The sequence below is a fragment of the Oratosquilla oratoria genome, chromosome 33 (genome assembly GCF_046742065.1).
Source record: "Oratosquilla oratoria isolate Oo_2021 chromosome 33, ASM4674206v1, whole genome shotgun sequence".
In the NCBI taxonomy this organism is placed as follows: Eukaryota; Metazoa; Arthropoda; class Malacostraca; order Stomatopoda; family Squillidae; genus Oratosquilla; species Oratosquilla oratoria.
In genome coordinates, this window is record NC_134809.1 from 37404295 (window position 1) to 37634061 (window position 229767).

At 39.0% G+C, this 229767-nt stretch overlaps 1 protein-coding gene across 9 annotated transcripts; it reads left to right on the forward strand.

The window, feature by feature from the left end:
* Window positions 1-24561: 24561 nt before the first annotated feature.
* LOC143017841 (tRNA endonuclease ANKZF1-like) lies at window positions 24562-186353 on the forward strand. 9 transcript variants are annotated; one of them, XM_076172784.1, is made up of 19 exons: window positions 24634-24712; window positions 31459-31527; window positions 54909-54980; window positions 55150-55245; window positions 87780-87870; window positions 93193-93396; window positions 96717-96782; window positions 104548-104648; window positions 116193-116307; window positions 117358-117512; window positions 122462-122684; window positions 139707-140024; window positions 161729-161845; window positions 161979-162117; window positions 162314-162455; window positions 180792-180977; window positions 181066-181308; window positions 181423-181461; window positions 186183-186353. In XM_076172784.1, exons 4-17 carry the CDS (start codon window positions 55228-55230, stop codon window positions 181261-181263), a joined length of 2073 nt encoding a protein of 690 aa, XP_076028899.1. In that variant the 5' UTR covers window positions 24634-24712; window positions 31459-31527; window positions 54909-54980; window positions 55150-55227; the 3' UTR covers window positions 181264-181308; window positions 181423-181461; window positions 186183-186353. The 9 variants fall into 9 exon arrangements, with proteins under 9 accessions (XP_076028896.1, XP_076028899.1, XP_076028897.1 ...); XM_076172781.1 differs by lacking the exons at window positions 54909-54980; window positions 55150-55245 and having other exon boundaries at window positions 24562-24712; XM_076172782.1 differs by lacking the exons at window positions 24634-24712; window positions 54909-54980; window positions 55150-55245 and adding an exon at window positions 24820-24842.
* Window positions 186354-229767: the final 43414 nt, after the last annotated feature.

Here is a 229767-nt window from a genome sequence, read left to right on the forward strand (position 1 = left end):
GCGATAAAACTACCGAAAATGAAGGAAAAGTAAATTCACTGGGAGACACTGCTTCAGGCAGAGTCTGCAGCTGTTTGTTTACATTAGTTAGTACTAGTAGCACACAATGCCGTCACATGGTGGCAGCACGAATTGATGTTTATTAATGTTGAAGTAAAAGCATTGAAGTATAGTACAAAATATTATATATATATATATTTTTTTTTTCACTCTCCTTACAGGAAACAACTACAAATACATGACCACAAACACTTTTACCCAGACTGACAACGATAGCTTGTCAGTATTGTGTATTTTTTTTTTTATTATTGATAGATTGTTTTTTGTTTCCATCTGGAGAGACCACTTAGTGTACATACACTGCACACACTCACTATTGCCTCCAAAAATAAAAGCAAAACCATACAAAAACTGTTAAATTGTGCAACTGGTAAAACCAAACAGGGAAACCATGTTAAAAAAAAATAATATTATTGGACTTAAGGAGTCGGAGTCGGATAAAAAAAATCCGACTCCGACTCCTAGTACTCATAGAAATCCGACTCCGACTCCAGCTAAAACCTCCGACTCCCTCCACCTAAGCAGAAACTAAAAAGGGTTAACATAAAGTGTAGTGATACTAAAGATAGAAGAGACAAAGCCTGAAAAAAAAGGCAGACATACATCAGACTGAGAAATGAATATGTAGATATAAAGGAAAAAACTACGAAAAAGATATAATAGACAAATGCAAAGATCAACCTAAACTATTTTACAGATATGTAAACAATAAACTAAAAGACAAACATGAAACAGTGAAAATGTACGAAGGAAACAAAGAATATATAGATGTAGAAATGGCTGAAGTAATGACCAAGCATTTAAGTCTGCATTTACAATTGAAAGCCCACAAATTTGGGGTGAAGGACAGCAAGAAGGATCCACCCAAAATGAAAGAAATAATGATAACGCAAAGAAATAAGGGACCAAATAATGAACCTTGACATCTGAAAGTCATATGGGCCCGATGGAATAGCGAACTGGATATTGAAAGAATGTATAGATGAACTTACAGATAAAATACACAAGATAATTGACTTCTCACTCAAAGAAGGAAAAGTACCACAAGATTGGAAAAATGCAAATATTGTACCAATATACAAAGGAGGAGATAAAGAAAATCCAACAAACTATAGACCGGTATCCCTTACAAGCACAATTGCAAAAATATGCGAAAGTTATTAAAAATAAATGGATTAAACACTTGGAAGAGAACAACATACTAAACCCCAAGCAATTTGGATTTAGAAGTGGAAGATCATGTACTACAAACTTAATATGCTTTTACTCAAGATTAATAGAAATAATACAAGAAAGAGATGGTTGGGCAGACTGTGCCTTCTTGGACTTACAAAAGGCTTTTGACAAAGTACCACACAAAAAGCTACTAAGAAAAATTGAAACAATAGGTGGAATACAAGGAAAATTATTGGAATGGATGAAAGATTTCTTGAACGGAAGAAAAATGAGGGTGGTACTTAGGGAAAAAACTCAAATTGGGTAGATATGATGAGCAGAGTCCCTAAAGGAGTATATAAACAACATGGATGAAGGTGTGAAATGTTATATGAACTTCTTTGCAGATGATGTGAAACTATTGAAGAGAGTAAGTACAGAAGAAGATTGTAAATCTTTTCAAGATGACCTAGACAAAGTCTGGAAATGGAGTAAAAGAACGAAGTGCATTTCAATATTAAGAAATGTAGTATAATGGAGTCTGGAAAAAGTAAAAATAGAATATCGGGTTAATAAAAAATTGGTACAAAGGAAGTTATAAGAGTAAACTCAGAAAGAGACCTTGGAGTAATTATCTCAAACAACATGACACCAGACAAACATGTTAACAGTTGGAGAAACTCAATGAAAGTGGCCTTTGCCTACATGGATGAGGAAATGGTAAAGAAGATATTAGTTACACTGGTAAGACCAAAATTGGAATACGAAGCATCTCTATGGACACCTAGTAAAAAAAACAAATATACCAGAGGCTTTTCCCCCCTTACATAGGGGTTAGCCAAAAAAGAAAAAGGCATAGAAACTACTCCCACCCATTCCACTACCCTTCATCCTCCTCCCTCCCTCTCATCTTGGCACCTCCTGGATGACAGGTCATCCCTGCATCCTGTCCACTGCCCAGGGTCAGAAGCAGTGTCGCAAGACACAGCACATCCACAGTAAGGCCACTTCATTAATTCGGCGACCCCCCCCTTTCCGTCCCCTCATGCAGAAAAGGAGAAGACAGGGAGAAACCCCCTCGAGCTGCGTCAAATTTCTCATATATATTTCCTCACCCCCCCACCCACTCCCCCTCATGCATCACAGCATCATCTATACACAACCCTTCTCCATTCACCTCTATCTTCTGCCCTCCCCCACCCTTCCTCAACAGACATTCCTCCCTTTTGTAATGCCCCTTTTACCTCATCCATCCATCTCATCCTAGGATGACCCCTCATATTCACTCCTTCCACACCTCTTTTACTAATCTTTCTTCACTCATTCTTTCCATGTGTCAAAACCATTCTAATACTCTTTCATCCATCCTATCTCCCAGCTCCCTTTCCACCCGTTCTCCTCCTCACCACCTCATTTCTCACTTTATCTAGCCTAGTAACCCCTATCATACTTCTCAGACATTTCATCTCAAACATAGAGTAATAGATACATGGAACAAACTGAAAGAGGAAACAGTGAGTGCTAAAATTATACATGATTTTAAAAAAGAAAACTGGATGCAGAAAGATACAACTGTGGGTCACTACGAGCATAGTTCTCCTCCTGCAAAATACAACTAGGTAAATACATATACATATATGCATACACATATATATTCATATACACACTTATATAAACAAATATATATATATATATATATATTTACAACACTGAATGGGTCCCATTGAACAGAGATACATTTTTATCAAACACAATACACTTTAATTCTAAACAATCATTAAAGTGTATTGTGGTTGATTAAAAAACAAAAAAATATATATATATATATATATATATATATATATATATATACACACACACACACACACACGAACACAAGTAAAATACAACTAGGTAAATACATACAAGATAGAAGTGAGTATACAAGAATTTGCAGGAAGAAATTTTGAGGTGTTGATAAATGAAAAGTTGAACCAAATCTCTAACAGGTTTAAAAATGGTAAATTGTGACACAAGGAAATAATCATCATGTTAACAGTGGGTAATGAGGACTTTGATGAGGCCTCAGTTTGGGCAGAAATAATGAATGAATGTTTCCAGTCAGTCTTCCCAAAAGAAAGCAATTTTTGGAGGAAAGCATGGGGAGCTAAAATCCAGGTTTTGAAAATAAAAATGTTGAAGTGTAGGAAACGCTTAATATTTTGGGGTAACTAGATGAAACACAATGCTTCAGGAACTGATGGGATCTCAAACTGGATACAGTCAATCCTCTTTTAAATGAACTAATAGGGTTGGAAGGGTGTCAGTCTTAGCTGATCATCCTGTTTAACCTATTTATAGGCATATATGATACCTACTGTATGGTATATATTAAACCATACACTATATATAATACTCAGTTACATCATATAGAAAACATATACAGTATGAATATACATTTAAATTATATGTATACTGTAAAACATTTAACTGGTGGGTGTATACGCCCCATATACAAGACGAGTAATAACCCCAGTCATATAACCCACTTCCTCACTCACTGTCCACCACAAGCATCAAACGCCGACTCAGCATCACGAGGTCCAATGCAACACACAAATCGCTGACCCATCAATCTTTAGCAGCGCGACCACCAGGCAACACACACACACACACACACGAACGCACACTTATAAGTGCAGTCGACCACCAACTCACAACATTGTTGAACACAATAACAACGAGCTTTTCCCCCTTGGAAGTATTATATAATAAATAAATGGGATGTAATCAATAATTAGTATAAGAATACTGGTTGTGGGAGACCAAATACTCCCATTGAAAACAATGTAAATATAATTGCTGGGACCTAGAAATTTTGCTTATTCAGCGTTTCCGGTGAATGAAACCCTAGACGCACCGGGCAGGACAGCAGTTGGTGTGATAGCAGGTGTTGTGCAAAAGGTGTTATAAACAGTTGACAGTATAGAATCCAAAACACATATAACCTATGTAGTGTATTTGTGAACCAAGTGAAAGGTTTGAATAAAAACCAATGAAACTGTACTGTGAGTTTGAAGAAACCACCAGAGTTCCGTAAAATGTATCCATTCAACACCAGTTGACAATACATGGGGTTAAAGAAAATATCTTAATATAAAATTTCATTTACCTTTTCGTAGATGGGCACAGTCGTGTGATTCATGGAATGCTATGAAGGACGCCTTTGTTCAGCAGTGGACTCAGGATGGCTGATTTGATTGACTGATTCATATATGACTTACAAGCTTGAGTTGTTGTTGTTGTCGTTCCCTAGACTGTCTGTCCAAGCAGTCCCGTCTCCCCAAGGAAGGCCACAGCCGAAACTGGGTTTTCCCACAAATCCTTTATAGAGTGTATGTTGTGTTGTTTGCGTGCATGATTGTGTATAATGCAGTCTTCCATTATGTGTTGTATGGTATGGGGTGAAGTGTTACATCCTGGGCAGCTGTTTACAACACGGTCGTCCAGCCTCTTCTGGTAGCTTAGAAGTGCTGGGTGGTGACCGCATCGCAGTCTGGCCAAGTGTATAGATTAAATAATGTGGGGGATAGAACTGAGCCCTGAGTTAATGGAGGTGGGGGTGGGTGGAGATTACAACTTATTCTGAGTCAATAGAACTGTAATATTCCACTGACTGAGTAGAGGCTGGTTGTTGATAACCACTTCTAAAAGGCTGAGGTGACTAAGAACTGACTGACTCAGCAGCAGTGAGTCATCGACATCATTAGCTTCAGCACGGCTGGGACAAGCTGACTTGAAGAACAAATAGAGTTTGAATTTTCCTGGCTGTTATTTTTTCTGGATGATTATTTCCCTGAAGGTTCTAAAATGTTGATAATATTGTTGGATCTCACTTTCTGAAGATAAATCAATGTAGCTGACGAGATTATCAAGTGATTCACATACAAGAGAGAGTTTGGGTTTCTTGAGCAATGGTTCGTCATCTTCACCTTTGTTACTATCATCTATGTTGTCACTGACGAGAGTGTCACCAGCTATTTCTTCTTCTGTTATTACTTGGCATTCAGGGTCACCCTCTGTGTCTTCTAACCAGGTATGTCATCTTTAAACACATCTTCACATGCCCTTTGAAGGATACAATGAAAATCCCAGGCCTCAAATCTTTCAAAATCGTAATCTACCTTTGCATCATAAAGAATTTTTTTCCCAAGCATTGGTTAATGTTAATTTTGACTGATTTCCATGCAGCTGCAACACTGAATATAGCTGATTTGAGGTTGTAGTTTTTGATGCTGGCAATTGTTCTTTTTCCTTGTGTTATAAGATCGTCTTCATCTTCTACCACCACAAATACTTCACCTAAATATCTGCATTGGTTTAACTTCTTACAGGATACAATTACAGTAGAACCCCATTATAACAGCATGCTCAGGACTGCAACGGTGCCAAGAAAAACAAACAAAATTGTTGGCAAAACCTATAACTTGCTCAGACCAATGAAAGTGGTTTTTACTTACTTGGATGAAGAAATGGTAAAGGAAATACTACTCACACTGATAAGGCCTAAATTGGAGTACACAGTGACACTACGGTCACCTAGTATTAAAAAGAATACAAGGAAGATTGAGAGAATCCAGTGACCATGAAGATGGCCCCAATACTATCAAAACTGTCGTATGAAGAAAGATTGTCAAAACTAGAATTACCAACTCTAGAACAAAGAAGAGAAAGAGGTGACTTGTTGATCATCTACAGAATTATTAGAGGTATGGAAGTCCTTGACAGAGATGATTTACTAAATTGGTATAAGAGAAACACAAGAGGACATGGAAACTCAAAAAGGACAATTATAGAAGAGACCCGAAGAAGAAAGAAGAAAGAAGAAGAATGGAACATAACAGATGAATCAATAGTGTGTGCAAAAACAATACAAGAATATAAGAGCCAATCAGATATGGGAAGATAGAGACAGGACACCATAAGTGTAGCCCTCCTTCCCGTAAGATACAACTTGATAAATACACACACAATGGGCAAGATGCAAGGATGACCCATCATCCAGGAGCCAAGAAAAGAGGGAGGGATGGTGAATGGGAGTGGATTGGGTGGGGATGAAATGGGTGGGAGTGGAATTATGCCCAAGGTTTGGGTCTTTCAATGTGCGTGGATGTGGTACAGATGAGTGTAAAAGGGAAGAGATAGGCAGTATGTTTGTGAGAAGATGGATGTGCTGACTTTGAGTGAAACTAAAATGAAAAGGAGGGACGAGTGTGAGTTTGGGAGTGTAGTTGGGAGGCTCTCAGGAGTGAAGAGGGAACAAGGGAGACAAGGGGTGGCTATACAAGTGAAGAGATAGGTAAGCGTGTAGTGTGGAAGGAGGTTTCTTTAATGTTGATGTGGATGAAGGTGAAGTTGGCAAGGGAGATGTGGGTTTTTGTAAATGCATATGGGCCTGGTAGTGAGAAGAGCATAGAGGAAAGGGAGGCTTTTTGGGTAGATTTAAATGAGTGCATAGAGGGATTAGGGAGAAATGTCAATGTAGTTGTATTGGGAGACCTTAATGCTAGGGTAGGAAATGAACCAATAGACGAAGTGATTGGGAAATATGGAGTTTCAGGTAAAAATCATAGTGGAGAGTTGATGGTAGATGTGTCTTGAAAGAGAATTGATGATAGCAAATACAGTATTTAGGAAGAAAGTCAAGCATAAGTACACATGGGAGAGGGTGGTGGATGGAAGGGTGGCAGATAGAGTGTTAATGGACTGATAGGTATGATAGTATGGTAGGAAGAGTTAAGGATGTACATGTTCTAAGGGGAGAGAGTGGGGGAATATCGTATAATTTTCAGGAAGGTAAATTGAGAGTGGAGGAAGAAGAAAAGGGTAGAAGGTAGGGAGGTACTTAGAGTAAACTGCTTAAATGAGAAAGAAAAGGAGAAGGAGTATGTCACGTACTCACATTGTGATGTGACATAGCTGTTCATTATGCTTACCCATGTTATAGTATGTAACCCTTAGTGATTTTGTGCTTAATTATATTATAGTATGCAACCCTCGGTGAGTCCTACAGTGCGAGTCCAATTATGGAGTGGCGCCAAGTTGACGGTACCTCCCCCCCTCCTTCTCCTGGCCCTCTCTAGCCCATAGCCCTATGGGTGTGTGTGAACGAACAATGGACCTCTTGTGTGCGGCTATGCTTCGCGGTGATGAATGCCCGCGAAAGGCGTTGGACCTGTATCGAGGCGGGGCCGTTAGTACAATGGTTCCTTGTACTCCGAGACCGTTGACCTAGAACGCGCGCGAAACTCCTCGCGGACAAGCGGCGGAGGACTACAGAAGGGACGCCGTCCTCCAGCCGAGGTTAAGGGGGTAACATTAATCAAGAAGAAGATGGCGAAGTAGTGCTTTCCCCTTTTTCGCTACCTCATTGTCTCGTAGGTTAAGATGTTAGTTAGGGAATTTATTGTGAGCCCTCTCCACGCATGAATAAAGGATAAGAGTGGTGTGTGGAGTTGTGCAAATAGAGATAGGGCAATGTACAATAGTTAATTTGGCACTCGGGCTGTGGCACCGGTGTTGTGCGGCTGAGGTATAAAGTCGGGGGTGCAGGCACCCACGCCAGATTCCCCGCAGCCGCTCCTCTGCCCATTACTTTGTAAGTAAGAACCCATTCATATCCACATTAGTAAATATTCTTATGTAGACGTGTGCAATTTCTTATTTTATCCTGGTGCAGTAGATGTATCCTTAACCCCTTCCATACGGTGCCGCACACGTAGGCGTCATGGACTTAGATCTCGGTGGCAGCAGCCAATGCCAGCCGTACGACGTGTCGTAATAATACTCGCATCATAAAATATAGTCACCGCTTATATCGATCGTTCTCTCTTCACCCGTGAATTTTGATAACCATAGAAAATGCGATTACAAAAGAATTAGAAAGAATGTCATTATGGAGGGGAGACTACAATAAATATAATCAAGACGCCGATATGGCAGCCTCGCGAATACACTCGCTCCCCATGACGCCTACTTGTGCGGCACCGTATGGAAGGGGTTAAAGAGGTGATCGTAATCTGAGGTATCATATTGTAGGAACTATATAAACACTCTGTTCGATTACAGTGAGTTTAATATATCAACTCAAGTGGAACCTCAGCCTATGACATAAATGGGGGCCTGACCGGGATCCAGTCTACCACCAGATAGAGAAGGAAGTGTGTGCAGGTACACTAAGATATTGTCTCTCTAGAAAAAACAAAACAAAAAATCGCCACCAAGCGATTAAAGCCGTGTTCGATCGTGCGAACGAGCAGACTGGCCTCATTGTTTACATCTTGCAACGCGTAATTCAAAGCTTTGTAGGTTGCTGTTATTCCTCCACAATGTCTCACCCAAATACCCCCGTAAGCTCTAGGAGCAGCCCAAGTTTCGAGGGATTCCCGCAGGTAAGGGAAAGTGATGTAGAAGGTAGGAAAGAAAATCCCCATACTGACGTAGAGCGTGAACGAAATAAGAACGAAAGGTATCTCGATTCAGGGGAGGACGAAGCGGACAGCATTCGATATTATTATAACGCTAGGAGTAGTTTTAGTGAAGGGGAAGTCGAGGGTAATGTACGTAGGATGCAAGAAACGGAGATACATTACTATGGGGAGATTCCCCAACTCAGAATTTATGATACTGATGATAGAAGGAGTGAGACAAGACTAGGGGATAGGCCGACCACTATGGGCAGGGAGTATACATACAGGTATAGGCCAGACACACCGCAAGAAATAGGCAGACAATACTGTAGAGAGGAAGCTGGGACTCCGCCAGGAGTGGGAAGAAGGTGTAGCAGGGAAGCAGAGAGGATGAGTTATGAGTGTTTCCCGCAGGAGAGGGGGAATTACTATGATATGGTAGACGGCGTAGGTAGATTCAGGATAGGTGATGAACACTACCCTAGGAGAGGATCAGAGACCCTAGGAGACACAAGCAGGTGGGGAACCGGATGCCATACACACCAACCAGCGGGGGGCTGTAGTGGAGGAAGCGAAATTGACGATATCTTCAAGGCCTCTCACATCATAGCTAAGTTCAACGAGGAAGACCCCGACCTTTTTTTTTCATCATTTGAAGGCCTGGCCAAGCAATTAGGATGGAGAAGAGAGATATGGCCAATCATGATAAGAGCAAGTCTCCCCCCTAGGGCCCTAGCAGTGTATAATATGTTTGACGGTGAGGGAGTTTATAATTATAAACAGATCAGGGATGAAATACTCAAGGTGTATGAGGTTACCCCTGAATACTTCAGGAAGAAGTTCAGGGAAGATGAAAAGGATCTTAGTAAGGGCCACATTGCCATGGCTAGGAAACTAAAGGGGGATCTTGTAAAATGGATGCGCGCCGAGAAGGCAATCAGTGTTGAGGATGTACTCGAGATATTTCTCAAGGAACAGTTCATAAACATGTTGAGCGATGAAGCCAGACTGCACGTCACCACGCATCAGTGTGATACCCTAATGGAAGCGGCCAAACTCGCTGAGAACTTCACGTTACGGGTAAACGAGAGTCATGGTCAGAGGAGAAACTCGACACCCCAGTATAGAGGCGCGGCTGCGGCTCCAATCAAAGATATGCTAGGTCCCCGGCAGGAGATAGTTGGAGAAAGGCTCAAAGATGCCCCAGGTGTGGGAGGTACGGGCATAGGTTACAAGAGTGTTTTGCTAGAATGAATGAACAAATGAATAGACAAGAAGTGGGAGATAAACAGCACAAACAGGGGGTAATGTGTGTCCAAGAACGAGGGTTGGATCAAGGGATGGAGAGCCCCCCCATAGGTGAGGACAGTGAGAATATACATGATGTAGGGCCGGGGCAAGATGGTGATAGAATAGAAATAAACCCCGAATGGTCACTATATGTGAAGGATGCTAAGATAGCAGTAGATGGGAGTAGTAAAGGAATCTCTGTAAAGGCTTTGCGGGATACAGGGGCAGCCCGCACCATCATTAGGCCTGGTTTGGTGCCGGATATAGAAGGGAAGAGCACAGGCCAATTTTCCATGATATTAGCAGGGGGGGTGACGAGATCATCGCCCTTAGTTAAGGTGTCACTGGAAGTAGAGGGTCAGACAACAGACGTAGAGGTGGGAGTGTCTGAGATTCCTGTGAGGGGAATAGATGTGCTTCTAGGCAACGATGTGGGCAAACCCCTACACGAGACGACGCCCCCACAAAGTGACGAAGCTGATGCAGCGGACCCTGTGGCCCTCGTCACCAGGAGTCAATCTAAGAAGGCGCAAGAGGTGAAGCGAAGCGAGGAAGGAGACAGGTGCTTCCCAGCCACCCATGCCCGTGGAAGCACACCGTCGGAGGAAAAACATCGGGGGGAAGGAGAGGAAGTGAGGCAGACCAAGGACGAGGCGAGAACCCTTTGGCTGAGGGAACCTTCCACAGCACAGCAGCCATCGGCAAGGAGGAGCTCATCCGACTCCAACAAGAAGACCCTGGATTGGAAGAGATACGTCGGGCCGCGGAGAAAGGGAAGAAAAGGACAATGAGGAGTTCACCTATGAAGATGGCGTGGTTGTGAGGAAATTCAAGACTCCTGATAAGGTAGGCGGGGAAACCATCTCCCAAATTGTAGTACCAAGGGTATTAGGGGAAAGAATAATCAAAATCGCGCATGAACTCACGTGCGCCCATCTTGGGATCTCAAAAACCAAACAAGCCATACTAGTACACTTCTTCTGGCCCCGGATATCCAAAGATGTCAGAGGGTTGGTCAACCAGTGCTCCATATGCCAAGTGACAGGGAAGCCCAATGACTCTCCTAAACGGGTCCCTATGTGCCAAGTGCCAGTCGTGGAGGAACCTTTCTCAAGAGTGGTGGTCGACTGTGTTGGTCCCCTTCCTAAGACCAAGTCGGGGAAACCGTACTTACTCACGGTATTGTGTAAGGCTACTTGATATGCTGAAGCGATTCCCTTGTCAAACATCAGGGCCAAAACAATAACGAGGGCCCTGATGTCATATTTCAGTAAGATGGGCATGCCTCGGGAGGTCCAAAGTGACAGAGGTACAAATTTTTTGAGTGGAGTTTTCAAGGGGGCATTAGAGAGTCTCAGTATAAAGCATGTAGTCGCTTCAGCGTACCACCCCCAGAGTCAGGGGAGCCTTGAGAGGTTCCATGGAACCTTGAAACGCATGATCCGAGCTTTCATTTTGGAATTTAATAGGGACTGGGATGAAGGCTTGGACCTTCTGTTATATGCTTCCAGAATAACCATCCATGAGGGACTAGGATTCTCCCCATTTTACTTGATGTTTGGTTGGGCTCCAAGGGAGCCCCTCGCTGCTTTGTATGAACAATTTGTGTCTAAGGCACCGGATGGGGATGCCAAGTACACTAGGTTGGTGGGTGCAGATTTCGACAAGTTGAAGAAAATAAGACAGATGGCTAAGAGAAACCTCGAAGATGCCCAGGGAACCTATAAGGAATACTATGATAGGAAGTCTGTGAAGAGGGAATTTAAGGTAGGAGATTATGTACTTGTATTATCCCCTCCAAGATCATCACTACAGCCAAAGTATGAGGGACCGTTCAAGGTAATTGAGCGAAAGGGGGGTAATAATTATGTCATGATAAATCCCACGAGGAAATCTGGGGTCCAACAGGTACATATCAACCTCCTTAAAGAATTTAGGGGAGCGGTAGAGGAGAGTGCAATTGGGGTAATCGAGGCAGGGCGAGATGATGGGAGCCTAGATTCAGACATCGATGATCTAAATCTATTTTATGATTTACACAGAGAGAGTAACAGTGAGGCGGAGGAAGAATCCCTCTCCTCACTTGAGGGAGAGATGCGGGAAAAGGTCAAGGCAATCCTCAGCGAGCATGCCCACGTGTTCTCCTCATCCCCCACCGTTACCCAAGCAATCCACCACGACGTCGTCCTCGAAGAGGGAGCGAAGCCTGTGAGGCACACTCCGTACAGACTATCGCCCCAGAAGAAGCGGATTATGGAGAAGGAGGTTGAGCAACTGATGGAGCAGGGACTGGTAGAACCGAGTACGAGCCCGTGGGCTTCCCCCGCAGTGTTAGTACCGAAGCCTGGAGGTGAGTGGAGGTTGTGTGTTGACTATAGGTCCTTGAACGCTGTAACCAAAGCTGACCCCTACCCTCTCCCACTGATTGATGATCTCATTGAGGAAGTTGCAGCTGCTAAGTACTTGTCCAAATTAGACCTGATGAAGGGATATCACCAGATTCCCCTCACCGACAGGGCTTCGGAGGTATCCGCCTTCGTGACTCCTCATGGGCACTTTCAGTATAGGGTAACCCCCTTTGGGATGAGGAATAGTGGAGCGTCCTTTCAACGTTTGGTTAACTGGATAGTTGAGGGGTTGCCCGGTGTCAGGGCGTACTCAGATGACATAGTCGTTTTCTCCGACAGTTGGGAAGACCACCTCCATAGTCTGAGGGAGTTGCTCAGGAGGCTAGCCCAGGCTAGGCTCACTGTAAATCTCAAGAAGAGCTCCTTTGGCAGGAGCACGATACCATACCTAGGCCATCAAGTTGGCCAGGGGTGTATCTCTCCGCTGGAAGCCAAGGTGAAGGACATCGCGGAATTCCGGATACCGAGGACAAAGAAGGGGATCCGCCGGTTCATGGGCGTTGTCAATTATTATCGGCGGTATTGCCCAAATCTCGCTGATGTAGCTGCTCCCTTGACCCGCATGCTCTCTCGCAAGCCTTTCAGGTGGGATGAGGGCGCAGACGCCGCTATCGATGGCTGCAAAAGGCTTCTCTCAAGTCACCCTGTCTTGGTAGCTCCTGACCATGGTAAGACATTTTACATCCTGTGCGATGCGAGCCAAGTGGCTGTTGGCGCCATGCTAGCCCAGGAAAGGGATGGCTCCATGCGCCCCGTATCATTTATGTCTCAAGTCCTCAAGGACTATCAAACCAGGTACTCCACGATCGAGAAGGAGGCTCTCAGCCTCGTGTTAGCACTAAAGAAGTTTCAAGTATTTTTAGATGGTAAGGTAGTAGTCCTTAGTGATCATAACCCTTTGAAATATATTGTAGATGGAAAAACCAAAAGTGATAGGTTGGCCCGATGGGCCCTGGCTCTCCAAGGCCATGATATAAGCTTAAGACACATTTCAGGGAAGGATAACGTGATTGCTGATGCCCTGTCGCGTCCAGATGCAAAATGTCCAACCCTCGCTTCGCAGGTTTGAACATTTTTTCCCGGTTACGGGGGGTATATGTCACGTACTCACATTGTGATGTGACATAGCTGTTCATTATGCTTACCCATGTTATAGTATGTATCCCTTAGTGATTTTGTGCTTAATTATATTATAGTATGCAACCCTCGGTGAGTCCTACAGTGCGAGTCTAACTATGGAGTGGCGCCAAGTTGACGGCACCTCCCCCCCTCCTTCTCCTGGCCCTCTCTAGCCCATAGCCCTATGGGTGTGTGTGAACGAACAATGGACCTCTTGTGTGTGGCTATGCTTCGCGGTGATGAATGCCCGCGAAAGGCGTTGGACCTGTATCGAGGCGGGGCCGCTAGTAAAATGGTTCCTTGTACTCCGAGACCGTTGACCTAGAACGCGCGCGAAACTCCTCGCGGACAAGCGGCGGAGGACTACAGAAGGGACGCAGTCCTCCAGCCGAGGTTAAGGGGGTAACATTAATCAAGAAGATGGCGAAGTAGTGCTTTCCCATTTTTCGCTACCTCATTGTCTCGTAGGTTAAGATGTTAGTTAGGGAATTTATTGTGAGCCCTCTCCACGCATGAATAAAGGATAAGAGTGGTGTGTGGAGTTGTGCAAATAGAGATAGGGCAATGTACAATAGTTAATTTGGCACTCGGGCTGTGGCACCGGTGTTGTGCGGCTGAGGTATAAAGTCGGGGGTGCAGGCATCCACGCCAGATTCCCCGCAGCCGCTCCTCTGTCCATTACTTTGTAAGTAAGAACCCATTCATATCCACATTAGTAAATATTCTTATGTAGACGTGTGCAATTTCTTATTTTATCCTGGTGCAGTAGATGTATCCTTAAAGAGGTGATCGTAATCTGAGGTATCATATTGTAGGAACTACATAAACACTCTGTTCGATTACAGTGAGTTTAATATATCAACTCAAGTGGAACCTCAGCCTATGACAGAGTATAAGAAGAGTCTGAGAGAGGGGTGGGAGGGATTGAAAGATAGAGTAGAACTAGGAGTGGAGGAATGGGGATGGTTCAAGGAGGGAGTCATAAGGTGTGCAAAGACGGTGTGTGGAACAAGGAGGGTGGGAGGAAATAGAAGGAAGGGTAGTGAGTGGTGGGATGAGGAAGCAAAGAAGGGTGTAGAAGAGAAAAAACAGGCATTCAAAGATTGGCTACAAATTAGGATGAGGGAATTGTATGAGAGGTACAAAGTAAAGAGAAGGTAAGTTAAGCATAAGATAAAGGAAGCAAAGAGGAGAGCAGATGTGAAATGGGGTAAGAGTATGACAGAAAATTTTGAAAACAATAAAAAGATGTTTTGGAAGGAAATTAAAAGAGAAAGAGGAGGCGAATCAAGTAGAGAAGAAAAGGTAAAAGGTGCAGATGGAGAGATGATTATGGAAGAGAAGGCAGTGAGAGGAAGGTGGGCAGAGTATTTTAGGGAGTTGCTAAATGTGAAGGAGGATAGGGAGGGTGTCACGTCACACAGTGAGCATAACGGTGCTGTGCCATATTCATTCCTTGAGCATGACTACGTGTGTTGTGCGACCCCTTGTTGTGACCTATAATGCGGACCTATATGGAGTGGTGTAGGTCCGTCAAGTGGAAGGACGGCGTCCCTTCTCTCAATTGCCCTAGCCCTATGGAGGGTGAGTGAACAACGGACCCTTTGTGCATGGTGATAGATGTGTGCGAATGTACTCATGGGCCTGTATCGAAGGGGCCCAGTGGAACAATGACTCCTTGTCCGCTAGGACCATATGGCCTAGAACGTGCGCGAAAGTGCCCGTGGGCCGGCGGCGGAGGGATACGAAACCAATAGTGAGATGTGTGAAGTTGGGTATATAGGGATAAGAATATATAAGTTGCAATATGTTGGCACCTGTGCTGTGGCACTTGTGTTGTGCGGCTGGTGTATAAAAAGGGGATGCGGGCACCCATAGCTTCTCCCCGCATCCACCCTCTGCACTCACCGATACTTTGTAAGAGACACTCATTATTTTGTGCTAGTAAATTCCTAAGTGATTTTGTATATCTTCTTTATCGTGGCGAAGGGCATGACAGAGGGTAAAATAGTTGCAGTGGGAAGTGCTAAGAAAATGAGTGATGAGTGAGGAAAATGGAGGAGAAATAAGGAAAGATGGAGTGAAAGCAGCTGTTAAGGTGATGAGAGCATGTAAGGCACCTGGGTTGGATGGATGCCATGCAGAATGTCTGAAGAAAGGAGGTACAGTTGTGATGGACTGGCTGGTGAGGTTATTTAATGTTTAAGAGAGGACAGAGTGCCAGAGGACTGGAGGAGTGCCTGTATAGTTCCTTTTTACAAGGGAAAAGGGGACAAGTGTGAGTGTAGTAGTTTCAGAGGGATCATTTTGTTGAGTGTAGTTGGGAAGGCTTATGGGAGGGATTTGATTGAGAGGATTGGGAGATGAACAGAGGGAGTAATTGGTGAGGAACTGTGTGGATTTAGGACAGGTAGGGGTTGTGTGGATCAGTTTTTTGTGGTAAGACAGATATGTGAGAAAGCTTTAGGAAAAGGTAAGGATGTTTTTTGGGCTTTTATGGATTTGGAAAAGGCTTATGACAGGGTAGACAGGAAGGCACTGTGGGAAGTATTACAGATATATGGGATAGAAGGTAAGCTGTTAAGAGCAGTCAAGAGTTTTTACGGGAGTAGTAGAGCTTGTGTTAGGATTAGAAATGGAGAGAGTGAGGGGTTCAAGGTAAAGGTGGGACTTTGTCAGGGATGTGTTATGTCACCCTGGCTGTTCAATCTATACATGGATAGGGTGGTGCGAGAAGTGAATGCATGGGTAATGGGTCAGGGGTTGGAGATGGTTAAAGAAAATGGAGAAAAGTGGGGAAATAAGCCAGTTGTTGTTTGCTGACAACACTGTGCTTGTAGTAGGATCAGAGTAGGGATTGAGAAAGTTAGTGACAGAGTTTGAGATGCGTGTGAAAGAAGGAAGATAAATGTGGGCAAAAATAAGGTGATGAGATGTACAAGGGGAGAGAGTGACAGTGGGCTGGAAGTGAGCATTAAGGGAGAGAGACTGGAGGAAGTGGATAGTTTTAGATACTTGAGTGCGAATGTGGAAGGAAAGGGAGGAGTGGGGGTGGAGGTAGAATGTAGATTGAGAGAAGCGAGTAAATGCCTTGGTGGATTAAAAAGTGTAATGAGAAATAGACATCTGGGAATGGATGCTAAGAGAATACATAAAGGAGTGATTGTGCCGACAGTACCGTACAGGGCAGAAACATGGAACATGAGAGAGGAAGAGAGTAGTTTGAATGTGTTTGAGATGAAATGTCTGAAGTATGATAGGGGTTACTAGGCTGGATAGAGTGAGAAATGAGGAGGTGAGGAGAACAGGGGTGGAAAGGGAGTTGGGAGATAGGGTTGATGAAAGAGTATTAGTATGGTTTGGACACATGGAAAGAATGAGTGAAGAAAGATTAGTTAAAGAGGTGTGGAAGGCAGATGTGGAAGGAGTGAATATAAGGGGGTGTCCTAGGATGAGATGGATGGATGGGTTGAAAGAGGCATTACAAAAGAGAGGAATGTCTGTTGAGGAAGGATGGGAGAGGACAGAAGATAGGGGTGAATGGAGAAGGGTTGTGTATGGATGATACTGTGATGCATAAGGGAGAGTGGTGGGGGATGGGGGGTGAGGAAGTATGTATGAGAAATAATTTGACGCAGCCCGAAGGGATCCCCATCTTTACCTTTTCTGCACGAGGGGGACAGAGAGAGGGGGGTCGCCGATTTAATGAAACTGCCTTGCTGTGGATGTGCTGTCTTGCGATACTGCTTCTTACCCAGGGCAGTGAACAAGCTGCAGGGATGACCTGTCATCCAGGAGGTGCCAAGATGAGAGGGAGGAGAGTGGAATATGTAGGGGATGGAATGGGTGGGAGTGGTTTCTATGCCTTTTTCTTTTTGGCTACCCCCTGTGCAAGGAGGAAAAAAGCCTTTGGTATATGTATGTATTATATGGGAAGGGGAGCTATCTTTGTAGTGACCCGACTTTGTATCTTGCAACATTTTGTTCTTAAATTATTGTATGGTGTTTGCACACAATATTGTTTTGTCCAATTTGTTCCAGACATCCACCACTGTGTGTGTGTGAGTGTGTGTATTTACCTGGTTGTATTTTGCGAGAGAAGAGCTATGCTTGTAGGGACCTGCAGTTGTATCTTTCCGCATCCAGTTCTTTCTTAAAGTCATATATAGTTTTAGCATTCACTGTTTTCTCTTTCAATTTATTACATGTATCTATTACTCTATGTGGAAAGCTATTCTTTTTCAGATCTCTTCTGCAACTGTTCTTCTTAGGTTTCTTCTTGTGTCCCCTTGTACTTCTTCTGTCCCATTTATGTAGATCTTCCCTCTCAAGGATTTCCATCCCTTTCATAATTCTATAGATGGTTATGAAATCGCCTCTTTCACTTCTTTGTTCCAGAGTTAATAAGTTTAGTTTGTCCAGTCTTTGTTCGTATATCAACATGCTGAGTGTCGGTGCCATCTTTGTTAGTGCTCTTTGAATTCTTTCTAGTTTCTTTTAGTTTTTTTTTGTACTGGGTGTCCGTAGTGACACTACATACATAAACGCACTCTAATGTGTGTGTGTGTGTGTGTGATGGTACAGAAATGGGTAAGAGCTTTTAAAGATGGCCATACAAATGTACATGATGAGGAATGAGTGAAGGTCGTCCACTTCGTTCCTCATCATGCACATCTGTACAGTCATCTTTAAAAGCTCTCAGCCATTTCTGCACCATCCCATCACTTGTAATGTTTTCTCCATGCATTTCACTGATCTGACGATGAATTTCAGCAACTTTCACATCTTTAGCAGTAAGAAAACGAATCACAGCACGTATTTCAGTTGGCAGTATTTCAAATACAAACTTAAAACACAGTCAGATTATTCCATAATTATGTTGAAACGTAGATTACAGTACAGGCTTTCATGTAAAAATAAAATTGTTACGAAAAGTCTACTCGTTTCATTTTTATTTCAAAATGGTACTTAAAAACACACCTCGTGTGATATATATATATATATATATATATATATATATGCACACACTTTTGCAGTGAGACAAAAGACTGAAGGGACAGAGCTTGGAAAAGATGGAGAAAAAAAAAAAAAAAAAAAAAAAAAATACAAAATGGTAGGTATATAAACTATAGAAACGAGTATGTAAAAGTGTGAAGAGAGGAAAAAAGAAACTATGAAAAAGACATTACAGATAAATGCAAAGAGCAACCCAAGCTATTGTAGCAATATGGGAACGGTAAACTTAAAAATAAACAGGAAATTGTGAAAGTACGCCAAGGAAATATAGAATACACAGAAGATTTAGAAATGGCTGAAGTCATGATTAATCACTTCAAGTCTGTTTTCACTAGAGAGAAGGCACAATATTGGGACAAAGGAAGTGAAGTACGATCTCCCCCCATGAGCGAGATAATAACACAAAAAGAAATAATTAACACCTATCAAACTTTGATGTCAGGAAATTGCATAGGCTGGACGGAATTGCAAATTGGATTCTAAAAGAATGCAAAGAAGAACTAATGGACAAAATACATAAGTTGCTCAATTAAAGAAGAAAAAATACCAAGACTGGAAAAATGCTAAAAGTGTACCAATAAAGAAAGGAGGAAACAAGGAAGAACCAACTAACTATACGCTAGTCTCACTAACAAGCACTATAGCCAAAATTTGAGAAAATTATCAAGAACAGATGGGTAAAACACCTGGAAGAAAATAATATAATAAACCCAAGACAATATGGGTTCAGACAAGGAAGATCATGTACCACAAACGTAATGTTTTTACTCAAGACTAATAGACATACTGCAAGAGAGGAATGGATGGGCTGATTGTGCATTGCTAGACTTGAAAAACTTTAAAAAGGAGCATATAGGAGGGAAACAAGGGAACCTACTAAAATGGATGGAGGACTTCCTGATTGGTAGAAAGATGAGAGTAGTACTCAGAGAAAAATATTCAGGTTGGAAAGAGGTGATCAGTGGAGTTCTGCAAGGATCTGTACTGGCTTCAATAATGTTTGCTATTTATATGAATGACATGGATGATGGTGTGCAATGTTACATGAGCTTCTTTGCAGACGACACTAAATTGTTAAGGAAAGTAAAAACTGAAAATTGTGAATCACTGCAGGAAGACCTGAATAAGGTATGGAACTGGAGTCAGAAATGGGAAGTGGACTTCAACATTAAGAAGTGTAGCATAATGGAGTTTGGAAAAAGTAAAAATAGAATATCAGGACAATATAAAATTGGAACTAAGGAGGTAAAGAAAGTGGGATCTGAAAAAGATTTGGGTGTAATTATCTCAAACAACTTGTCCTATGACAAACAGATAAACAAAATTGTCGGAGAATCCTACAACTTGCTAAGATCAATAAAAGTGGCATTTACATATTTGGATGAAGAAATGATTAAAAAAATATTGGTCACACTGATAAGGCCTAGACTAGATTATGCAGCAACATTGTGGTCACCCAGTACCAAAAAGAATATAAAGAAAATAGAAAGAGAGCAGCCACAAAAATGGTCCCTGCACTTGCAAACTTATCATATGAGAGATTGGCTAAAGTGGAGTTACCAACTCTGGAGCAAAAAAGAGAGACGACCTACTGATCATCTACAGAATCATGAAGGACACAGAAATACTCGATAGAGAGGACTTGTTAAACTGGGACAAGAGAATCACAAGAGGATATGGAAAGAAAATAAAAAAATATATAGTTATAGAAAAGATCTGAAGAAAAACAGTTTTCCACATGGACAAAAAAATAGCAAGTGCAAAAACCATTCATGAATTTAAGGGCAAACCAGACACTGCGAGATACAAAGGCGGGACACCATGAGCGTAGCTCCCATTTCCGTAAAATACATCTAGGTTAATATATATATGTGTGTGTGTGTGTATGTATTTGCTTAATTGTATTTTACGGGAAGTGAGCTATGCTCGTAGTGACCCGCTTTTGTATCTTTCCATATCCAGTTTGTTCTTCAAATCTTCTATAGTTTTAGCACTCACTCTTTCCTCCTCATTCCGTCTTCCAGATATCTATCACTCTGTGTGGGAAGCTATTCTTTTTCAGATCACCTCTGTAACTGCCCTTCTTAAGTTTCTTCTTGTGTCCTCGCTTTTCTTCTGTCCCACTTAACAAGTTGTCTATATCAAGAATTTCCATCCCTTTCATAATTCTGTAGATGGTTAGCAAATCACCTCTTTCTCTTCTTTGTTCCAGGATTGGTAGATTGAGTTTATTCAATCTTTGTTTGTATGTCAAATTAGAGTGTTGGTGCCATTTTTGTCGCTGCTTTTTTTTTTTTTTTTTTAGAACTAGGAGTATAGTGTCACAGTATATTCCAATATTGGTCTTATCAGTATAACTAACATTTTCTTTACTATTTCTTCATCCATGTAGTCAAAGACTACTTTCAGTTAAAAGTTTCTCCGACTAATTTGTTGACATGTTTGTCTGGTGTCATGTCATTAGAGATAGTTATTCCTAGGTCCCTTTCAGAGTTGACTTTTTTAACTTCCTTTGTACCATTCTTATATTGACCCAATATTTTATTTATGCTTTTTCCAAATTCCATTATACTACATTTCTTAATGCTGAAGTTCACTTTACACTTGACTCCATTTCCAGACTTTGTCCAGGTGTTCTTAAAGTGATTTGTAGCCTTCCTCTGTACTTACTCTCTTTAGTAGTTTTGCATCATCTGCAAATTTTGTAAATTATAATAGATCAACGTAATATGCGATTTTCTTGGCAGAAATCAATAACAAAATAGTTGCTAAAACCTATTTACTAATGAATGAAGTTGCAGCAGCTGAATGATATGCCATGTTTGTTTAAATAGATGCCAATGTCAAAGAAATGAAAGGTTAAACAAGTCTATTCTAACCTACGTAACCTAACCTATATTTGTAAGGTAACATTTTAGTTGTGCACATCTACACAATATAGCAATAGAAAATTATTTTGTAAATTATAATAGATCAACATAATATGTGATTCTCTTGGTAGAAATCAATGGCAAAAAAGTTGCCAAAACCTATTTACTAATGAATGAGGTTGTGGTGGCTAAATGATATGCCATTTTTGTTTTGATAGACACCGAGGTCGAAGAAATGAAAGAATGATAAATTAGTCTATTCTAACCTAATCTATATTTGTAATTCGGTACCTCAAATTCTAAAGATCATCTGGATCATCGTCGTCATGCATACTGGTTGTCTGATTATTATTATACCTCGGGCAATTAACAAACGACAGCAGAACCCCGTGCTCTCTCATAAAGTCCAAGGAAGCCCTATTGTCTTTGTAACAGTTCTTATTAACATCACCTGGAGTTGGAGAACATCCAGTTCACAACGTGAAAGTAGTCATCTGATAGTGACTGGACTGATATGGCATCCAAACTGTATCCTAGTGGCTTCATTCGTTAGTAAATTTGCTTGTAGCAATTTTTTTTTCTGCCAAGAAAATTGCATATTACATTCATGTATTTCAATTTATAAAACTAATATTTAATTTTCTAATGCTATATAACGCAGGTATGTATAATTAAAATAATACCATTTGTAATTCGCTAACTCAACTTCTAAAAATCATCCTGCTCGTCATCATCGTCCCAGATGTTGACGCCGTGATTATTATTGTACCTCAGGCAATTAACAGATGACAGCAGAACACCCTTGTTCTCTCATAAAGTCCAAGGAACCCCTATTGTCTTTGTAAAAGCGCTTATTAACGTCCCATGGAGTAGGAGAATACCCGGTCCACAACATGAAAACTATCATTTGAGAGTGACTGGACTTGCATGGCATCCGGATTGTATCCTAGCGGCTTTGTTTGTTAGTATATTTGCTTGTAGCAAAGGTTCTTTGTTTATTATTTCCACCAAGCAAATTATTGTATTACAATTTACAAAATTAATATTTAATTTTCTACTGCTATATTGCATAGGTGTGCACAACTAAAATACCGATATTTTTCTTGGTGAAAATCAATATAGGAAAACATTGCTGAAAACTATGCAGAAACAAAGTTGTGTCAACTCCTTTAGATGCCACCTTTGATTAGATTTGGAGGTCTGAGACAACGATGACCTGATGACCTCTAGAATTACATGTACCGCATAACTATATGCAGGTTAGGTTAGAATAGACAAATTTATCATACTTTAAATTTCGTCCATCTCTGCCTCTCAAGTAGTCAAAGTGCCTATGTTTGTTTATTTATAGCTTTTAGCGACTTTTTCTATTATTGACTTCTGTCATGAATAACGTGTTGATGTATTATAACTTACCAAATTATTTAATTTTCTATTGCTATATTGCATAAGTGTGCACTTTAAAATTTTACCACTTATGTCATACCTTGCTGAAACTTTGTATATTTTGACCTGTTCATTCTAATGTTGAAACCAGATATTACTCATCTGATGATTTTTTGTGATATAATGGCATTCTGTAATATTCCATTAGTATTGGTTGCAAATCTCATGACCATGAAGTTTTCTTTGTTAGGTTAGGTGTTTTGCTACACTGTGTCTGACCTCGGCAGTGGATGGGATACAGGGATGATCAGTCATCCATGAGGAGCTGAGAGGGAGGAAAGGGTGGTGGATTGATGTAGAATAGATGGGGGTGGGTATATGCCTTTTAAATTTAGCTACCTCTCTGGTAAGGAGGAAAAAGTCCTTTGTATGTAGAAAAGAAATAGATTAGGTCAGGTTTAGACATTTTATCAATCTATAATATAACCATTTTCAATATATTATATTGAGAGTTTTTCAAGACTGTGGGTTTTATCCAGTTTGGTGGGTATCACAGAACTGGTCAATACCTCATAAACCAAGAAAATTAGGCTTAAAAAACCTTAGTAAAATTTATATTAAGAGCTAAACATATTTCATGGTTATATATTAGCTGGTTTTGCTTATTTTCAGCAGATTTCACTCCTGTTTGGTTGGTTTCAACAAAGTGCTGGCCCCCAGAGATGCGGGGGCAGAAATTAATCTGGATGAAACCTCCAGGATTCCTGAGCCCAACTGAAAAAATACTTTTATATTTTTGGCAAGCTGTCTCTGATATTCTGGTAAATGACATCTTGTGCCTGGTGCCCTTTGAATACATTTACTCCACCCTTTATTAGTTTATAGCAATTTGTTTACTTTGCCATAAAACTGAGGTTCTTCTAATTTATTTGCTACCATTTTCTACTTACAATAAGATACTGGGTACTGTATCCAAGACTGTTTTCATGCTCACAGTTTATTGGAAATATAATCCAAGATTGCATGTAATTTGAAGGACTAAAATATTTCCAATAATTGTGTATTACTCACAGATACTAACATGAATATAACTATGAGACATCGATATGGAAACTTGTAATTAAATAAACGAGGCCTGACAGTTCAGGGTACTTCCATTTTTCAATGAGAGTACAAATTACCAAAAGTATAAGTTTGAAGAATACCTGGCATCAAATGTATTGTTACTAAAGTCAATACAAGTACACCCAATTTTTGACTGGAAATATGTGACAAACCCATTACCTTATGTTAACCTGCATGTCCATCAGTTTGACACACTTTTTACCAGTGTCAATTTATGGTCTCTTACAACTCGTTTTGTTGTTTTCCCGGTCTACATAATTTGCACCCATGAGAAATCCGCGTGGTCCGTGCCCTATTGAACCTTGGCGCCGTGGCCTTCCCTTCCCAACAAGACGCCGCGTCCACTGTTGAATCTCTATTTTTATTACGTGCAATTTTTCACAATAAAAAGAAAGCGTGTATGATCAGCAGATTCATGTGTATCATTGTTACAGTTATCGCCTAGAATATAAAATCTTTGGAATCACCTTAAAACAACTTATTTAATTTACCTTCCACTTCCCCTGCTAAAGTACGGCCGGCCATGGATGTAACCGTTGTACCATTAGAATAGTTCTGAGAATTTTATGAATTTTATTGATACGCAACCACGGTTCTTTAAGTATATTAAACTTTACATTGAAAATATAATTTTGATATAAAATTATATTTGCTCCTCCTTTTCTATAATATTTGAAATGACCTCCAAATCAGTAATATAAAAAGTCCTCCAGAAGTCTCTACCATGTTGTCACTTTACGAGTGATTGGTTCTGTCTGAGACTAAAGTATTACAAAATTACGTACTGATAGTTTAAACAAATTGTAATTACACACGTGTCAAATTTGAATAAAAGGTTAGTAAGACATCAACTTATATTGATTGTTTACTGTCATAAAAGATTAATGCTCGTAGGGGGGCGTTATTCAGCACCCGAATTGTTAAATCCGAAATCTTGAGTCTTCGATCATTTTCTGAATTAAAAGGTTCGAACTCCGTGTTTATGTACAGTTCCAACTTAATATATACCTTTGATTTCCAATTATATTTAGAAGTGAATTCATGTATTGTTCGAGCTTAAGCTATATCACCTAATTCATTCTAAGTGTTTATGCATCTAATGATCTATATTAGTACTAAGTATATAAATATGCCATGAAACTACTTTTCACATGATTAGACATCGTCATATGACATATGCCATACGGTCTCTCTTAGTAGTTAGTTTGTTCCTATGATCTCTGAAAGCTCTCATCCTTATGAAGATACCTCTACTGTCAGTGCAATCTATCCCCATTAGTGACCTGAATACTGTAATCATATCACCTATGATCTTTCTAAGTTTGCAGACCAAGTGCTAATAGTATAGTAAATAGTCTTTCCTCGTATGTTTTTTCTGCCAGGCTGGAGACCAGTTAGGCTGTTGCCCTTTGTATTCTCTCAATCTTGCTTATATGATATATCTTTCACTCTGTGTGGTGGTATATGGTAAAACCCAATATACCTGGTACTTTATAGACTGTGGGGGACCCAGTTTAACTAATTATCATGTTATATATTATGGATTGTATACTCTTATTGTTGTTTCTCATTGATAACTATATATGTTACTATCATCTAGACTATGTGTTGACTTTATAGTTTATAAAAAATTCAATTTATAGATGTGTACATATATACATATATCACTGGTGTTTATCTGCAGAGACTTTAATATCCTATATGTTACAAACATTGAATAGTATTAACAAATCTATAATAATGTTTATGTGTCATATGGGATGGAAAGGATGGGAATGATTTTGTGCCTTTTTCTTTTTGGCTACCCCCCTTGTAAGGGGGAAAAAGCCTTGATATATGTATGTATGTGTCATATGATATGTGTACTGATTGGTATCACTTATGACTATCTGGTCCCCTTAACCCCTACATAATCATATGTTGTCTGTGTAACTTAGTGTAGAAAATCAGTCTATTGAAGACCACAATAGAAATAAGCTTACATGCTTTTTGTGTTATCCTCGGCATTTGTAATTGTTATTTTTAACTATCATTATATGTTCTCTTCTTTATCTGCACTTCATGTATATTTAATATTGATTCAATACAAAATAGATTAATATTGTTATTATTATTATTATTATTAATATATGTTTTGAAGATGTTGAAAATTCTTCATCACAGCATTTACAGAGATGATGTCCTTGTTTATCCTTAACAACAAAGTGAATGAGGTGACTTCTGAAGGTGATCACATATTAGATCTTGTTTTTAGTGGCTGTAATTATAATCTTGTTCAGAAGTGTGTGTTCATGCTTGTGCATAAACTTATAACTTTTGAAATTACACATTTGAAAGCCAGTATCTAAGGAAAGGATTACGTTTTGACTGAAGAGGAATTTTCAACCAAAACTATTAGTGAATTCTGTCACACAGAAAATTTCTGAAGAAAAAGGTAAAATATGTGACCGGTTAGTGGAATCTGGACAATGTGTAACATGTTATGTTTTGTCATATAACAAGATTACAGGAGAAGAGTATAATAGCATGTGCACTTTAGTTAAGAAGGAAATAGTGGTAAAGGATCATGCACTTTGGTTTAATGCTGAAATACTTGGGACAAAAAAAGAAAAAAATGGTGTAGATGTCAAAATGAGGAGGCGAGGAGAGCATATCAAGTAGCAAAGAACATAGAAAACAGTCTGGTGATGAAAAGAAAAAGGGAATACTATAGAAATAAGGTGTTGGAGACAGGATTAAACATTAACAAACTGTATACTGACTGGAAATAAAAAGGTTACGAGGTTGTCTGATGGATTTGCTGATGCTGAATTGGCAAATATGTTTCTTGATTTCTTTGAAAAGAAAACTGAAGATGTGATCAGGAATTTTAATGTCGGTGAGAGTCGGGCCTGTTGTGTAGTATGCAGTTCCTGAAATCAAGTTATGTTTCCAGCAAGTAGATGTGAATATAGTAAAATATATCACAGAGTGAAATTCACATATTGTGCTAATGACCCATTACCCATGAGTGATATCAAGAGAAGTGAGAATTTTAGTGATTTATTAAAGACTTTGACTGATATGGTTAATGCAAGCATTCATTAGAATATTTTTCCTAAGAGTGAAAAAAGGGCAAGTGTGAAATTTGTTAAGGGTAAACAAGATTCCCAGTGTTTAAAGTTCTTTAGACCAGTATCTGATCTGATGTTTCTGTCAAAGATTCTTGAAAAAGTAATTGCAAATTGTTTCTTCCTTGGTTGGATGGGTGTCATATGGAGTGTCTGACAAAGAGAGGAACAATTATCTGACTAATGATGTTAATGTGTGACTAAGGATGATGTGCTAAAGAACAGGAGTGCTTACATAGTTCTACTTTACAAAGGAAAAGTGGGGCAATGTGAATGTAGTAGTTTCAAAGAGATTAATTTGTTTAATGTAGTTGGAAAGACTTAAGGGAGAGTGTTAATTGAGAGGATTAATCTGTGTCCCCTGGTCCCTCTTGTAGAAGATCCACACCCTCCAGGAAATTGGCAACAGCCTGTAGTCAGGAGCATAAGTCACTTAGAAGATAGATTTTATTGTTGTCTAGGGACAATTGAGAGGATTAGGAAAGAAACAGAATAATTGGGGAGGAATAGTATGAGTTTGGGAAAGATATTTGTATTTTTTTTTTTTTTTTTTTTTTTTTTTTTTTTTTTTTTTTTTTTTTTTTTTTTATATACAAGTTTTTACATGAATGGTAGAGCTTTTGTTAGGGTTGGGAATGGTGAGAGTGTGTGGTTTGAAAAGTTAGGGTTGCATCGTGTTGTGTCACCATGAGTGTTCAGTGTTTACATGGATGGGGTGGTGTGGGAGGAAATGTGAGGATCATAGGCAGAAGATTGGAGATGATTAGAGAGACTTGAAGTAAGTGGGAGGTGAGCCAGTTGTGTATTTACCTAGTTGTATCTTACAGGAAAGGGAGCTATGCTTGTGGTGTCCTGTCTTTGTATCTCGCGGTGTCCAGTTTGCTCTTAAATTCGTGTATAGTTTTTGCACACACTATTGTGTCATCCAATATGTTCCAGAGATCCACCACTCTGTATTAATTTTTATTTTTTCCAGGTCTCCTCTATAGCTGTCCTTTTTGAGTTTCTTTTCATGTCCCCATGTATTTCTCTTATCCCAATTTAGTAAGTCCTCTCTATCAAGGACTTCTGTGCCTTTCATGATTCTGTAAATGGCCAGCAGGTCACCTCTTTCTCTTCTTTGTTTCAGAGTCAGTAAATTCAGTTTTGATGATCTCTTCGTATGACAGGTTTGAAAGTGATGGGGCCATCTTCATAGTTGCTCTCTGGATTCTTTAATTTTTCTTTATATTCTTTTTGGTACAGGGTGGCCATAGTATCAGAGCATACCCCAGTCTAGGCCTTATCAGTGTGACTAGTATTTTCTTCACCATTTCTTTGTCTAAGTATGTAAAAGCCACCTTTATTGATCTTAGCAAGTCGTAGGATTCTCCGACAATTTTGTTGATCTGTTTATCAGGAGATATAACATTTGTGATGATTACTCCCAGGTCTTTTTTAGATTCCATTTTCTTTACTTCCTTTGTTGCGATTTTATATTGTCATGATATTCTTTTTTTACTTTCTCCAAATTCCATTATGCTTTTCTTGATGTTGAAGTCTACTACTTCCCACTTCTAACTCCATTTCCAAACCTTGTTCAGATCTCTGCAGTGATTCACAATCAGTTTCAGTATTCATTTTCCTCAGCATTAAGTGTTGTCTGCAAAGAAGCTCATGTAACATTCCACATCTTCATCCATGTCATTCACATGAATAGGAAACATTATTGGAGGTAATACTGATCCTTGTGGAACACCACTAATCACCTTCCAAGCTGAACTCTTTTCTCTTAGCACTACCCGCATTTTCCTTCCATGCAAGAAGTCCTCCATCCTTGTGTCCCTATGTTTTCCATTTTTTTAAATAATTTTTTATGTGGCACTTTGTTGAAGGTTTTTTGTAAGTCTAGGAAAGCACAATCAGCCCATTCATCCCTTATATTATATCTATTAGTCTTGAGTAGAAACAGATTAAATTTGTGACACACGATCTTCCCTATCTGAATACAAATTGTCTTGGATTTATTATATTGTTTTATTCCAGATGCTTTATCCATCTATTCTTAATAACCTTTTCACAAATTTTGGCTACAGTGCTTGGAAGGGAAATTGGTCTGTAATTTGTTGGATCTTTGTTTCCTCCTATATATATAGGAACAATATTGGCATTTTCCTAGTCATTTGGTATTTTTCCATCTTTGAGTGAGGAACTTATTATGTTATATATTTTTTCTATTCATTCTTCTTTACATTCTTTTAGTATCCAGTTTGCTATTCCATCTGGACCATGTGATTTCCTAACATCAGGGTTTGTTAATTGATTCATTATTTCTTTTTGTGTTATTTTTATTTCCCTCATGGGGAGATTGAACTTTGTTCCCATCATCCCAATGCTGTACTTTTTCTGAAGTGAAAACTGATTTGAAGTGATTGTTCATGACTTCAGCCATTTCTAATTCTTCTGTGTACTTTTATTTCCTTAACGTAGTTTCACCATTTCCTGTTTATTTTTAAGTTTACCATTTGCATATCTATAGAATAGCTTAGGTTGATATTTACTTTCATCTATGGTGTCTTTTTTGTGGTTTCTTTTTTCCTCATACTTGTACATATTCATTTTTTTGTCACTTTCCATTTTTTTTTCCATCTTTTCCAAGCTTTATTTCCTCTATCTTTTGCCGCACTGCATCTTCTGTTGAACCAGCACTTATTATACACCTTTTCCTGTTTCTGTCTTGGTACATATTTATCCACTCCTTCATCATAAGTTTCCATCAAAGTCATCCATTTCTCTTGCACTTGTGTCTCTTTAATGTAGAATTTTTCCTAATTTGGATTTTGAAAGAATTTCTTAAGTTTCCCAAAGCCCATTTTGTTGTACATCAGTCTTCCTTTTCTGTATTTCTCATTTCTCTCTATAATTTCTCCTTTATTTCAAATTCTATTAATAAGTGATCACTCTTCCCAAATGGTGTTTTGTATTTAATTTTATCCACACTTTCAGGTTCTGTTGTAAATATTAAGTCTAGACTGTTCTCCATTACTTCTATATCTGGTATTTTCTTTTACCCATTGTATCAATGTATGTTCTATAGTCATCTCAAGTAATACATTTCCCCATAGATCTTCACCGTTCACTGTCATCTCTTCCCAACATAGTAGTTAAAATCTCCCATAAGTACCAGGTTACCTCCACCCTTCAGCATCTCATTTAATAAATGCCTTGTATCTTCTAACATTTTTGAATGCTCGCCCTCTTTCCAAGAGCCTGTTTTTGGAGGCACTTAAATCACTACAAACTTTCTACTTTTCATGTCGCTCTCTTCAGTTTTTATCTTGATCGTTTCTGCACTGTTTATACCCTCTGTAACCTTCATCACATTTAAGTATTTCTTGGCCAACAACATGACTCCTCTGCCCAATTTCTTGTCTCTATTTTTAATCCAATGATTATATAATCCATGTCCAACACTATTTGGTGGTAATGGACCCCTTAATTTTGTCCCTGCAATTCCCAGTATATCTGTTTTTCATCTGACTGGTAATCATTTAGTTAATTTAATCCTGAGATCAATCTATGTTAGTATAAGCCACTTTTATTTTTTTCCATCTCCATCTCGTTTTCTGTTTCTTTCGTTTCGCTTACCTGTGCATACCATTTTCTCAGCTTTGTGTCTAAGACTCTCCAATAGAACTTCTTTCTTTTAGCCTCCATTCTTTTCAATTTTTTTTTTTTCCCCTTAGCTTTGTCTCTTTGTGTCTTCTCTTTCTGTGCCTGTGGCTTGCTTAGAGGAGAGTCTATGGCATTTAGTGACAAATTTTGAGAAAATATGTGACAGGAGGAAGTTCAGCATAAATTTGGGTAAAACGTGTTGAGATGCACAAGGGGTGAAGATGGCAGTAAGTTGGAGGTAGATCTTAAAGGGGGGAGTTTAGAGGAAGTGGATAAATTAAAGTGTTTAGAGTCATGTGTAGTGAGGAATGAAGGAGTGTTGGTTAATTATAGAGTGAGGAAAGCAAGTAAATGTTGTGGGTGATTGAAAAGTTTCATAAGAAATAGATATCAAGGGATGTAATAAAAGAGAAGATTATATGAAGTGATGATTGTGTCTGACTTTAAATTGAGCAGACTTGGAATTTAAATAGGCAGAAGAGAGAAATTTAAATGTGATGAAGTTTTGAACAATTATTACAGGAGATAGAAATTTAAAAATTGATATGTAAAAATTCAAAATTGTGGGAAAAATGCAGATTCCATTTCTGTAGTGGATTTGACTAGTATATCACAAAGTCTTGGTTATGAAAGGCATACTATGGCTGTAATTAAAAAAAAAAATCTTGGAACTGACCACCCCTCAGTTAATAGAGTGTGAAGGTAGCTTCAGTATATTTTATGTTAAGCTGAATTATTGTGTATATTTTATCTTCATAAAAAGTCATACACTATGCTCTGTTAGTAATTGTAAAATATTTTATGTTCTCTGCTGCAGTATCCCTTGAGAAGACCAGTTAGTGGAGAAGAAATGGCAGACAAAAGGAGTATTTGGAATAAGGAACAAGTAAGTAGAAAATTACATTTGGAAAGGTTTAGTTGAAGTAAGACCAATGATAAACACCTGCCAATGATGGTTCTGTGGGATGAATGTCTAAAAGAATCATCTAACAGAGGTTAGAGAGGCTGTAAATTGAAGGCTGGTAAGGCAGCTGGCATCTGCAACATCAGTGGGGGTTGCTGAAAGCTGGAGGTGAGGATATGATCTGCATGCAGGTTGCATGCAGTACTGTCTGCTGTCTGGCAGTCTAGTATAATTCTCCCTGATTGGAAAAAGGGTCTGGGCATCTCTAACTGGAAAGGGAAAATGGACCAGCAGGACTGCAACAACTACTGCAGTATTACACTGCTCAGTGTGCCAAGTAGGGTGCTTGCCCATCTGTTGCTGATACATGTTTATTCACATTGCTAAAGTTGTAGAGGCCTGAAGAGTCTGGGTTCACACAGGTAAGTGTATCACATCTTGGTTATCTCAATATAGATGTGGCCAAAAGCTTTAAAAATTATAGAGACAGTTGAATATAGCACAAATAATTTATTTATGCCAATATTAATTTAAATGGTTGGTTTGGACACATGGAAAGAATGAGTGAAGAAAGATTAGTAAAAGAAGTGTGGAAGGCGGAGGTGGAAGGAGTGAATATGAGGGGGCGTCCTAGGATGAGATGGATGGATGGGGTGAAAGGGGCTTTACAAAAGAGAGGAATGTCTGTAGAGGAAGGATGGGAGAGGACAGAAGATAGGGGTGAATGGAGAAGGGTTGTGTATAGATGAGACTGTGATGCACGAGGGGGAGTTGGTGGGGGATGGGGGGTGAGGAAGTATGTATGAGAAAAAATTTGATGCAGCCCAAAGGGATTTCTCCCCCGTCTTCTCCTTTCCTGCATGAGAAGACGGAGAGGGGGGGTCGCCGAATTTATGAAGCGGCCTTGCTGTGGATGTGCTGTCTTGCGACACTGCTTCTGACCCAGGGCAGTGGACAGGATGCAGGGATGACCCGTCATCCAGGAGGTGCCAAGATAGGAGGGGGGGAGGAGGGTGAAGGGGAGTGGAATATATGGGAAATGAAATGGGTGGGAGTGATTTCTATGCCTTTTTCTTTTTGGCTACCCCCTTTGTATGTATTAATTAAAAATATTATTGGAGTTGTTGGGAATTAGTATGACCGCAGTTGGTTCCAACCAACTGGTTGTAAGTCTATATGGTCATAACTCGGCCTTATCTAAAATTAGCTCACATATATATATCCTGTCATCAAGGAGGAACTAAAAACTGGGTAGGGGTGATGGAAGGTAAATTGAGAGTGGAGGATAGAGAAAGAGGAAAAGGACAGAAGGTGGGGAGGTGCTTAGAGTAAACTGGTTAAATGAGGAAGAAAAGGAAAAGTACAAGAAGAAGTTTAGAGAAAATTGGAGGGAGTAAAGGACAAAGTAGAACAAGGAGTGGAGGAGGAATGAGGATATTTCAAGGAGGGAGTCACAAGGTGTACAAAGATGATGTGTGGAACAAGGGGGATGGGAGGAAATAGAAGGAAAGGTAGTGAGTGGTGGGAAGATGAAGCAAAGAAGGTTGTAGGAGAGAAGAAACAAGCATTCACAGATTGGTTGCAAAATAGGATGAGAGAATCATATGAGAAGTACAAAGAAAAAAGAAGTAAAGCATAAGATAAAGGAGGTAAGAAGGAGAGCAGATGTGAAGTGGGGTAAGAGTATGACAAAATTTTGAAAGTAATAAGATGTTTTGGAGGGAAATTAAGAGAGGAAGGGGAGGCAAATCAAATAGAGAAGGAAAGGTAAAAGGTGCAGATGAAGAGATGATAATAGAAGAGACGGCAGTAAGAGGAAGAGGGGCAGAGTGTTTTAGGGAGTTGCTAAATGTGAAGGAGGGTAGGGAGGGAAAGGTAGTTGCAGTGGGAAGCACTAAGAAAATGACCGTGATGAATGAGGAAAATGGAGAAGAATAAGAAAATATAAGGTGAAAGCAGTTATTAGAATGATGAGAGCAGGTAAGGCTGTATGCAGGTGGCTAATAAAAGTATATTAACAAGGGAAAATAATGTATTAATTTTATTATTTAAAGCACTACAACAAAATACATGTACATTTCAAAGGCAAACTAGAAATAGTGATGTTTCTGTATGCAGTCTGAGTTGGCAGGAAGCATACACGACTGCATAAATCCTTCACAAAATGGGCACATGGAAATGCAATCAATACAATAATTTCAATAGATTGATATAAACCAATTTCATAGTACTTATATACAAAAGGGGAAAGCATGTATTTCACAATCTACTTACACGTACAGTGCATGACAAATTGTACAGTGCCACAAGCATGCACGGTTATCACAACAAGGCACATGATTTGGATGGGTGTCATGTGGAGTGTCTAAAAAAGGGAGGTACAGTGATGGTGAACTGGCTGGTGAGGTTGTTTAATGTTTGTCTAAAAGAGGGTAGAGTGCCAGAGGACTGGAGAAGAGCCTGTGTAGTTCTACTTTGGAAGGGAAAATGAGACAAGTGTGATTGTAGTATTTTCAGAGGAATCAGTTTGTTGAGTGTAGTTGGGAAGGCTTATGGGAAGGTTTTGATTGAGAGGATTAGGAGAGGAACAGGGGATTAATTGGTGAGGAACAGTGTGAGTTTAGGACAGGTAGGGGTTGTGTGGATCAAATTTTTGTGGTAAGACAGATATGTGAGAAACCTTTAGGAAAAGGTAAGAATGTTTTTTGGGCATTTATGGATATGGAAAAGACTTATGAAAGGAAGACACTGTGGGAGGTATTGCAGATATATGGGATAGGAGGAGAGCTGTTAAGAGCAGTCATTTTTACAAGAATAGTAGAGCCTGTATTAGAATTAGAAATGGAGAGAGTGAGTGGTGTGAAGTAAAGGTGGGTCTTTGCCAGGGATATGTCATGTTGCCATGGCTGTTCAATTTATACATGGATGGGGTGGTGCAAGAGGTAAATGCAAAGGTAATGGGTCGGGATTGGAGATGGTTAAAGAAAATGGAGAGAAGTGGGAGATAAGCCAGCTGTTGTTTGCTGACGACACTGCACTTGTAGCAGTGTGTAGCAGGATAAATGTGGGTAAAAGTAAGGGGAGAGGATGGCAGTAAATTGGAAGCAAGTATTAAGAGAGAGAGAGACTGGAGGAAGTGAATAGCTTTAGATATTTGGGGGCAAATGTGTCAGGAAAGGGAGGAGTGGAGGTAGAATGTAAATTGAGAGAAGCAAGTAAATGTCTCATGGGATTAAAAGGTGTAATGAGAAATAGACATATGGGAATGGGTACTAAGAGGAGATTGTATACAGGAGGGATTGTGCCGACAGCACTGTATGGGGCAAAAACATGGAACATAAGAGAGGAAGAGTTTAAATGTGTTTGAGATAAAATGCCTGAGAAGTATGATAGGTTACTAGGTTGGATAGAGTGAGAAAAGAGGTGGTGAGGAGGAGAACAGGGGTGAAAAGGGAGTTGGGAGATAGGGTGGATGAAAGAGTATTGGGATGGTTTGGACACATGGAAAAAATGTGTGAAGAAAGACTAGTAAAAGAGATGTGGAAGGCAGAGGTGGAAAGAGTGAATGAGATAGATGGATGGGGTAAATGGGGCATTGGGAAAGAGGGGAATGTCAGTTAAGGAAGAAGGGAGAAGACCAAAGATAGGGATGAGTGGAGAATGATTGTGTAGGGATGATGCTGTGATTCATGGAGGGGAGTGGGTGGGGGATGGGGGTGAGGTAGTATGTGTGAATATTTTGATACAGCCCAAAGGGATTTCTCCTCATCTCTTTCTGCTTGAGGGGACAGAGAGGGGTGGTCGCTGATTAAATGAAACGGCCTTGCTGTGGATGTACTCTGTCTTGCTGCATTGCATCAGACCCAGGGTGGTGGGCAAGATGCAGGGATAACCCATTATCCAGGAGAAGCCAAGAAAAGAAGAAGGGTTGGTTGGTAAATGGGAGTGGAGTATGTGGTGACTCGACTCCGCTCATATCCAATCCTCTCTTTGTTGATTCATTTTTCCCTTTCCTTCCTCCATTTTGTGTGTTAATACACTATATCAAACTGGATACTTTGGTCACCTGAAAAATGCAACTTCACTTTCATAAACACAACTTAGGCATTTCTTTGTTACTGTCAAAAAAGTGCTGAAAGTGTAAAGGAATCACGGTGTTTGTTTCTTAATCTGACCTTCATTCCAAATGTTCAGCAATTTATCCATTTCATGGATGGGCCTGATCTGTTTCTTTGTTATAACTTTTCATTGCATGGGTGCAGAACCTTTCACAGCTTCAGAAATTCCTTTTTTTTTTTTTTTTTTTTTTTTTTTTTTTCCTGAATTTTAGACAGTAGAATGTGATAACTTAAAATACCATTGACTGTCTTTCCTCCTTCATACTGTTTAATCACCATGATTTTTGTGTTAAAGATTGATGGCCTTTCTTTCCCTTTTGGGAGGTTGAGGAGTTGACATAGAATTTCCTCATGATAAATATCTTGTGTGGGAGGGGTGAATTTTTTTTTTTTAGATGTGAGACAAATTTTTTTTTGTTAGATATGAGACACAAAAGGAGTCAGAGGAACTATGCTGTACTGATGAGCAAGGTGCTAACACTGAACTTGGGTGTGTGAGCGCAGGAGTGCTAGTATTGCTGGGAGCAAGGGAGAAAGCTGTTGTATGCCCAGCTGTCAACTGAACAACTCTTGTAGTGCCAGATGTGGAGCGATGTTGTGTCATAATAATCGCATTATAAAAAAAGTCACTGCTCAATGGCTCGTTCTCTTTCACCCGTGAATTTTGATAACCATAGAAAATATGATGAAGTCAGTTTAGAGAGAATGAGGGTCACACAGGTATGACTACAATAAATATAATCAAGACGCCGACGTCGTCATCATCACGTACCCACTTGCTCCTTATGACGCCTACGTAGGCGTCACCGTATGGAAGTGGTTAAATGAGATACTAATGGGTGGGGGTAATCTGGTAATTATGGGGGACTTCGATTGCAAAGAAATTTGTTAGGAAAACATGACACTGTGAGGAGGAGACGATTTGTGGGATAATGTACTACTGGATATGACCATGGAATACACAATGACTCAGTGTGTCAGTGAAAACACCACATACAAAAATAATGAGGAGGCGTCAAAACTAAAATTAATATTTACAACAGAACCTGAAATTGTGGATAAAATCCATTACATGACATCAGTTGGAAAGAGTGACCATATACTCTATGAAACTGAACTAAAGGAAGAAATATACATGGAGAGAAATGAAAAGCATAGGAAAGGAAGATTGATGTACAACAAAATATACTTTGCAAAACTAAAGAAATTCTTCCAGAATGCAAACTGGGAAAAATTTACATGGAAGAGACAAAAGTGGAAGAGAAATGGAATATCTTGATGGATAACTACAATGAATGGGTGAATAGGCATGTACCAAGACAGAAGTGAGAGAGTGTACATTAAATGCTGATTCAACAAAAGATGCAGTTAGGCAGAAGACAGAAGGGACAGAGCTTGGAAGAGATGGAGAAAATATAAAAAACCTGGAAAATGGCTAGTCTAAATAAACTATAGAAATGAGTATGTTAAAGTGAGAAGACAGGAAAAAAGGAACCTTGAAAAGGATATTATAGATAAATGCAAAAAGCAACCCAAACTATTCTATTGATACGTGAATGGCAAACTTATAAACAAGCAAAAAATGGTGAAACTATGCCAAGGGAGTATTGAATACACAGAAGAATTAGAAATGGCCGAAGTCATGAGTAATCACTTCATATCTGTCTTCACTAGAAAGTACAATATTGGGATGAAGGTAATGAAAGGCGATCTCCCCCCATGAGTGAGATAACAATAACACAAAAAGAAAAATTAGAACACCTATCAAACCTTGACGTCAGGAAATCACATGGCCCGGATGGAATTGCAAATTGGATTCTAAAAGAATGCAAAGAAGAACTAATGGACAAAATACATAACATAATAAATTGCTTACTCAAAGAAGGAAAAATATCAAAAGAATGGAAAAATGCTAACATTGTACCAATATATAAAGGAGGAAACAAGGAAGAACCAACTAACTATAGGCCAGTCTCACTAACAAGCACTATAGCCAAAATTTGTGAGAAAATCATCAAGAATAGATGGTAAAACACCTGGAAGACAACAATGTAATAAACCCAAGACAATTTGGGTTCAGACAAGGAAGATCATGCATCACAAACTTAATATGTTTCTACTCAAGATTAATAGACATAGTACAAGAAAGGAATGGATGGGCTGATACTGCCTTCCTTGACTTACAAAAAGCTTTTGACAAAGTACCACACAAAAAATTATTAAAAAAAAAAAAAAAAAAACTGGAACATAGGAGGGATACAAGGGAACCTTCTAAAATGGAGGACTTCCTGATTGGTAGAAGGATGAGAGTAGTGCTCATAGAAAAATATTCAGACTGGAAAGAGGTGATCAGTGGAGTACCGCAAGGATCTGTATTGGCTCCAATAATGTTTGCTATTTATGTGAATGACATGGATGATGATGTGAAATGTTACATGAGCTTCTTTGCAGATGATGCCAAACTGTTAAGGAAAGTAAAAACTGAAAAGGATTGCGAATCACTGCAGGAAGACCATAAGGTATGGAACTGGAGTCAGAAATGGGAAGTGGACTTCAGTAGTAACAAGTGTAGCATAATGGAGTTTGGAAAAAGTAAAAACAGAATATCAGGACAGTATAAAATTGGAACCAAAGAGGTAAAGAAGGAGAGATCCGAAAAAGATTTGGGTGTATTTATCTCAAACAACTTGTCCTATGACAAACAGATAAACAAAATTGTCAGATAATCTTACAACTTGCTAAGATCAATAAAAGTGGCATTTACATATTTGGATGAAGAAATTATTAAAAAAATATTGGTCACACTGATAAGGCCTAGACTAGAATATGCAGTGACATTGTGGTCACCCAGTACCAAAAAGAATATAAAGAAAATAGAAAGAATCCAGAGAGCAGCAACAAAAATGGTACCCCCACTTGCAAACTTGTCATTTGAGGAGAGATTGGCTAAACTGGAGTTACCAATTCTGGAGCAAAGAAGAGAGAGAGGTGACCTACTGACCATCTACAGAATCATGAAAGGCACAGAAATACTCGATAGAGAGGACATGGAAAGAAAATAAAAAAACATAGTTACAGAAGAGATTTGAAGAAAAACCGTTTTCCACATAGAATGGTGGACACTTGGAACAAACTGGACAATGAAATAGTGTGCACAAAAACCATTCATGAGTTTAAGAGCAAACTAGACACTGCGAAATACAAAGGCGGGACACCATGAGCGTAGCTCCCCTTCCTGCAAAATACAATTAGGTAAATACCGACAGGAGAAATATGAGCTTCAGTAACATGGTGTTTCTTACATTATTCAACTTTCACAGAACTTTTATGTATTAGTGAAAAATTATGCATTCTACAGTTATTGGATGCAAATGGTGTAATTGTCAGGTATGTCTTTGTTATTCAGTAGTGAAAAAAATACATGAAAATGGGCAAAAAATATTATTACCATATTGAAAGAAACTATTTTTACAGAGAAATATCCAAAAAGACTGTGTCAAGAGCAAGTTTTGTTGGAAAATGTGACAAAATGCCAGATTTGAATTTCAAGATATAGTAAATGTGGTCCAAAAAGGAAAACTACACACAGAAATGGCAGAAATTTTGAAAAGGAGTTACTGAACAACAGAAAGACTACAATTGAACATATTGCAAAGGAAATCAAACTGGAAAATATAAGCATTTCAACACAAACTCGTAGAAGGACTACCGAGCTTAGGTGGTAGTGCTATTGGCCGAGAAAAGCATTCAAGGGAGGTAATCAAGTTAAAAGTATGTACTTACTCTCACCCAGAATCCAGAGAGCAGCCACGAAAATGGCCCCAGCACTTTCAAACTTGTCATATGAAGAGAGACTGGCTAAATTGAAGTTACCGACTTTGGAACAAAGAATAGAGAGAGGTGACCTACTGACCATCTATAGAATCATGAAAGGCACGGAAATATTTGATAGAGAGGACTTACTAAATTGGGACAAGAGAAACACAAGAGGACATAGAAAGAAACTCATAAAGGATAGTTATAGAAGAGATCTGAAAAAAAAAAAACGAAAAAAAAACGTTTTCCACATAGAGAGGTGGACCCTTGGAACAAACTGGACAAAACAATAGTGTGAGCAAAAATTATACATGAATTAAGGAGCACACTAGACACTGCAAGATACAAAGGTGGGACACCACAAGCGTAGCTCCCCTTCCCATAAGATACAACAATGTAAATACACATTCCATTCCTATCCATGAGGTGGGGGGGTGGTCACCCCCCCCCTCATCTTGGCTCCTCATGGATGACAGGTCATCCCTGCATCACGTCCAATGCCCTGGGTTAGAAGCAATATAGTGAGACACAGTTAGTTAAGGTTTATTCAACAAAATAAAATACAATTTATATATACATATATACAATTTTTTTTTTACAAAATTGCTTGTTGAAAAGGGAGAGCGTGATGCAAAGCTTATGGGGAATTGCTCTCCCTTTAAGGAAAGAATTATTTTTATTCTATTTATTTTTGTTATGTGTTAGTATGATACACATATATACAGTATATAGTATATCCACATCAAGGCTGCTTCATTTAACCCTTACCCGTTATATATATATATATATATATATATATATATATATGTTTTTTTTTTTTTTTTTTTTTTAAGAAACATTTAATTTTAAAACAAATTTAAGACTTTTTTTATGGTGGTTATGGAAATAAATTTTATTTTTTATCTATTACCAATATTTTACTTGAAAATTTATTTAAAGATACTATTTCTGACAAAAATGAGATAACTCATCTTCCTTTTTTTTTTTTCTTTTCCTTCTTTTTTCTTTTTCCCAAAATTAGAATCAAAAGTAAAGGGAAATTACACACGTATTTACTTTTTTATATCTTATTTTACAATTGATGATCCAGGATTTCCAGTGAATAGGAAGCGTGGTGGTGGAGGAAGCATGTTTTGTTCCGACACATGACACCAGTGTTGTAAATCCTCCTCCTCCACATCTTCACTTCAGAGAAAATAACCTTTGTTAGATGAACTTGCACTCTCTGATGTATCCAAGCTTCTAATTGAAGCTTCATAGTCATTCTCATCTTCTGAGCTTGACATCTGGGCATAATAATAAAAAAAATTGGTGTATGTGCTCAAAAGCAATGAGTCTGCTTCATTTGACTGATACCTTATCACTAACAAATTCATCCCAAGGCAGAAGTGACAGCTACCAGACATAGGATTCACAGAGTATACTCGTTGACAGCTGAGAATGGCCCTAATTCAACGATTATACTTGTCTGTGTTTTTTAAACATTATGTTTGGACGAGTTTATTTGTCGCACTCCGAAATAGAAAAATTGGGTGAAGATGAGTTTATTTGTTCTTGCCAGGCAAGGGGTTAATTGATGACACTCCACCCCTCTCCATCCCCTTATGCAGGAAAAGAGAAGACGGGGAGGTATCCCTTCGGTCTGTGTCAAAATAACATTCACACATGAGCACTTCCTGCCCCACCATCCCCTGCTCCTCCCCTCCTCGCATAACTGTATCATCTGTACATAGTCACTCTCCACTCATCTCTATCTCCTGCCTACTCCCTCCCATGCTCAACAGACATTCCCCTTTCTCAATACCCCCTTCACCTCATCCATCCATCTTATCCTTGGTCATTCCCACAAATTCACTCCCTCCACCTCTGCCTTCCACGCCTCTTAATAATCTTTCATTCTTTCCATGTGACCAAATCATCTCAATACTTTTTCATCAGCCCTATCTGCCATCTCCTTTTCAACTCCCACTCTCCTCCTCACCTCATTACTCACTCTATCCAACCTAGTAACCCCTACCATACTTCTCAGACATTTCATCTCAAACATGTTCAAGCTTTTCCACTCTGCCTCTTAAATTCCAAGTTTCTGCCCCATACAACGCTGTCAGCAAAATCACCCCTTCATACAATCTCCTCTTTGCATCCATTCCCAAATGCCTATTTCTCATAACACTTTTTAATCCCCCAAGTCATTTACTTCCCTCAGTCTACAGTTTACCTCCACTACTCCCTCCTTTCCTGCCACATGTGACCCCAAATACCTAAAGCTATCCACTTCCTCCAGCCTATCTCCTTTAAGACTTACTTCCAACTCACTGCCAACCTCTCCCTTTATACATCTCATTACCTTACTTTTACCCACATTTACCTTCAACTTTCTCCTGTCGCATACCTTCCCAAACTCTGTCACTCACACCCTTAATCCCTCCTCTAACCCTGCCACAAGTGCAGTGTCATCTACAAACAACAACTGGTTCACCTCCCACTTTTCTCCTTATTCTTTAACTGTCTCCAGTCCCTTACCCATTACCCTCATCTTTACTTCCCGCACCACCCCATCCATGTAGACATTGAACAGCCATGGTGACATAACACACTGTTCCTCACCAATTACTCCCTCTTTTCCTCTCTTAATCCTCTCAAAACCTTCCCATAAGCCTTCACAGCTACATTCAACAAACTGATCACTCTGAAACTACCACGCTCACATTAGTCCCCTTTTCCCTTGTAAAGCAGAAGTATACAGGCAGTCCTCCAGTCCTCCACTCTCCCTTAGACATGCATTAAACAACAACTTCACTAGCTAGGCCACTGTTAATGTACCTCCCTTCTTCAGGCACTCCACATGACACCCATCTATCCCAGGTGACTTTCTTCATTTAGTTTGTTCCAGATATCTATCATTCTGTGTGGGAAGCTATTCTTTTTCAGATCTCTTTTGTAACTATCCTTTTTAAGTTTCTTTTTGTGTCCTCTTGTTTTTCTCTCATCCCACTTTAGTAAATCATCTCTATCAAGGACTTTCATCCCTTTCATAATTCTGTAGATTGTCAGTTGATTTCCTCCTTCTCTTCTTTGTTCCAGGGTTGGTAGTTCGAGTTTGGACTATCTTTGTATTTCAATTTGGAGAGCGTTGGTGCCATCTTTGTCATTGCTCTTTGAATTCTTTGTTATTTTTAGTTCTAGGTGTCCATAGTGTCAGTGTACTCCAGTTTTGGTCTTATCAATGTAACTAATATTTTCTTTACCATTTCTTCATTTATGTACTCAAAGGCCACTTTCTTTGTTCTTAATAAATTGAAAGTTTCTCCGACTATTTTGTTGATATATTTGTCTGATGCCCTGTCGTTCGTGAGAGTTACTCTTAGGTCCCTTTCCGAGTTGACTTTTTTAACTTCCTTTGTACCAATTTTATGTTGTCACAATATTCTATTTTTGCTTTTTTCAAATTCCATTATACTACAGTGAGACCTCTCATTAACGGACGTTAATTAGCCGTGTTTGTGGTGTTTTCGCTGTGTTTTCGGTGTTTTTGGTGCTGTTGTTTAGTGTGTGCAATCACTATGCCACCCAAAAACCACTCCAAAACACTGAAAACACAGCGAAAACACCGCAAACACAGCTAATTAACGTCCGTTAATGAGAGGTCTGAGTGTATATTTCTTGATGTTGAAATTCACTTTACACTTCTGACTCCATTTCCAGACTTTGTCCAGATCTTCTTGTAGTGATTTGCAATCTTCGTCTGTACTTACTCTCTTTAGTGGTTTTGCATCATCTGCAAAGAAGTTCATATAACATTCCACAACCTTCATCCATGTCATATATATGGCAAACATTATCGGAGCCAATACAGGGCCTTGTGGGACTTAACTTATCATTTCTTCCCAATTTGAGTTCTTGTCTCTAAGTACCACCCTCATTTTTCTCCCGTTCAAGAAATTTTTCATCCATTCCAATAATTTTCCTTGTACTCCACCTATTGTTTCAATTTTTCTTAATAGCTTTTTGTGTGGCATTTTGTCAAATGCTTTTTGTAAATTGAAGAAAGCACAGTCTGCCCATCCGTCCCTCTCTTGTATTATATCTATTAGCCTCAAGTAAAAGCATATCAAGTTTGTGGCACGTTATCTTCTGCATCTAAATCCAAGTTGTTTTGGATTTAGTATTTTTTGCATATTTTTGCTATTGTACTTATGAAGGAGACCAGTCTATAGTTGGTTGGATTTTCTTTGTTCCCTCCTTTGTATATTGGTACAACATTTGCATTTTTCCAATCTTGTGGTTCTTTTCCTTCTTTGAGTGAGAAATCAATTATCTTGTGTATTTTGTCCATTAGTTCATCTATACATTCTTTCAATATCCACTTTGTAATTCCATCCAGACCGTGTGACTTTCTGACATCAAAGCTTTTTATTTGGTCCCTTATTTCTCTCTGTGTCACCGTTATTTCTTTCATTGGTGAGGATCTTTCTGCCCTTCCTCCCAATTTTGTGAACTTTCAATTGTGAATACAAAAAATGTTTGATCATAATTTCAGCCATTTCTGCATGATCTATATATTCATTATTTCCTTCATGGAGCACCACTATTTTGTGTTTGTCTTTTAGGTTGGCATTTACATACCCGTAGAATAGTTTAAGTTGGTCCTTGCATTTTTCTATTATGTCTTTTTGTAGTTTCTTTTTTCTTCCCTGCATATTTTTACATATTCATCTTTTAGTTTGATGTATATTTGCCATTTGGTAATTTTTTTGTTTTTCTTTCATCTTTTCCAGGCTTTGTTTCTTCTATCTTTAGCTTCACTACCCTTTTTCATTATACCAACACTTTTTTTTTTTTTTTTTTTTTTTTTAATCTGTTCCCTCCTTGTATTTTTCTTTTAATGACGAAAATTGTTTTTTCGATTGAAAAAAAAAAAAAACAGCATGTGACATCATGTGGGATGTGGGGACGTCATGCACCACTCTGCCAGATACCAGAAAATTGTTTTGGCATTTAAAAGTTTAAATGTCTATTACCCCACGTGGTGGGGATTTGACTCTGTTTTCATTTATACTGTTGACTTATCTTTGTATATCTTCTGCATAATTTTTATTCAATTTTTTTTTCATGGATATATGTACATATGGTAGTGTATGATATGTTTTCCACCAACACCACTTACACTCACACAAACAAAAATATACAAAAAAAAAAAAAAAAAAAAAAAAATCGTGCTCTGTTGTTATCTAGTGCATTTTTCTTGTTACATAAACAATGGGAAAACATAAAAATAAGACTATGGCATGAAGTCAGTCTGCCAAGAAAAGAATTAAATTATGTTGGGATAGAGTAAAGAAGGAACAAAGTGATGAATCGGCACCTCAACTCAGTACTTCTGGTATCTCATGTATGGAACAGATTCCCTTCAACATCTGCGGCAGTAAAGACAAGGAAAATCATGGACACGGCCGAAATATCTCCACGCCAAGTCAAACTGAAGAAAAATGCAAGAAAAACTGAGTCTGCAGATTATCAGCCTGGGGGCTTTTGATACATAGGTACATTAGGACTGTCCTGTCAATAAGGAGTTGGGTGGTGCCCAATGATACCCTCCCCTTTGAGGGATTAGTATTTTGTCTTTTAGAATACATCTGCATTTATTTATGTAATATTAAAGACAAAAGGGGACCAGGTGCCTATATCAACATGGATGACCTCACACACCTTCCCCATAAAAGTGACCTGAGGTGACCTGAATGACCTTCCTTGAAAATCTGACCTCTTGAACATTATTAGGTGTAAGGTAAGGAACAAATCATACTACTATTGCTTAAAAAAATAAGTATTACTGAACATGAAAATACGTTTTTCTCAAAACTAAAATTCAAATGTTAATTTTTTTATATCTCAACTTCTATTGCTCCGATTTTAAAAATTCTTGTGGCATAAAAACCAGAAACGAAATCTCTTCAAAAATGCAAATTCAATTTTTTTTTCTGAATCTTGTGTGATCTGTGATTTTTATTGATATTTTTTACAAAAAAAATTCTTTGATTCCTTTTAGTGTGTGAACATACTATTTGTGATATACAAATGAGAATATGCAGTAGTGTTCCTTTTAGTGTTTTTTAACTCTCATACAAAGGAGATTCTTTTCCTTTGAATAGTTTTCTATGAACATATAATATTTTAGGCTAAGGTAAAAATCTTAGATTTTTTTTTATGAAAAAAGTAATATATAAATTTATATGAAAATTAAATCGGGGGTGCATAATAATTTTGTGTTTAAGCTGTAAAAAAAGATTTTTAGTCTAGACAAAAAAAAATGTGGTCACAGGAAAGCAAAATGTCCAGCAATGACTTGGCAAAAATCGGGAATATGACTTGTGTTGTTAATATGTTCCATTTCTCTTCCAACTTTGTTTCTTCATTTAAAAAATTTTCCCAGTTAGCATTTTGAAAAAATTGTCTTAAGTTTTTCAAAATCTGTTTTGTTGTACATTAATCTTCCTTTTCTATGTTTCTCATTTTTTCTCACATCAATTTGTTCTTTTAGTTCAAACTCTGTATGTGGTCACTTCCTAATTGGTGTCTTGTATTCCATTTTATCCATGATTTCAGGCTCTAATGTGAATATTAAATCTAGTCTCAATGGTTCTTCATTGTTTCTATATCTTGTATTTTGCTTCACCCATTGAGTCAGTGTGTATTTAATGGTCATATCCAGTAGGATATTTCCCCTAAGTTCCTCTCCACCTTTTACTGTCATTTCTTCCCAACATATTTCTTTTGAGTTAATGTCCCCCATAATTACTATGTTTCCTCCTTTCAATTATTCAATTAATGCATTCTTTGTGTCTTCCAGTATTTTAGAATGATCACTATCAGTCCAAGCCTGTGTTTTTGTGAGGAGGTGGCAGTGTGAGCACTGAATTAGTCTCATTATCATAGGGCCAGTTCACATTATACTGCTCAGATACAGTTCAGATACAATCAGGTTTCATGTGTACAATATTTTTACATTGAAATCAATGAAGTTATTCACACTGTACATTCTATTTATCATTTGTCTTGTGTCATATGTACTGGATATGTTTGGAAGAAATCTCTGATAGACGAAACACATACATAATGGAAACATTCCACATCCCAACCATAAGTGTGAACATCATTATGTGATGAATTATATGAGTCCAGGATGAGCACCTGATCTCAGTGAGACAAACCTCAACACCCTTCAGACCATACAAAACAAAGCCTTAAAAACAATTAAAGGCTGCACAAATACAACACCTACAGACCATGTACACCATGAAATGAAAGTCTGCAAAGTCAAGGATCACCTTGACACGAAAGGTGCACAAACACTTGCTACAGCCTCCACAAACACAACACACCTACTGTGCTACATAGCAAAACACCCACACACACCAAGAAAAAAAAAACTATATCACACACAAATACTCTCTTCTCTTCCTCTAAAAACCACCAAATACCAGCCTCTGGAAACATATAATCACATCACTCACTCTCCATTAACACACTAAGAGACAATATATTGCTGCATGCCAGACCCTCTGATATCCTTCCCTTTGAATCCTCTCTCCCATGAAAGGACAGAGTCCACCTGGCCAGACAGTGATGCGGCCACCACCCAGCCCTTCTAAGCTACCAGAAGAGACTGGATGTGACCACATTGTGGACAACTACCCAGGATATAACACTTCACCCCATACTATTCAACACATAATGGAGGACTGCATTATACACAATAACACATGCAAACAACACAACACACACTCCATAAAGGATTTGTGGGAAAACCCTGTTCTGGCCTTGGCATACCTTGGGGAGACGGAACTGCTCAGACAGTCAAGGGAACGATGACAATAACAACATCGTTATGTATCAGTTGTGTGGCAGTAACATGGGAGAGGACGTGAATTATCTTTAGTCTGTGGAAACTTTTGGCTTTGCACAATAAAGAAATAGTCATAAGCAATGAAGAACATGAGTGAGGAGTTTGTAGAAAGTCCAGAACTCACCCTCTGAGTTTCTTTTCCTTTGGCAGTTGTACACCCACAATCTTTTCTTTGTAGCTTTAACTCTACTCTCCTCTTCATCTAAAAGAAGGGCAATTACAGTGAGCTCCATTGTATAAAATTTTCTTGATGCCATGCCGTAGCAACAACAGCATGCCAACTGACCGTATCTTAGATGTACAAATTGAACGGAGTGATATTTTGATGAGATGTAGATAAAAGTTAATGTATGGAGTGAATAACCATTTAAACATTTGCTGTGTTTACATTCCATTCACATTGAGGTATATTTATCTAGTATTATATGGGAAGGGAGCTATGCTCGTGGTGACCCTCTTTGTATCTTTCAGCATCAAATTTTTTCTTAAAATCTTGAATAGTATTTGCACACATTGTTTCTTTATCTAAATTATTTCAGGTATCCAGTACTCTATGTGGGATTTTTTTTTTTTTTTTTTTCAGATCTCTTCTATAGGTATCCTTTTTGATTTTCTATATGTGTCCTCTTGTTTTTCCATTGTCCCATTTTAGTAAATCATTCCTATCTAGGATTTCCATTCCTTTCATGATCATGATTCTATAAATAGTCAGCAGATCTCCTCTTTCTCTTTGTTCCAGAGTTGGTAATTCCAGTTTGGACAATCTTTGTTCGTATGTTAATTTGGAGAGAGTTGGTGCCAACTTTGTTGTTGCTCTTTGTATTCTTTCTAATTTCTTTATATTCTTTTTAGTACTGGGTGTCCATAGTGTTGCTGTGTACTCCAGTTTTGGTCGTATTAGTGTAATTAATATTGTTTAAATAATTTCCTCATCCAAGTAGTCAACTGCCACTTTCATTGACCTTAACCACTTCAATACGGGACTTAAATCTCGCGGGCAGCAGCCAATGCCAGCCGTATGACGAAACGAAATAATATTCGCATCATAAAATATAGTCGCCGCTTATATCGATCGTTCTCTCTTTCACCCGCGAATTTTGAAAACCACAGAGAATGGGATTAAGGGCGCATTTGGGAGAATGTAAAAACACAGGGGCGACTACAATAAATATAATCAAGACGCCGATATGGCAGCGTCGCGAATCCACTTGCTCCTCATGACGCCTACGTGTGCGGCACCGTATGGAAGGGGTTAATAGGTTGAAGGTTTCTCTGACTATTGTCTTTGCTGATTATTACTCCAAGGTCTCTTTCTGAGTTCACTTTTTTACTTCTTCACCAATTTTATAATTTCTATTTTTACTTTTTTCCAAACTCCATTATACTACACTTCTTGATACTGAAGTTCACTTCCCACTTTTGAGTCTGTATGTGTGCTTAAAGTCTGTATGGTTACATAAATATGTGTATTTGCAGTTGCCAGACATTTACTATTCCCAGACTTGGAACTCCCTTATTTAGTCTATGAAATGGAGGGTGGAGTGTATATATAAGTTTTTATACTTGTAGCAAATGGTGCTAATAATTTGGCCACCCTCTGAACATAGCCCCGTATCACATAAGCAAAGCTAGGTGGGTGTTTCCTCAAATTTATCGAAAAAGCTCTTGAGTTTCAGAGCTCACTTTAGATGTCCATTCCAGTCAGTGTTTCGATCGTGAGTGTATTTACCTAGTTGTATTATATGGGAAGAGAGCTATGCTCGTAGTGACCTGTCTTTATTTCTTTCAGCATCTAGTTTGTTCTTAAATTCTTGTATAGTTTTTGCACACATTGTTCCAGGTATCTACCACTATGTGTGGGAAACTATTCCTTTTCAGATCTCTTCTAGAACTATCCTTTTTGAATTTCTTTTCATATCCTCTTGTTTTTTCCTTATCCCACTTTAATAAATCATCTCTTTCTAGGACTTCCATCCCCTTTTATAATTCTGTAAAAGGCCAGTAGATCTCCTCTTTCTCTTCTTTGTTCCAGGGTTGGTAGTTCCAGTTTGGACAATATTTGTTCATATGTCAATTTAGAGAGTGTTGGTGCCATCTTTGTTGTTGGTCTTTGAATTCTTTCTAATTTCTTTATATTCTTTTTAGTACTGAGTAGCCATAGTGTCACAGCGTACTCCAATCATGGTCTTATCAGCATGACTAATATTTTCTTTACCATTTCCTCATCCAAGTAGTCAAGTGGCACTTTCATTGACCTTAGTAGATTATAGGTGTCTTCAACTATTTTGTTTTTATGCTTGTCTAGTGACATATCTTTGCTGATAATTACTCCTAGGTCCCTTTCCGAGCTAATTTTTTTTTACTTCCTTTGTACTAATTTTATATTGCCCTGATATTGTATTTTTACTTTTTCCAAACTCCATTACACAGTACTACATTTGTTGATGTTGAAGTTCATTTCCCACTTTTGACTCCATTCCCAGACTTTATCCAGGTCTTTCTGTAGTGATTCACAGTCTTCCTCTGTACTTACTTTCTTTAGTAGTTTTGCATCATCTGCAAAGAAGTTCATATAACATTCCACACCTTCATCCATGTCATTTATATATATGGCAAACATTATCAAAGTGTGTGTGTGTGTCATATATATATATATGTATTTACCTAGTTGTATTTTACGGGAAGGGGAGCTATGCTTGTGGTGTCCCGTCTTCATATCGTTTTATTTAGACTGATATTAAATTTATGTATCATTTTTGCACACACCACATTTTCATCTAACTTGTTCCAAACGTCTATTACCCTGTGGGGGAAGCTGTTCTTTTTTCAGGTCTCTCCTATAACTGTCTTTCTTGATTTTCTTTCTGTGTCCTCTTGTATCTCTACTATCCCATTTTATTAGATCCTCTCTATCAATAGTTTCTATGCCTTTCATGATTCTATAGTTATCAAGTCTCCTCTCTCTCTTATTTGCTATAATGTATGTAGATCAAGTTTTGCTGGTCTCTCCTCATATGATAGTTCTGAGAGTGTTGGTGCCAATTTCATAATTGCTCTTTGTATTCTTTCAAGTTATGTTATATATTTTTGTGTACTTGGTGACCACGTTGTTGCTCAATACTCCAATCTTGGTCTTATCAAAGTGACTAGTATTTTCTTCACCATTTCTTCATCCAGGTATATAAATGCCACTTTGATTGTTCTTATTAAATTATAAGTTTCTCCAAAAATCTTGTTTATATGTTTCTCAGGGGACATATTCATAATAATGACTCCCAGATCCTTCTCATTTTCTGTTTTTTTTTCTTTTTCTTTTTTTTCTTCTCCCAATTTATATGATCTAGCTATTCTTTTTTTGATTCTTCCAAATTCTATTATACTACACTTCTTAATATTGAATTCCATCTCCCACTTCCTACTGCATTCCCATACTTTATTGAGATCACTCTGCAGTGACTCACAATCTACAGTGTTCACTTTTTCAACAATTTTGCATCATCCGCAAAGAAGCTCGTATAACTTTCAATTCCTTCATCCATATTAATATATATAGCAAACATTATTTGGGCCAGTACTGTTCCTTGTGGAACTCAACTAATCACTTCATCTTATCACTGCTCTCATTTTTCTTTCATGCAAGAAGTCTTCCATCCACTTCAGCAGTTTGCCCAGTATTCCTCCTGCAGTTTCTAATATCTTTAGCAATTTCTTATGTGGCACCTTATCAAAGGCTTTTTTCAGGTCTAGAAATACTCAATCAGCCCATCCATCTCTTTCTTGTATTACATCTATTAGCCTTGAATAGAAACACATTAAGTTTGTGATGCATGATTGTCCTTGTCTAAATCCAAGTTGCCTTGGATTTAGTATGTTTTTTTCCAAATGATTTACCCATCTAATTTTGATAATTCTGTCAAATTTTAGCTATCATACTTATAAGAGAGACCGGTTGATAGTAGGGTCTTCCTTGTTTCCCCCTTTATATATTGGTACTATATTTGCTCTTTTCCAATCTTCTGGAACTTTTCCTTCTTTCAATGAACTGCTTATTAGACTATGTATTTTGTCTGTTCATTCCTGCATTCTCTCAAAATCCAGTTTGCTATTTCATCTGATCCATGCGATTTTCTGATATCAAGATTTCTCAAGTGATTCATTATGTCATTCCTTGGTACTTCTATCTCTTTCATAGGGTGGACTTTCTCCTCCCACTCGATATCTCTTAAGTTGTATGTTCTCCCTCGTAAACACTGATTTAAAATGCTTGTTCATAATTTCTGCCATTTCTATTTCCTCTGTGTATTCAGTTCTTCCTTGTCGTAGTTTCTCTAAATCTTGTTTGTTTTTCAGTTTGTTGTTTACAAATCTGTTAAATAAATAGTTTTGGTTGATCTTTAAATTTTTCTATGACACCTTTTTCATATTTTCTCTTTTCTTCTCTGCACACTTGTACATATTGATTTCTATAATTAGTATATATTTTCCATTTTCAGGTCTTTCGTCTTTTTCCATTTTATCCAAACTTTATCCCTTTTTCTTTTAACTCCCTACATCTTTTGTTGTACCAACACTTTACATATCCTTTTTCTTGTTTTTGTCTTGGAACATACTTTTCCACTCCTTTATAAATTTTTGTCAAAATATTCCGTTTCTCTTCTACTGTTGTTTCCTTCTTGTGTATCCTTTCCCAGTCTGCTTTTTGAAAGAATTCTCTCATTTTATCAAAATTTATTTTTCCATACATCAATCTTCCCTTTCTATATTGTTCATTTTTTTTTCATGTATTTTTCCGCATTCAACTAATATGTGGTCACTTTTACTTATTGGCGTCTTATATTCAATCTTGTCCACTATTTCAGGTTCTAATGTAATTATCAGGTCCAATCTCGATGGTTTTTCCTAATTTCTATACCTAGTATTCTCTTGTATCCATTGCATCATTGTATGTTCTACAATCATATCAAGTAGTACATTTCCTCATAGGTTGTCTCCACCCTTCACTGTCATCTCTTCCCAGCAGATTTCTTTACAATTAAAGTCACCCATTATTACTATTCTCCCTCCATCTTCCATTATCTTATTTAGTGTTATCCTTGTGTCTTCTAATATATTTTTGTGTTGTCTCTCTTCCCATCCCTGTCCTCCACTTCCATCATAATCGTCTCTATCCTTTCCATAAATGACATTCCTTAAATTTATATCCTTCTTAGTCAGGAACATAACTCCACCCCCTTGTTTTACCTCTGTTTCTAATCCAATAATTATATGCACCATTTCCTACACTGCTGGGTGGTAGTGGACCATTCAATTTTGTCCCTACAATTCCCATTATGTCTGGTTCTTTTTCCTTCAGGTAATCATTCAGTTCATTCAAGCCTGGTAATAAGCCATCTATATTTGTGGAAGACACTTTTATTTTTCTGCTACTTCCATTGTGTTTTCTGTTTCCCATCCATTTTTCTCTGCTATGAACCATTTCCTCACTTTCATATCCACTACTCTCCAATAGTATTTCTCTTTTTCTCACTGTTTTTTTTTCTCCCTTAGCTTCTTGTCTCTTTGTTTTCTCATCCTCTCCTCTTTATTCATTTCTCTTTTTATCCATATCTGTTTATACTGATCACTTTCAGCTAGTTTCCCTGTTTTTGCTAAGATATTCTCTACTGTCGTTTGTGACCTGAATTTAACCTTAATTGGTCTGGTCTTATCTGTATTGTATTTCCCTATTCCATATATTTCTTCAATTTCTTTCCCTGTTTCTTGTTCATTGTCTTTTCCTTCTCTTTTACTCTTGTAGTCCTATTTAGATTATGTTTCTCTTCCATCCCTATATAATTATACATTTCTTTTTGTCCGCTAAGTGTCTTACTATATTCTCCTTTTCTCTCATCACTTTAATAACTGTGTCCTTAGTTTGTTCTTTCATGTGTTGTGTCACCATATTTCTAAATTCAATTTTGTTGTTCTATTGGACTTTTCTCCAACCCTCTACTTCCTTTGCTATGGACTCTTTATTCTCTTTATTATTTTTATTCAATTCCTCATTCTCATCTTTTACTTCTTTTAACTGTCTTTTTAATTCTTCTATTTATTTAGGTTTTGGTTCTCCTTTAGTTCTTCCAATTTATCAACTCTTTGTGTAATCCGTGTAAGTTGGCTGAACCTAGCCTCCCACTGTTTGTTCATTTTCTCTAGTTTTTCCTCTGGACTTGCTAATTGGAGGAGGTTGGCATCCCCTCCCTCATTAAATCCATGGAAATTATTATCTCCAGTTTCTATTGTGTTGTTCTTATCTATATTTCTAATCTTAGTGCCTTTACTGATATTTTCAACTTCACCTGTGTCGTCTGCAGCCCTTTTGTTGACATTCCTTCTGAAGTCCGGGGGAGCCCATTTGTCTCCTTATTTTCTTCCATTTTCCTCAGTAATCCCTCCCTTTCTCCTTTTTCTTCACCTTCCCACTACACCATGAGCTTTCCCCTTCCCACTACACCACAAGCTTTCCCCCTTCCCTACTAATACAACAAAGGTACTCCATCATCATTGAGATCCATGAAATTTGAAGTTTTCCCGGAGTTTCAAACTTCGCTGTCACTTCGACCATTGTGTGTATTTTACCTAGTTGTATTTTACGGGATGGGAGCTAAGCTCGTTGTGACCCATTTTTGTATCTCTCCACATCCAGTTTATTCTTGAAATCGCGTATAGTTCTGGCATTCACTGTTTCACTGTTCAATTTGTTCCAGACATCAATCACTCCATGTGGGAACTATTCTTTTTCAGGTCTCTTCTGTAACTGTCTTTCTTTAGTTTCTTTTCGTGTCCTCTTGTTTCTCTCTTGTCCCATTTTGATAGGTCATCTCTATCGAGAACCTCCATCCCTTTCATAATTCTGAAAATGGTCAACAAATTGCCTCTTTCCCTTCTCTGCTCCAATGTTGACAACTGTAATTTCTCTAATCTTTGTTCATATGTCATATTTGATAGTGTGGGTGCCATTTTTGTCGCTGATCTTTGGATTCTTTCTAATTTTCATGTGTTTTTCGTCGTGCTAGGTGCCCACATTGATATAGCATATTCTAGTTTTGGTCTTATCAATGTAATTATTATTTTCTTAACCATCTCATCCATGTAGTCAAAGGCCACTTTCATTGATCTTAATAAATTGTAGGTCTCTCTCCAAATAACTTAGTTACATGTTTGTCAGGTGTCAAGTCACTTGAGATGATTACTCCTAGGTGTGTGTGTGTGTGTGTGTAAATATATATATATATATACATGTGTGTGTGTGTGTATTTCTATTTATATATACCATTGGAAGGGGCAAAAGTAGCCACATGAGGTAAAACTGGCCATTGTCTTTGTTACATAATTATGTTTGTCAAAATAAAGGGAGGAATTATACAAAACTCATAGTAGTTGGTGGTTTTATTACCTTGTCTATCTAAAAAAAATATTCCTTGCCTATACCACTAATGTTAATTGAAAATGTTTGACTAATAATTACCATTTATGCTTTTCAGAGATTAACTAATTAGTAAATTGCGGTTACAGGAATACTACAGCTTTCAAACCATTAATGGACAGTTAATCAGGTATGTACATAACAAATGTTAGAGGTCTACTTTAAGTGTGTAAAAATTGGTCATAAATAAACTGCCATGGAGCAAAAGTAGTGAAATATATGAGCCAAAATGGCCAATATTTTTATTATTATTTATAATAAAAATCTTTGTTCTAATATAATTTTTCTCTTGTTTCCAGAATGATCTGCAAATACAAAAATAAATCTGGGACTAACAGCCTCCAGTACACCCAAGATGCAGTAGTGGTTGCATTAGTATGAGGGGTGATCAGAAAGTAATGACAGTCGGACTCGTAGCTGAGAGACTATAAGTGTTGGGGGGGCGGGGAGCAAGGGGCAGCAAGTGTTGCCTGTTGTTACATGTTTGAGCTTGTCGCTGTTTGTCTAGCTTACATTTTATCGTTGTGCTGTGCGATTGCGTCATTGTTGGTTTGCCTCTCTAACCGGAAACATGGATTTTTCGAAAGAAGGCTGCAGATTCTACACCTTCACAAGGTGGAAACTCGGGAAAAAAGCAACGGAGATCAGAGAGGAATTGTTGCAAGTTTTTCCCGAGTCTACTCCATCACTGGAAACTGTTTCCCGCTGGATTCGAGCTTTCGCAGCCGGAAAATTGCAGCTAGAAGATGATCATCGTCCTGGCCGCCCTCGGACATCCGTGACCAAAGCAATGACGGTCCGTGCGCGGGCCATCATTGACGAAGATCCAACTGTTAGTCTTCGATTCTTATCCTTGGTGCTCGGTGTCAGTTATGGGAGCGCACATGACATCGTGCATGAACACTTAGGGCTGAGGAAGAAGTGTGATCGATGGATACCTCAGAAGTGACTTGATACTGGTCTTTAAGATTTGAAAGGGAATTGACAAAATCAAAAGTGACCAAATTTTCACATTGAATGAGAATCAGACAAGAAACAATGGTCTCAAACTGTCCGGAAATAGATTCAATTTGGAAGTAGGTAGAAACAACTTTGCCAACTGTGTAGTTAATGAATGGAATAAACTTCCTGCACAGGTAGTGCAATGGAGTTCAGTTCGAAGCTTTAAGAATCATTTAGATAAATACCTAAGTAAGATGCTGTAATGATTATAATTTATGTTATATTATTTGTTTTTGTTTTGTTATAATTTGTCTGTGATTTTCATTTATTATTAGTTATATGTCAATTTATTATTATTTACTATTTACCTGTTTATTATTTTAACTATACCTATGCATTTATTTATGTATTTTATTTATTTACATTATTATAGTTTTTATTATTTTATTATTATTTTTTTTTTTTTTTTTTTTTTTTTTTTTTTGCATCCGACCTAGGTATGGATCAAAAGGTCTCCTGTCAGCATGCTCCGCCTTTGTAATCCTTTGTCTTTGTAAAGATCGAACGGGTGCGGATTTGTCGTCTATGGCTTGGTGAATTCGAGCCAAATGGTCCGAAACGGTTCTCGGATGTAGCTACCGGAGATGAATGTTGGATTTCTTTCTTCACCACCAGAGACAAGCAGTCTAACATGGTGTGGTTGAGTGATGAAGAACCTCGACCTCAGATTCTGAAGGAAGGATTTCGCAGCAGGAAGCACCTTTTCACCATCTTCAATTCACAAGGACCAATGTGTGTGGATGTAATGCCTCAACAGTGTACTATCACAGCCCAGTACTACACTGATCACATCCTTCCTCGAGTCCTGGAATATCAGGCCAAAACTGCACCAACCCGTCGCCGATCGCGCCTTTTGCTGCACCATGACAATGCTGCCCCCCCACAAAGCTCGCCTCACTGTGCAGTTCCTGGAGCAGCAGGGGATCACACTTCTCCCCCACCCACCCTACTCGCCTGACCTTGCTCCCTGTGAATTTTGGCTGTTTCCAAAGATCAAGGGTGCGATCGCAGGGAAGCTGTTTCATTGCATCCAAGATCTGGCGCGAGCAGTCAATTCAGAGCTACGAGGTATATCGGCTTCTGAGTACCGTGAGTGCTTCATGAAGTGGCAAAAGAGGATGGAACGTTGCATAGAGGCAGGAGGGGAGTACTTTGAAGGAATGTAGGCCACTATTTGGATTTACCTCTGTACCGTGAAAATATATGGTATCACTGTCATTACTTTTTGATCACCCCTCGTAGAGCTTGAAGAAGGTTGTATTGACCATGAAGTCAGTGCTAAATATGTCATTCAGAGGGCAACCCTCCAAAACAGATTCAAAAGAAAGGTTGAAAGTCCTTTCCAATCCAGAAGGAACACTGCACTGCCATCAGGAGAAGAGCTAGTCCTTATCCAGAATATAGGTGCATTAGGGGATTTCAGCTTTGCCTTCGATTTGGACACATCGTGACACTTTGCTATCACTTGACAAGGATATGAATACAAATCCCTCAATTCATTAACAACATGCCAGGCATGGATCGGGCTTATGGCTTCCTCAAGTGACATCAGGATCTCTTGTCACAGTGGCAGTGCCAAAACATATCCTGAAAATGAGCTATTGTCACTAAGGAAGAGGTCAACCAGTACTTCCAGTGAGATTTCCTCAGGCTGAACACGCTCTCCTACCTTAAGGAATAATGAGAAAAGTGTGCGTCATCAGAAACCCAGAAGGAAGGCTCTGAACATCCTTCCAGGTAAAAGCATCAGCCTTGCAGACCTTGAAGCTGCTTCCTCATCTGGGACTCTAGCCTCAGCCAGGTAAAAGCATCAGTCTTGCAGACCTTGAAGCTGCTTCCTCATCTGGGACTCCAGCCTCAGCCCGTCCACGTAAAATCAAACTGGTATTTGAAGAAGAACAAAAGCTAGAGAAGCTGAGTGAAGATGAAGAGCAAGACAAACCATTGAATCAAGATGAAAAGTCAGAAGAGACAGCAGAAGAGGATGGGTCACCGGACAATTTGATGCTCAACTGTTATGTTCTTGTTAGGTTTAAGGCAAGAAAGGTACCTCATTTTGTTGGCCAAGTAAAAAATGTATAGGAGTCCACTGTTACAGTGGACATATTTAGAAGGGCTGAGAATGAAAAATATAAGGTTCATAACCAATTGTTTTAAAAAATCTCAAATGATTGACCTGACAGGTCTTAAAAGACCAGATTGTGAGAAAGTTAACTCTGGCAGGCACCTACAAAGGAAGAATAATGCTGAAAACACATTTGAGGGTTTGTGTATGTTAGGTAGAGCTAGAAGTGTGTGTATGTTGGTCAATTTTCCCCCATTTTCACATGGCCACTTTTGCCCCAGCATTTATTTTATTTATTATTTTTTTTTTTTTTAGCATCATGTGCAGGCACCCACCTACTATTTTTTTCTTTTTGTAACACATGTATTTGACCATGTTTTATGTAAACCCTGTATTTTGTAATGGAATTATAAGAACTGCCTTACATTTAAATTTTATTATACGCTAAGTATAGAAATCAAGCATTTCTAGGCTACTTTAGCCCCATCTGACAGTGCATATATATATATATATATAATATATATATATATATATATATATATATACATATATATATATATATACATATATACAGGGTGTTTGGGATAAATTTGACACTCAGAAAGGAAAGAAAAACATTATATCTTGGCCAAAAATTAACGTATTCTCAAAATTCAAAGTGCATCTCTTAGAGGACCTTTTGTAAATATAGCTCAAAGAAGCTGCCCTGAGCCTCCACCATGGCCTCCAGGCAGGACCTGATCCTGCAGCACATGGCCTTCATGGTGTCCTTCAAGAGACACCTGAACACCAATTTGATCCTGGCAATTGGCTCATTCTTGGTGTTGCAGGTGGTACAGTTGGTGCCTTTTTCAACTGCTCCCCACACATAATAGTCCATGGGGTTGCAATCAGGCTAGTTGGGGTGCCAGGTGTTGGGACTGGTGAAGTCCTAGAAGCTCTCAGACAGCCACTTCTGGGTTTTCCTGGAGGTGTGACACAGAGCACCTCTTGTATGGGGAGTGGCAAAGATCCTTATTCAGTGCTTTCTTCATAGTCGCCACTCTGATGCCTATCTCTTTCGCCAAGGTCTGCATTGCCTTGCCTGGATCTTCCCACACCTTTTTTTGCAGCTTCTCATTGAATTTTGTTGTGCAGACAAAGTCAAAACACATGCTATGATCCTTCCTGCTAGCCACTGCTTACACATCTCCATCACAATTCTCCAGCTCATATCTCATGGCCTTCACATTATTCCAGGAGCACTGAGCTGCAGCTAATGTTTCTGAATTTTTTAATCTGGTGTAAATCATGATGTAGGTCATTCTCTTCCAATATTCTGGTGCTTTCCAGTTGTCCTTACTCTCTAGGTCTCACATCCACCAACAATACACAGAATCAGCTATCTGTTGCATTTTACTGCCATTAAATCCTTCAAATGGTTCTGAAATGACAGAAGATAAAAAAAATGATCAAATTTATCACGAATACCCTATATATAAGATATCTATAATGTATATATTACTATATATATATATATATATATATATACAATAGACATGATAATACATATATATAATAATATATCAATATAATATATATGCTTACTGGCATAGTGGGTTAGGGCATCATTACTTTTGCTGAGGGTTGAGATGATGACAATTTGAACCCTACTTGGGGAGAGTTGAACTAAGGACATAGTTCATTAAATTCTAAGCTACAAAGTCCTCTTTAATAAAGGGGCACTGTCCTAGCCTCTCTATAGAGAGGAGTTTGTGACGTTAAATCATCATCATCATCATATTTACCTAGTTGTATTTTGCGGGAAGGGGAGCTATGCTCGTGATGTCCCGCCATTGTATCTCGCAGTGTCTAGTTTGTTTTTAAACTCATGAATGGTTTTTGCGCATACTATTTCATTATCCAGTTTGTTCCAAGTGTCCAAAACTCTATGTGGAAAACTGTTTTTCTTCAGTTCTCTTCTATAGCTATGTTTTTTTATTTTCTTTCCATGTCCTCTTGTGTTTCTTTTGTCCCAGTTAAGTAAGTTCTCTCTATCAAGTATCTCTGTGCCTTTCATGATTCTGTAGATGGTCAATAGGTCACCTCTCTTCTTTGCTCCAGTGTCGGTAACTCCAGTTTAGCCAATCTCTCCTCGTATGATAGGTTTGCAAGTGCAGGTGCCATTTTTGTAGCTGCTCTTTGGATTCTTTCTATTTTCTTTATATTCTTTTTGGTACTGGGGGACCACAATGTCGCCGCATACTCTAATCTAGGCCTTATCAATGTAACCAATATTTTTTTTATCATGTCTTCGTCCAAGTATGTAAATGCCACTTTTATTGATCTTAGCAAGTTGTAAGTCTCCCCGACAATTTTGTTAATCTGTATATCATAGGACAAGTCGTTCGTGATAATTACACCCAAATCTTTTTCGGATCCTACTTTCTTTACTTCCTTGGTTCCAATTGTATATTTTCCTGATATTCTGTTTTTGCTTTTTCCAAACTCCATTATGCTACACTTCTTAGTATTAAAGTCCACTTCCCATTTCTGACTCCAGTTCCATACCCTATTTAGGTCTTCTTGCAGTGCTTCACAGTCCTCATCAGTCATCAGTTTCTACTTTCCTTAACAGTTTGGCGTCATCAGCAAAGAAGCTCATGTAGCAGTTCACGTCCTCGTCCATGTCATTCATATAGATAGCAAACATTATTGGTGCCAGTACAGATCCTTGCAGTACTCCACTGATCACCTCTTTCCAATCTGAATATTTTTCTCTGAGCACTACTCTCATCTTTCTACCAGTCAGAAAGTCCTCCATCCATTTTAGTAGGTTTCCTTGTATTCCTCCTATGTGTTCCAGTTTTTCAAGTAATTTTCTGTGTGGTACTTTGTCAATGCACAATCAGCCCATCCATTTCTTTCTTGCACTATGTCTATTAGTCTTGAGTAAAAGCATATTAAGTTTGTGGTGCATGATCTTCCTTGTCTGAACCCGAATTGTCTTGGGTTTAATATGTTGTCTTCCAGATGTTTTACCCATCTATTCTTGATTATTTTCTCACAAATTTTGGCTATAGTGCTTGTTAGTGATACTGGCCTATAGTTGGTGGGTTCTTCCTTGTTTCCTCCTTTATATATTGGTACAATGTTAGCATTTTTCCAGTCCTTGGGTATCTTTCCTTCTTTGAGTGAGCTGTTTATTAAGATGTGTATTTTGTCTGTTAGTTCTTCTTTGCACTCCTTTAGAATCCAATTTGCAATACCATCCGGGCCATGTGATTTTCTGACGTCCAGTCTTGATAGATGTTCTGATATTTCTTTTAGTGATGTTGTAAACTCACTCATGTGGGGAGATTGCTTGTTATTATCTATGTCCCAATTTTGTATTTTCTCTCTGGTGAAGTCAGATTTAAAGTGATTGTTCATGACTTCGGCCATCTCTAAATCTTCTGGGTATTCTATATTTCCTTGGCATAGTTTCACCATTTCCTGTTTGGTTTTAAGTTTACCATTCACATACCGATAGAATAGCTTGGGTTGATCTTTGCTTTTGTCTATAATGTCCTTCTCATGGTTCCTTTTTTCCTCTTTTCTCACATTAATATACTCATTTCTACAGTTTATATAAATTTGCCATTTGCTTTGTTTTTTGTCTTTTCTCCACTTTTTCCAAGCTTTGTCCCTTCTGTCTTTTGCCTCACTGCATCTTTTGTTGAACCAACATTTAATGTACTCACTCTCTCGCTTTTGTCTTGGTACATGCCTGTTTACCCCTTCATTGTAATTATCCATCAATATATTCCATTTCTCTTCCACTGTTGTCTCTTCCCTATAAAATTTTCCCAGTTTGCATTCCAGAAGAATGTCTTTAGTTTTGCAAAGTCTGTTTTGTTGTACATCAATCTTCCTTTCCTATGCTTTTCGTTCCTCTCCATGTCTATTTCTTCCTTTAGTACAGTTTCGATGAGTACATGGTCACTCTTTCCAATTGGTGTCTCGTACTGGACTTTATCCACTATTTCAGGTTCTGTTGTAAATATTAGATCTAGTTTCAATGGCTCTTCATTGTTTCTGTACCTTGTGTTTTCACGGACCCATTGGGTCATTGTGTACTCCATGGTCATGTCTAGCAGTACATTGCCCCACGAGTCATCTCCTTGCACTGTCATGCTGTCCCAACAAATTTCTTTGCAATTGAAGTCCCCCATAATTACCAGATACCCATTAGTATCTCCTTTAGTGATTTTCTTATATCTTTCTAGCATTTTTGTATGTTCGTTTTCTTTCCAAGCATTCATTTTTAGAGGCACATAGGTCACCACAAACTTTCTGCTTTTCATATTCTTGCCTTCGACTTTTATCATGATCAGTTCAACATTACCTTTGCCCTCTGCAATTTTTGTCACCTTTAGGTCTTTCTTGGCCAAGAACATGATTCCCCCTCCCTGTTTCTTGTCCCTGTTTTTTATCCAGTAATTGTATAGACCTTGTCCAATAACGATGGATGGTATTTCACCTCTTAGTTTAGTCTCTACAATTCCCATTATGTCTGGTTTTGCTTCTAACAGATAATCATTGAGTTCGTTCAGTCCTGAAATTAGTCCGTCAATGTTGGTATAGGCCACTTTTAATTTTCTTCCTTCTCCCTGGTTTCTTCTGTCCTTGGTTTTTTCGTTTTGATGCACCATTGTCTTAATCTCAAGTCTATTACTCTCCACTGGAATTCTTTGCATTCTGTCTCCGTTCTCATCAAGTTTTTTTCCTTTGCTTCTTCTCTTAGTGCCCTTTCTTTTTCTAATTCCTCAGTACTCATTTCTCTTTTTATCCATATCTTATTGTACTTTTCACTCTTTGCCAAGTTGCCTACTTTTTCAAATATGTCTTCTACTACCATTTGTGACCTTAGTTTTATCTTTAGAGGTCGATTCCTATCCTTAGTATAGCGACCGATTCTATAAGTCTCTTCCAGGTCTATGCCTGAATCTCTGTCTCCCCCCTGAATTTCATTTAGGATTTCTACTGCTGTCTCTTTTTCTTCTTTTTCCCTCATGTACCTCGCCAATCCTTGTTTTTCCTTTAGTCCATATACCACAATACATTTTTTCTATCTACTGTATCCCTGACCCAATTTGCTTTTTCGTTAATCACTTGTATGATTGTGTCTTTTGCATTATCCTGCATTTGCTGCTTGACTATTTCTTTGAAAGCAATTTCCTTATTTTCAATGTTTTCCTTCCACTTCTTAATTTCCTGGATACTATCCCCACCTAGGTTCTCTTCGATCTTTTGTGTTAATTCTTATCCTGCTTTAGATTTTTGCTATTGTTATTATCATTAGTTTTCTTCTTTTCATTATCATTCTTCAGTTCATTTATATCCCTTTTCATTTCTTTAATCTCGTTTGTAAGATCCAAGTTGCTTTTTCTTAGGTCCGAAATTTCGTGGTTCGCCTGAGCTAAGCAATCTATTAATCCAATAACCTCTTTTCTTAAGTCCATAATTTCATTCTCCCACCAAATCCTATTTTTGCTCATATCTCTCTCTATCTCTAATAATCTACTTATGTATGTGTGTGTGTATGTATGTATATCAGAGTTCAAAATTGATGGTAGCCCACTAACCAAAAATGGGCTAAATTCGGAGTTACTAGTCCATGTGGCTAGCTAAAATATTGCTTTAGTATCATATGAAAAATGACAAATTTTGTGGAATATTTCGTATTTTTCCATTTTCAATGTGAAAATATGAAATAACTCAAAAATATGCTCAGATGAAATTGATTTGAACATGAATTATGCCTCACTCTCACCTTCTTTGAACATGTACTGAGCAGAGCATGCGACAGCCACAGCTGCAAGGCTGGGATCCAGAACAGACCACTATTTAATTGCAGCTAGCAAGCAGCCAAATATATTCCTGTTCAGTAATTTTTAATGTATGCAGCAGGTGAGTGTGAACTAATGTGCATGTATAATATGATGTGATGTACATAACATAATCAACATGATTATGTGTACGTACATGTATGTGTGTGTTGCCATTGTAGAAATTGCCTAAAATGTAACTCTTATTGTCACCATGTAAACCTACAAAATAGGATTACATGTGCTTGATTGAGTGTGTGCTCAAACTGCTTTTGATATCACTTAGGTTTACATTACGACTTATGCTTCCAGGCCACCACATGTGCATGTTGTATGTTAATTATTATGAGGGAGGTGGGTGGTAGGTATGTGCATGTGCTTGGTGAGCAAATAATTGGAATAATAGACAAAATATTATGATGACAGATTAACGGTTAGACTGCAGGGGAAAAAAAAAGAGAGAGAGAGAGAACCCCCTGAGTATGGGTGTGTATTTTCAATAAATAATTTGGTTGTTTGGAAGTACATATATATACCAATGGCTATTCCCCCTTAGAAGGGAGGTAGCCCAAAAACAAAAGCATAAAATCTACTCCCACCCATTCCCTCCCCACATACTCCACTCCCATTCACCCCCCTCCCTCCCTCCCTCCTTCTTATCTTGGTTCCTGGATGATGGGTCATCCATGCATATCACCCACTGCCCTGGGTCAAAAGCAGTGTAGCAAGACACAGCACATCTACAGCAAGGTAGCTTCAAGGCAACCCCCCCTCCCTGTCCCCTCATGCAGAAAAAAAGAAGACGGGGAGAAATCCCTTTGGGTTGCATCATGTTATCATTCACACATATTCCATCACCTACCCACTCTCTTCCATGCATCACAGCATCATCCATACATAACCATTCTCTATTCACCCATATCTTCAGTCTTCTCCCTTCCTCAACAGACATTCCCCTCTTTCCCAATGCCTTTTTTACCCCATCCATCCATCTCATCCTTGGTTGGCCCCTCACGTTCACTCCTTCCACTGCTGCCTTCCACACCTCTTTAACTAATCTTTCTTCACTCATTCTTTCCATTTATCCAAACTATCCCAATACTCTGTCATCAACCCTATCTCCCAACTCCCTTTCCACCCCCGTTCTCCTCATCACCACATTTCTCACTCTATCCAGCCTAGTAACCCCTATCATACTTCTCAGGCACCACATCTCAAACACATTCAAACTCCTCTCTTCCTTTCTTATGTTCCATGTTTCTGCTCCATACAGTGCAGTCAGCACAATCACTCCTTCATACAATATCTTAGCATCCATTCCCAAATGTCTATTTCTCATTACACTTTTTAATCCCCCAAGGCATTTACTTGCTTCTCTCAATTTCCTGCCACATTCACCCCCAAGTTTCTAAAGCTGTCCACTTCCTCCAGCTGCTCTCCCTTAATATGTCCAATTTGCTGCCACTTTCTCCCCTTGTACATCCCATCACCTTATTTTTACCTACATTTATCTTCAATTTCCTTTCGTACACCTTCCCAAACTCTATCACTAACTTCTTTAATCCTCTTCTGATCCTGTTACAAGCACAGTGTCATCAGAAAACAACTGGCCTATCTCCCACTTTTCTCCATTTCTTTAACCACCTGTAATCCATGGCCCCATACCCTTGCATTTACCTCTTGCACCATCCCATCCATGTATAAATTGAACAGCCAAGGCAACATAACACCTCCTTGATGAAGTCCCACCTTTACCTTAAACCACTCACTCTCTCCATTTCTGATTCTAACACAGGCTCTACTACTCTCTTAGAAACTCTTGACTGTTTTAACAGCTTTCCTCCTATCCCATATACCGTATTTTCCGGCTTAAAATGCGCATCGGGTTATAATGCGCACCCATGCACTTCGTTATCTCAGTACACAGATAGCGCGCACCGACGTATAACGCGCATGCCTGATCGCATTTGTCTATAACGCAGTTTTACCTCGGTATTAATATCATGTGAATGAGGTTACATGGAGAAGTATTTTTCATTGGCTAGAGCCACCGCTGGGAAATCTGTTGATTTGTCACTAAATTAAGTGTCAGTTTAGGCATCAATCAGGACACAACTAAGAAAAAGTCGGAACTACATGTACCGGTATTTACCTAGTTGTATTTACCTAGTTGTATTTTGCGGGAAGGGGAGCTATGCTCGTGATGTCCCGCCTTTGTATCTTGCAGTGTCTAGTTTGTTTTTAAACTCATGAATGGTTTTTGCGCATACTATTCCATTGTCCAGTTTGTTCCAAGTGTCCAAAACTCTATGAGGAAAACTGTTTTTCTTCAGTTCTCTTCTATAGCTATGTTTTTTTATTTTCTTTCCATGTCCTCTTGTGTTTCTTTTGTCCCAGTTAAGTAAGCTCTCACTATCGAGTACCTCTGTGCCTTTCATGATTCTGTAGATGGTCAATAGGTCACCTCTCTCTCTTCTTTGCTCCAGTGTCGGTGACTCCAGTTTAGCCAATCTCTCTTCGTATGATAGGTTTGCAAGTGCAGGTGCCATTTTTGTAGCTGCTCTTTGGATTCTTTCTATTTTCTTTATATTCTTTTTGGTACTGGGGGACCACAATGTCGCTGCATACTCTAATCTAGGCCTTATCAATGTAACCAATATTTTTTTCATCATGTCTTCGTCCAAGTATGTAAACGCCACTTTTATTGATCTTAGCAAGTTGTAAGTCTCCCCGACAATTTTGTTAATCTGTATATCATAGGACAAGTCGTTCGTGATAATTACTCCCAAATCTTTTTCGGATCCTACTTTCTTTACTTCTTTGGTTCCAATTGTATATTTTCCTGATATTCTGTTTTTGCTTTTTCCAAACTCCATTATGCTACACTTCTTAGTATTAAAGTCCACTTCCCATTTCTGACTCCAGTTCCATACCCTATTTAGGTCTTCTTGCAGTGCTTCACAGTCCTCATCAGTTTCTATTTTCCTTAGCAGTTTGGCGTCATCGGCAAAGAAGCTCATGTAGCAGTTCACGTCCTCATCCATGTCATTCATATAGATAGCAAACATTATTGGTGCCAGCACAGATCCTTGCGGTACTCCACTGATCACCTCTTTCCAGTCTGAATATTTTTCTCTGAGCACTACTCTCATCTTTCTACCAGTCAGAAAGTCCTCTATCCATTTTAGTAGGTTTCCCTGTATTCCTCCTATGTGTTCCAGTTTTTTAAGTAGTTTTCTGTGTGGTACTTTGTCAAAGGCTTTTTGCAAGTCTAGGAATGCACAATCAGCCCATCCATTTCTTTCTTGCACTATGTCTATTAGTCTTGAGTAAAAGCATATTAAGTTTGTGGAGCATGATCTTCCTTGTCTGAATCCGAATTGTCTTGGGTTTAATATGTCATTGTCTTCCAGATGTTTTACCCATCTATTCTTGATTATTTTCTCACAAATTTTGGCTATGGTGCTTGTTAGTGATACTGGCCTATAGTTGGTGGGTTCTTCTTTGTTTCCTCCTTTGTGTATTGGTACAATGTTAGCGTTTTTCCAGTCCTCGGGTATCTTTCCTTCTTTGAGTGAGCTGTTTATTAAGATGTGTATTTTGTCTGTTAGTTCTTCTTTGCACTCCTTTAGAATCCAATTTGCAATACCGTCCGGGCCATGTGATTTTCTGACATCCAGCCTTGATAAATGTTCTGATATTTCCTTTAGTGATGCTGTAAACTCATTCATGAGGGGAGATTTCTTGTTTTTGTCTATGTCACAATTTGGTATTTTCTCTCTGGTGAAAACAGATTTAAAGTGATTGTTCATGACTTCGGCCATCTCTAAATCTTCTGTGTATTCTATGTTTCCTTGGCATAGTTTCACCAATTCCTGTTTGTTTTTAAGTTTACCATTCACATACCGATAGAATAGTTTGGGTTGCTCTTTGCATTTGTCTATAATATCCTTCTCATGGTTCCTTTTCTCCTCTCTTCTCACATTAACATACTCATTTCTATAGTTAACATAAATTTGCCATTTGCTTTGTTTTTTGTCTTTTCTCCACTTTTTCCAAGCTTTGTCCCTTCTGTCTTTTGCCTCACTGCATCTTTTGTTGAACCAACATTTAATGTACTCTCTCTCTCGCTTTTGTCTTGGTACATGCCTGTTTACCCCTTCATTGTAGTTTTCCATCAATATATTCCATTTCTCTTCCACTGTTGTTTCTTCCCTGTAAAATATTTCCCAGTTTGCATTCCGGAAGAATGTCTTTAGTTTTGTAAAGTCTGTTTTGTTGTACCTCAGTCTTCCTTTCCTATGCTTTTCGTTCCTCTCTATGTCTATTTCTTCCTTTAGTATAGTTTCGATGAGTACATGGTCACTCTTTCCAATTGGTGTCTCATACTGGACTTTATGCACTATTTCAGGCTCTGTTGTAAATATTAGATCTAGTTTCGATGGCTCTTCATTATTTCTGTACCTTGTGTTTTCACGGACCCATTGGGTCATTGTGTACTCCATGGTCATATCTAGCAGTACATTGCCCCACGAGTCATCTCCTCCTTGCACTGTCATGCTGTCCCAACAAATTTCTTTGCAATTGAAGTCCCCCATAACTACCAGATTACCCTTACCCATTAGTATCTCATTGAGTGATTTTCTTGTGTCATCTAGCATTTTTTTATGTTCGATTTCTTTCCAAGCGCTTGTTTTTGGAGGCACATAAGTCACCACAAACTTTCTACTTTTCATATTCTTGCCTTCGACTTTTATCATGATCAATTCAGCATTACCTTTGCCCTCTGCAATTTTTGTCACCTTTAGGTCTTTCTTGGCCAAGAACATGATTCCCCCTCCCTGTTTCTTGTCCCTGTTTTTTATCCAGTAGTTGTATAAACCTTGTCCGATAACAGTGGATGGTATTTCACCTCTTAGTTTGGTCTCTACAATTCCCATTATGTCTGGTTTTGCTTCTAACAGATAATCATTGAGTTCGTTCAGTCCCGAAATTAGTCCGTCAATGTTGGTATAGGCCACTTTTAATTTTCTTCCTTCTCCCTGGTTTCTTCTTCCCTTGTTTTGTTCGTTTTGAAGCGCCATTGTCTTAATCTCAAGTCTATTACTCTCCACTGGAATTCTTTGCATTCTGTCTCCGATCTTTTCAAGTTTTTTTCCTTTGCTTCTTCTCTTAGTGCCCTTTCTTTTTCTAATTCCTCAGTACTCATTTCTCTTTTTATCCATATCTTATTGTATTTTTCACTCTTTGCCAAGTTACCTACTTTTTCAAATATGTCTTCTACTACCACTTGTGACCTTAGTTTTATCTTTAGAGGTCGATTCCTATCCTTAGTATAGCGACCAATTCTGTAAGTCTCTTCTAAGTCTGTGCCTGAATCACTGTCTCCCCCCTGAATTTCATTAAGGATTTCTACTGCTGTCTCTTTTTCTTCTTTTTCTCTCATGTACCTCGCCAATCCTTGTTTTTCTTTAAGCCCATAAACCACAATACATTTCTTCCTATCTACTGTGTCCCTGACCCAATTTGCTTTTTCGTTAATCACTTGAATGATTGTGTCTTTTGCATTATCTTGCATTTGCTGCTTGACTATTTCTTTGAAAGCAATTTCTTTATTTTCAATATTTTCTTTCCACTTCTTAATTTCCTGGTTACTGTCCCCACCTAAGTTTTCTTCGATCTTTTGTGTCAATTCTTGTAATTTGTTGTTCACTTCCTGCTTTAGATTTTCGCTATTGTTATTATCATTAGTTTTCTTCTTTTCATTATCATTCTTCAGTTCATTTATGTCTCTTTTCATTTCTTTAATTTCGTTTGTAAGATCCAAGTTAGCTTTTCTCAGTTCAGAAATTTCATGGTTAGTCTTAGATAAACAATCAATTAAACCAATGACCTCTTTTCTTAAGTCCATGATTTCATTTTCCCACCGAGTCCTATTTTTGCTCATCTCTCTCTCTATCTCTAATAATCTACTTAAGTTCTTTCTTTCGTACTTACCAAACCCTAAGAAATCATTGTATATGACTCGTGTTGTGCGTTGGTCCCTTATTACTTTGTAGCTTAAATAGTTTGTTGGAAATATGATCTAAAAAAGTTTATTGAAAGTAAAATATACAGAAAAATTTCGGGATTTTTACAGAAAATTTTCATTTTATATCTGGAGGAAATAATTCGTCTTTACCATTTTTTTTATTTTTTTATTTATTTATTTTTTTTAATAATGAAACAAACTACAGACTTTCGTTTTAGCTTTGAACCTGCAATGACAGTGGTGAAATAGGACAGTCTCTCATCGAGGTGACGTTTAGTAAATATAACTCCCGAGAGAGGGTGTTGTAGTCAGGTGTTTGACACAAGTTTATGAACGGCCACAACGGAATTTGTACCATACCTGAAGTGAAGCAACAAAGCCAACATAAAAATTCAAACTAAGATGCTGTGAACATGGGCAAATATCATGAATATTGATCATGTTTCATGGTGTTTAGGCCTATTTAAACATGAAAAATAAGATTCGCTAGATACCTACATAAAATATTTATATATGGTAGCACATGCTGGCGTATTCTTTCATGTCACCATGGCTGTTCTTCTTGTTCTCACGGAATGTCACGGAGAAATGTGCCTCCCGACTTTGTGACGGCCAACATCGTCACATTGTTATGAAAAAAAATTACACAGCCACAGAATTTTTATCGTAGGCCTTAGATAATGCGCACCACCGGATAACGCGCACCCCCCATTTTTAGGCCCTTCCAACGGAAAAAAGTCGCGCACTATACGCCGGAAAATACAGTATATGCAATACCTCCCACATTGCCTTCCTGTCTGCTTTGTCATAAGCCTTTTCCAAATCCATAAAGGCCCAAAAACATCCTTATCTTTTCCTAAAACTTTCTCACAAACTTACCATAAAAATCTGATCAATGCAACCCCTACCTCTCCTAAACCCACACTGTTCCTCACCAGTTACTCCCTCTCTTCCTCTCCTAATCCTCTCAATCAAAACCCTTCCATAAGCCTTCCCTACAACACTCAACAAACTGATCATCTGAAACAACTACATTCACACTTGTCCCCATTTCCCTTTTAAAGTGGAACTATACAGACACTCCTCCAGTTCTCCTGCACTTTACCCTATATTAGACAAACATTAAACAACCTCACTAGCCAGTCCACCACTATAACTCCCTTTTTTATACACTCCACATGACACCCTTCCAACCCAGGTGCCTTACCTGCTCTCATCATCTTAACAACTGCTTTCACTTCATCTTTCCTTATTTCTCCTCCATTTTCCTCACTCATCACTGTCATTTTCTTAGCGTTTTCCTACTCCAGCTACCTTTCCCTCCCTATCCTCCTTCACATTTAGCAACTCCCTAAAATACTCTGCCCATCTTACTCTTACTGCCATCTCTTCCATTATCATCTCTCCATCTGCACCTTTTACCTTTTCTTCTCAACTTGATTCACCTCCTCTTCCTCTCTTAATTTCTTTCCAAAACATCTTTTTATTAATTTCAAAAAATTCTATCATACTCATACACCATTTCATGTCTCTCCTTTTTGCCTCCTTTATCTTATGCTTTATTTCTCTTCTCTTTTCTTTGTACCTCTCATATGATTATCTTGTCCTATTTTGTAACCAATCTGTGAATGTTTGCTTCTTCTATTCTACAACCTTCTTTGGTTCCTGACTCCACCATTCACTATCCTTCCTTCTATTTCCTCCCATCCTCCTTGTTCCACACGCCATCTTTGCACACCTTGTGACTCCCTCCTTGAACCATCTCCATTCCTCCTCCAGTCCTAGTTCTAATCTATCCTTCATTCCCTCCCACTCCTCTCTCAGCTTTTTCTTGTATGCCTTCTCCTTTTCTTTGTCATTTATGTAGCAGTTTGGAAGTAAGAAATAAAACATCAATTTGAATTTCTCTGATTTTGACAGTTTGTGTGATTCCTGTGGTCATGCATAAAAGTAAACAAAACACCTCTTTATTTTAAACAAGTCCGAGACATTTGATTTACCTAAGGGCGTGTTTGGCTTGGAAGGCAATTTAACTTGGTCTGTCATAATACAGTCACAATATGTATTATGTGATGATGATTGATGATTATGATAAGTACCATGAAAGTTGCAAACAAATATTTTTCTTTTCATTTGTCAAAATGTGCTAGGCATATAATATATATATAGTATAGTAAGAATTATTTTTACATGTGTTTAAAAAATTATCCCCTAAATATTGGGGATATTTTATTTTCCTTGTAAGTGAACAGATGATGGTGATATGACTATTTGTGAAGGTGGGTGTTTTGTTGGGTCCATGAACTTCTCTGTCACTTGGGTTTTTTTGTATGGTATTTATACATCTTTATTCCATAGTGTGGTGGGAATGGGGAGGGGAGATGGCTAGAGAGCCAGTTGCTAGATCAGTACACTCACTCACTCCAGTGGTGGTCGGGCCACTTGCTGACCCCTCACTGCTAGCACCAAATGCCTATAGACTCTACGGTCCTGTGCCACTGTCATCCAATCCCGGACATCTGCTCCAGCCCTTTCCAGGTCCTCTTTCACATTGTCCATCCATCTACTGCGTTGTCTTCCTGGGAAACGTCTTCCTCCTACCATCTCATCCATCATTACTCTCATTGGTATTCTTTCTTGTTCCATTCTAGCAATGTGGCCAGCATACTGCAGTCGCCTTGACTTTATGATATTCATGATATTTATTTGGCCTGCTGTTTCCCTTAGCTCTTCATTATGCCACCTTCTCCATTCTTGGTCTAGTTCATCAAATACTGGGCCCAAAATTTTCCTTAGTACACTGTTCTCAAATACAAAAAGACTTTTTTCCATTTTCTTAGGCTCCAGGCTTTGCATCCATATAATAGAATGGGTTTTATTATTGTATCATATATTCTTAGTTTGGTCTTTGTTGATATGCTCCTTCTTCCCAGTGTATTTTGGAGGCTGTAATAACATTGGCTGATGCAATTCTTTATTTTATTTCAGTGTCCATCAGGTTTTCGTCTGTTACAATTGATCCAAGATACTTAAAGCTAGATCAGTACAAAAACGTATTTTTTACTGGCCTGAATTATAATTTGTTCATTGGACAATCACAATAAAACAGTTTCCCTCTGCTCTTTATTTTGCTTTCTAAGTGTATTACAAAGGTACTTTTTTATTTCTCTCTAATAAACTTTGAAACTACAGGCAAGTGATTTTATTTTGTCAACTATCAAATTAATATATATGATTATTTAACTGATTACTTGACTAAATTTTATTTTATTCTACATTTAATGTGATTTTTTTTAAATATTTTTGTTGGTGTTCATTTTAAAAAGAATTTCGCAAGTTTATGCATGTATGCCATGTGGGGTATATAGTATGCATATATGCACATAGTCTGAAATAGTTAGGAACTATAATCTATTATGAAATAAATTAATGTGACATCAGTCGCATCACATTTTTGCATGGAGCCAAGAATAATAAAAAAAAATGCAAAGTATTGGGCAATAGTAGCAAAAGGGCATCCTTAAACTATTCCTTAGGAAGAAAACACATTACAAAAGCAAAAGAATAGACTTGGGAGTGTTGATAATAGATAACCTGTCACCTGACAGACATATCAGCAGGATTGTGGGTGAGACATAGACTACTGCAGATGATTAAAATGGTGTTCCATTATATGGATGAAGAGATGATGAAAAACTCATTGAAATCCTAATATGTCCAAGACTGGAATATGCATCAGTAGTATGGTCCCCACACAGAGTGAAGGATATAAGCAAGATCAAGAGAATATAAAGGGCAGGAACCAAACTGGTCCCCAGCCTGGCAGGTAAACCATATGAGGAAAAACTAAAGATACTGGGTCTCCTAACTTGGAAAGATTGAAGAGAAAAAAGTGACATGATTACAGTGGGTCACTAAAGGGGATAGATTGCATTGATAGAAGAGATCTGATTAAAGATGAGAGGGCTTTAAGAGGTCATTTAAATTAAGACCACATATTAAAAGGATGTGAAGAAATACAGTTTTCCATATGTATAGATATCCTGTGATGCATGAGGGGGAGTGGGTGGAGGATGGGGGGTGAGGAAATATGTATAAGAAATTTGATGCAGCCTGAGGGGATTTCTCCCCGTCTTCTCCTTTTCTGTATGAGGGGACGGAGAGGGGGGGGGGGTTGCCGAATTAATGAAGCGGCCCTGCTCTGGATGTGCTGTGTCTTGTGACACAGCTTCTGACCCAGGGCAGTGGACAGGATGCAGGGATGACCCATCATCCAGGAGGTGCCAAGATGAGAGGGAGGGTGGAGGGGAGTGGAATATGTAGGGGATGGAATGGGTGGGAGTGGTTTCTATGCCTTTTTCTTTTTGGCTACCCCCTGTGTAAGGGTGAAAAAGCCTTTGGTATATGTATATGTATGTCCAGATGTCGAGCTCAGAAGATGAGAATGAATATGAAGCTTCAATAAGAAGCTCAGATACATCAGATTAGAGTGCAAGTTCATCTGACAAAGGCTATTCTCTCTCAAGTGAGGAGGAACGGGATGATTTACAACATTGGTGTCGACATGATGTGTCGGAACAAAACATACTTCCACCACCATGCTTCCCATTCAGTGGAAATTCCAGGTTATCAATAGTAAAATAAGATATAAAAAAAAGAGTTAAATAAATGTGTAATTTCTCAACTTTTGATTCTAAAGTTGGAAAAAAGACAAAAAAGGGAAGCAGTTGTCTCATTTTTGCCATAAATGGTATATTGAAAATAGATTTTCAAATAAAATATTGGTAATAGATAAAAATGAAAGTTATTTCCATAATCAGCATGAAAAATGCTATATAAAACAATAAAAAAAAATCTTAAAAAAATTATAGACTCCTTATTCTTTGTGCACAGATTCACATGTTAACATGACATATCACAGGTACAAAAATCCAACAACTAGTTATTATTACTTAGGTTAGATAACATCTACAGTGTCTTAAGAATTTTTTTATGCAAATTTTGTAGATTTTACTGTGTAAAACAGAGAATGTACCCAATTTAGAATACATGGTTGTTGAAAAATACAAAGAAAAAATCAGTGCACCCCTAGCAAATCAAATGAAATCAAGTGTTAAAAGTTTTGATTTTGGTGGTGACTTTTAAGAGCAGACGAGTGTTAAGACCCTGACCAATGTCAAAACTAGGGGGAAATAATGTGTCTATGTGCAGTAGAAAAATAAACTTTTCAGTCATATAATCAGGCCTACTTAGAAATCCAACGAATATCAAGACTCAGGTGATATTTAGTTCACTAGGTGCTGTTGCAGATACAGGGAAAAGTCAGCCTTAAACAGTATTGCCTCTTGTGATTGGTTAACCTGCCTGGGCCGAAGGCCTCAAAATTCACAACCCCCTAGTACCGCATTTATCATAAAAAAATCAACTCTTACAAATTACTCTGGAAAAAATTCTACTGTTAGTAGACATGACAATGCATCATCCTACAAGTTTTTATTGCTCTACTCACCATGGTTGTCTCAGATAAATAACTGATAGTTGGAGAAAATTGTGGTAGCGGCAACTCTCCGCCTCTCTGGCACGGGTGCAGCATATAGATAGAATGAGGCATAGGAACTCCCATAGTAACAGTAGAAGGGTCAGAGGGCACAGAAGCAGCTGCAGATGTAGACTGGGTGGTGGTGGAGGTGGTGGTGGTCGCGTGTGGGTGGAGAGGCTTTGTGTCACGGAACCCCGCTTTGGCCGGCCATGTGCACTAACAACAGGGGTTGTTGGTGCCGTTTTTGACACCCTGGCACGTTTCCAGTCACCACCAGATGCTGCAGCAGTGGTTGCACCACGCCTGGATAATGTACAAGGCGTGGGTGACGATGTAGTCACAATAGTGGGGTCAGGGTCTACATCTAACCTGTGCACTGTGTGTCTCGTCCCACCTTGGCTATCACATTTATCACTAAACTTTAGCTTCTTCTTAGCACCAGGACCCATAGTTGTAAATAATAGTTACACAAATAAGTAAATACTGTATAGTACTTAAATAATTCTCGCCGCAACACTTGACACACACTTGAAAAGGAACAGTTTCCCACACAGAGCGATAAATATATGGAACAAATTAGACAACAAAACAGTATGTGCTAACACTATACAAGATTTTAAGATAAAACTTGATGCGGAGAGATACAAAGACGGGTCACCACGAGCATAGCTCCCCTCCCGTATATTACAACTAGGTAAATACATCTCATGGAAGTTGGCGGAACACTGGCTGGCTGGAGCCGAGGACCAGTCTGCTTGTTGCCGGTCAACAGTGCTACCATAGGCCTACCTCATGACCAAATATGGCAGCAATACCAATGCTAGCACGGTTTTTATTAGCACTCAAATTAGCTGTCCCATTTAAGGACTGTCGGACTTTTGCGACACAGTCCTGTTTAAGGTCTGTCGGACTGCATGGGTTAAAAGTTAAGACATCGTAAGGCAAAATTTTTTATGTAAGATAAAATCTGATTGGGCCTTGCTCTCGTACAAAACTACCTTCTGTTCTGAACCCAGTGGCCAAGTTGTGCTTTGTAACTGTGGGCCTTGAAACATTGTTGCATTGTATATATATTACATTGCCCATAGTCTGACATTCATTATGTTATCTCAAGAAGATGAATCCATTGAAAATGTAAGTGTTACTCAACCTCATCAACAAGAGGTTTGAAACCTATTTGGAGGACTGCTTTCTTAGCTAAAGGAAGAGAAATTGATTTTCAGCTGCAAGGTGTGCCTACCTAAGTCTGTTCTAAGGGGCACATGTCAAGTCTGAACAATCTCAAACAGCACATGAAGAGAACCACACCATGAAGTTCATACAGTTTTAGGAGAGGGTGAAGGCAGGTCCTTTTTTGTGGGACAGCTAGGCTTAGGCTTCCTAAAATTCAAGTAGCTGTATTTCATCGAGCTCATTTTTACTATCATCTCCCAAGAAAGCACACCAGCAAACGATTGGGGAGTCTTTTAGCATCAGGGCTACTGCCAGTGGCATAATGGATTAACAGTAACTTCCATTACATTCTTCTTAAAGGTCAACTGAGAAGGTTTGCATTTCTTTATTTTTTATTCCATGTAGAAATGTAACTTAGAAGAAGTTAGAACACTAAAATGCACCTTTCTAGGATTTTATAGTCTTGATTTTATGCAAATAGCATGATCTTAAAAGTGCCTGGTAGCAGACAAACTTTTCAATGTCATAGTTACATTTTCCACTGTTAGGGCAACTGATGATGTAAGAGCTGTTGTTTATATTCTTCACCATGGCAAGCGAGCTATACTAAAGTGACTTCACATTGAGTGAAGAAGATTTATCGGATTTGGATGCAAGTACACATTTGGATTCTACATGCAAGGAAGTATTTTGCTGTTAATTTTAATTTGTGGCAGGTTTTTTCACACATTTGTCTCAGGCATGTATTTTGCTAACAGTAGCAGAATCCTCACCTTCTTACACCTTTGTCTGGTTGTTTCAAGTGGACAAAACATACATGCTCATGCTGCCTAATTCCAAGGTGACATGACAAATAATAATACTGACAAACAGTTATTCTGTCATGTCTACATGGAATTGGGTAGCATATATGTTTTGTCCATTTGAAAAAGAAAAGTTTTATAATCTCCTACAAAGCCAGGTGATGTGTTTGTTCTACATGTATTTAAATTGCCCACCAATTTTTGCACCTGGACATAAGGTGTCTACAGTCTCTCAGTAACAACAAAATAATTACTACTAATTGGTGACAATTAGTAGTTTAGGCAGCCATTGTAATTGCATTGGCTTGGAATGACTGTTAGCTCTTACTCTAAACATAAAATAATGTGGCCTCTTTCATCATGTCCGTGGTTTTTTTTTTTTTAAGTACTGAGCCTGTACTAAAGATACATCCAGAATTTGAGCTTTTCTAGACCCATTTACATCCAAAAGACTGCAACTCCCATATTGGCAGTGTGTCCCTGAGAATAACATCTTGCATCTCCTGCCAGAGTCAGGCACTCTCCTCGTCTCTCTTGGATAAGGCTATCCTGATGCACTTTCCAAACATGGTTCACACATGGCATCAAGTACAGGGACTGCATAGTGAAATATGTTTGCAAATGAAACACCGATACACCGATGTTTTGAAGTGCGTTGATCGCTCTTACTGGACCTGTACCACTGAACCCCCCCCCCCCCCCAAAAAAAAAAAAAAGTATCAAAATTTTACAAATGGAATTTGATGATTTGGTATTTCATTGGCATTGCATGACAATGTACTGACATGACTGATAAACTTCAGTTTATAAGATCACCATATTTACGTAACAATAACTTTACCAATTTAACATTCCATAAACAGCAAATATTTACCCACTGCAAATAACAAATTTCCCAATGGTAGTTGTCCATGTAGAGGCTGTGGTGTTCATTCTCTTTTGTGACCTTCACAGACAGTGGCAATAAAGATTGTTGTCACCGGTGTCCTTGTTGTCATATTGCATGAAGATCTGCAGATGTGAAAGATTTCAAAAAGGATCTTCAAGCATGATTTAAAGACTAAATTTGCCTTCAATTTGGGGACCACCATGTGCTTCCTGATGTGTAGCCTCAGATTCAAAAGGCGTAGATGATCTGAAACAAAGCAAATTGACATAAGCTAAAACCGAGATAATGATGAAGGATCAAGTGCTATTTTTATCGAGGAAGAACATTTGAAAACAAAGAATCTGACTGCATGAAAATTTCAGATGAATGACATCACTTCCAGTTGACTTGGGATGACCAAATAGATTTAATGTGTTTTACCAACTAACTATCCTTGTTTTGGTTTGTTTAAAAAAGTCAAAGTGATAGTCAAAACCTACATGTCAGGTTCATCAAAGTCCATGTGTCCAATACCTGGCATGACTGGTTCCCAATCAGGATTGGTGTCCATCATGATTTTTGTCCCACTTTGGCTCAGATAAAGCAACTGCCTCGGGTAGAGACTCAGAGACATCTGTGGCAGGTTTAGTCTGGGTTGATGCCACCTCATTCAACCAAACTGGGCAATGATTCGCTTGGACACCGACATCATTGGTCATGGCTTTCTTCATTTGTGTCCCACTGTTCACCGCTCCTGGACTTGCGGAAACCTGTACAGGTTTGTGAAACTTTGGACTTGGTGGTACAAATGCTCGAGTTGCAACAGAAGTGAATTTCATAGGCTGAAATGAGTAACACCCAAACTTTCAAGAAAGTCTGTGCATGGATGAATCATCTGATCTATGCCAAGCTTCATATTTACAAGCCAAAGTTTCAAGGATTCATGAATTACAAATTGTTTTTATCTGTGATAAATATAATAAAACAGGCCTATGTAGCAAAGGGAATAGAAAAAATATTTGACTGAAGGAGAGAGGAAGGCTAACAAAAGATACTCACAGACATGTCTATAAAATTACCTGCGCCATAGGTAATGGTTGCTGCGGGGAAGAGAAGCCATCAATCATATGCCTGGGACTGGCACCATTGTCACTTTCACGTTCCATCTCAATTTTGCTGGTACTGGTACTTGCAGAAGGTAAATATTCATCATAGGCACTTTGTAACAACTGAAAAAGATTGTTAGGTCTATATCAGTATGAATTCCTCCCTCCTAGTCCAGGATAATTAGGCTTAACTCCTGCTGGAGTGGTGGTGTGTATGTGGGGGTGGGATTCCACTTGTTTGACTCTCAAAAAACAGACTTTAATTTGGTTGATTCCAATTGACAAGATGTGGTCATAGGCCTATCATGGAAGCCCTTGTCATCATAGTCATGCCTGTCACCCTGGTGGAGTGGGGTGATCATATTGGCCTACAGGCTAGCCTGTGTCACAACTGTACCCCTAACATTGCATGTTGAGAAAAACGATTGTGGTACTCCCCAAGGCAGTCATAGCTCCTCTTGGAGATCGGTGCCACCTGCGTAGAGCTGGTGGCCAGGGCTGGTTGCCGCCGTTTGGCCCCCAACTCTTGAGGTTGGGGGGTGGTCCCACGACGTAGATGCTGCGGCTCCAGGACCAACACATAATGGAAGACTGCATTATACACAATCATGCATGCAAACAACACAACATACACTCTATAAAGGATTTTTGGGAAAACCCAGTTTCGGCTGTGGCATTCCTGGGGGAGACGGGACTGCTCAGACAGACAGTCTAGGGAACAGCAACAACAACAACTGTACCCCTAATCTGCTTAGGCTTAGCCCAAAAAATTTTAGTCAAGCCTAATCATACTTGTTGAAGATTCTTAGTGACAGCATAGATAACACAGGCCTACCTATACACTTTTGATAAAGTCCCTTACAAAAAAAACTGTTAAGAAAACTGGAAACTATAGGAGGGATACAAGGTAAACTTCTGAAATGGATGGAGGACTTTTTGCATGGAAAAAGGAGAGTAGTGCTCAGAGATCAGAGTTCTACTTGGGAAGAAGTAATTAGTGGAATTTCACAAGGATCTGTATTGGCTCCAATAATGTTTGCTATGTGAATGTCATGAATGAAGGTGTGGAATGTTACATGAGTTTCTTTGCAGATGGTACAAATTTTTTAAAGAAAGTACTGAAACAGACTGTGACTCACTACAGAGAAATCTGAACAGAGTCTGGGACTGGAGTCAGAAGTGGGAAGTGGACATCAATGTTAAAAAATGTAGCATAATGGAATTTGGAAAAAGTATAAAAAGGACAATATAAAATTAGTGAAAAAGAAGTAACGAAAGTGGGAACTGAAAAAGACCTGAGAGTGATCATCACAAAAGTTATGTCCCCTGACAAATATATAAACAAAATTGTAACTTACTAAGATCAATAAAAGTGGCTTTTATTTACTTGGATGAAGAAATAGTAAAGAAAATATTAGTGACACTGATAAGGCCTAAATTGGAGTATACAGGGACACCATGGTCACACAGTGCTAAAAAGAATATAAGGAAAATTGAGAGAATCCAGGGAGCTACAAAAATGGCCCCAACACTATCAAAAATGTCATATGAAGAAAGATTGTCAAAACTAGAACTACTGACTGGAACAAAGAAGAGAAAGAGTTGACTTGTTGACCATCTCATTTGTCATTGTTTCATTTTCTATTTTTAGTTTAGCAATCTGCTTTATTAAACAGGCTTGTTTCTTTTTCTTGTTTAAGCTTTTGCTCTAGATCAAGTAATCTTGACTCATGGGAAGAGTGTAAACATCTCAGCTATTTCAGTTCAATTGTTATTTCACTTCTCCATGGAAGAATTACTATCTTTTTCTTCTAATTCTTCATGAGCACCTCATAGATTTCCTCAATGAAATTACTCATCCTAGTTTATGGAAAACCTTTGACATTTGCCATTTGTAGTGTGAAAACAACAAAAAGAGAAAATACTTGGAAATATAAACAAACTAAAGTGAATTTTGATCTTTGTTTCCTATCATGAAATGAACAATGTCTGAGATGAAAAAAGCTTTATATTTCCTCTCCCTGACTCTTTTCCAAAGTTGGAACCAGTAATTTTATGCCTTTACAGTAACCTGAATAGTGATACTCCCCCCTCCCCCCAGCATACCCACTCAGTTGGTAAATGTCTTCATCTGGTGCTGTTAAAAGGCACTCTGAGCATCAATCATTGCTCCTCACTGAGTGTGTGTCTGTCCCCACACAAAAGGAAAGTTACCACAAAGATAGAAAATATAAAAGGCAGCAACTAAGATGATTCCTAGCTAAGCTGATAGACTAGGCAATTTGCATGCCACAATTATTGTCTTTGAAATTATGAAAGGTGTGAACAAGATAGACAAAAATGTATTATCATGGGGTGAAAGACATCAGAGGACATAAGAAGCGGTGAACTATGTGAGTCCAGCATGGGTACCTAATCTCATTGAGACACACCTCAACACCCTTCAGACCATACAAAACAAAGCATTAGAAATAATTACAGGCTGCACATATACAACACCTACAGACCACCTACACTATGAAATAAAAGTCCTCAAAGTCAAAGATCAACTTGACATGAGAGGCACACAAACACTTGTTGCAGCCTCCACAAAAACAGCATACCCATTATGCTACATAGCAGAACACCCACACACACCAATAAAAAAAAAAAAAAAAAAAAAACCCAAATATCTATATCTTCCTCCAAAACCACCAAATACCAGCCTCTGGAGACATATTCATAATCACATCACTCACTGCTCCATTAACACACTAAAAGACAACACATTGGTGCATGCCAGACCCCTGATATCCATCCCTATGAATCCTCTCTCCCAGAAGAGACTGGATGACCACATTGTGGACAAATGCCCAAGATGTAACACTTCACCCCATACTATTCAACACGTCATGAAACACTGCATTATACACAATCATCCAAGCAAACAACACAACATACATAAAGGATTTGTGGGAAAACCCCATTTCGGCTGTGGCATTCCTTGGGGAGATGGAACTGCTCAGACAGACAGTCTAGGGAACAACAACAACAACAACAACAACAAAATTAAGATGAGATTCTTGGAAGAAATAGTTTTCCCACAGATACATTAATTTTTGTGATGAAATTGAAGGAACAATTCAGGTGGACATCATAAGGAAATGTAAACCAGAGTTTGATCATTGGAGACACAAGAATGGGACTTCTATAAGCATAGTTTCTATCTTGTATATTACAAATAGGATGAGGGAATCATATGAGAGGTACAAAGTAAAGAGAAAGGAAGTTAAGCATAAGATAAAGGAAGTTAAGCATAAGATAAAGGAAGCAAAGAGGAGAGCAGATGTGAAATGGGGAAAGAGTATGACAGAAAATTTTGAAAGTAATAAAAAGATGTTTTGGAAGGAAATTAAAAGAGGAAGAGGAGGCGAATCAAGTAGAGAGGAAAAGGTAAAAGGTGAAGATGGAGAGATGATAATGGAAGAGAAGGCAGTGAGAGGAAGGTGGGCAGAGTATTTTAGGGAGTTGCTAAATGTGAAGGAGGATAGGGAGGGAAAGGTAGTTGCAGTGGGAAGCTCTAAGAAAATGAGAGTGATGAGTGAGGAAAATGGAGAAATAGGGATGGATGAAGTGAAGGCAGTTGTTAAGATGATGAGAGCAGGTAAGGCACCTGGGTTGGATGGATGCCATGCAGAATGTCTGAATAAAGGAGGTACAGTGATGGTGGACTGGCTGGTGAGGTTATTTAATGTTTGTTTAAGAGAGGGTACAGTGCCAGAGGACTAGAGGAGTGCCTGTATAGTTCCACTTTACAAGGGGAAAGGGGACAAGTGTGAGTGTAGTAGTTTCAGAGGGATCAGCTTGTTAAGTGTAGTTGGGAAGGCTTATGGGAGGGTCTTGATTGAGAGGATTAGGAGAGGAACAGAGGGAGTAATTGGTGAGGAACAGTGTGGTTTTAGGACAGGTAGGGGATGTGTAGATCAGATTTTTGTGGTTAGGCAGATATGTGAGAAAGCTATAGGAAAAGGTAAGGATGTATTTTGGGCTTTTATGGATCTGGAAAAGGCTTACGACAGGGTAGACAGGAAGGCACTGTGGGAGGTACTGCAGATATATGGGATAGGAAGAAAGCTGTTAAGAGCAGTCAAGAGTTTTTATGAGAGTAGTAGAGCTTGTGTTAGGATTAGAAATGGAGAGAGTGAATGGTTTGAGGTAAAGGTGGGACTTCATCAGGGATGTGTTATGTCGCCCTGGCTGTTCAATCTTTACATGGATAGAGTGGTGCAAGGGTAGTGGGTCAGGTGTTGGAGATGATTAAAGAAAATGGAGAAAAGTGGGAGGTGAGCCAGCTGTTGTTTGCTGACGACACTGCACTTGTAGCAGGATCAGAAGAGGGATTGAGGAAGTTAGTGGCAGAGTTTGAGAAGGTGTGTGAAAGAAGGAAGCTGAAGATAAATGTGGGTAAAAGTAAGGTGATGAGAGGTACAAGGGGAGAGTGACATCAGGCTGGAAGTGAGCATTAAGGGAGAGAGACTGGAGAAAGTGGATAGTTTTAGATACTTGGGTGCAAATGTGGCAGGAAAGGGAGGAGTGGGGGTGGAGGTAGAATGTAGATTGAGAAAAGCAAGTAAATGCCTTGGTGGATTAAAAAGTGTAATGAGAAATGGACATCTGGGAATGGATGCTAAGAGGAGGTTATATGAAGGAGTGATTGTGCCAACAGCAATGTACGGGGCAAAAACATGGAACATGAGAGAGGAAGAGAAGAGTTTGAATGTGTTTGAGATGAAATGTCTGAGAAGTATGATGGGGGTTACTAGGCTAGAGTGAGAAATGAGGAGGTGAGGAGGAGAACACGGGTGGAAAGGGAGCTGGGAGATAGGGTTGATGAGAGAGTATTAGGATGGTTTGGACACATGGAAAGAATGAGTGAAGAAAGATTAGTAAAAGAAGCGTGGAAGGAGTGAATATGAAGGGGCGTCCTAGGATGAGATGGATGGATGGGGTGAAAGGGGCTTTACAAAAGAGAGGAATGTCTGTAGAGGAAGGATGGGAGATGACAGAAGACAGGGTGAATGGAGAAGGGTTGTGTATAGATGAGGCTGTGATGCATGAGGGGGAGTGGGTGGGGGATAGGGGGTGAGAAAGTGTGTATGAGAAAAAATTTGACGCAGCCTGAAGGGATTTCTCCCTGTATTCTCCTTTTCTGAATGAGGGGACGGAGAGGGGTGGGTCGCCGAATTTATGAAGTGGCCTTGCTGGGGATGTGCTGTGTCTTGCGACACTGCTTCTGACCCAGGGCAGTGGACAGGATGTAGGGATGATCTGTCATCCAGGAGGTGCCAAGATAGGAGGGAGGGAGGTGGGTGGAGGGGAGTGGAATATATGGAAAATGAAATGGGTGGGAGTGTTTTCTATGCCTTTTTCTTTTTGGCTACCCCCTGTGTAAGGGGGAAAAAGCCTTTGGTATATGTATGTATGTATATTACAATTAAGTAAATACAATAAGCAGTGGGCTTTTAGATAAAATTTGTGGTAGTTACAACACCTCTTGAAGAATTTACTAAAAATGTGCTTGTGATATTGATATGTATATCAAAAGTCATTTTCCCCCTTATTAGGGGGGTTGTCCAAGACAAAGTATACACCCACTTCATACACAATTGAAAACTATTTAGCTCTTCTCCCATCAGTCCTTATGGATGAAGGCCATCCCTGTCCACTGTCATACAGCTTAGGTCAGAGGCAATGCAGTGAGGCACAGTATTTCCACAATAGGACCCAGAAGCTAGAGCTTATTTGCTCCCACCACTTCATTATATTGTGATGAGCACCTTCCTTATCCACCTAAAATAATTTTTTAATCAGGTGAGAATATCCCTTCATCCATTCATAATCTCCTTCCATTCACTCATATCCTTTGCTCACTCTCTTCCCAGGTTAATAGATATTCCACATATATCCCCCACCTCATTCCTGGTCCTCTTGTCAAGCTCATTCCATCCAAGTCTGCTTCACACACTTTTTGCTAGTCTTTCCTCAATTAGTTTTTCCATATGTCCAAACCACCTTAGCATTCTTTAATTTACCCTATCCAACAGCTCTTTCCACCCCCATTCCCTGCTTCACCTCCACATTTCTCACTATCCATTCTTGGAACACATCAAATTTCTTGAATCATTCATCACAAAAATCTATACTCTTTCTTTTGACCTTATATTCCAAATCTCTGCTCCATATAGCATTGGGGACAATTACTCCTTTATATGACCTACTTTTTGTATCCATCCCCAAATACTTGTTTCTCGTATGGGTAACATTAATACTGGGAAGGAGATAGCTTCTCAAATCTAGAGAGGTTTGTCAGTGGTAGGCCACACTAAAATGATGACATCAGGCAGGTCATAATTCTGTACTGTAAGGAAGATGAAATTCTATCATGTTGCAATTTGCATTACATTTAAAAAATTCTACCCCAGGGCTTTACTTCATCATATTTGACCTTGGGTAATTCCTCTATCGAATACTTGACAGTAGGGTCAATGACATGTAGCTGGATGTGATGGCCCTGTGAGGACAGCAAAGCTATCCATTTTCATAACCCATCAACCCCCTCACCTCCATCAAGAGGCACAGCCCAGAGAGGCTGACACGTGGTTACTGGACTGGGCCGAAGATCTCCATCCTCAACTGTATTTCTTACTCTTTTTCACACATGGTGAGCTGACAGCTGGTGACTGCTCTCCTCTCGTTACTACTTTTGGCTGGTAATGTAGAAACAATACCACACTGGAAACACTGGGTCTGACAACTTTGAAAGGTCAAAAAGAAGAGGTAATATGGTTATAGTATTCAGGGGATAGATTACATTGACAGAAGAGATCTCCTGATTAAAGATGGAAAGGCTTTAAAAGGGCATGGGAGTAAATTAAGACCACATTTCTAAAGGATGTGAAGAAATATATTATTTCCAAATAGATACATAAATACTTGGAATAGCTCAGGTCACATAGCCCAAGCTTGAATAATACATGAATTCAAATATAAAGGTGATAATTGGAAATCAAGGAAATAAATTAAGTTGGAACTGTACATGAATTTCAAGCTAGGTAAAACAAATTGGGGAGTTGGAGATGAGACCCAATGAGTATTGCTCCTTTCCTGTATGGTACAATAAAGTGAAGTCAAGTAAATACAATATAGACAACAGTCTAAATTCTCATCCAAAAGAGATCTGGGAGTTCCAGGGACCATTGCCAGCAACTGTTGGGCTGCAAGTTTTCCACTTAAGGGAGCATTGCATCACTTTATAGAGTAGGTGAAATTAAATTTTCAAATATGTATTTATAATTCCTCAGGGTATTGTGTTCCTCCCATGTATATATAAAGCATAGAGAAGATATAGTGAAGCTCTCATTACTTAATGGAAAATCCTTCCACATCATTCAGCTTGGTATAAAAGGAAAGCTTAGAGTCTGGGGAACAAAAATTATTGAATATATTTTATCAAACTAATACCTCTGGTTTTTTTATTAATTTGTTTCTCTGAATAATTAAAAAATGCTGCAAGATTTAGGTTTCATAAATAGAAAAAATATATTCAAATTTCTTTTATTTTTTACTGTAGAAAATAAAGAGCATGAAGTTTTCTTTCAAATGTAACAAAAATTACAAAAATCCATAAAGAACAACTAAAGATATTACAACAGAAAGAACAAAAGTATAAACTTTACAGAATGGGGGATTTAAATTTTTGTGACCATTTGTTTAATGGTTGTGATGTATAGCAAATCTCCAATTTCCTCTTCTTTGCTGATGAGATGTGAGGTGAGGGTGAGTGGTGTGGTGTGGGTGGAGGAGGTGTAAGGTGGGTGTGGCTAGTAGATGGTTGTGGAGTGCTGGGTGCAGCTGTGATGCTTTCCTCCTCTTTCTTTTTCAGGCACTCACGGGCCCTCTCGAGATTTTGCTGCTTCACTCTCTTGTTTCTTGTTAATTTTCCCATGATCACAGCAAAAATACAGGGCGAGAAATCCAAATTGTGGTGTACAGTGAGAGTGCCAGGAACGACACCACCTTACTTTGACCATTTGAAGAGTACTGATGCCCTGTCCATTGTTTTTGTGGGGTATGCTGGTGGGTGGAGTTGCCAAATATCTCCATAAATACAATTCTGTAGCAGAAAACAAAAAAAACTATAGAAATGTTGATGCTATTTCAATATATAGAATGCTTTTTTATGCAATAGGGCTGCCAGAGGTTGCCAATATTTTATATATTTTATTTTGTATAAAAAAAATAGAAGCAAAATACAGCTGTATAACTTTGTATGAATGTTGTCACCATCATAGAGATTCTTTTGAAATGTTTACCTAAAATTCGCTCATGTAGCAGAATTTTTCAATTGATCGCTGGCGACACTCCCTTAATGAAACTCACAAGCACCAATTGATTGATTGAATACTTTGCTGTATGTACATAATTATGATCTAATGAATATAAATTCTTGTGCAGATTGTTCCTTTGATGATTGGACTTCGTTTGGCTAAAGGAACTATGGAACATTTGAAGTTCTCCAAAGCATCAACATCAACACCATCAGAAGGTGAATATATGTATATATATATATATATAATTTTTTTGTTTATTAGTTCTTGTATTGAAATGTGCTATCAGCTAAATCACCCCTTCATACAATCTCTTAGCATCCATTCCAAAATGTCTATTTCTCATTACACTTTTTAATCTGTCTATACCTCCACTCCCTTTCCTGCCATATTTACCCCCAAATATCTAAAGTTATCACTTCCAGCTGCTCTTCCTTAATACATCCAATCTGCTGCCATCCTCTCCCCTTGCACATCCCATCACCTTACTTTTACCCACATTTATCTTCAACTTCTTTCTTTCACACATCTCCTGAAACTCTGTCACTAACTTTCTTAATCCCTCCTCTGATCCTACTACAAGCTCAGTGTCATCAGCAAACAACAACTGGCTTATCTCCCATTTTTCTCCATTTCCTTTAACCATCTCCAATCCTCATCCCATAACCCTTGTATTTACCTCTTGCACCATGTATAAATTGAAAATTGAAAAGCCAAGGCAACATGACACATCCCTGGTGAAGTCCCACCTTTACCTCAAACCATTCTCTCTATTTCTAATTTTAGCACTGGCTCTACTACTCTCATAAAAACTCTTGACTGCTCTTAACAGTTTTCCTCCTATCCCATATATCCACAATACCTCCCACAGTGCCCTCTTGCCTACCCTGTCATAAGCCTTTTCCAGATCCACGAAGGCCCAAAAAACATCCTTACCTTTTCCTAAAACTTTCACACATATCTGCCCTGCCACAAAAATCTGATACATGCAACCCCTACCATTCCTAAACCCACACAGTTCCTCATCAATTAATCCCTCTGTTCTTCTAATCCTCTCAGTCAAAACCCTTCCATAAGCTTTCCTAACTACACTCAACAAACTGATCCCTCTGAAGCTACTATACTTATACTTGTCCCCTTTTACCTTGTAAAGCAGAACTATACAGGCAGTCCTGTCATCCAGCACTCTACCCTCTTTTAGACAAGCATTAAAAAACTTCACCGGCCAGTCCACCATCACTGTACCTACCTTTTTTAGACAATCCACATGACACCCATCTAACCCGCTGCCACCACTTTCAACCTCCTTTTCATTTTCTACCACCTTTCACAACTGTCTTTATTCCCACTGTTTTGTTAGTCAATCACAATTTTAGTTGGTAAGCCCTGTCCCTCCAATCATTCACTGTTAAAAAAAATTTCCTTCAGATGAATTCTTCAATTAAGGGTAAATTAAATTGTGAGTATTTTTCTTGATTTACTTCTTCAAAATATATTACAACTTGCTTTTCCGAGTTACACTCGAGGAGTCCCCAGAGAAAATGCAAGCAAGGTCCTAGGTGAGCTTTGCAGTGATGTAGTGATTTCTTTAGTCCAATGATCTTTATATTTAAGATCCCCCCAAAAGGGCATGCTCTTACAGTTGTAAACCAATTTAATTTTCTCCACCCTTTCTCCAATCAGATTAATTGTTACAAGTCTATATGCAATTTTGTTTACTTAAGCAATCTCAAATCTCTGCATATCTTAGGTTAGATAATCAGCAATGGGTATCAGGCCATTGTTTATAAATATAACATTGAGAGCGAACTTTTGCAACTCCTTGCCTACTCGCCTTTGGGTAAATTGTGTTTGTAAATACATACATACATATACCAAAGGCTTTTTCCCCCTTACAAGGGAGGTAGCCAAAAAACAAAGGCATAAAAACCATTCCCACCCATTCCATCCCTAATACACTCCTTTCCCCTCCACCCTCTACCCTCCCTCTTATCTTGGCACCTCTTGGATGATGGGTCATCCCTGCATCTTGTCCACTGCCCTGGGTCAGAAGCAGTGTTGCAAGACACAGCACATCCATAGCAAGGCCACTTCATTAAATCGGCGACCCCCCTCTCTGTCCCCCCATGCAGAAAAGGAGAAGACGGGGAGAAATCCCTTTGGGCTGCATCAAATTTTTCTCACACATACTACCTCACCCCCCATCCCCCATCCATTCCACCTCATGCATCACAGCATCATCCATATACAACCATTCTCCATTCACCCCTGTCTTCTGTCCTCTCCCATCCTTCCTCAACAGACATTCCCCTCTTTCCCAAAGCCCCTTTTACCCCATCCATCCATCTCATCCTAGGTCGCCCCCACATGTTCACTCCCTCCGCATCTGCCTTCCATACCTCTCTTACTAGTCTTTCTTCACTCATTCTTTCCATGTGTCCAAACCATCCCAATACTCTTTCATCCACCCTATCTCCCAACTCCCTTACCACCCCTGTTCTCCTCCTCACCTCATTTCTTCCTCTATCCAGCCTAGTAACCCCTATCATACTTCTCAGACACCTCATCTCAAACACATTCAAACTCCTTCTCTCTTCCTCTCTTTATATACAGTCCTGTCGGCACAGTCACTCCTTCATACTATCATCTCTTAGCATCCATTCCCAAATGTCTGTTTCTCATTACACTTTTTAATCCACCAAGGCATTTACTTTCTTCTCTCAATCTACATTCTACCCACACCCCTACTCCTCTCTCCCCTGCCACATTCACACCCAAGTATCTAAAACTATCCACTTCCAGTCACTCTCCCTTAATGCTCACTTCCAGTCTGCTGCCAATTTCTCCTCTTGTACATCTCATCGCCTTACTTTACCCACATTTATCTTCAACTTCTTTCACACACACTCTCAAACTCTGTTACTAACTTCCTCATTCCCTCCTCTGATCCTGCTACAAGTGCAGTGTCGTCTGCAAACAACAGCTGGCTCACCTCCCACTTTTCTCCATTTTCTTTAATCATCTCCAATCCCTGACCCACTACCCTTGCATTTACCTCTCACACCACCCCATCCATGTATAAGTTGAACAGCCGGGGTGACATAACACATCCCTGACAAAGTCCCACCTTTACCTTGAACCACTCTCTCCAATTCTAATCCTGACACATGCACTACTACTCTTGTAAAAACTCTTGACAGCTCCTAAAAGCTTTCCTCCTATACCGTATATCTGCAAAACCTCCCACAATGCCTTCCTATCTACCCTGTCATAAGCCTTTTCCAGATCCATAAAAGTCCAAAAAACATCTTTACCTTTTCCTATGGCTTTCTCACATATCTGTCTTACCACAAAGATCTGATCTACAAAACCTCTACCTGTCCTAAATCCACACTGTTCCTCACCATTTACTCCCTCTGTTCCTCTCCTAATCTTCTCAATCAAGACCCTCCCATAAGCCTTCCCAACTTTACACTTAACAAGCTAATCCCTCTGAAACTACTACACTCACACTTGAATTTAGCTGATGCAACTTCTTCAATCAAGTCATCTATCTTAGGGAGAGGGTCAGGGCCTGCTGCCTTTGTGACTGTGTTTACCCTTCTATATTTACCTATTTATTTACCTAGTTGTATTATACAGGAAGGGAGTTATGCTCATAGTGACCTATCTTTGTATCTTTCAGCATCAGGTTTGTTCTTAAATTCTTGAATGGTATTTGCACACACTGTTACTTCATCTAATTTATTCTAGATATCCACCACTGTGTGGGAAGCTATTCTTTTTCAGATCTCTTCTATAATTATCCTTTTTGAGTTTCTTTTCATTTTCTCTTGTTTTTATCTTGTCCCATTTTAATAAATCATCTCCATCTAGGACTTCCGTTCTTTTCATAATTCTGTAATTAGTCAGTAGATCTCTTTCTCTTCTTTGTTCCAGGGTTGGTAGTTCCAATTTAGATAATTTTTGTTCATATGTCAATTTGGAGAGTGTTGGTGCCATCTTTGTTGTTGCTCTTTGTATTCTTTCTAATTTCCACATATTCTTTTTAGTGCTGGGAGTCCATAGTGTTGCAGCATACTCCGATCTTGGTCTTATCAGTGTAAATAATATTTTCTTTACCATTTCCTCATCTAAATAGTCAAAAGCCACTTTCAATACATAAATGCCACTCGCCTCTAGGATTGGGTACTAGAGCATCTGGCAAAGCCCAAGGGACTAGTACTAGGTTCAGCTACTCCTTGCTTTATCAGTTGATCCACTTCATCCACCATGTTCATCCTTTTCTGGGGCAACATTCTGTAAGGAGTTTGTCTCATTGGTTTTGCTCCTTTTAGGATGATGTTATGAGTGGTGGCTTGGGTAATAATAGGGCATGTGGAAAATATCTGGGCACATTTGCAGAGAGGGAGGAAAAAGTGGTGGAGGGGAGTGGAATGGGTGGGAATAGGTACATGCTTGGCTACCTCCTTTATAAAGGGGAAAAAGCTCTTCCCTTCAAGTGACAACAGAGCTCCCTTTAATGTCTCACTCATATCTGACCTATCTAAATCATAAAAAAAAATAATAATAAAAAAAAATAAAAAATTTAAATCCCTAATATCTGAATCAAATTTCCCATCAACTTGTCCTGTCTTGATCACACAAATATATCAACATGTATCTATTTGACTCCTGATCTCTTGTTAGGATTTCCTATTACATAATTATCACCACCTCTTCTCTCTATTACCTTGAATGGTCCTTCATATTTTGGATGTAGTGAAGTAAGCTTTGGTCGCAAAATTAGAATATACCAATGTTGAACTCTCCCCTAACTGCTTTCCTATCATAATATCCCTTAGTGACTTCTTGAAAATTTTCTAAATTCTTCCTAGCTAATTTCCAGGGCGGTGGGCAAGGTGCAGGGATGACCCGTCATCCAGGAGGTGCTCAGATGAGAGGGAGGGTGGGAGGGGTGTGGAGTGTATTTAGGGATGAAATGGGTGGGAGTGTTTTTATGCCTTTCCCTTTTTGGCTACCCCCCTTGAAAGGGGGAAAAAGCCTTGGTATATGTATGTATGTACCAACAAACTTCTTGTAGGGTTCTACCAAACATCACATAAAAAGGAGGAAGTCCTAAATCCTCATGTTTAGTTATTCTAGTGGCAAACAATAACAAATCTATGCCTTTATCCCAGTCCTTCTCAGATTCTAAAACAAATGAGCACACAATTATGTCATCAGTCTTCTCTGCTAGTTGTGCCCTGCATTCTTTAAATATCCAATTTGAGGTCTTGTCAGTCCTTGAACCTTCTCAAGTCAGTTGCTCCCAACAGTTCTTGTGCCCCCTTTATTTTCACAGGCCTTGAGAAAGTTGGCCTTACTGGCTTTCTGTATTATGTTGCTGTGATGCAAGTCATGGTAAAAAGTGTGTATATTTCTTCCAGTAATAAAAATATTTTCTTTTATTAAGTACATATCTTTGATGATGTAACCCATATATAGATTTTACTTTCTGATTTTTTTTTTTCTTTCTTTTATTCTATGTGGAACACTAGAACATTGTGCTGTTGGACTCCCACTGTTTAATCCAAGTTTGCCAACATCAGCTGTTTCCATGAAATGCTCTTATTGCAACCTCACCTTTACATCACGCCAAGAACAAGTGAACCACTATGGCCAGGACCTTCATCGAGCCAATCTGAAACGCTCTATGGATGGGAAAAAATTTCTTACAGAGGAACAGTTTATAAATAATATCAGTAAGTATTGTTATGCATGAAAAATATTTGACATAGAAATTAAACAATATAATTTAGATATATGAGTTTTTTCATTGTTATATCAAATGAACGTATAATTAAAGCTAATGTAATTTTTCTACACTAATTGTACAAAATCTTTGTTCTTGATCCAGTAGAATTGTGCTAGTTTTAGATTTAGTTCTATTTTGGATTAAGATATTTATTTTTTTTATCTCTAAAGGATAAGCACATAGCACAGCATGAATATTACTTTACATAAATGTATGATAAATTACATCTAAAATATATATATATTTTTTCTTCAATTTGCTCCATTGATTGAAAATACCAAGCTATTTTTTTTTTATCCCTACTCTGCTCCAACATCTATCATCTGCAAAAAAAAACTGTCACCAGCACTATGTTCCATTGATGATGTAGTATAGTGTATTGATGACCATGGCTGACTCAATACAAATGGAATATTTCTCAGATAGTGATAATGAAAATTCTTCTACTTCAAGTGAAAGTAAAATTCAGGGTCTGTTGATCTCACAGGGGATGAACAAGATTGGGAGATCATGCCTGGGTTGAGGGTATATGTTTGAGCACATTAGTGATGGAAATTACTCTGGTTCAGACTCTGAACATGGCAAAAATGACAACCAAAACAAAGAAGAAAACAATGCACTGTTGGCCAAATGGATGCACACAACTTCATGGTTCATACCTATTATTGTCTTTGTTGTCCAAGACTCTTTATTCAGTCTTGCAGAACCTCATGATTCAGTAAAACTTGGATAATGGTGACCCTGGAAACAGCATTTGTTTGCATTCTTTTCATAGTAATACATCATGTAGGCCTAGCCTGCATGTACATCATGTATTAGACTAATGCCTAACAACATACATGTGTATAGCCATGACCATGATGAAGCTATGGCATAAGGGTTGGGTCCAAGTATATGTACTTGTACTTGGACTAAGTACAGATTTTCATTTATTTGTACTTGAAGTTTAACTCCTTTGATATGATGATGCCTACATAAGCGTCATGAGGAGCAAGTGGGTACGCGAGGATGCTGATGTCGGCGTCTTGATTATATTTTTTGTAGTCGTACCTGCATGACCCCCATACTCTGTAAACTGGCTTCATCATATTTTCTATGGTTATCAAAATTCACGGGTGAAAGAGAATGAGCTATATAAGCAGTAACTTTATTTTTTATAATGCGAGTATTACGACGCAACATCGCACGTCTGGCAGCTAATGCTGCCCGCAAGATTTTGGCCCGTAGTGAAGGGGTTAAAAATTCAATACTAGGATACTTGTACTTGTACTTAGACATAAAGTACTTGAAAAATACTAAGTACGTTCAAGTATAAATAAATACATTGTATTTGACCAAAAGTTATATACTGTATATAGATTCTAGCAAACTTTGTGATGATACTATTGGGTAAATACACTTAATTATTAATATAGAACAAGGAACAAGGCTTAACCACTTCGGTACGGGACTTAAATCTCGCGGGCAGCAGCCAATGCCAGCCGTATGACGTGTCGTAATAATACTCGCATCATAAAATATAGTCACCGCTTATATCGATCGTTCTCTCTTTCACCCGCAAATTTTGAAAACCACAGAGCATGGGATTCAGGGCGCATTTGGGAGAATGTAAAAACACAGGGGCGACTACAATAAATATAATCAAGACGCCGATATGGCAGCGTCGCGAATCCACTTGCTCCTCATGACGCCTACGTGTGCGGCACCGTATGGAAGGGGTTAATGCCCTGATACTTATGTGTACAATCTGCATCAAATTTAGTTTTCTTACTGATATGAGGAATACAGGTACTCCTCGTTTAACGACGGCAATTGGGACCAGCGCGCCGTCGTTAACCGAATTGGTCGTTAAGCAAAAGTGTACACATATACGTACATGTACTGTATGTACAATGTCCAGCAATACATGTATCTTTATTTTCGTGTATTTTCCCTCTTTTATACAGTACATTAAAGCTTTACTTACTGTTTATTTACGGTGGTTAGGTTCCTAAAATTACCGTATATGACCAAATCCGCGTATGCTGACTTTCCATATTGAATACCGGGGTATTTTTTTAGTTTCGACCATGGGCGCAATATAGCAATAGAAAATTAATTATTAATTTTGTAAATTAAAATGTATCAACGTAATATGCAATTTTGTGGGCGGAAATGAAAGTAGAAAATACCTTGCTACAAGAAAATATGCTAATGAACGAAGTCGGTAGCATAGGCTCGGGACGCCATTTTGTCGTTTGCCAACGTCTCTCACAACGACGACGAGCCGGATGACATTTAATTTGCAGGTAATGATTTATTAAACACAGGCTAGGTTAGTTTAGTTTAGGTTAGACGAATTAATTTATCATCCTTTCATTTCTTCAACATCGGCATCTATCATAACAAACATGGTGTACCATTCATCCGACATGACTTCGTTAGTTACGAAATCTGTTTTAGCAATTTTTTTTCATACCCGCTCGTAAAATTGCATATTACGTTGATACATTATAATTTACAAAATTAATAATTAATTTTCTATTGTTATATTGCGCCCATGGTCGAAACTAAAAATCTACCACTACCAGTATACACTGTACCCCAGGTAGTTTTTGCAGCTTGCAGGATGGTAATGTAGACCTAAGCTTCAGAACACTTTACCTCACAGCTAATATCCACCGTACAAGTTCAATTATAACATCATACAAATTTGCCTCAGCCAACTTAATTATCATACACGACGTCGTAACTTTGGGAGATTTACGTTAAACGACGTCATAAAGCCCGTCGTTACTCCGAGTTGTCATTAACCGAGTAGGTCGTCAAACGAGGAGTACCTGTACATGGATAGTCTCTTGCATTTGCAGCATAGGGAATATTACTTATTCAAGTATATTACTTATTATGTAAAGTATACTACTTATTATGTCATTATGAATATTATATTGCTTATTATTTCAAGTATATTACTTATTTTGTCAAGTATATTACTTATTATGTTATTATTATTATTATGTCAAGTATATTACTCATTATGTCATTATGAATATTACTTATTATGTCATTAACCACTATTCCCAACTTTTGTAGCAGACAATTTGTTTAGGTGAAATAAAAATCCCAATGAATATGTAAGAAAACTTGAGGATGGTGGAAAAAAAAATCTTTTTAGATACAATCTAAAAGTCAATTATGAAAATTTGGGTTTGAAAATTGTGGTGTGTTTATCCTTTAATTCCAAAAAGCATAAGATATTTATATTATTTTATTTATTTCATTTGTCAGGTAGTTCTTCAGAGTCAGAATCAGATGAAGAGGATACACAAGAAATAAGTGAAGACAGTGAAGAAGGTAATAACTAAATAGCTATTATAATTACTTTTTTCCATGAATCTCACTAACAAGAAACTTGCAGTTTCACAGTAGCTAAGAGTGGTTTATGGGACCTCCCATAGTTCTGGCAAGAAATGTTGGACTGTTATTTGTTTTGTATTTACCTAATTGTAAAATGCAGGACTACTGAATACACAACAAAATTCCAACAATCAAGAAAAGAGCACATATAATCTTCATCTTAACACCAAACAACATACATATACTGAAAGATCTTTTACCTCTTATGAGGGAGGTGACCAGCCAAAGCATGCACTTACCCCTCACCCATCCCACACCAATCCAACACCCTCTTTATCATAGCTCTTTGTGGATAAAGGGCCATCCCTCTACTTGGCCCACTGTCTGGGTCAGAAACAGTGCAGCAAGACAAAGCTCCTCACCAGCAGGGCCCTGACAGCCAAAGCTGGCTTGCCCCCACCGCTTCATTACATAGTGGTAGCCGAAGAACAAAGGCATAAAAACCACTCCCACCCATTCCATCCCCAACGTACTCCACTCCCCTCCACCCTCTTCCCTCCCTCTTATCTTGGCACCTCCTGGATGACAGGTCATCCCTGCATCTTGCCCACTGCCCTGGGTCAGAAGCAGTGTTGCTAGACACAGCACATCCACAGCAAGGCTGCTTCATTAAATTGGTGCCCCCCCTTCTCCATCCACTCATACAGAAAAGGAGAAGACAGGGAGAAGTCCTTTCATGCTGCATCAATTTATTTCTGACACATAATCTCTCACCCACCATCCCCCACCCACTCCCCCTCATGGATCACCACATCATCCATATACAACCATTCTCCATTTACCCCTATCTTCTGTCCTCTCCTGTTCTTCTTCAACAGACATTTCCCTCTTTCCCAATGCCCCTTTTACCCCATCCATCCATCTCATCCTAGGTTGACCCCTCATGTCCACTCCTTCCACCTCTGCCTTCCACACCTCTTTTACTAGTCTTTCTTCACTCATTCTTTCCATGTGTCCAAACCATCCCAATACTCTTTCATCAACCCTATCTCCCAGCTCCCTTTCCACCCCTGTTCTCCTCCTCACCTCATTTCTCACTTTATCCAGCCTAGTAACCCCTATCATACTTCTCAGGCACCTCACCTCAAATACAAATGGATCAACCACTTGGAAGAGAATAAAATATTAAACCCTAAACAATTTGACTTTAGAAGTGGAAGATCTTGTACCACAAACTTAATATGCTTTTACTTGAGATTAATGGAGATAATACAAGAAAGAGATGGTTGGGCAGATTGTGCCTTCTTGGACTTGCAGAAGGCTTTTGATAAAGTACTACATAAAAGGTTGATAAAAGAAATTGAAATAATAGGAGGAATACAAGGTAAGCTACTGGAATGGATGAAGGATTTCTTAAGTGGGAGAAAAGTGAGAGTGTTACAAGACAAAAATTTGAACTGGGAAGATGTGATAAGTGGTGTCCCGCAAAGCTCTGTATTGGCTCCTTTACAGAGCCAATGTTTGCCATATATATAAATGGTATGGATGAGGGAGTGAAGTGTTACATGAACTTCTTTGCTGACGATGCCAAATTACTCAAGAGAGTAAGCACAGAAGAAGATTGCAGATCACTAGAAGAAGACCTGGACAAAATATGGGAATGGAGTCAGAGATGTGAGATGGACTTCAACATTAAGAAATATAACATAATGGAATTTGGAAAAAACAAAAATAGAATATTGGGTCAATATAAAATTGAAACAAGGAAGTCGAAAAAGTCAATTCAGAAAGGGACCCGGGAGTGATCATCCCAAGTGACTTGACACCTGATAAACATGTCAATGAATTATTTGGAGAGACTCTTAACTTATTAAGATCAATGAAAGTGGGCTTCAACTACATGGATGAAGAAATGGTAAAGAAAATAGTGGTTACACTAATAAGACCTAAACTAGAGTATGCTGCAACACTGGCCACCTAGCACAAAAAAAAACATTAGAAAATTAGAAAGAATTCAAAGAGCAGTAACAAAAATGGCACCTACACTATCACATTTGACATACAAAGATTGGAGAAATTATCTATCAACACTGGAACAGAGAAAAGAAAGAGGTGATTTGTTGACCATTTACAGAATTATGAAAGGGATGGAAATTCTTGATAGAGGTGACTTATTAAAATGGGACAGAAGAGAAACAAGAGGACACAAAAAGAAGCTAGGGAAGGACAGTTACAGAAGAGATTTGAAAAAGAATATCTTCCCACATAGAGTGATTGATGTCTGGAACAAAGTAAACAGTGAAACAGTGAGTGCCAAAACTATACAAGATTTTAAGAATAAACTGGATGTGGAGAGATACGAAAATGGGTCACTACGAGCATAGCTCTCATCCTGTAAAATACAACTAGGTAAATACAACTAGGTAAAAATACATACAAACTCCTCCTCTGTTCCTCTCTTATGTTCTGTGTTTCTGCCCCATACAGTGCTGTCAGCACAATCTCCTCTTAGCATACATTCCCAAATGTCTATTTCTCATTACACTTTTTAAACCCCCAAGGCATTTACTCACTTTTCTCAATCACTCTCAATTAGCAGCTGATGTGTTCCACTCATCCCCAATACTGAGCTTGCTGGTTGATGCAGGCATCCTTCCATTGGACTTATGTCACCAGTCCTCATTGCTGAAATGCTGGTATCAAGTTCAGCATCTTCCTGAGTTAGTTTTTTGTATGTCAGTATCCAAGACTCATGCTAACAGCTCTATGCATCTCACCCAAGCTTCCCTAAACCTTTCAGCTTCAGGGTAGCATCTGCCATGATATTAAATGTACCTTCCATTTCTGTATGTCCCTATTAATTTCCTAGAGTTGGTTACTGGCAATTCCCCAATAATACTGTCTGCACCCCCGATATTCCTAATAAAAATATGTTACCAAAGTATGAGAACCATACATTATTCCAAGAACACTGTTCCACACATTCCGACTCCATCCCAGTATTTACAGATATTTCAAAGTCTCATACTGGGATATATGGTGTTATATTCCCTTCATTCAGTTGTTGTTGTTGTCGTTCCCTAGACTGTCTGTCCGAGCAGTCCCGTCTCCCCAAGGAATGCCACAGCCAAAACTGGGTTTTCCCCACAAATCCTTTATAGAGTGTATGTTGTGTTGTTTGCATGCATGATTGTGTATAATGCAGTCTTCCATTATGTGTTGTATGGTATGGGGTGAAGTGTTACATCCTGGGCAGCTGTTCACAATGTGGTCATCCAGCCTCTTCTGGTAACTTAGAAGTGCTGGGTGGTGACCGCACCGCAGTCTGGCCAGGTGGACTCTGTCCTTTCGTGGGAAAGAGGATTCAGAAGGGTGGATATCAGGGGGTCTGGCATGCAGCAGTGTGTTGTCTTTCAGTGTTTTAATGGAGAGTGAGTGATATGATTATGAATATGTTTCCGGAGGCTGGTATTTGGTGGTTGTGGAGGAAGAGAAGAGAGTATCTGTGTGTGATACAGGTCTTTGGGTGTTGTTTTAATGTTTCTTGGTGTGTGTGGGTGTTCTGCTATATAGTGTAGTGGGTGTGATGTGTTTGTGGTGGCTGCGGCAAGAGTGTGTGCCTCTCATGTTGAGGTGGTCCTTGACTTTGAGGACTTTTGTTTCATGGTGTAAATGGTCTGTAGGTGTTGTATTTGTACAGCCTGTAATTGTTTTTAGGGCTTTGTTTTGTATGATTTGAAGGGTGTTGTGGTGTGTCTCACTGAGATTAGGAGCCCATGCAGGACTCGCATAATTCATCACTGAGCGTATGCATTGTTTGTATATTGTTGTATTAGTTTCTTTGTTTTGTCCAAATGTTGTTCCAGTGATTGACTTAAGTCTAGGTGTGCATTTGTTTTTTATGTTTGTGATGTGCTGTTTGAAAGACATTGATGTATCGTATGTTACACCAAGAATTTTCGGTGTGTGTGTAGTATTAGAGTGTTGTTGATGTAGAGATGAGGTATGTATTTGTGTTCTTTTGTCCAGTTGTTGTTGTTGTTGTCGTTCCCTAGACTGTCTGTCCGAGCAGTCCCGTCTCCCCAAGGAAGGCCACAGCCGAAACTGGGTTTTCCCACAAATCCTTTATAGAGTGTATGTTGTGTTGTTTGCGTGCATGATTGTGTATAATGCAGTCTTCCATTATGTGTTGTATGGTATGGGGTGAAGTGTTACATCCTGGGCAGCTGTTCACAACACGGTCGTCCAGCCTCTTCTGGTAGCTTAGAAGTGCTGGGTGGTGACCGCATCGCAGTCTGGCCAAGTGGACTCTGTCCTTTCGTGGGAGAGAGGATTCAGAAGGGTGGATATCAGGGGGTCTGGCATGCAGCAGTGTGTTGTCTTTCAGTGTGTTAATGGAGCGGTGAGTGATATGATTATGAATATGTTTCCGGAGGCTGGTATTTGGTGGTTGTGGAGGAAGAGAAGAGAGTATCTGTGCGTAATAAAGGTCTTTGGGTGTAGTTTTAATGTTTCTTGGTGTGTGTGGGTGTTCTGCTATGTAGTGTAGCGGGTGTGATGTGTTTGTGGTGGCTGCAGCAAGTGTTTGTGTGCCTCTCATGTCGAGGTGGTCCTTGACTTTGAGGACTTTTGTTTCATGGTGTAAATGGTCTGTAGGTGATGTATTTGTGCAGCCTGTAATTGTTTTTAGGGCTTTGTTTTGTATGATTTGAAGGGTGTTGTGGTGTGTCTCACTGAGATTAGGAGCCCATGCAGGACTCGCATAATTCATCACTGAGCGTATGCATTGTTTGTATATTGTTATATTAGTTTCTTTGTTTTGTCCAAATGTTGTTCCTGTGATTGACTTAAGTGCATTAAGTCTAGGTGTGCATTTGTTTTTTATGTTTGTGATGTGTTGTTTGAAAGACATGGATGTATCGTAAGCTGCAACGTCTACGTCGTGGGACCACCCCCCAACCCCAAGAGTTGGGGGCCAATCAGCAGCAACCACCCCTGGCCATCAGCTCTACGCAGATGGCACCGATCTTTTGTCCAGTTGGTGAGAAGTGTTGCTGTAGATTTGGTTGGAGCTATTTTGAGTCTGTTTGTGATGAACCATGTGTTGAGTGTATCAAGGTATGGCTGGATTATTTCTGCAGCTTTGTCTGTGTTACGATGTGTGCATGTGATTGTTATGTCGTCTGTGTAGGAAGAGATTTGTATTTCTGAGGTGTCTGGTGTGGGTAAGTCATGCATGTATAGATTAAAGAGCGTGGGGGATAGAACAGAGCCCTGTGGTACTCCATTCTTAATGTTTCTGATGTGCGATGATTGGCCATTATATGACACGTAAGCATTCCTACCTGCCAGATAATTGGCCAACCATCTTTTGGTGTTATTGTGCATGTCTGTGTTATATATTTTATTTGTTAGGTTGTGGCGGGGGATAGCATAAAAAGCTTTACTAATGTCTAATGTTATAAGAAGTGTTCTGTGGTGGGGCCTATCTGAATTGATGCCATCTAAAATTCTTTGTGTGAGGTTTATCAGAAGAGTGTTTGTGGAGTGTAGTGGCCTAAAACTGTGTTGTGAGTCAGCAAGGGGAACATGTGGTGTGACAAGTTGTTGTTGTTGTTCCCTAGACTGTCTGTCTGAGCAGTCCCGTCTCCCCAAGGAATGCCACAGCCGAAACTGGGTTTTCCCACAAATCCTTTATAGAGTGTACAAGTTGAGGTGGTAGCCTCCCCAGTGTAGCTTTGGTTTTTTACATCAGAGCTATCTGCCATTTTCCAAGCTTTAAGAATCATCTTTACCCTTCCCATTTTGTCTTTTACAATTTTTAGTGACTTGTAGTGTTCTCTCTGCTATGGAACATTTTAGTCCTTCCCTTGATCTTCTTGTTTTATCAGTTTTTGAGTGGCTCTACTTACTCCAGAGCAGAAGCTACAACTTTGGATTTTGCTGGGTCCCAGCACGTGTGGGGATTCCAGGGAATGAGAAGGCTGATAAGCTGGCCAAAGAGCCAGCAAATGAGATTGCCCTTTCCAACCCCATTCCATTCAATGACAGGTACTCCACTACATGAACAACAGATCTTGCCAGATGACAGAACAGGTGGGAGACTTTGATTACCACTTCCAAGAAGGGGGGATAACCCCCCTAGTTTTCTGTCCATGGACATATGAACACATTCAAAGACACCACTTAGAGACTGCATTGACCCATCTTCTGACAGACCACACACATCTCGCTCATGGATACCTCATGTCCCAGCAAAGACTATCATTCTCTGATGACTGCTTAGTCCCCCTAACAGTATGACATGTTCTGGTAGAGTGTCCCAGTCTGATGGACCAGCAAGAGCGATGCCTCTTCCATTGTCATGTTGAGGATGGAGTATTCTCTATCTCACAAATACTGGGAAAAAAGACCCATTTCCTAGGATATGAGGTACTCATGTTTGTAGAGAACACTGGCCTTTCAAAAAAATCATTGCTCCACTTGTGAACATTTATTTCATCATATTGACTCACCCCATTCCATAGTTTTTACAATCATTTTTAGATACCTTTTTATTAACCACTTTGGTACGATGATGCCTACGTAGGCGTCATGAGGCATGAGTGGGTACACAAGGATGCCAGCATTGGCATCTTGATTACTTATATTTTTTTGTAGTTGTACATGAGTTAACCCCTGATTCTGTGAACTAGTTTGATCATGTTTTCTGTGTTTATTATAACTCAGAGTAAAAGAGAACAAATAATGCAGCAGTGACTTTATATTTTATAATGCAAGTATTGTGATGCAAATTATATATGGCAGCTGATGCTGCATGTGAGAATTTGAGTCGTACTGAAGTGGTTAATCTTACCACACCAGAATTTGATTACAAACATGAATTTCAGTTTCATATTTGCCACATTTAGAGAGTCTATAAGTGGTGCCATATTACCTAGATGTTGCTGCACCATAAACTATAAATCAGTCAATCAACAGCCCCAGGGCTGCATCTCTTGATGGAAGTGAGAAGGTTGATGGGTTTTGAAATGGGCAGCTTTGTTGTTCATCTTGCAGAATCACCACATGCAGGTACCCATTATTGGTCCCACTCATGTCATATGCCTAAGATACATGTACTACACAGAAGACAGAGCATATCTTGTACAACTACTACTAACATTAACAGAGCATAGTCAGCTGTTATAAATTTCTTCTCTGAGTGATCTATTGGCCAGCCAGGATACTGTTGCTAAATTCCTTGTGGCTACAGGTATTCTGCGAGAGAACTGAGGCAATAGATTTTTTAAACGTGAACTAGGTGGACAAAACACATCTGGTATTGAAGTACAATATAGTGATGGATATGCTTTTAAAGATACAATTTTGTATTAAAATTTTAAATGGAATTATTAATAAGTAATAAGTGGATGTGCTGTGTCTTGCTGCATTGCATATTACCCAGTGCTATGGGCAAGATGCAGGGATGACCCATCATCCAGGAGGAGCCAAGAAAAGAGGAAAGGAGGGAGGGAGGGATGGTGAATAGGATTGGAGTGGGTGGGAGTGGAATTATGCCTTCTGACTTTGGCTACCTCCCTTGTAAGGGGAAAAGCCCTTGGTATATGTATGTATGTAAACATATAAATACGATAATAAGAATGGAATTGTGGGAAACTGCAGAGTGTGTGGTACTTGATGTATTGTAATGTTTTCTGTCATGTTCTAATTTGATTTTTTATATATCTGATATGTTTTATAGTATTTTGTTTTATTCCAGATCAGAGGACTGCAGTTCTTCAAAGACAACCTCAGATCTACTTTGTCAACACTGATGGGATAGTATTTTCCCTCTTTCGATGTCTTCTCACTGGTAAAAAGGTATGTATAAGATATAGTGCTGTATTTTTATGAATACCGTATTTTCCAGCTTAAAATGTGCATCGGGTTATAATGCGCACCCATGCACTTCGTTATCTCGGTACACAGATAGCGCGCTCCGACGTATAACGCGCATGCCTGATTGCATTTGTCTATAACGCAGTTTTACCTCGGAGTGCATAGAGGGTTTAGGAAGAAATGTCAATGTAATAGTACTGGGAGACCTTAATGCTAGAGTGGGAAATGGTCCAATCGATGGAGTGGTTGGGAAGTGTGGAGTTCCAGGAAAGAATCGTAGTGGAGAGTTGATGGTGGAAATGTGTCTAGAAAGAGAGTTGATGATAGCAAATACAGTGTTTCGGAAGAAAGTCAAGCATAAGTACTCATGGGAGAGGGTGGTGGAGGGAAGGGTGGTAGATAGAGCGCTAATGGATTATGTAGTGGTAAATAGGATTATGATAGGAAGAGTTAAGGATGTACATGTGCTAAGGGGAGAGGGTGGGGGAATATCAGATCATTTTTTGGTGGAAGGTAAGTTGAGAGTGGAGGATAGATGGAGAAGGAGGAAAGGGACAAAAGGTAGGGATGTTCTTAGAGTGAACTCCTTGAATGAAAAGGAAAAGGAGAAGGAGTACGAAAAGAAGCTGAAGGAGGAGTGGGAGGGAGTAAAGGATAGAGCAGAGATGGGTGTGGAGGAGGAATGGGGATGGTTCAAGGAGGGAGTCTTAAAGTGTGCAAGGATGGTGTGTGGAACAAGAAGGACAGGGGGAAATAGAAGAAAGGGTAGTGAATGGTGGGATGAGGAAACAAAGAAGGTTGTAGAAGAGAAGAAGCGAGCATTCACAGATTGGTTACAAAAGAGGACAGGGGAGTCATATGAGACGTACAAAGAAAAGAAAAGAGAAGTAAAGCAAAAGGTAAAGGAGGCAAAGAGGAGAGCAGATGTGAAATGGGGTAGGAGTATGACAGAAAATTTTGAAAGTAATAAAAAGATGTTTTGGAAAGAAATTAAGAGAGGAAGAGGAGGCGAATCAAGTAGGGAAGAAAAGGTAAAAGGTACAGATGGAGAGTTGATAATGGAAGAGATGGCAGTGAGGGGAAGATGGGCAGAATATTTTAGGGAGTTGCTGAATGTGAAGGAGGATAGGGAAGGAAAGATAGCTGCAGTGGGAAATACGAAGAAAATGAGAGTGATGAGTGAGGAGAATGGAGGAGAAATAAGGAAGGATGAGGTGAAGGCAGTTGTAAAGATGATGAAAGCAGGTAAGGCACCTGGTCTGGATGGATGTCATGCAGAATGTCTGAAAAAGGGAGGTTCAGTGATGGTGGACTGGTTGGTGAGATTATTTAATGTTTGCTGGAGAGAGGGTAGAGTACCGGAGGACTGGAGTAGTGCCTGTATAGTTCCTCTTTACAAGGGAAAAGGGGACAAGTGTGAATGTAGTATTTTCAGAGGGATTAGCCTGTTGAGTGTAGTAGGGAAGGCTTATGGGAGAATCTTAATTGAGAGGATTAGGAGAGGAACAGAAGGAGTAATTGGTGAGGAACAGTGTGGATTTAGGACGGGTAGAGGTTGTGTAGATCAGATCTTTGTGGTAAGACAGATATGTGAGAAAGCTATAGGAAAGGGGAAGGATGTTTTTTGGGCTTTTATGGATCTGGAAAAGGCTTATGATAGGGTAGACAGAAAGGCACTGTGGGAGGTTATGCAGATTTATGGGATAGGAGGAAAGCTTTTGGGAGCTGTCAAGAGTTTTTATGTGAGTAGTAGAGCATGTGTTAGGATTGGAAATGGAGAGAGTGAGTGGTTTGAAGTAAAGGTGGGACTTCGTCAAGGATGCGTTATGTCGCCCTGGCTGTTCAACTTATACATGGATGGGGTGGTGCGAGAGGTGAATGCTAGGGTAGTGAGTCAGGGATTGGAGATGGTTAAAGAAAATGGAGAAAAGTGGGAGGTGAGCCAGCTGTTGTTTGCGGACGACACTGCGCTTGTGGCAGGGTCAGAGGAGGGATTGAGGAAGCTGGTGGCAGAGTTTGGGAGAGTATGTGATAGAAGTAAGCTAAAGATAAATGTGGGTAAAAGTAAGGTGATGAGATGTACAAGGGGTGAAAGTGGCAGTAGACTGGAAGTGAACATTAAGGGAGAGCGACTGGAGGAAGTGGATAGTTTTAGATACTTGGGTGCAAGTGTAGCAGGAAAAGGTGGAGTGAAGGTGGAGGTAGAATGTAGATTGAGAGAAGCGAGTAAATGCCTTGGTGGTTTAAAGAGTGTAATGAGAAATAGACATTTGGGAATGGATGCGAAGAGGAGACTGTATGAAGGAGTGATTGTGCCAACAGCACTGTATGGGGCAGAAACGTGGAACATAAGAGAAGAAGAGAGAAGGAGTTTGAATGTGTTTGAGATGAGGTGTCTGAGAAGTATGGTGGGGGTTACTAGGCTTGATAGAGTGAGAAATGAGGAGGTGAGGAGGAGAACAGGGGTGAAAAAGGATTTGGGAGAGAGGGTTGATGAAAGAATATTAGGATGGTTTGGACACATGGAAAGAATGAGTGAAGAAAGACTAGTAAAAGAGGTATGGAAGGCAGATGTGGAGGGAGTGAATATGAGGGGACGTCCTAGGATGAGGTGGATGGATGGGGTGAAGGGGGCTTTGGGGAAGAGGGGAATGTCTGTTGAGGAAGGAAGGGAGAGGACGGAAGACAGAGGTGAGTGGAGAATGGTTGTATATGGATGATGTTGTGACTGCATGAGGAGGAATGGGCGGGGGGGTGGGGGGTGGGTAGTATGTGTGAGTAAATTTTGACGCAGCCCGAAGGGATTTCTCCCCGTCCTCTCCTTATATGCAAAGGGGGACGGAGAGGGGGGGTCGCCGATTAAATGAAGCGGCCTTGCTGTGGATGTACTGTGTCTTGCGACACTGCTTCTGACCCAGGGCGGTGGGCAGGGTGCAGGGATGACCCGTCATCCAGGAGGTGCTCAGATGAGAGGAAGGGTGGGAGGGGTGTGGAGTGTATTTAGGGATGAAATGGGTGGGAGTGTTTTTATGCCTTTCCCTTTTTGGCTACCCCCCTTGGAAGGGGGAAAAAGCCTTGGTATATGTATGTATGTATTTATATCATGTAAACGAGGTTACATGGAGAAGTATTTTTCATTGGCTAGAGCCACCGCTGGGAAATCTGTTGATTTGTCAATAAATTAAGTGTCAGTTTAGGCATCAATCAGGACACAACTAAGAAAAAGTTGGAACTCCATGTACCGGTACCGTATATGACTCGTGTTGTGCGTTGGTCCCTTATTACTTAGTAGCTTAAATAGTTTGTAGGAAATATGACCTAAAAAAAAGTTTATTGAAAGTAAAATATACAGAAAAAATTTGGGATTTTTACAGAAAATTTTCATTTTATATCTTGAGGAAATAATTCGTCTTTACCATTTTTAATTTAATACTGAAACAAACTACAGGTTTCGTTTTAGCTTTGAACCTGCAATGACAGTGGTGAAATAGGACAGTCTCTCATCGAGGTGACGTTTAGTTAATATAACTCCTGAAAGAGGGTGTTGTAGTCAGGTGCTTGACACGAGTTTATGAACGGCCGCAACGGAATTTGTACCATACCTAAAGTGAAGCAACAAAGTCAACATAAAAATTCAAACTAAGATGCTGTGAACATGGGCAAATATCATGAATATTGATCATGTTTCATGGTGTTTAGGCCTATTTAAACATGAAAAATAAGATTCGATAGATACCTACCTATACCAAATATTTATATACGGTAGCCCATGCTGGCGTATTCTTTCATGTCACCATGGCTGTTCTTCTTGTTCTCACGGAACATCACGGAGAAGTGTGCCTCCCGACTTTGTGACGGCCAACATCGTCACGTTGTTGTGAAAAAAATTACACACACAGCCGCAGAATTTTTATTGTAGGCCGTAGATAATGCGCACCACCGGATAACGCGCACCCCCCATTTTTAGGCCCTTCCAACGGAAAAAAGTCGCGCACTATACGCCGGAAAATACGGTAACTATGAATTCTTTTTTATTTAAGATAGTATTATTTATTACATAAAGTTCTATTGACTGGAAACCCACAGTAAGAAGTAATGTTCCAAGGGCCCTCCCATAAATCCCTCTGGGAAAAAATATCTGATTTGTATATATTGTATTAATGTGTGTATATATATATATATATATATATATATATATATATATATATATATATATATATATATATATATATATATATATATGTATATATATGTAGTGTGTCATTTTGACAAATGGAAATAAGCTATACCACAAGAACTCGAACCTTTCCTGTAGCGACTGCACCCCTTGTGTATTTACTAGTTGTATTATACGGGAAGGGAGCTATGCTCGTGGTGACCCATCTTTGTATCTCTCAGCATCAATTTTTTTTCTTAAAATCTTGAATAGTGTATGCACACACTGTTTCATTGTCCAATTTGTTCCAAGTATCTATCACTCTGTGGGAAGCTATTTTTTTTTTTTTTTTTTTTTTTTTTTTTTTTTTTTTTTTTTTTTTTTGGTGTGTGTGTATATATATATATATATAGATATATATATATATATATATATATATATATATATTCTGGTTGAAATCAACTGCACTAGTTGCTTTAACAATCTTCAAGACTGTATTCTTTAATTTGGAGAATATTTTCCTATTGGTAACTGAGAGGGACTGCAAGTAGTCATTCATGACTCAAAAGGATATACACAGTGTATGGCAACTGGTATATTTTTGTATAGTAATAGTATTGAACAACTATTGACTCCACCGAAACTATAGTTTTTCGCCTCGTTGTGAGGCATCTTCAGGGTGAGGACTGCTTTGTTGGAATGCTCTGCTATGTTGAAAGGTCTTCCAAGGAATAATGACCACTGGTTGTTGTTGTTGTTGTTGTTGTCGTTCCCTAGACTGTCTGTCCGAGCAGTCCCGTCTCCCCAAGGAAGGCCACAGCCGAAACTGGGTTTTCCCACAAATCCTTTATAGAGTGTATGTTGTGTTGTTTGCGTGCATGATTGTGTATAATGCAGTCTTCCATTATGTGTTGTATGGTATGGGGTGAAGTGTTACATCCTGGGCAGCTGTTCACAACACGGTCGTCCAGCCTCTTCTGGTAGCTTAGAAGTGCTGGGTGGTGACCGCATCGCAGTCTGGCCAAGTGGACTCTGTCCTTTCGTGGGAGAGAGGATTCAGAAGGGTGGATATCAGGGGGTCTGGCATGCAGCAGTGTGTTGTCTTTCAGTGTGTTAATGGAGCGGTGAGTGATATGATTATGAATATGTTTCCGGAGGCTGGTATTTGGTGGTTGTGGAGGAAGAGAAGAGAGTATATGTGTGTAATAAAGGTCTTTGGGTGTAGTTTTAATGTTTCTTGGTGTGTGTGGGTGTTCTGCTATGTAGTGTAGCGGGTGTGATGTGTTTGTGGTGGCTGCAGCAAGTGTTTGTGTGCCTCTCATGTCGAGGTGGTCCTTGACTTTAAGGACTTTTGTTTCATGGTGTAAATGGTCTGTAGGTGTTGTATTTGTGCAGCCTGTAATTGTTTTTAGGGCTTTGTTTTGTATGATTTGAAGGGTGTTGTGGTGTGTCTCACTGAGATTAGGAGCCCATGCAGGACTCGCATAATTCATCACTGAGCGTATGCATTGTTTGTATATTGTTATATTAGTTTCTTTGTTTTGTCCAAATGTTGTTCCAGTGATTGACTTAAGTGCGTTAAGTCTAGGTGTGCATTTGTTTTTTATGTTTGTGAGGTGTTGTTTGAAAGACATGGATGTATCGTATGTTACACCAAGAATTTTCGGTGTGTTTGTGTGTGGTATTAGAGTGTTGTTGATGTAGAGATGAGGTATGTATTTGTGTTCTTTTGTCCAGTTGGTGAGAAGTGTTGCTGTAGATTTGGTTGGAGCTATTTTGAGTCTGTTTGTGATGAACCATGTGTTGAGTGTGTCAAGGTAAGGGTGGATTATTTCTGCAGCTTTGTCTGTGTTACGATGTGTGCATGTGATTGTTATGTCGTCTGCGTAGGAAGAGATTTGTATTTCTGAGGTGTCTGGTGTGGGTAAGTCATGCATGTATAGATTTGACCACTGGTTGGGTGGGCTGGCTTATAAGGCGGTGTAACAGCTCAGCCTGCCTAGCTCAGACGGAATACTGGCCCCTCATTGGCCGAGAGGGGCAGCGTGAGATTTTGTCCAGGAGCCAAGAGGGTGGGATTTTGTCCGGGAGTCAAGAAGGTGGGATTTTTGTCCAGGAGCCAAGAGGGTGGGATTTTGTCCTGAAGCCAAGAGGGTGGAATTTTGTCTTGAAGCTCTAGCCTGAGTTGCTACTGCTCTGGTTATTGGTCCTAGACACTGATTTACTAGCTGGACATGTTGCACTTGTTCGGGGGGCTGCTGCAGTCTAAGGGCTTGTTGCTCGTGGAGGGGGTTATTCTTCAGAGGGCACACGGAAGGGAGTATAAAATTGGCAGCTTGCTCTATGTTGATGGTAGGGCACTGGCAAGTAATAGAAACTGCTTCTGCAATCTGCAGCTTCCTGAAGGCAGACTCCTTGAGGAGAATTTCCATTTGATCTAATAGTTTCTGTAGGGGAGGCTTCATGTCTTGTATTTCAGTGAAATGCTGGAAAATTGATCCCTGGTTTCTATGGGATTGTAGGTGACGTTGCAGTGTGGAGGAGGTCCTACTAATGTATGTGCTGGAGCTGTTACAGCGGCCCTCCTGACATGAAAATTTGTAAACAACATTGGTGGGAGCCTCACTCGGGGCCCTGGGCGCCGTGCTATTCCTCATTATCAGGGAACTAATGAGGTTAGGTTTGCAGAATATTTTTAATTCTATGATGGCATTTCTATTAGTTGGGGTGACTCCTCTCTTGATGATATTCCTAAGGGCATCACACTCCTCGCGATACCGATCATGAAAAGAATTTTGGTGATAAATGGTGATTTTCTCCTTGGGAGGGGTGGGCAACTGAGCCGGGTCTGCAGACTGGTCCAGTTTTTTCTGTATAACTTTCTCGATGAGATGGTCTGCATAGCCGTTGTTGGTGAGGAGCTGGCGGATATGGTCGAGTTCTCTGTGGATCTCAGTCCAACTACTGCAGTGGGTAAGGGCCCTCTTCACATAGGAAGATATTACAGATATCTTGTATGAGAAAGGATATTCGCCCCTGGCATTAAGGCAGCAGCCCACGTTGGTGGCCTTGGTGTATACCTTAGTCTTGAAACCCTGGTCTTGTTTAGAGATGTCCACATCTAGGAAGGGGAGGCACCCCTCTACACTGCGTTCACAGGTGAAGGTCAGGCTGGAATTACCTTCAAGAGCAGTAATTGTGTGAGGAACCTAATACAATCCACTCCCCTCCACCCTCCCTCTTATCTTGGCATCTCCTGGATGATGAGTCATCCCTGCATCTTGTCCACTGCCCTGGGTCAGAAGTAGTGTCACAAGACACAGCACATCCACAGCAAGGCCGCTTCATTAAATCGGCGACCCCCCCTCTCCATCCCCTCATGCAGAAAAGGAGAAGACGGGGAGAAATCCCTTTGGGCTGCATCAAATTTTTCTCATACATACTACCTCACCCCCCATCCAACCATCCATTCCACCTCATGCATCACAACATCATCCATATACAACCATTCTCCATTCACCCCTGTCTTCTGTCCTCTCTCATCCTTCCTCAACAGATATTCCCCTCTTCCCCAAACCCCCTTTCACCCCATCCATCCATCTCATCCTAGGTCACCCCCTCATGTTCACTCCCTCCACATCTGCCTTCCATACCTCATTTACTAGTCTGTCTTCACTCATTCTTTCCATGTGTCCAAACCATCCTAATACTCTTTCATCCACCCTATCTCCCAACTTCCTTACCACCCCTGTTCTCCTCATCACCTCCTCATTTCTCACTCTATCCAGCCTAGTAACCCCTATCATACTTCTCAGACACCTCATCTCAACACATTCAAACTCCTTCTCTCTTCCTCTCTCATGTTTCATGTTTCTGCCCCATACAGTCCTGCTGGCACAATCACTCCTTCATACAATCTTCTCTTAGCATCCATTCCCAAATGTCTATTCCTCATTACACTTTTAAATCCACCAAGGCATTTACTTGCTTCTCTCAATTTACATTCTACCTCCACCTCCACTCCACCCTTTTCTGCCACATTTGCACCCAAGTATCTAAAACTATCCACTTCCTCCAGTCGCTCTCCCTTAACCCTTTCCATACAGTGCCGCATACGTAGGCGGCATGAGGAGCAAGTGGATACGCGAGGCTGCCATATCGGCGTCTTGATTATATTTATTGTAGTTGCCCCTGTGTTTTTACATACTCTCTAAACTGTCTTTAATCACATTTTCTATGGTTATCAAAATTCAAGGGTGAAAGAGGGAACGATCGATATAAGCGGTGACTATAATTTATGATGTGAGTATTATTACAACATGTCGTACAGCTGGCAGCGGCTGCTGCCCGCTAGATTTAAGGCCCGTACTGAAGAGGTTAATGCTCACTTCCAGTCTGCTCCCACTTTCACCCCTCGTACATCTCATCACTTTACTTTTACCCACATTTATCTTCAACTTTCTTTCATCACACACTCTCCCAAACTCTGTCACCAACTTCCTCAATCCCTCCTCTGATCCTGCTACAAGTGCAGTGTCGTCCGCAAACAACAACTGGCTCACCTCCCACTTTTCTCCATTTTCTTTAAACATCTCCAATCCCTGACCCACCACCCTTGCATTTACCTCTCACACCACCCCATCTATGTATAAGTTGAACAGCCAGGGTGACATAACACATACCTGACGAAGTCCCACCTTTACCTTGAACCACTCACTCTCTCCATTTCTAATCCTGACACATGCACTACTACTCTTGTAAAAACTCTTGACAGCTCCTAGAAGCTTTCCTCCTATCCCGTATATCTGCAAGACCTCCCACAGTGCCTTCCTGTCTACCCTGTCATAAGCCTTTTCCAGATCCATAAAAGCCCAAAAAACATCCTTACCTTTTCCTATAGCTTTCTAATTTATCTGTCTTACCACAAAAATCTGATTTACGCAGCCTCTACCTGTCCTAAATCCACACTGTTCCTCGCCAATCACTCCCTCTGTTCCTCTCCTAATTGTTATTTGTGGTGTCAGTTTTGCTTCATGTATGAGTGCAGTGTGTATGTTGTGTTCATATAGGAAGGGGAGCAGTTCTCAGTATTTGATTGTAAATCCATTTATGTTTATCAGTAGTATGTTTAGGATGTGTTTATATTTTCATGTGTTTGTGGGTGTATTTACCTAGTTGTATTCTATGGGAAGGGGAGCTATGCTTGTGGTGTCTTGTCTTTGTATCACACAACATCTAGTTTTTTCTTAAATTCATATATGGTGGTTTGCACATGCTATTGTTTCATCTAGTTTGTTCCAGACATCCACCACTCTGTGTGGAAAGCTGTTTTTTTTTTTATCTTTTAGATCTCTTCTATAACTGTCCTTTTTGAGTTTCTTTTCATGTCCCCTTGTTTTTCTTCTATCCCAATTTAATAAGTCTTCTCTATCAAGGACTTCCATACCTTTCATAATTCTATAAATGGCCAACAGATCACCTCTTTCTCTTTTTTGTTCCAGGGTTGGTAATTCCAGTTTAGACAATCTTTGCTCATATGTCAGTTTTGAAAATGTTGGGGCCATCTTTGTCATTGCCCTTTGAATTCTTTCTATCTTGTATATTCTTTTTTGTACTGGGTGTCCATAATGTCACTGTGTACTCCAGTCTTGGTCTTATCAGTGTGACTAGTATTTTCTTTGCCATTTTTTCATCCAAGTAATTGAAAGCCACCTTTATTGATTTTAACAAATTGTAGGTTTCTCCAACTGTTTTGTTTATCTGTTTGTCTGGGCTCATGTCTTTGGTGATGATTACTCCTAGGTCCTTTTTGGAACCAACTTTCTTTACTTCCTTTGCACCAATTTTATATTGTTCTAATTTTTTTTTTTTTTTTTTCTTTTTCCAAATTCCATTATACATTTCTTAATTCTGAAGTCCACTTCCCACTCTGACTCCATTCCCAGACCTTCTTCAGATCTTTCTGTTGTGATTCACAATATTTTTCCGTACTTTCTGTAGTAGTTTTGCATCATCTGCAAAGAAGTTCATGTAACATTCTACACCTTAATCCATGTCATTTACATATATAGCAAACATTGGAGCCAGTACTGATCCTTGTGGGACACCACTTATCATTTCTTCCCAAGTAGAATTTTTATCTGTGAGCACCACTTTCATTTTTCTTCCATGCAAGAAATCTTCCATCCATTTCAATTGTTTTCCTTGCATACCTCCTGTTGTTTCGAGTTTTCTCAATAATTTTTGTGTGGTACTTTATCAAATGCCCTTTGTAAGTCCAGGAAAGCAGTCTCCCCATCTGTCCCTTGCTTGTATTATATCTATTAACCTTGAATAGAAACAGATAAAATTTGTGGCACATGACCTTCCCTTTCTAAATCCGAATTGTCTTGGAATTAGTATATTGTTCTCCAGATGTTTTATCCACCTATCATGTGTTGGTTATAGCTCCAGTTTGTTGTGTATTGGTTTGTGTTTGCAAGTGTTGTACATTTCTGATATGTTAATGTATTTAATGCAGATGGGGCAAGTGTTGGGGCCTGGGTTGGTTTCTGTGTTGACTGCTGGAGGAGAAATGAGTGAAAAGATAGGTATATAGGAGAGGGAGAGTGTTGGGAGTAGTGTGTGGAGTGTAAAAAGTGACTCTCTGGCTAGGTCCAGAGATGAGGTGCTGTCCAAGGACTCCAGTAGTAGGGTAGTGAAGAATTGAGTATTCACTACATTTACCCATTTTTTATATACACCTATCCCTCAGTGTAAGACAAAAAATGGAGAGGGACATGATTTATATAGATATGATATCTTTAACATACTTACTAGAATTCAATATCAGGTATACTAAGGATTGAGAAGATGGGTTCTTGATATGCCATGATTGTATAATGGAAGGGGATTCATAAGTTTATTCTGAGTCACTGGAGTCCCTTGTTTACGAAATCTGTTAAATGTGGGTTCATTGAATCGAGGTTTGAGTGTATAGGAAAGAAGTTGTGCTCATATGAACAGTTCAAAGTTTCATCCCATTTATCTCTACACAAAGAAATTTTGGATTATTGTCTGTATTGTATTAATGTGGGACCATTTGAAATAGTAGGAGAAGAGGAGCATTTATCAGTTGGTAACTCTCCTTATGTGATAAGGTGAAGGAAATACAATGTTTATAGAGAAAGATCTTAGTCCTAGTCTGGAGATCAAGTGTCAGTCCTGAGTGTACCTACAGATGGAGGTGAGGATGTTGATGGGTTTTAAAGACATGTTGCAGGGAAAAGTTTCTCTCTGATGTCTGTCTCATAGAATCTCCACTTATAGGTTTGTGTCATTGGTTACAGGCTGCAAATACATATACCAGTACATATTCTTAAATATTTCAGAGAGAGATGTCAAGTGAAGAGGAAGTGATTCAACATGCAATGGCAGTGCCTTATAAGTGTTATTGGTCCATCTTGCTGATTGGAGGGGGACATTTTGCAGGAGCTGTCATCAAAGGTGTGATATAATGTATTTAAGCAAGTTCATAGATTTAAAAAGTGTAATGAGAAATAGACAATTAGGAATGGATGCTAAGAGGAGATTGTATTTACCTAGTTGTATGAAGGAGTGATTGTGTTGACTGCACTGTATAGGGCAGAAACATGGAACACAAGACAGGAAGAGTTTAAATGTGTTCAAGATGAAATACCTGAGAAGTATGATAGGGGTTACTAGGCTGGATAGAGTGAGAAACAAGTAGGTGAGGAGGAGAGCAGGAATGGAAAGGGAGTTGGGAGATAGGTTTGATGAAAGATTATTGGGATGGTGTGGACACATGGAAAGAATGAGTGAAGAAAGATTAGTAAAAGAGGTGTGGAAGGCAGAGGTGGAAGGAGTGAACATTAGGGGGATGCCAAGGATGAGATAGATGAATGGGGTAAAAGGGGCACTGGGGAAGAGGGGAATGCCTGTTGAGGAAGAGAGGGAGAAAACAGAAGATAGGGGTGAGTGGAGAATGATTGTGTATGGATTATGCTGTGATGCATGAAAGTGAGTGGGTGGGGGATAGGTAGGTGAAGGAGTATGTGTGAATGATATTTTGACACAGCCTGAAGGAATTTCTCCCCACCTTCTCTTTTTCTGCATAAGAAAATGGAGAGGGGGTTGCCGATTAAATGAAGTGACCCTGCTGTGGATGTGCTGTGTCTTGCTACATTGCCTGTGACCCAGGGCAGTGGGCGATATGCAGGAGGAGCCAAGATAAAAGGGAGGGAGGTAATGGTAAATTGGAGTGGAGTGTGTGAGGATGGAATGGATGGGAGTGGATTTTATGCTTCTGTTTATGGCTACCTCCCTTGTAAGGGGGTAAAAGCCATTGATATATGTATATAGATTTAACTTTTGATTAGGTTTGAAGCAAGTCTGAAGTTAGAATAGAATGAAGTATATATATGAATTATTGGGGAAAGACTAAAATTAAGTTTAGATCAGTTGCTGTATTTTATTTATTTAGCTATTTTTTATATATATTATTGCTAGGGAGGTCTTTATTTTTTCTTCTTTCAGGTGAAGAGATTTTAGCACATAAAACTTTCCATAGCTATACTGTTAGAGCTAAACAAGGAGGATCACAAAGCAGCAAAGATAACAAGAATGGTAATACTCATTTTAATTCTGCTGGGTCATCTCTTAGAAGATATAATGAGCAGTCCTTCATGCAGGTTGGTATTGTTTTGTCTTTTTTTCATATACTAATGCAAGGGTGATGGGTCAGGGATTGGATATTATTAAAGAAAATGGAGAAAAGTGGGAGGTGAGCCAGCTGTTGTTTGCAGATGACACTGCGCTTGTAGCAGGATCAGAGGAGGGATTGAGGAAGTTGGTGACAGAGTTTGGGAGAGTGTGTGAAAGAAGAAAGTTGAAGATAAATGTGGGTAAAAGTAAGGTGATGAGATGTACAAGGGGTGAAAGTGGCATCAGACTGGAAGTGAGCATTAAGGGAGAGCGACTGGAGGAAGTGGATAGTTTTAGATACTTGGGTGCAAATGTGGCAGGAAAGGGTGTAGTGGAGGTGGAGGTAGAATGTAGATTGAGAGAAGCAAGTAAATGCCTTGGTGGATTAAAAAGTGTAATGAGAAATGGACATTTGGGAATGGATGCTAAGAGGAGACTGTATGAAGGAGTGATTGTGCCAACAGCACTATATGGGGCAGAAACATGGAACATAAAAGAAGAAGAGAGAAGGAGTTTGAATGTGTTTGAGATGAGGTGTTATATGAATAGAGGTGCCAGACTCTATGACATTGCCGAGTCCTGTGACGTCAGAAAAGACGCAGACTCAAACACGGTATTCATAATCCAAGCCAGTATGAATGACGTTGAGTCAATGCGATCAGAAGAACTCATTGAAAAGTACCAGAATACACTCAGGAAATATAAAGAAGAGGTTCCTGGGAAAAACCTTGTAATTTCAGGGATCCTTCCCAGATTCAAGAAAGGGGAAAATATTTCAATATCGACAGATTCTACAACATAGCAATCAGTGCGAACAACAGAGTAAAAGCCCTCTGTGAAAAGAAAAATGTGCACTTCGTCAATTTCTGGGATAACTTCTACTTCGATAAAACTCTGTTTGAGGAAGACAGTCTCCACTTGAATGTGGCCGGAGCAGCAAGGTTAGGTAGGCTGCTCAACCACAGCCTGACTGACATCAGAAGAAAAAACTCCTCAATAGATCCCCCATCAACACCTCTGTAATAGAGCAAAAAAGAAAAGTGACAGATACCAATCTGTGTTAAGTTAATGCTCACAGTGTACGAAACAAATTTGAAGATGTAGAGATTCTTGGAGTGACAGGTAACTATCACATGATAGGAGTAACAGAAACATGGTTGGACACATCAAGTTGAGATTTTATTGTGGAATACTGTTTGCCGGGCTACACAATTTTCAGTTTTGAAAGAGAAAATAGAATAGGTGGTGGAGTAATCTTGTATGTCCCTAACTCCCTCCAACCATCACTGTTAAAAACAGAGGCAGTAACAAATATTGATATATTGTTTGTTGAAATTAAAAACAATTGCAGTCAATCTATAGTACTGATTGGACTTGTTTATAGACCACATGGTCAGCTGCTGGAAAATGATGAAAAATTATTTGATTTAATTGTAGAAACTATCTAATGCTGAGAGAGTCATCATGGAAGACTTTAACTTACAGGTTAAGAGATGGGGCGAGGATTTGAATTCGCATACAGGACAAAACTTGTATAGTAACTTACTGGAAAATGACTTCCACCAATGCGTAAACAGTCCTACTCGAGGAAATAATATTCTTGACTTTATATTTTCTACAACAGAAAATCTTGTAAACGAAGTGAATGTTGGCCCAATATTCAGCACTAGCGATCATCATATCATCACATTCAAAATTAAAATGGAAGCTAGTTTATCTGAGATCAGCAAAGAAAAAGTACCCAACCTCCATAAAGCCAACTTTAATAGACTCCAATCATTACTAGAAAACTCAGACTGGAGTACAACTTCAAATGAGATTGATATTGATAAAGCATGGGAAAACTTCACCACGGAGCTAAACAATGCTGTAAAATCTCTGTGTTCCCTATCATGAGAGACGTCTGGCAACAAATAAACCAAAGTGGTGGAATAGGGAAATTAGTAATGACCTCTCTCGTAAAAGGAGTGCATACAAAAAGTATTTATCAACTAAAAGCCAGTTGTATTTTGCGGGAGAAGATGCTATGCTTTTAGTGACCCGCAGTTGAGAGGTGTTGAGAGGTTTGAATTGAGGATGGGTATCTGGATAGGGCTGATGTGGTAGGTGGTATACAATTTTCTTTTTTTATATGGTGTTTTCTTTATCAGAGTTTGGAATGTGATTATTTCAGCTGTGCTGTTTTGTTGGAGAAAGATCTGCTATTGTCTCTCTATGTTATGAGTTCACTTTTGTATTGTGTGCTGTCTTTCCAAACTTGTATTCAGTGAATATGGATAGTGTGGACTGTTATTGATTTTATTTTCTGTATTAGTGCAATAATGAGAAATGACCGTGATGAGTGAGGAAAATGGAGGAGAAATAAGGAAGGATGAAGTGAAGGCAGTTGTTAAGATGATGAAAGCAGATAAGGCACCTGGTCTGGATGGATGCCATGCAGAATGTCTAAAAAAAGGAGGTACAGTTATGGTGGACTGGCTGGTGAGGTTATTTAACCTCTCAGTATGGGCCTTAAATTTCGCGGGCAGCAGCCAATGCCAGCCGTACGACGTGTCGTAATAATACTCACATCATAAAATATAGTCACCTCTTATATCAATCGTTCTCTCTTCACCCGTGAATTTTGAAAACCATAGAGAATGTGATTAAGGGCAGTTTATAGAGAATGTCAAAACGCAGGGGCGACTACAATAAATATAATCAAGACGCCGATATGGCAGCCTCGCATATCCACTTGCTCCTCATGACACCTACGTATGTGGCACCATATGGAAGGGGTTAATGTTTGCTGGAGAGAGGTTAGAGTGCTGGAGGACTGGAGGAGTGCCTGTATAGTTCCACTTTACAAGAGAAAAGGGGACAAGTGTGAATGTAGTAGTTTCAGAGGAATTAGCTTGTTAAGTGTAGTTGGGAAGACTTATGGGAGGATCTTGATTAACCACTTCAGTACGGGACTTAAATCTCGCGGGCAGCAGCCAATGCCAGCCGTATGACGTGTCGTAATAATACTCGCATCATAAAATATAGTCACGGCTTATATCGATCGTTCCCTCTTTCACCCGCGAATTTTGAAAACCACAGAGAATGGGATTCAGGGCGCATTTGGGAGAATGTAAAAACACAGGGGCGACTACAATAAATATAATCAAGATGCCGATATGGCAGCGTCGCGAATCCACTTGCTCCTCATGACGCCTACATGTGCGGCACCGTATGGAAGGGGTTAAGAGGATTAGGAGAGGAACATAGGGAGTAATTGGTGAGGAACAGTGTGGATTTAGGACAGGTAGAGGTTGTGTAGATCAGATTTTTGTGGTAAGACAGATATGTGAGAAAGCTATAGGAAAGGGGAAGGATGTTTTTTTGGGCTTTTATGGATCTGTAAAAGGAGGTTTTGCGGATATACGGGATAGGAGGAATGCTTCTAGGAGCTGTCAAGTGTTTTTATGAGAGTAGTAGAGCTTGTGTCAGGATTAGAAATGGAGAGAGTGAGTGGTTCGAGGTAAAGGTGGGATTTCGTCAGGGATGCGTTATGTTGCCCTGGTTGTTCAACTTGTACATGGATGGGGTAGTGCGAGAGGTAAATGCAAGGGTAGTGGGTCAGGGATTGGAGATGATTAAAGAAAATGGAGAAAAGTGGGAGGTGAGCCGGCTGTTGTTTGTAGACGACACTGCACTTGTGGCAGGATCAGAGGAGAGATTGAAGAAGTTGGTGACAGAGTTTGGGAGAGTGTGTGAAAGAAGAAAGCTGAAGGTAAATGTGGGTAAAAGTAAGGTGATGAGATGTTCAAGGGGTGAAAGTGGCAGCAGACTGGAAGTGAGCATTAAGGGAGAGCGACTGGAGGAAGTGGATAGTTTTAGATACTTGGGTGCAAATGTGACAGGAAAGGGAGGAGTGGGGGTGGAGGTGGAATGTAGATTGAGAGAAGCGAGTAAATACCTTGGTGGATTAAAAAGTGTAATGAAAAATAGACATCTGGGAATGGATGCTAAGAAGGAGTGATTGTGCCAACAGCAATGTACGGGGCAGAAACATGGAACATGAGAGAAGGAGAGAGAAGGAGTTTGAATGTGTTTGAGATGAAAAGTCTGAGAAGTATGATAGGGGTTACTAGGCTAGATAGAGTGAGAAATGAGGAGGTGAGGAGGAGAACGGGTGGAAAGGTAGCTGGGAGATAGGGTTGATGAAAGAGTATTGGGATAGTTTGGACCCATGGAAAGAATGAGTAAAGAAAGATTAGTAAAAGAAGTGTGGAAGGCGGAGGTGGAAGGAGTGAATACGAGGGGGCGTCCTTGGATGAGATGGATGGATGGGGTGAAAGGGGCATTACAAAAGAGATGAATGTCTGTAGAGGAAGGACAGGAGAGGACAGAAGATAGGGGTGAATGGAGAATGGTTATGTATAGATGAGGCTGTGATGCATGAGGGGGAGTGGGTGGGGGATGGGGGGGTGAGGAAGTATGTATGAGAAAAATTTGACGCAGCCTGAAGGGATTTCTCCCCGTCTTCTCCTTTGCTTCATGAGGGGACGGAGAGGGGGGGTCACTGAATTTATGAAGCCGCCTTGCTATGGATGTGCTGTGTCATGCGACACTGCTTCTGACCCAGGGCAATGGACAGGATGCAGTGATGACCCGTCATCCAGGAGGTGCCAAGATAGGAGGGAAGTATATGTATGTATGGTATATGTATGTATTTATTTATTTTTAATCAGAGCAATTGCTGGTGGTTTGATATTTTTATTTACTACTGAACTTAGGTATTCAATCTAAGATGATTTGGAAAATCCACTTTTTTTTTTTTTTTTTTTTTTTCAGATAAGGTTAGGTGTTCATCATATAAAGAGATATTTGTCACTGAAATACCATAGTGCAACAGAATGAATAATTAGATACATAGTTTCACCTTAAAAAGTTTATTTTTTGTTTCCTACAGCATGTACAAGAAGTACTTCAATCATGGCAAGGACATTTTAACCAGAGCCACATTATTATGCTTCGAGCAACAAATAGAAATAGAAAGGTGATTTTTGGTGGACCAGACCCTCCACTTAAGGCTGATGATTTACGGATTAGAACCATACCATTCAGCACAAAGAAACCAACTTTTAAGGAGGTGCGGAGAGTGCATACAGTGTTATCAGAGATCACAGTTCATGGTAAGTATAATCAGAAGCCGTAATGTGCACTGTATATTATTTCATATGCAGTTTATATGATAATGCAGGTATTTTTCCTAGGACGAACACTGGGCACCTGTACATAGTGGTCATTTAGAAAGGACATTGAGAAGGGTCATCTCATTGCCTGTCTCTGAGCCTCATATATACTCTCACTCCCACCTGGAAATACAGGGACTGACACTTACTCTTTGGACTGAGTTTGACATTTCTGTCATTATCAATTATCCCCTGTGGTGAGTGGGAAAGAACGCTGCCATCAGGTCTTCCTACCTGAATCATAGGAGGTGACAAAAATGGGATGGTAATCTTTCTCCCTGTAGCCCCAAAAGGGACATTTCCTAAAAAAGTAATGGCATAAGAGGGTCTAGGAGTTTTCCAACCAGTACCCTAAGGTTTGGGTCTTTTAATGTGTATGGATGTGGTACAGATAAGAGTAAAAGGGAAGAGATAGACAGTATGTTTGTGAGAAGAAAGTTGGATGTGTTGGCATTGAGTGAATCTAAGTTTAGAGGGGGGGCGAATGTGAGTTTGGGAGTGTAGTTGGGAGGTTCTCAGGAGTGAAGAGAGGATGAGGGAGAGAAGGGGTATACTATTAAGTGAAGAGATGGGTAAGCATGTAGTGGAGTGGAAGGAAGTTTCTTAAAGGCTAATGTGGATGAAGGTGAAACTGGGAAGGGAGATGTGGGTTTTTGTAAGTGCATATGGGCCTGGTAGTGAGAAGAGTGTAGAGGAAAGGGAGGATTTTTGGATGGATTTAAATGAGTGCATAGACGGATTAAGGAGAAATGTCAATGTAGTTGTATTGGGAGACCTTGATGGTTGGGTAGGAAATGAACCAATTGACGGAGTGGTTGGGAAGAGTGGAGTTCCAGGAAAAAAATTGTAGTTGAGAGTTGATGGTGGAGATTTGTCTAGAAAGAGAGTTGATGATAGCAAATACAGTGTTTTGGAAGAAAGTCAAGCATAAATACACATCGGAGAGGGTGGTGGATGAAAGGGTGGTAGATAGAGTGTTAATGGACTATATAGTGGTAACCAGGAGTATAGTAGGAAGAGTTAAGGATGTACATATTCTAAGGAGAGAGAGTGGGGGAATATCAGATAATTTTTTGGTGGAAGGTAAGTTGAGAGTGGAGGATAGATGGAGAAAGAGGAAAAGGACAAAAGGTAGAGAGGTACTTAGAGTGAACTGCTTAAATGAGAAAGAAAAGGAGAAGGAATACAAGAAGAAGCTGAGAGATGAGTGGGAGGGAGTGAAGGATAGAGTAGAACTAGGAGTGGAGGAATGGGGATGGTTTAAGGAGGGAGTTACAAAGTGTGCAAAGATGGTATGTGGAACAAGGAGGACGGGAGGAAATAGAGGGAAAGGTACTTAGTGGTGGGATGAGGAAGCAAAGAAGGTTGTAGAAGAGAAGTGAGCTTTCACAGATTGGTTACAAAATAGGATTAGGGAATCATATGAGAGGTACAAAGAAAAGAGAAGGGAAGTAAAGCATAAGATAAAGGAGGCAAAGAGGAGAGCAGATGTGAAATGGGATAAGATTATGACAGAAAATTTTGAAAGTAATAAAAAAATGTTTTGGAAAGAAATGAAGAGAGAAAGAGGAAGGGAATCAAGTAGAGAAGAGAAGGTCAAAGGTGCAGATGGAGAGATGATAATGGAAGAATGGTGTGATGAGGAAGCAAAGAAGGTTGTAGAAGAGAAGAAGTGACCTTTCACAGATTGGTTACAAAATAGGATTAGGGAATCATATGAGAGGTACAAAGAAAAGTGAAGGAAAGTAAAGCATAAGATAAAGGAGGCAAAGAGGAGAGCCGATGTGAAATGGGATAAGATTATGACAGAAAATTTTGAAAGTAATAAAAAATGTTTTGGAAAGAAATAAAGAGAGAAGGAGGAAGCAAATCAAGTAGAGAAGGTAAAAGGTGCAGATGGAGAGATGATAATGGAGGAGAAGGCAGTAAGAGGAAGATGGGTTGAGTATTTTAGGGAGTTGCTAAATGTGAAGGAGGATAGGGAGGGAAAGGTAGTTGCAGTGGGAAGTACTAAGAAAATGAATGTGATGAGTGAAGAAAATGGAGGAGAAATAAGGAAGAATGAAATGAAGGCCATTGTTAAGATGATGAAAGCAGGTAAAGCACCTGGGTTGGATGGATGGCATGCAGAATGTCTGAAAAAAGGAGGTACAGTGATGGTGTACTGGCTGGTGAGATTATTTAATGTTCGTTGAAAAGAGGGTAGAGTCCTGGAGGACTGGAGGAGTACCTGTATAGTTCCACTTAACAAGGAAAAAGGGGACAAGTGTGAGTGTAGTAGTTTCAGAGGGATTAGCTTGTTAAGTGTAGTTGGGAAGACTTATGGGAGGGTCTTGATTGAGAGGATTAGGAGATGAACAGAGGGAGTAATTGGTGAGGAACAGTGTGGATTTAGGACAGGTAGAGATTGTGTAGGTCAGATTTTTGTGGTAAGACAGATATGTGAGAAAGCTTTAGGAAAAAGTAAGGATGTATTTTGGGTTTTTATGGATCTGGAAAAGATTTATGACATGGTAGACAGGAAGGCATTGTAGGAAGTTTTGCAAATATATGAGATAGGAGGAAAGCTGTTAAGAGCAGTCAAGAGTTTTTATTAGAGTAGTAGAGCCTGTGTTAGGATCAGAAATGGAGAGAGCGAGTAGTTTGAGGTAAAAGTGGGACTTCATCAGGGATGTGTTATGTCACCCTGGCTGTTCAATTTATACATGGATGTGGTGGTGCTAGAGGTAAATGCAAGGATAGTGGGTCAGGGATTGGAGATGGTTAAAGAAAATGGAGAAAAGTGGTAGATAAGCCAGATGTTTTTTGCAGATGACATTGGGCTTGTAGCAGGATCAGAGGAGGGATTGAGGAAGTTAGTGTTTGAGATGAGGTACCTGAGAAATATGATAAGGGTTACAAGGCTAGATAAAGTGAGAAATAAGGAGGTGAGGAGGAGAACAGGGGTAGAAAGGGAGTTGGAAGATAGGGTTGATGAAAGAGTATTGGGATGGTTTGGACACATGGAAAGAATAAGTGAAGAAAGACTAGTAAAAGAGGTGTGGAAGGCAGAGGTGGAAGGAGTGAACATGAGGGGGCGACCTAGGATGAGATGGATGGATGGGGTAAAAGGGGCATTGGGAAAGAGGGGAATGTCTGTTGAGGAAGGACAGAAGATAGGGATGAATGGAGAATGGTTGTGTATGGATGATGCTGTGATGCATGAGGTGGAGTGGGTGGGGGATGGGGGGTGGTGAGGGAGTATGTGTGAGAAATAAATTGACACGGCCTGAAGGGGTTTCTCCCTGTCTTTTTCTTTTCTGCATGAGGGGACAGAGAGGGGGGTGACTGATTTAATGAAGCAGCCTTGCTGTGGATGTGCTTCTGACCCCAGGGCAGTGGGCAAGATGCAGGGATGACCTGTCATCGAGAAGGTGCCAAGATAAGAGAGAGGGAAGAGGGTGGATGGGAGTGGAGTACCGTATTTTCCGACTTAAAATGCGCATCGGGTTATAATGCGCACCCATGCACTTCGTTATCTCAGTACACAGATAGCACGCACCAACGTATAATGCGCATGCCCGATCGCATTTGTCTATAACGCAGTTTTACCTCGGTATTTATATCACGTGAACGAGGTTACATGGAGAAGTATTTTTCATTGGCTAGAGCCACCGCTGGGAAATCTGTTGATTTGTCACTAAATTAAGTGTCAGTTTAGGCATCAATCACGACACAACTAAGAAAAAGTCGGAACTACATGTACCGGTATATGACTCATGTTGTGCGTTGGTCCCTTATTACTTTGTAGCTTAAATAGTTTGTAGGAAATACGATCTAAAAAAAGTTTATTGAAAGTAAAATATACAGAAAAATTTCAGGATTTTTACAGAAAATGTTCTTTTTATATCTTGAGGAAATAATTTGTCTTTACCATTTTCTCTTTAATACTGAAACAAACTACAGACTGTTTCGTTTTAGCTTTGAACCTGCAATGACAGTGGTGAAATAGGACAGTCTCTCATCGAGGTGACGTTTAGTTAATATAACTCCCGAAAGAGGGTGTTGTAGTCAGGTGTTTGACACGAGTTTATGAACAGCCGCAACGGAATTTGTACCATACCTAAAGTGAAGCAACAAAGCCAACATAAAAATTCAAACTAGGATGCTGTGAACATGGGCAAATATCATGAATATTGATCATGTTTCATGGTGTTTAGGCCTATTTAAACATGAAAAATAAGATTCGATAGATACCTACCTTTACCAAATATTTATATACGGTAGCCCATGCTGGCGTATTCTTTCATGTCACCATGGCTGTTCTTCTTGTTCTCACGGAATGTCACGGAGAAGTGTGCCTCCCGACTTTGTGACGGCCAACATCGTCACGTTGTTGTGAAAAAAATTACACACACAGCCGCAGAATTTTTATCGTAGGCCGTAGATAATGTGCACCACCGGATAACGCGCAACCCCCCATTTTTAGGCCCTTCCAACGGAAAGAAGTCGCGCACTATATGCCGGAAAATACGGTATGTTAGGGATGGAATGGGAGGGAGTGGTTTTTATGCCTTTGTTTTTTTGGCTACCTTCCTATAAGGGTGAAAAAAGCTTTTGGTGTATGTATAAATTTCCACAATATGTTCACAACTAGTCACATTTACTTCCTCCTGCTAGTTGGTGACATAAGGAAGAAATTGCTTCACACTCATACAACACAGACAGCAGTCTAGAGTTTCCTAGAGAGATCTATGGCCTGAGGATCATTGCTGGCTGTTGTGGGGCTGTATTCAATGAGACTGTGGGTTTTTAGTCAGAGGAACTTGGGGCAATAATTGGGACAATAATTGATAACAAGTATTTTCTAGTTGTAATTCCATGTCTGATGTATATGAAGAATTATTTTTGCACTTTTACCTACAATACTGTATTGTATTCACACCCCAGCTGAATAATAATAATAAAAAAAGAGCTCTGGTTCTGTCATAAGTTTATTCAAATTACCTGGCACTATTCAGAATAAGATTGTTATTGTATATTATCATAGCAAAGGTACAAATTGAGTTGTAGCCTCTTCACTGGTGACATTTTCTAAATTGAATTAAAATGTGTGCTATTAGCCTGAAGTAAAATCTGGAGAATATATAAATATAGTGAAGGATAGGAGAACAACAGTAGAACAATGATTTGTTTTAGATGTGAATAAAGAAGCGCTAAGGAAATGACTGTGATGAGTGAGGAAAATGGAGGAGAAATAAGGAGAGGCGAGGTGAAAGCAGATGTTAAAACGATGAGAGCAGGTAAGGCACCTGGGTTGGATGGGTGCCATGTGAAGCGTCTTAAAAAAGGAGGTACAGTGATGGTGGACTGGCTGGTAAGATTGTTTAATGTTTGTTTAAAAGATTGTAGAGTGTCGGAGGACAGGAGGAGTGCCTGTGTAGTTCCACTTTACAAGGGAAAAGGATAAGTGTTAGTGTGGTTTCAGAGGGATCAGTTTGTTGAGTGTAGTTAGGAAGGCTTATGGGAAGGTTTTGATTATGAGTACTAGATGAACAGAGGGAGTAATTGGTGAGGAACAGTGTGGGATTAGGACATGTAGGGGTTGTGTGGAACAGATATTTGTAGTAAGATATGTGAGAAAGCTTTAGGAAAAGGTAAGGATGTTTTTAAGGCCTTTATGGATTTGGAAAAGGCTTATGACAGGGTAGACAGGAAGGCACTGTGGGAATTATTGCAGATATATGGGATAGGAGGAAAGAGCAGTCAAGATTTTTATGAGAGTAGTGGAGCCTGTGTTAGAATCAGAAAAGGAGAGAGTGAGTAGTTTGGGGTAAAGGAGAGACTTCGCTAGGGATATGTTATGTTGCCATGGTTGTTTAATTTATACATGGATAGGGTAATGGGCCGGGGATTGGAGATGGTTAAATAAAATGGAGAAAAGTTGTTTGTTAATGACGCACTTGTAACAGGATCAGAGGAGGGATTAAGGAAGTTAGTGACAGAGTTTGAGAAGGCGTGTGAAAAAAGCAAGTTGAAAATAAATGTGGGTAAAAAGGTGTTGAGATCTACAAGGGGAGACTGTGGCAGCAAATTGGAAGTGAGTATTAAGGGAGAGAGACTGGAGGAAGTGGATAGTTTTAGATACTTCAAGTGCAAATGTGGCAGGAAAGGGAGGAGTGGAGGTGGAGGTAGAATGTAGACTGAGAGAAACAAGTAATTACCTTGGGGGGATTAAAAAGTGTAATGAGAAATAGACATTTGGGAATGGATGCTAAGAGTTGTATCTTACAGGAAGGGGAGTTATGCTCGTGGTATCCTGTCTTTGTATCTTGCAGTGTCTAGTTTGCTCTTAAATTCATGTATAGTTTTTGCACACTTGTTTCATCCAGTTTGTTTCAGACAGCTACTGCTCTGTGTGGATTTTTTTTTTCTTCCCAGGTCTCTATTATAGCTGTCCTTTTTGAGTTTCTTTTCATGTCTCCTTGTATTTCTATTATCCCAATTTAGTAAGTCCTCTCTATCAAGGACTTCCATGCCTTTTATTATTATGTGGATGGCCAGCAGGTCACCTCTTTCTCTGTTCCAGAGTTGGTAAATTCAGTTTTGATGATCTCACATGATAGGTTTGAAAGTGTTGAGGCCATCTTCGTAGTTGCTCTTTGGATTCTTTCAATTTTCTTTATACTCTGTTTGGTACTGGGTGACCATAGTGTCACAGCATACACTAGTCTAGGCCTTTTTAGGGTGACTAGTATTTTTTTTTCCCTTTCTTCATCCAAATAGGTAAAGGCCACCTTTATTGATCTTAGCAAGTTGTAGGATTCTCCAACAATTTTGTTTATTTGTTTATCAGGGGACATGTAATTTGTGATGATTACTCCCAGGTTTTTTTCAGATCCCACTTTCTTTACTCCCTTTGTTCCAATTTTATATTGTCCTAATATTCTTTTTTAACTTTTTCTGAATTCCATTATGCTACATTTCTTGATGTTGAAGTCTACTTCCCACTTCTGACTCCATTTCCATACCTTGTTCAGATCTCTCTGCAGTGATTCACAATCTATTTCAGTATTCACTTTCCTCATCAATTTAGCATCATCTGCAAAGAAGTTCATGTAACATTCTACATCTTCATCCATGTCATTCACATAAATAGCAAACATTATTGGAGCCAATACTGATCCCTGTGGAACTCCATTAATCGCCTCCCAAGCTGAACTCTCTTCACTGAGCACTACCCCCATTTTCCTTCCATACAGGAAATCCTCTATCCACTTTAGTAGTTTGCCTTGTGTCCCTCCTATATTTTCCAGTTTTTTAAATAATCTTTTATGTGGTGCTTTGTCGAAGGCTTGTTGTAAATCTAGGAAAGCACAATCAGCCCATCCATCTCTTTCTTGTATTATATCTATTAGTCTTGAGTAGAAACAGATTAAATTTGTGGCACATGTCAGAATCCAAAGTGTCTCGGATTTATTATATTGTTTTCTTCCAGGTGTTTTATCCATCTATTCTTAATAACCTTTTCACAAATTTTGGCTACAGTGCTTGTAAAGGAAACCAGTCTGTAATTTGTTGGATCTAAATTGTTTCCTTCTTTATATATTGGAACAATATTGGCATTTTTCCAGTCCTTTGGTATTTTTCCTTCTTTGAGTGAGCAGCTTATTATGTTATATAGTTTGTCTATTAATTCTTCTTTACATTCTTTTAGTACCCAATTTGCTATTCCGTCTGGGCTGTGTGATTTCCTGACATCTAGGTCCTTTAATTGATCCATTATTTCTTTTTTTTGTTATTTTTATTTCCCTCATGGGGGAGGGAGCTCACTTTGTTCCCTTCATCCCAATGCTGTACTTGTTCTTTAGTGAAAACTGATTAAATGATTGTTCATGACTGCAGCCATTTCTAAATCTTCTTTGTACTCCATGTTTCCATGATGTAGTTTCACAATTTCCTGTTTATTTTTAAGTTTACCATTCACATATCTATAGAATAGCTTAGATTGATCTTTACATTTTTTCTATGATATTTTTTTTATATTTTTTTTCCTCTCTGCAAACTTTTACATATTCATTTTTTTTAGATGATATATATTTACCACTTTCCATTTTTTTTTTTTTTTAATCTTTTTTCCATCTTTTCCAAGTTGTATCTCTTCCATCTGTCGCCTCACTGCATCTTCTGTTGAATCAGCACTTATTATACATGTTTTCCTGATTCTGTCTTGGTACGCATTTATCCACACCTTCATTATAAATTTTCATCAAAATCATTTATTTCTCTTCCACTTGTATCTCTTCATTATAGAATTTTTCCCAATTTGCATTTTGAAAGAATTTAAGTTTCTCAAAGTCTGTTTTGTTTTACATCAGTTTTCCTTTTCTGTATTTCTTATTTCTCTCTGTATATAATTCCTTTAATTCAAATTCTATTAATATGTGATCACTCTTCCCAAATGATGTCTTGTATTTAATTTTATCCACAACTTCAGGTTCTGTTGTAAATATTAAATATAGTCTCAATGATTCTTCATTACTTCTATATCTGGTATATTTTACTCATTGTGTCATTGTATATTCTATAGTCATGTCAGGTAATACATATCCCCATAGATCCCCTCCACCTTTCACTGTCATCACTTCTCAACAGATTTCTTTGCAGTTAAAATCTCCCATAAGTACCAGGTTACCTCCATCCTTCAGCATCTTGTTTAATGAATGCCTTGTATCTTCTAAAAAAAATTTAATGCTTGACCTCTTTCCAAGAGCCTGTTTTTGGGGGCACATAAATCACTACAAACTTTCTACTTTTCATATCACTATCTTCAACTTTTATCATGATCATTTCCACACTGTAACCTTTGTCACATTTAAATTTTTCTTGGCCAGAAACATGACTCCACCCTGTTTCTCATCTCTATTTTTAATCCAATAGTTATATAATCCATGTCCAACACTGTTGGTAGTGGACCCCTTAATTTTGTCTCTGTAATTTCCATTATGTCCGGTGTTCACCCTTTTAACTTACCTGATTTTGCTAGTATGTCTTCTACTATCATTTGTGACCTTAATTTTATCTTTAGTGGTTGATATCTTTCTTTTGAATGTCCCATCCTATATACTTCGTATTTCCTTTTCTACTTCTTGGTCTCTGTCTTGTACTTCTTTTAGAATTGTTTTTGCTATTTCTTTTTCTGCTTTTTCCCTCAAGTAACTAACCATGCCATGTTTTTCCTTTAGTCCATATACAACAGTACACTTTTTTTATTTCTCTTTGTCTATAACCCAATTTGCTTTCTCATTGATTACTTGAATAATTGTGTCCTCTGCATTCTCGTGCATTTTTTGTTGTGCTATTTCTTTAAAAGCTGTCTCTTTGTTTTCTCTGTTTTCATTCCATTTCTTAATCTTCTGCAAGTTTTCCTCTCCTAAATTTTCTTCAGTTCTTTCAAACATTGCCTGTATTTTGTAATTTACTTCTTTTTTTTTTTTAATTCTCACTATTGGTGGTATCTTTGTTTTTCATCCTTTTATTTTCACATTTAACCTCAATTAATTCTTTTTTTCAATTCACAATTTATTATTTATGTCAACATTATTTTTCTTTAAATTACACACCTTTTTATTTACTTCAAAGTAGTCTTTTCTTAAATTCATAATCTCTTTCTTTAGTACCATGAATTCTCTATCCCCTGAGTTTCTATTAAAATTCAACTTTCTTTCCATGTCTATGATTTGACTCAAATTTCTTCTATCGTACTTACCAAATCCAGAGAAAGGATTGTCAGTATTTAGCCTAAGCATTACCCTTGGCATTTCAAGGCCTGTTTACAGTAAAGTTTTGGTATGGTGCCTCCAGAGGGCTCTGCATTCATGTCGACATTCAATTAAAAATCGTCGCCATTTTCTCTTGATTCCTCTTCATTTCATTGCATTTTATTTCAATAGACATTACGAGCAATGCTCTAGGTCACTTTGGGCAACCAGAAGTGCTCCCCCTCCCATTATACAACCCAGGTCTCTTGCTCTCTTTGCACTATTGATAATTTTCATCTTTGGTAGCCTACTTAGCTATAGCTGATGCTGTTGACCACTTGGTGGTTCATGTGTGTGAGGGAGTGATTGTGCCAACAGCACTGTATGGGGGAGAAACATAGAACATAAAAGAGGAGGAATTTGAATGTAATTACCTAGTTGTAGCTTACAGGAAGGGGAGCTACACTCATGGTGTCCTGTCTCTGTATCTTGCTATGTCTAAGTTGCTCTTAAATTTGTGTATGGTGTTTGCACACACTGTTGTTTCATCTAGTTTGTTCCATACATCCACCACTCTGTGGGGAAAGCTGTCCTTTTTCAGGTCTCTTCTATTATTGTCCTTTTTGAGCTCCCATGTCCTCTTGTATTTCTTTTATCCCAATTTAGTAAGTCTTCTCTATCAAGGGCCTTCATACCTCTCCTGATTTTGTAGATAGTCAACAAAGTCACCTCTTTCTCTCTTTTGTTCCAGAGTCGGAGATTCTAATTTTGACAATCTCTTCATATGACAATTTTGAAAGTGTTGGGGCCATCTTCATAGTTGTTCTCTAGATTATCTCAACTTTCCTTATATTCTTTTTAGTACTAGGTGACCATAGTGTCGCTGCATACTCCAATTTTGGCCTTATCAATGTGACTAGTATTTTCTTTACCATTTCTTCATCCAAGTAAAAACCATCTTTATTGATCTTAGCAAGTTGTAGGTTTCTCCAACAATTTTGTTTATCTGTTTATCAGGGGACATGTTCTTTGTGATAATTACTCTGAGGTCTTTTTCAGACTCCACTTTCTTTACTTCCTTTGCATTAATTTCATTTTCTCCTGATATCCTTTTTTTACTTTTTCCAAATTTCATTATGCTACATTTCTTAATGTTGAAGTCCACTTCCCACTTCTGACTCCATTCCCAAACCCTGTTCAGATCTCCCTGCAGCGAGTCACAAGCTGTCCCAGTACTCAGTTTCTTAAACAGTTTTGCCTCATTTGCAAAGAAGGTCATGTAACATTCCACACCCTTGTCCATGTCATTCACATAAATAGCAAATATTATTTGAGTCAGTACTGATCCTTGTGGAACTACTAATCACATCGTCCTAAGTAGAACTCTTATCCCTGAGCACTACCCTAATTTTTCTTCCATGCAAAAAGTCCTCTATCCATTTCAGTAGTTTACCTTTTATCCTTCCAATGGTTTCCAGTTTTCTTAATACTTTTTGGTATGGTACTTTGTTAAAAACTTTTTGTAAGTCTGGGAAAGCACAATCAGTACATCTGTCCCTTTCTAGTAGTCTTGAGTAAAAACAGATCAAATTAGTGGTACATGATCTTCCCTGTTTAAATCTGAATTGTATTGGATTTAGTCTATTGTTCTCCAGCTGTTTTATCCATCTACTTTTTATAACTTTTTTCACAAATTTTGGGCTACCATGCTTGTAAGGGAAACCAGTCTGTAATTTGTTGGGTCTTCCTTGTTTCCTCCTATATGCATTGGTACGATATTGGCATTTTCCAGTCTTCTGTTAAATTTTCCTTCTTTGAGTGAGCAACTTATTATGTTATATATTTTGTCAATTAGTTCTTTACATTCTTTTAGTATCCAGTTTGCAATTCCATCCAGGCTGTGTAATTTCCTGACATCAAGGTTCATTATTTGGTCCATTATTTATTTTTGTGTTACTCTTATTTCCCTCATGGAGGGGTTCACTTGTTGCCCTTCATCCTGATGTTGTACATTTTCTCTAATGAAAACTGACCTGAAGTGGTTGCTTATGACTTCAGTCATTTCTGTATTTTCTGTGTATTCCATATTCCCTTTGTGTATTTTCACTATTTCCTGTTTGTTTTTCAGTTTACTGTTCACATATCTATAGAATAGTTTTGGCTGATCTTTAAATTTTTCTGTTATGTCTTTTTCAAGTATTTACCTAGTTGTATTATACAGGAAGGGAGCTATGCTCCTAGTGACCTATCTTTGTATCTTTCAGCATCAAGTTTGTTCTTAAATTCTTGTATAATGTTTGCACATTCTGTTGCCCCATCCAATTTATTCCAGATATCCACCACTCTGTGTGGGAAGCTATTCTTTTTCAGATCTCTTCTATAACTATCCTTTTTGAGTTTCTTTTCATGTCCTTTTGTTTTTCTCTTATTCCACTTTAATAAATCATCTCTGTCTAGGACCTCTATCCTTTTCATAATTCTGTAAATAGTCAGTAGATCTTTTTCTCTTCTTTGTTCCAGGGTTGGTAGTTCCTATTTGGACAATCTTTGTACGTCAATTTGGAGAGTGTTGGTGCCATCTTTGTCGTTGCTCTTTGTATTCTTTCTAATTTCTTTATATTTTTTTTAGTATTGGGTGTCCATAGTGTCACAGCATACTCCAATCTTGGTCTTATCAGTGTAACTAATATATTCTTTACCATTTCCTCATCCAGGTAGTCAAAGGCAACTTTCATTGATCTTAGTAAGTTGAAGGTTTCTCTGACAATTTTGTTGATAAGTTTGTCTAGTGACATCTTTGCTGATAATTACTCTTAAGTCCCTTTCCGAGCTAACTTTTTTAACTTCCTTGTTACCAATTTTATATTGTCCCGATATTCTATTTTTACTTTTTCCAAACTCCATTATACTACATTTCTTGATGTTGAAGTTCACTTCCCATTTTTGACTCCATTCCCAGACTTTATCCAGGTCTTTCTGTAGTGATTCACAGTCTTCCCCTGTAATTTCTTTAGTAGTTTTGCATTATCTGCAAAGAAGTATGTGTGCCACTTATGCATTTTTTATCTTTTTTCCATCTTTTCCAAGCTTTGTCTCTTCTATCTTTAGCCTCACTACATTTTTTGTTGTACCAACACTTATTGTACACCCTTTCTTGCTTCTGCTTTGGTACATATTTGTGTATTCCCTCATTATAAGTTTCTTTTAATATATTCCATTTCTCTTTCATCTTTGTTTTTTCAATTAAGAAGTTTTCCCAATTTGCATTTTGAAAGAATTTTCTGAGTTTCTCAAAATCCGTTTTGTTGTACATTAGTCTTTCTTTTTTATGTTTCTCATTTCTTCTCAATTCAGTTTGTTCTTTTAGTTTGAACTCTATTAGTAAGTGGTCATTCTTCCCAATTGGTGTTTTGTATTCCATTTTGTCCATAATTTCAGGCTCTGCCGTAAATATTCAATCTAGTCTCGATGGTTCCTCATTGTTTCTATATCAGGTATTTACCTTTTCTCATTGAGTCATTGTATATTCAGTGGTCATATCCAGTAGTATGTTTCCCCAAAGGTCTTCACCACCTTTCACTGACATTTCTTCCCAACATATTTCTTTAAAGGTAAAGTCACCCATAATTACAGTACTATGTTTCCTCCTTTCAGTAAATCAGTACATTCTCTGTGTCTTCCAACATTTTGGAATGATCACTCTCAGTCCAAGACTGTGTTTTAGAGGGTACATATATTACTACAAATGTTCATGTCACTGTTTTCAACTTTTATTATAATCAATTCCACATTTTTTCCCTCTGTTATCTTAGTCACATTTAAGCCTTTCTTAGTCAAAAACATGACTCCTCCACCCTGTTTCTCCTTTCTATTTTTCATCCAATGGTTGTATAGACCTTGTCCCACAGTGTTTGGTGGTAGAGGACTTTTTAATTTCATCTCCACAGTTCCCATTATGTCTGGTTTCTCTACTGTCAGATAGTCATTTAATTAGTTTAGTCCTGAGATCATACCGTCTGCGTTGGTATATGTTATTTTCAGTTTTTTCCTTTCTCCTCCTTTTCTGTTGATTAAGTTTCCATCTTTTTGATAAACCATTTTCTCAGCCTCAGGTCCATTCTAAAAAAAAAAAAAAAAAAAAAAATTATTCTTTTCAGTCTCCATTCTCTCTCTTTTTTTTCACTTCTAAGTGTCTTTTCTTTCTCTTTTTCCTTATCGCTCATTTCTTTTTTATCCGTACACTTGGTAATTTTCACTATTTGCTGTTTTTGATAGTACTTCTGCTATCATTTGAGAGCTTAGTTTGATTTTTAGTGGCCTATAATGTTTTCCTTTAGACTACTGCCCCATCCTATGTACCTCTTCAAACTCTTTGTCCATTTCCTGTCCTCCTCTTGTATCTCTTTCAAAATTGCTTTTACAATTTCTATCTCATTTTTTTGTCTTTGATATCTAGGTACATCATGTTTTTGATACCATAAACTACAATGTACTTTTTTTTATCCACAGTGTCTCTGACCCAATTTACTTTTTCCTTAATTACTTTAATTGCTGTTTCATTGGAATTGTCTTCCACTTGTTGCTGTACTATTTCCTTAAAAGATCTTTTGATTCTCTTGTTCCACTTTCCTTTTTTTTTTTTTATCAGTCTCCTTAATCATTTTTCCGACTTTCCCAGTCACTGCTTGTATTTGTTCTTTCACTTCTTTTTTCAAGGCCTCATTTTTGTTTTTATCTTCATTTTTCATTCTTTCATTTTCACTTCTGACAAAGTTTAATTCCTTCAGATCATCAAGCTCCTTGTTCGTCTTGTTGTTAGCTCTTTTAAGTTGAATTATTTCTCTGTACATTGCCCTGTATTCAGTTTTCAGATCTGTTAGTTCCTCTGTCAAGTCAGCTATATCCTGATTGCTTAGGGCATTTTTATACCTAGGTTCTCTATCCAATTCCAAACCTCTATCTAATAGTCCACCTCTTGCAAAACTTGAAAATTCATAATTGTCCATCCTTTGAGTAACTTTCGGGGTTTCTTTCATGCAAGATCTTTTTGGTATTACCCTTAGCAGAGATTCCACTCTGCTCATGTCCAGACATCTCCATGTTGGTTTACTTTTTCTTCTTTCACTTTTATCACCCTCCATTGTTTTAACACTATTATTATAACAATTTTGTAATTTTGGTCACTTGTAAATACAACTAGTAATTTCCAAATAGCTTAGCAAAAAAGCACTGCACAACAGAGCTCTTTACCAGCTGCCAGATTGTGACTGCGGGTCACCTGGTAGTGTTTGAGATGAGGTGCCTGAGAAGTATGATATGGTATACTAGGTTGGATAATGGGAAATGAGAAGGTGAGGAGGAGAATAGGGGCGGAAAGGTAGTTAACCTCTTCACTCCGGGGCACATCGCACGTCTGGCAGCATTAGCTGCCTGACGTGTGATGTTGTGTCATAATAATTGCATTATAAAAAATAAAGTCAGTGCTCAATCGTTCGTTCTCTTTCACCCGTGAATTTTGATAACCATAGAAAATATGATGAAGCCAGTTTAGAGAGAATGGAGGTTACGTAGGTACGACTACAATAAATATAATCAAGAAGCCGACGTTTGCATCATCGCGTACCCACTTGCTCCTCATGACGCCTACGTAGGCATCACCGTATGGAAGGGTTAAGAGATAGGGTTGATGAAAGAGTATTGGGATGGTTTGGACACATGGGAAGAATGAGTGAAGAAAGATTAATAAAAGAGATGTGGAATGCAGAGGTGGAAGGAGTGAACATGAGTGGGCAACCAAGGATAAGATGGATGGATGGGATAAAAAGGGTATTGAGAAAGAGGGGAATGTCTGTTGAGGAAGGGAGAAAACAGAAGATAGGGGTGAATGGAGAATGGTTGTATATGGATGATGCTGTGATGCATGGAATGGAAGGGATGGAGGATGGGGGGTGAGGGAGTATGTGTGAATGATATTTTGATGTATCCCAAAGGGATTTCTCCTCATCTTTTCTTTTTCTGCATGAAGGGACAGAGAGGGGGGGGGGTTGCCATTTAAATGAAGCGGCCTTGCTGTGGATGTTCTGTGTCTTGCTACTTGCTACACTGCTCCTGACCCAGGGCAGTGGGTGAGATGCAGAGATGACCCATTATCCAGGAGGAGCCAAGATGAGAGGGATGGTGAATGGAAGTGGAGTATGTGGGGATGGAATGGATTTTATCCCTTTGATTTTTGGCTTCCTCCCATGTAAGGGGGAAATTATGTATGTATTATTATCATTATTATTTCTATTATATATATATAATTTTTTTTTTTTTTTTTTTTTTACAAGATTCCCTGCTGAAGTGTGGCAGGGAGTTTCTTTAAAGTCACCAAATAGGAACCATTAATAGGTGCCTGCAGGTATTCATCTTTCAAGATGGACAGCTGAGAGAATATTTTCCTTGCTGCCAATTTTCAAAACCTGTAAACACCTCCTTACCTTGGTGTGGAGGTGAAGCCCCAAGGAGCTGATACCCAATCTCCAGACCAAGCCCAAGACACCTCTCTATCAACTTTATCTGTATTTCTTCCTTTTCACATATGTGGAGCACAACTGGTGACTGCTTCCCTCCTACAACTGTTTTCAATTTGTCATAGAAACAGTGTACTAATACATTGGAGATTACAGTTTAAATTTTTTCCCATGAGATCTATGGGAGGGCCTGAGAATTGCTGCTAGCAACAGTTGATTTTGTGTGTTTCTAATCTGTGAAACCTAAAACAGCATCAATTAGAGTAATTTTTACTTTCATTCATATGAAAATGCCTAAAGCTCCCTTGTAAATGGGTAGCCAAGTCAGAACTTACTTTTTGCCTTGAATCTCTGTGGGAGAAAGGTATAAAAAATGGGGACCTATTCCTCTTGTTTCATCCCATTTAGTTATTTTTTACAACATGCAGGGAAATGGTGGTAGTATTATTGTTCCCTACTACATGGTAATTAGGAAGAATGAAGAGGTGGAATTTTATGGATAGTAAAGGAGAGATTTAAGGATGGTAGTAGAAAGGACTGGTAGAAGTTAAAAGTAGTGAGCATTCCTCTTTAAGTGGATGTTAATCTCCTTTCATAATAGAATACTGTAATTTTGATATGTAAGGGATTCAAATGAATAATCTGAAGAGCTAAATGTTAACAGTTATGCTTATACTGATGTTTTGCATGCTACTGTATTTTATTTATAGGAACAGAAGATGACCTCCAGTTAGAAATAGCAAGTAGAGAGAAAAGCCTCCCTGGAAAAAATGTCTTGAAACCATCATCTCCAAAAAAGAAAATAAACAAAGTTAGGGAAAAGAAAGTTATCAGACATCAAGAATCTTGTACCTTAAATGGAAGTGATGATTCGTCTCTCAGTGAAGACTCTGAGTATGGACTCTTTGTGAGCACAAACGAGTTCAGCACCTTGGAATTGAAAGAAATGGATTGTTATATTCCCAAAAACAAATCCAAAAGAAGTCCTCATAAGAACAAAAGACAATTACCAAAGGAGAATTCTAAAGGTATTTATGTTTTCCTTTTATACATTATGAAAGTGAGAAAAAATTGCATAATTCAAGAGCATCATTTCTTTTTTAATTTATTTTTTCTTTGTTGGGTGCTCATTTTATAACATAATTTTCTTGCACCTCTGTTCATGTTTAGTGTTAGATTTTATGACAATTATAGCAAGATTACTTGAAAATACAAATCAATGTAATGTAAGGATATCTGTATTGAATATAATTGGTGTAGTTAAGGGAAAGGTGGAGTGAAAGTGGAGGTAGAATGTAGATTGAGAGAAGCGAGTAAATGCCTTGGTGGATTAAAGAGTGTAATGAGGAATAGACATTTGGGAATGGATGCTGAGAGGAGACTGTATGAAGGAATGATTGTGCCAACAGCACTCTATGGGGCAGAAACATGGAACATAAGAGAAGAAGAGAGAAGGAGTTTGAATGTGTTTGAGATGAGGTGTCTGAGAAGTATGATGGGGGTTACTAGGCTGGATAGAGTGAGAAATGAGGAGGTGAGGAGGAGAACGGGGGTGGAAAGGGAGCTGGGAGATAGGGTTGATGAAAGAATATTAGGATGGTTTGGACACATGGAAAGAATGAGTGAAGAAAGACTAGTAAAAGAGGTGTGGAAGGCAGATGTGGAGGGAGTGAACATGAGGGGGCATCCTAGGATGAGGTGGATGGATGGGGTGAAGGGGGCTTTGGGGAAGAGGGGAATGTCTGTTGAGGAAGGACGGGAGAGGACAGAAGACAGGGGTGAATGGAGAGTGGTTGTATATGGATGATGTTGTGATAGCATGAGGTGGAATGGGCGGGTGGATAGGGGGTGAGGTAGTATGTGTGAGCAAAATTTGACGCAGCCTGAAGGGATTTCTCCCCGTCCTCTCATTTTATGCAATGGGGGGACGGAGAGGGGGGGTCGCCGATTTAATGAAGCGGCCTTGCTGTGGATGTGCTGTGTCTTGCGACACTGCTTCTGACCCAGGGCAGTGGACAAGGTGCAGGGATGACCCGTCATTCAGGAGGTGCTAAGATAAGAGGGAAGGTGGAGGGGTGTGGAGTGTATTCAGGGATGGAATGGGTGGGAATGATTTTATGCCTTTTTCTTTTTGGCTACCCCCCTTGTAAGGGGGAAAAAGCCTTGGTATATGTATGTATGTATGTATGTTCCCAATATGTAATGAAAAATAGACATTTTGGAATGGATGCTAACAGGAGATTGGATGAAGAGGTGATTGTGCTGACAGCACTGTATGGGGCAGAAACATAGAATATAAGAGAGGAAGTGTTTGAATATTTTACCTAGTTGTATTTTACGGGATGAGCTATGCTCGTAGTGACCCATTTTTGTATCTCTCCGCATCCAGTTTATTCTTAAAATTGTGTATAGTTTTGGGACTCACTGTTTCTCCATTAGTTTTTTCCAGACATATATCACTCCATGTGGGAAGCTATACTTTTTCAGGTCTCTTCTGTAACTGTCCTTCTTTAGCTTCTTTTCGTGTCCTCTTGTTTCTCTTCTGTCCCATTTTAATAAGTCATCTCTATCGAGAATTTCCATCCCTTTCATAATTCTGTAAATGGTCAACAAATCACCTCTTTCTTTTCTCTGTTCCAGTGTTGATAGATGTAATTTATCCAATCTTTGTTCGTATGGCAGATTTGATAGTGTAGGCGCCATTTTTGTCATTGCTCTTTGGATTATTTCTAATTTTCTTATGTTCTATTTTGTGCTAGGTGCCCATAGTGTCGCAGCTTATTCTAGTTTAGGTCTTATTAGTGTAACCATTATTTTTTTTAACCATTTCTTCATCTATGTATTCGAAGGCCACTTTCATTGATCTTAATAAGTTAAAGATCTCTTGAAATAATTTATTGACATGTTTATCAGGTGTCAAGTCACTTAAGATGATCACTCCCAGGTCCCTTTCTGAATGGACTTTTTTGACTTTCTTGTTTCCAATTTTATATTGACCTGATACCCTATTTTTGCTTTTTTCCAAATTCCATTATGCCACATTTCTTAATGTTGAAGTTCGTCTCACATCTCTGATTCCATTCCCATATTTTGTCCAGGTCTTCTTGTAGCGATCTGCAATCTTCTTCTGTTCTTACTCACTTGAGTAATTTGGCATCGTCAGCAAAGAAGTTCATGTAACAATTTACTCCCTCATCCATATCATTTATATGTATGGCAAACATTAAAGGAGCCAATACAGAGCCTTGCAGGACACCACTCTTCACATCTTCCCATTTTGAATTTTTGTCTCTAAGTACCACTCTCATTTTTCTCCCAATTAAGACATCCTTCATCCATTCCAGGAACTTACCTTGCATTCCTCCTATTATTTCAATTTTTCTTATTAATTTTTTATGTGGTACTTTGTAAAAAGCCTTCTGCAAGTCCAAGAAGGCACAATCTGCCCAGCCATCTCTTTCTTGTATTATATATATTAATCTTGAGTAAAAGCAAATTAAGTTTGTGGTACATGATTTTCCACTTCTAAAGCCAGATTGTTTAGGATTTTGATCATAATTAATTCTACATTGCCTTGGCCTTCATTACAGTAATCTTTGTCACATTTAAACCATTTTGGTCAGTATCATAACATATCCTCCGTGCTTGTGTGTTCTATTTTTCACCCAGTGGTTGTATAGACCTTGTCCCACTATGCTTGTTGATAGAGGTTCTTTCAGTTTTGTCTCTACAATTCCCATAATGTCAGGTTTTTCTATTTCTAGATAATCATTTAGTTCATTGACTCCAGAGATCATGCCATTGATATTTGTGTATGCCACTTTTAGTTTCATATTTTCTTTTCTTTTTTGGTTTAAGTTTCCATTTTTTTTGATGGACCATTTTTTCAGTCTCAAGTCCCGCACTCTCCAAAAAAACTTGTTTTTTTCCTTCTCTGTTCTTTTCTCATTTCTATCATTGGCTTCAATTCTGAGAGCTTTGTCTTTCTCTTTTTTCTCATTACTCATTTCCTTTTTTATCCATATATGTTTGAATTTCTCGCTGTTTGCCAATTCAACTGCTTTCAATAATACCTCCTTGGCTATCATTTGAGTTATTAGTTTTATTTTCAGAGGTCTATGTTGTTTTTCTTTTAAATATTTGCCTATCTCGTAGATTTCGTCAATTTATCAAAATTTTGCCCTTCATCCTGTATTTCTTTCAAAATTTCCTTGGTTATTTCCTTCTCCTTTTCTCTCTGGTATCTATACATATGTTTTTCCTGGATACCATATACCACAATGCACTTACCTTTGTCAACTGTATCTCTCACCCAATTTTCCTTTTCTTTAATTGCTCTCATAACTGTTTCTTTTGTATTTTCCTCCATCTGCTTTTGTACTATTTCTCTAAAAGATATATTTGTTTTTTATTTTACTGTTCTTGTTTCCATTGATTTTTTATTTCAATGAGGTCTATTTCTTTGATTGACTCTTCCACCTTTCTGGTCACTACTTGTAATTGCTCTTTGACCATCTTTTTCAGTTCTTAATTTTTATTTTTTTTCTCTTTCATTATTTCGTTTTCTCTTTTGAGGATTTCAATTTCACTCTTTAGGTCACTTAATTCTTTAATCATTTGCTCATTACTCATATGCAAAGTAATCAATTCCACAAGTACAGCTCAGTAATCCAATTTTAAATCTATGATTTCTTCCATTAAGTCATTTACTTCACAATTTCTTAATGCATTACTATATCTAATTTCTCTATCTATATCTAAGCTTTTACCTATTTCACCTGGGTTTCTTTGAAACCCTGAAAAACTGTTATTTTCCCACCATTGGTTTTTCCTTAGAGTATCTATCAAACAAGTTCTTTTGGGGATGACACCTCTTGGACTTTCCGCTATGCTTACATCCAGTCTTTTCGTTAGTTTGTTTGTTTTTCTTTCTTTTTCTTTCTCCCTTTTGCCAAAACTATACTTTTTTCAAGAACTGGATTTCTTTACTGGTCACCTGAGAAACACAGCTTACCCATCCCGTATAATAACAGCTAGTTTCCTTCGTGTTCGGCGACAAAACCACTAGATATGCACTCAATCAGTGTCCAGTGTACGTGTGAGAAGTATGGTAGGGGATACAATGTTGGATAGAGTGAGAAACGAAGTCAGGAGGAGAGCAGTTGGGAGATAGGGTTGATGAAAGAGTAATAGGATGGTTTGGACATATGAAAAGAATGAGTGAAGAGAGATTAGTAAAAGAAGTGTGGAAGGCAGAGGTGGATGGAGTGAACATGAGGGGGCTACTGAGGAGGAAATGGATGGATGGGGATAAAAGAAGTGTTGAGCATGAGGGGGATGTCTGTTGAAGAAGGAAGGGAGAAGGCAGAAGAGGGGTGAGTGAAGAATGATTGTGTATGGATGATGCTGTGATGCATGGAAGTAGATGGGGGGGGGTTAGGGACTGGTTATGTGTGAATAATATCTTGACACAGCTCAAAAGGTTTTCTCCCTGTCTTCTCTTTTACTGCATGAGGGGACGGAAAGAGGGGGTTGCTGATTAAATGAAGCAGCCTTACTGTGTCGTGCTGCATTGCATCTGGCCTGGGGCAATGGGTGAGATGCAGGGATGACCCGTCATCCAGGAGGAGCCAAGATAACAGGAAGGGATGGATGGTGAATGGGAGTGGAGTGGATTGGGTGGGGATGAAATGGGTGGGAGTGGAATTATGCCTTTTGACTTTGGCTACCTCCCTTGTGTCATGAACTAGACTCTGTATTTGAGTTAGTGCTTTGATTCATAAACTGTGACTTGAGCAGTTCTGCAATCCAGGTTCTGGAACATCTATTTAACCTCTTTTTTATATCATTTAAATCTCACTGGGGTTAAGAAAATGGTGGAGCACAATTATTTAATTTGAAATGTACATGAATTACAATTTGCTTTTAACTTACAATGAAGTCTGTGTGAACAGAGTGTGAGGGCGGTAATCTGGGAGCCTGAAAATGCCTGCACATCTTTTTATACTACAGCTGTACAACACCAGTGCCATGGCACAGGTACTAATGTATGCCAGTGTAACCTATCCTATCACTATCTAACCAGCTCCACACAATTTACCCATCTCTTTATTTTTGTGTGAAGAGGGCTTACAATATATCAACTACTACTCATCTAAAACATATGAGCGTGGGGCCCTACTTCAAGTCATCATCTTGATTTATGTGCCCTCTGACCTCTGAGGACTCGAGGCTCCGATTGTGTAGTCCTCCTCTGTCGTCTTCCAAATCTCCTGTAACTTGGATGACCAAATAATATACTTATGTCTACAACTAGAAATCTTACTCTACATTCTTAGATAAACCTACACATTTTACAATATACCTAGAAAGTGGGCACTGTGGCTCCAGCTAAGACATGGCTTGGCACCATACCTGCGTCCTTTGTGTGTGATGCCCGCGTCCTTTGTCAGTGACATATCATGGAACATGACACTTGTAAAGGGAAAAAGTCCTTGGTATATGTATGTATGTTAAGTTGGGGGGTGGAGGTGGGTTATGTTCCTAAGGGGGAGTTGGGATAGAGATAGATTGTGGATTGAGAGAGGCAGGTGGGTTTCTTGGAGGATTAAAAAGTGTAATGAGAAGTAAACATTTGGGAATGGATGCTGAGAGAATATTGTATGAAGGGGTGGTTGTGCCAATGTCACTGTGTGGGGTGGAGATGTGGAACATAAAAGAGGAAGAAAGGAAGATTTTAAATGTGTTTGAGATGAGAAGTCTGAGAAGTGTGATGGGGCTTGCAAAGTTGGATGGAGTGAGAGGTGAGAAAGAGAGTGGGGGTGGAGGGGAGGTGGGAGATAGGATTGGTGGAGGAGTTTTGGGATGGTTTGGACACATAGAGGGAATGAGTGAAGGAATTCTGGAAGGTGGAGGTGGATGAAATGAGCATGGTGGGAGGGGGTGGCCAAGGGTGGGATAGATGGATGGGATGGGGGTGTTGAATTGAGCAAGAAGGGGATGTCTGTTGAGGAGGGAAGGGGGAGGGGAGAGAATGGGGGTGACTGGAGAATGAATGTTTGTGGATGATGTTGTGGCACATGTAGGGGAGTGGGTAGGGGATTAAGGGGGTTGGGGAGTGGTTTTGTGTGGATGATACAGGTATGCCTCACCCTATGTCATTAATTGGTTCCACAAGTTGCAACTTATATTGAAAAGCAACTTAAGTTGAAATAACCACACCATAAACCACAAAGAAGCACTCTCCAGTGGAGGCAGAGCTGGTGAGAGCTATTTCACACTCACACACACCATGACCATGTGTTGGAAGAGCAAGCCTCATATAAAGGCACTGGTATAGTTTTCTCTTAATTTACTAAGGCCTTTTACATTGCAGTGGTGCAGAATAGTTATCAATGGCACAGTATACAGGGCACACACACATAGTCTGCAGTCAGAGTCAGATATCTGGAAAGAGCTCCGCTGTACTGTGCAGCACTTTGTCACTAAGATATTTTGGAATAACACTAGTTGTATTTATGTACACGAAGGGAGTTATGCAAATTAAGTGACTGAAATGGAATAATTATTATACAAATTAGTGCTAAATACATAAAATGGAGGAAGACAAAAGTGAAAGAAGGAAAAATGAACCAGCAAAGAGATGTCTGGATGTGAGCAAAGTGGAATCACCGCTGGGGGTAATCTCTAAAAGATCCTGTATGAATGAAACCCCAAAATCATATCAAAGGTTGGATAATTATGCTTTTTCAGGGTTTGCAAGAGAAGGTGGATTTTTAGGTAGAGGTGTGGAGTTGGATAGAGAACCTAGGTACAAAAATATTTTCAGAAATAGCAATATAACTGATTTGTTGGATGAACTAATAGAATTGAAAAGTGTGTACAGGGCAATGCACAAAGAAATAACTCAACTTAAAAGAGCTAATGACAAGACCAACAAGGAGCTTGATGATCTGAAAAAAGAATTAAATATGATCAGAAAGGAGAATGAAAGAATGAAAAATTAGGATGAAAAAAAAAAATGGGGCTTTGAAAAAAGAAGTGAAAAAAACAAATATAAGCATTGACTGAATAGGAAAAATTATTAAGGAGATTGATCTCCAAGAAAAAAAAGGAAAGTGAAACAAGAAAATCAAAAGTTAACTTTCAAGGAAATAGTACAAATAGTGAAAATTACAAAAATGTATGGATAAAAAAGAAGTGAGCGATGAGGAAAAAGAGAAAGAAAAAGCATTTAGAAGTGAAGCAAACAAAAAAATGAAAAAAGAACGGAGACTGAAAAGAATGAATGGAGAGTGTTGGACTTGAGGCTGAGAAAATGGTTTATATGAAAAAAAAAAAAAAGGAAACGTAATAGAAAAGGACAAGAAAGGAAAAATTTAGAAATAACATATACCAACATAGACAACATAATTTCAGGACTGAATGAATTAAACGACTATCTGGCATTAGAAAAATCAGATGTAATGGGAATTGTGGAGACAAAATTAAAAAGTCCTCTACTAACAAACACTGTGGGACAAGGTCTATACAACCATTGGATGAAAAATAGAAAAGAGAAACGGGGTGGAGGAGTCATGTTTTTGACTAAGAAAGGCTTAAATGTGACTAAGATAACAGAAGGAAAAAATAATGTGGAATTGATTATAATAAAAATTGAAAACAGTGATATGACAAGAAGAAAATTTGTAGTAATGTATGTACCCCCAAAACACAGTCTTAGAGAGTGATCATTCCAGAATGTTGGAAGACACAAAGAATGCACTAACTGATTTACTGAAAGAAAGAGGAAACATAGTAATTATGGGTGACTTTATCTCAAAAGAAATATGTTGGGAAGAAATGACAGTGAAAGGTGGAGAAGACCTCTGGGAAACATACTGATGACACCGAAGTGAAAGAAAGTGCATTGTTTGAGCTCTGATATAGCTGTTTTGTTGCCAATATGAAGGAAACGCCTAGTTGTTATTGTGCAGAATGTTTGGGCTATGTTTCATGAGTGACCAACAAGGTTAAATCCAGTTCTTAAAATATGTATAGTCGGCACAACGGAGAATGGAAAAGAAGAAAAAATATTGAATGAACCAGCAAAGAGAGGGCTGGATGTAAGTAGAGTTGAGTCACCATGAGGAGTTATACCAAAGAGGACATGCTTAATTGATACACCAAGAATAAATCAAAGGTGGGAGAACAATAGTTTTTCAGGTTTTTAAAGAAATCTAGGAGAAATAGGCAAAGGCATAGATATAGAGAAGTTAGATATAGTAATGCATTAAAAAGTTGTGAAGTAAACAAATTATTGGAAGAGATTATAGATTTAAAATTGGACTACTGAGTTTTATTTAGGGAATTGACTACTTTGCGTAAGAGTAACAAGCAAACAATTAGAAAATTGAGTGACCTAATGAGCGAAATTGATGTGCTTAGAAGAGAAAATGAATGAAAAAGGAGGATAAGAATAAAAATGAAGAACTGAAAAAGGAGGTCAAAGAGCATTTACAGGTAGTGACTAGAAAGGTAGAAGAGTCAATCAAGGAAACAGACCTCCTTGAAATAAAAAAAATCAGTGGAAGTAGGAACAGGAAAAGCAAAAAATATCCTTCTAGAGAAATAGATAGAGGAAAATACAAAAGAAACAGTTATGAAAGTAATTAAAGAAAAGGAAAATTGGGTGAGAGATACAGTAGACAAAGGTAAATGCATTGTGGTCCATGGTATCCAAGAAGAAAACGGTGTATATAAATACCAGATAGAAAAGGAGGAAAAGGAAATAGCTAAGGAAATTCTAAAAGAAATTCAAGACAAAGGGCAAAATTTTGACGAGGAAATTTACGAGATTCACAGGATGGGCAAATACTCAAAAGAAAAGCAACATAGACCTCTGAAAACCAAACTAAGAACTCAAATGATAGCTGAGGAGGTACTATCAAAAGCGGTTAAATTAGCAAACAGTGAGAAATTCAGACATATATGGATAAAGAAGGAAATGAGTGATGAGGAAAAAGAGAAAGACAAGGCTCTCAGAATTGAAGCAAATGATAGAAATGAGAAAAGAATGGAGACGGGAAAAAAAAATTGGAGAGTATTGGATCTGAGACTGAAAAAATGGTACATCAGGAAAATGGAAACTTAAATAAAAAAAGAGAAGAAAATATGAAACTAAAAGTGGTATACACAAATATCAACGGTATGATCTCTGGAATTAATGAATTAAATAATTGTCTGGAAATAGAGAAACCTGACATTATGGGAATTGTGGAGACAAAACTGAAAGGCCCTCTATCAACAAGTATGGTGGGACAAGATCTATACAACCACTAGGTGAAAAATAGAACAGATAAACAGGGAGGAGGAGTCATGATATTGACCAAAGAGGGTTTAAATGTGACAAAGATAAATGAAGGCAAATATAATATGGAATCAATTATGATTAAAGTTGTAAATAAAAATATGAGGAGTAGAAAATTTGTAGTAGTAGTATATGTACCACCAAAACATGCAGGCTTGGTCTGATAGTGATCATTCTAAATTACTAGAAGACACATGAATATTCTAAATGAGTTACTGAAAGAGGGTAGTAACATAGTAATTATGGGTGACTTTAATGCAAAGGATCTGGGAAGAAATTATAGTAAAAGGGGGAGAAGAACTTTGGAGCAACATTCTACTGGATATGACCATCAAATATTTCTTATCACAATGGGTTAAGGAAAATACTAGATATAGAAACAATGAGGAACTGTCGAAACTAGACTTAGTATTCACTTCTGAACCTGATTTCGTGAACAAAATGGAGTATAAGACACCAATTGGGAAGAGTGACCACATACTATTAGATTTTGAATTAAAAGAACAAAACAGTGTGAGAAGGAATTAAAAATATAGAGAAGTAAGGTTAATGTACAACAAAATGGATTTTGTAAAACTTAGAAAGTTTTTCCAAAACATAAACTGGGATAAATTCTCTAAAGAGGAAACAAAGATGGAAGACAAATGGAACATATTTAAAGAAAAGTACAAGGAAGGAATTGATAAATATGTACCAGAGAAGAAGCAAAAAGAGATTTATATAAAGTGTTGATATAACAAAAGGTGTAGTGAGGCTAAGGACAGAAGAGACAAAGCCTGGTAAAGATGGAAAAAAGAAAGAAAAAAAATCCAAATGGCAAACATATATATAACTTAGGAACGAATATGTGAATATACGCAGGAAAGAAAAAAGAAACTGTGAAAAAGATATTATAGACAAATGTAAGGATCGACCTAAACTCTTTTAACGATATGTAAATGATAAATTAAAAGACACATGAAATTATAAAACTGCATGAAGCAGAAAAAGAATATATTGATGACATAGAAATGACTGAAGTTATGATCAGACATTTCAGGACTGTTTTTACAATTGAGAGCTCACAAATTTGAGAAGATGGATGAGAAAGATCCTCTAAAAGGAAAGAAATAAAGGTAACACAGAATGAAATAAGAGACCAAATAAAAAAACCTAGATGTTAGGAAATCACATGGACCGGATGGAATTGCAAATTGGATACTGAAAGAGTGTATAGATGAACTAACGGACAAAATATACAAGATAATAGACATTTCACTCAAAGAATGAAAGGTACCACAAGATTGGAAAGATGCAAACATCATACCAATATATAAAGGAGGAAACAAAGAAGATCCTACAAACTTCAGACCAGTATCCCTTACAAGCACAGTAGCAAAAATATGCGAAAAGATTATCAGGAGGAAATGGATCAAACACTTGGAAGAGAATCAAATATTAAACCCTATACAATTTGGTTTTAGAAGTGGAAGATCATGTACCCCAAACTTAATATGTTTTTACTCAAGATTAATAGAGATAATACAAGAAAGAGATGGGTGGGCAGATTGTGCCTTCTTGGACTTGCAGAAGGCTTTTGACAAAGTACCACATAAAAAGCTAATAAGAAAAACTGAAATAATAGGAATACAAGGTAAGCTACTGGAATGGATGAAAGATTTCTTACATATACATATACCAAGGCTTTTTCCCCCTTACAAGGGGGGTAGCCAAAAAGGAAAAGGCATAAAATCATCCCCATCCATTCCATCCCTGAATACACTCCACACCCTTCCACCCTCCCTCTTATCTTAGCACCTCCTGGATGACGAGTCATCCCTGCACCTTGTCCACTGCCCTGGGTCAGAAGCAGTGTTGCAAGACACACCACATCCACAGCAAGGCCACTTCATTAAATTGACAACCCCCCCTCTCCGTCCCCCCATGCATAAAAGGAGAAGACGGGGAGAAATCCCTTCGGGCTGCGTCAAATTTTGCTCACACTACCCCCATCCCCCTGCCCATTCCACCTCATGCATCACAACATCATCCATATACAACCATTCTCCATTCACCCCTGTCTTCTGTCCTCTCCCGTCCTTCCTCAACAGACATTCCCCTCTTCCCCAAACCCCCCTTCACCCCATCCATCCACCTCATCCTAGGACATCCCTTCATGTTCACTTCCTCCACATCTGCCCTCCATACCTCTTTTACTAGTCTTTCTTCACTCATTCTTTCCATGTGTCCAAACCATCCTAATACTCTTTCATCAACCCTATCTCCCAACTCCCTTTCCACCCCTGTTCTCCTCCTCACCTCCTCATTTCTCACTCTATCCAGCCTAGTAACCCCCATCATACTTCTCAGACACCTCATCTCAAACACATTCAAACTCCTTCTCTCTTCCTCTCTTATGTTCCATGTTTCTGCCCCATACAGTCCTGCTGGCACAATCACTCCTTCATACAATCTTCTCTTAGCATCCATTCCCAAATGTCTATTCCTCATTACACTTTTTAATCCACCAAGGCATTTACTTGCTTCTCTCAATCTACATTCTACCTCCACCTTCACTCCACCTTTTCCTGCCACATTTGCACCCAAGTATCTAAAACTATCCACTTCCTCCAGTTGCTCTCCCTTAATGCTCACTTCCAGTCTACTGCCACTTTCACCCCTTGTACATCTCATCACCTTACTTTTACCCACATTTATCTTCAGCTTTCTTCTAACACAAACTCTCCCAAACTCTGTCATGAACTTCCTCAATCCCTCCTCCGATCCTGCCACAAGCGCAGTGTCATCCGCAAACAACAGCTGGCTCACCTCCCACTTTTCTCCATTTTCTTTAATCATCTCCAATCCCTGACCCACTACCCTTGCATTTACCTCTCGCACTACCCCATCCATGTATAAGTTGAACAGTCAGGGCGACATAACACATCCTTGATGAAATCCCACCTTTACCTCGAACCACTCACTCTCTCCATTTCTAATCCTGAAACAAGCTCTACTACCCTCATAAAAACTCTTGACAGCTCCTAGAAGCTTTCTTTCTATCCCATATATCCGCAAAACCTCCCACAGTGCCTTTCTGTCTACCCTGTCTTAAGCCTTTTCCAGATCCAGATTTCTTAAGTGGGAGAAAAATGAGAGTGGTACTTAGACAAAAACTTGAACTGGGAAGATGTGATAAGTGGCATCCTGCAAGGCTGTATTGGGTCCTTTAATGTTTGTCATATATATGAATGATATGGATGAGGGAATGAAGTGTTACATGAACTTTGCTGATGATGCCAAATTACTCAAGAGAGTAAGCACAGTAGGAAACTGCAGATTGCTACAAGAAGATCTAGACAAAATATGGGAATGGAGTCAGAGGTGTGAAATGAACTTTAAGAAATGTAGTATAATGGAATTTGGAAAAAGCAAAAATAAAATATTGAGTCAGTATAAAATTGGTACCAAGGAAGTCAAGAAAGTCGACTCAGAAAGGGACCTGGGAGTGATTATCTCAGGTGACTTGACACCTGATAAACATGTCAATAAATTATTGCAAGAGACTTTTAACTTATTAAGATCAATGAAAGTGGCTGTCAACTACATGGATGAAGAAATGGTAAAGAAAATAGTGGTTGCACTGATAATACCTAAATTGGAGTATGGTGCGACACTGTGGGCATGTAGTACAAAAAAAAAAAAAAAAAACATAAGGAAATTAGAAAGAATTCAAAGAGCAGTGACAAAAATGGCACCTACACTCTCAAATTTGAAATACGAACAAAGATTGGATAAATTACATCTGTCAACACTGGAACAGAGAAGATGAAAGAGGTGATTTGCTGACCATTTACAGAATTATGAAAGGGATGGAAGTTCTTAATAGAGGCAACTTATTAAAATGGAACAGAAGAGAAACAAGAGGACATGAGAAGAAGCTAAAGAAGGACAGTTACAGAAGAGACCTGAAAGGGAATACCTGGTAGCTTCCCACACAGATTGATTGGTGTCTGGAACAAACTAAATGGGGTAACAGTGAGTGCCAAAACTATACAAGATTTTAAGAACGAACTGGATGCAGAGAGATACGAAAACAGGTCACTACAAGCATAGCTCTCATCCCGTAAAATACAACTAGGTAAATACTACTGGATATGACCATTAAATACACAATGACTCACTGGATAAAGGAAAATGCCAGATATAGAAACAATGAGGAACCATCAAGACTAGAATTAATACTTACATCAGAGCCTTAAATTGTGGACAGAATAGAATACAAAACACCAATTGGGAAGAGTGACCACTTACTAATGGAGTCCAAACTAAAAGAACAAATTGAATTGAGAAGAAATGAGAAGCATAAAAAAGGAAGACTAATGTACAACAAAATGGATTTTGAGAGACTCAGAAAATTCTTTCAAAATGCAAGTTTGGAAAACTTCTTAAATGAAGAAACAAAGAAGAGAAATGGAACATATTAAAAGAAATATACAATGATGGAATAAACAAATACCAAAACAGAAGCAAGAAAGGGTGTACATTAAGTGTTGGTATAACAAAAAATGTAGTGAAGCTAAATATAGAAGAGACAAAGCTTGGAAAAGATGGAAAAAAAGATAAAAAATAAGCAAGTGGCAAACATATATCAAACTAAGAAATGAATATGTAAAAATATGCAGAAATGAAAAGTAAAACTGAAAAGGACACAATAAAAAATGCATGGAGCAACCTAAACTATTTTACAGGTATGTGAATGGTAAACTAAAAAACAAACAAGAAATAGTAAGGCTGTGCCAAGGGAATAATGTATATAGAGAAAATGTAGAAATGGCTGAAATTATGAATAAACATTTTAAATTTGTATTCACAATTGAAAGTACACAAAACTGGGATGAAATAGAGAGAGAAAGATTCGCCAATGAAAGAAATAACTGTGATCCAGAAGGAAATTAGAGACCAAATAAAAAACCTTGATGTCAGAAAATCACACGATCTGGATGGAATTGCAAACTGGATATTAAAAGAATGCATAGATGAGCTGATGGACAAAATATACAAGATAATTGATTACTCACTCAAAGAAGGAAAGGTACCACAGGACTGGAAAAATGCAAATATTGTACCAATATATAAAGGAGGGGACAAGGAAAATCCAACTAACTATAGACTGGTCTCCCTTACAAGCACAGTAGCAAAAATATGTGAAAGGGTTATCAAAAGTAGATGGATTAAATATATGGAAGAAAAAACATACTGAATCCAACACAATTTGGATTTAGACAAGGAAGATCATGTACCACAAACTTGATTTGCTTCTACTTGAGACTAATAATTTTTTAGATATATTGCAAGAAAGGGATGGCTGGGCAGATTGTGCCTTACTGGACCTACTACCGTCCTCATGTATCTATCCTTCAAAAAGTCTTTAATCCATTCTTGTAGTTTGCCTCTCAGTTCTCCAACATGCTTCAATTTCCACATAAGTTGACTGTGAAGTACTGTATCAAATGTCTTCTTTAGATTGAGGTACATGCAGTCCACCCACCCCTCTCTTGCAGCATGTCAATTACTTCCAAGTAAAAGCTTAAATGTTTGACACACACAACCTTCCAGATCTGCAGCTAAACTGATTGTCTGTTAGAATGTTAACCCCTTCCATACGGTGCCGCATACGTAGGCGGCATGAGGAGCAAGTGGATACACGAGGCTGCCATATCGGCGTCTTGATTATATTTATTGTAGTTGCCCCTGCGTTTTCACATACTCTCTAAACTGTCTTTAATAAAATTTTCTATAGTTATCAAAATTCACGGGTGAAAGAGAGAACGATCGAAATAAGCGGTGACTATATTTTATGATGCAAGTATTATTACGACACGTACGGCTGGCAGCGGCTGCTACCCGCGAGATTTAAGGCCCGTACTGAAGAGGTTAATCTTTCCAAGATATTTGGTCTATCAATCTTTCACAATCCTTTCACATTTACCTAGTTGTATTTACCTAGTTGTATTAAATGGGAAGGGAGCTATGGTCGTGGTGACCCAACTTTGTATCTCTCAGCATCAAGTTTTTTCTTAAAATCTTGAATAGTGTTTGCACACACTGTTTCTTTGTCCAATTTGTTCCAAGTATCTATCACTCTGTGTGGAAAGCTTTTTTCTTTTTTCAGATCTCTTCTGTAATTATCTTTTTTCATTTTTTTTCGTGTCCTCTTCTTTTTCCATTGTCCCATTTCAATAAGTCATTCTTATCTAAGATTTCCATTCCCTTCATAATTCTATAGATAGATAGTAAGTCTCCTCTTTCCCCTCTTTGCTCCAAAGTTGGTAATTCTAATTTGGACAGTCTTTGTTCATATGTCATTTTGGAAAGAGTTGGTGCCTGCTTTGTTGTTGCTCTTTGTATTCTTTCTAACTTCTTTATATTCTTTTTGGTACTGGGTGTCCATAGTGTTACTGCATACTCGAGTTTTGGTCTTATTAGTGTAGTTAGATATCTTTTTTATCATTTCCTCGTCCAAATAGGCAAATGCCACTTATATTGACCTCAATAAATTATAGGTTTCTCCAACTATTTTATTAGTATGCTTATGCGGTGTCATGTCTTTGCTGATCATCAATCCAAGGTCTTTTTCCTAGTTTACTTTTTTGACCTCTTCTTCACCAATTTTATAATCTATCAATATTCTGTTGTGACTTTTTCCAAATTCCATTATACTACATTTCTTGATATTGAATTTCACTTCCCACTTTTGAATCCATTTCCAGATCTTGTCCAAGTTTTCTTGTAATGAGTTGCAATCCTCCTCCATTTTTACTTTCTTTAGTATTTTTGTGTCGTCGGCAAAGAAATTCATATAACACTACTCCTTCGTCCATGTCATTTATATATATAGCAAACATGATCAGAGCCAGTACTGATCCCTGCGGGACACCACTTGTCATTTCTTCCCAATTTGAGATTTTATCTCTTATTACTACTCTCATTTTCCTCCCAGTCAGGACATCTTTCATCCATTCCAATAATTTTCTTCTGATGCCACCTATTGATTCTATCTTCCTTATTATTTTATTGTGTGGTACCTTATCAAATTCCTTTTGTATGTCCAGAAAGGCACAATCTGCCCAACCATCTCTCTCTTGTATTATGTCTATTAATCTTGAGTAGAAGGAGATCAAGTTTGTTGTACATGATCTTCCTTGTCTGAATCCCAAATTTCACTACTGTGCTGGTTAGTGATACTGGCCTATAATTTAGTGGTGTTTACTTGTTTCCACCTTTGTGAATTGGTACCATGTTTACCCTTTTCCAATCAAGTGGCCCAATGCCTTCTTTCAATGAACATGTAATAAGACTGGATCTTGCCTGCTAGTTGTTCCCTACATTCTTTAAGTATGCAGTTTGAGATCTTGTCAGGTCCTGAAACTTTTGTCACATCCATTGATCCCAGGAGATTGAGCACTTCCCTCACTTCTACATTTATATCTGCTAAACCTGGTTTTTTGCTCCCTACACTTTTCTCCAAGTAATTGCAATCTTTTTTTGGAAATGTTCATTCATTATTTACCATTTATAAACCTGTAAAACAGTTTTGGTTAATCTTTGCATTTATTTGCTACACTTCTTTCAAAATTGCTTTCTTCCTCCCTTCAAATTCTTGTATAGTCATTCCTAGCTTGTTTGTAAGCTTCTTTTGTTTTATTGCTTCTTTTCTTCCATTTTCCCCAAACCATGTCCATGGCCTTTATTGCAATCTCACACTTTTTGTTAAACCAGTTCTGTTTCTGCTTCTTCCTTTTTCTAGTCTTTGGCACATATTTGTTCATTCCTAGGTTGTAAATGGAAATATTTCCCATTTCCTCCTTATTCATGTGGTATTCATGAATTCTTCCCAGTTTGTTTCTTCAAAGAATTTTTTCAACCCCAAGTAATCTACTTCTCTAGAATTGAGTCTACCCTTGCCTGTATGATTCATTCGTTGGCTCTCTTTCCTCATCCTCCAGCTGAAATTCAGTTGTAACATGGTCACTTTTTCCTATTGGGCAAAGGTAGTTCAAGGAACTGATAGTATCTGGCTCTTTGGTTAGTAACAGACCTAAGCTTGTGGGAGTGTCTTCTCTTCTTACCCAGGTCACTTCCTTTACCCACTGGGTCATTGTGTTCTCCATTGGTTAACTCAATAGGTTATTTTCCCAAGGAATCTGCTTTGCTGCTTGCTTCCCATTCCTCTTGGTTGACCTCACCGAAATTAAAATTTTCAGGAAGGACTATGTTACTACTTTGTTCAATATTTTTGTTTTGGAAAAGAGCCATATCCAATAACATTTCTTGGTATTCATTTTCATCCCAAGCTCTTGTCTTGAAGGGAACATATGCCACCATGAAGTTTCTTTTATTGTGCATTTTAGTACTAATCATTATGTGAATAGCTTTAGCCCTGCCTTCACCCAGATTTACTTCTTCCACCTTTTTGTCACTTCTCACCACAAACTTTACTCCACCTTTTTTTCATTTTCTCTGTCTTTTCTTCAGGAGGTATATCTGTTCTTCCCCAACTGTATATAATTTTTTTGGGGAGTTTAGTCTCTACTAGACACAATATATCAGACTCATTTATCCTTAGTCATCTCCAACCTAGCAGATAGTAGACCATCAACATTAGCATGTGCTATTCTAAGTTCCCTTGTAGTGCTTACATACATACATATACCAAGGCTTTTTCCCCCTTACCAGGGAGGTAGCCAAAAAGGACAAGGCATAAAATCATTCCCACCCATTCCATCCCCGAAAACACTCCACACCCCTCCACCCTCCCTCCCATCTTAGCACCTCCTAGATGACGGGTCATCCCTGCACCCTGTCCACTGCCCTGGGTCAGAAGCAGTGTCGCAGGACACAGCACATCCACAGCAAGGCCGCTTCATTAAATCGGCGACCCCCCCTCTCCGTCCCCCCATATAAAGGAGAGGACGGGGAGAAATCCCTTCGGGCTGCGTCAAAATTTTTGCTCACACACACTACCTCACCCCCCATTCCCCCATCCATTCCACCTCATGCATCACAACATTTTCCATATACAACCATTCTCCATTCACCCCTGTCTTCTGTCCTCTCCCGTCCTTCCTCAACAGACATTCCCCTCTTCCCCAAAGCCCCCCTCACCCCATCCATCCATCTCATCCTAGGACGTCCCCTCATGTTCACTCCCTCCACATCTGCCTTCCACACCTCCTTTACTAGTCTTTCTTCACTCATTCTTTCCATGTGTCCAAACCATCCTAATACTCTTTCATCAACCCTATCTCCCAGCTCCCTTTCCACCCCTGTTCTCCTCCTCACCTCCTCATTTCTCACTCTATCAAGCCTAGTAATCTCCATCATACTTCTCAGACACTTCATCTCAAACACATTCAAGTTCCTTCTCTCTTCCTCTCTTATGTTCCATGTTTCTGCTCCATACAGTGCTGTTGGCACAATCACTCCTTCATACAGTCTCTTAGCCTCCATTCCCAAATTTCTATTTCTCATTACACTTTTTAAACCAAGGCATTTACTCGCTTCTCTCAATCTACATTCTACCTCCACCTTCACTCCACCTTTTCCTGCCACATTTGCACCCAAATATCTAAAACTATCCACTTCCTCCAGTTGCTCTCCCTTAATGCTCACTTCCAGATTACTGCCACTTTCACCCCTTGTACATCTCATCACCTTACTTTTACCCACATTTATCTTCAGCTTTCTTCTATCACACACTCTCCCAAACTCTGTCACCAACTTCCTCAATCCCTCATCCGATCCTGCCACAAGCGCAGTGTCGTCCGCAAACAACAGCTGGCTCACCTCCCACTTTTCTCCATTTTCCTTAACCATCTCCAATCCCTGACCCACTACCCTTGCATTCACCTCTCGCACCACCCCATCCATGTATAAGTTGAACAGCCAGGGTGACATAACGCATCCCTGACGAAGTCCCACCTTTACCTCAAACCATTCACTCTCTCCATTTCTAATCCTGACACAAGCTCTACTACTCTCATAAAAACTCTTGACAGCTCCTAGAAGCTTTCCTCCTATCCCATATATCCGCATAACCTCCCACAGTGCCTTTCTGTCTACCCTATCGTAAGCCTTTTCCAGATCCATAAAGGCCCAAAAAACATCCTTCCCCTTTCCTATAGCTTTCTCACATATCTGTCTTACCACAAAAATCTGATCTACACAACCTCTACCTGTCCTAAACCCACACTGTTCCTCACCAATTACTCCCTCTGTTCCTCTCCTAATCCTCTCAATCAAGATCCTCCCATAAGCCTTCCCAACTACACTTAACAAGCTAATCCCTCTGAAACTACTACATTCACACTTGTCCCCTTTTCCCTTGTAAAGTGGAACTATACAAGCACTCCTCCAGTCCTCTGGCACTCTACCTTCTCTCCAGCAAACATTAAATAACCTCACCAGCCAGTCCACCATCACTATACCTCCTTTTTTAAGACATTCTGCATGGCATCCATCCAGACCAGGTGCCTTACCTGCTTTCATCATCTTAACTGCTGCCTTCACTTCATCCTTCCTTATTTCTCCTCCATTTTCCTCACTCATCACTCATTTTCTTAGCATTTCCCACTGCAGCTATCTTTCCCTCCCTATCCTCCTTCACATTAAGCAACTCCCTAAAATATTCTGCCCATCTTCTCCATTATCATCTCTCCATCTGCACCTTTTACCTTTTCTTCTCTACTTGATTCGCCTCCTCTTCCTCTCTTAATTTCTTTCCAATTTTTTTTTTTTTTTTTTTTTTTTTTTTTTTTTTTTTTTTGTAGTGCTTACTTTGCAATAATGCCTTCTTATTTTCTTAGAAACCATTTCCTCACATTCTGATTGAGAACTTGCAAAAAATATTTTTTTTCTTTTTTCTTTGGTGCCCCTATCATTTTTGGCTTTGGCTTCCTTGTAAGAGCTTTCGTGCATTTGCTTATTCTTCTTTGTTAGCATCTTTCCTAATCCAAATACTTGTAACTTTTCTTCTCATGCTTACTTCCAAGACTTGCTGATTACTTTTTTGTCATGGTTATGACTTGAACTTTATTTTCATTTGACATGCACAATTTCTCTTATACTTACCTAACCTATACATGCTATTAATCTGGTTTGTTACATCCAAATCCTTTCCTAGAGTTGTTGATGTAATTTCCCTAATAATTTGCAGTTCTTGTTCTTGAAGTAACTTCCATGAGGTGTTTTATTCTTCTCGGCATCCAAAGAGTAAGATCTCTGTTGAGATTTTTTTTTTATAACCTTGACTATTCCTTCCAGGTTATCTCTTTCCTGTTGCTCCATGACCTCTTTAAAGTTTACCATTTCTTCTATCCTCATTTGTTGTTGGCCTATCCTCTTTTTCCTCCATGGTAATTTTTTTTTCTCTCATTAAAGTTTCATTTTCCCTTCTCTACTGTCCTCATGTATCTTTCCTTTAAAAAATATTTTATCGACATGAGTAGTTTGCTTCTTAGTCCTCCAGTTTCTTCATAAGTCAACAGTGAAGTACCATATCAAAACCCTTCTTTAGGTGTAGGTACACGCATTCCACTCAGCCCTCACTCTCTTGCAGCACATCAGACACTCTTGAGTAAAAGCTTAACCTCTTCCATAAGATGATGCCTACTTAGGCATCATGAGGTGTGAACGGGTATATGAGGATGACAGTGTTGGTGTCCTGATTATATTTATTTTGTTGTAGCTGAGTGACCCCTTAATTCTGTGAACTGGCTTGATTGCATTTTCTATGTTTATTATTACTCAGAGTAAAAGAGAACAAGTAAATCAGTAGTGACTTTATATTTTATAACACGAGCATTGTGATGCATCATCGAATTGTCATACATCAGGCATCCAATCCTGTGCATGAGAATTTGACTTGTATTGAAGAGATTAAAAGGTTTGACATACAAGACCTTCAAGATCTGAAGCCAAAATGACTGTCAGAATATTAATCTTTCAAGATATTTGGCCCATGAATCTTTCACAAACCTTTCACATAATTTCACCAGTGCTGGTCAGTGATACCAGTCTATAACTTAGTGGTGTCTCCTTACTTCCATCTTTGTAAATTGGTATTACATTTGCCCTTTTCCAGTTAACCAACACTATGCCTTGTTTTAATGTATATACAATAAGACTGTGAATCTTGTCTGCCAGTTGTTCCTTACATTAAGTATACAATTTGAGATCCTGTCAGGTCCTAAAGCTTTTGTCACATCCAATGATCCCAAAAGATGGAGCACTCCCTCACTTCTGTATTTATATCTTCCAAACCCGAATTCTTTGTGTTTGGGTGTAAGAAATACAATCAACCAAGCAAAATTATAATAACCCTATAAAAATAACATATTTCAGCTCAGAAGCCTCTGCCAGAAGTGAGGAATTTAGTTTACACAGCATGCAGGTCAGGAGATATAAATACTTTGAAGGCTATTATCACATATGCACATGATTCAGAAGGTGACCAATTTGGTAAGTTTTTTATATATTCTATAAGTAAGCTTCATTTATTTTTGAGAAAACAAGTGTTCTCAAGGTAATTATTCCAACATCTCAGCTATTACCTTGAAGATATGTTGATATTGAATTTTATATTGATTTTCAGAAGGTATTTTGAGTAATGAAGTGAGAGAGTCGATCAAGGCATGTCAAGAAGCTGTCATTCCCCAATCTTTTACTTTTGGGAAAGATGAACTTTCTCTTCTTCATATTGCTGCCACAGCCTGTCAGAAAGACGCAATCTGGTTAGTTTTTTCTTTAATATATATATATATATATATATATATATATATATATATATATATATATATATAATATATATATATATATATATATATATATATATATATGTTTTGTGCCTTTTCCCTATTTATCACACACTTGTATTACTAATAAGTGAATTAAACTGATATGATTGAAACAAACTATTAATGATTATAGGTATCTAATGGAAAATGGTTGTGACCCAAATATTAAAAGCAACAAGGGAGAGCTGCCATACAAGATAACAACAAATAAGCAAATACGCAACACCTTCAGACGTTTTATGGGTACATACCCAAGTAAATATGACTACAAGGAGGTAATAGATAGGAAATTTAAGTTTGTAGAATAATACATACTTTTGAGGTACAGGTAGTCGTCGACTTACGACCAAGTTCGGTTCCGACAGACAGGTCGTAAGTCGATTTGGACGCAAGTCGGTCTTTATATATATATACAGTATATATTACCCTTTAAATATTTTTGTTACTGTATATATATATTGTATATTATATTTAGCATACTGAAATAATCTTAGCATCTTTGAACTATGTTGTATAGTATTTCTTAACCTTTTTATAATTTTATCTGATTTTCTTTGGGAAACGTAGCCTAGGCATAAGCATACTGAATAAAATCCTATCATCTTTAACCTATGATATCTAATACTGTACGAGTATTTTCTAACCTTTTTATTATTTTACCATCAGACTTTCTTTAAGAAACGTATGCATACTGAATAAAATCGTATTATCTTTGAGCTACGTTGTTTAATATTCATTAACTTTTTTATAATTTTCGTTAGGAAACGTAGCCTAGGCCTACGCATACTGAATAAAGTCCTGTTATCTTTGACCTACAAATACTTTTTTGTTGGTTACAATAAAATCATTGCAAGGCAAAATTCGGAATTTTTTTTATTATTTTAAAACACATTATTTTCGTTTACGTACTGTACCGAAAATATTGTTATCGACAACAGACTAGGCATAAACAAAGTTTACTGTTACATTTTATTAATCGCAAAACAAAAATACAAAATGCCATACTGAACATATTGTTATCGACAACAGACTAGGCATAAAAAAGTTTTACTGTTACATTTTATTAATTGCAAAACATAAAAATACAAAATGCAAGGCAAAATTAGGATTTTTTTTTATTTCAAAACACATTCTTTCCGTTTACGTACTGTACCGAACATACTGTTATCGACAAACTAGCCTAGGGATAAAAAATATTGTTACATTTTATTAATTGCAAAACATATAGAAATACAAAAATACAAAATGCAATGCAAAATTAGGAAAGATTTTACTTCAAACAAAAAACTGAAAGAATATTTAGCTGGCTGGGATGCTGACGCTGTCGGCAGCCTGCCAAAACTATCGTACTAGTGTCTCGCGGCGTGCGGAGTAATTGTTCTGTGCTGCCAGACATAACATTGCAATTCTATTACTCTATTAAATGTTAAATATTATTGTACTATCTCATGGTCGTAAAGTCAATCAGTCGTAAGTCGCATAGGTTGTAAGTCGACGACTACCTGTATTTGGTTTTCCTCACATGTTCTTCCTCCTACTGTGTTTTTATCTTCACTTCAACTCTTGGACTAATTGTTTAAACATTCTTTGATTTCTGTGAACAAAATGTGGAGATAATTTTTTGAATGAGTTGTATAAAGAAAGAAAAAGGAAAGAAAAAAAATTATAAGTTCACAAGCTAAAGGAGAATTTATTTTTATTTTTATTTCTACAAAATTCTAAAAAAGAACTTTACATTTGGTCATAATTTGGTAAGTTACATGAATAAATATCTAGATATTCTCACAATGAATGTAAACTTTGAGGTAAGTACTAATCTCATTTGAAGATTTGTCCTTATTACAAGAAAAATTTAGAACCTTTACTAAAGATGAGCAATATTGATTGTTATATACTTAGATGTATTTGCCTAATTATAGTTTACTGGGTTGGAGACCATGTTCACAGGGTCCCGTGTCTTGGCCTCCATTCATCAAACTTTGCCTTAAATTCATTTATTGTGTTGGCTTAGATTATATTGCCATTCAACTAGTTTCATAAATCCACTCTTCTACATGGAAAGCTATATTTCCTAACATCTTTCAAGCATTTTTGCTTTTTCAATTTCCTATTCAGACCTCTTGTTGATCTTTCATTCCATACTAGCAAATCCTTACTGTCCAATTTTGCTATAACTTCTAGATATCATTATGCTGTCACCTCTCTCTTTGCTTTTTCAATAAGGGAACTTATAGTTTTTTCAATCTTTTATATTTTTGTCATTTAAACTTGGGAACATCTTGGTTGCTGCCCTTTGTATTATCTCTAATTTTCTCATGTCTATCTTTAGATGAAAGAAGGTAAGGCAACTGGGTTGGATGGGTGTCATACGTAGTCTAAAAAAGGGAGGTATAGTGATGGTGGACTGGCAGGTGAGGTTATTTAATGTTTGTTTAAGAGAGGGTAGAGTGCCAGAGGACTAGAGGAGTGCTTATATAGTTCCACTTTACAAGGAAAAAGGGAACAAGTGTGAGTGTATTAGTTTCAGAAGGATCAGTTTGTTGAGTGTAATTGGGAAGGTTTATGAGAGGGTTTTGATTGAGAGGATTAGGAAAAGAACAGAAGGGGTAATAGGTGAGGAAGAGTGTGGGTTTAGGACAGGTAGGGGTTGTGTGGATCAGATATTTGTGGTAAGGTAGATACGTGAGAAAGCTTTAGGAAAAGTCAAGGATGTTTCTGGGGCTCTATGGATAGATATATGGGATAGTAGGAAAACTGTTAAAAGCGGTCAAAAGTTTTTACGAGAGTAGTAGAGCCTGTGTTAGAATTAGAAATGGAGAGAGTGAGTGGGTGGTTTAAGGTAAAGGTTGGACTTCACCAGAGATGCATTACGTCTCCTTGACTGTTCAATTTATACATGGATGGCGTGGTGTAAGAGCTAAATGCAAGGGTAATGGGTCAGGGATTGGAGAAGGTTAAAGAAAATGGAGAAAAGTGGGAGATAGCCAGTTGTTGTTTAGTGATGACACTGTGCTTGTGGCAGGATCAGAGGAAGGATTAAGGAAGGTGTATGAAAGAAGTTGAAGATAAATGTGGGTAAATGTAAAGTGATGAGATGTACAAGGGGAAAATGTGGCAGCAAATTGGAAGTGAGTATAAAGGGAGAGAGACTGGAGGAAGTGGATAGTTTTATATACTTTGATGCAAATGTGGTGGGAAAGGGAGGAGTGGAGGTAGAATGTAGATTGAGAGAAGTAAGTTAATGCCTTGGGGGATTAAAAAGTGTAATGAGAAAAAGTCATTTGGGAATGGATGCTAAGAGGAGGTGAAAGAGTGATCGTGCCAACAGCTCTGAATGGGGCAGAAACATTGAACATAAGAAGAGAGGAGGAGCTTGAATGTGCTTGAGATGAAATGTCTGAGAAGTATGGTAGGAGTTACTAGGCTAGACTGAGTGATAAATGAGGAGGTGAGGAGGAGAGTGGGGGTGGAAAGAGAGTTGAGAGGTAGGGTTGATGAAAGAGAACTGGGATGGTTTGGACATATGGAAAGAATGAGTGAAGAAAGATTATTAAAAGGGGTGTGGAAGGCAAAGGTGGGAAGAGTGAGCATGAGGAAGAGATAGATGGATGGGTTAAAGGGGAGAATGTGAAAGAGGGGAATGTCTGTTGAGGAAGGAAAGAAGAGAAGATGGCGTGAATGGCGAATGATTGTGTATGGATGATGCTGTGATGCATGGAAGGAAGTGGGTGGGGGGTGAGGGAGTAAGTGTTTTACCTAGTTGTATTATACGGGAAGGGAAGCTATGCTCATAGTGACCTGTCTTTGTACCTCTCAGCATCTAGTTTGTTCTCAAATTCTTGTATGGTTTATGCACACATTATTGTTTCATCCAATTTGTTCCAGACATCCACCACTGTGTGTGGATTTTTTTTTTTTTTTTTTTTTATCTCTTCTATAACTATCCTTTTTGAGTTTCTTTTCATGTCCTCTTGTTTTTCTTTTATCCTGCTTTAATAAGTCTTCTCTGTCCAGGACTTCCATGTCTTTCATGATTTTGTAAATGGCCAATAGATCTTTCTCTTCTTTGTTCCAGAGTTGGTAGTTCCAGTTTAGTCAATCTTTATTCGTATGTCAATTTTGAAAGTGTTGGTGCCATTTTTGTTGTTGCTCTTTGGATTTTTTTTTATTTCTTTATATTCTTTTTTTGTGCTGGGTGTCCAGTGTTGCAGCATACTCTATTCTTGGTCTTATCAGTGTGATTGATATTTTTTTTTACCATTACTTCATATGTATGTACTTCTGTATCTTTAGATGTGGTGATCACACTACTGCTATGTATTCCAGTCTGGGACAAATTAATTTTTCATTTATTTTCTTCACCTATTTAGTTTTTCCTCTTATTTTCTTTGAATGACTTTCCTCCTTTGCCTTTGTTCATTTCCTTTTTTTTTTCTTTCAGCTCTAAGGGTTTACATTTCTTTGTATCAAAATTAATTCTTTTTTCCACTCTTGGATCAATTTATAAGTTTATCCTGGTCTTCCTGTAACAGTTGAGAACCCGAAAGATGCAGTGAATTATGCCATTCTATCCAAAATTCAAATATGATACAGTTTGACATAAAGGGTAGCCACTATTCATAGGTACAACTGCATTTTTTCTATTGTCATGTTATCTATTTTCACGAGAAACGTTAAAACAAATACATTATCTCAAAAGTAGTTTTTAGGTGACTTTTTGTCAAAAGTATTTGTCTTCTGCTAGTTTGCATTTTCAAATATAACACGTACCACCATATTTTGGTGATAATGTCATGTCAACAAAAAATGTCAGCAAAGCAGAGAATAGTGATGAGATTATTTCATCATCTCTAGAGAGCAGTCTCAACACCATAAACATACTGGACAACAATGAAGAACAGGGCATAGTCATAGGCTATCAGTTTGAACCTGAATATCTCTCTGAAGAAGAATTTCCATCTCCAGATTTCAATCAACCAGAAAATGACTGGTTGGAGCAACGAATGAATAACAGAGATTGGTAGGCTCTTTTTTTGTTTTTATCAATTTGTTAATTAGGCAGAATATAGTAGACAAAAATCTCTAGAGGCTTGTAGGAAATACCAGAAATAAAGTTATTTATATATATAAAGACACAACACATCAGCAAGGCTGCTTCATTAAATCAATTTGATTTTTTAAATAATTTTCTGAGTTTTCCAAAGTCCATTTTGCTGTACATTATTCTTCCTTTTCTGTGTGTCTCATTCCTTCCCAAATAAATTTACTCTTGCAGTTCAAACTCAATTGGTATGTGGTCACTTCACAGTTGGGTGTCTTGTATTCCATTTCATCCACAATTTCAGGCTCTAACATAAATATTAAGTCTAGTCTTGATGGTTCTTCATTACTTCTATATCTGGTATTCTCTTTTACCCATTGAGTCATTGTGTATTCAATGGTCATATCCAGTAGTATATTTTCCCAAAGGTCCTCTCCACCTTTCACTGTCATCTCCCAACATATTTCTTTAGAGTTAAAGTCGCCCATAATTACTAGATTTTCTCCTCTCAGTATTTCATTGAATGCATACTTTGTGTCTTCGAACATTTTGGAATGGTCACTCTCTTTCCAAGAATGTGTTTTTGGGGACACATATATCACTACAAATTTTCTACTTTTCATGTCACTGTTTTCTACTTTTATCATAATCAATTCCACATTATTATTTCTTTCTGTTATCTTTCTCACAGTTAAGCCTATCTTAGGAAACATGACTCCTCCACACTGTTTCTCCTCTATTTTTTTTTCCAGTGATTATATAAAACTTGTCCAACAGTATGTGGTGGTAGTGGACCTCTTAATTTCATCTCCACAGTTCCCATTATGTCCAGTTTCTCTTCGGCCAGATCATAATTTAATTCATTTAATCCTGAAATCATGCCATTACCATCTATGTATACATTATTTATAATTTGTTCCTTTTTCCTCCTTTTTTGTTTCCTGTGTTTCCTTTTTTTTATATACCATTTTCTCAGCCTCAAATCCAGTACTCTAATAAAAGAATCTCATTCTTTTTGGCCTCTGTTCTTCTCTTGTTTTTATTCATTAGCTTAATTTTTTAGCTGCCCAAAGGGATTTTTCACTTTCCTCTTTTTTTCTGCATGAGGGGATGGAGAGGGGGGGGCATCAATTGGATGAAGCAGCCTTGCTGTGGTTGTGCTGTGTCATGTTACCTTGCATCTAACCCAAGGCAGTGAGGGAAATGCAGGAATGACCTATCATCCAGGGGAAGCCAAAACAAGAGGGAGGGAGGGGGATAAATAGAAGTGGAGTATGTGAGGATGGAATGGGTGGGAGTGGATTTTATGCCTTGGTTTTATTTGGGTACCTCCCTTGTAGGGGGGACAAAACCATTGGTATATGTAACTTATGTATCTTTAGATGTGGTGATCACACTACTGCTATGTATTCCATTCTGGGATGAATTAATTTTTCAATGATTTTCTTCACCTATTTAGTTTTTCCTTTTATATTCTTTGAATGACTTTCCTCCTTTGCCTTTGTTCATTTCTTTTTTTCAGCTCTAAGGGTTTACATTTCTTTGTATCAAAATTAATTATTTTTTCCACTTGGATCAATTTATAAGTTTATCCTGGTCTTCCTATAACAGTTTAGAACCCAGAAGATGCAGTGAATTATGCCATTCTTTCCAAAATTCAAATATGATACAGTTTGACATAAAGGGTAACCACTATTCATAGGTACAACTGCATTTTTTCTATTGTCATGTTATCTATTTTCACGAGAAATGTTAAAACAAATACATTATCTTAAAAGTAGATTTTAGGTGACTTTTTGTCAAAAGTATTTGTCTTCTGCTAGTTTGCATTTTCAAATATAACACATACCACCATATTTTGGTGAAAATGTCACAAATGGAAACAGCCATGTCAACAAAAAATGTCAGCAAAGCAGTTTCAACACCATAAACATACATACATACATACATACCAAAGGCTTTTTCCCCCTACATGGGGGGTAGCCACAAAGAAAAAGGCATAGATACCACTCCCACCCATTCCATTTCCTATATATTCCACTCCCCTCCACCCTCCTCCCTCCCTCCCATCTTGGCACCTCCCGGATGACGGGTCATCCCTGCATCCTGTCCACTGCTCTGGGTCAGAAGCAGTGTCACAAGACACAGCACATCCACCGCAAGGCCGCTTCATAAATTCGGCAACCCCCCCCATGCAGAAAAGGAGAAGACGGGGAGAAATCCCTTCGGGCTACGTCAATTATTTTCCATACATACTTCCTCACCCCCCATCCCCCACTCACTCCCCCTCATGCATCATAGCTTCATCTATACACAACCCCTCTCCATTCACCACTATCCTCTGTCCTCTCCCGTCCTTCCTCCACAGACATTCCTCTCTTTTGTAATGCCCCTTTCACCCCATCCATCCATCTCATCCTAGGATGCCCCCTCATATTCACTCCTTCCACCTCTGCCTTCTATACTTCTTTTACTAATTTTTCTTCACTCATTCTTTCCATGTGTCCAAACCATCCTAATATCCTTTCATCAACCCTATCTCCCAGTTCCCTTTCCACCCCTGTTCTCCTCCTCACCTCCTCATTTCTCACTCTATCCAGCCTAGTAACCCCTATCATACTTCTCAGACATTTCATCTCAAACACATTCAAACTATTTCTCTCTTCCTCTCTCGTGTTCCATGTTTCTGCCCCGTACAATGCTGTCGGCACAATCACTCCTTCATATAACCTCCTCTTAGCATCCATTCCCAGATGTCTATTTCTCATTACACTTTTCAATCCACCAAGGCATTTACTCGCCTCTCTCAATCTACATTCTACCTCCACCCCCACTCCTCCCTTTCCTGCCACATTCGCACCCAAATATCTAAAACTATCCATTTCCTCCAGTCTTTCACCCTTAACCACTTCACTACGGGACTTAAATCTCGCGGGCAGCAGCCAATGCCAGCCGTACGACGTGTCGTAATAATACTCGCATCATAGAATATAGTCACCTCTTATATCGATCGTTCTCTCTTTCACCCGTGAATTTTGAAAACCACAGAGAATGGGATTAAGAGCAGATTAGGGAGAATGTAAAAACACAGGGGCGACTACAATGAATATAATCAAGACGCCGATATGGCAGCGTCGCGAATCCACTTGCTCCTCATGACACCTACGTGTGCGGCACCGTATGGAAGGGGTTAATGCTCACCTCCAGCCTGCTGTCACTCTCTCCCCATGTACATCTCATCACCTCACTTTTACCCACATTTATCTTCAGCTTCCTTCTTTCACACACCTCAAACTCTGTCACTAACTTCCTCAATCCATCCTCTGATCCTGCTACAAGCGCAGTGTCATCAGCAAACAACAACTGGCTCACGTCCCACTTTTCTCCATTTTCTTTAATCATCTCCATCCCCTGACCCACTACCCTTGCATTCATCTCTCGCACCACCCCATCCATGTAAAGATTGAACAGCCAGGGTGACATAACACATCCCTGATGAAGTCCCACCTTTACCTCAAACCATTCACTCTCTCCATTTCTAATCCTAACACAAGCTCTACTACTCTCGTAAAAACTCTTGACTGCTCTTAACAGCTTTCCTCCTATCCCATATATCTGCAGTACCTCCCACAGTGCCTTCCTATCTACCCTGTCATAAGCCTTCTCCAGATCCATAACATACATACATATACCAAGGCTTTTTCCCCCTTCTAAGGGAGGTAGCCAAAAAGGGAAAGGCATAAAAACACTCCCACCCATTTCATCCCTAAATACACTCCACACCCCTCCCACCCTCCCTCTCATCTGAGCACCTCCTGGATGACGGGTCATCCCTGCACCCTGCCCACCGCCCTGGGTCAGAAGCTGTGTCGCAAGACACAGCACATCCACAGCAAGGCCGCTTCATTTAATCGGCGACCCCCCCTCTCCGTCCCCCCTTGCATATAAGGAGAGGACGGGGAGAAATCCCTTCGGGCTGCGTCAAAATTTACTCACACATACTACCCCACCCCCCCGCCCATTCTTCCTCATGCAATCACAACATCATCCATATACAACCATTCTCCACTCACCTCTGTCTTCCGTCTCCCTTCCTTCCTCAACAGACATTCCCCTCTTCCCCAAAGCCCCCTTCACCCCATCCATCCACCTCATCCTAGGACGTCCCCTCATGTTCACTCCCTCCACATCTGCCTTCCATACCTCTTTTACTAGTCTTTCTTCACTCATTCTTTCCATGTGTCCAAACCATCCTAATATTCTTTCATCAACCCTATCTCCCAAATCCTTTTTCACCCCTGTTCTCCTCCTCACCTCCTCATTTCTCACTCTATCCAGCCTAGTAACCCCCACCATACTTCTCAGACACCTCATCTCAAACACATTCAAACTCCTTCTCTCTTCTTCTCTTATGTTCCACGTTTCTGCCCCATACAGTGCTGTTGGCACAATCACTCCTTCATACAGTCTCCTCTTCGCATCCATTCCCAAATGTCTATTCCTCATTACACTCTTTAATCCACCAAGGCATTTACTCGCTTCTCTCAATCTACATTCTACCTCCACCTTCACTCCACCTTTTCCTGCTACACTTGCACCCAAGTATCTAAAACTATCCACTTCCTCCAGTTGCTCTCCCTTAATGTTCACTTCCAGTCTACTGCCACTTTCACCCCTTGTACATCTCATCACCTTACTTTTACCCACATTTATCTTTAGCTTTCTTCTATCACATACTCTCCCAAACTCTGCCACCAGCTTCCTCAATCCCTCCTCTGACCCTGCCAAAAGCGCAGTGTCGTCTGCAAACAACAGCTGGCTCACCTCCCACTTTTCTCCATTTTCTTTAACCATCTCCAATCCCTGACCCACTACCCTAGCATTCACCTCTCGCACCACCCCATCCATGTATAAGTTGAACAGCCAGGGCGACATAACGCATCCTTGACGAAGTCCCACCTTTACTTCAAACCACTCACTCTCTCCATTTCTAATCCTGACACAAGCTCTACTACTCTCATAAAAACTCTTGACAGCTCCCAAAAGCTTTCCTCCTATCCCATAAATCTGCATAACCTCCCACAGTGCCTTTCTGTCTACCCTATCATAAGCCTTTTCCAGATCCATAAAAGCCCAAAAAACATCCTTCCCCTTTCCTATAGCTTTCTCACATATCTGTCTTACCACAAAGATCTGATCTACACAACCTCTACCTGTCCTAAATCCACACTGTTCCTCACCAATTACTCCTTCTGTTCCTCTCCTAATCCTCTCAATTAAGATCCTCCCATAAGCCTTCCCTACTACACTTGTCCCCTTTTCCCTTGTAAAGAGGAACTATACAGGCACTTCTCCAGTCCTCCGGTACTCTACCCTCTCTCCAGCAAACATTAAATAACCTCACCAACCAGTCCACCATCACTGAACCTCCCTTTTTCAGACATTCTGCATGGCATCCATCCAGACCAGGTGCCTTACCTGATTTCATCATCTTTACAACTGCCTTCACCTCATCCTTCCTTATTTCTCCTCCATTCTCCTCACTCATCACTCTCATTTTCTTCACATTTCCCACTGCAGCTATCTTTCCTTCCCTATCCTCCTTCACATTTAGCAACTCCCTAAAATATTCTGCCCATCTTCCCCTTACTGCCATCTCTTCCATTATCATCTCTCCATCTATACCTTTTACCTTTTCTTCCCTACTTGATTCGCCTCCTCTTCCTCTCTTAATTTCTTTCCAAAACATCTTTTTATTACTTTCAAAATTTTCTGTCATACTCCTACCCCATTTCACATCTGCTCTCCTCTTTGCCTCCTTTAGCTTTTGCTTTACTTCTCTTTTCTTTTCTTTGTACGTCTCATATGACTCCCCCGTCCTCTTTTGTAACCAATCTGTGAATGCTTGCTTCTTCTCTTCTACAACCTTCTTTGTTTCCTCATCCCACCATTCACTACCCTTTCTTCTATTTCCCCCTGTCCTTCTTGTTCCACACACCATCCTTGCACACTTTAAGACTCCCTCCTTGAACCATCCCCATTCCTCCTCCACACCCATCTCTGCTCCATCCTTTACTCCCTCCCACTCCTCCTTCAGCTTCTTTTCGTACTCCTTCTCCTTTTCCTTTTCATTCAAGGAGTTCACTCTAAGAACCTCCCTACCTTTTGTCCCTTTCCTCTTTCTCCATCTATCCTCCACTCTCAGCTTACCTTCCACCAAAAAATGATCTGATATTCCCCCACCCTCTCCCCTTAGCACATGTACATCCTTAACTCTTCCTATCATAATCCTATTTACCACTACATAATCCATTAGCGCTCTATCTACCACCCTTCCCTCCACCACCCTCTCCCATGTGTACTTATGCTTGACTTTCTTCCGAAACACTGTATTTGCTATCATCAACTCTCTTTCTAGACACATTTCCACCATCAACTCTCCACTACGATTCTTTCCTGGAACTCCACACTTCCCAACCACTCCATCGATTGGACCATTTCCCACCCTAGCATTAAGGTCTCCCAGTACTATTACATTGACATTTCTTCCTAAACCCTCTATGCACTCATTTAAATCTATCCAAAAGGCCTCCCTTTCTTCCACGCTCTTCTCACTGCCAGGCCCATATGCACTTACAAAGACCCACATCTCCTTTCCCATTTTCACCTTCATCCACATTATCCTTGAGGAAACCTCCTTCCACTCCACTACCTGTTTACCTATCTCCTCACTTACTAGAATAGCCACCCCTTCCCTCCCTCGCCCTCTCTTCACTCCTGATAACCTCCCACTTACACTCCCAAACTTACACTCACCCTTCCCTTTCAACTTAGTTTCACTCAAAGCCAACACATCCATCTTTCTTCTCACAAACATACTACCTATCTCTTCCCTTTTACTCTCATCTGTACCACATCCACGCACATTAAAAGACCCAAACCTTAGGGTGCTGGCCTGAGGCCCTCCAGCACCCCTTATGCCTTCACTTTTCTTTTTAGGTTATATGCCCCATGGGGCTACAGGGAGAAGGATGCCTAGTCCCTCTCCCCGTCCCTTTCTTCTCGCCTCTTACGATCCAAGTGGGAATACTTGGTGGCAGTATTCTTTTCCCCCACCACAGGGAATTCCCCCATCACAGAAAGAGAATACTCAGAGAAATGGTACAGGACAGCAACAAAGGGTTGGGGGACAGCATAACGGAGGGACAGTCGTAGTATAAAAGTGTCATCATTTCTCTATGAACAGAATTTCTTCTATCATAGACAAAATGATGTGTGGCTCTGGTCCGTAGGGGCGCCCCATATAGACCCTAAAGTATCGACTGCATGCTACTTTGCCACAATAACAAGCAGCCAATACCCCAGATGGGGATCCATAAAAGCCCAGAAAACATCCTTACCTTTTCCTATAGCTTTCTCACATATCTGTCTTACCACAAAGATCTGATCTACACAACACCCTACCTGTCCTAAACCTGCACTGTTCCTCACCAATTACTCCCTCTGTTCCTCTCCTAATCCTCTCAATCAAGACCCTCCCATATGCCTTCCCAACTACACTCAACAAGCTGATCCATCTGAAACTACTACACTCACACTTGTCCCCCTTTCCTTTGTAAAGCAGAACTATACAGGCACTCCTCCAGTCCTCCGGCACTTTACCCTCTCTCAAACATTAAACAACCTCACCAGCTAGTCCACCATCACTAAACCTCCTTTCTTCAGACATTCTGCATGGGATCCATCCAGACCAGGTGCCTTACCTGCTCTCATCATCTTAACAGCTGCTTTCACTTCATCCTTCCCTATTTCTCCTCCATTTTCCTCACTCATCACTCTCATTTTCTTAGCGCTTCCCACTGCAACTACCTTTCCCTCCCTATCCTCCTTCACATTTAGCAACTCCCTAAAATACTCTGCCCACCTTCCTCTCACTGCCCTCTCTTCCATTATCATCTCTCCATCTGCACCTTTTACCTTTTCCTCTCTACTTGATTCGCCTCCTTTTTCTCTTTTAATTTCCTTCCAGAACATCTTTTTATTGCTTTCAAAATTTTCTGTCATACTCTTACCCCATTTCACATCTGCTCTCCTCTTTGCTTCCTTTATCTTATGCTTAACTTCCTTTCTCTTTACTTTGTACCTCTCATACAATTCCCTCGTCCTAATTTGCAGCCAATCAATGAATGCCTGCTTCTTTTCTTCTACACATTTCTTTGCTTCCTCATCCCACCACTCCCTACCCTTCCTTCTTTTTCCTCCCACCCTCCTTGTTCCACACACCATCTTTGTACACCTTATGACTCCCTCCTTGAACCATGCCCATTCCTCCTCCACTCCTAGTTCTACTCTATCCTTTACTCCCTCCCACTCCTCTTCCAGTTTCTTCTTAAACTCACTCTCCTTTTTTTCCTCATTTAAGCAGTTCACTCTAAGTACCTCCCTACCTTCTGTCCTTTTCCTCTTTCTCCACCTACTCTCCACTCTCATTTTACCTTCCACCAGAAAATGATCTGATATTCCCCCACTCTCCCCTTAGAACATGTACATCCTTAACTCCTCCCACCATACTCCTGGTCACCACTATATAGTCCATTAACACTCTATCTGCCACCCTTCCATCCACCACTCTCTCCCTTGTGTACTTATGCTTGACTTTCTTCTTAAATACTGTATTAGCTATCATCAACTCTCTTTCAAGACACATCTCCACCATCATTTCTCCACTACGATTTTTACCGGGAACTCCATACTTCCCAATCACTCCGTCTATTGGCTCATTTCCTTCCCTAGCATTAAGGTCTCCCCATACAACTACATTGACATTTCTCCCTAATCCCTCTATGCACTCATTTATATTTACCCAAAAAGCCTCCCTGTTCACTGGGACCCATTCAGTGGTGTACATAAAATATATATATATATATATATATATATATATATATATATATATATATATATATATATATATATATATATATATATATATATATATATATATATATTTATATACAATTTTGTCTGGAATGCTTTACAAATTTATGGTATATGACATCTTTGTTTTGATGGAATAACTGTTTTGTAAGAAGCTTCTGGAGCCACACAAGTGGTCTGAAAGAGCAGGTTGCTGGACACCCAGTACTAAAAAGAATATGAAGAAATTAGAAAGAATACAAAGAGCAACAAGAAAGATGGCACCAACACTCTCCAAATTGACATACAAACAAAGATTGTCCAAATTGGAACTACCAATTCTGGAACAAAGAAGAGAAAGGAAGTCTACTGACTATAGAATAATGAAAGGAATGGAAATCGTAGATAGAGATGATTTATTAAAGTGGGACAAGAGAAAAACAAGAGGACATGAAAAGAAATACATATTCCAAAGGCTTTTTTTCCCCTTATAAGTGAGGTAGCCAAAAAACAAAGGCATAAAAACCACTCCCACCCATTCCATCCCTATCACACTCCACTTCCCTCCCTCTTATCTTGGCACCTCCTGGATGACGGGTCATCCCTGCATCTTGTCCACTGCCCTGGGTCAGAAGCAGTGTCGCAAGACACAGCACATCCACACCAAGGCCGCTTCATAAATTCGGCGACCCTCCCCTCTACGTCCCCTCATGCAGAAAAGGAGAAGGCGGGGAGAAATCCCTTCGGGCTGCGTCAACTTTTTTCTCATACATACTTCCTCACCCCCCATCCCCCACCCACTCCCCCTCATGCATCACAGCCTCATCTACACACAACCCTTCTCCATTCACTCTTATCTTCTGTCCTCTCACGTCCTTCCTCTACAGACATTCCTCTCTTTTGTAAAGCCCCTTTTACCCCATCCATCCATCTCCTAGGACGCCCCCTCATATTCACTCCTTCCACACTTCTTTTACTAATCTTTCTTCACTCATTCTTTCCATGTGTCCAAACCATCCTAATACTCTTTCATCAACCCTATCTCCCAACTCTCTTTCCACCCCTGTTCTCCTCCTCACCTCCTCATTTCTCACTCTATCCAGCCTAGTAACCCCTATCATACTTCTCAGACATTTCATCTCAAACACATTCAAACTCCTTCTCTCTTCCTCCCTCATATTCCATGTTTCTGTCCCGTATATTGCTGTTGGCACAATCACTCCTTCATATAACCTCCTCTTAGCATCCATTCCCAGATGTCTATTTCTCTTTACACTTTTTAATCCACCAAGGCATTTACTCGCTTCTCTCAATCTACATTCTACCTCCACCCCCACTCCTCCCTTTCCTGTCACATTCGCACACAAGTATCTAAAACTGTCCACTTCCTCCAGTTTCTCACCCTTAATGCTCACTTCCAGCCTACTGTCACTCTCTCCCCTTGTACATCTCATCACCTTACTTTTGCCTACATTTATCTTCAGCTTCCTTCTTTCACACACCTTCTCAAACTCTGTCACTAACTTCCTCAATCCCTCCTCTGATCCTGCTACAAGCACAGTGTCATCAGCAAACAACAGCTGGCTCACCTCCCACACCCATGAAGCATTTGGTACAATACAAAGGATGCAAAAAAAAAAAAAAAAAAAAACTACCTACATGTGATTTTTGATATTGAAATCAAAAGATCGCGCAATCAATCCCAGAATCTTATTTGCTTTCTCAGAGGCTGAAATACACTGCTTGGATGATTTGAGTTACTGATAATTACGCCGAGATCTTTTTCACTATCCACTTTTGTTAACGAATTTCCAAATAACTTTCGTACTTACTGTTATCAAGAAAATACAGTTTTTTATGGGATGAGAGGTATGCTTGTAATGACCCATTTTTGTATCTCTCCATATCCAATTTATTCTTAAAATTGTGTATAGTTCTGGCATTCACTGTTTCTCCGTTTAGCATATGTGGAACAAACTAATTGGAGAAACAGTACATGTGAGGTACGTGCCATACATATGAGGATGACTACAAAGGAAGTAGTTGATTCAAATTGACAATTAATGACTAAAGGTATGGCTACGGAAGTTCTTTGTCATGAGATTGGCACCTCATGTAATAACATTCGAAAGTTTTTTGGGGAAGTAAACATTATAGGGGTAAATAGGTTTTTAAGTTTAATTGATACACTAATAGTGACAAAAAACATATCAGATGATAAAATCAAAATAGAAAATTTGAAGAAAAAAAATGTAGATCCTGAGAAGGGTAGAGCTAGGCTTATAATAAATTTCCAGCAAATGGAAGATATACACCAATATGAAGATTATAAGGCATTCACAAAACATTTTAAGCCAAAGTGTGATCAGGATTCTATCAGATCTTTAGTTAGAATGATTGAAGAAAATAAAAACCAATGAAAATAACAGAATATTTAGTGAAATTAGGTAGATGGTATAAGGATATGATTTCTATGTTGAAGGATCAGATTGGACAGAATGATCTAGTGATAAGTTAAAAGTTTCTCAGGTTACTAAGTTAATAGCATTTGCATTATGGGTACATAATTGTGATAACTGCAGAAAAGCTGTATAGGGATTTCAAACAAACAATAGACTTAGGGGAGATATAATACCTTCTTCAGGGATATATGAAAAATAAAGCAATTAGTCCATATGTCATGACAATAGGAACTAGGAACTCTAGGAGTGACTACAGAAAAAGAGGATCTGAACATAGAGTTAGAAGCATTTCAAGGAATGCTTGAATTGAATGCCATAATTGTAATAATTGGGGGCATAAAGCACAACAGTGTTATTATGAGACTATTTGTAGAAATTGCAAATATGAGGGTCATAATGAGTATCATTGTAGAAAACCCACCTCTCTGTTTGTATCACCATAAAGTAGGACATAGAACACAGGATTGTAGAGCAATACCAAATTTTCATATTCACCCAGAAACAAGAGGAAAACCTCCAGACATAAAATAAAACAACACTACAGAGCTAACCATAGAAATACAAATAGACATTATTGTGTTAGGAACAAGAGTGATAGGAAGGTAAAAGAAAACACCAACTCCAAAGACAATTGTAAATTGACAATAACAATTGGAAGGATTTCTGCAGAACCTATCTTTGTGGGTAGAGTTTTCAATAGACCTATTCAAATATTTATTGATATGGGATCTGTAATAAATGTTATAACTAGCAAAGTTTTAAGCCAATTGAAACCGGGAGTGAAAGTCTTGGAACCAATCCATTACTCATTACAAGGAATAACAGGAAGTCAATTAAAAATATTAGGTAAGACTGAGTTAGATATTATTCTGTATAGAAATGAGCACTTACACATTCCAGTGATAGTTGTAGAAGAATCTGTTTTCCCAGGAGACTTATTGATAGGATTTACAACCATGAGAAAAGAGGGCATGATCATATAGAGGGGTAGGTGGCAAGAATTTTTTTATGAGTTGGATATTTGGTAAACAATAGCCGTGAAGGAGTTGCATAATCTCGCTCCTCGTCTAAAGTTTGTAAACAACCACTAGGGACCCAATTTCATTGCTGTATAATGCTGATGTACTAATATGTAAACTAAGCCAGTGATGCATTGATTTTGAGATTGCTTGAGTAAGCAGTATTGCTGAAGACATTTGTCTTTCTGATTGGAGAAAAGGTGGAGAAAATTTAATTGGTTCATGGGAGTAGAGTCACACCCTTAAGAGAGGTACTTATATGTAAGAGAAGATCATTGGACTAACAAAATCATGCTGAACTGACTTGATCAAATTGAAAATTCCAGTAGGCATTCCTCTGGTGTACCTAAGACAGTAACATTGTAGAAGAATTAGTGAAGAAAATCAAGAACATATCTCAACAGTTTAAATTCCTCTATACATATACTAAGTGGAATTTGACTAAATCAGATGATCTGAGGCATGGGGCCTACAAATGAAAATAAATAATGGAAATTGAATGACTAACCTACATTAAGACTGCGATGAAAAGAAAGTGAAAGGGGACCATAGAAGGGAACACTAGGCTAGTAGTAAACACTCTTAACAACAATGGAAGTAACAGTGGTAACAGTCCTACCGAGTTAGGGATCTTGAAATCACAGTTAATCCCATTTTTAAGTCAATCAGACTTATTCAATAAACCTCTATCAATTCTGGTAATGAGGTAACAAGCAAATTGCTCAAGTTTTATTTACACCATTTTCATGTTCATTTCTCCCCTCAAACTTGAGCTATATAAGGAGTCAGATGTTTGTTCACTGTGTTATTTCTGAAGAAGCTCTGCTGGGTGAAACGTTAAATATATTGGATCCCATACTCTGTTTTTAGCCTCTCTCCTACATTGCTCTTGCAGGTGTTGCTGCTTTTTACTCATATATAATGGTAAAATTAGACATGTGTAATTTTTTACAATGGTTACATTTTAACAAAAATCATACACGAGAGATATATCTTGTGTTTTGGCAAATTCAATGTTCTGGCATCTGTTCAGCCCTGAAGAGGCTGAAAGACAGGACTCTCACTCCATATGGAAGTTGACAAGGTTTCATGTATCATTTATGTACATACTCTTTCATGTGACCCCACCACCCACCTTCATATTTACCATATTAACTTTAAACTTTAATTTTGTAGGCAGGGATATTGAGTCCTCTGTCTGAGGAACAAGAAAAGGAACAAGCAGCTCGGCAGGCAGAAAAGAAACGTGTACAGAGAAAGGCTAAGCAGGAAAAGGAAAAGGAAAAAAAGAAAATTGAGGAAGAAAGAAAAATGGAATTAGCAGAAAGAGATACTTTCTTATCAATGACTGATAGAGAAAAGGTGTGTAGGCATGACAAAATAATTAATATGATAAAACAAAAGTTCATTTTGGTGTAGAGATATGTTAAAATTATGTCCCTTCCATTAGAGGGCACTTGCAGCAGAACGACGACTTGCAGCACAGCAAGAGAGCCAGGAAAAAGCAGCAGACAGGAGCGAATGCACTTCCCAACAGAGGTGTTTCCAGTGTGCAGCAAGAGTCAGAGGTGGTGATGAATTCCACTACCTAGATTACATTTTTTGCTCAGTGTCCTGTGTGAAGGAGCATAAAAGCAAAAATAAGTAAAACTGAAGGAAGTAAATTATTGTGTCTGTATGACTTCAAATGCAGGTAAATGTAGATTAGTGTGCAACTTTGCTGAGAATTGATAAACAGACATACTGTGTTTTCATAGCTAGGGATCATTTTAAGTTAAGCCTAAAGAATTGTTTTTTCCAATTTTAGAAAACTCAGGAATTACCTCATCTGCTTAAATTCCTACTGGTAAGTGGATATTAGTAGGCAAATGGAAAGGTTTAATAGGGCAAGGAATGGGCAGGCATAATAGAATGTGTATGATCATGTGGGGGTAGGTAAAAAGCGAGCCAATGGCAGCTTAGGGATATTGTGTGTAACCTCTCAATTGACATCAATTATACTCCATTCCAATTACACTCAGTTTCTGTTGTGCAGCTTGGTACAGTTAGTAGTTCTGCAGACTCTTGCTCCACGCAGGCACCAGTGACACACAAATTCTTCACCACCTTCAGAAAATCATATATTTTTCTACTTTGTTAATAAGTTAGGAAAATTTGGTGTCAATCATTAGAAAGAGAAGTCATTCTGCAACTATAATTAAAATGTCAAAACTTGATAGGTTAAGAAAGTAAGTAATTGTGGAGTTGAAGTTAGGAAAAAAAATTATCAATCAGTTTATACACATTTTTACTTATAATATAATTGATGTTTACAACAATTATGATAAGTGTAGAATAAAACAAGTTCAGAATAAAACAATTCCTGAACCTGATAGTGCATTCAGATTTCACATAGAAAGCCATAAAAAAGGAAAATTAAAGATTTTTATAAACATTTTGCATCATGACATTTGTGCCACAAGGAAGGGAGGGATTGATGGTAGTTGCTTACTCCTCCCCTCCTCCTCCTTCCAACTTATTCATCATTTAATATGAGAAAGTATTTGTTTTACTTATATCTCTATTTTTCTTACCTTTTTGAGTATACTCAAATAATCTACTTGTTGTGCTCCCTTCTTTACACTTTAGTTGGTAATTTGGGAGTCACAAACATGTTGTAAAGTGTTTTTGAATATATCCTTTTAGTTTATACTTAGTATGGTGTTGAATGAGACTATCTCTTCCTTTATATGATTTTTATTCATATTTTTGCTTTTGTTTGTAATTTATGGGTTGTGTTAGTGTATGGAGTGTGGGAGGCTGGACTTAGATTTTCAGATACAGACCTTATGTATGGTTATCCCTGGGACACAGTCTTAACCTAGACTGATTTTCATTGTCTGATAGACACAACTTGCCCACTGGATTCAGACTCAGACTGACTTCTCTTTGCTTGTTAGCTTAAAATAAAACCTTTGAAAGGAGTAAAGCTTCTCTATGGTGGACTTAGTCATCCTCAGCATTAATGATTGGCCAAGTTCATTTCTTTGTATAATATGTTGACCAATAGCATAAGGGCCTAAAAGCCCTGCAACACACCCACTTTGGACACCTGGCCCTGGCCGAATAGAGCCTTGTTCATTTGAGGGTCACTGGGGTCATGCCATACATTTAGTTTCCAGATAAGAAAAGTCTTACCCCAACAAGATTTAATCAAGTTATCGGGTTTCACTTGTCTTGAGTAGGGGTACACGCATGTGATGCTAGTATTATCACCAGTACAACATGGGGATGTTTTGTCATGAAACCAATCACCACATACCTACTGTCTCCACAAATTATTGATAAATTCACATTACATAAAAGTAGTCTCAGGTAAGAATGATGGAAAACAAATACTTTTTCATAATAAGTTAAATGATGAGTAAGTTGGAAGGAGGAGGAGAACAAGGGAAGGAGCCGGCAACTACCCATCCATCCCTTCCTCCCTCTCTCCCTCCCCCTCCCTCCCTCCCTCCCTCCCTCCCTCCCTCCCTCCCTCCCTCACGTCACAAGTGTTCTAACACAAAATATAAAGATCTTTAATTTAGGTTTTTTATGGCTTTCTATGTGAAATCTGAATGCATAATTGTGTTTAGGGGTTGTTTATCTATAAGAACACATGTTTTATACAACAGAGAGATGGTTGGGCAGGCTGTGCCTTTCTGGACCTACAAAAGGCATTTTATAAGGTACTACACAAGAAACTAATAAGGAAAATAGAGTGCATCAGAAGAATATTATTGGAATGGATGAAAGACTTCCTGACTGGGAAGAAAATGAGAGTAGTAATTAGAGACAAATTCTCAAATTGGGAAGAAATGATAAGTGGTGTCCCGCAGGTATTAGTACTGGCCCTGATCATGTTTGCCGTATACATAAATGACATGGATGAAGGAGTAGAGTCTTATATGAATTTCTTTGAAGACGATGCAAAAATACTAAAGAAAGTAAGAATGGAGGAGGATTGCAACTCATTACAACAAGACTTGGACAAGATCTGGAAATGGACACAAAAGTGGGAAGTGAAATTCAATATCAAGAAATGTAGTATAATGTAATTTAGGAAAAGTAAAAACAGATTATTGAGAGATTATAAAATTGGTGAAGAAGAGGTCGAAAAAGTAAACTCGGAAAAAGACCTTGGAGTGATGATCAGCAAAGACATGTCACCGGACAAACATATTAATAAAATAGCTGGAGAAACCTACAATTTGTTGAGGTCAGTAAAAGTGGCATTTGTGTATTTGGATGAGGAAATGATAAAAAAAAAAAAAAAAAAATTAACTACACTAATAAGACCAAAACTCAAGTACGCAGCAACACTATAGACACCCAGTACCAAAAAAATATTTAAAAAAAATAGAAAGAATGCAAAGAGCAACAACAAAACTGGCACCAACTCTTTCCAAAATGACATATGAACAAAGACTGTCCAAATTAGAATTGCCAACTATGGAACAAAGAAAGGAAAGAGGAGACCTACTAACTATCTATAGAATTATGAAATGAATGGAAATCTTAAATAAGAATGATTTATTGAAATGGGACAATGGAAAAGTAAGAGGACACGAAAAGAAACTCAAAAAGGATAATTACAGAAGAGATCTGAAAAAAAATAGCTTCCCACACAGAGTGATAGATACTTGGAACAAATTAGGCAAAGAACCAGTGTGTGCAACACTATTCAAGATTTTAAGAAAAAACTTGATGCTGAAGTAATACAACTAGGTAAATACTTGGTATCATAATTGCTGTAAACATCAATTATAATAAAATAAAAATGTGTATAAACTGATAATTTCTTTTCCTTGAATTCAGCTCCACATAATTACTTACTTTCTTACCCTATTGAGTCTTGAAGTTATTGTTATAGTTGTAGAATGACTGCTCTTTCTAATGATTGAAACAAAATTTTTCTAATGAACAAAGTGGAGGAATATAATATTTTCTGAGAGTTGATGAATTTGCGTGTCACAGGTGCTTGTGTGGAGCAGGAGTCTGCAGGTCTACCAACTATGCCAAGCTGCACAACTGAAATCAAGTGTAATTTCTCATTGGAATGGAGTATATTTGCCTATGAGTTCATACTTGAATAGTACAGGGTCTAACAGATAAATCCGTACAACTTCTTATCACATGTTTTAAGATTAATATCTTGTGTTATAATAAACAGAGAGTTATGAAATTTTCAGTATATTTAGAAAAGGCAATAAGAACAATGATTTCATTCAATGTAACTACCTTCAGCTGTTATGACGCTTTCAACGCGTTTACGAAACTTGGATACAGCGTTGATGATCTCAGACTTTGATAATGAACCCACAGCCTTCTTGATGTCTGTCTTCAGGGTTGTTATACTTCTGTGTGGCTTGTCACATGCCTTGGCCTCAATTCGTGCCCAAAAATAATAATCTAAAGGGTTTAGGTCTGGCGAATTTGAGAGCCACAACTCTTTGTTCCAGAACTGCACATTTGACCCTTCGAGAAGGTTGGTGGTCCTCTTCGCTGTGTGGGCTGGAGCCGAGTCTTGTTGGAAGACAAACTGGTTGCCACTAGCCTTATCTTTCATCCAGGGTATTATTTTCTCTTCTAGAACTTTGCAATAGACAATGGCATTGACTTTCTCCTTGTTGTTGAAGAAGTGAGTGAAGACGTCCCCCTCAGTTGACACCACACAGAGCACCATGACACTTGCTGGTTTCTTTGTCGTTGTCTTGTGTTGAACCTCTGAGGATGAGGAGGCTATCCAGCGATCATTCCGCTTATTGAAAGTCGCATCAACCGTGAAAATCTTCTCGTTGGAAAAAAACTTGATGACTGAGCCATTCGACTTCATCCAGTTCAACAGCTTTTGGCACCTGGTCAAGCGGATTTCTTTCATTTTTCGTGTCAAAAGATGTCTTTTTCCTTGTGAGAATGAGGTTAATCCCAATTTCTTTAATGCTCTGTGAATTGTCATTGTGCTGACACCTCTCTTCTTTGCCAATGTCGATAATGGTAAGGCTGGATTTGCATTGACACTTCTCTTGAGACCAGCTAAAAAGCGAGGTGTTAGAATTCTGCCCCTTCTGGGCTTGTGAGCAGCTCGTTGGTCTTCGCCGGTCTCATCAAAACGTTTACAAACATCGTAAACAGTTTGTCTGGAATATTTTAGCATCCTTATTATGGCGCTAGGAGTGTGACCCGCGCGACGAAGTTCGCATATGGCTGAACGTTTGGCTTGTTCCATTGCTTAATGTTTATTGCACCGGTGCTAGTATACAACTGGCTAAATTATTAGACAAATGGAAGTATCTGGAAACAATCAGAATTGCCATATGTTACTTTTTAAGTGCTTAAAACCTCTTCAAAGTTTGTACGGATTTATCTGTTAGACCCTGTATAACAAGCATGATTTGATTTGTGAATATAGGAGTAATACTTAGTTGTACATTATTAAGCATAGCTTGTACATTGTATCATGCTTAGGATAGAAAGGATAGTGTAAAAAAAATAACAAAATAAATAAATAGATTATTGTCTAACTCTTTGACTTTTCTTCCTCAGACTAAGGGATGCCCATGAACAATTTATCCCTTTGGCCCACTCTCCTGATGCTGAGTTATTGCTACTTTGTCATGTAAACAATATGAATTAAATATTTACACCAGTCAATTTTTTTTATTTTTTATCTAATGTGTCATATACTGCAATAAACATAATAAAACCATATATGCACTCAGTATTTATAATTTATACTTTTCTGTGACTTGAAGGTAACAATTGTTGCCTCATGTCTCACTAACTGGAAACCCATAACCCCACCATGGTTGGCAACAGTCTTCAAGTCTACCAATAACTCTGGTGAGAAACATTAGATAATTGTTTTGCTGCATTAATGTGAGACTGTGCCACCAGTAGTAAAAGTTAATCTTTGAAAAATTCATTTACTTAATCAGACAGTACAGTACAGTATTTATGGGGCTGCAGTGCTGCAACTACCTGTGGCTGCCTTTCAGAACCAAACATGGATGGAGGATGGTTGGAAGCTGAATGGGCTGCCAGAGACCTTCAGTCAACCTCAAGATTCTACACTAGAACTCAAGGGAGCTCAAACTCCCTTGATCTCCACAAAGAGGTGCAGTTCTGAGGAGCCAGTACCTGGTTTTTTATGGGGTCCAGAAATTCATTCTACCCTTCCACTTATCTCCAACTATCCCCCTGTTCAGGGTATTGGCTGCATGTTATTGTGGGGTTAAAAGCTGCTCAGTAGCATGCAGCTGATACTTTAGGGTCTATATGGGGTGCCCCTATGGACCAGAGTCATACATAATTTTGTCTGTGATAGAGGAAATCTCAATTCATAGAGAAATGATGATACTTTATTATACTGCAATTGTCCCTCTGTTATGCTGTCTCCCCACTCTTAATACTGTCCTGTACCACTTCTCTGAATGTTCATTTCCTTTTTACACTAAACCCTGAGGTGGGGGAAAAGAATGCTGCTACTGAGTGTTTCCACTTGGGTCATAAAAGGCAACAAAAATGGGATTGGGATAGGACTAGACATCCTACTCTCTGTAGCTCCAAAGGCGACATTCCCACCCAAAAAAAAAAGGAAAGATATAAGAGGGTCTGGGAGGAGTATTCCAACCAGAACCCTAAGGTTTGGGTCTTTTAATGTGTGTGGATGTGGTACAGATGAGAGTAAAATGGAAGAGATAGGCAATATGTTTGTGAGAAGATGTATGTCTTGGCAGTGAGTGAAACTAAATTGAAAGGGAGGGGCAAATTTGAGTTTGGGAGGGTGTCAGGAGTGAAGAGAGGACAATGGAGAGAAGGGGTGACTATACTAGTAAGTGAAGAGATAGGTAAATGTGTGGTGGAGTGGAAAGATTTTTCTTCAAGGTTAAATGTGGATGAAGGTGTAACTGGGGAGACGTGGTTTTTTTGTAAGTGCAAATGGGCCTGGTAGTGAGAAGAGTGTAGAGGAAAGGGAGTGTTTTTGGATAGATTTAAATGAGTGCATAGAGAGTTTAGGGAGAAATGTCAATGTAATGGTATTGGGAGATCTTAATGCTAGGGTAGGAAATGAACCGATAGATGGAGTGGTTGGGAATTATGATTATTTAATATGCAGTCTGTGAGTGATTCTGTGGTATCTCTTGTTTTGTTGGAAAAGGATATGCTATTGTGTCCTAGTGTCATGAGTTCACCTTTATGTCTTGTGTTGTCTTATTGTTGTGTAATCAGTGAATGAAGGTATTGTTATTTGTGGTGTCAGTATTGTTTTTTTAATTATTGCTATATGTAAGAGGCTGGTAGAAAAATAGGTAGATAGAGGAGTAGGTGGCGAGAATTTCATTTTTATGGGTTAGATGTTTTGAAAACAATAGCCACAAAGGAGTTTTGGAGTTGCATAATCTCACTCACTGTCTAAAGTTTGTAAACACAGCTAGGGTAGTGATATTGATGCTGATGTGATGAAATGTAAACACTAAGCCACTGCTTTGAAACCAAGATTGCTTGCATAAGCAGTATTGTTTAAGACGGTGTAACAGTCTGTTTGGAGAAGGGTGGAGGAGGAAAATTTTATTGGTGCATTGGGTGAGAAGTCACACCTTAAGGGGAGGCACTTATTTGTAACAGTCAAAATTATTGGATGAATTAAGTAGTGATGTTGGAGCAGAATTGCCTAGGTGAGTGGATTGGGGATCCCAGGTGGGAGTCCTCTGGTGTACCTAATAATAAAAAGTTGTAGAAGATTGAAGAAATCAAGAAAACATTTCAACCTTTTAAATATCCTACAAGAAGCATATACTAAGTGGAACTTGACTAAGTAGGATGAACTGAGGCATGGGGCCTACAGATGAAAATAATGGAAATTGAGTGACAACTTACATTAAGACAATGATGAAAAGAAAGTGAAAGTAAAGAAAGAAATATAATACCATAGAAGGAACAGTTAACAGAATTAAACCAGTAATTGCGGAGAGAAGGGAGCTGAAAGTGAAGGGGCCAACACTATATGAATGCTGTGTTCATGTATAATTGGAGCAATTCTGAGTGCTAATGAGTCCATTTATTTTTATCAGTATGTGTAAGTTGCTTTTTTGTGTTGGTGTGTTTGTGTATTGTCATGTGTTGGTTGCAGCTCTATTTTTTTATTGGTTTGTGTTTGTAAGTGTTGTGCATGTTAGGTGGAACCAGTAGTGGGATGTGTCACATTTGATGGATGTGTGGGCATAGTTTGTGTGTTTAGACTCAACACTATTATATGAGAGCATACCCTTTTCAAACAAAACAAAATGAACCAAACACTCACAGGCACCACAACAAAAATAATCTCAATCCAAATATTATTATCTATGTATCTTTTTTTCCTTATAAGGAAGGTAGCCATGTCAAAAGGCAAGTACCCACACCCACCCATTTCACTTCCACCCATTCCTCTCCCTATGGACCTACAGACCACACATATTTTTGTCCATGTTAGGAAATTTCTGCACATAGAGAAATTATGCTACTTTATTGTACTGCAACTGTCCCTTCATTATGCTGTCCCCCCTCTTAATATTATCCTGTACCACTTCCTTGAGTATATATTTCCATTTTTGCCTCTGTTCCCTGTGGTAGGGGGAAGAAAGAATACTGCCACCAAGTCTTCCCACTTGGGTTGTAAAGGTGGCTAAAACAGAATGGAGTGATGGGACTAGAAATCCTGCTCTGTAACCTTGAAATCTAGGCAAAAGAGGGTCTAGGAGGTATTTTCCAAACAGAACCCTAAGGTTTGGGCCTCCCCATGCCCCAGTACTTTGATGTAGTGGGGGGCTTGTGTGTTCCAAGGATGGGCTGAGCTGTGCCAGCCAGGTTCTACCATGCTGGAGGGGTCAGCCCTGAGCTTCCAGACTAAATCTGAGCTGATGGATCTTTGTTGACAACCTTGGACTGATTTTGACTACAAGCAGAAATGCTTTGGGTTTGATGTTTTCACCCCCCTGCAGCAGAACCTCTGGGGTTTAGACCATGTCTGTTAAGAGTTGGGCTCCTGGGGTCTGGTTTTAAGTCCCTTGTATTTGTGGGTAATGGTGGGGTGCCAGGCCCTGGAGCTGATGGTGGCAGGGGCCTCCATGTCCTCACTGACCAATGTTAGCCCACCTTAATGAAGGTAGCCCCTTCCTAGTAGAAGACTGGTCCCCTCTCAAACCCTTTCCATGTTGAGCTTCATTGGATAGGAGTGACTCCTTCTTAAAAGGGCTGGTTTTTTGGCTTACTTCCTTAATCAAATATCATGGAGTGGGATCACCTAAACCTCCAACTGACCATGGACTGGATATGGAAAATTCAAAGGTAAATGATAACTTGAATATAGTTACATCCAGGAGGAGTCAAGAAAAGAGGAAGGGAGGGGTGGTGATAGGGAGTGGAGTATGTGGGGATGAAATGGGTGGGAGTGGATTTATGCCATTGACTTTGGGTACCTCCCTTGTAAGGGGGGAAATGCCACTGGTATATGTATGTATGTATGTAATTGCATTAGAACCATTTATACCATCTAGATATGATAAATGTGTTCTCATAGCTCTGCTTTCTCATGACCTGAACTATGATTTAATGTATGGGAAATTCAGTTCCTATGGAAATATTGTTGAAATAAGAGTAAAATTGACTAATGACTATAAGACCAGGAAATCTTGGGTTACCTACTCAAATCCCAACAATGCTGACAATGCTCTTGGTAAATGTTCAGACATGAAAGGAATTCTTGAAAAAAGATTGACAGTTGTAGCTCCATCAAGTTTGGATGTCTTTCATCTCAATAAATCTGAGGAAACCAGTACTTCAGATGAGAATAGATTTTCACAACCACCAAAGTGGTTGATGGTTATTTTAACAAAAGATAGGTCAATATATTTTTTTTAGATGAACTTTGAAAACCATTTGGGGCACAATAACATCAACTCCTCCAGGTGAAGCATTTTGGACATAATAGCTTCTTAGTCCACACTAAATCATTTGGTCAAGCCTCTATGGTGAACAATTGAAAAAGGATCACTAGTCAAAGAGGGGAGGTTAGGTAGGTAAGAGAGAGCCCAGACATACCCAATGACACACTCAGTAGCTATAGACAGATTAATTTAATTGACCTCATGATGTTAGACCCATACTAAAGTAAATTTGTAGCAATCCCAGTGAAGGAGAGACCGGGTACCAACCTCATTATTGGCCCCCAGGCCAGTTATAGTCAAAACAGCCACCCCTACTTAACAGAGGTGAACTAAGAAGGTTCAATTCATGTACCGTTGGTGAATAACTCATAGAAAGATGATTAGGGGACAAAATTGGAAACATCTTATGAGTCAGAAAAGGGAAGAGCTGAATAAGCTGGTACTGCAACACGAACAGATATTTATTTATATTGGAAGCCAATGAATTAGGTACTACTACAAGCCCACCAGCTCACATACATGTCACGAATCCTTAACCGAGTAGGGTGCCAATATATTGCCACCCAGAACAGGCAAAAATGCTGGTAGCAAACCCAATGGTAGCGAGAGGATGTATCTAGTTTACAGACACGTAAACGAACAACTAGCAGCAGATGCATATCCTCTAACTAGAATAGATGAATTTGTGGAACAGGCGAATGGCCACGAGTATTACGTGACATTGGACATGATGGAAGCATGCTTTCAAATCATGTTAGCTCCAGAAAGCAAAAACCTCACCACCTTCAGTGATGGTGTGTCTTTGTATCGATTTAGGAGATTACCATTTGGTCTTAATTGCGCACCTTCCATCTTTTGAAGACGAATGTCAGACGTATTAAACCCATTATTAAAGAAAGGATGTGTAAGAAACTATTTAGACGACCTTATCCTATGGACCCCCTCATTTACAGAATTGTTGGAACGTTTCGGGGAACTGTTTTCAATGTTAGAACAGAACGGAGTGAAGCTTAACTTAAATAAGTGTCTTTTCGGACTGGAGGAGGTTACATTTTTAGGACACATTGTGTAAGTGGAAGGGAGCAAACCATTACCCAAGATCATTGAGGCAGTCCAAAGAATGAAAGCCCTAAAGATTGCAAAAGAGGTAAGGAGATTTTTGGAAATGTGTGGATTTTACAGAAAGTACGTGCCAGCGTTTGCTAAGATAGCGACCCCTCTTACTAATCTGACGAAGGCGAACTCTAATTATCAGTGGAGTGAGAATTGGCAAATAGTATTCGACCAATTAAAAGAAAGGTTGACAAGTGCACCAATCTTAGCCAAGGTAAAGAATGACCAACTATTCATAATGTGAAGAATACCCACGCATGCGTGGTGCTTAGCCAAATACAGGAGAATGGGGAAATAAATCTAGTGGAATACTTCTTGAGGAAGTTGAATCTGTATGAATCGAGGTACTCAGTCACAGACAAAGAAGCCCTCGCTATAGTGTTAGCCTGTAGGAACTTTGATCATCATCTTTGGGGAAATAGGTTCACTATTGTTACAGACCAGCCGTTGACAAGAAGAAAACTAAATCACCTCATATGAACAGGTGGATCCTGGAGATGAGGGTATACCAATACATAATTCAGTACGTAAAGGGAAAGGGGAATGTGATAACTGATCAACTATTGAGACCGGTTAGGATAATTACAAGGACCCCAAAACGTACATGGTTAGGATACGACAGGGAAACATTTAAGAATAAACAAAGGGAATTTTTCGTATGACAAGAGTTAGTTGAACATTTGGAAGGAGCCAGGTTACCTAGTAGGAGGATAAAGAGACCACACTTGATCAGTTCATATTAATCGAGGAAGTACTGTACTACGTTTGGGAACAGATTGATGGAAGTCTCCAATATACGCTCGTCATCCCCCATGATCTAAAACACCAAGCACTAAAACATGCACACGAATCCACGGGACATATGGGACAAAGGAAAACCATCAGAAAACCTGTTTGTAATTTTGTTAAAGGGTGTGTCACATGCCAAAGATTTAAGGGTACACAAGGGCTGTCACAGCGATATACAAAGATTCTGCCTGCAACTAAGCCGATGGAAAGGCTAGGTATAGATCTGTCGGACATGGTGTCCTGAACACAGGGTTGTAGGTATGTGATGTCAATAACTGATCATTATAGTAGGTACGTATGTCTCTATCCCCTACGAACAAAACAACACCAACGCATGCTGCACTCTCTATTTTCTTTGCTGACTACGGGACCCCGGAGCAGATCCAGGTGGACAACAGAAGGGAATTCCAAAACGCCGCATTCCTGGAGTACTGCGGTAATCAGCAAGTGCAAGTACTCTACGTTACCCCATACCGACTGCAGACAAACAAGATCGTGGAAAGAATGCATAGAAGTTTGAAGAGCATTTTCTCTATGCTATGTCAGGGACACCTCAATAGATGGCCCGAGTTATTGATGGTATGTCAGAAAAAAAAATAAATAAATAAAATGAATGAAGCCACCCACTACTCTATTGGTCAAACTCCATATTACGTGTTCTTTAATCGACATCCACCAATAGATAATGGTAGATCATAGACTTCCTAACATGGGAGGAGCGGAAGACGAAGCTGAGTTGGCACACCTGGTCATACTGGAGATCCAAAAGAAGAACACCGAGAGGTACCGCAACCAAGCAAATCGAGGAAAAGGGGACCAAAAGGTAGACGTCAGGTCCTTAGTGTGGATCAATGACTTATCTGATTATATTGTCATATTATCATAAGAATCTGTACAAAAAACTGAAAACAAGGGAAAGTTTATGTACGAATGTAACGGACTATTAACGGAAGTTGCCAATTTAACAAGATAAATAATCCATTAATTTTTTCAGAGTTAAGTTGATCCGTTAATGAAAAAACTTAACTTCGTTAATCAATGATTAACGGATTAATGGACTGGTGCCCACCTCGGCAAATTAGAAAAAGTTCTACGGATAATCACTAAAATGATCCCTCGTTTACGTAGTAAATCCTAAGAAGAGTATTTAAGTGAATTTTACTTATTAGCTTATCCAAACATAGAGTGTAGGGTGCTCTAATTGAAGTCTTTAAAATGTTCCATAGCTTTGTTAATATGAATATAGATGACTATTTTCTTGTGAGCCATGGTAATGTCACAAGAAATAATAGACACAAAATACTCTATAATAGATAAAACACCAATTGATATTGTTTTTAACCGTAAAGTTAAGCCATATATATATATATATATATATATATATATATATATATATATATATATATATATATATATATATATATATATATTGTGGCAAAGTGGCATGCAGTTCATACTTTAGGGTCTTTATGGGGCGCCCCTATGGACCAGAGTCACACATCATTTTGGCTGTGATAGAGGAAAACTCTGTTCATAGAGAAATGATGACACTTTTATACTATGACAGTCCCTCCGTTATGCTGTCCCCCAACCCCTTGTTACTGTCCTTTACAATTTCGCTGAATATTCATTTCCTTATTCGCCTACCTTCCCTGTGGTGGGGGAAAAGAATACTGCCACCAAGTATTTCCACTTGGATCGTAAGAGGCGAGAGGAAAGGGACGGGGATTGGGACTAGGCATCCTTCTCCTTGTAGCCCCACAGGGGACATTCCTAAAAGAAAAAGCAAAGGCATAAGAGGGTCTGGGAGTTTTCGGACCAGCACCCTAAGGTTTGGGTCTTTTAATGTGTGTGGATGTGGTACAGATGAGAGTAAAAGGGAAGAGATAGGTAGTATGTTTGTGAGAAGAAATATGGATGTGTTGGCTTTGAGTGAAACTAAGTTGAAAGGGAAGGGCGAGTGTAAGTTTGGGAGTGTAAGTGGGAGGTTATCAGGAGTGAACAGAGGGCGAGGGAGGGAAGGGGTGGCTATACTAGTAAGTGAAAAGATAGGTAAACGTGTAGTGGAGTGGAAGGAGGTTTCCTCAAGGATAATGTGGATGAAGGTGAAAATGGGAAAGGAGATGTGGATTTTTGTAAGTGCATATGGACCTGGCAGTGAGAAGAGTGTAGAAGAAAGGGAGACCTTTTGGATAGATTTAAATGAGTGCATAGAGGATTTAGGAAGAAATGTCAATGTAATAGTACTGGGAGACCTTAATGCTTGGGTAGGAAATGATCCAATCGATGGAGTGGCTGGGAAATGTGGAGTTCCAGGAAAGAATCGTAGTGGAGAGTTGATGGTGGAAATGTGTCTAGAAAGAGAGTTGATGATAGCAAATACAGTGTTTCAGAAGAAAGTCAAGCATAAGTACACATGGGAGAGGGTGGTGGAGGGAAGGGTGGTAGATAGAGCATTAATGGACTATGTAGTGGTAAATAGGATTATGATAGGAAGAGTTAAGGATGTACATGTGCTAAGGGGAGAGGGTGGGGGAATATCAGATAATTTTTTGGTGGAAGGTAAGTTGAGAGTGGAGGATAGATGGAGGAAGAGGAAAGGGACAAAAGGTAGGGAGGTTCTTAGAGTGAACTCTTTAAATGAAAATGAAAAGGAGAAGGAGTACAAGAAGAAGCTGAAGGAGGAGTGGGAGGGAGTGAAGGATAGAGTAGAGGTAGGTGTGGAGGAGGAATGGGGATGGTTCAAGGAGGGAGTCACAAAGTGTGCAAAGATGGTGTGTGGAACAAGGACAGGAGGAAATAGAAGAAAGGGTAGTGAATGGTGGGATGAGGAAACAAAGAAGGTTGTAGAAGAGAAGAAGCGAGCTTTCACAGATTGGTTACAAAATAGGACGAGGGAGTCATATGAGAGGTATAAAGAAAAGAAAAGAGAAGTAAAGCAAAAGGTAAAGATGTGAAATGGGGTAAGATTATGACAGAAGATTTTGAAAGTAATAAAAAGATGTTTTGGAAAGAAATTAAGAGAGGAAGAGGAGGCGAATCAAGTAGAGAAGAAAAGGTAAAAGGTGCAGATGGAGAGATGATAATGGAAGAGAAGGCAGTGAGGGGAAGATGGGCAGAATATTTTAGAGAGTTGCTAAATGTGAAGGAGGATAGGGAGGGAAAGATAGCTGCAGTGGGAAATGCTAAGAAAATGAGAGTGATGAGTGAGGAAAATGGAGGAGAAATAAGGAAGGATGAAGTGAAGGCAGTTGTCAAGATGATGAAAGCAGGTAAGGCACCTGGTCTGGATGGATGCCATGCAGAATGTCTAAAAAAAGGAGGTACAGTGATGGTGGACTGGCTGGTGAGGTTATTTAATGTTTGCTGGAGAGAGGGTAGAGTGCCGGAGGACTGGAGGAGTGCCTGTATAGTTCCACTTTACAAGGGAAAAGGGGACAAGTGTGAATGTAGTAGTTTCAGAGGGATTAGCCTGTTAAGTGTAGTTGGGAAGGCTTATGGGAGGATCTTGATTGAGAGGATTAGGAGAGGAACAGAGGGAGTAATTGTTGAGGAACAGTGTGGATTTAGGACGGGTAGAGGTTGTGTAGATCAGATCTTTGTGGTAAGACAGATATGTGAGAAAGCTATAGGAAAAAGGAAGGATGTTTTTTGGGCCTTTATGGACCTGGAAAAGGCTTACGACAGCGGAGACAGAAAGGCACTGTGGGAGGTTTTGCGGATATACGGGATAGGAGGAAAGCTTTTGGGAGCTGTCAAGAGTTTTTATGAGAGTAGTAGTGCTTGTGTCAGGATTAGAAATGGAGAGAGTGAATGGTTCGAGGTAAAGGTGGGACTTCGTCAAGGATGCGTTATGTCACCCTGGCTGTTCAACTTATACATGGATGGGGTAGTGCGAGAGGTAAATGCAAGGGTAGTGGGTCAGGGATTGGAGATGGTTAAAGAAAATGAAGAAAAGTGGGAGGTGAGCCAGCTGTTGTTCGCGGACGACACTGCGCTTGTGGCAGGATCGGAGGAGGGATTGAGGAAGTTGGTGACAGAGTTTGGGAGAATGTGTGATAGAAGAAAGCTGAAGATAAATGTGGGTAAAAGTAAGGTGATGAGATGTACAAGGGGTGAAAGTGGCAGTAGACTGGAAGTGAGCATTAAGGGAGAGCGACTGGAGGAAGTGGATAGTTTTAGATACTTGGGTGCAAATGTGGCAGGAAAAGGTGGAGGTAGAATGTAAATTGAGAGAAGCGAGTAAATGCCTTGGTGGATTAGAAAGTGTAATGAGAAATAGACATTTGGGAATGGATGCTAAGAGGAGACTGTATGAAGGAATGATTGTGCCAACAGCACTGTATGGGGCAGAAACATGGAACACAAGAGAGGAAGAGAGAAGGAGTTTGAATGTGTTTGAGATGAGGTGTCTGAGAAGTATGATGGGGGTTACTAGGTTAGATAGAGTGAGAAATGAGGAGGTAAGGAAGAGAACAGGGGTGGAAAGGGGGTTGGGAGATAGGGTTGATGAAAGAGTATTAGTATGGTTTGGACACATGGAAAGAATGGGTGAAGAAAGACTAGTAAAAGGGGTATGGAAAGCAGATGTGGAGGGAGTAAACATGAAGGGACGTCCTAGGATGAGGTGGATGGATGGGGTGAAGGGGGCTTTGGGGAAGAGGGGAATGTCTGTTGAGGAAGGACGGGAGAGGACAGAAGACAGGGGTGAATGGAGAATGGTTGTATATGGATGATGATGTGATGCATGAGGTGGAATGGGCGGGGGGATGGGGGGTGAGGTAGTATGTGTGAGCAAATTCTGACGCAGCCCGAAGGGATTTCTCCCCGTCTTCTCCTTTATGCATGGGGGGACGGAGAGGAGGGGTCGCCGATTTAATGAAGCGGCCTTGCTGTGGACGTGCTGTGTCTTGCGACACTGCTTCTGACCCAGGGCAGTAGACAAGGTGCAGGGATGATCCGTCATCCAGGAGGTGCTAAGATGAGAGGGAGGGTGGAGGGGTGTGGAGTGTATTCAGGGATGGAATGGGTGGGAATGATTTTATGCCTTTTCCTTTTTGGCTACCTCCCTTGTAAGGGGGAAAAGCCTTGGTATATGTATGTATGTGTATATATATATATATATATATATATATATATATATATACATATATATATTATATATATATACTATATATATATTGAAACATATATACAGGTTTCCCTCGCTATTAGATGGTTCGTTGTCCGATATTTTGTTTTTACGATCCATTTGAATTGATACCAGTCGCTCATTTTTGAATGTTGGCGCTCGATTATACGATCACCAAACCGTAAACAAGCGCACCGCGGTCGCAGCGCCAACCACGCTCCATCGGCCACCCATCGAAATTCGTTCCCGCTCTTTATTCAGTTGTGTTTACTCCCTCGGCCCGTGTATCAGTGTCTTTGTTTTGTGCTACTATTTCACATTCACTGTTGTTTTTACGAGAGTGATACATAACGTGATGGCTTCCAAACGGCCTGCAACAACTACTACTACAGGTGAGATAAAGCCCAAAAGACCGATGAAGAGTTTATCGTTGGAGAAAAAACTTGACATTGTTAAGTGCCATGAGGGAGGTGAAGGAGCTAATTCCATCGCCAGAATCAGTTGCTCCAATCAACTATCTCCACAATAATCAAACAAAGAGACAATTTAAAGAAAGCTGGTGAAATAGCTTCTACATAAATGGCAAAGACGCTGACGAAGCAGAGGGAATCAATAATGGAGGAAATGGAGACACTCTTGGCTTCAAATAAACGTAATCGTTATTGATATATCATGTTTGGATATCAAATAAAGTCTAGACGAATGGGTTTCAATTATTCTGAAACACCCTGTACATTAAAGACATTTGTAGAGTGTATGTTTAACTTCTACATTTAAGTGGCAAAGTAAGGTCTAAGCTGGTTGTTTGCTTTAATGTGCCAGACAGCTCTCTGGCCTACAAATATAAGGCAAGCTCCGTTCAAAACTCGGAGGCAGGGGAAAAAAATGTATTATCGGCTGAAAGAAACCTGCACAGCGAAGCTATAGCGATAATCCCATACCACACTCCTGGTCATATGGCCAATTCCCGAAGGTTGAGTGTGGTTGAATTTTCCGCCAAAATCATCGGAAATTTAAAATTCCCGGCTCTGTGCAGGCATGCGCATTGTCGACCCCACCTCCCCCTCCCTATCCCCTCCCTTCTTACCCGGCTGCCCGGCTTGCTGATCTCACTTACATCGCGGAAACGGGACAGAGTGGTCAACTTGCTGCCCACATGGGAGCAGGCGGTCCCGTTTCCTGCTGGTTAATCGTCTGTTAGTTTTATCGCTTTCCGCTTGGCTGCTGGTTTGTCCCATTCTTCGACTACCCTTTTAGTGATCCAAATGTTACCTTCTTATATCTTGTGCTCCGGTTTGTGCCCGTTGCTGCGAGTCTGGTAGTGCGGAGGGGGGCTTCTGGTGTCGGCGGCCCCTTACCTAAGTTCTATGGTCCCACAGCTTGGATTGTCAGGACCTAGGCGTAGACTTTGATATTATACGAGCACAATCCGTTCCCGTCTTCGAGCCGTCCGTGGTAAGAACCCGGGCCTCTCGGAAGACGTGGGAACGTGTCTTATGGTACGGAGGATGGCGCCCCCCCAGGGTCCTCAGGCCTCTCGGCAGCCCCATACCTCCGACCATCATCGGTCCTCTATTGCCTCACGGTTTGTATCAAGCCCTAGGCGTAGACTTTGACCATATACGATCGCAATCCGTCCCCGTCTTCAGGCCGTCCGTGGTAAGAACCCGGGCCTCTCGGAAGACGTGGGAACGTGTCTTATGGTACGGAGGGTGGCGCCCCCCAGGGTCCTCAGGCCTCTCGGCAGCCCCATACCTCCGACCATCATCGGTCCTCTATTGCCTCACGGTTTGTATCAAGCCCTAGGCGTAGACTTTGACCATATACGATCGCAATCCGTCCCCGTCTTCAGGCCGTCCGTGGTAAGAACCCGGGCCTCTCGGAAGACGTGAGAACGTGTCTTATGGTACGGAGGGTGGCGCCCCCCAGGGTCCTCGGGCCTCTCGGCAGCCCCATACCTCCGACCATCATCGGTCCTCTATTGCCTCACGGTTTGTATCAAGCCCTAAGCGTAGACTTTGACCATATACGATCGCAATCCGTCCGTCTTCAGGCCGTCCGTGGTAAGAACCCGGGCCTCTCGGAAGACGTGAGAACGTGTCTTATGGTACGGAGGGTGGCGCCCCCCAGGGTCCTCAGGCCTCTCGGCAGCCCCATACCTCCGACCATCATCGGTCCTCTATTGCCTCACGGTTTGTTCGGGACCTAGGCGTAGACTTTGACCATATACGATCGCAATCCGTCCCTGTCTTCAGGCCGTCCGTGGCAAGAACCCGGGCCTCTCGGAAGACGTGGGAACGTGTCTTATGGTGCGGAGGGTGGCGCCCCCCAGGGTCATCAGGCCTCTCGGCAGCCCCATACCTCCGGTCATCAATGGTCCTCTCACGCCTCACAGCTTGTTCCGTCAGGCCATAGGCGTCCCGTAATCCGTTCCCCATACGTCTTCGGGTCGTCCGCGGTTAGAATCCGGGCCTCTCGGAGGATAGGGGAACGTGTCCTATGGTACGGAGGGGGGTGCTCCCGAGGATCATCAGGCCTCGCGGCAGCCCCATACCTCCGACCAGTAATGGCCCTCTAACGCCTTATGGCTTGCTTTGTCAGGCCCTAGGCGTAGACTGACATTTCCACTCGTAATCCGTTCCCCATAGGTCTTCGAGCCGTCCGTGGTAAGAACCCGGACTTCCCGGAGGACAAGGGGGCGTGTCTTATGATACGGAGGGTGGCCCCCCGAGGGTCATCAGGCCTCGGCAGCACCATACCTCCGACCTTCAATGGTCTAACGCCTCACGGCACCACCCTCCTTCCATGTTTCTTAAGCAAAAAAAAAAAAAAAAAAAAAAAAAAAAAAAAAAATACCATGTTACCACACAGCTCTTCTCTTGAGCCACAGCCAACCTCTTATCAACTTCACCTGGCTTGAGTTTAAAGATGACTTGCCTGATGTTCCACCCCCAAGTAAAACACAAAAGAACTTTAGGTTTAGGGAGTCTAGTGTTAGAATTAGTATAAATCAGTTCAAAGATAAACTATAAACATTTAGCGTAATGAGAAGAGGAAAATTATTTAAATAGTACAGTTTAAGTTGACGCAAAGTGCTAGGTATTGTATAGATAAAATGCCTTGACCTTAAAAAAAAAAAAAAAAAAGTGACAGGTCGAAATGGACATGACTTTTCCTATTTAACTTGAGCTAATCTACAGTCATGATGGTCGAGAATTTTATCATGTTAAAATTAATTTCGACGCTCACTGTGACTCGGGTCGAAATGGACATGACTTTTCCTATTCAACTTGAGCTAATCTACAGTCATGATGGTCGAGAATTTTACCATGTTAAACTCAATTTCGACGCTCACTGTGACTCAGGTCGAAATGGAGATGACTTTTCCTATTCAACTTAAGCTAATCTAGAATCATGATGGTCAAGAATTTTTACCATGTTAAACTCAATTTCAACGCTCACTGGGACTCGGGTCGAAAGGACCATGACTTTTCCTATTTAACTTGAGCTAATCTACAGTCATGATGGTCGAGAATTTTACCATGTTAAAATTAATTTCGACACTTACTGTGACTCAGGTCGAAATGGACATGACTTTTCCTATTCAACTTAAGCTAATTTACAGTCATAATGGTCGAGAATTTTACCATGTTAAAATCAATTTCGACGCTCACTGTGACTCAGGTCGAAATGGACATGACTTTTTCTATTTAACTTAAGCTAATCTATTATCATGATGGTCAAGAATTTTACCATGTTAAAATCAATTTCAACGCTCACTGGGACTCAGGTCGAAAGGACCATGACTTTTCCTATTCAACTTGAGCTAATCTACAGTCATGATGGTCGAGACTTTTAAGATTGTTAAAATTAATTTCGACGCTCACTGTGACTCAGGTCGAAATGGACATGACTTTTCCTATTCAACCTAAGCTAATTTACAGTCATGATGGTCGAGAATTTCACCATGTTAAAATTAATTTCGACGCTCACTGTGACTCAGGTCGAAATGGACATGACTTTTCCTATTCAACTTAAGCTAATCTACAGTCATGATGGTCGAGAATTTTTCCATGTTAAATTAATTTCGACGCTCACTGTGACTCAGGTCGAAAAGGACATGACTTTTCCTATTCAACATAAGCTAACCTATAGTCATGATGGTTAAGAACTTTACCATGTCAAAACTAATTTCAACGCCCACTGTGACTCAGGTCGACATAAACATGACTTTTCCTATTCAACTTAAGCTATTCTACAGTCATGATGGTCGAGAATTTTACCATGTTTAATTAATTTCAAAACTCACTGTGACTCTGGACGAAGTGAACATGACTTTCCTATTCAACTTGAGCTAATCTACAGTCATGATGGTCGAGAATTTTACCATGTTAAAATTAATTTCGACGCTCACTATGATCTTAGGTCGAAATGAACATGACTTTTCCTATTCAACTTAAATTAATCTACAGTCATGATGGTCCAGAATTTTACCATGTCAAAATTTATTTCAACGCTCACTGTGACTCAGTGATGTCACGGTATGATAAGATGACGTCATTATGTGATAAACTGACGTCACCATGTCCTATGACGTCAATTTGTGTCTGTGACGTCACGAGACGATTCTATGGCGCCATGATTAAATCCGGTGACGTCACAGTATAATCACATGATGTCACTAGGTATTAAACATATAGAAGTCCGCTTGTGGGTGAAGAGACGTCACAAACTGCCATAACACACTATTGGATGAGAACGCTCGCCACGGGCTTCGAGGACTTCCCGCGGGAAGACTTGGGGTGAGTTGGATACATACCGAGGGTTCAGGCCCGTCTTAGTGGGAGACGCTCAGGGAACGTCTTCACCCAGGACGAAGCCTCTTGACTAACGCCCACGGACGAGGTCGCTCGGAAACGAACTCGGCCTCGCATACTTCCTTTCGGTCTCTCGCTTACCCCGAGGATCTTCACGAAACTAGTGAGAGTGGTAGGCGTACGCTGGACGGAAGCAAGCGTCTCCACACTCATGTTCCTAGACGGCTAGTTGATGCATTTGCCCACCGGGGAGGGTGCATCGGCCGACATCTCAGTGGCTCTAAGAGTGTTGGCGGACGTGGAGTTCGGGGTGGACTGGAACGGGTCTGCCCTTGCTCCCATACAGGGACTTTATTGGCTCGGGATTGAGTGGGACACAGTCAGCGCTCTTCGGGTGCTCCCCTGCGCCAAGAGAGCGTGTTTCTCTCACACGTTCTCCCTCCTTCAGTGGCGGGGGGGGGGGACCTCAACTTCGCGACTCCAGCCCTTCCACTGAGTCGCTTGGGGCGCCTACGGCTGGTACGGGAGGTCAACAGGAGCCTACTGCTTCTCCCGCGTGACCTGCCCGGGCCGATACCCTCAGCACTCCACAGCTTGTTGCGTCCTTGGCTTCGGTCGGGGGCCCTACGCCGGTCGCTCTATCCAGGTTTCAAGAGACCTTCGTAGTGTAGCAACTACGCCCACAAGTGTTCGAGTCGCTCTCCCTCCACTACGGCACCCCAGAGGTGGACCTGTTTGCCTCCCCAAACACGACCCTCTACCTCACCTGCATCCAAAGGACACGCACAGGAGGCCCAGACGCCTTCACGGAGGACTGGAACAGCTGGAAGTACGTATTCTTTTTCCTCCTCCAGCGACACTAGTCCTCCTGAAGGTGCTGCAGACCCGCAGGTCCTTCAAGGGTCAGGTCCTCCTGATAGCTCCCTACTGGCCAACCCAGCCGTGGTTCGGGGAGCTAATGAGATGGGGCCCTTCTCCCCTTCTACTGGGGTCAGCCTGCCTGGCCAACAGCCTTACCACGCCTCTTCAAGCGTCACTCCAACTTGATACTTGGAGTTTCTACGGGGAGCTCTCAGCCAACTCTTCTCTACAGAGGCAGCAGACAAGATGCTCAGAGCTCACCTTCCGTCCTCAGTGCGGCAGTGTGGGTCCTGCTGACGGAGATTCCGGAACTGCCTTCGGAGACACGCGATGGTGACCATCTCCGCCAGCATGGTTCCGGACTTCCTGACTTGGCTGGCTACCTCCACCAACAGGGCACCGGCAACTATCTTGCCTCACTATACAGCCCTCACTGATCCGCTACGCTTGGGCATGAACATCCGAGTGCCACAGAGGGCGCGAACCCTCCTAATGAAGGGGATCAGCGCCTCAAGAGAGCCGAGACATCAACCGGTCCTGGCCTGGTCCTTGCATCGTCTTCTGCAGTACCTGGCGTTCGAAAGGGCCATTATGGAGGAAGAACACTTCCCTCAACGTGTCGTCTTTCTGCTCGCCTTGACTACGGACTACAGGGCTTCACAGCTGGTGGCAATCACCCGCCACCCGTCCGTCTCCAAACTGGAGGAGGACAGCTCGGCCCTAACCCTCTCTCCATCACCAACATTCCTGGCCAGGAACGGCCGAGCGGACGTCATGTTTGGCCCTCTCAGAATACAATTCTTCCAGGAGGGAGGACGCCCACATCCACTGCGCCCGGTCCGTGCGTTCCAAGACTACGTGGACCACACGGAAGAGATTTTTGAGGATCATCTCTTCTACAACTCGAAATTTAGGATTCCCCTAACCCCGAGGTCCCGGGCGCACCTGCCTTTCCGCTTTTTGGGAGAGAGCCGACCCGGGCCATGCCCCGCACGCCCACAGCATCAGGGACTTTGTGGCATCGCTGGCGTTTCTCCGCACCCACTCGGTGGAGCGGGTGCGGGACCTAGGGGCTGAACATCGACGACTCCCTTGGGGACACGGTGTCTCTACCACTCGGTCACCCCTGGCCCATGTGTCGCCATGGAAACGGCTCCACCCCTATCATCTCATATATAAAAAAAAAAAAAAAAAAGGGTGGAGGGGGCAAAGGGCGATCGAGGAGTGGGGAGGGGCCAGAAACCGCTGAACAGGATACGAATTTCGTATAATTTACGCATCGTGTGAACAGTGCAATGTTGTGCATGTCACATTCTTCGGCGTGGGTACTTGACTTTTCTTTCTCCCCCTCTATTGAGTGATAAAATGAATAAGTCTCCCATAGGAAAGACACACGTAATAACGGTTTGAATCAGGCTTCACCTCTCCTCCCACCTGTCCTCGCCTCATGCATAGCTTCGCTGTGCAGGTTTCTTTCAGCCGATAATATTTCTTTGTCGCGGCTCGTGCCACTTAAATTGTTCTTATCGGCTTAAGAAACCTGCACAGATTTAGGGTCCCTCCCTCCTCCCACAGGCGAAGCCTTCATTTCTCATTGAAGTGAGATCAGCAAGCCGGGCAGCCGGGTAAGAAGGGAGGGGATAGGGAGGGGGAGGTGGGGTCGACAATGCGCATGCCTGCACAGAGCCGGGAATTTTAAATTTCCGATGATTTTGGCGGAAAATTCAACCACACTCAACCTTCGGGAATTGGCCATATGACCAGGAGTGTGGTATGGGATTATCGCTATAGCTTCGCTGTGCAGGTTTCTTAAGCCGATAAGAACAATTTAAGCGGCACGAGCCGCGACAAAGAAATATTTTTTCCAGAACCATTTTTTTTTCACCAGAGCCTTTTTTTTAATTACCAGAGCCATTTTTGATACTTCCAGAGCCATGTTTTTGCAGGTTCGATTTCCTTCAAACTATTGGAAGGCTATCTCATTACTCATGTCGGAGCGAGTTTGCATATGTACAGTGTACGTATGCATGCGGTGATGTGGTATTGGGTATGGTGCATTGTACATGTAGTCAGCGCGTTGATTGGGCAGCTAGCTGCATGCAACCAATGAACTTCCCTGTATACAGGTACCATGCAATTCGCAACTAGCGACATTATGTAGCACGATAGTTGTGTAGAGTCTAGTCAACATGTACTAACCCATTCAACTCCGATGACAAGAATCTTGTCATTTGGAAAAAAAAAAAAAAAAAAAAAAAAAAAATAATAAAACGTCAAAATGTTTGATCAACCAGAAAAATATGACGTCAGTCGGTTGACCGCACGAGGACTGACGTCATATTTTTCTGGTGTTTGATCAAACATTTTGGTGTTTTATGATTTTTTGTTTTGTTTGACCAAATGACAAGAATCTTGTCATCGGAGTTGAATGGGCTAGTATACGCGCGCATGCAGCTGATACGAAGCTAGGCTAGGTAAGCCATTGAACTCTAGCAGCTATACCGCGTACACATACGTACATCAACAAATTAAAGTTGATTGATGCGTTGCGTTTATGATATCGATTGATAATGCAATGATTGATCACGGGTAAGTTGTGTTTGCTCTGATCCTTTCATCAATGGTGATGGGATTCAGGGATTGCCAAATGATGGATAATGCATGAAAAACGTTGAATCTTGCCGCGGGAGCGATTTTTTTGTGGGGGATCGCTCCCGCTATTGGATTTGCGAGAGCGACATTGGAACTTTCCCGAGCGAAATCGCTCGTCGCTCCCGTGTATTTTTTTCGCTGTTCGGAGGGTTGCCAGAAACATTTTATGTATACATTATTTACGATGTTGCCAAAACTAGGTGTATAAAAGATTTCGTCGCTTCGACTTGAGCGACGAGAGGCGCCGGATTAGGCTTTTGTCCTCGCGGCTGTCTTGTCGGCTTCTTTGTTCAAGTAGAGGGCTTCAGGTGGTTTGACCCGAGATGCGCTGAATCTATTGTTTGCTAAGGGCGTCGCCTGGAAAGGTTGCTGAGCTTAGGTCACTCATACAATTGACTTTTCCCTCGGGAGATCCGCGAAGACGCGCAGTACCTTATCGTGGTATTTGTGTGCGTGCGCGCCTGTGCACGCTAGACATCGAAGGGAGATGATAATACATTCATCATCATGATTATACGCAAATGACAAAACAAAGAATATAATACGCCACAATTGCTCCGAATGCTTTCTCACGCTCACGACCACTTTTGCATTCCAGAATATTCGCGCCTAAGAGTCAAGGGAGGATAAGAATTAACCCAAATTTAGAATAATATCAATAAAGGGACATCGACAAACAATAATTACCCTCGGTTAACCTCTCATATATGCTTCCCTGGTTCTACCTTGAAACCAATCCACTTAGGGTCCCTTTTTTCACCACCGGCCTCACCTCTCCATCCAACCCTTCACCACCGCCCTCACCTCTTGGTTCTACCATTCACTCCCTTCCAGAAACTCCTACTTTCACCTTATCCCTCATCACCTACCACGCTTCTTTTAGCTTCTGGTATTTTTTAACCTTTTTCTTCTCATTCAATTTGATAAATCTCAGCACCTATGCCTCAAATTGGTGCTGGTAAATGGATGATAACAAGAACTCAGAAAACAGAATGAAATATCAAGTTATTGTGATGAAAAGTGCATTACTTAGTGTCAGAGCTGTGATAATTGGCAGGAACATTTTCTCTTATAGAGAATGAAGGAATAATCTAGAAAACTAATGCAACACAAATATATTGAAACCTAGATTTTCACTTGGTGAACTCCTTGACAAAGCTTTTGAAATGTGAAGAAAATAAGCTAGAAACATGTAATATTAATATGAATTGACGGGGTTGGAGCAAAGAAGAGAAGGATAAAAAAAGAAAAGAAAATGGAGTAGCAAAATATGGACACTGAAATAACTAAACTTCAAATATAGTATGCTGCGACTTTTGCAGTGGATAGTTCCATTACGAGGAAGAATGATCAAAATATCATTTGGATATACTATATTCAATCTCCGCTATTGCTGATCCCAAGTCCGGGTGAGAAAGGAAGAGGGTTGCCACGACAGGCCTAGCCAGCCGGTGGTGTAAAAAGTCTTGCTTGTGAAATCCCATGCTATGCAAAATAGATGCCGCCCAGCTAAAATGGCTGGGACATTTAGAAAGAATGGAAGAAAAAAGGGATGCTGGGAGTGGATGCCGGGCAGAAGACCACGAAGAAGACCGAAAAAGAGATGGAAAGACTGTTGAAGAAGCCCTCAGTAGACATGACTTGCCCAACATCGAAACTCTGAGGGAGGAAGTGGTATTCCAAAATAGAGTCAGATGGAGAAACATGCTGGTACCGCTGACAAACGTAACGCCTACTACTGGGAGGTGAAGTAAATACTATATTCAAGTACAAGAGATGTCAGGCACAGAGTAAATATTAAATGAATATATATCAGTCACTGAACAAATTATGGTAGGGCTGTATGATTAAAAATATTTTGATGTTAATCAAGGTGATTTAAAAAAAAATCTAACTGTATTACATTCAATTGCCTCGGCTGGAAGCTTATTTCATTTATTATCGACGTGGTTGGTAAAGTTCTTTCTACATACTTTTCGGATATATTTATATTCTTGCAGCTTGAGGTCTTCATCTTTTTGTCCTAGCATTTTTTTTTTTAATCTTGATACTATTAATCCATTTTAAAACTTTAAAGGCATATAATAAGTTTCCCGAGTCTTCTTTTTTTAAAATAGAGAGAGAGAGATAGGGAATAGGTTTAGATATTTCAAGATAATTTCGTATACCGTGTTTCTAATATCTGGTAGTAGTCTCGTACCTCACCGCTACACTCTTTCCAATATATCAATGTCTTAACTGAGATCTGGTTACCATACATAAAGAGCATATTCCAAATGTGGGCGGACCAGTGATCCATATAATCAGATGACTATAGATGGACATTAGAAGTTAAAGATCCCGCTAGCAATACCAGTATCTTATTTGTTTTCCTTGAGGCACAAATGCAAGTCTTAGGTGATTTAAAGTCATTACTTCTAATTACACCAAGATCCTTTTCATTCTCCACTTTGGTTAGGGCTTTCTCAAATAACTTGTAATCATACATGTATTTCTGTTTTTAGGAAATCGATCCACGAGAAAGAAGCCAATTTAAATCTTTCATTGTTTCAAGCGCCAGGTACCAGTGTTAAAAACTGCACTAAAAACAGAAATGTCTAAGATGTAATAAGTCATAAACTTGAATTCAGATATAAGAAAATGTATACAGTGCACCGAGAAGAATTGTGTGAACAACACAGGGCAAGGATTATCAGTTGTCCAGAATGTACAGAAGAGAGAGTAAGAAGCAGAACCGATATTTGGCTTCTAGGGGAAAAGTCAAAGGTACTCTTGAACACATATGTACGACATCGGCAACAGATGTTCTAGTTCCATTCTGTGATGCGTCACTGTCACACACACACACACACACACACACACACACACACACACACACACACACACACACACACACACACACACACTTCAACGAATGGACGGCTTAGAAGACGTTCTGAAGAAAACTGAAGTCTGTGGATCCCAACGCAAAGAGAAGTGACTAGTGTTTTTGCAGGGTGGGGGGGAAATTGCTCGTGGAGTAGTGGGAACGTAGGGAAAGAGGAAAAGGGGAGGGATTACTGAGGGAAATGGAAGGAAATGAGGAGGGAGTAGACTTTGCCCAGCCAGACAAGCGGAAGGTAAACAAAAGACTTAGCGAGGATCAAATGTCTAATAAAAATGTAAAGATTAGAAGTATAGAGAGGAGCAATACAGAAGAAAGTGACGAGAATATGTTCCAGGGATTTAAAGAGGGTGGGGGGGACACAACCCCCCCCCCCCCGACTGATAAGACTAGAGGAGAGAGTTGATAAGGTGATCGAGGACTTGGAGCGTAAGTTAGGTAACGTAGACTCCATTTTCCAAAGAATTGAAAGGTTGGAACAACTAGAGAAGGCTAACAGAAACTTAACTGAAGAAATAGAGGACCTAAAAAGACAGTTAGGAAATGTAAAGGAGGAGAATGAGAAATTGAAGAAGAATAGTAATGAAAACAGAGAGAAAATAGCTACAGAAGCTAAAAATTGGAGAATAACTCAAGAAGGGAATAAGGTTTCATTCACTGACATAGTCAAACAGCAATTGAAAGAACATAATGAAGACTCAGTTATTAAAGTGATGAGACAGAAGGAGAATATAGTAAGAGAATTAGCTGACAAAAAGAAATGTATAATTATATTAGGAATGGAAGAGAAACATAACCCAGATAGAACCGCAAGAATCAAGGAGGAAAATGAAAGAGTAAGCAGTTTATTAAAATTAGTCCAGGAAGATGAACCAGAAATTATAAAGGAAATTGAGGAAAAATTCAGACTCGGAAAATATAGTACAGATAAGACCAGACCAATTAAGATTAAATTCAGGTCACAAACAACAGCAGAGAAAATTCTATCCAAGACAGGGAAACTAGCAACAAATGATCAATATAAAAAGGTATGGATAAAAAGAGAAATGAATAAGGAGGAAAGAGAGGCAGAAAAGCAGAAAAGACTTGAAGCTAAGGCAAAAAACGAGGAAAGAACGGAGTCAGAGAAAGAGAGATTCTATTGGAGAGTAGTGAACATGAAAATAAAGCAGTTCGACATACCAAAGAAAAACATAAGGGAAACAGAGAATACAATGGAAGTGGCAGAAAACTAAGAGTGTCTTACACAAATATAGATGGATTGATAACAGGATTGAATGAACTGAATGATTATTTGAAAGAAAAAGAACCGGACATAATGGGAATTGTAGAAACAAAATTAAAAGGCCCACTACCACCCAACAGTGTAGGACATGATACATACAATTATTGGATTAGAAACAGAGAGAAAAAAACAAGGGGGTGGAGTTATGTTCCTGACTAAGAAGGATATAAACGTGAAAGGTGTCATATATGGAAAGAATACAGTAGAGATGATTATGATAGAAGTGGAAGACCGAGATAAGAAGAGCAGAAAATTTGTGATCAATTATGTGCCTCCGAAAACAGCCTCATGGGAGGAGAGTGAACATAAAAGTATGTTAGAGGACACAAAGATAGCATTAACTAAAATAATGGAAGACGGAGGAAGAATAGTTATGATGGGCGACTTTAATTGCAAAGAAATCTGCTGGGAAGAAATGACAGTAAAGAGTGGTGATGACTCATGGGGAAATGCTCTACTTGAGATGATTACTGACCATTCAATGACACAATGGATACAAGAGAACACTAGGTATAGAAATGAAGAAGAACCATCGAGGCTAGACTTAATAATTACATCTGAACCTAGAATAGTGGACAAGATTGAATATAAAACACCAATAGGTAAAAGTGACCACATATTGATTGAACTGGAACTTAATGAAGAAAAATATATGAAAAGAAATGAACAATATAGAAAAGGAAGAATGATGTATGAAAAAACAAACTTTGATAAAATAAGAGAATTCTTCCAACAAGAAAACTGGGAAGAAATATACAAAGAAGAAACAACAGTGGAAGAGAAATGGAATATTTTGACAAAAATTTACAAAAAAGGAGTGGAAAAGTATGTCCCAAGACAAAAACAAGAAAAAGAATATGTAAAATGCTGGTACAACAAAAGTTGTAGGGAGTTAAAAGACAAAAGAGACAAAGCCTGGAACAGATGGAAAAAAGACAGAAGACCTGAAAAATGGAAAATATATACTGGTTATAGAAATGAATATGTACAAAAGTGCAGAGAGGAAAAAAGAAAATATGAAAAAGATGTTATAGAAAAGTGTAAAGATCAACCAAAACTATTCTACAGATTTGTAAACAATAAACTGAAAAACAAACAAGACTTAGAGAAATTAAGACAAGGAGGAGTTGAATACACTGAGGAAATGGAAATGGCAGAAATTATGAACAAACATTTTAAATCAGTGTTTACAAGGGAAAATATACAACCTGAAGAGATTGAGTGGAAGGAAAAAGTCCCCCCTATGGAAGAAATAGAAGTAACAAAGAATGAAATATTGACACACTTGGGTAATTTTGATGTCAGAAAATCGCATGGGCCAGATGAAATAGCAAACTGGATTCTGAAAGAATGCAGGAATGAACTGGCAGACAAAATACATAGCATAATAAGCAGTTCCTTAAAAGAAGGAAAAGTTCCAGAAGATTGGAAAAAAGCAAATATAGTACCTATATATAAAGGAGGAAATAAAGAAGAACCTACCAACTATAGACCAGTCTCTCTAACAAGTACAATAGCAAAAATATGTGAAAGAATTATCAAAAGTAGATGGGTAAAATACTTGGAAAAAAACAACGTACTAAATCCAAGGCAATTTGGATTCAGACAAGGACGATCATGCGTCACCAATTTAATATGTTTCTATTCAAGGCTAATAGATATAATACAAGAAAGAGATGGATGGGCTGATTGTGCATTTCTAGACCTAAAAAAAGCTTTTGACAAAGTACCACATAAGAAGTTGCTTAAGAAATTAGAATATGAAGGAGGAATACAAGGTAAATTGCTAAATTGGATGGAAGACTTTTTGCAAGAAAGAAAAATGAGAGTAGTGATAAGAGATCAGCACTCAAAATGGAATGAAGTAATAAGCGGTGTCCCGCAGGGAACAGTTCTGGCCCCAATAATGTTTGCTATATATATTAATGATATGGATGAAGGAATTGAAAGCTATATGAGCTTCTTTGCAGATGATGCAAAACTACTGAAAAGAGTGAAAACTGAAGAAGATTGTGAATCACTACTGAGAGATCTAAATAAAGTACAAGAATGGAGTAGGAAGTGGGAGATGGAGTTCAATACAAAAAAGTGTAGTATAATGGAATTTGGAAAAAGCAAAAACAGAATAACAGGATCATATAATTTGGGAAAAGAAGGAATAAAAAAAGTAGAAAATGAGAAGGACCTGGGAGTCATTGTTATGAATAATATGTCACCTGAGAAACATATAAATAAGATTTTTGGAGAAACTTATAATTTAATAAGAACAATCAAAGTGGCATTTACATACCTGGATGAAGAAATGGTGAGGAAAATCCTAATCACCCTGATAAGACCAAGATTGGAATATGCAGCAACGATATGGTCACCAAGTACAAAAAAATGTATAAAAAAACTTGAAAGAATACAAAGAGCAATTACAAAACTGGCACCAACACTCTCAAAACTATCATATGAAGAGAGACTACAAAAACTTAAACTACAGACACTAGAGCAAAGAAGAGAGAGAGGAGATTTGATAGCTATTTACAGAATCATGAAAGGCATAGAAATTACTGATAGAGAGAATCTGATAAAATGGGATGACAGAAATACAAGAGGACACGGAAAGAAAATAAAAAAAGACAGCTATAGAAGAGATTTTAAAAAGAACAGCTTTCCTCACAGAGCAATAGACAGTTAGAACAAGTTAGATGAGAAAGTGGTGTGTGCAAAAACAATACATGAATTTAAAAATAGTTTAGATAAAATGAGATATGAAGACGGGACCCCACGAGCATAGCTCCCCTTCCCGTAAAATACAACTAGGTAAATACAACTAGGTAAATACACACACACTTCAGCGAATGGACGGCTTGGATGACGTTCTGAAGAAAACTGAAGTCTGTGGATCCCAACGCAAAGAGAAGTGCCTAGTGTTTTTACAGGGTGGGGGGGGAAATTGCTCGTGGAGTAGTGGGAAAGTAGGGAAAGAGGAAAAGGGGAGGGATTACTGAGGGAAATGGAAGGAAATGAGGAGGGAGTAGACTTGGCCCAGCCAGACAAGCGAAAGGTAAACAAAAGACTGAGTGAGGATGAAATGTCTAATAAAAATGTAAAGATTAGAAGTATAGAGAGGAGCAATACAGAAGAAAGTGACGAGAATATGTTCCAGGGATTTAAAGAGGGTGGGGGGGACACAACCCCCCCCCCCGACTGATAAGACTAGAGGAGAGAGTTGATAAGGTGATCGAGGACTTGGAACGTAAGTTAGGTAATGTTGACTCCATTTTCCAGAGAATTGAAAGGTTGGAACAACTAGAGAAGGCTAACAGAAACTTAACTGAAGAAATAGAGGACCTAAAAAGACAGTTAGGAAATGTAAAGGAGGAGAATGAGAAATTGAAGAAGAATAGTAATGAAAACAGAGAGAAAATAGCTAAAGAAGCTAAAAATTGGAGAACAACCCAAGAAGGGAATAAGGTTTCATTCACTGACATAGTCAAACAGCAATTGAAAGAACATAATGAAGACTCAGTTATTAAAGTGATGAGACAGAAGGAGAATATAGTAAGAGAATTAGCTGACAAAAAGAAATGTATAATTATATTAGGAATGGAAGAGAAACATAACCCAGATAGAACCGCAAGAATCAAGGAGGAAAATGAAAGAGTAAGCAGTTTATTAAAATTAGTCCAGGAAGATGAACCAGAAATTATAAAGGAAATTGAGGAAAAATTCAGACTCGGAAAATATAGTACAGATAAGACCAGACCAATTAAGATTAAATTCAGGTCACAAACAACGGCAGAGAAAATTCTATCCAAAACAGGGAAACTAGCAACAAATGATCAATATAAAAAGGTATGGATAAAAAGAGAAATGAATAAGGAGGAAAGAGAGGCAGAAAAGCAGAAAAGACTTGAAGCTAAGGCAAAAAACGAGGAAAGAACGGAGTCAGAGAAAGAGAGATTCTATTGGAGAGTAGTGAACATGAAAATAAAGCAGTTCGACATACTAAAGAAAAACATAAGGGAAACAGAGAACACAATGGAAGTGGCAGAAAACTAAGAGCGTCTTACACAAATATAGATGGATTGATAACAGGATTGAATGAACTGAATGATTATTTGAAAGAAAAAGAACCGGGCATAATGGGAATTGTAGAAACAAAATTAAAAGGCCCACTACCACCCAACAGTGTAGGACATGATGCATACAATTATTGGATTAGAAACAGAGAGAAAAAAACAAGGGGGTGGAGTTATGTTCCTGACTAAGAAGGATATAAACGTGAAAGGTGTCATATATGGAAAGAATACAGTAGAGATGATTATGATAGAAGTGGAAGACCGAGATAAGAAGAGCAGAAAATTTGTGATCAATTATGTGCCTCCGAAAACAGCCTCATGGGAGGAGAGTGAACATAAAAGTATGTTAGAGGACACAAAGATAGCATTAACTAAAATAATGGAAGACGGAGGAAGAATAGTTATGATGGGCGACTTTAATTGCAAAGAAATCTGCTGGGAAGAAATGACAGTAAAGAGTGGTGATGACTCATGGGGAAATGCTCTACTTGAGATGATTACTGACCATTCAATGACGCAATGGATACAAGAGAACACTAGGTATAGAAATGAAGAAGAACCATCGAGGCTAGACTTAATAATTACATCTGAACCTAGAATAGTGGACAAGATTGAATATAAAACACCAATAGGTAAAAGTGACCACATATTGATTGAACTGGAACTTAATGAAGAAAAATATATGAAAAGAAATGAACAATATAGAAAAGGAAGAATGATGTATGAAAAAACAAACTTTGATAAAATAAGAGAATTCTTCCAACAAGAAAACTGGGAAGAAATATACAAAGAAGAAACAACAGTGGAAGAGAAATGGAATATTTTGACAAAAATTTACAAAAAAGGAGTGGAAAAGTATGTCCCAAGACAAAAACAAGGAAAAGAATATGTAAAATGCTGGTACAACAAAAGTTGTAGGGAGTTAAAAGACAAAAGAGACAAAGCCTGGACCAGATGGAAAAAAGACAGAAGACCTGAAAAATGGAAAATATATACTGGTTATAGAAATGAATATGTACAAAAGTGCAGAGAGGAAAAAAGAAAATATGAAAAAGATGTTATAGAAAAGTGTAAAGATAAACCAAAACTATTCTACAGATTTGTAAACAATAAACTGAAAAACAAACAAGACTTGGAGAAATTAAGACAAGGAGGAGTTGAATACACTGAGGAAATGGAAATGGCAGAAATTATGAACAAACATTTTAAATCAGTGTTTACAAGGGAAAATATACAACCTGAAGAGATTGAGTGGAAAGAAAAAGTCCCCCCTATGGAAGAAATAGAAGTAACAAAGAATGAAATATTGACACACTTGGGTAATTTTGATGTCAGAAAATCGCATGGGCCAGATGAAATAGCAAACTGGATTCTGAAAGAATGCAGGAATGAACTGGCAGACAAAATACATAGCATAATAAGCAGTTCCTTAAAAGAAGGAAAAGTTCCAGAAGATTGGAAAAAAGCAAATATAGTACCTATATATAAAGGAGGAAATAAAGAAGAACCTACCAACTATAGACCAGTCTCTCTAACAAGTACAATAGCAAAAATATGTGAAAGAATTATCAAAAGTAGATGGGTAAAATACTTGGAAAAAAACAACGTACTAAATCCAAGGCAATTTGGATTCAGACAAGGACGATCATGCGTCACCAATTTAATATGTTTCTATTCAAGGCTAATAGATATAATACAAGAAAGAGATGGATGGGCTGATTGTGCATTTCTAGACCTAAAGAAAGCTTTTGACAAAGTACCACATAAGAAGTTGCTTAAGAAATTAGAATATGAAGGAGGAATACAAGGTAAATTGCTAAATTGGATGGAAGACTTTTTGCAAGAAAGAAAAATGAGAGTAGTGATAAGAGACCAGCACTCAAAATGGAATGAAGTAATAAGCGGTGTCCCGCAGGGAACAGTTCTGGCCCCAATAATGTTTGCTATATATATTAATGATATGGATGAAGGAATTGAAAGCTATATGAGCTTCTTTGCAGATGATGCAAAACTACTGAAAAGAGTGAAAACTGAAGAAGATTGTGAATCACTACAGAGAGATCTAAATAAAGTACAGGAATGGAGTAGGAAGTGGGAGATGGAGTTCAATACAAAAAAGTGTAGTATAATGGAATTTGGAAAAAGCAAAAACAGAATAACAGGATCATATAATTTGGGAGAAGAAGGAATAAAAAAAGTAGAAAATGAGAAGGACCTGGGAGTCATTGTTATGAATAATATGTCACCTGAGAAACATATAAATAAGATTTTTGGAGAAACTTATAATTTAATAAGAACAATCAAAGTGGCATTTACATACCTGGATGAAGAAATGGTGAGGAAAATCCTAATCACCCTGATAAGACCAAGATTGGAATATGCAGCAACGATATGGTCACCAAGTACAAAAAAATGTATAAAAAAACTTGAAAGAATACAAAGAGCAATTACAAAACTGGCACCAACACTCAAAACTATCATATGAAGAGAGACTACAAAAACTTAAACTACAGACACTAGAGCAAAGAAGAGAGAGAGGAGATTTGATAGCTATTTACAGAATCATGAAAGGCATAGAAATTACTGATGGAGAGAATCTGATAAAATGGGATGACAGAAATACAAGAGGACACGGAAAGAAAATAAAAAAAGACAGCTATAGAAGAGATTTGAAAAAGAACAGCTTTCCTCACAGAGTAATAGACAGTTGGAACAAGTTAGATGAGAAAGTGGTGTGTGCAAAAACAATACATGAATTTAAAAATAGTTTAGATAAAATGAGATATGAAGACGGGACCTCACGAGCATAGCTCCCCTTCCCGTAAAATACAACTACAACTAGGTAAATACACACACACACACACACACACACACACACACACACACACACACACACACACACACACACACACACACACACACACACACACACACACACACACACACACAGTAATAGACAGTTGGAACAAGTTAGATGAGAAAGTGGTGTGTGCAAAAACAATACATGAATTTAAAAATAGTTTAGATAAAATGAGATATGAAGACGGACCCCATGAGCATAGCTCCCCTTCCCGTAAAATACAACTAGGTAAATACACACACACACACACACACATACACAAACACACATATAATGGGAATTGTAGAGACAAAATTGAAAGGTCCACTACCACCCAACAATGTAGGACAGGGTGCATATAATTATTGGATTAGAAACAGAGAGGTAAAACAAGGGGGTGGAGTTATGTTCCTGACTAAGAAGGATATAAATGTGAGGAATGTTACATATGGAAATAATAGAGTAGAGATGATTATGATGGAAGTGGAGGACAGGGATAGGAAGAGCAGGAAGATTGTGGTAAATTATGTACCTCCTAAAACGGCTTCGTGGGAAGAGAGAGAACACAAAAATATGTTAGAAGACACAAGGATAACACCAAATAAGATAATGGAAGATGTAGGAAGAATAGTTATAATGGGTGACTTTAATTGTAAAGAAATCTGCTGGGAAGAGATGACAGTGAAGGGTGGAGACGACCTATGGGGAAATGTACTACTTGATATGATTATAGAACATACAGTGACGCAATAGATACAAGAGAATACTAGGTATAGAAATGAGGAAGAACCATCGAGACTGGACCTAATAATCACATCAGAACCTGAAATAGTGGACAAAATTGAATATAAGACACCAATAAGTAAAAGTGACCACATATTGGTTGAACTGGAACTAAATGAAGAAAAGTACATGGGAAAAACGAACAATATAGAAAGGGAAGATTGATGTATTTTTTATATAAAATAAGAGAATTCTTTCAAAAAGCATACTGGGAAGGGATACAGAAGGAGGAAACAACAGTAGAAGAGAAATGGAATATTTTGACAAAATTTTATAAAGGAGTGGAAAAATATGTTCAAAGACAAAAACAAGTAAAATGATATGTAAAATGTTGGTACAACAAAATATATAGCGAGATAAAAGACAAAAGGGATAAAGCTTGGATAAAATGGGAAAAAGACAAAAGACCAGAAAAATGGAAAATATATACTAGTTATAGAACTCAATATGTACAAGTGAGCAGAGAAGAAAAGAGAAAACACGAAAAAAATGTTATAGAAAAATGTAAGGATCAACCAAAACTATTTTATAGATTTGTAAACAGCAAACTGAAAAACAAACAAGAATCAGAGAAACTACGACAAGGAGGAGTTGAATACACAGAGGAAATAGAAATGGCAAAATTTATGAACAAGCATTATAAATCGGTGTTTACGAGGGAGAACATACAACTTAGAGATGTCGAGTGGGAGGAGAAAGTACCCCCTATGAAAGAGATAGAAGTAACAAGGAAAGAAATAATGAATCACTTGAGTAATCTCGATGTCAGAAAATCGCATGGACCACATGAAATGGCAAACTGGATTTTGAGAGAATGCAGGAACGAACTTACAGACAAAATACATAGTCTAATAAGCAGTTCATTGAAAGAAGGAAAATTTCCAGAAGATTGGTAAAGAGCAAATATAGTACCAATATATAAAGGGGGAAATAAAGAAGACCCTACCAACTATAGATAGGTCTCTCTTACAAGTGCTATAGCTAAAATTTGTGAAAGAATGATCAAAATTAGATGGGTAAGGCATTTGAAAATAAAAGTACTAAATCCAAGGCAATTTGGATTTAGACAAAGATCATATGTCACAAACTTGATGTGTTTCCATTCAAGACTAATAGATGAAATACAAGAAAGAGATGGATGGGCTGATTGTGCATTTCTAGACCTGAAAAAAGCTTTTGATAAGGTGCCACATAAGAAGTTGCTAAAGAAATTAGAAACTGCAGGAGGAATACAGAGCAAACTGCTGGAGTGGATGGAAGACTTCTTGCATGAAAGAAAAATGAGAGTGGCGATAAGAGACAAACCTTCTAATTGGGATGAAGTGATTAATGGAGTTCCACAAGGAACAGTTCTGTCCTCAATAATGTTTGCTATATATATTAATGATATGGACAAAGGAATTGAAAGTTATATAAGCTTCTTTGCGGACGATGCAAAACTGTTGAAAAAGTGAACACTGTAGAAGATAGTGAGTCGCTGCAGAGTGATTTTAATAAAGTATGGGGATGGAGTAGGAAGTGAGAGATGGAATTCAATATCAAGAAGTGCAGTATAATGGAATTTGGAAGAAGCAAAAAAAGAATAGTGGAATCATATAAATTGGGAGAGGAAGAAATTAAAAAAGTAGAAAATGAGAAGGACCTGGGAGTTATTATTATGTCCCCTGAGAAACATAAACTATTTTTTTGGAGAAACTTATAATTTGATAAGAACAATCAAAGTGGCATTTACATACCTGGACGAAGAAATGGTGAAGAAAATACTAGTCACTTTGATAAGACCAAGATTGGAGTATGCAGTGACGACGTGGTCACCAAGTACAAAAAAATGTATAACAAAACTTGAAAGAATACAAAGAGCAATTACGAAATTGGCACCAACGCTCTCAGAACTATCATATGAAGAGAGACTGGCAAAACTTGAGCTACAGACATTAGAACAAAGAAGAGAAATAGGAGACTTGATAACTATTTATAGAATCATAAAAGGCATAGAAACTATTGATAGAGAGGATCTAATAAAATTGAATTGTAGAGATACGAGAGGACACGTAAAGAAAGTAAAAAAGACAGTTATAGAAGAGACCTGAAAAAGAACAGCTTTTCCCACAGGATAATAGACGTTTGGAACAAGTTAGATGAGAATGTGGTGTGTGCAAAAACGATACACGAATTTAAAATCAGGGTAGATAAAACCAAGGTCTAAATATACAAGGTCTAAATATACAGGTCAGACCGTTTACATTCTTCTGCGCAGCTTCTGACGTCATTTGGCTGAGTCCATTTTCTCTTTGTGATACACTGAAGAAAACTGTGAAACGCCATATATATCATATATATTATATATTCATATATATAGACAGGAACTATAATATTTTATATATATTTATATATATATATTTTATATAATATTTGTCAGAATATAACTAATTGCGTGGAGCGATGCGAGCGAAGGCGACGTAATTTTCGAACGACGGACCAGCTTCAACTGACAGCTATAGGACCCGCTAACCCCACTTTGAACAGCCAGGTGACGTTCACGGGCCCGCTGCGCCAACTCCCTCGAAATTCGGTCGGAAGTGGTTAGACCTTATATTCTTAGATCTTGATAGTATCCTTGGATAAAACGAGATATGAAGACGGTTACCACGAGCATAGCCCCCCTTCCCGTTAAATACAACTAGGTAAATACAACTAGGTAAATACACACAAATCAAACACATTTCACAAAAGTGGAAGTAAGAATGCTCCACTAAGCTACAGGTCAGTATCATTGGCCAGCACAATGGTGAAATTATTCAAAAGGATTATGAAAGATCGATGAATCAGATATTTCAGAGATGAACATTTCGACCGAAAGTCAGTTTGGCTTTAGGTCTAGAAGATCAAATGTGTCAAACCTCTTATGTCGGATGCAGTCAGATTATGGGCAAGTTCAATTAGCTTGATAAAGTCACCTGGCTCTAGCCAGAACTTTATATAACGACCATCATCTCTCCCTGGTTAAAATGCTATCATAACCTTTCGAGTCTGGTGACTCATAAAGGAAACTGCCATAGCCAACAAGCCGCAACGATGGCGCAGGACGGTGTGACACCGGTTTAGGTTTTTACTCGAGGCTGATCGATGTATTGCAAGAGGAAGGATTAGATGGACTGTGCGTACCTCGATCTAAAGAAGGCTTTTGATAAAATACCTCACAATCGTCTAATGTGGAAAGTGGAGCAATTTGCAGGACCAAGAGGCAAACTATTCGAATGGGTTAAAAAAAAAAAAAAAAAAAAAAAAAAAATCAAGGGAAGGTATATGAAGATAGTGGTACCGGAAAAGATGCCAGGATGGACAGCAGTAACCAGTGGAGTTCCACAAGGTTCAGTGGACTATGGCTGAAAAAAAAGCATCGTAGGAAGCGAATCCATTACAAAAACAAACGAGGAGAAATATTTGGGAGTGTTGATAAAAGACCTCTTGTCACCTGAAAGCATCAGCATGGTTGTGGGAGAGCCTATGGAGTGATGCAGAAGTAGAATATCAAAGTGGCTTTCCACTATAAGGTTAGGGATATGAAAACAACAACAACAACAACAACAGCATAGAACCTTGATCCGTTCAAGACTAGATGTCAATGGTGTGGTCTCCACACAGAGTGAAGGATATAAGCAAGACCGAGAGAATATTACAAAGGGCAGCAACCAATCTGGTTTCCAGCCTGGCAGATGAACCTTACGAGGAAAGATTAAATGCACTGGGTCTGCCAACTTTGAATGATCGCAGAGAAAAAGATGATAGGTTTACAGTATTTAGGGATAGACTGCATTGGCAGAAGAGATCTTTTGATTAGGGATAGGAAGGGTTTAAGAGGCCATGCCAACTAATTAAGAAAAATATATGTCTAAAGGACGTGAAGAAAAATAGTTTTCCATTATACTCGTATGTATAGATGCTTGGAATAGCTTAGGTAAGGAGCCCACGGCGGAGCAATACATTAGTTCTATCCATATACAAATGAACAATTCCAAAAACGTGTAGGTCGTAAATGGACCTAGAGGTGTCTAAATGCAATAACAAAGAACGAAGTAGATTTCATATTAGGAGATGAGAGCAAGAGTGTTAACAATGTTACGGTTATAAAGTCAACATAGGTAGTGACCATAAAATAGTAGGGTGCATAACTAAGTTTAATTTCAGAGCCAAGAGAAATAAACTAGTTTAAAAAAAAAAATTAAGCCTTCCGAAGGCTAAGGATAACAATAAGAAAATTCAGTCAGAAATTAAAAATGGATTCGAAGCTTTAAGAGCTAACGAGGACACCGTCGAAGTTATGAATTTTAACTTAGTGAATATCATTAGGGAATCGGCAGAGAAGGTAGAAAGTACAAAAAGTATTAGAGAAAACAAATATTCCAAAGCTACAAACGACCTAATTAAAAGAAGAAAGACCATGCAGATTAAAAGCAGGAGAGACGAAATAGAAAGAGTAGAACTAAACAAGCTTATGAACGAAAGGCAGAGACCAGAGAAAAGAAAGAGAAACATGGATGAAATAGAAGAAACTATTCGGAAAAGTAAAATTATTAAAGGGGCCAAGCGCAGACATGTTTTAGGAAGACAGCAAATTATATATTTGAAAGATAGAAATAGACAGAATGGTAAAATAAGTAGAAGGATTTTAACAAGAGCTTTACTCGTCGAAGACCGTAGTTGAACCAGTAAATTTATCTGTAGCCGTTAGCAGTGTACCAGAGATTACAAAGGAAGAAGTAGAATTTGCTCTAAAAATATGAAACGAGGAAAAACTCCTGGGGAAGATAGATCTTTTGCAAGACGTAGAGAAAGAAGTTCATATTAAGTTAGCTCAGTTGTACACCCAGTGCTTACGTCAAGAAAGCGTTTCTGAATCGTGGATGCAATGCTATAGTGATTTTGCTTCATAAAAAAGGAGACCAGAAGGACTTTAGTAACTACCGAGCGATTAGTTTGCTATGAAGTATTCTCCAAGATCCTTGAAAATAGATTAAATCAGGTTTTAAATGGAAACCTACCGAGAGAACAGGCAGGTTTTAGAAGCGGATGTTCGACTCTAGACCATTTGCAGGCCATGACCCAGCTAATCGAGAAAATGACAGAATGCAATATACCTCTTTGTTTAGATTTTGTAGATTACGAGAAGGCCTTTGATTCGGTAGAAGAAATAGCTATACTAAACTTGCTGCGCATGCAGGGTACAAACGAACAGATCGTAAGGGTTCTAGAAAAAAATTATGCGAAAGGTACCTCTGTAATTCGACTACATAAATATACAGAAAAGATCAAGATAGAGAAAGGAGTACGGCAAGGAGATACAATTTCAACTAAACTACAGCTTGCTATGAAGAGATTTTCAAAAGGTTAAGTTGAGAAGGGAAAGGTTTGAAGATTAATGGCGAATATTTGAGCCACCTAAGATTTGCGGATTCTTATTTCAGAAAGAGCAGAGGACTTGCAAGATATGCTGAGTGATCTGAACAAGGAAAGTCTCAAAGTAGGTTTAAAAACGAATAAGAGTAAAACCAAAGTGATGTTCAACACGAAAGTCCAAAGTAAATATATTATAATTGATGGTGAGAGTCTTGAAAAAGTTGAAGAGTATAATTATTTAAGCCAGATGGTGAAAGTGACCAAAGATCATGATAATGAGATAAAAAGACATATTACAATTGGTTGGAGAGTCTTTGGTAAGTATTATAAAAATCCTGAGAGGCTGTCTACCTTTATGTTTGAAACGTAAAGTTTACAACCAATGCATTCTGCCAGCAATAATTTACGGGTGTGAGTCTTGGGAACTGACGAAGGGGATGGAAAGAAAGCTAAGGACTGCACAGAGGAGAATAGAGAGATCAATTATGGGAATAACGCTGAGAGACCGAAAGAGAGCAAGTTGGGTGAGAGAGCAGACTAGAGTAAAATATGTTGTGGAGGCGGTAAAAGAGAGGAAGTGGAATTGGGCAGGTAAGTTAGTGCGAACGACTGATGAGCGATGGAGCAAGTGTGTTACTGAGTGGACGCAGCGAGATGGGAAGCATGGAAGAGGGAGACCAGACAGAAGGTGGAGAGACGAGATCGAAAAGTTTGCATGAGTGACGTGGCAGAGGATAGCGCGGTCATGTGAATCATGGAATGCTATGAAAGAAGCCTTTGCTCAGCAGTGGACTCAGGATGGCTGATTTGATTGGATGAATTTATATACCAATAGCTCCCCCCCTCCTTTATAAAGGAGGTAGCTAAGTCAGAGGCACGTACTTATCACCACCCATTTCGTTCTCCCCCACCACCCTTTCCGTCCCTCCCATCTCAGCTCCTCATGGATGACGGATCCCTGCATCCGCCAACTGCCCTGACTCAAACGCAATGCAGCAAGGCACAGTACATCCACAGCAAGGCTGCTTCACTTAATCGGCGAACCCCCACCGTCCCCTCTGAATATAAGAATAGGAAGTTAATGTATCAACCAAGCTAGAACCGTACATGAATTTAAGGCTAGATATGATAGATTGGAGAGTTACTGTGCGTGACGGAACCCAACGACTTTTCTTGATATTCAGCTTAAGTCCAAGCTCTTTTCTTGTGTGTGTGTATTCACCTAGTTGTATTTTACGGGAAGGGGAGCTATGCTCGTGAAGTCCCGTCTTCATATCTCATTTTATCTAAACTGTTTTTAAATTCATGTATTGTTTTTGCACACACCACTTTCTCATCTAACTTGTTCCAAATGTCTATTACTCTGTGAGGAAAGCTGTTCTTTTTTCAGATATCTTCTATAGCTGTCTTTCTTGATTTTCTTTACGTGTCCTCTTGTATTTCTATCATCCCATTTTATTAGATCCTCTCTATCAATAGTTTCTATTCCTTTCATGATTCTGTAAATAGTTATCAAATCTCCTCTCTCCTTTGCTCTAATGTCTGTAGCTCAAGTTTTGCTAGTCTCTCTTCATATGATAGATTTGAGAGTGTTGGTGCCAATTTTGTAATTGCTCTTTGTATTCTTTCAAGTTTTGTTATAATTTTTTTTGTACTTGGTCACCACATCGTTGCTGCATACTCCAATCTTGGTCTTATCAAAGTGATTAGTATTTTCTTCCCCATTTCTTCATCCAGGTATGTAAATGCCACTTTGATTGTTCTTATCAAATTATAAGTTTCTCCAAAAATCTTGTTTATATGTTTCCCAGGTGACATATTATTCATAATAATGATTCCCAGGTCCTTCTCATTTTCTACTTTTTTATTCCTTCTTCTCCCAATTTATATGATCCTACTATTCTTTTTTTGCTTTTTCCAAATTCCATTATACTACACTTCTTAGAATTGAACTCCATCTCCCACTTCTTACTCCATTCCCATATTTTATTGAGATCACTCTGTAGTGACTCACAATCTTCTTCAGTGTTCACTTTTTTTTTAACAGTTTTACATCATCTGCAAAGAAGCTCATATAACTTTCAATTCCGTCATTCATATCATTAATATATATAACAAACATTATTGGGGCCAGAACTGTTCCTTGTGGAACACCACTTATTACTTCATCCCAATTAGAGTGTTTGTCTCTTATCACTACTCTCATTTTTCTTTCTTGCAAAAAGTCTTCCATCCACTTCAGCAGTTTGGCCTGTATTCCTCCTTCAGTTTATAATTTCTTAAGCAACTTATGTGGTACTTTGTCAAAAGCTTTTTTTAGGTCTAGAAATGCACAATCAGCCCATCCATCTCTTTCTTGTATTATGTCTATTAGCCTTGAATAGAAACATATTAAATTGGTGACGCATGATCGTCCTTGTCTGAATCCAAATTTGTGTGTGTGTGTGTGTGTGTGTGTGTTTACTTAGTTGTATTTTACGGGAAGGGAAGCTATGCTCGTGGTGTCCCGTCTTCATATCTCATTATATCTAGACTGTTTTTAAATTCGTGTATTGTTTTTGCACACACCACTTTCTCATCTAACTTGTTCTAAGTGTTTATTACTCTGTGGGGAAAGTTGTTCTTTTTCAGATCTCTTCTAGTGTGTGTGTGTGTGTGTGTGTGTGTGTGTGTGTGTGTGTATTTACCTAGTTGTATTTACCTAGTTGTATTTTACGTGAAGGGGAGCTATGCTCGTGGGGTCCCGTCTTCATATCTCATTTTATCTAAACTATTTTTAAATTCATGTATTGTTTTTGCACACACCACTTTCTCATCTAACTTGTTCCAACTGTCTATTACTCTGTGAGGAAAGCTGTTCTTTTTCAAATCTCTTCTATAGCTGTCTTTTTTTATTTTCTTTCCGTGTCCTCTTGTATTTCTGTCATCCCATTTTATCAGATTCTCTCTATCAGTAATTTCTATGCCTTTCATGATTCTGTAAATAGCTATCAAATCTCCTCTCTCTCTTCTTTGCTCTAGTGTCTGTAGTTCAAGTTTTTCTAGTCTCTCTTCATATGATAGTTTTGAGAGTGTTGGTGCCAATTTTGTAATTGCTCTTTGTATTCTTTCAAGTTTTTTTTATACATTTTTTTGTACTTGGTGACCATATCGTTGCTGCATATTCCAATCTTGGTCTTATCAGGGTGATTAGGATTTTCTTCACCATTTCTTCATCCAGGTATGTAAATGCAACTTTGATTGTTCTTATTAAATTATAAGTTTCTCCAAAAAATCTTATTTATATGTTTCTCAGGTGACATATTATTCATAACAATGACTCCCAGGTCCTTCTCATTTTCTACTTTTTTTTATTCCTTCTTCTCCCAATTTATATGCTCCTGTTATTCTGTTTTTGCTTTTTCCAAATTCCATTATACTACACTTTTTTGTATTGAACTCCATCTCCCACTTCCTACTCCATTCCTGTACTTTATTTAGATCTCTCTGTAGTGATTCACAATCTTCTTCAGTTTTCACTCTTTTCAGTAGTTTTGCATCATCTGCAAAGAAGCTCATATAGCTTTCAATTCCTTCATCCATATCATTAATATATATAGCAAACATTATTGGGGCCAGAACTGTTCCCTGCGGAACACCGCTTATTACTTCATCCCATTTTGAGTGCTGGTCTCTTATCACTACTCTCATTTTTCTTTCTTGCAAAAAGTCTTTCATCCAATTTAGTAGTTTGCCCTGTATTCCTCCTTCAGTTTCTAATTTCTTAAGCAACTTCTTATGTGGTACTTTGTCAAAAGCTTTCTTTAGGTCTAGAAATGCACAGTCCGCCCATCCATCTCTTTCTTGTATTATATCTATTAGCCTTGAATAGAAACATATTAAATTGGTGACGCATGATCGTCCTTGTCTGAATCCAAATTGCCTTGGATTTAACACTTTTTTTTTTCTAAATATTTTACCCATCTACTTTTGATAATTCTTTCACAAATTTTTGCTATTGTACTTGTTAGAGAGACTGGTCTATAGTTGGTAGGTTCTTTATTTCCTCCTTTATATATAGGTACTATATTTGCTTTTTTCCAATCTTCTGGAACTTTTCCTTCTTTCAAGGAACTGTTTAGTATGCTATGTATTTTGTCTGCCAGTTCATTCCTGCATTCTTTCAGTATCCAGTTTGCTATTTCATCTGGTCCATGCGATTTTCTGACATCAAGATTACTCAAGTGTGTTAATATTTCATTCTTTGTTACTTCTATTTCTTCCATAGGGGGGACTTTCTCTTTCCATTCGTTCTCTTCAGGTTGTATGTTCTCCCTTGTAAACACTGATTTAAAATGTTTGTTCATAATTTCTGCCATTTCCATTTCCTCAGTGTATTCAACTCCCTCTTGTCTTAATTTCTCCAAGTCTTGTTTGTTTTTCAGTTTATTGTTTACAAATCTGTAGAATAGTTTTGGTTGATCTTTACACTTTTCTATGACATCTTTTTCATATTTTCTCTTTTCCTCTCTGCACGTTTGTACATATTCATTTCTGTAAATTTCTTTGCAATTAAAGCGCTGAAACTATCAGTTGTTTTAAAAAACGATTAGACAACTTTATGGATGGGGACGACAGGTGGTGATGGATACGGAGCTGCCTAGTGTAGGCCTTATGGTCTTTTGCAGTCTCCTTTATTTCTTATGTTCTTATGTTGTTCTTATAACAGGTATATATTTTCCATTTTTCAGGTCTGTCTTTTTTTCCATCTGGTCCAGGCTTTGTCTCTTTTGTCTTTTAACTCCCTACAACTTTTGTTGTACCAGCATTTTACATATTCTTTTTCTTGTTTTTGTCTTGGGACACACTTTTCCACTCCTTTTTTGTAAATTTTTGTCAAAATATTCCATTTCTCTTCTACTGTTGTTTCTTCTTTGTATATTTCTTCCCAGTTTTCCTTTTGAAAGAATTCTCTTATTTTATCAAAGTTTGTTTTTTCATACATCATTCTTCCTTTTCTATATTGTTCATTTCTTTTCATATATTTTTATTAATTAAGTTCCATGTCAATCAATATGTGGTCACTTTTACTTATTGGTGTTTTATATTCAATTTTGTCCACTATTCTAGGTTCAGATGTAATTATTAGGTCTAGTCTCGATGGCTCTTCTTCATTTCTATACCTAGTGTTCTCCTGTATCCATTGTGTCATTGTATGGTCAGTAACCATCTCAAGTAGAGCGTTTCCCCATGAGCCGTCTCCACCCTTTACTGTCATTTCTTCCCAGCAGATTTCTTTGCAATTAAAGTCGCCCATCATAACTATTCTTCCTCCGTCTTCCATTATCTTGTTTAATGCTATCTTTGTGTCCTCTAACATACTTTTATGTTCACTCTCTTCCCATGAGGCTGTTTTCGGGGGCACATAATTTATCACAAACTTTCTGCTCTTCTTATCTCTGTCTTCTACTTCCATCATTATCATCTCTACTGTATTCTTTCCATATGTGACACACTTCACGTTTATATCCTTCTTAGTCAGGAACATAACTCCACCCCCTTCCTTTTTCACTCTGTTTCTAATCCAATAATTATATGCATCATGTCCTACACTGTTGGGTGGTAGTGGACCTTTTAATTTTGTTTCTACAATTCCCATTATGTCTGGTTCTTTTTCCTTCAAATAATCATTCATCTCATTCAATCCTGTTATTAATCCATCTATATTTGTGTAAGACACTCTTAGTTTTCTGCCACTTCCATTGTGTTCTCTGTTTCCCTTTTGTTTTTCTCTTGTATGTCGACTTTCTTTAGTTTCATATTCACTACTCTCCAATAGAATCTCTCTTTTTCTGACTCCGTTCTTTCCTCGTTTTTTTCCTTAGCTTCAAGTCTTTTCTGTTTTTCTTCCTCTCTTTCCTCTTTATTCATTTCCCTTTTTATCCATACCTTTTTATATTGTTCACTTGTTGCTAGTTTCCCTGTTTTGGATAAGATATTCTCTGCCGTCGTTTGTGACTTGAATTTAATCTTAATTGGTCTGGTCTTATCTGTGCTATACTTTCCAAGTCTAAATTTCTCTTCGATTTGCTTCATAGTTTCTGGTTCATCTTCCTGAACTGATTCTAGTAATTGGCTTACTTTTTCATTTTCCTCTTTGATTCTTGTGGTTCTATCTGGGTTGTGTTTTTCTTCCATTCCTAATATAATTATACATTTCTTCTTGTCTGCTAAATCTCTTACTATATTCTCCTTTTGTCTCATCACTTTAATAACCGAGTCTTCAGTATGTTCTTTCAATTGTTGTTTGACTATGTCAGTGAATGAAACTTTATTGTCTTCTTGGGTTGCTTTCCAATTCTTAGCTTCTTTAGTTATGGCCTCTCTGTTTTCTTTACTATTCCTCTTCAATTCCTCATTCTCCACCTTTACTTTTCTTAACTGTCTTTTTAGGTCTTCTATTTCATCAGTTAAGTTTTTGTTCGCCTTCTCTAGTTCTTCCAATTTTTCAAACCTCTCGGCGATTTTTGTCATCTTGCCAAACCTAACTTCCCAGTTGTCAGACATTTGTTGAAGTTTTTCCTCCAGTTTTGTCAGTCGGGG

What these genes read in the sequence shown, in the direction of transcription:
- LOC143017841 (XM_076172778.1), top strand. Translation starts at nt 25,116, where the DNA reads ATGAAGATACCTCTACTGTCAGTGCAATCTATCCCCATTAGTGACCTG. An exon ending in CCATTAGTGACCTGAATACT is followed by an intron (nt 25,170 to 31,458) that starts GTAATCATATCA and finishes TCTCTGCTGCAG; the next exon opens with TATCCCTTGAGAAGACCAGT. An exon ending in AACATCAACACCATCAGAAG is followed by an intron (nt 87,871 to 93,192) that starts GTGAATATATGT and finishes GTGGAACACTAG; the next exon opens with AACATTGTGCTGTTGGACTC.